At 43.9% G+C, this 272,705-nt stretch overlaps 12 protein-coding genes, 2 long non-coding RNA genes and 1 pseudogene across 29 annotated transcripts; 8 read left to right on the plus strand and 7 right to left on the minus strand.

The window, feature by feature from the left end:
* Positions 1 to 12,516: 12,516 nt before the first annotated feature.
* Positions 12,517 to 22,263, minus strand: Sdhd (succinate dehydrogenase complex subunit D). The gene is made up of 4 exons (XM_087905650.1): positions 22,114 to 22,263; positions 19,521 to 19,637; positions 17,336 to 17,480; positions 12,517 to 13,397 (listed from the first exon to the last, which is right to left on the minus strand). The coding sequence occupies exons 1-4, from the start codon at positions 22,163 to 22,165 to the stop codon at positions 13,232 to 13,234; spliced, it is 480 nt and encodes a 159-aa protein (XP_087761776.1). The 5' UTR covers positions 22,166 to 22,263; the 3' UTR covers positions 12,517 to 13,231.
* On the plus strand, positions 22,256 to 23,748 carry Timm8b (translocase of inner mitochondrial membrane 8 homolog B). The gene is made up of 2 exons (XM_048417287.3): positions 22,256 to 22,415; positions 23,362 to 23,748. Exons 1-2 carry the CDS (start codon positions 22,332 to 22,334, stop codon positions 23,527 to 23,529), a joined length of 252 nt encoding a protein of 83 aa, XP_048273244.1. The 5' UTR covers positions 22,256 to 22,331; the 3' UTR covers positions 23,530 to 23,748.
* On the minus strand, positions 23,670 to 36,043 carry Nkapd1 (NKAP domain containing 1). 5 transcript variants are annotated; one of them, XM_048417276.3, is made up of 6 exons: positions 35,910 to 36,043; positions 34,146 to 34,222; positions 30,533 to 30,633; positions 28,608 to 28,757; positions 27,636 to 27,689; positions 23,670 to 26,454 (listed from the first exon to the last, which is right to left on the minus strand). In XM_048417276.3, exons 2-6 carry the CDS (start codon positions 34,212 to 34,214, stop codon positions 25,950 to 25,952), a joined length of 879 nt encoding a protein of 292 aa, XP_048273233.1. In that variant the 5' UTR covers positions 34,215 to 34,222; positions 35,910 to 36,043; the 3' UTR covers positions 23,670 to 25,949. The 5 variants fall into 5 exon arrangements, with proteins under 5 accessions (XP_048273233.1, XP_048273236.1, XP_085544859.1 ...); XM_048417279.3 differs by lacking the exon at positions 35,910 to 36,043 and adding an exon at positions 35,345 to 35,891 and having other exon boundaries at positions 23,670 to 26,451; XM_085688733.2 differs by lacking the exon at positions 35,910 to 36,043 and adding an exon at positions 35,345 to 35,890.
* A 3-nt stretch (positions 36,044 to 36,046) lies between these two features.
* Positions 36,047 to 44,636, plus strand: Pih1d2 (PIH1 domain containing 2). The gene is made up of 6 exons (XM_048417275.3): positions 36,047 to 36,254; positions 37,242 to 37,445; positions 38,066 to 38,189; positions 39,939 to 40,184; positions 40,947 to 41,212; positions 44,497 to 44,636. Exons 2-6 carry the CDS (start codon positions 37,269 to 37,271, stop codon positions 44,629 to 44,631), a joined length of 948 nt encoding a protein of 315 aa, XP_048273232.3. The 5' UTR covers positions 36,047 to 36,254; positions 37,242 to 37,268; the 3' UTR covers positions 44,632 to 44,636.
* Positions 44,637 to 47,275: 2,639 nt separating this feature from the next.
* On the minus strand, positions 47,276 to 77,766 carry Dlat (dihydrolipoamide S-acetyltransferase). Its single transcript, XM_048417274.3, has 14 exons — positions 77,418 to 77,766; positions 76,904 to 77,005; positions 76,405 to 76,529; positions 76,110 to 76,254; positions 71,432 to 71,558; positions 68,950 to 69,137; positions 67,893 to 68,034; positions 58,479 to 58,546; positions 57,777 to 57,869; positions 57,344 to 57,451; positions 53,051 to 53,166; positions 50,689 to 50,851; positions 50,228 to 50,364; positions 47,276 to 49,291 (listed from the first exon to the last, which is right to left on the minus strand). Exons 1-14 carry the CDS (start codon positions 77,691 to 77,693, stop codon positions 49,162 to 49,164), a joined length of 1,920 nt encoding a protein of 639 aa, XP_048273231.3. The 5' UTR covers positions 77,694 to 77,766; the 3' UTR covers positions 47,276 to 49,161.
* Positions 65,091 to 65,891, plus strand: LOC125388911 (small ribosomal subunit protein mS40 pseudogene; annotated as a pseudogene).
* A 41-nt stretch (positions 77,767 to 77,807) lies between the features above and the next one.
* Positions 77,808 to 97,403, plus strand: LOC125388917 (uncharacterized). Of its 2 annotated transcripts, XR_015737725.1 has the most exons (4): positions 77,808 to 78,150; positions 80,741 to 80,851; positions 81,852 to 84,761; positions 95,674 to 97,403. It is a non-coding gene; the product is annotated as an uncharacterized LOC125388917 (long non-coding RNA). The 2 variants fall into 2 exon arrangements; XR_015737724.1 differs by lacking the exon at positions 95,674 to 97,403 and having other exon boundaries at positions 81,852 to 88,162.
* On the minus strand, positions 84,873 to 171,442 carry Dixdc1 (DIX domain containing 1). Of its 5 annotated transcripts, none has more exons than XM_085688731.2 (21): positions 171,272 to 171,442; positions 169,519 to 169,610; positions 138,699 to 138,828; positions 133,690 to 133,812; positions 130,711 to 130,942; positions 129,601 to 129,708; positions 123,047 to 123,159; positions 120,915 to 121,063; positions 117,520 to 117,609; positions 116,446 to 116,499; positions 115,026 to 115,076; positions 112,618 to 112,722; positions 112,152 to 112,205; positions 111,637 to 111,729; positions 111,487 to 111,558; positions 110,376 to 110,465; positions 109,705 to 109,872; positions 109,108 to 109,174; positions 94,184 to 94,289; positions 92,561 to 92,669; positions 84,873 to 86,976 (listed from the first exon to the last, which is right to left on the minus strand). In XM_085688731.2, the coding sequence occupies exons 2-21, from the start codon at positions 169,573 to 169,575 to the stop codon at positions 86,896 to 86,898; spliced, it is 2,052 nt and encodes a 683-aa protein (XP_085544857.2). In that variant the 5' UTR covers positions 169,576 to 169,610; positions 171,272 to 171,442; the 3' UTR covers positions 84,873 to 86,895. The 5 variants fall into 5 exon arrangements, with proteins under 5 accessions (XP_085544857.2, XP_048273227.3, XP_048273228.2 ...); XM_048417270.3 differs by having other exon boundaries at positions 133,690 to 133,815; positions 171,272 to 171,441; XM_048417271.3 differs by lacking the exons at positions 169,519 to 169,610; positions 171,272 to 171,442 and adding an exon at positions 159,758 to 160,042 and having other exon boundaries at positions 133,690 to 133,815.
* On the plus strand, positions 126,698 to 129,388 carry LOC125388918 (uncharacterized). Its single transcript, XR_007228354.3, has 2 exons — positions 126,698 to 126,808; positions 128,953 to 129,388. It is a non-coding gene; the product is annotated as an uncharacterized LOC125388918 (long non-coding RNA).
* A 293-nt stretch (positions 171,443 to 171,735) lies between the features above and the next one.
* On the minus strand, positions 171,736 to 177,891 carry C4H11orf52 (chromosome 4 C11orf52 homolog). 2 transcript variants are annotated; one of them, XM_048417285.3, is made up of 4 exons: positions 177,521 to 177,891; positions 174,339 to 174,376; positions 173,352 to 173,422; positions 171,736 to 172,750 (listed from the first exon to the last, which is right to left on the minus strand). In XM_048417285.3, the coding sequence occupies exons 1-4, from the start codon at positions 177,592 to 177,594 to the stop codon at positions 172,502 to 172,504; spliced, it is 432 nt and encodes a 143-aa protein (XP_048273242.3). In that variant the 5' UTR covers positions 177,595 to 177,891; the 3' UTR covers positions 171,736 to 172,501. The 2 variants fall into 2 exon arrangements, with proteins under 2 accessions (XP_048273242.3, XP_085544860.2); XM_085688734.2 differs by lacking the exon at positions 177,521 to 177,891 and adding an exon at positions 177,033 to 177,124.
* A 4,740-nt stretch (positions 177,892 to 182,631) lies between these two features.
* Hspb2 (heat shock protein family B (small) member 2) lies at positions 182,632 to 185,680 on the minus strand. The gene is made up of 3 exons (XM_048417282.3): positions 185,476 to 185,680; positions 183,705 to 183,866; positions 182,632 to 183,291 (listed from the first exon to the last, which is right to left on the minus strand). The coding sequence occupies exons 2-3, from the start codon at positions 183,796 to 183,798 to the stop codon at positions 182,837 to 182,839; spliced, it is 549 nt and encodes a 182-aa protein (XP_048273239.1). The 5' UTR covers positions 183,799 to 183,866; positions 185,476 to 185,680; the 3' UTR covers positions 182,632 to 182,836.
* Positions 184,531 to 187,870, plus strand: Cryab (crystallin alpha B). Its single transcript, XM_048417284.2, has 3 exons — positions 184,531 to 184,984; positions 186,029 to 186,151; positions 187,530 to 187,870. The coding sequence occupies exons 1-3, from the start codon at positions 184,784 to 184,786 to the stop codon at positions 187,731 to 187,733; spliced, it is 528 nt and encodes a 175-aa protein (XP_048273241.1). The 5' UTR covers positions 184,531 to 184,783; the 3' UTR covers positions 187,734 to 187,870.
* An 8,356-nt stretch (positions 187,871 to 196,226) lies between these two features.
* Positions 196,227 to 201,251, minus strand: Cfap68 (cilia and flagella associated protein 68). Of its 2 annotated transcripts, none has more exons than XM_048416721.2 (4): positions 200,970 to 201,251; positions 197,765 to 197,995; positions 196,726 to 196,792; positions 196,227 to 196,533 (listed from the first exon to the last, which is right to left on the minus strand). In XM_048416721.2, exons 1-4 carry the CDS (start codon positions 201,012 to 201,014, stop codon positions 196,358 to 196,360), a joined length of 519 nt encoding a protein of 172 aa, XP_048272678.1. In that variant the 5' UTR covers positions 201,015 to 201,251; the 3' UTR covers positions 196,227 to 196,357. The 2 variants fall into 2 exon arrangements, with proteins under 2 accessions (XP_048272678.1, XP_048272676.1); XM_048416719.3 differs by lacking the exon at positions 200,970 to 201,251 and adding an exon at positions 198,938 to 199,139.
* Positions 201,252 to 201,282: 31 nt separating this feature from the next.
* Fdxacb1 (ferredoxin-fold anticodon binding domain containing 1) lies at positions 201,283 to 205,718 on the plus strand. Its single transcript, XM_048416716.3, has 5 exons — positions 201,283 to 201,558; positions 201,756 to 201,912; positions 203,316 to 203,519; positions 203,802 to 203,960; positions 204,454 to 205,718. The coding sequence occupies exons 1-5, from the start codon at positions 201,345 to 201,347 to the stop codon at positions 205,625 to 205,627; spliced, it is 1,908 nt and encodes a 635-aa protein (XP_048272673.2). The 5' UTR covers positions 201,283 to 201,344; the 3' UTR covers positions 205,628 to 205,718.
* A 935-nt stretch (positions 205,719 to 206,653) lies between these two features.
* Positions 206,654 to 268,708, plus strand: Alg9 (ALG9 alpha-1,2-mannosyltransferase). 5 transcript variants are annotated; one of them, XM_048416718.3, is made up of 16 exons: positions 206,654 to 206,673; positions 208,593 to 208,728; positions 210,743 to 210,877; positions 216,058 to 216,128; positions 221,382 to 221,470; positions 223,309 to 223,444; positions 226,027 to 226,114; positions 226,266 to 226,371; positions 231,244 to 231,366; positions 233,278 to 233,432; positions 235,513 to 235,642; positions 236,413 to 236,560; positions 238,935 to 239,064; positions 250,339 to 250,469; positions 267,013 to 267,131; positions 267,398 to 268,708. In XM_048416718.3, the coding sequence occupies exons 1-16, from the start codon at positions 206,669 to 206,671 to the stop codon at positions 267,442 to 267,444; spliced, it is 1,749 nt and encodes a 582-aa protein (XP_048272675.1). In that variant the 5' UTR covers positions 206,654 to 206,668; the 3' UTR covers positions 267,445 to 268,708. The 5 variants fall into 5 exon arrangements, 4 of the variants coding, with proteins under 4 accessions (XP_048272675.1, XP_085544866.1, XP_085544865.1 ...); XR_015001635.2 differs by lacking the exons at positions 206,654 to 206,673; positions 267,398 to 268,708 and adding exons at positions 207,585 to 207,798; positions 250,588 to 250,692; XM_085688739.2 differs by lacking the exon at positions 206,654 to 206,673 and adding an exon at positions 207,586 to 207,798.
* Positions 268,709 to 272,705: the final 3,997 nt, after the last annotated feature.

The raw sequence follows: 272,705 nt of genomic DNA on the forward strand, positions 1-272,705 counted from the left end.
GGGGTAGAGAGATGGCTCAGTGATTAAGAGCACTTGCTACTCTTCCAGAGGGGATATACATACATACATACATACATATGAATGAACATATATATACATGCAGTGTTTTTTTTTTCAAAGGGTGTCATGTCCCTGGAACTGACATTAACAGACAGTAGTGAGCTGCCATGTGAATGCGGGGAATTGAACCCAGGTCCTCTGGAAGATCAGTCAGTCCTGTTAACCACTGAGCCATCTCTCCAGACCCCTTCCAGAGGACTCCTGTGTATATGATGGGGTATGCACATGCCACCCTGAGTGAGGGGAGTCAGATCTATTCTTCCATCTTTGTGTGGGTTTCAGGTTCCAGGACTCAAACTTAGACCGTGAGGCTTGCATAGCAAGTACCTTTATCTGTTGAATCATCTCGCTGACTGTGTTAGGTGCTGTCTTAGCCATTACAATTTTATTTCACTGGGAGAAGTTGAAGCAAATCAACATTATTAGGCAGTTCACACTGCCTGTGACCCCAGCTCCAGCAGCTCTGACACCTTCTGGGTTCTCCTCTCTCTCTCTCTCTCTCTCTCTCTCTCTCTCTCTCTCTCTCTCTCTCTCACACACACACACACACACACACACACACACACACACACACACACACTAAAAATAAAATCTAGGCAGAGAACACATCTAACAGCAACTTTATTTTATCATCCCTGGTCAGGGCTCTCCGGTCCATTTGGAATTAGACCTGAAGGACTGAATTCTGCCCTATTCGCTGTCTTTCAGTCATTTCCTTGAGACTGAATCTGAGTCTCCCTATGGCCTTGAACACATTCTTCTGCCTGACACCCACACTGCAGGTTTTATGCGAAGGTACCACATGTTTTCTGGACAATTTTGTTCTCTCTCGCTTCTCATCTGTTTCCTGATGGTTGATACCTATAGAGTAGGGTGAAAACTGTGATAGAGTGAATTTCAGAGTCAGACAACCCCTTAAAGAGTGGGGTGCAGTGCTGTGATGAAGACTGGATTTTGGAGTCAGACACCCTCATTTTGAATCTCATCCCATAACCTAAGAACCAAAATGGACAAGAGATATGAACATGGATATACTCTTTCTGGGGGATCAATGGACAGACATTCACATTGGAAACCGTAGAAATGCCTCCTCCATAGGGTAGCTGTGTGGATCACACGGCACAAAGATCCCGGTGGCAGGCAGCTCTGGAGTACTTGACACTTCTCCATGTGTCCATCACTCTCTTTCACCTCGGCTCCTCACTCACACATCGCGCCTCATACAGGAGGCCTTTCCCTCCCTCGTGCACTCCCCACCCCCACCCACACACAATTTTGGGTCATTCCTATTCCTGCAGACAGCTCTCCCCTCTAAGGAGCAGCACTTCATGCTTCTGCTCTTTCTCCTGCCTCTTAGACATACGTTGCTTCTTTTCTTTCCGTCTTCTCTCAACTCATGGGCTTTATAAGATGAGGAGAAAATGTAACCTTAATAAAGCCTATTCCATTTTCCTTGGTGGTTTTCCCAATTCTCACCCCCCTGATTTTGCTGCATGAGAGAATTCTAATTTACCTAGTGCACAGAAACAGCTGCTCACAACTGGAAACCTTGTTGCTGTACTGACAGTTTTCAACCCGACAGCTGGCTGGGCTGCAGTCACAGCTTCAAGCAGCCTCAAAATTTCCTCCAGTGGTGTCTGAGCTGCTGGATCATGGCCAGGCCTCTCACTCTCATGGTGGGATTTTTTTATTTTTTGAGATCTAAATTCAGTGTATTTCACTGAGCTCAGATCTGAAGACTAGAAAGTTAAAACAATAAAGGGCATAAGCACTGAAAAAACTTAAGCTTGAGACAAGAGACCATGAGGCTCAGCCTGCCTAAAGCAGGTCTACACTGGAGGCATTTCTCCCTCTCTTCCCCACCCCCATTGCTTCCTCCCCTTTCTTTGGAACACTTTTCTTTTGTGTTCTGTATTAGTCAGGGATCTCTAGAGGAACAGAACTGGCAGAATATGCCTATACAACACACGTGCACACACACACACACACACACACACACACACACACACACGGGACGTATTAGAGTGGCTGGTAGGCCGTGGGACAGCAAGTCCAACAATGGCTGTCTACCACAGAAAGTCCAAGAACCCAGAACTTCCTCAAGCCACAGTGATGGAGGTCTCAGCTCATCTTTCCTCCATAACCAGATCCCAAAGAAGGAGGCTCTAAAACCAGTGAGGGATGGACTTACCAGCGAGAATAACGGTGAGCAGGCAAAAAAGAGGAAGCCTTCTTCTTCCAGGTCCTTTAACAGGCTACCACTAGAGGTGTGGCCCAGATTAAAGGTGGGTCTTATCACCTCAAAAGATTGAGATTAAGGTATATCTTCCCATCTCAGAATAGCTGAATTAAATATAGATCTTTCCCACTACAAATGATTTAATTAAGAAAAAATTTCCAGCTGGGCGGTGGTGGCACATGCCTTTAATCCCAGCACTTGGAGGCAGGGGCAGGCAGATCTCTGTGAGTTCGAGGCCAGCCTGGTCTACAAGAGCTAGTTCAAGGACAGGCTCCAAAGCTACAGAGAAACCCTGTATCGAAAAACCAAAAAGAAAAAAGAAAAAATTTCCTCACAGGTGTACCCAGACACTTGGGCTTTTGTTAATTCCACACTTACTCAAGTTGACAACCAAGAATAGCCATACGAACTCTTACACTGAAGGAGAGTCCGCACAAAGTATTTGAAATTGTAAATTCACTTTGCTGTAGCTTTTTGATTTAAGAAAAAGTAAGAATTTTCTCAGAAAGCTCTCAGATGTCACGCCCTGAAGACAATATATTTTCAAGATTTTAATTTCTAATATATGTACACGCATGGGAGACTGTACATGTTAGTGCACTGCCCGTGGAGGGCAGAGAAGGGCATCGGGTCCCCTGGAGCTGGAGTCCACCAGTTGTGAGGCACCTGATATGGCTGCCTGGAACTGACCTCAGTTCTCTGTGAGAGCAGGAAGCACGGAGCTGTCTCCCCACCCCACCATATGTTCAGTATCAGAAGCACACAATACTTTTAAACATCGTGGTACACTCCTGTAATCCCAGAACTTTGAGGGTAAAAGCAAAAGATCAGAAGTTTAATGTCGTTCTCTATGGTTATAGCAAATATTGAGGCAAACTTTGGCTACATGGGATGGGTAGGCACCTAGTCCTCTATTGGTATGAACACACCGTGGCACAGCCTAAGACGTCATTCCCTCGTGCTCTCTGGCTGGCTGCTCGCAAAGGTGCTACTTAGCAGACTCTCACTCCTGTCCACGAAACCCTTGAGCAGTGTGGCTGTCTCCGCCCACATGAGAGCAGTGTGGCTGACTCCGCCCACATGAGAGCAGTGTGGCTGACTCCGCCCACATGAGAGCAGTGTGGCTGTCTCCGCCCACATGAGAGCAGTGTGGCTGTCTCCGCCCCGCATGAGCTACATTCTCGGTCACTGCTCTCGGCTCCATTGTGCCTCCCTCCTTACACATGCAGGTTTCTCAGGCCATTGGTGTTGGTTGACAGAGCCACCCTCATGCCTCCCAGAGCCCCTGGCAGAGTTCCATTCACTTGGGCATTGTCCTATCCTTACCTTGATGACATTTCCTTACTCAACAGTGGTCCTCTGAGGGTGAGTGTGGGAAGGATGTTTGTTCAAATCGAGTATTTTCCCATGGTTGAGAGAAGAGAAATTCCTTTCTGAACAGGTATAGGTGAGTCCAGGAACTGACATAGTCATTGTTTGCTTAATATTAAATCATTTTGTACTGCTAGTAGGAAAAGAGCCAGCCTTAGCAGAAAGTCAATACCCAGAGGGAAGAGCAAGGAGCCAGTGCCTGATAAAACCATTCCTGTCTCTGATCCTTTAACAAGGAGCTTCTATCAGCATTAACTGGATTTCCTATTGCCCTTACCCGAGAGTCAGCAGAGTAAACCAGTCAGCCTCAGGAAAGCTCCTTAGAACGCTGAATGTCCCGGTTTTCTGGACTCTGCAGGACTGCTCTGAGGAAGTTCAGGTCTTACCTGCTGTTCCCCCCATTTCTTTTACACTGGGGCTCTATTCTAAAGACAGCATATGGGTCTTGTTTTGGGGTCTCATAAATGCACAGTGAGGATGTCGACCTTCCCTGACCCTTGAACTCAACAGGAAAATTCTCATTGGATCCTCTCCCACCTCCTCCCCAGATCCGTTTTTTCAGGAGGAGGCTGAGCCTGCACAGCCTACAATTCCACACCACTGGTCTCACGTGGTCACAGGTCCTTTGGGAGCTTTAATTTTCCCAGGCTGGGCTGTTGGTACAGTATAGAGTGAAACGGGCACATGGGAAGGGGCAAAGGAAGGACAATCAGAGGTTCAAAGTCATCTTTACCAGCATAGAAAATATAGAACTAACCTGGGGTAGAACAGACCTTTCTTTAGAAAGAAAAAAAGAATAAATAAAAAAAGAAAAACTAGGGAGCTGGTGAGAGGGCAGCCTGCCTGAGGCTGGGACCCAAAGCCAGAGGAAAAGCACCAGCTCCTGAGAGTTGTCCTCTGACCTCCACTTACTTCCTATGCCCTGTAGCACGAGCTTGTGGGCAAACACACAATAATACATAAAATAGAATTCAAAACCTTGCAAGCCTCCAAAGCACTGACCTCATGAGGGCCCTAGTCAAGAGCCTAGACTGTGCTGAGGGCAGAAGGTGACATCTGTGACTCAGGCTTTGTCATTTATCAGTGGCTGATAGCCTCAGAATCTTTCGTGGTTAAAGATTTACTATAGAGAGCAGAATGCCAATACCTTCTAGCCCAAGAGCAGTAAGGTCACAAGAGCAGACTGCACACAATGTGCAGAGCCAACACGCTGGCCCTGCCTGGTCAGCATCCCTCTGTCTGCTTGATAACACTGCACAACCAAGTCTTCCAGTAAGGTACTGGAGAGGTGCCAGCTTCTCTCCAGCACCTCACAGAGGTGAACCTAGGCAAGGGATCAAACTTTCCCTTATTAAATGCTTTTCACATGCCATGCAACGTGTCAATTACTACACAGATGCCCACAAGTCAAGTTCCTAACTCAATCTCCAGGTCAGGCAAGTCTCAGGAAGGTGCGCACAGTTGCTTAAGGGAGCAAAAATTTTAAAAAAGGTTAAGTGTAAGAGCGGGTTTCTGCACTTTCCTAATGTGCTATATCTTTTTATTAGTAGTGGTAGCAGTAGCAGTATTTATTAGTGTCAATAGTAGAGTGTGTGTGTGTGTGTGTGTATGTGTGTGTGTGTGTGCATGGGGGCTGAATTCAAGTCACCAGGCTTGGTAGCAAGCTCCTGTACCTGCTGAGTGATCTCACTGACCAGAGTTTGAACTTCCAACTCTTCTACCTCTCTCCCAAGTTTTAGCATTACAGCCATGTGCCACCATGTCCAATCCAGCTATAGGTTCATTTTTATGTTTGGATAAAGGTCATAACTTTATCTTATTTGGAAAGTTATCATTTAACTACACAGAGAAGGAGAGCTGATCTAAGAATGTGGCATAAAATGAGGACAGGAAGAAGATGGGACTCTCTAGTAAAGTGAGGGGCTCGAAGAGATTAGTTCTTTTTCCATAGCTGTTGTTCTTTTGGGTTACAGCATGCATGTGTGTTAGGGAAGTACAATTACAAAGAAAATCTTGGGCCTGGAGAGATGGCTTAGCAGTAAGAACACTGACTGCTCTTCCACAGGACCTAGGTTCGATTCCCAACACCCACATGCAACTTCAGTACCAGGGGATCTGACGTCCTCCTCTGGTCTCCCTGGGCATTACATACATGTGGTACAGACATACATCCACTCAAGTCACCCATACACGTAAAATAAAAATGAAGAAAAAAGTTAAAGCCAAGATCTTTGGTCAGGGAGAAACGACAGTGGGTAGAGGCACTTGTCACCAGGCCTGACAAGCTAAGTGCCGTCCTCAGGATCCCCATGAAGGATGGAGAGAACTGATAACCATGAGTTGTCCTCTGGCCACGACACAAATGTGAGCCTTCCAGTCACTCGAGTGAAAATAAAATAAATGGAAAACATCTTAGCTGGGAGATATGACCTATTCCACACAATCCTAAGATGAGTCATAATGAATCTTCGATTAAGGGGTCTTGACAACCTATTATCCATGACACATCCTACCTTATTAAGTGTACTGGTTCCATTTGGTTGCTGTGATGCACCACTCCAACAAGAACAGCAGGGGTGGGGTGGGGTGGGGTTTGCTTACACTTCCAGATCACAGTGCATTAATGAGGGAAGTCAGGACAGGAACTCAAGGTAGGAAACTGGGGTCTGCTTGATTTACTCCTTCCGTAAACTGACACACTCTATGTCTCTGTCTCTGTCTCTGTCTCTCTCTCTCTTTGTGGTGTGTGTGTGTGTGTGTGTGTGTGTGTGTGTGTGTGTTCTGTAGGCAGGGTACCTATAATCTCAAATTCACTGTAGCTGAAGATCACCTTGAGCTCCTGATTCCTGTACTCAGCCTTGAAGATCCTGGGCTCATAGGCATGCACTGCCATCCCAGCCTTGCTTAAAATTAACCTGCTGAAGGCGGCTTAATGCATCAGCTTCAGTCAAGAAGCAGCATAATCTCAAACTTCTGCCTTTTCAGACATTCATCTATGCTTATAATTAATTATCTTTGAACTTGGTTTGTTTTTTTTTTTTTTTTTTTGAGACATGGTTTGACTGTGCAGCCTTGACTGGACTGGAATTTGTAATATAGACCAGGCTAGCCTTGAATTCACAATGGTCTGCCTACCTCTGCCTCCTGACTGCTAGAATTGAAGGTGTGAGCCATCATGTCTTATCAGAAAAAAACCAAGCAAAAAAAAAAAAAACAAAAAACTTTGTACTTCCAATGTTCAAATTCTGACCCTTGAACGTGAGGCCCATGTCCTTGTCCCATGATCAGGACACTGATATCAGTCAAACCAGGGAGTTCAGTCTTATCTGAATTGATTCAGAATCAATTGTCTGATTTCTCTTTCTCAACATACAGAACATCCCATTGGTCCATGCTACTGGGCATAAGGGCTCCTGAAGAAATATGAGCACCCCCACCCCCTTTCTGAAAGTAAAGTTTAATCCTCCTTACAATGAAGAAAAGGAATGATTCACTTTCTCGATTTTTTATGTTTATGTAGTGTTCATATGTGTGTTTGCATGTATGTAAGCACACAACTATTTGGATGCATGTGTATGTGTGTGCACATTTCCCTGAGAACTGAGGCGGTTGTCAGGAACATCCTGCATAGCTCTTCCACCTTATTCAGTGGTCTCTCAATTATTCAGTGGTTAATAGTCTTATTAACCACCTTATTCAGTGGTCTCTCAAGCAAACCCAGAGTTCACCAATATGGCTAAGCTCACAATCCGGCTTGTTCTGGAGATCCCATTTCATCTTTCCGAGACTGGAACTACAGGCTGGCCATGTGGGTTCTGGGGATCCAAACTCCATTCCTCACATTTGCAAGACAAATATATTTACAACTCAGGCTGGCCCTGAACTCACTATTTAGGCCGGGGTTCCTCTTGCCTCGGCTTGCATAAACAGGCATGCCAAACCATGTTCGCCCAATATAACTAAAGCTTTAGAAATGGACTCTGTGATGTTTAGTTTTAGATGACAACTTGTCAACATCTGGAATAAACTACAATCCAGAAATGGAAAACACACCTGTAAGAGATTTTTTGCTTCTTTTTCAAGTGAATGAATCCATTTCTAGTCTGGACTTTCGAGATGGGAAGACACACAATTTTTGATCTGAATGAGGCAGGAAGACATGGGTCTTTAATTCACATCTTGAGGTGTGAATACACATCTTGAACCGGGGCCACACCTTCTGCTGGAAGATTATATAAGGACAGGGAAGAAGGAAGCTTCTATTTGCCTGCTCTCTCTCACCTTACTAGCAAGTCCATTACTTCACTGGCCTTGGAGCCTTCATCTTTGGGATTCCAGCATCTACTGAAGTCCTGCTGAGACATCCAGACTCGGGGACTGAGCAACTTCTGGACACTTGGACGTCTCATTCATTGCCAGCATTGCTGGACTAGCTAGATCACTGCCTGTAAGTCATTCTAAAAGGCAGTGGGGAGGTGGGGAGATTCACTGTGTCCAATCTGCTACTCTAGAGAGCCCTGACTCAGGGACTTTGACACAGATTATTACTAACTAGTTCTCCAGATAATTCATTAGCAGTCACATAATCTCAACTCTGTCCCTTTGTTTAAGAGCACAGAACTAATTCATTCCAAATCACCTTCAAATTAGAACTAATTCATTTCAAATAACCTCCCAATTAGAATTAAATTCATCCAAAATCATCGCCCCAGAAGAGTTTTGCCACCTCTCTGAGTCCCTGTCTTCATCACTTTCCTGTACAGTTGACTGTCACAGCATTCCTTGTCACCCGTGCTGGTGACAGCAAAGAGAGGAAGGTCCAGACAGAGTGGAGCACCTGGCACTGACTGCTGCAGCTGGCTCAGTGCCAGTTCACCCTCTGCTCAGTGTCTGCAGCTGACAAACTGAGCAACAGATGTGGGGATTCGCAATACCATGGGACTGACCCAAAGAGAAAGCTGTGTTCACATCAGACAAGTCCACTCTCCTGTGACTAATATTTTTTCATAAGCTTCATGCTCTCTACTAACTCACTTTCCTGTTTAAAATGTTTATTGACTAGGACATCATATGACACAATGCCAACAGAGCATGGAGGTGGGGAAAACCCCTGTAATCTCAGCACTTGAGAGGCAGAGGCAGGCAGATCCGTGAAGTTCCAGGCCATCCTGGTGCAGAACAAGTTCCGGGACAGCCGAAGACTACATAGAGAAACCTTGTCTCAAAAAACAAACAAAGAGGCAAACACTATTCCAATCAGAATCCGTTTTCATTTTGGACAATGCTAAAATTATAAGGCAGCTATAGAAAAGCTTCCTCCTCCTCCTCCTCCTCTGCTTCATCTTTGTTTTGTTTTTGTTGTTTTGTTTGTTTTTGTTGTTGAGACAGGGACTCACTATGTAGAGCAGTCTGGTCTCCAACTCTTAGTTTTCTTGTCTCTGTCTCTAAATGGCTGGGGTTATAGGCATTGCAGCACATCTGCTAAAGCTGCTCTTAAATGTTAGTTTCAACAGACCTGTGTGTGTGTGTGTACGTGCACATGTGTTTTATACACACACACACACACACACACACACACACACGTATATATATAGTCTTCTGGCCTCAATGGGCTCTGTCCCTAGAGTGTGCATATATAAACACATTCATGCAAAAGTCACACAAAAAGAACGAGAAATAACTGCATCAGGTTCTCACATATATATTAGGACCGTTAGCTTCTTGTTTTAGAGACTTCTAACAGTGGGAGCAGGTGTATCTCTGACTCTTGCCTGCTTTTGTTGTTGTTGTTTAGTTTTTTGTTTTTTTGTTTTTTTTTCCACCGAGACAGGGTTTCTCTGTAGCTTTGGTGGCTGTCCTGGAACTAGCTCTTGTAGACCAGGATGGCCTCGAACTCACAGAGATCGGCCTGCCTCTGCCTCCTGAGTGCTGGGATTAAAGATGTGTGCCACCACTCTCTTTCCTGCTCTGGAGACTCTTTTCCTCCTCTTGGTTTACCTTATCCAACCTTGATAGCACAAATAATAAAATCCCAGGGACAGATACTGGAATTCAAGTTGAATATCAGAAAAACAAAACACCCAAGCCACTAGAGAAGTCTTACCTCTACCAAGGCTGGGTAACTGTAGACTGAACCCTGAGCTTCTGTCTTCTCCCCTTTTCTGTTCCCCTTTAGTGCTGGGATTAAAGGCATGTGACTCTCTAGGACTGGGATTAAAGGTGTGAGACACCACTGCCAGGCTGTAGTGGCTTAGTTTTACTCTCTGATCTTCAGGCAAGCTTTATTTATTTAAACATAAAGAAAATATCCCTATATAGAGAGGACTTTCTCCTTGCCTTATTGTAGTTGTTTTATCCTGTTTGACTGTCCTCTCTTGGAAGCCGGCTGCTTTCTGAAGAGGAAATGAAGGCGGCGTTGATCTGGGGAAGAAGCTGTGGGAAACTATGGTTGGGATGTATTGTATGAGAGAAGAATCTATTTTCTACTTAAAAAAAAAAGGTTGGCCGGGCGGTGGTGGCGCACGCCTTTAATCCCAGCACTGGGGAGGCAGAGGCAGGCGAATCCCTGTGAGTTCGAGGCCAGCCTGGTCTACAAGAGCTAGTTCCAGGACAGGCACCAAAAACTACAGAGAAACCCTGTCTCGAAAAATCAAAAAAAAAAAAAAAAAAAAAAAAAAAAAAAAAAAAAAAAAGGTTGAAGAAAAAGATCTGGTTTACAGATAGGGAGATGGCTAGGCAGGTGGCAGTGCTTGCTGTGTCCCTTGACATAAGCTGGGTCCCCAAAACTCACAAGACATGAAGAGCTGAGTCGTGCAGGAGGTCTCCTGACCCTCACGGGAGTGTGCCCTCCCTGCATCCACACACACAAAATAAGGAAGGTCTTTATAGGCTGGCTTGTGGTCAGTCACTGTGTGGCTGGAACGCTGCAGGCGCCTAAGGCATCATTACCAGGGAGCACTGTCACTGTCCCTTTGCTTTGTGGCCAGGAAGGGATCACCAGCAGCATGGCCGCCATCAGCTTTCCTTTGAACTCTGCATCAGGAAGGCACAGCTCCTTGGATTTACAGTTACCAGTTTTGCTGTCCACTCTGGTCATTCTGAAGCCCCTGCCACTGGATGAGCTTTAACCTTCCAGTTGATCACCAGTAGCTGTGGAGCCTTAGCACAGACTGCAGCCCATCGCTGGCTCACTTTGAATCTGGCCCCAGAAGGCTGGCATTGGAAAACAAGGCAGAGGCAGCTGGCAGGCTTTCCGCCACCACGCTTGAGCTCTGCCTTCTTCACTTGTTGGTATTGCATTTATCTATTATTTGTATGTGCTTAGGCAGTTTGAGGGATAGACAAGAGGGTCGTTTCTCCCTCCGCCCTATGAAGCCTGATTCTCAAATTCAGGTTGTCATGGTTAAATACTCTCACCTGAGGAGTCTTCTCGTCCACCTCTGATTTTTAATTATATTTTCTTTAGGTGTGTGGTTCATGTATGTCAGGGCACATCTGCAGAGGTCAAAGGATAATGGGAATCATCTTTTCACCGCGCGAATTCCTGGGATCAAACTCAGGCTATTGTGCTTAGCATCAAGTCTCTTACCCACTGAGCCATCTTGGCAGCCCCTCTTTACTTTTCCAACTCCCTACCATACTGTCCAAGGTATATTGCCCACTGGTCATGTCACCTGACATATTGATACATGCTGCAAATGGTGCCTGGAGATCACATGGCCCTTTCATTTAAACACTTCCCAGTGTTGCTGCGCAGCAATCCCCGGGGAGTGAAATGTAGCATTACTATCCATCAGCCTTAGAGTCGGTGCAGCTAGAACATGGGGTTAGAAGGCTTGGCACTCACACAACACCTTAACACTAACATAGTTCCGATACCTACTACCCAGGCTTCATATTCTATTCATAAACTGCCTGTGTCTGCCTATCACACGAGTACTTTGCGTGTTGTGACATCCTATAATTACTTATTTGCTAAGCCACACAAGGTAACACTCAGCTCTGATTCAGAGCTGTGGCTGCAACACTTGCTTTTAATTATTTAGTGTTTTGGGGGGAGGGGGAGTTGTTAAATAACAATGTCACTATGTAGCCCAAGCTGGCTTAGAACTTACTGAGGTCGATGTTGGCCTCAGTCCTCCTCTGCCTCCCAAAGGGCTGGGATTACAGGAATGTATCCAAACACAGCACAACAGGTTTTTTTGTTTTCTTTCTTTATGTGGGGTGTCAAGACAAGGTTTCTTTATGTAGTCCTGGGAACTAGCTCTGTAGACCAAGTTGGCCTCAAACTGAGAGATCTACCTGCTTCTGCCTTCTGAGTGCTGGGATTAAAGGTGTGCGCCACTACTACCTAATGCATAACAGAGGTTTTTATTTTGATTTGTTTTTTTCAAGACAGGGTTTCTGTGTAAGAGCCCTGGCCATTCTGGAACTCACTCTGTAGGCCCAGGTCTGCTTCCCGAGTGCTGGGACACCACACAGCATTAACGACTACAGCCAGAGCCAGTACACAGTGTTCTGGCAGTATACAGCTCAGGTTAGACAGATGGAGACCTGATTTTGATGCTAGCCTGGGCCACAAACTAAGAAAACATCTCAATTGAAAGAAAATAAGTGAGTTTTGTGGTTCACAACTGTAGCACTGAACCCCTACAATTCAAGCATTCGGGAGGCAGAGACTGCCACCAGTTTGAGGCCACCCTGGTTTTCTAGAAAGTTCTGGGCTGGCCTCGTCTACCCAAAAGAGTTCCAGATCAGCTTATGCCTCTATGACATATCTCAAACAAACAGCTAACCCAAAACCAAACTCTAGGGAATAGTGGCACAGAAAAAAAGTACACTGTATATTCATTATATAGTATTTTATTTAAAAATTTTGCTTTTACAGAGTCTAGTTTTCATTAGCAGTTCCCACAGAGGGAACCACTCAGTCTCTTATCTGTGGACAGCTCATTTCTGCACAAGTGACACTGAAGGGTGCGCCTGTTTGGGATCTGACACATTTACCACCTATAGAGAACTCCCTAAATTGAACTTCTCTAAACTCAGCTTTCCTCGAGTTCCTTCTTAAGACTCAAAAAACATCAGTAATTTGAGATCTCAGCATCTGCTGATCTGAGTTCCCTAGAGGCAGAGCCATCAACAGCTGGCGTCAACTCAACAGTGGGCGGCTCCAAATGGAGTAGTTCCCAATTTCATGCAAAGTCTAGGCACGTGGATGAACAGTTCTCCCTCCCTCACCCCAACAGAAATAAGCTGAACGCTCCTCAAGAAATGGTAGTCAAAGGCAACATGAGCTCACAAAATGCGCGGTTACATGGCTGAGTCTTGTGAGCAGGCAACCACCAACTCAGCGGAATATGGAACCAGACTCATGGCTAGTTGAACCTAACTCCTCCCAAACCTTTTTCTCAGCAAATGAATTCTGAAAATAACCATTGTAATTAGAAGAAATTCTGCCCACCAATGGTCTTCTCCTTCATTCCCTCCTCATTGGGAGTTGAATGGTATTGACAGAGCAGAGCGAAGAGGCATACAATCTAAGGTGCTGCACTGGAGAGGTCAGAGCTTCCACAGCATGGCAACCGCTCTGCAGATGCCCACATCGTGGTAGTTGAAATAGCAAAGCCCAGCAAAGGTCAAAGCTGAGACTGCCAAGAGGCCTGCCTTGACAGCCTTCTGCGGTGCATCCCCATGAACATAGTCAGTCACCACTTGTCCAAGGCCCCTAAAGAGAAGAAAGGCACGGCACAGGGCAGTTAGACAAGACATGACCTCACTCACCCAAAAAGTCAGACTCAAACACAAAGTCTTTATTTGTAACTCTAATAAGTGTTTGCTGCTTTGAGATAACAAGCCAAAACAACTCATGTTAAAAACAAACAAACAAACAAACAAACAAAAACCAACAACAGTAGAAACCAAAATGCAATCAGGAGTGGCTAATATGTAATAAAGAACGCTCATCCTGTGGACTTAGTCCCCAGAGCCATTATACAGTAACTGAGTGTTCCTCTAGCTATAAAATCTTCTCTTCCTTTTTAACTAGAACAAGTGTTGTGCAAAATCTTCACTCGTGCAGAGTTTACTAAGCAGGCATCATATACCAGAACATGTCCCAAAGCTGAGGGTGCCATACTGGATGTTAACTGTGTGTGGAAACGGACATGCGAATGAAACAGAAAAAGATAGCAACTACACATGCAGCTATGTAACTAGATAAACACCTTAGGAAGGGTGATTTGAAAGAGAAGAACACGCACACAACGGTGACAAGGACCCTGCATCTCGAAGGAACAGTCAGGAAGTTCATGAGGATGAAGTCTGTGAGTCAAGCGAAAATCATAGCAAAGCTGGGACAGACTGCAGAGTGCCCAGAAACACGCACCAGGGTTTAAGCAAAAAGTATCCGAAATAAGGAGTAATCTGACTTTACTATTCTACAGTTTTGTTTTGTTTTTTTAATTTAGTTTGCTGTCTTTTATACAGGGTTTCTCTGTATTCGTGGCTGTTCTGGAACTCACTCTGTAGAGCAGGCTGGCCTCAAACCCAGAGATTTGCCTTCCGAGTGCTGGGATTAAAGGCGTGCACCACCACGCATGGCAAATTTCACCTTTTTAACAACATACAATTCAGTTTCTTAGTATAGTCAGAGTGGTGAACTATCATCACTAATTCTAGAACATTTTAAAACATTCAAAAGGAAGCACTAGCCATTAGCCTACTCACCACACAGTCACAGATTTGCTTGTTTCTAGACATGTGCCCAGTCTGGCATTTCATACAAATAAGACCACGCTGCATCTTCCCTTTGTGCCACACTTCCTTATTTAGCAAGCTTTTGCTTCCCATGTTCATCCATATTGCAGCACACATCAGTTCTCCATTTCTTTTGTTGTTGGTGGTTTTTGTTTTTCGAGAAAAGGTTTCTCTGTATAACAGGCCTAGCTGTCCTGGAACTAGCTCTGTAGACCAGGCTGGCCTCAAAATCAGAGTGTACTCCATCGCTTTATGTGGCTGAATAATACTCTATATTCTATTTTGGCCACATGGATGGTTTTCACTTTTAATTAATTTAGGTAATGGGTTATGGCATTCTTGCATAAGTTTTAATGTAGACACATTTTGTTTTCTTTTTATGTGGGAGTCCCCTCTATGTGTTGTGATTACCATTAATGAATAAAGAAACTGCCTTGGCCTGTTGATCGGGCAAAACTTAAGTAGGAAGGGAAAGTTAGGCTATATGCTGGGAGGAAGAAGGGCGGAGTCAGAGAGAGACACAATGAAGTTGCCACCTCTGGAGACAGACACACTAAAACTTTGCTGGTGAGCCACGACCTCATGGTGATGCACAGATTAATAAAAATGGGTTAAATTAAGATGGAAACGTTAGCCAAAAAGAAGTCAGAGCTAATGGGCCAAGCAATGATTTAAATAATATGATTTCTGTGTGATTATTTCGGTTCTGGGCAGATGAGACGAACAAGCAGGCCCTCCCTCCTGTAACATCTTTTTTGTTGCTATGATTTTGTTTTGTGGAATGAGATCTTGCTATGCATCCCAAGCTGGCCTCAAATTTTGACTCTGACCTTTTGAGCCTTTTGTCTCCTCCTCCTTAGTGCTGACTGACAGGCAAACACTACCCTGCCTGGAATGCTGGGGAGAGAACACACGGCTTCACAAATGATAGACAAACCTGCAACAACTGAGCTCCCTGACTGGCTCTGTATCTGTACTTAAGTACAGAAGGGAAAGGCAGGACGGAACAAACACACAACACAGTAGACAGATGATGGAACATTAGAAGGTGGTGAACCTTCCTAAGGAAAACAAGGAAAAGAAGACAACTGAGAACTAAGTGTGTAGGGAAAGTGCTGCTGAGCGTGCAGTGTTAAATATCTTAAGATGGGGAACAGGCCAAGTACAGACCTAGTAATCGGTTCAGACAGAACAGGAAGAGACTGGGGGGTTCCAGCACATCTGAGGAAGAGCAAGAACGCCAGTGTGCCTGAAGGGGCAGCTGGAAATGAGAGCCAGTAGGTGTGTGCGGTGGTGGCGCTGGTGCTAAACTCTCAGGGCAGGCTTTTATTTTTCTATTTTACCTTGTTTTATTTTGGTTTCTTTATATGTGCACGCATGCGCGCGCGCACACACACACACATATATAAAATAATTTTCTTTTACATTTATTAGTGTTTTTTGCCTACATGTATGTCTGTTCAAGGGGGTCAGAAGCCCTGGAACTGGAGTTACAGACAGGTGTAAGCTGCCATGTGGGTGCTGGGAAGTGAAACCAAGGCCTCTGGATGAGCAGCCAGTGCTGGCCTTGAACTCAAACTGATCCTCCTACTTCAGCAAATGCGCAGATTACAAATGTGTTCCACTGTGCTTGGAAATTTCAAGAGTTTCATAAAGACAGGATCTCACTGCTGTTGTCCTGGCTGACTTTGAACTAGCAATCTTTCTGCTTCAGCTCCCTAGAGCAGAAAGGACTACTAGATATCTAATACAACATAAAGAATCTGTACAAAATGTTAAGAATTCTTTTAGTTTGAGCAAAATAAAATAGATATTTTGTGAGAGAGTGTTATCCCACTTAACATTTTAACAGGATCATTGGGACTGCTATATTGGCATTACACCCAAAGTGGGAGGAGTCAATTGAGAGATTACCGCTGCAGTTAAGAATGGTGACAAGATCTGGGGCCTGAATAAGTGGGAACACAATGGAATGACAATAATTCATATAGCAAGAGGATGTGCCAAGTGCGGTGGTGCACACCTGCGATCTCAGGACAAGGGAGGCAGAGGTTTCTATGAGGATGGCTTAAGGACAGCCTAAGCCATCTACTAAGTTCCAGGTCAGCCAGACAGGAGGATCAGGAGTTCAATGTCATTCTTGGCTACAGGAGACCTGTTTCAAAAAAAAAAATTAAAAAAAGATACAGGATAAACAGATTAGGAGACAAACATGAACTTGGCTTTATAAACACTATGTTCAAATTGCCTATAACGATTACTAAAATTAAAACAGCAACCAAGGATGCATGTAGGGCACTCTGGTTGTGGTGGTTTGAATGAGAATGGTCTCCACAGTCTCATATATTTGACTACTTGGTCCCCAATTGGTGGAACTCTTTAGAGAGGATTAGGTGTGGTCTTGCAGGAGGTGTCACTGGGAGTGCCTTTGGGGTTTCAAAAGACTCTCACCATCCCAAGACTCTCTCTCTGCCCCTATTTATGGATCAAGAAGTGAGCTCACAGCTACAGCTCCAGAGCCACACTTGCCTGCCTGCTGTCATGCTCCCCAACATGACAGTCATGGACTCACCTCTAAAATTGTAAGCCCCAAATAAAGTCTTGGGCATAGTGTCTGTTCACAGCAACAGAAAAGCAGCTAAGACAAAAAGCACACATACGCAATCCTAGCACTTGAGGCTGAGTCAAGACAATTTCAAGTTTAAGGCCAGCCCGTCTACCCTGACTCAAATATTAATAAACTCCCCACGTACCCAGATCTATTTAATTACTGCTAGTTGTTTGTATGTTTTTAAGTTTTCTAGAAGTCTTGAGAATTTCAATCAGTGCTTTCTTCATAAACAGACAGACAGACAGACTTGCAGCCAACAGACCGAGCAGACAATGCAGAGGGACTGTTGTACTTACCAGTGGCTGTGCAGGGTGAGGGCTGCAGCCAGGGAGTAGTCCACCACAGAGCAGGGGCTCAAGTACCCAGCCGGGAGCAGACCCAGGAGCAGAACACTGACAACCCTCTCGCTAGTCCAGTGGAGAGAGGCAGCCTTGGAACCAGCTACAAGAAAGAGGAGATTCACAGAGGTGAGGAAGGACAAACACGTCAACCAATCATACGATGGCTTACACAGTCAGGACATAAACAGTATACCAGCAGACCCATCCTGAACGCAGAATCAGATGGCATATCCGTCATGTCTCTGAGCACAAGACACTTTCTTAAAGGCAAGAAGGCAGGCTACGTATCTGGAATTAAGGCAGTCTTGGACTTCACTGAAACGGGTATCACGCGAGTGTAATTTAGCGATCACTAATGGACCTCTTTAAAATAATAATAATAACTGTGTAATCTTTAGAGAAAACTCAGTATTTCTAAAAAACAGACTAAGCGGGCCAAATGAAAGAGAAGCACAGATCTCAGAACATCTTTGAAGGTTATGTCCTTCTTCTGCCCCATTTACAATTCAATGCCAAACAAATAAAAAATAAGGGCTGCCTTTAGACAAGTGAGAAACAACACAGGCTCTACGCATTTCTAAGAGGCTCTAAATTCCTTAGAGAACTTGACAAAAGGATGGAGTTCTTATCCAGATAAATGCACATGAGCATATACATTAAGTTCTATGCACACAACTTTCAGAGACTCTCCTCAGTCCTGTGTAGTCCAGAACCAGTCTGCTAAATCTTACAAAGGAATCCAGAAAGAAAAATTAGTCAAAAATCAAAAAGGTTTTAAAAGGCAGAAAAACCAACAGTTCTAATTTCTCATCACTCAGATGCGACTGTAAGTAGCTCACTTAAGAATCGGGGAGGACTGAAAGGTAAAAAATAACAATCAAGACACTGCACAATACTATCTCAGAAGTCAGACATGGCTGAGGCAGGAGAACTGTGCCAATTTGGAATACATACTGAGTTATAGGCCAGCTACAGCCTGACTTATCTCAAAAATATTCACAAACAACAAAAGGCAAAACAAACAAAAAACCAAATACAACAACAACAAAAACCCATGATTTCAGAAGAACACTGTGTAGCATGACTGATAAAAACCCAGAGAGACAGAAATTGGGGTTTAACTAGAAGGTCAGAAAAGCAAAACAGCCAGCCACTAGCTCTTACCTCTACCTCAGTCCAAAATGGCAATCCTGCCTCCAGGAATCTCAGAATGAGACTGTGCATGAGAACTGTCTCTTCCCATCTTATATTCCTCTCAAGTGCTGGAGTTAAAGGCGTGCACCACTGCTGCCTAGTTTCTGTGGCAAACTAGTATAGCTACTGGGGTTAATCGTGTGTGTCACTACTCTTGGTCTGTAAGGCTGACAAATGCAGCTGTTTACTTTCTGAACTTCAGGCAAGCTTTATTTATTAAAATACAAATCAAGTATCACCACAACACTGCAAGTTTTGGTATAACCTGCACTACAAGGCAATTTTCAGACCAGCCAGAACAAAATAAATATTTCTCTCTCTAGACTTTAAAAATGGAAATATAGTTAACTCATTATTTGTTCAGATTGTCTAATGTGAATATCCACACAATATTTACCTAGAAAATTCCATATGGTTTTAATCAACCTAAAAAAAAATTCCAGCTATAAATCCATGATTCCATACTCAAGATAAGACTTTAGGCACAACTGGCTCCTCTTCATTGGCTAAATAAACCAGTAACTAAGATACACTGAACAGACTTCCTACAGAGATGTTGTTTTCTTGACAGCAATGTAACAAATTTTGAACAGTTAGGTCACTAGATTCTCTGCGAATACAAATGGCATTCCTCATGTTTGCACTGTCTCCCCAAAGGTGTAAACTAGGTCTTTAACTAGCAGACAGGACAGACTCCAAGAGGCAGCAAGACCTGCCGAATGTATGACGATTAGCCTAGGTAAAGATGGATGAAGTACCAGTAACAGTGCACAGCTGTCTGGAGCTCCAGTTCCAGGAATCCAACTCCCTCTCCTAGACTCTGTGCACCAGGCATGCAAGTACCCAGACAGCCATGCAGGCAAATACCCATACATTTAAAATAATAAATGAAATTGTTCAATAACAAATAAACAGTAAAATTGTTTATAAAGCAGAGAGAACACACAATGGTGGCTTGGTGATAGGTGAATGTGCTGTGTGCCATGCCATCCTGGGGTGCGCTGGTCCTGGAGAAATGCTGAGACACAAGCAGGTCTGACCACCCGGTTTCGGAGCAACAGAGCTGAGGAAAAAAGACAGGAATCATAAGCTTCCGAGCAGGACTGATAGACTTTCTAAACCACATAAGCATTCTACTCAAACCAATAAACGTTTTTTAAGGATTTATTTTTACACGTAGGAATATCTTACCTACATGTATGTCTGTGTACCATGCACATGCCTAGTGCCCAAGGCATCCTTCCCCATAACTGAAGTTATGAGCCACTATGTGAGTGCTGAAGAGAACCCAGGTTCTCTGGGAAAGGAGTCAGTGCTCTTAACATGCAGTCCCTCTGTGCTGGGGATGTAGCTCAGTTGCTTGCCTAGCATGTGCGAGGCTTCTTCCAACACCACACATAGTCCCTGCACGTGAGAAGTGGAAGCAGAAGTTCAAGGTCTTCCTCACCTACATATGGCGTTAGAGGTCAGCATGGGATTACATGAGACCCTGTCTCAAAAACAACAAAAATCTGTAGACTCCTAATAAGTTGCGTACATAAAAAGGCCTCACTTTCATTTATTTAAAAACTGGTGGACTCGTGTTCTTTCAATTACTCATCGACTTATCTAGCATTAACTACAATCAAAACTGTGCTTGGCAACAGAACAAGAAAGAGAAGGACAAAACCCTTTGCCCTCGAGATATTCAACTTAGTTTAGAGAGCTCACCCATTGACCTCTCCTTTTTGTATTCCTGAACCCCTCCTTATTGCCCCTTTTGGATCCTGCCTCTTGGTTAAAAAGACAGACTGATGTTCACCCAGCGACATCACAAATTAGCTATGTGATGCTGAGCAGCCAAACAGCTCTCTAAGGCTTGGTTTCATTTGCAAAAGGAGAATGTTCTAGGTTGCTTTCTGTTACTATGATAAATGCCATGACCAGACTTAACTCAGAGGAAGAAAGGGTTTATTTCAGCTGGCACTTCCAGATCACAGTCCATCGTTGAGGGAAATGAGAGCAAGAACTCAAGTAGGAAGTGAAGCAGTAGTCACGGAGGAGTGCTGCTTACTGGCTTGCTCCCCGACTCACAATCAGCTAGCTCACTTACTCAGCCCAAGCACAAGCGCCTAGGACAGTGTTGCCCACAGTGGGCTGTGCAGCAGGCTGCGCCCCCCTCCATCAACCACCAATCAAGACAGTTCCTCACAGACGTGGCCAAGGGTCAAGCTGGTGGAGGCAATTCTTCAGTTATAAATTCCCATTCCAAGTGACTCTAGGTTGTATCAAGTAGGGCAAAAACTAGCTCTCACAGTTAACAAGTGCATCTACTTCCTAACACTGCTAAAGACTAGGCAACACATGCAAAGTTTAATGAGTTCCCATAATGATAACTGCACACACACACACACACACACACACACACATTATTTTCTCTCTCTCTCTCCTCTCCCCCCCTCTCTTGGGGGGGGTTTGTTTTTAGAAACAGGGTCTCACTTTGAGGCGTTGGCTGGCCTGAAACTCTATGCAGACCAGGCTGACTTCTAACTCAGAGACTTGCCTCACTCAGGCACCCTTGCCTGTGACCTTGAACCCGCCTCTACCTCCAGCTACTTAGGAGGCTGGGCCAGGACAAGTTTTAGGCCAGTCTAAGAAACAATAATTGGCCCGTAAAATAAACCTGGTCAGCAAACTGATCAAGCCTTTAAATGTCACTGTCAACCTGGGCAGCAAAGAAAGACTTATCTTCGGAAAAGAATAAAGTAAATTCTGTGACTTAGTTCCATTTCGCTTTTCTAGGCTGATTTCACACTTCGGCTTTCGAAATATTATTTTATCTGTTCCATTTTGTCTCACACTACGCATCTTTCTATCCCTTCACCATGCACACAGCTTTTGCTGCTCTCAGTTGCTAACTACAATGTACTTCCCTGAAGAACGAAGACAGGTTAGTCCTTCCAAAACAACTACCCGAACTTTCTCTGGACCCATACTAAAAATATCTATACAGCACAACCGTTTTTGCTTTACATTATCTGTACCTCCACCCCCTCCAACAAGTTCTTTGAGGCTAGAATTTGTTTTATTCGTGTTTGTATACCAGTCTCTTAAGCGCATTGTAAAACCAAAATGCCTGGTTAAAATGATTATCGAAGTCCTGAGTGGCGACAGCCAGCACTCGGGAACCAGTCAAGGGGCTCCCGGCAAGCTCGAGATTAGCCTGGTCTACAAGGCTAGATCGAGGAAAGTCAGTACTACTTAGCAAGCCGCTATCTCAAAACGAACAAGTATCAAACTATTCCTTTCACCCGCTCTCAAACCGGAGTCTGTTGTCACCGCAGCCCGGAGGCTGGAAGTACCAGCTGGGAGCAGGCACCAGGTAAACACCGGGGCCTCAGGGCTACAGCGGTCCGGGCAGCGCCCGTGTAGACGTCTCCGGGGCCGAAGAGGAAGTCCCTTCCTCTCAAGACGTCCCACTACCCGGCAGCCGAGCCATCACCCCGTCCCTTCCCCGGTCTAGGCCTCAGCAGGAACCTCTGATGGCCAAGACACCTCACCTCGGCCTCCCTGGCCACTGCAGAGGACACCCAGCTTTAAGAGAACCGCCATCTCGCGTCCGGGGACTCAAGGGCACTCGATAACCCGGAAGCAGTTACGCAACAAGACCCGCCCCACAAAAAAGAAGGGCAAAGCAACCTGGAGGGTGAACCGGAAGACAGGAGGCGGTGCGCTGCTACCGCGCGTGCGCATGCTGGCGGAGTAACTCACGCTGACAATGGCCGAGCTTGGTGAAGCAGACGAAGCGGAGTTACAGCGCCTGGTGGCAGCGGAGCAGCAGAAGGCGCAGTTCACTGCGCAGGTACGAGGATGAGGAACAAGGAAAGGAGGGTGAGACTCAGGCCCCGGGCACCCACGGAGCTCTGGGCCCTGCGGCACAGCGGGCCCGCTCGTTGCTGGGTCCCGGCTGCTCCTCCCTTCCTGGTGACTTACGGTGCTCAGTGTCCGGGAGGCTAGCGCTGCTTGGGAGGAAAGAAATGTAAAGCACGGGAAAGGGTTGGGCGACAGAGGAGGTCAGATTACCCGGCCACTGGTCCGGAATGACATTCGGAATCTCTGTTCTGACCTTGGGGTTCAAAGGGCCGATTTGGAAGACACCCGTCCCCACCCTGAGTTCTGGGTTCGTTGTTGCCCGCTGCCTCTCAGCATTGGATCTTGTGACCTATTTGGAAGTGATGACCATTATTAGATAAAGGTGAGCGCTGCAACAATCAGTGTAGACTCGGTTGGGACAGAGTTTGGAGTTTTAAGGCGTTTTTTAAGCCAGGGTGTTAACCGTTGCTGACCTTGGAAATACTGATAGCTATCCTTTCAAGAACTAACTGCTTACTTAGTACTTAGTTTCCCAAGTAATATTACCACGTGTCCATAGATACCAAACTATGCTCGGTTTGGAGAAACTAGTATCCCAACTTCTTCACATTTTATTAATAATGCTAGTTGTTTTGAGAACTGTGGGTAGGAGGTGGTGGCACGCGCCTTTAATACCAGCACTCGGAAAGCTGAGTTCCAGGACAGCCAGGGCTACAGAGAGAAACCCTGGCTTGAAAAAAAAGAATTGTGAAAGTATGGGTTCTAATGAGAATTTACTGTGTATAAGGAGAGGAATTACTAGTGACGAGAAAGATGGACCCCGAAGTGATCCTGTTACGGTATGCTATTAAAAGTGGTTTTTATCAAGTCATAGAGTAAGAAGAAATAAGGTTATCTGCAGACCCCAATGATTAAGGTTTCTTCTCTCCTCTTAGGTGCATCACTTCATGGAACTATGTTGGGATAAGTGTGTTGAGAAGCCAGGAAATCGGCTAGACTCCCGCACTGAAAACTGCCTCTCTAGCTGTGTGGACCGCTTCATTGACACTACTCTTGCTATCACCGGTCGGTTTGCCCAGATTGTACAGAAAGGAGGACAGTAGACCAAACCTCAGAACGGTGGAAGACCCAAAACTTGATACTGAGCAGATTGAATGGCCAGTGGAGAAAGAATGGTCAACGTGTCAGGTTAGCATCAGGCAGTTACTAAGTCTGTTGGTGCTAAAAAGTAACAGATCAGATGTCCAAAAGTGAAATTTTATTTATTGGAATTCAGTAATTCCAGGTTGTATAACACCAGTTAATAAATGTGAAGTCTCCAATTCTTTTTCTTCTAAGTCCCGGTTTAGGATGCAGCATAGAGATCTCTGATTGACAAAACACTAAAAAGTGTTCCGTGGCTGGTAGTGCAAATGGGAGATCATGGGTTTTGAAAAGCCACCCTAAGCCATCGTTAAGGGGATTAGAGATCAACGCCTAAGGCATGGAAGGGAATTTAGGGGTAAGGATTAGAACAGAAAACAATTTTATTGCTTATGTGACTGAGAAAAGATGAACATGGTTGGGGAAGTGTAAAAAAATAATCAGGCAAAATGTGCATTCCTTGGGGAAGAGAAAAGCCTGTTAGTATGGGAGGACGGTAAAGGTCAAGACCCAAACAAAACCAGCTTCTTTCAAGTGCCTTATTCTGCAGGACCATCTTCCTGAGACCATGCTTAGAATCAGTACTCCCGTCGCACAAAACTACTTCCAACAAAGATTTCACTTGCTTCAAGGTTATGAGGTAGTAACTAGACTCTCCTCCCATTAACCTCTGTTAAACCCAAGGAAAAAAAAGCATATCATGGAACATAAGCATTTGAGTACCAAAGTCTCAAGATCCCAAAAGGTAGCACCTGCTCTCAATCAAGGGCTAGGGCACATCTGGCCAACTGTGTACTTTAAAAACAAGCAGTTTATTAGAAGTATGTTCCATAAAGAGCACAAATTTAGTTAAACTATAAAATGCTACTTCGTGGGATGTCAGCATAGTAGTGTTCTATTGCTGGTGTCTCATGCTAACCATGAAGTATTTCTGTATTACACCTGCAAAAGTAAGGCCTGGAGGTTAACTTAACCTGCTCTAGAGCTCATCAATCAGTGGCAGAACCATGACCCAGTGTTAGGTCTGAGCTTTTGTGCTTTCTACTCAGTACCAAAAGTGACAACCTCAAACACAAAAGCCCTGACAATGTCACTTATCTTTCCTCTTATGAAAAGTCAACTACCAGCCACTTTTCAGTGGTATTTTGGTTTCTTTTACTATCAGGATCACAGTATAGCAGGGGGAAATAATATGTTCTTGATAATCATAACACAAAGTCAGACTGGTATGTCCCTGAGAGTGTGTTTCATTTTGGAACTGATTCATCTGGTTTCAGGGAAACTAAAATTCATTAATAGAATTAGAAATGAACAAGCAAGCTGGGCGGTGGTGGGGCATGCCTTTAATCCCAACCACTTGAGAGGCAGAGGCAAGCGGATCTCTGTGAGTTTGAGGCCAGCCTGGTCTATAAGAGCTAGTTCCAGGACAGGCTCCAAAGCTACAGAGAAACCCTGTCTCAAGAACAAAACAAAAAAACAAGGAAAACAACAGGGCTGGGGGTATGGCTCAGTGGTAGAGCACTTGCCTAGTGTATGCAAGGCCTTCAGTTCAATCCCCAACTTGGCAAAAAAAAAAAAACAAAAAACAAAAAACATTTAGATGGCTGTTGCCCTGAATCTCTTTGAAAGCATCATTGGCAATGTGACTACTTCCTAATTCTTACCATTTGATAGACAGGACAACTGAACAAATAATTTCAAACACAAGCCCATTTCAGGCAATATAAAGCAATGGAACTAGAAAACCAATTACTATCCAGTTACTATTATATTTGGGTTATACTAAATGTCACTGTAGACCCTGACCAGCAGGGAAATTAGGCAGAAAACCCTACATTACTTAGCCGTCATCTGTGGATCCTACCATGAAGGGAAAAGGTTTGTTCTTACACCCATTTCCTCGCTAAGTAAATTAGATACCTGTAGGGCCCAACTATAGAAGAATCAAAGCACCAAAGCTGAAGTCAGGATACCTCCTGTATAAATAGCAAGTTTTCCTTGTCAAACTATTCCATCTAGCACTACTTACAATCCTTTCTTCATCCCAGACCCTTGATTCCCCCAAATCCAGCATTCCAATTGGTGTACCCAGATCATTACTGATTTCAGCTTTCTGGGTTCTTTAATTTGCTGTATAGATATTCTACCCTAAGTGATTAATTGCAAAAAATAATCTCTTCAAGAAACCTTAACAAAATACCAGATTCCCTATTAACAACAAAAGGGGATGGAGATTAACAATCTGAAATAGGAAAAAAGGTATCTGTGGTAGGACAACTCTGACCTCCGACTCCTGTGCTGAAGGAGCCACTAGCAAACCCCACTATTAAGAGCTGCAGACAACCAGAGTCCGTGGGAAGCAGGACGGCTGCTTTCCCACTTAGTCATCTTCTGAGCTTTCAGCAGACCTTGCATCCGTAGCCACTTTCCAATTCCTGCGCTTGCTCGTCCTCTCCTGTACTTCAGGGCTAACCACAGGAACATGAACACTTTTCTCTTTCTTTTTCCTTTTGGTTTTCTTAGTGTCTCTTTCCTCAATTTCCTCAGAACTGCTAGCTGCTGAATCATCTGACTGGGAAGTAGCCCTTTCTCCCCCTAAAGGTAAAGATTTTTTAGGAGACTTTTTCCTGGATTTTTTCTTGCTCTTGTGTGGTTGCTTCCTTTTTCTGGTACTAGAAGCTCCAGTTTCTTCTGAGAACTCACTTGAGGAATCTGCTGCTATGTCCATAGCTTCCTTTTTGTTTTTCTTCTGTTTTTTGTGGGACCGCTTTTTCTGCTTCTTTTTATGGGATTTCTTTGACTTCTTATGTTTGCGGGATTCATGGGCAGATGCTTTTACCTGGGGAGATGTTTTTTTCCCATTGGTAATGTCCTGCTGATCACTACTAAAGAAAAGTAAAAATAAAACTTTTATGAAAGGAAGAAAATATACATTTATATTTAATATTCTGCACTATAGTAACATCTAAACTTTAAATCAGAACTTTGAGCTGGGTATGGTGGGTGGTGCATAGCTATAATCACAGCACTCAAAAAGCAGAAGCAAGGTGGTCTCCCAAGTGTGAGGACAGCCTGCTCTACATAGCAAGTTCTAGGTCTGCAGGACTACAAAAAGAGACTGTCTCAAAAAAGTAAGTATGAGAACTCTTGAGTGTTACTGTGAGGTTTCTACTTTATTCTCACAAATGCTTTATTTCCACATCTTTAAAATCCTAATTTAAGCTAACCATACTTGTATATACCTCTAATTCCAATATTTAGAAGGTGGGGCAGGAGGGCCAGGAGTTCAAGGTTATTCTTGGCTATGCATCAAGTTCAAGGCCATCTTGAGCTACAGAAAATCCTGTCAACAAACCAAACTCCTGATCTGCTATACTGAGTAACATATGCAGTAATAAACACTAGTGCTCCCTTATCCATAGTTTCATTTCCTCTGATTCCTGTCACCTATGGTCAATTCCAGAAACAATCTCTAAGTTTTTAATTGCATATCATTCTGAATGAAATAAAAAATGAAATTCCTCACTGTTCCACTGTGTCCCACTTAGGACCTGGATCATCCCTGTGTCTAGTTACCTGGGTTATCAGATCCACTGTCTGGTATAGCTTACTTTAACAATGACCCCAAAACACAAGCATGATACTGACAATTAGGATATGTCCTTAAAATGAAAAGATTTTAATAGGTATTGAATATATAAGAAAAAATAGAATATGGAAGACAGGTAGACATGATAAAAAACTATCTAAAGCCCTTACACTTACAGAATAACAAACTTCATTCGGGAAAGGTACATAAGGACTGCCAACTAAATTCCGCTTGTTTTCTTTGTTTTGGGGACAAGATTTCATTATGTCCCAGGCTGGCCTCAAACTCCTAGACTCAAGCAGCTCTCTTGCCTCAGGCTCCTGAGCAGCTGGGACTACAGCCATATATTCCAGGTTCTAGTTATATTTTCAATGGCAAATAAATCTTTTGTAAATGTTAGGAACTCTTGTTTATGGCACAACTTTGCATTCATCTTAGGTATTTGGTTTTGTTTTTCTAGAAAGCGTATTTACCAACCTGTCTGTTTCAAACTCTTCAGGATACAACTCTTTATAACCACTGTGACCCCATCTGTAAAGTGACATAATACATTTTTATGAGGCAATGCATATTACTTTTGGAAATTAAAATTAGATTTTGGACTGCATGAATACACATACACACAGAGAACCAAGGAAAATGGGGCAAAGCAAAAACACACAATACCTTGGCAACAGCCCTAACTTTCTATACTTTTATACTATCACCTCAGACACAGGATGTACTGTTCACTTAAAAGGTTACATTTGTTCTTTAGGAGACACTAAGAACTCTTTAGGAATGAAGTCCTTTTCCAAAACTACTTTGTAACATGTTATCTACACTGGGACATTTTAAAGATACTTAATGTGATTCACATGCCAAGAAAAGAGCAGAGCCTGTAGCCCAAGGCAACCATTCTGGACACACCACAGAACAGAGTCATAGAGCATGTGGCCACTGTATCTGACTTCTTTCACCATTTGTAAAGTTTTCAAGGTTATGCATATGTAATTAGTACTTATTCCTTTTACCACCAAGAACTATTCCACTATATGGAAAGCCTATATTCTGTTTATAGATTCATCAGAAACCGCCACGTGGATGTCACTTCTTAGCCATTTGTAATACTGCTGTTATACTCACCTACAAGCTTTTATGGGGACAATCTGTTTAAGAATTATTTCTATTTATTTTAATGTGTATGACTGTCTTGCCTGCCTGTATATATGTGTATCGCATGCACGCCTGATGCTCACAGAGCTCAGAAGAGGGTGTCAGATCCCCTGAAACGAGTTATGGACAGTTATAAGTTGTCTTGTAAGTGTTGGGAACCAAACATGGGTCCCCTGCAAGAGCAGCAAGTGCTTTAACCAATGAGCCATCTCTCAAACCGTAGGACAATTTTCAGACAGACATATTCGGGCCAAATGTCATTAGGGGTGGGTCATAAGAATGTAGTCAACGAACCTGTCTGGCATGTTGGATTCATACTCATATAACTTCTTGTTCCAGGATTTAGCCTTAAGAAAATCATCTTCCAGGGCCCCAGAAATTTCATTTTTTGGCCTCCAGTAGTCTCTCTGACTTTCTTCATCAAAACCATCACTTCTCATCCGACTGTAAATGAAAAAAAACAAACATTTATGTTTAAAAGCAATCTGTGATGCCACTTCATATTATAAACAAAAGTCATGGAAAATACTTTGCACCACCTAACACTGATACCAGTCATACTCGGCCACTAATCACCAAAGCCCACATACTCCACAGACACACTGACTTGGAATTCCTTTCCTTCTAATGATTTCTCAAGGTAGCTTTAGAAATCAGGATTATGACCTATCTCACAAATACCTACTTCCTATACTTAAGGGCATATGAAGCCCTAGAGATATTCTTAATTATTCATACATCCCTACACCTCCCATAGAACACAGTCAAGCTTACATAATCCTTTATATTCACATTCAATTTTTTTTTCAAGACAGAGTTTTTCTATGTAACAGTCCTAGCTACCCTGGGACTTGCTTTGTAGAGCAGGCTGGCCTCAAACCCAGAGATCCTCCTGCCTCTGCCTCTCTAGTGCTAGAATTAAAGGTGTGCCACCACACCCGGCCACACTCAATAAACAAAAACAGTGAGTAATGTGGCCTTTAAAAAGAAACCTAAGGCTGGAGAGCTAGCTCAGTGGTTAAGGGTACTTGTTGCTCTTATAGAGGATGCTAGTTCAAATCCCAGCACCCATACCAGGAGCTCACAAATGCCCATAACTCAACTTCAGGGGATCTAATGCTCACTTCTGGCCCCTGCAGTCACCAACAGACAGAGAACCAATGAATAAAATACTTTTTACAAAGGTCTAATAGAAAGACTAAAGGAGAGATAGTATGAATGAATTGAGTATGAAAGACTCCAGGTATAGCTGGAGGACTAAGCAGCTAAGTATTTGCCTGATGACCTGAGTTCTTAGAACCCACAGTAGTAAAAACAGATTCCTGAAAGTTGTGCTCTGACTTCCATGTGTGCACTCTGGCACACCCATATATACTCACACATACACAAAGTTGTCAACACAATAAATAAAACAAATTGGTTTTGTTTTTGTTTCTTGAGACAAGGTCTCTCTCTGTAGTCTTGGCTGGCCTGGATATAGACCAGGCTGCCCTCACTCACAGAGATCTATCTGCCTCTACCTCCTGAGCTAAAATTAAAGGCATGAGGTACCATGCCCAGCAAATAGTATAATTTTTATAAGATAAAAGAAGAGAAAGGAAAAAAAGACACTCCAGTAGAAAATCTTAAAAGCTATTAGACAAGGTTGGAATCCATAAAACCTAAACATTTACAGTAGTCCAAGGAGAATTTTTTAATTCACCATTGAAAATTAGTGTAGAAAGTGAGGTGGTGGCGGTGGCATATGCCTTCAATTCTATCACTACGGAAGCAGAAGCAGGCAGATCTGAGTTTGAGGCCAGCCTGGTCTATGACAGCTAGGGCTATTCAGAGAAACTCTGTATTGAAAAGTCAAAAGAGAATTGGGCAGTGGTGCTCATGCCTTTAATCCTAGCACCTGAAAGGCTAGGGTCTCTGAGTTCAAGGCTAGACTGGTCTACAGACTGGTCTGCAGACAGAGTTCCAGGACAGCCAGGGCTATACTCAGAGAAACCCTGTCTAGGGGAAAAAGAAAAAGAAAACTCAAAGAAAAAATAGTCCAATATAGGCTGGCGTGTTATCACAGCCATTATTATGCTTGGACCTAAGCTTAAGAAACAAGGAAGGTTTGATTTGCTGAACTGAATTCATCTATCCTTATCATACTAGAATGTTTTAAAGCTAAAATTAGTAATTCTGAAAAAAATGAGTTATTTTTGGTTATCAGAGGCACACTTTACCTTGAGCTACTGGGTACCATGTTCCTTCTGGTCCCCTGGTAAGCATCCTCCATTTGCTTCTCTAGTTCTCTGATTTTCCACATGTCAGATTCCTCCTGAATCTAGACATTTTCAAAAAGGAAAACAAAAATAAGTCACTAAAAATAGCACTTTGCATTACAGAAAAAGAACTAGCCGAAGGTACAATCTGCTCTAACTATGGGGTACAGACTGGGCTGTGATCTAAAAACTAAATTTTGGTTTCTCTAAGGAGTTTAAAAGTAACTAAACAATCCAATACAGTAAATCTAAAATTATGCAGCAACAGGTTTTGAACCCCTGCATAGACACACTAATCACTCATCAATTTACAATCCTGCAATCAGAAAATAGCCCTATGTGTTTCTGAGATACAACATGATCACATTTTAGCTCAACAGTAAGTATCTTGTAGGAAAGTAAAGCAGGCACCATCAGAATATTTCAAAAAGCAGCAACAAAAGCTCAGGGACCTTATCAACATCTTTTTAAAAACAATTAGATCCCCCCCTTCTTAAGACAGGGTTTCTTGGTAGAGCCCTGGCTGTCCTGGAACTCACTCTATAGACCAGGTTGGCCTTGAGCTCAGAAACCCACCTGCCCCTGCCTCTGGAGTGCTGAGATTAAAGGTGTATGTCACTACTGCCTAGCTAAAAACAGGTTCTCTTAATTTTGTTTTTTTCTCAGTGCAGTACACACTCTACCACTGGCCTGGTACCCAACCCCTGCCTCTTTGTTTTTGTTTTTTACTGTTCTTGGTGGTGGATTATTTTGTATTGTTGTTTTGAGACAAAATCTTAGGCAGGCCTTCAACTTGTGGTTCTCCAGCCGAGCCATGGCCTCCCTCAGTGGCTGAGATTATAGGCCTGTGTGCAAGGCCCAGCAGGTACTGGTCTGTAAATTCCCTAGGCAAGGTCTCTTTTTACATTAAACAACAACAACAAAAAAAACAGGATGGATGGATAGACATAAATTTTTGTTTACTAATTTTGTGTGTATATGAGAGTTGGAGAGCAAGAGAGAGAGAGAAAGGGCACACATACAGGGGTCAGAGATAACTTTCTGACGTCGATTCCTGACTTCCATTTATTGAGTTGGGGGCTCTCTTGTTTTCTGCTGCTACACTATTTACTCCAGAATAGCTGGCCCTAAGCTTCTGGCCCACTCCTCCATCCCCACCCCCATCCGCTGTAGGAACACTGGAATTATATACTTTCATTACTGCATCTGGCTTTCTACATAGGTTCCAGAGGTCAGATATGGGTGATCAGGCTTACATAGCAAATACTTTAACCTGTGCCATCTTCCCACCCCATCTTGTTTTGCTTTTTAACATCTGTATTATTTAACTTTATGTAAATGAAAGTTTTGACTGTGTAGTATATGGATGCAATGCCCACAGAGGCCAGAAGAGGGTGTCAGGTTCTCTGGAACTAGGTTACAGATGGTTGTGAGCTGCCACATAGGAGCTGAGAATCAAACCCCAGATCCTCTGCAAAAACAGTCCCTTTACGTTTGATTGTTTTCTGCTTCTCACCATATAGAACAGGCAAGCCATGTACTTAAGCAAATTTCCTGCCCCTGTCTCCTAAATGCTGGGATTACAGGCCTGTAACATCATACCTGGGTCACATTAAAATTCTTGTCAGGCCAGGCAGAGGTGGCACATGCCTTTAATACCAGTACTCAGAAAGCAGAGGCAGGCAGATCTCTGTGAATTCGAGGCCAGCATGGTCTACAGAGCGAATTCCAGGATGGCTAGGGCTATTACACAGAAAACCCATTTGAAAAAAAAAATTTTGTCAGAAACAAAATAACATAGTTATCAGAAAAATGACTGGAAAAAACGTAAGTGATTTGATTTATTTATACCCATGAGGTGGTGGCGCAGGCCTTTAATCCCAGCACTTGGAAAGCAGAGACAGGTGGATCTCAGGGAGTTGGAGGCCGGCCTGGTCTACCAACCGAGTTCCAGGACAGCCAGGTCTGTCACACAAAGAAATCCTGTCTCAAAAAACAAAATAAAATTATTTATTATGTATACAGTGTTCTGCCTGCATGTATGCCTTGCAGGCCAGAAGAGGGCACCAGATCTCATTACAGATGGTAGTGAGCCACCATGTGGTTGCTGGGAACTGGAAGAGCAGACAGTGCTCTTAAAGACTAAACCATCTCTCCAGTCTGAATTTTATTTCTAAGTCCTCCTGCATAACTGGATTAAACCTATGCAAGAATTATCTTGTTTTTAGGTGTCACTCTAAAATATAAGGTTACAATACAACTAGAAGTAGAATTAACACAACTATACAGGTAACATATATTAATATAATATATTAACATATATTATACCTACATCCACAGTGAAAAACTCAGGTGACAACTAGGCACAGGTCTGTAATCATAGTCCCTGGGTTAGTAACAAGGTCTGCCTGGACTATGGAGTGAGACCAAGATCAGCTAGAAACAAACTTGGTGATCCTGTCTCCTAGGTTCAATCCCCAGTACCCAGCACCTTAAGTAATATGACGGTGACCATGTTAGTAATGAACAAGCCAGGAGTGCAATTTGCTGAAGAAAACTGAACAAGGTCTTGTCCTTTTCATTTGAGGTGCACTCTTAGGTGACTGTCTAAATTCCCAAACTTTTAGTCCAGTTCCAATCTTTCTTCTTGCTTCCAAATCTTCGTCTTCAACTTCAAGTTCCTTATCATAAATACATTCAAAACCAAACTAATTGCATTTCCCATGTTTGTCCTTTTCTCCTTTTTGTCCCTTAGTTACTACCCTACCCAGCCATAGAAGATGGCACCCTGGATTCCACTCTTGCCACCACCGTCCTATCGGCCTGCGTTCCTCTCCATCCCTGCTATGCCTCCATCCAGACCTCAGTCACCTAATCATGCTCCCAAGTTCTTCTCTCCGTCTTCCATTTCCTACCACACTGACAAAATCATCTGTCTAGATAGACATATTTGGCTTTGAACATATGGCAAATCATACCATTTCATCCCTTCAAGGTGTAAAACAGCACCTACAGGTATGAAACACGTAAGGTACCACTCCTCACTGATGGCTTCCTTATTGCCCCCAAGAGGAAGTTTATCTCTTAAGTTTCATAAAAACAACTCTAATTTGCCACTTGGGCCTTATCTTCTGTCACCACCCCTGTATCTTGTATTTTCTAGATACATATAATTTCTTGCCCCAAGTGATCAATGCTTAAGGAGTGGGAATAGAATGAAGGACTTTGCATATATGAGCTACTACCACTACAATGCATCACCAGGCCAATATTTTGCCCTGCATTAGTGCATAGTCTCTCAATCAAAAACAATGCATCCAGGAAACTTTATTCATCAAGAACCAGTTCAAATATCAGCAACTCAAATACCACTCATTCTGTGAAATCCTTCTCATTTGCCAAGGCAGATTTCTTTCCTTCCTTGGTGCGCTAAAGTATTTGTAACTATCTTCATGGTATAGTATTTTTCAAACTATGATTGTTTCTTATATATCTTTGCTATCTCCCAACGTAATCCATAGTTTACCGTAGGCCTTCAAGAAATGTTGACAAGTAACTCAATTGTATTGCTTACCTTATTGTGAGCATCCGTATGCCGGATGACATTCCTCAGGAGGACTTTCCCCAGTGGAACCCGTGACATTCTTCAATCTGAAATGAATAATATGCAATAAAAATTTTTTTAATTATAAAGAGACAAAAGGAAAAGGAAAAAAAAATCTCTGAACTTAGAAGACACAGAAGCTAAGGGAGAATTTTCCTTTCCCCGTTAAGATGCAGCACGACTACAGTGAATCTAGTAAGGATGACAGAGGATAATGAAAAGTCTTTAAGACTGCAGAAGGCTGCTCAGAACCGCTTTTTATGAGCACAATCTTATTTAGTCCTCACAATTCTCTTTATTTTCAGAGTCACGGAGTCTCCCAATATCCATAGGGGATTGGGTTCAGGGTCCCTGAAGGTAACAAAGTCCAAGTGTGGGCTGGGGATATAGTTCAATGGTAGAGCATTTGCCTAGCACAAGATGCAGTCCCCCAGTGACATATACATGCACACATACAAAATACACCTAGGGTGCTTGGCTCTCATTTAGAATAGTATAGTGTTTGCATATAAACTACACTCCCGTGTGTTTTAACTTGTGACTTTTTACTGACACAGGGTCTTAACTAGCCTCAGCTAGCCTTGGTCCTCCTGATCCTCCACCTCCCAAGTTCGGAGACAACAGGCATGCACTTCCACACTTAGGGTGGGTGGGGTATCCAGATTCCTTGTAACACCTAAAACTGTGCAAATCTCCTGTGAATGTTACTATATGCACATTAGAAACAATGGCAATGGGGGCAAAGGTCTGTACATAAGTACAGATGCAATCCGAGTCCCCATTTTCAGTTGGCTGTTGTTAGAATCTGTGGGGAACCCAGAGTTTGGACTATATTCCCACTCCTATTTTGAAAATCAAGATTCTTAAAGCCGTAACTCGCCTGCAGGCCGAACAGACTCAGGCAAAGGAGGTATGTCAGTGTCCAGGTTAGAAATCAAATCTCAAACTCCCCAAAATTAGCTTGCAGCTATGTAAACATGGATTTGCGGGTTACCACATTTGTCAACAGTAATAAAAACTGCGTTCGAAAAAAAATTAATGACCTAAACATCTCTATTTAGGAAATTTTGTTTCCTACATCGTTTGGAACTTTCCAAAACCCAGAAGACAAAGATATTCACATGTGTAGCTACGAGGGGCTTGGTGCCACCGTCCCGATGCTCACTCACCCCTCGATCCTGAGGAAATCAGGCATCTTGCTAGTGTGAGACGAAGAACCACTCCATTACAAGATCTCCTCCGACCCAGGAAGCCAAGGAGTCAGGGCTGAAAGGCAGCTCTGCAGCTTCACCCGAGTCCTTCGTGAAAACGCAGCCTTCCCACCGGTTACAGTGCCCTCACCCGAGGCCCAGGCTACGGCTGCCTTCCCCCAGCCGAGCCCGCCAGGCGGCTCTCTCTGCGGGACCCAGGCCAGAGCCGGCGCGGGCGCAGGCGCGGAACGCGGCCTGCCGGCGGAGCCGGGCATTCCCCGCTCTCGCTGGGCTGGGACAGCGCCCGGCGGCTCGGTTTCACTCCCGGGACAGAAAGGGGACACGGGGCATGGACGTGGCCTTCCGTTGGGACCCCGGAACTGTCTAAGGTGCCTGAGGGGGAGCTTGAGGTTTCCAAGGGGAAGTCGGAAAAAACACCCCCATGTCTGTCAGCGGGCTCCCTGCCCCGCCGCGGCCTCGGCGCTCTCGGTAGCCTTCCCTCGAAACGCCCTCCCAACACAAACACACACAAACACACCCATACCGTGCGCCGCAGCCTCGCGTGGCGGGGTGGGAGAAAAGGCGGCGGCTTCCTTCCGGGCCGGAAGTCGTGCTCCCGAGAAACGCTTCCTTCCCATGGGCGACTCCCACTGAGCGGGCTCGCGGGCCGCCGGGGAGGCTGACAGGTGCAGGAAGGAAGCCGGCACTCTTCTGAGAGGGAAGCGGGACGGCCCGGCCGAGGAGCCTGTCCGGCACAGGACGAAAGGTCCCGGAACTGGATATAGAGACAAGGCACTACTTTGCATTCCCCGGACACAGTTAGATGGTGGACCGGATTTAGTTACCATGGTAACAGGAGTCGCGGTTGGTCTCCAAACGGAGTGAAGAGGTGGGTTCCTCCACGTTTGGATTAACTGTGTATTCATTGTTTATTAAATCTAACCTTAATACATGAGTTTAAAGACTCTAAACCGCCTTTTAAAATTTTTGTGGACCGTCTGGGACACTTCTCCGTTGCGGGAGGAGGGAGATGATGCGATCTTAGAATACTACTCTCACATAGTATTTATCAAGTGTTCCAGCTTTAGGATTAGCGTTCTTAATCCTCATCTTCATTTTGAGAAGAATAGGTGTGTGTGTGTGTGTGTGTGTGTGTGTGTGTGTGTGTGTGTGTGTGTGTGTGCATTATTTGCTCAAGGCATCATAGCTGCCTGGAGTTAGGAAGAACTTAAGCATACTGGCTCCAGTGTCCCTACCTCCTCCACCACCCCCCGCCCAGTTTTTTGAGGTAGGATCTCAATATGTAACCCTGGCTGTCCTGGAACTCTCTCTGTAGACCAGGCTGGCCTTGAACTCACAGAGATCCACCTGCCACTTCCTCCTAAGTGCAGGCATTAAAGGTACGCATCACCAATGTCCTGCTCAGTGTTCCTAGTTTTTACTACTATATTAAGGATTAGTGTGACTTTATGTGTTTCTTTCTCTTCCACCTCCCTCTCCCCCCCCCACCTCGCTCTCTCTCTCACACACACACAATTTCTGGACTGAGGGGCACCAAATAAACCAATATCCACTTGGAACAAGATCACCAGGAAAAACAAGACTTCAAAAGACCTTTCTGCTCCCGCTGTGTTTGTGTTGACCAGAGAGAAGCACAGGTACAATGTGAGAATTTAGGAAGTGGTTAGACTTACAGACTGTAGAAGAACCAGAACCGAGGGAAAGCAGAGTGAGTGTGCAATCTTTTACACATAGGAAGTAAGAACAGTTGAGAACGTCCCCAAAACCATTCCAAAAGCCTTCCTCCTTCCCTTAAAGAGGAAGTAAGGCCATAGCCACACAGTCATGCCTCTTCTCAAGCCGTGTCTTTCCACAGGTTCTAGAGCCTATCTCATCTCCAGTCATGAGGGCATCCTCAAAGGGACTTCTCACCCAGATTTCTCAGTTCTGGAATATGCTCGATGATTTGGCTGAAAATGATCCTCAGCGCTACAAGAACTTCATCGAACAGGAACTGAAGGATGGAAAACAGCTGTGTATCGACCCAGAACCACAACTCTGCCTACAAACCAAGATCCTAGTATGTACAGTAGGTGCAACAAGTGATGGGTGTTCAATGGAACTACGCCAGGATAACTAGACGATGCCTCGCCTTTCTCTAGTGCTACTTTAACACAAGAGAAGTTTAGGAAAATTGCCTCTCTAAGCAGAAAATGAAACAGTGTGGAAGATTTCACTGAAGGAGTAAAAATGAGAAATTCATACTAGGTATTTCAGAAATAGCCAAATGAGACCTTATTGCCCTGTTAGGTAGAAAATGGTGATATAATGAATTAATTTTTTAAAAATATTTTATTACATTTTATGTGTGTATGGGTTCAAGATAGTGCATGTGCAAGGACTGTTGCCTAGCAATGGGAAGGCCTGAAAAAATGTGATGACTTGCATTCAGGATGTTATCAAATTTCATTTTTTTCTTTCTTTCTTTTTTTTTTTTTTTTGCTTTTTTTCAAGGCATGGTTTCTCTGTATCTTTGGAGCCTGTCCTGGAACCTGCTCTTGTAGACCAGGCTGACCTCGAACTCACAGGGATCCATCTGCCTCTGCCTCCCAAGTAATGGGATTAAAGGCATGCGCCACCACCGCCAGGCCAAGTTTCGTTTTTAAAAAATTGACAATATCAAAATTATTCACTTTCTAGAAACCAAAAGAAAAAGTACTTTTTATCAACCTGTGTCAATGGAAAAGGATCCCGGCTCCCCAGTCAGCCAATCATCCTGTACCTATAACTGTTGGCAGACCAGAAGATTTCTCTGAGGCATCAGGTATAAAGAATTAAAGAAAGCATATGTAGATTCTTTATTGAACATATTCATAGACCACATTCTACTTGGCAAAAACATTTTAAGTAAAACATTTCATTTGATGTTAATATAATTAATGACAAATTAGTGTGATTTATGTACATTTAATATGATTTCTGATAATATGATGGTTTCAACCCACATAGAAATGCCAACATAGAATAGGAACTTAGTGTGTATTATGTGTTAGAACAGGGGTCGGCATCTATAGGGCAGATCCTACAGTCTGAATCTGACCATACCTCCCTGCATCTTTCTCTGAGACAGAGTAAAGAATCAGGCTGTGGGGGCTGGAGAGACGGCTCAATGGTTAAGGGCACTGGCTGCACTTCCAGAGATCGTCATTTCAATTCCCAGCACCTACATGGAAGCTCATGACTGTCTGTAACTCCAGTTCCTAGGGATCTGACACCCTCACACAGACACACATGCAGGCAAAACATCAATGCACATAAAATAAAAAAAATCAGTCTTGCTGTGATTTGACAACTTTCAATTCATGATCACCTGGCTCTTCCATGATGTCATGTACGCTATACTGAAGTAGATTATTTTTTTAAGATTTTATTTATTTATTTATTTATTATGTATACTGTATTCTGCCTGCATGTATGCCTGCATGCCAGAAGAGGGCACCATACCTCCTCATAGATGGTTGTGAGCCATCATGTTGTTGCTGGGAGCTGAACTCAGGACCTCTGGAAAAGCAGTCAGTGCTCTTAACCTCTGAGCCACCTCTCCAACCCTGAAGTAATTATGTGATGTAAAACTTACTTAATAGATTTTCTGCTCCTACCCCATAATAGGTTTCTCCACCAATACAGTAAACCAAATCAAGCTGAACTGAAAAAGTATAACAAGTTTATTTGAGCAATGCAACTCCCAGGCAGGTTCTCCCATCTCAGAGATCAAGGCCAGAGAAGCCGTACCCACAAACAAAATCAGGGAGACTTTATAGGTTGTAGGCGTGAGGTGATAAGGTGTCTGCCACAAGCTGAATTTGTTTGTGCCCAAGTATAGTTAAAAGCTGAGTGTTTGGGCTGGGACGTGGGTCCTGCCAGCTTCAGGGAAGAAAGCTGTAGTACCCATCAAGAATGCCAAACTGGGCTTTTGGGCACTTTTCTTTTGTTCAGAGACTGTCTTAGTGGGTGGAAATTTGAGAGAAAAAGAGACAAGAATGGGGTGTCCAGGATCATGCAGGGGTGAGCTGGAGCTTCCAACCGAACATTACTCTCATTCCTAAAATGTTATCAACTTTTTCTTTTGTTCTTTGGATTGGTCCTCAAGGGGGTTTGCTCATGGAAGTGCCTGGCAGCTGCTCGTCTATCACCTCTCTTATGGTGGCTAACCCTCTCTCCCACACTACTTCTCATTCTTATTCTATGGCGCTCCTCACCAAGCCTTAAAGGGAAGCCAGTAGTTCCCATTAAGGCCCCATCACGCTTAGATCTCCATCTACTGCATTATTCTTGTCTAAGGTTTTTCCTCTCATCTCACTTCAAAGCCGTCTCCTAATAAACTGTATCTCTTCTGCGGGTGCTTTTGTGTCAGCTTCCTTTCTGGAGCAGCCACTGCTGGCTTAACACAATGCTGCTGTGATTGCTCTAAAAATTTCTAGGGATTTGTAGTTTCTAACTTTACTAATATGGGTTAGTATACTGCCTGACGAAAACCCTTATAGAAACAAGCTCTCTTCTGAACGACACACAGGTTCATATACAGTCATTGATGTTGCCTACAATCCTGGTGTTCTGCAAGCAGCAGAAAAAGACCAAGGGATCAAAGATGAGTTAATAAAAATGGCCATGCATTGCATCGAGGAGCGACTCCAGTTCACACTCGCACATTCATACCGTGTTACTAGTTTTAGCATAAAAGGAAACATTCAGAGAACCAAGGAAAATCTGACGGGCATTAAAACTGACTTCACAGGCTTCAAAGAGATGATGAGAACAGGTAAGTGGACGAAAATAAACTGATGTCTGCTGTGGAATAATTCTCTTGTATCCTGTAAAGATTTGTCACCCAAATTAGTTTAATAAAATGCTAATTAGCCAGTAGCCAGGCAGGAAGTATAGGCTGGGTGACCAAACTAAGGATGATGGAAAGAGAAGGGAGAGTGAGGAGTCGCCAGCCAAATGCAGAGGGAGCAGAGGATGAACCTGCCACACTGATAATTACCAACATATGGTAGAGCATATATAAGGAATATGGGTTAATTTAAGTGTAAGAGTTAGCTAGTAATAAGCCTGAACTATCTGCTGCCAATTTTATAATTCACGTAAGCCTCTGTGTTTATTTGGGAACAGGCAGTTGGGACAGATGTCAGATTTTGTTTTTGTAACCCATGTATATTTTTCAAAGCAGAAGTCTATATCTTAAAAGAATAAGAAAGTTAAAGAGAGAAAAATACATTATTAGAAACATAGGAGTATCCAGAAAGATGTAAAAATCTTGTAGAATTCCCAAACAAATTATTTGGTTTGACATTCTGGGTATTTTGGGTCTGTTTAGCTGTGCCAGAACCTAATCCAGGTGAGCCTCGCATGCTAGGCGACTTCCCCTGAGCCACATGCCAAGCTCTGCTTCAGGTGTGTTAGAACTAAATCCAAACGAATTTAATCGAAGCTTTATCAACCATCTCTGTAAACACCACCTATGCTAAATGCTCACAACCTGATGGTATTTTGTATCTCCCCTCCTTTTTTTTCCATAAAGAAAATACTCTTGAAGTGATCAGAAGCAGTACTGAGAGTGAAGCAAGTCACCTTCCTCAGATGCTGCTGAACAAAAAACATGCATCGGGCAAAGGACAGTGTCTCATAGAGGAGATTTCTAGTTCAGAAATCCAGGGGGAGGTTAAGAAACCAGCCTATGAATTAAAGGTTGTGAAGGATCAAAATGAGAAACCTCTGAAAATTGAACTGAAAATCGAGTTACCTGGGATTAACTCAGTCTCTCTCTGTGAGCTTAGTGTTTCTGAGGTAAGTTAAACAGATACTGTGGCGGTCCTGTGATATCTTTAGGAGATTGTCTACAGGAACTCACGCAGATAAGAGGATCCACTGGTGGCCAGTTTTTTATTGTTTGCAAGTAAGATTTGCACCTCCCCCATGTACTTAAGGTTACTTCTACTATTGAATGTTAGTGCTATGGAAATTTCACTCTGCATCAACTTTGTATAACTATAACAAACACATGAGATAACTTTAAGGAGAAAAGATTTGTTAGGGTCATGATCTCAGAGCTTCCATTCTTGTTTAGATAACTGTGTTCGAAATAGCAAGCCCATTGTGACAGGAATATATGACAAAGCAAAACCACCCTTCACTCAAGGCCAGGGAGAGAAAGGAAAGGTCCAGGGTGCCACAACCCAGTACCCTGAATGACTCAAAGACTTCACTGTAGCACAATTAATAAAAATCCAGAGATAGAAATTGGGGTTCAACCTGAAGGTCAGAAAAGCAAACCAGCCAGCCAGCCACTGGCCTTTACCTCAACCTCAGTCCAAAATGGTGATCCTGCCTCCAGGAACCTCAGAATGAGACTCTGTGAGTGCTGTCTCCTCCCATCTTATATTCCTCTCTAGTGCTGGGATTAAAAGCGTGCATCACTACTGCCTGGTTTCTATGGCAAACTAGTGTGGCTCCTGGGATTAAAGGTGTGTGTCACCACTGCCTTGTCTGTAAGGCTGACCAGTGGGGCTGTCTTACTTTCTGATCTTCAGGCAAGCTTTATTAGAATACAAATGATAGATCACTACACTTCACACCAAGTGCCACCTTCTAAAGGCTCCAGCACCTCCCAATAGCACTTCTATGCACTCAGAGCTTTGGGGAACAGTAAGATCCAACTATAGTCAGTCATGATGGTGCACACCTTTAAACCCAGCATTTAGGAGGCAGAGGTAGGTGGATCACTGTGATTTTGAGGCAAGCCTGGTCTACATAGTGAGCTCCAGGACAGCCAGGGTTATTGTAGAGAGGCCCTGTGCCAAACAAACAGATCCAAACTATGCCAAGTTGTCTGACTGTATTGGTTAGAGAATAATGAGGAAACAGTAACATGTTCAGTGTAGATGCAGTGTTCACTGTAGCCTCACTACTTTTCCAATACAAGGTAGGCTGCGTTCACAGATGTAGACTCTACAGATGGAGGGTCAACTGTACAGTACATTTGTATCTATGTTATGTTACACTAGGAACAAGCTCCTAGTTTCAGAGCCTTACAGTAATTTTCTCAGACTGCATATTAGCTTGGCCTGCTCTACCCAATTAACTGTACACTCTGAGATATGCCTTTCTCGTGGTGGGGGAGAAACAGAAACAGTTGCCCAAAGTGATGACCTAAAACTTCCATGTTTATATAGCATATGTCACTTCAGCCCAAGAACATCATAAAGCAAAGATAGCAGGTCTGGAAATCACACAAAGTGATGTATTTATTGCAGGGATGGATAGGCTTCTCTTACCTTACAGGAGAGAGGAGCAAACAATTAGGATGTCCTAAAGTCTTGGCAGATTGAAGAAAACAACCCTAATCACAACACAATCTCTCTCTCTCTCTCTCTCTCTCTCTCTCTCTCTCTCTCTTCCCTTACCCCCCCCCCCCGTTTTTCAAGGCTTCTCTGTGTAGTCCTGATTGTTCTGGAGCTCGCTCTGTAGACCAGGCTGGCCTCGAACTCAGAGATCCACCTGCCTCTGCCTCCCAAATGCTGGGATTAAAGGTGTGTAGTATCACCGCCTGGCCTGTCTTCCCCTTTTAAATCAGACCAATGACATGTCAAGACAACTAATCTACTGTGAATCCCACCCACCCTCCCGTGAGAGAACAACTACAAAGTCTCACCTCAGGAATTACCCCCACAGTCTAGGTGCGGGAGCAGCAATCCTGAAATCCTAGCAGGCAAATCCTGTGAAAGGCCCTGCGTGGAGGAGGATGTTCTACTTTAGATCCCTTGAGACAGCCCCTTGACTGCCTACTTTCTTACACCATGGTTGGCCAATATTCAGCTCCATTTGGGGCAAGTTTTTCCAGTTTGGGCATCCATACTGAGCATATATATATATATTATATATATATATGTATATATATATAATATATATTATATATATATATATATATATATATATATATATATATATATATAATCACAGAATATGTCATTCTTGGGTGCTAAGCATCTTTCTCTCTGACTTACCTGCTTATGGAATGCTGGGGGCCGGAACAATGCTTTAGACTTTCAAGGCAATTCCTTTTAGCCCATTGTAACTGTTTCTTTGATGGCAGTCATTGCTTTGCCCACAATTCTTTCTCAAGACTAGCTTCTCTAAACTTTATTTTTTATTTTTAAATTAAGTTTTAGGCTAATACATAAAATAGCATGTTCCACCATGGCACCGTCATGTCTTTAAGCTGAACTGCTGCCATCTTAGCCACATGTAAGGACTGACTGATATCCACCCCAGCCCACTCAGAGGCTTTTAACAAATGCCACTTGTCCTTTGTCTCAATCAGCCATTGTAGCTAATGGCAATTTCTTAATTTTATTTTTTCTGAATTAATTCCATTTATTTTTCAGTATTCAAGTCTCAGAATCTGGAGGCTGCATGTAAACTAGTTATTGTCTGTGCTGACTTCCTCTTTGCAATACCTTATAGAATGTACCCAATAAGATCACGTGTTAGGGGCTGGAGAGATGGCTCAGAGGTTAGGAGTACTGACTGCTCTTCCAGAGGCACTGAGTTCAATTCCCAGCACCTGGACTGTGACTCACACCCACCTGTAATGAGATCTGGTACCCTGCAGGTAGGCCTGCTGGCCAAACACAATAAAATAAATAATAAATAGTTTTTTTTAAAAAAAAGAAGCACATGTTAATAATATTCTATTTCTCACTACTAAAGGCACACATTAGCTGGATACTTTATTTGCCTTCAAAATTATCAGGCTAGGTTCACTAAGGTCATTTTCACTACAAAACATGGATCACTACCCTTCAGATACAGTTCCTTGCCATCTGACAGTAAATCCTGAAGACAGCAACGCAATGTTCAGACGGCAACCCTCTACTTCCAGTGCTGTTACCAGTTAACATTTGATGTGTCCTGTTAGTAACCAAAGTCTCAAGAATCTGGGCAGCAAATGTTGCAGGTCCTATGGCACCATGAGGTCTGGACACGAGTGGATGTGATGGTCCCCATGCATAACCTTCAGGGTAAAATTGTCTAGTGTCATGACTTTAAAATCTATTTTTTTAATTTTTTAGGTTGATTTATTGATTGAGGTCTCTGAGAAGTACCGATTATACCTGAATCTTCCAGAATCGATTAATACAGAAATGACTACAGCAAAATTTGTCAAAAATAAGTCTGTATTATTCATTACAATGCCACTGGCATAAAAGCAGTGTATTTGGTGTTTTCATTGTTACAGCTCACGTCAGTTATAGGACCTACATTGTGGGCAGGGGCAGTGAATATTTGTTTTGGTTTGCTGTTGAGACAGGGTCTCACCGTGTAGCCCTAACTAGCCTGGAACTTGCTATGTAAATCAGGCTGGTCTCAAACTCAGAGAGATCTGCCTGCCTCTGCTTCCTCGTTTTAAAGCATGTGCCACCACACACAGCAATATACAGGGCCAAATACAGTAATATTCATGTCTACCAGCTGGACTTCTGTCTGACATGGACTTATCTGGGCTAGATAGAATATCTGGAAGACAACTGCACACAGGAAAAACATATGCATCTCTAATTTGAGAAAAAATTAACTGACTCACAGGCCAAGTCCATCCTTCTATAAAAATAAGCAACAGTCTCTCTCCTCCTCCTTTTTAGTTTTTCAGAATAGGTCTCTGTGTAACCTTGACTGTCCTGGGATGCTATCTGTAGACCAGGCTGGCCTCAAACTCACCTAGATCCACCTGCTTCTGCCTCCCAGTGCTGGGACTAGAGGTATGTGCCACCACCAGCCAAGTGGCATTTTTTATCTTCATTTCTAAGCTGTCAATAAAGTACCAACTACCCAATTTGTATGCAAGGACAGCAACAGGCAGATCAAACTTTGTTTATTTTATGTACATGAGTGCTCTATCGACTTTATGCCAGAAGAGGGCATCAGATCCCATGTGAACCACCGTGTAGATGCTGAGAATTGAACTCAGAACCACTGGAAGAGCAGTTGGTGCTCTTAACCACTGGGCCATCTCTCAAGCTCTGGCAGAGCAAACTTTAACCACCCCTTTGCCCTTTCAAGGTTGAACTCAGGTCTCACAAATGGTGGTCAAGACTCTCCTGAGCCACCTCATAACCCTGTTATGTGACATTAAGAAAACACATATAAGCTGGATATGGGGGTGCACACCTCTAAACCCAGCACTGGGGAGGCAGAGGCAAGCAGATCTCTGTAAGTTTGAGACCAGCTTGGTCTTCAGAGAGAGTTACAGATCAGTGAGGGCTGCTGTTATAAAGAGAAACCCCCATGTCAAAAAAACAACAACAAAAAAATCAAATATAATTTTATGGAATATGACCTTCACTAGAACTGTACTGGTAAAAGGCTAATATATCTTCAGAAATTCTGATATCCTAAGATCAATCGTTAATGAATTAATATCCTCATCCTCCAATACACTTGAAAAGCTTTCATTAACAGTCATATTTCCTAGAATATGCCCCTACCTGGGACTGGAGAGATAGCTTGGGGGTTAAGAGCACTGACTGCTCTTCCAGAGGACCTGGGTTCAATTCCCCACCTCCTATAACTGCTGATAGCTGTCTGTAACTTGTCACAGAGGACCCATCACCCTCTTCTGGTCTCCAGAGGCACTCACTGTAAGCGTGTACTAAACAAAGAATGCAGGCAAAACTCATCAGATAAAAAATAATTCCTAAAAGAATATAGTATCACTCAACTGTTTAGAAAAGAAAAAAAAAGTGCCTCTACCCAATCACATGACTAATTGACTCTCTACCTTCTTAAAAACATTTCTACATTTATTTATTGTGTATACATGCACGCACATGCTAAGGCATGCATAGGGCGATGAGAGAACTTGCAGTCTGATTTCTCCTATAGTATGGGTCCCAAGGATCAGGTTCCTAGGTTTGGCCACAAAGACCTTATTCACTGAGCCATCTCGCCAGCCCTGAATCTCTACTTTTGTCCCCAACACAGGTGCTAGCTGTTTCTATGTGTTTGTACCCACCCTGTGCAAGCTTGACAACCTATGTTCAATCTCTGTAACTCATGGAAGGAAACTGGTTCCCTAAACCATCCTTTGACCTCCTCATGAACATGTACACTAAAAAGCCCAGGATATTAAATTGCTATTCAAACTAATTTCTAAAATATTCTACTTGTGAATTTCAATGAATTTTATGTTAACAAAACCATTCTCCCCATCCTTTTAGAAATACTGTTCAGGAACGGTATTAATAATGAAATGTAGAAAAGGTTAAATATGAAGGTTTCTCACGTGTATCATTGTATTGCCCATATGTGTATATGTATATATACCATGTGCATGTCTGTGCCAGAAGGTGGTTTCAGATTCCTTGGAACAGGAGTTAGAGAAGGTTGTGAGCTGCCATGTTGGTGCTGGGAACCAAATCCAAGCCCTCTTAAAATAGCAGCAAGAACTCAACCACTGAGCCATCTCTCCAGCTGCTTGCTGAGTCTTTTTCCTGAAAAATTCAGAGCAGGTTTTCTACAGACGTGGTCTCTGATCTCTTACCGTCAGTGTTTATGATTTCAGTGCATCCTAGGGTTCATGCATGACTAGAGGATGACGGTTCCTATTCCTGTTCATGTCTTGGCAAACCATAATTCCACACTCAGAAACCCCAGAACGGGAGTAAATTATCTAACAGAGTTAGGCCAAGCTTCCCATCTCGGCAGTAAGTGCCATGCCTCATCATGGGGTTTTCAGTAACCCCCTGAGCTACGTGTTAAGACTACAGCCTGATGAACCACTCATCCTGCCAGTGACACACCTGAATTTTCACCTGTGTTAGGAGCTTTGAATTATGCAGCTGACACGGGACGGGACATTGATTATTTAATGTGATATAAACTACAAACAAACAGATCAAAACTTAGTTCAGACGCAACTGAAAACATGTTTAAATTTTAAACAATCTTTCTTGATCCAAAACATTATTTCTAACTTCTTTCAGTTACTATGCTGGCTGAGTCCAGATTTAGAGTAGTCTTAACTCAGAACATTTTTGTCAGATGACAAACTTTTATTTTTCTTTCAAGGGAACAATAGAGCATTAGCAAAGAATGAGTCATTTTTCAAATTCACATTTGACTAGATTTGGCTCATGCTAACGATGGACCCTTGTGATAAGCGTGTTCTTTCTGTACAGTCTTCAGTGCAACCTAGGATGGCTTGGTGCTAAAGAGGCAGGTCCCAGCACTGAGCCGTGACAGTGGCACAGCAGCTGGGTGCTGGCGGGCTATTCGGAGTGTCACTTGTGCACCAAGTGATAATGAACATTTAGAAACAGGTTCAACACTGATGAAACACTCAAATTTCAGAGCATGGCCCCACATATTATTATATACAAGGAAGTACTGGTCACAGTTATTTTAAAGTCACAAATAATTCCAAACATTTATTAAAACACATCACCTTAACAGGAATTGTGATAACGCTCTTTTTACTATCCTGCGTATCGTCTCCATTCTCTCCAAAAGAAATGTAAAACAATAAAACGAAAGGAGCATTTAGGCTGGTAAGGGGGACACCTACTTAAGTTCTTCCCTCCGTGAGCAAGGACTGGACTGAAAAACCAGACTCTTGACTATATACTACTTTTTAAAAACTTTATCCAACCAGAAATTGTCATGTTGTTTTGGGCATCATTTTTGTTTGTGTTATTGAGATAGAGTCTTGCTATGTTGTCCAACTATCCTACTTTCTTAGCATTCTGAGTAGCCAAGGCTACCTACCCAGATGCCCAGTGTGGACATCACAGTCAGCAGCGCAAACTGCCCCCTAACATCCTCTCCCCCATTTCCTTTCAGGCAGGATATGGTGATCAATGAACATTGGCACACATACAACTCTAAAACCATATATTACATATGTACAACTTCTCCCATATACATTCCATACTCATTCCAGAGTTCTCCAGTTGAGTGATAACATTTGATAATTGGGTTCATTTACAATTAACATCCAGTTCATCTCAGAAGGAAAATTCTACTTCTGCAACTTGTTCATTTCAATAAGTATGTTCTTTTATTTGGAGGAAACTGCAGATTTCTCAAATTATACATTGAAATTGCTTATAAATAAATACATAAATTCTCATTTATACCAAGAAGTTGGCTTATATCTTTATCTTAAGGAGGGGAAAGCTATTTTATTTAGAGATTCATATAAAAATAACAGTTGGTTGAAAATGCTGACTCTTAAAGTTTCACTTATTTTCCTTGAAGTTCTCATGTGATAAACCAAAATAATGTAACAGGAAACTCTAGGGTTAGATTCCAAAGTAAAGCTTCAGTTCAAACTCTTCCTATGAGAAATACTTTTCATGACTGTTTCCTTCAGACTAAGTAAGTTGAATCAATTAAACTCTAAACTGCAAGGTCTCATCCAAGTTACTTTTCTGAGCCCGTCTGCAGGGAGCCACAATCCTGCCCCTCCTGTTCCCCCAGGAAGGACTTCTCACGAAAGAGTTAGTGTCCCTTACATGTCCCTTCACTAGGCACATAGAGCTTTAAACTGATGTTTAATTTTAAAGGGGTACAATATTTTGATGTAATTGGCATTTTAAAAAGATTCATTAATGCCTATTACAAATAAATTATCTGGACAGATTCAATAATAAAATTAACTAGTGAAACTTTAAAAGAACCATCTGTTTAATAACATATAAATATAATGTCAGCAGAGAGTGTAGAAGTTCTTGGGTAAATTATAACAACATAGTTATAGGCTTTTCAAGGTACTTTTTGAACTCAGCAAGCCACTGGGCTCCAACCGCTCCATCCACAACACGATGATCACAGCTGAGAGTGACTGACATCACGCTAGCCACATCAAAGCTAGAAAGAAAGACCATCAGTGGGTACTTTGAAAGAAACCAATGAACCCGAGACAACAGCCGCCCACATGTTGATGTTTCCATATAATCCTACCTAGGTAGATTAATTCCCATTCATTCATTCATTCATTCTGAGGACTGAATTTAGGTCTCTTATATGCTATGCAAGTGCTTTACTACTGAGCTATATCTCCAGGCCTCTTAAACAAAGAAACAAACAAAAACTGTTTTTTGTTGGTTTTCTTTTTTGGTTTTTCAAGATAGGGTTCCTCTGTGTAACAGAGCCCTGGCTTTCCTGGGACTCGCTCTGTAGACCAGGCCTGCCTCTGCCTCCCAAGCACTGGGATTAAAGGCATGTGCCACCATGCCCACCATCAAGTTCTGAGACAGTTAATAAGGCTGGCCTTGAACTTCCACATAGTTGAGGTCGGTTTTGAACTTCTGACCCTTTTGACTCAGCCCCGAGATTACACATGATTACAGCAGTGATTACACATGAGGACTGGCTCCACCCACTCTTTATTTTTAGCTCAAACTGACAGCTTGAAGGAAAACTAAATACATCCCTGGGAACATAGGTTGCCAAACTATACAACACAGGCCAAATTCTGCTATCTATTTTAATATAAATCTACTTTTCTGGAAGTCATTAGCATATTATTTTTGCCTGCTCTCATAAATACAATGGCAAGAGATCAGTAATAGACTATATGGCCCCAAAGCTACAGTACTTACTGACTGTTGGAGACCTGTACCAACTGCCATCTAGAAATCTCCAGATGACATGGCAAACACGACTGAGTCTAGTTAACAAAAGTGGTTTCCCTTCACATCTCATGCTGGATTTACTGACTCTACCTAAAGCCCTATGTATATAAAAAACCAGTAAGAATATAATACAGTCAGGTTCCCAACCCTTCTCCACTTTCCTACTCACCCTTTTTCATTGTCTGCTGGGACCAGTTTATCCTCTGAAGCACCAATTGCCAAAATACATGCCTGAGGTGGGTTAATAATCGCAGAGAAATTCTTAATTCCAAACATTCCTAAGTTGGAGATTGTAAATGTTCCACCCTAAAGGAAAAAGTATAAAAACAGATTATACTGTCAACATAACCCAGAAAAAAAATTACAAATATTCTCTGAAAAAGTCATGAGATAATCTTTTATTTAAGAAAGTCTTGAAAAGGATACATACTATGATAAGAAACAAAGTCATTTGTGCTGGCTTTTCCATGCAATTATGAAAATATGCCTTTTAGCTTTTCACATATAACTGAACTGCTTTATTTTCAGACCAAGTATCACCTCTGTGTAGCAGAATTCAAATAGAAAATGCAAAAGCATTAGGCTGACCTTCAGAGTAACACACTCCTTATGGTCAGGATGGTATCCTACCTGAAATTCGTGAGGCTGCAGTTTGCCCTCTCTCGCTTTGGACGCTAAAGAAACAACATCACTAGCAATGGTTTCCAGTCCTTTTATGTGTGCATTAAACACAATAGGAGTGATAAGTCCTGCAGGGGTACTGACAGCAACGCTGACATCCACCACGTGATTTCTGTTGAAAAAGAAAATGAATCAGCTCATCAACATTAAGGATTAACAGCTGAAGGGAGTTGGGAAGAAGGACCGGGGTTGAGGGCACTGGCAGCTCTCCCAGAGAACCCAGATTCAATTCTCAGCATCCACATGGCATCTGACAACTGATCCAACTCCAGTTCCAGAGGATCTAGCACCCTCACACAGACATTCAAACAGGCAAAACACCAATGCTCATAAAAATAAATAAATCTTAAAAAAAAAAAAAAAAAAAGAGCCGGAGAGCTGGGAGTTTCCGTCAGTTCCTCCACTGTCTGCTATGGGGGAAAAGACAAACACAAAAAGTGCTGGGTTAAAAGAAATATGGATCTTAGATACTTACTTCAGATATTGTAGGCGAATAGGATGTAGCTTAATGGTAGAGTACCCACCTATGCAAATCCCCAAGTTTGATACCCTGTACTACCAACTACCCCCATACACACATAGACACACACGATTTTAGAGGCAATTGTACTGCTGTCCAGAGATGTCTATTCTACAAGTTAACATCCTGATGTTTCTTCTCTTGTACTTCTAAAAACATGAAAGGGATGGGGAAAGAAATAGATCATAAGATTTATTTCATTCTTTAATATCCTTTTGTAAGCCGCCAGGTGGCTCACCAAAAACATCATCATAATCAGCATGAAACAGGGTTCTAAGTGCAACTGTCTCAAGAGAGTCTCTGCAACAAAGCTTGTGCAGGTAGAATACAGGGTGAGAGGAGGGACACACTGGGATGGGGCTGGCAAGATGGCTCGGTGGGTAAAGGTACCTGTAGCCAAGTTGACAACTTCAGTCTAATCCTGGGAACTCACACGGTGAAAGGAGAAAAGGTCCTCCCAGAGGTCATCCTGAAGTTGGCCACACATGTAATCAAAGAGAAGGGAAGGGAAGGGAAGAGGGAGGGAGGAAGGTAGGCAGATAGGGGAGTACAAAGGAAGGGAGGTAGGAAGGTAGTAGATAGGGATGTACAAACAAAGGAGGAAGGGAGGAATACAAAACAACAGAAGCAGAGACACCTTGGGGGAGAAACCAGAGTGCCCAGGACACAGAGGTGGTCACATCTCAGAAGACATGTAAAGTAGGATGCCCAGTCTTTTCTAGAGTAGACCAGCAGCTAGCATCTCTGTGGAGACTTGTCTCACTTTGTACGTCAAGGTGGCCTCGACTTCATCCGCACCCTGTATAGAGCTGTTTGCAGTAAGGCAGCGCACTTGAGCATTTCCCCAAGCCCTGTGAGCTGCCCTGCTAAAGGGGCCATGGGAACGTGCTTGTAGTCAGCTACCTGATCTGAGAGTGGCATCGAAAGAGGGGGCAGTCATGTGGGACTAAGGCAATCTCTGAGATCTGACACAGAGTCAGAATGAGACACCTAGCCACTGCCCACAGTGTAATGTGAGTGTGAGAGCACAGAAAACAAAAGGGAAGAGGGGCTTTCTTTTAATGATATTTGTAATAATACTGGGGCTGGAGAGACAGATGGCTCCATTAAAAGCAACACACTGCTGTTGCAGAGGATCCATACTTGGTTCTTAGAACCTATGCCAGGCATCTAACAACTCCAGTTCTAAGGGATTTGGTGCCTCCGGTCTCTGTGCGGTACCCACACACAGAGACACATTCAGATACATAATTAAAATAAATTATTAATAAAGTAATATTAATAATTAATAAATTGAAATATATAAAAGTGCCTACCTACATACTAAAAATGCTTGGGCTTGAGCTGAAATTCTGACACTGACCAACTTACTAACTTGGGACAAGCTACAGAACTCACTGAGCCTGTTTCTTCATCTGAAAATGCAAGTAAAAACAGTAAACTGATAAAGTGGTTTGAAAGCCCTAATAAAATGTACCCGCCGGTCATGAGCTGTATGGCAACAAATGCTTTTCAGTCTAATTCACAGCTGGCCGTACTCACTGGTAATCAGGTAACTGACTGCACCCTGCTTTCCGACAGTCATTATCAGTATAACTAGACTGAATTTTACACCTGTTTCCTTTTACCAAATTCAAGGAATCACAGCCTTTGCTACCAACTGAACACCATCAAGTGTTTCACGCTTTCAAATCCGCTCATCCACGGGTGTCACCATCTCCCCATCCCTAGCTGCAGTTAGCAGACATAGGCAAACGGCAGAGCAATGGGCACCTTCTCCAGTCCACTTACTGTCTTATAACTGTGTCCATCCAAGAAGAGTTTGCTTCGGGAACTTTCAGACAAGCCAAAGCCGAAGCTTTTATGATGAAGTCATTGACGGAGATTTTTCCTTTCCCTTCAAGCATCTGTTAAGACAGCAACCAGCTATTTTATTAAACTCTCTCCCCAAAAAGCTGTTTCTTTTATCTGTATAACGGAGGACTTAGGAGCTACCTGTCTCCTGCTTGGCATCGAAGCAGCTGAACATTGTAAGTTATGGTATATCGCTATTTTTACTCAACTGAACCAAGTGGTTTTATTCTCTTCAAAAAAAAAAAAATCAAGTAAGCCGGGCAGTGGAGATCCACACCTTTAATTCCAGCACTAGGGAGGCAGAAGCAGGTGGATCTCTATGAGTTCAAAGCCAGCCTGGTCTACAGAGTGAGTCCCAGGGCAACCAAGGCTACATAGAGAAAACTTGCCTTGAAAGAACCAAAAACCAAATTAAATAAATAGATAGATAGATAAATGAAGGATTAAATAAATGACAACCACACTAACAAATGTTTTGTTTAGAAAGAGGAAGCAGAGTCAAATTCCTCAGATTAGGAGTGACATGGGGGACATAATATCTCCTACATAAAAAGGAAGTCCTACAAATACTCAACACCAAGAGATCCGACAACCCAGAGAAAATGCATACGATTCTAGGAGGAAACAAACCAATAAGGAGTACAAACTCGGGATAAACACAGTCAGAGAGATGCAACTGGTCATGGACATCTGCTCATGCAGAAGACTAGACTACATGGTCTTTCTTCTTCTTTTCTTTGGTTTGTTTTCTTTCCCAGACAGGGTTTCTTAGTTCTGGAACTAGCTCTGTAGATGAGACTAGATCAGGCTGGTCTAGTATACAGATCACAGAGATCTACCTACCTCTGCCTCCCAAGTGGTGGGATAAAAAGCATATGCCACCATCACCCATCAACCTTTAGAGCTTTACTGGCTAATTCTACCAAGCATTTAAAGGCTAACATAAAATCTTCACCTAGCTTCTTAAAAAATGGAAGAGCAAGTTAATAATTCCTCAATGTTATTCTCATTCCAAAATAACACAAAAACTCAACAGTCAAAACCTAAACATTATCTTACGAATATATCAGACAAGCCTTTAACAAAACACTAGCAGAGAAAACCTAGCCATTAACTACGGACACATGGGATTTGTTTTAGGAGCGGAAGACTAGTAACATCTAGAAATCAAGTAAGGTGTGCAGAGCTGCATGTGTCTATAGTCTCATCTACTCAAGAGGCTTAGGCAGGGTCATTTGACCCTAAGATCTGGGCATCACTCTGAGATCTTTTTTTTTTTCTTTCTTTCTTTTTTTATATTTTTGGTTTTTCAAGACAGGGTTTCTCTGCGTAGCTTTGGAGCCTGTCCTGGCACTTGCTCTGTATTCCAGGCTGGCCTCGAACTCATAGAGATCCACCTGCCTCGGCCGCCCAAGTGCTGGGATTAAAGGCATGAGCCACCAACACTTGGCTAAGATCTTTTTTTCTTAAAAGAGAAAAAGAATAAATAATACTCTAACAGAACAGAAAGCCCACATGACTGCTTCAACAGCTCAAAAAGACACTTAACAAAATTCAGTAGCACTTTTCACAATAAAACAGTAAATGAACTCGGAAGGAATTTTCTGACGATAAAAAAAGATACATAATATCCCATACTATCTATCTGCATACTTAATGGTTGAAAAGTTATTCCCCCTAAGATCAAGACAAGATGTCTCCAGGGGGATCTATCCCTCGCTTCTGGCTGGCCTCTGTATATACCTGCATATGTATGTGCACATACATTTGCAGATACGGAATACATAATAATAAAGCTTAAAAAGAAAAAAAAGGGAAGAAATTAAAAGAAAAACTGATACACGCTATAACATGTCTGAACCTTGAAATTATATGATAAATAAAAAGCATTCTGTAAAGACCAGATTTCATATGATTCTAGTCAAGAGAATTCCACATTCAGTAAACCTTCCAAGACAAAAATGTTAAGACCAGGGAGAATGGAAGGATTGATGGGATTGTGGCAAAGGGCTATTTGGGGTGAGGAAAATGCTCCAAACCCTACTGTGGGAATAGGATAAATGCTGAAAGACACTGAGTAGGACACTTCAAATGTGTAGACTGAGCATGGCGTTAGGATGGTATGAATATCTCAAAAAAGTCATTCAAAGTAATACATCAAATACACTGGATACATTTATCTGTTTTCTTTGACTTTTAAAAATATTTTGTGTGTGTGTGTGTGTGTGTGTGTGTGCGGGTGTGTGCTATATACAAATAGGAGCCTGTGGAGATCAGAAGAGGTGCCAGATCCCCTGGAAGTGTAGTGGAAGTGTAGTCATAGACAGCTGCAAGTTGACGCGTGGATGTTTGGAAATTGAACATGGGTCCTCTGAAGAATAAGTGTTCTTAAACCTAAGTCATCGCTTCAGACCCGTTTCAATACTTTGACAGTAACTGGATGACATCATCTTTAATCCCTTAGTTATTTACAAACGCTGTCCCTGGTTATTCATGCAGTTCTGTGCCTCACACGTGTCTATTCTGTGCGGTGTACATGATGTTAAAGCCCTGGCTATGGAGCGGTGACTAATAAACAAGAGTTGTGCTCTCAGGGAGCCACTTTCTAAGAGGGATAAGAGCAGTGAAACAGAGGATCTTAGGATGGGTTATGTGAGCAGGTGGAGGGACGGCTGCACATTTAGAATAAGGAAGACCAGTGAGGCCATACTTTCCAAGTCCTTAAAGAGGTGATGGCGGAAGGCACATGGACACGGTGGGCTGCAGATTGAGAGAACACAATACAAGAGTGGATACTAAGAAAATACCGAAAAACAGCAAGACAAGCAGAATGTCCACTGTGGGAACAGGAGAGAAGTCAGAAAAGTTCTGCACACTACTCGAAGGAGCTGATGGGGTTCTTTTGTTCTATGAGTTTTTAAAGGATTCCTTTTACGTGGCTGAGTGTCTTCCTCACTCATGCTCCTTATTTACTCATACCACTTTACTCACTGCTTATTTGTTCATTTTTAAAGGCTTATTTCATGTGCATAGGTGTTCTGCCTGTATGCACATAGATGCACTACATGTGAGCTTGTTGCCTACAGACATGAGGCATCTATACCTCGGAACTGGAGTTACAGGTGGCTGTGAGTCACCATGTGGGTGCTTGCTGGGAACTGAACGTGGATTCTCTGTAAGAGCAGCACTTACTCTTAACTACCAAGCCGTCTCCAGTCCCACTCTCCTTTTTTTTTTTTAAAGTCTCTCACTGAACCTGGAGCTCATTGACTTAGCTGGCTAGTAAGCATGCACTAGGGATCCTGTCTCTGTGCCCTCCCTCTCCCCACCGTGCTGGGATTACAGGCACTCAAAGTGCCTGATGTTTCATGTTAGCAACGGGAAGCTTCATACTAGAGCAATAAGCCCTTCACAGATCTCTATCTCCCAGCCTTATTTCTACTCTTAAAGCTCTTAAACCCTACGATTCTCAACCATCAGCATGAATTTTCTTCAACTCTCTGCCAGTTCAAACCTTTCCTCTTTTCCATAGTTTAGCCATGTTTGTCTACAGCACTGTGAATTCCTCGACTGCCACTGGTCTCCCTAAACTCTCTGCTCAACTCCTTCAGTACTGAACATACACTGTGTAATTCACCACACAGCTGAGAGGCCGCTTCATAAAGAGACTGGTCTACAAATGAAAACTGTCACCTTTAAAACTCCTTGTCACATTTAGTGACAAGAGCCCCAATTCCATCATAAACTTACAATGAAGATAGACTACCCACGCTCTCTGTTCCCAAGAGTGCCTTATGCTGACTGGGTATGTGGTATCTGACTATAAAGATGTGGACATCCTTTCTTAGCTACAGAAGCAGCTTCAAGCATCAAAGCCCAGTGAACTTGCTAGATGAACCTATCCACGGCAAAGCAAGTTTGAAATGCTAAACGTTAATCAAGAGTTAACAGACAAGCCAGGAGAGGTGGTGCACTCCTGCAACCCCAATATCAAGGTCAGTGTGGCCTTGTTATGTGAAGCTCCAGGTATGAGCTACATAATGAGACACTGTCGTCCCCCCCCCCCCAAAAAGCAACAAATCAAAAGAAGTTAAATGAAAATTTCTCGGGATAGTCTCTACCTAACAATCCCAAGTGACAGAATTTTCTGTCACTGAATGGCTTCTAGTAACAAAGCGCACCACAGCACTGTCGAGCGTTAGTGGGACAGACAGGATTCCCAGGTTTTACCTTATTTAGCTCCTTCCGTACCAAGAGCACCTCTCCCATATTTACATCAACAGAAAGGTAATAATGAGGTATGGTCTGCTTCGACTGCATTAGCCGCTGTGCAATCACCTGAAACCAGAGAGATTTCAACATCAGTTCTCTCAGTTGAGCCCAGACCTTACCTAACTCAGTTGTTTACCTCTTCACTCAGCTCCCTGGTAGCTTACCTCATATCAGAGCAGGGAGACAAAGGACTGCACCTTCTACTAGATTAGCCAAAACAGAGACTTCTTTATCCCAATTACTCAACCGACCAAATCAAACTCCCTTACACTAATCATCCAGTATTTTCAACTGGCAAGGTTCTTTTCAGTGTCTTAAAGTGTGGCACAACTAAACAACCAGAGTGGAAATGCCCAACAGCTCTGGCTCCAGACTGCGGTGCTGCTCTTACTCGGCGAATGTTGCTGATGGGGACATCTGTGAAGACACCTGTGGGAGCTGGTGCCACTCTTGGACCCGGGGGAGCCATGGCAGCTGCTGCAGCCTAAAAGGGAAAAGAAAAGACACTTAGTGACTGTGTCTTAGTGTCGGCTGGAGGACCACCTGTGAGACGCTACGACTGTGGAGGACTACATGCCAAAGTGAAACAGCAAAGCTCTGAAGAATAGCTGCTTCCATCCCCGGGGAGCAAAAGGTACTCACGTTAGACTGCTTAATTAAGAGTGTTGTTCTTCATGGTTTGTGTTTTGTTTGTTTTGTTTTGTTTACATAGAATTTTAGACCACGTTTTAAGAGTTATTATTTCTGAGGAAGAGTATATTCAATGACTAGTTTTATTGAAACCATAAAGGCAGTCAAGGCACGGTGGTGTGTAGCTAAAACCCCAGCACTCAAGACGCTGAGGCAGTACATTTCAAGTTCAAGGTTAGCCTGGTTCCTCAACAACACCAGAAAAGGTGAGGGGCAGGGGTGGAGAGAAAGCACAGCATTTTTAAACTGAAGAATTAAAAAAATAAATAAATAAATAAACATGAAAATAAGGGCTGTGGGCCAGGCATGAAGCTCACTTGCAGGAGTGTTTGCCAAGCATGTGTAGAGCCCTGGATTCAGTCCCCACAATAATAATCATTTTACAAAGCCAAATATAACTCACAGGAGCAGCCTTAGAAGGCACAAAAGAGTCAATGTCCTTCTTGATGATTCTGCCTTCTGGTCCCGTCCCTGAAGAAACACATAAACATATGTGACGGAACACCATCGGCTCTCCGAGGTCAACACTGACCCTGAAGAGACTCTCTGAGGCTCACAGTCTTAGCTTCTCCCTCGGAACAGTGACTTTGCTAATTACTCCCTTAACTCACAGAATGCCCTGGACCAACTTTGTAACTACTGCAAATAGTAACCATTTTTCTTTAGAGTTTCCTCTAGTTAAACTGAACGTTTTATTTCTTATTTTGCTTATTCCCTTACTTTTAAGTTGGGAAATACTGACATAGAAATAATATAGATCATGATCAATCTAAAAGGAAAATTAACTGTTGGCTGTGGTTATTTAAAAAAAAAAAACAAAAACATTCATCATCATCAACAACAACAACCAAAAAAAAAAATCAAAAAACCAGAAACCAGTCTGTTTCATTGAACCTTGAAACAGACTTATTTTACCATAAAGTAATTTTTTGTAAGAGATTGACAATTTTCTGAACAAATAAACCTTTTTACTTCAGAATGTAATGGATGATGTAACTACAATGATGTCATCTTTAGAATCATTCATTTCCCACAATTTACAGGTTTTTCACACCAGCCAAAACTAAACCAACCAAGAGCAAACATCACAATGCCTTCTATTTCTCTCACAGGCTTAAATGACTCAATTTGCCCTCCCTCCTCCCAGCTATAACGTCTCAGGTTTAGGCATAGGCCCAAATACATCACCTGACCTTGAAGCAGATTAAGAATTTAGTTATTATAATACCTTTTACACTGGGCCCACTTCTAGAAAAAAATGGTCAAATTGATTCATCTTCCCCCACGCAGCCTTTAAAGGGATTCCCGTTGTGTGCAGCTCTTCCCAATTCCTTTCCTTCGTTATGAAAAGAGTTGGCTACAACTGTTTATCCTCACCAGGGCTCTAGAACAGAGGTGCAGTACCTCTATTAGATTCCTTGCCTTGTAAGCACACAGAAACCATGACCTCCCCTGGCAGCCAGCACTGAGCTTGATGCCACAACTCTCAATCCCTCAGCAGGAAATCAGCCACCCATCAGTTCACTGAGTTAGTCTCGGCTTTTCATCGCCTTGCCTAGCTCCCCGAGAAAGTACAACAGGTGATCATAAGGGAAGAATACTAGACTGAGTTCTGTGACATTAGACACCTAACTCCAGTCACCCGTCTCAACTGCAGGATGGAGATCACAGCAATATTGTGAAAACAAAACAGGACAGTGAGGCAAAGGTGGTTTGCACCAAATACACATTAGAGGGGTGGCTGTCAGAACACCTGAGCTCCACACACCAGGGCTTAAGCCGCAATAGTTTCTTCCTCAGTAGTTAATGTTTTGGCTAAATTTGCTAAGCACCCTGCCCCTCTAAACTTTTGTTCCTTTTACAATGGAATTTTGTTTGTTTCTTTCTTTCTCTTTCTTTCACTCTTCCAATGAGTGACTTGGGGTTGGGATATGAGTCTAGGCCCTTGTTCTCTCAAAAACCTAAACTCCCAGCCAGGCATAGTTATGGGCACTTGAAATTTCAGCACTCAGAAGGTAGAGTACAGAGGATCAGGAATATAAGGTCATCCTTGGCCATTTACCAAGTCTGAAGCTGGTCTGGGCTACGTGAGACTCTGTCTCAACCCCTACCTCCTGACTCAATTCTTTAACTCCCTCTGAATTTCCAGGCATCTAGACATATAACCTACTGTCTCTCATCTCATTCACTAAAGTAAATTTCACTGTGATTCTCATTCTCTTGGGAATGACAACCCACCCTTACCCAGACTTTTGAGTTCTTTCACCTAACCAACTATGTTTTCTTCTCACAGACAAAAGTCACCTGCCCAGACCATGTGTTTTCCAGTTCTTAAACATCTTTTGGGGCTGGTGAGATGGACTGTAGACAAAGGTACTTGATGTATACATCTAATGACCAGAGTCCAATCCTTGGGACCCACATAAAAGTAGAAGACGAGACCCACCTCCACAAAGTCGTCCTAAACTCCACACACATGCCTTAGCCCTCTCACAATATCTTCAGCCCAATAATGAATAAATAAATAAGGTTAAATCCCTGAAATCCATAACAGAAACAATCTTCTCTTTGCTAGCACTGTGTATGAGAAACACAGATATGCATGGCCTCTGGTCCAAGCTCTTGGCGCGGACCTTCTGAAAACTCTGGCACGTCCCAAACAATAAGTATTTGGTCTTTTTCCAGTCAAGCTTCTTCATATCACACCAGCGTATGCTAATGAGGCGACTGAGGACGGGGCTTCTGGATAAGGGGCATCAGCCTCGTTAGGTTAAAGATCAAACACGCGGCAACTTTCAGTCCTCTTCCATTCTCCCTCCCCATCTCCTCCTCCACTCTCTGGCTTCCTGCACCAATTCCACTAAGGGGAGAGAGACTGGAAGATGAGTTCAATGAACACTGGCCAGTGATTTAGTCAACAATGTCATTAAGATGACGCCCCTATGGAAATAATGCTCTGAATGGTGAGATCCAGTGAGCCTCCTAACTGGTGACAACAGCAGTGTGCTGGAAGGATGGCAAGCCCACAGAGTGCAGGGGTGCTATATGCACCCCTCCCCTCTATACTCTGCCCTATTCATCTCTCCATTGTCCGTGTCTGAGCTGTACTCTCTACAATAGACTAACAAGGTTTATCAGTCACTTTAGCTAATTATCCAACCCAAGGAGAACTGTCAATCCTTAATTCACTGTTAATGAGTTACACAAACAGGTAGCCCTGAGTACTTAAAAGGAACCTGAAATAAGAGCAGTCTTACACCACAGTCTCATGCTAACTCTGGGTAGGTTAATGTTAGATCTGGACTGAACTGTTGAATACTCAGTTGGTGGTTATGAGAAAAAAAACTATAAACACTTGGTGCCGGGAAACAGCACAGAGTGAGGGCTCTTGAGCTCACTGGGCCTCGGCCACCCCACCCTCCACTGCAAAGTCTCATCAGCCCCACCCAACTCTACTCTCAGTGGCGCAGAACCTGCCTAGCATGGTACAAAAACAAAAAAATAAATAAAATGAAGGAGACTCTGACTCCACTGACCCTTCCACTCTCACTAGCCACGACCTTCCTGTTGCCATCAGTCCCTGTTTTCTCCTTCCTTCTTTTGCTCCTCACCCCCTCCCTCCCCAATTACACTCTTCAGGCTACTGTTAGAATCATTCCTGTTGAATTAATGTGGATCGCAATATACCAGACTATCTCCAAGACAAAACCAAAGACAAAACTTTCTTTATTATAAGGGGCAAACTCACAAAACAGGAACGAGAAGTCCAAGCTCAGCTGTGTTGCATGGGAACCACAGAGAGAGCAAACCCTGGACCACCTGGTGTTTTTCTCCAGGTACCCAAAAGGTCATGCCCTAACCTGATCCCACCTCTTTTTTTTTTTTTTTTAAGATTTCTTTATTTATTATACTTGTGTTCTGTCTGCATGTTATGCCTACAAGCCAGAAGAGGGCACCAGATCTCTTTACAGATGGTTGTGAGCCACACCATGTGGTTGCTGGGAATTGAACTCAGGACCTCTGAAGAGCAGCCGGTGCTCTTACTTGCTGAGCCATCTCTCCAGCCCCCATGACCCCACCTCTTAAAGATCACTGGTTGACAACAATTCCCCGTCACCTTCCCCTTTTGTCTAAATAAGAGTATTCCAAACCCAATACAAAACTATATACAACAGGAATAGATATAAAGTATAAAATTAAGATTACAAGCAACATAAACAATAATAAGCAAGAAACACGTGGTAAGTGTTTAATAAACATTTAATCAACAATTGTGTCCTGCTTATCCAGTCTGGACACCATGTACTTTGCCAGTGGTCGAGGCATGGGCAGTTCCTTGCCCAAAGGCCAATTGTGCCAAGAAGAAAAGAAACTCCAAGTGGAATGTCTTCAGTGCTCAACATTCTCTTGGGAATAGATTGGTGCTGTCAGGAGCAATTGTGTCTCACGTAAACAGAACCCTAAGTTATTTAAATGCCATGTTCTACAGATCCTTGAAGTGGCTGAAGATTATCTAGGCTTAATACAATCTCTATGTATCTAAAGAACCTAATTAGTCTGACTAAATGCATATAAAACATGAATAACTATTGACCTATAATACTTAATACCTGTATAACTTAAAGACTAAGACTTCATATCAGAAAATTAAATAATCTGTAAACAACTTGTAGTAAATGAGGAAAATGATCTCAAAATGTAAACAATGTATAAGTATCTTGATCAGAGACAGAACTATATAATGCAATATGAAAATATATCCTAAAAATTTTATCAATATACAAAATGTCTTAAACAGAGGTAGAAACATGCATGCGTACAATCCTTGCAAAACTCTAGAATGTGCTTATCTTCTCATTAAGCATGAGAGTGACTCAATGTTGCTTGGGCTAAAAAGCACAAGTTTGGCTGACTAACCCAGTTCAGGACTGAAAACCTAAAACAGATGTCCAGAAGCGTCCCAGAAACTAGCCGTCCCCTTTCCAATGTTCCCAACCGCTAGAAGACTGCTTTATAATCTCTCTCTAACCTTCATTTTTTCCAGACTCACTCCCCAAGCTTATCAGACAACCTTAATTTACAGATCAAACAGTAGCAGGGAGGGATTCTTATTTTCCACCACCAAAACAACCATCCACAATCTTAAAGTCAATCAATCCCATTTCTTTCTATATTCTCAAGAATTCGGTTTCCTTCTGAACTATTCCGGCCTGTGTCACCCCAATTGTTTCTAATGGACCAGAATCTCAAGGAAGGCATTTTGCTCCCCAGAGGACCTGGCAACAGTGGGAGGTATTTTTGTGATTCTCACAACGCTAGACAAGTGCTCCACCACTGTGCTTCAGCCCCAGCCACCTCGGTGGTTAGCACTCAGGGCCTGAACTCATGATCCTTCTGCCTTAGCCGTTGATCAGCAAGATTACTTGCTATCAGACCCAGCTTCTTTTGATTCCTCCCACCCTTGTCGTCTGCTCTCCCCTTTGCTCTGCACATTCCGTTATGTTCCTCAGGCATGTCAAGGTTTGGATGACTCTAGACCATGTGTTACTGGCATATTGCCCTCTGCCCAACTGCTCTTCTCCAATACTTCACAGGGTTGGCTCACAGATGAGATGACGTGCCACCTCCTTGGAAAGGTCCCCCTCACACACCCTGTCTAAAAGTCACCATGTCCTGTCTCTGCCATATCACATGTCACTGTCACTCATGGGCAGGTGCATCACTGAGTCTATTCCTTTTTAGCTCATAAGTCATCTCAGTTCATAATAAAAATTTAGAGCCAAGATAGCTAATATGTTAGCTGCACAAGCACTGTTTACTTATTAATCTTCACAACTCATTAAGTATTATTTTTATATACAAGTTACAGAGTCAGGAAAGGTCACAGGGCTAGCATACAGCAGAACCGACATTTAAACCTGAGCAGACTAGCTCTGAACTCCATTCTTCACTACAGAAGACTTCTGCTCACCCATCCTCTACCATTGGCCAGTGAGGCTGGACTGTTCTCCATGTTATGCACAGGTACATGGAACACAGACGGTACTCAATAACTACCTATAAAGGGATTGCTTGACCCTGCCCGCATGAAAACAATACTGGGATTCTTCCATTTATCCCACTAGTAAAATAACCAGTGCTGCTAACTCTCCAAACAATCCTACCAGTCCAGGTTCTTCAGGCAGTTATTAGTTCAACCCTTCTTCTCTATGAAATCCCTTAAACTTGTCTCTGATACTAAGCACAAATATATAAAGACTGGCAAAATTTATGCTTGCCCTCCAACAACAGAACAGCAGTTTGGTGGTGGGTGAGAACCAGACTGAGTGCATCCAACTGCAGAGCTGAGGACATAACTGCGGTTTTCATCAGTGATTATTGATGGGAGAGTAGGAACAGGCAGCACAGGGGAATGGGAAGAATATGGAATTTAAAACAGGACCTGGTGGTTCAGGCCTGTGAGTCTAACTGCTGAGAAGGCTGAAGATAGAATACTGCTGCAAGCTCAAGGTCAGCCTGGGCAATTTTTCTGTTCTGAGATGCTATCTCAAAACAAAAGTAAAGAGAGGAGCTAAGACTATACATGAGTGTTAAGGTGCCTGCCTGGTGCGGGAGAATTGTCTGTATTCTGTCAATCATGTATTTTAATAAAACGCTGATTGGCCAGGCAGGAAGTATAGGCGGGAAAACCAGACAGGAAGTAGAGGTGATGCAATATGAACAGGAGAATTCTGGGAAGCAGGAAGGTTCCTCTGCCACTCCTGCTCAGACCACCGAAGAGGCAGCATGTAACTTGCCCATCTGAGAAAGGTATGAAGCCATGTGGCTAAGATAGATAAGGATAACGGGGTAACATATGTTATAAGAATCAATAAGTAGCCTGACCTAATGAGCCAATCAGTTTATAACCTTATGGAGTTCTGTGTGTGATTTTTCTTTGGAACTTGCCGGTTGTGGGGTACTGGGCGGGACAGAAACCCCAACAAGCTGGCCCCTCATGCTACACCTGCCCAATATGAATGACATCCTAGGGCCGGCTGCACCTCGGCTGTGCATCCAGAAGACTGCCTCCTTGCCACACACGTTGCTCAGGATGTTTCCTAACCTCTTGCGAAGATCCTATGGAGTTCAGGCTCCCCTTTGGACTCTTTGCACTAAAAATCCTTGTGAAGAAGGTTCTCCATCCTCACTTCCCATTTCCCCTTATTCTCATAATGAACCTTGGAAATATCTGGATTCAGAATACCAGGATGGCTACGGTTCTCACCCTGTTTGGGCTGACTACCGGCGCAACCACAAAGGTGGTATACCGCCACAGGGGCCCCGAAAGACAGGATCACAGGTTGCATGTTGACTTTAGGAATGTGAAACTCTTGGAACAGTTTGCGCCCACATGGGTATCATCTTCCACACCCTATACACAGGGAGGGGTCTGTATAAAGCAGCACAAGAAGCTGACCCAGGCTATCCTGAAAGCCAGGCAGTGTGGTCTCCCCAGGTTGAGCCCCGAGATGTTGACTTCTATGGTGTTCATGGAGCTGTCAGTGTTACTCCACCAGCCCTACACTGTTGTCAGGTGAGCCTTGGTACCCGGGGTACAGCTGGCAACAGCCACCAGAGAGAGAACTGTCCCGCCTTTGCCAGCTCTATCAAGGAAATCTCCTAGAAGAAAGTGGCTCCCACCTGATCAATGCCTGTAGTGCCCACTACACCACCAGCAGAAACCTCCACTGAGCAGATGGGCTCCAGAGTGCTTAGAACTCGTGAACCGGGGAAGAAGTTGGGGATTAAGGGAGTGGTGTTTGGGGTTATGTGATGGCATGTGTTCTGAAATGTGTATTTTGGAACAGTGGCAGACCCTAAGAGGAAGTAATTACTGAAGAGGACAAACACATGGGAAACTGACTATGGAGAAGTTCAGATATGAACAGGAGAGTTTTGACTGGTGTGTGCACTTGCTATTCTGTCCCTGTTTTAAACCTGATGGCCCAGCTTTTAAACCACAATAAAGCTGTGTCTCCTCTGTCCAAAAAAGAAAACCAAAAAAAAAAAAAAAGGAAAAGAAAGAACTGGGCTGTTAATGTTAAAAAGGCTCAATGTGTAAGATTGTTGCTGCTGCCAAGTCTGAGGTGTCACACTGCACACAGGACAGACGACAAATGACAGGGAGAAACAGTCCTCCGCTTCCAGCATGTGGGTCCCGGGGGTAGTGCTCAGGCCATCAGCACGGTCACCTGGTGAGCCATCTCACCAGCCGCTTTGCTTATTGCTAAACTCTGTCAACCTAGCACTCAGTTTTATTACAGAGCCAAGTCCTATAACTCAGTATTGCTCAACAAACACACAGACTTTTGCCAACAATTAAGTAAGACAGAGAGAATTATGGGGATATGAGAAGGGAAAGGAGCCCCTCACCTTGAAGTGGACTGAAGCCTCTCAGCAGGCGAGAAGCAAGAATTCCAGTGATTAACATTTGCTAAAGACCTCTCCTCCTTCCCAATGATAAGCCAGCAATTTTCTCTCTCTCTCTCTCTCTCTCTCTCTCTCTCTCTCTCTCTCTCTCTCTCTCTCTTTTTTCTCTGTAGCTTTGGAGCCTGTCCTGGAACTAGCTCTTACAGAGCAGGCTGACCTCAAACTCACAGAGATCCACCTGCCTCTGCCTCCCAAGTGCTGGGATTAAAGGTGTGCGCCACCACTGCCTGACTCAAGCCAGCAATTTTCTTGGAGGCTCATCAGAAACCCCATTTACAGCAGAAGACTAATACTAAACCCTTGTGCAATCCTGGTGGCTCCTGGTTTCATCTTTCGGATTATAACTCCATCCACTGCACCTTCAGAGCCACCCCACGATTTCACCACATTTCACCAAGGCAAGAAGGGCAGGAGAAGAGAGTCTACTGGTAGGACATTTAACTGCGACTCTCCCTTCTGGAGCCACTTACACCTGGGTATGTCTGACCTCTGTTCTATGGGTATGTCTGACTCTCCCTTAAAAAGCCCATACTGTCACTTGGGTATATATTATTATTTCCCTGAGCATATTTCTCTTAACTGCCATGCTTTAAAATCTTCATTAAAAATATATTTTAAGTCAGGCAGGGGGGGATGCATGCCTTTAATCCCAGCACTCGGGAGGCAGAGATAGGTGGATCTCTGTGAGCTTGAGGCCAGCCTGGTTTACAAGAACTAGTTCCAGGACAGGCTCCAAAGCTACAGAGAAACCCTGTCTTGAAAAACCAAAAAAAGAAAAAGAAAGAAATAAAAGAAAAAACTTTTAATAAATTAAACCATTTTTGTTGTTGTTGTGTTCTTTGTTTTTCAAGACAGGGTTTCTCTGTATCCTGGAACTCACTCTATAGACCAGGTTGGCCTCGAACTGAGAGATCTCTGGAGGGCTAGGATTAAAGGTGTGTGCCACCATACCCAGTTGTGAACACCTTTCTACTTTTAATAAAACCCCAACTCAGCTTTGTTCAGACAAATTATGAAATTCTTTTCTGTGTCAAAGCCACAAAACCCGTGTCTTCCTGAGTCAAGGTCCCTAAAAGATTAAGGGAGCTCCTCGTCCTGAAGATAAATGTGATGTCTCCTGTCCTCACCGCTGCTAGTAAAGATTTCCTACGAATTGAGGAGCATTTTAGAAGGCAACAGATTACATAGGTAGCACTAAGCAGATCAAATAAAGCACAATGATGCTTTCCCTGCTCCATGAAGGTTCAAAAATAGCTCCTCCCCATACAGTATGTGCCGGTCTTATGGACAGAAGTTTAGCTAAACTAACTTTATAACCCTTTTCTTTAGAAAAAAAAAAACTTACCTTTAACTTGGGTGAGGTCAATCCCTCTCTCTGCTGCCAACTTCTTTGCAAGAGGGCTAACAAACACCCTTCCCTTTGGTCCAGCAGGAAGGGCTGAGGGTATAGGCGCTAGAGGCTGGGGAGTGGGAGGAGCAGCTGCCACCTTGAACAAAAGTTAAAAGTATCCACTCAGCACCGCAGAGATAATCTGAAAGATCGCAGGTTCATATTTTATATGGTAAAAGTCTTTAGTGATGTTTATTCTCTTCCCCAAAGACCATAATGCACGTTTTCTGATTTGACTAACATACAAAATGAACAGCAAGAACACTTTCTGTCGGAGGCAGAAACAAGTCATGACAACAGAAGAGATGTGGAATTAAACTGACCTGTATACATAACATCCTTATCACCTGTCATTCTTCCCCTTTGAGACTTTGTAAACCAGGTGGTCCTCCTGCCTCAGCCTCTCCAAGTGTTTGAACCATCACACCTAGTTTCTGCTACTTCTTTATTTTCCCTGAGTATAACTAACTGATTTCTGACCTCAGGATATAAACCGATACCACCAGGTCCCATGCTTCAAGCGTCTTAGGAATGGACTACACTGCTCCCTGACAGCATCCCCATCAGTGCAAGACAGTGAGGAGCCAAGCTTTCGCTGAGGTCGTACATCTTTCTAAACCCACTGAGGTGTATGCTGAAGAGTACAAGTGTATGAAGCTACTACATGCCATGTCAGATCGGGGTCCAAAGTCCAAAATACATGTTCATCAATGACAACACACAAACACCACAACTGAAAAAGAAAATGGGTATTCAATAAAGCAACAGAAAATGTATAGTGAAGGCATCACTTCCCATGGGCATGACCTTCACACCCAAAGCAGGACATGGAACTCAGTTTTGTTCTCAGCAGGACTCAAGACGGCAGCAAACTGCTGACCATCGTGTAGATGGCACATGCTATACACCACAGGTGACACTGGCCACTTTCCTACGTGTACGATCTGGACACACAGGAACCTGAGCTGTCATGTGGCGAAAGGAGACTTCCCCATTTCAGAGGCATACCTACCGGAGGTGGGACAGGTGGTGCTGCCTGTGGCTTTAAGCTGGTCACTTCTGTTGGCCTATAGTCTGCAAAGGCTGCTATATCTTCCTGCTTTTCTACTATGATACAAAGTGGGGTTCCCAGGGGAACATCCCTTGTGCCTTCAGGGACCAGGATTTTTGCCAGATAACCTTCTTCTTGTACTTCAAAGCCTTAAGAAGAAAGAAAACCATTAGGAGACTCAAGACTCTACCCTTTTACAACTTCACCAGGGTTTCAGGTAAAAGGATTTTCACATTCAAACTACTGGCATTGGTTTGGTTTTGTTTTTACAAACTACTTAACCTCTCTGTGCCTCTGTCTCAAGTCTTTAACATGGGAACGGGAATAGTAAGCCAACCTTCTGTCCTCAGGTTCTGCATCCCTGAGTTCATTCAACTGTAGGTCAAATATTACATTGTACTATGTGGTTGGCCTATGGAGATCTGAACTTAGCATATACACTTTTTATTCTTGCGACTACTTCCTAAGTAATGCAGTGTAACAATTATTCACACAGCACTGCTGTGCTAGGCATTACAAGTAACTGGAAATGATTAAAAGTGTCCTGGGGTAGAGTCACAGCTAGTAATAGAGGTCCCACTAATTTGCTCAAGGCCTTGGGTTCAATCCCAGTGACCCCACTCCACCCCCAAATACTATACCCACTTATACAGGGAACTTGAGCCTACAGACTTCCAATCTTGAATCAGTTTGCCTACACACATACGAAGAAATGACTGATTATACTGATGTATATGTTATGGATTTAAATCAATGTTTTTTAAGTACTTAGGAACAATCCCTGAAAAAGAGTAAACAAAAAATGCAGTTGACTCTCCAAATCCTGAGATCAAAGCAATATGGGAAAAAACTGCCCCTGTGCTGAACACATGCAGATGACTTTTCCGGAGCCAATCCCTTGTGGATACTAAGATAACTGCATCTGTCCTACCAGGAATACAGACAGAGGTTCATACTGAAAGCTTCTGAACACACCTCAAGGGCAGCCCTTATGAGGAACTCACAGGATCTAAGATGGTATCAGTGTACTGCTGAAAGTCAGTTACAGGGAAGTCAAATTACCAGAACTACAAGCAGGACGGCAGCGTGGAATTTCAGCACTAAGAGTGTTCTCAGAGCTTCTCAAAGGCCGCACTTGACCTTATGCTAGCTATTCCAATGTGCTGAAACACAGCAACACCGAGGTCTCTGCTGCGACAAGAGTTAACATGTCATTCAGCTGCTGTTTTCCCAAAACACTCAGACTTAAAAAAGTAAAGCCTTAAGCTGGGCATGGTGGCTGTTTTCTTATAAACCCACCATCAGGAGGCTGAAATAGAGGCTGTCAAGCTCAAAGAAACCTGAGCAACATAGTAAGTTCAAAAGTTCAAGACCAGACTAGATTACATAGCAAAGAGTTGCTCATAAAGAAACAGCAGCAGGGCATGTCCTGAGTTCCAGGACATCCAGGGTGAGTGAGACCCTGTCTCAGAAATTAATTAATTCATCAAACTAAAAACTTAAAAAAGCAAAATTAAGCTTCTGACAAGAGCAAGCTCTGCCTTCTGAATCTTGCTTTCTGCAGTTATGCCTCTCTTTGATGAAGGCATCTCTAATGAATCCTTCCACTGTCCAACTGGGAATACTCAATAAAGCTGGGCAGAGGTGGTGCGAACCTTTAATCTTAGGCTTGGCAAGCACCCTTACCCACACCAAACCATTTTTCTGGCTTTTTGCTTATTTTCTTAAGACAGAATCATTTCTCCTAATAAAAACTATTGGGAGCCAGGCAGAGGGGTGCAAGCCTGTAATTCTAGCACTTAAACTTGGAGGCTGAGGCTGGAGGACTGCAGATTAAGGGCCAGTCTCATCTCAAACAAACAAAAACAAAAACATTTTAAAACTGTGAGGAAGTAGTATGTGAAAAGATGAGATGGAATTGGTCTGGCGGGAGGGGATTATCAACAAATATAGCACAAGACCTGGCTGCTTAATGGATTTTGTTTCTGAGCACAAAATAAATCAAAGAAGGGGCACATGGAAATGTGATACACATGAAGACCAACAGGCATGGGTTCTGTTGTTCCTCAAAGTTATCTGAAATTCTTTGGTATTCTCCTTCCCCGGGGGTGGGGTGGGGGGGTGGGAAACGGGACAGAGACGGCTTCATCCTCCCTCCCTTCTTTCCCATATTTAGGCAATGGCAGTTCTGGTACAGCTTCCGAGTAGCACAGGAATATGGCAATGAGAGCAAACCCTGACCCAAGAATAAATCTTGGCCTGTCCTCAGTCAGTGAGTACACTACAGACCTGACATATGTGGCTGCATGACTTTGCTATAAAATATCATGCCCCAGGCCGTCGATCTCAGGAACCGTAAATTCATATTATCACTCACTCAGCACAGGAAAGGATGGCATCCTCCTCCTCCTCACTCAACAACCAAGAACTGAAGAACTCTCACCTATAGTGGCCTTGTCGGTCTCTATCTCTGCCAGCAAGTCTCCTTCACTGAGCTTCTCACCCACTTTCTTCTCCCATCTCTGGACCGTGCCCATGGTCATGGTGGGGGAGAGGGCAGGAAGAAGTACCTGCAGAAACAACGTCACTGCTTAACCAGGAAGGCTGCACACAAAAGTGTTCAGACAAGTGCACGCGGTTTTATGAGTGACAGAGACTGCAGCAATTCAACCACTTGCCTCACCTAGGTCTGGTGAAATTAATCTGTAATCTCAATACTCAAAAGGCAGAAGAAGCATGAGTTTGAGGCCAACCTGGGCCACACAATGAGACCTTGGCTCAAAATTAAACCACAACCAAAAAACCAAATTACCCATCACAGCTTTGTGCTTAATAACTTTCCACCAGCTGAGTCACCCTTCAGAACAAGGGCAATTACATCTGACCAGTTACTCCAACCTATCCTCCAAAGTTAAAACCATCAGGCAGGTGGGAAAGGTTTCTTTCAGATGGTCGAAACAAACTCCTTGGTATACATGCACAGTATCTTTTCAACTAGGACAGTGGTTCTCAACCTTCCTAATGCTGCAACCCTTTAATACAGTTCCTCATGTTGTGGTGACCCCCCCCCAACCATAAAATTACTTTGGTGCTACATCATAACTGTAATTCTGTTAGTAATGAATCGTAATGTAAATATCTGAAATGCAGGATATGTGATATGCAACCCCTGTGAAAGGGTCATTCAAGCCCCAATGGGGTCACAAGCCCCACGTTGAGACCATTGCTCTAGGTTAAGATGGAGACACAGAGTGATCCTGGTCTAGAGAGGCTACTCTGTTGAATTTGCTGTGTTCTGCAATGAGCATCTATCTATCTTTCCACTCAAAAGAAACCACACTTATTTGCCTTAGTAGAGATAAGTTTTTTTGTTTGTTTGTTTGTTTTAAATTATGGGCTAGAGAGAGAAATGACTCAACAATTAAGAGTACTTGCTGCTCTTGCACAGGGTCTGAGTTCAGTTCCCAATGTCCGAGTAGGGCAGCTCCAGGAAATCCATAATCTCCGTCCTGCCTGAGAGCATCAGCATGCACATATGTACACACACAAATTTTAAAACTGGACATTGGGGCTGGAGAGATGGCTCAGCAGATAAGAGCACTGACTGCTCTTCCAGAGGGCCTGGGTTCAATTCCTGGTACCAACATGGCAACCCACAACTGTGTGTCATCCTAGTTTCAAGGTACCCAATTTTCACATAGACAAACATGTAGGCAAAACAACAATGCACATAAAATAAAAATAAATTATTTTTTTATTTATTTATTTATTATGTATACAATATTCTGTCTGTGTGTATGTCTGCAGGTCAGAAGATTGCACCAGACCTCATTACAGATGGTTGTGAGCCACCATGTGGTTGCTGGGATTTGAACTCAGGACCTTTGGAAGAGCAGGCAATGCTCTTCACCACTGAGCCATCTCTCCAGCCCCAAAAATAAATTATTTTTAAAAAATTAACATTAGAGCTCTTTGTGGATCAGAGGGTGAAATGCAATAGCAGAAGAGCACTTGAGTAGCAGGCTTGAGGCCGTGAGCTCGACCTCACGACTGGGGGAAAACCAAAACAAACTAAATACCATTCTTTTTGTTTATTTCTTGAGACAAGGTTTCTCTGTGTAGCACTGGCTGTCCTGGAACTAGCTCTGTAGACCAGGCTGACCTCAAACTTACAGAGATCCGTCTGCCTCTGTCTCCCAAGTGCTGGGGTTAATGGCATGCACCACCACTGCATTACCACTCTTCACAGACTACAATACATCGTATTCTTGAAAACTGCTAAAAGATTTCAAAGCTGGCACAAGTGTGTGTGTGTGTGTGTGTGTGTGTGTGTATGGTTACTCCACGAGTTGTTTTCTGATCTCCATACATATAGGCATAGTGTACCCACATGCCCACTAAATACATGTAAAAATTTTAATTCCATTCCTATTTATATGATTGTATTCACTGAATTTGGACAGTTATTTAGTTAATATGGATTTTATTTGCTATCTCCTTAGTCTTTTAAGTAGCAACAGCCTTAAGTTAAGGGAAAAATAATTTCAGTCAATAATGTCTCTAGAAGTGGGGAAAAATAAAACTCTAAGATCTAGAAAATTATTATTATTATTATTATTATTATTATTATTATTATTATTATTATTATTATTGGATTTGATTTTTTCAGGCAGGGTTTCTCTGTGTAACAGTCCCGCTGTCCTTGAACTCTCATTATAGACCAGGCAGCCTCAAACTCACAGAGATCTGCCTGCCTCTGTCTCCCAAGTGCTGGGATTAAAGGCATGTATTACAATGCTTGGTACATTTAGAAAATTCTTTAAAAATTACTTCCAGTTCAGAATTTGTTTTCTTTGTTTCATAATCACCAGTAAAGTGAATGAAAGTGTATGTGTGAAATATACTCCTACATAATTTTATCATCTCAAAGGATTCTTAGAGCTCAGTTCTAACACTTGAACATAAAATGGAGAAAGAAGGTATTACGTAATAAGGTTGCTAAATTGAATGAAATAATTGTGAACACTAAAGACCAGGCAAAATTTCACAAGTGACTGTTACCAACAGAGCTGGAACATGACTTCCAAAGAAACTGATTCATTCAGAAAACGTCTTATAAAGCTAAGGAAAGGTAGGCTGGGTGGTGAGGACACACACCCATAATTCAAGCACTCAGGAGGTAGAGGCAGGAGGATCCGCTTGGAATAGGGTTCCAGGACTGCCAGGGCTACACAGAGAAACCCTGTTGTTGTGGGGTATTTGTACACTGTGTGAAGATGTACTGCTGGGACTGGTGTAATAAAAAGCTGACCAGCCAATAGTTAGGTAGGAGGTACAGGCGGGACTTCCCAGCAGAGAGAGATCTCTGAAAAGAAGGGCAGAGTTGCCAGCAGAGAAAGTAGAATGGACAATATGGAGGTGAGGTAATGTCATGTGGTAGAACATGGATTAATATATAAATGGGTTAATTTAAGTTATATGAGCGAGTGGTACAAGCCTAAGCTAAGGCTGAGCTTTCATAATTAATAATACGTCTCCATGCCATTATTTGTGAGCTGAACATCCAAAGAAAAATCCGACTACACCTGGGCTTAAAAAAACAAGCAAAAATGTTAAGGAAAGGTCAAATCTCAATCATTTAGATTTTACCTATTTTCAACATAAAAACCACATAAATAAAACATAGAAGAAAACTTTAATATCTAATAAACTGATTCAGTGTGTGTGTCTTGGTTTCTTGTGCTTTTTCTCTGACTCTTTTTTCCCCCGTTTGTTTGTTTTGCCCTATTCTGTAGGGAGGATCTGGGAAGAGTTGGGGGAATGGAAAACCATAATTAAATTATGTGTATGAAAAAAATCTACTTTAAAAAAAAGGATGTTTTAGTTTCCTAAAAGCTTGCTCAGGTTCATAGGAATGGCATTCATGGCCCCTGGCCCTGTCACAATGCTATGCTATACACTTATGTACACTTCATTTCTTTAAATGATCGTTTATTTTATGTGCACTGGTACCCACGTGTGCCTGTGTGAGGGTGTCAGATCTGCTAGAACTGGAGTTACAGGTGATTGTCAGCTGCCATGTGGGTGCTGGGAATCAAACCAGGGTCCTCTGGAAGAGCAACCAGTGCTCTTAACTACTGCTGAGCCATCTCTCCAGTCCATTCACACTTATTATTTATTGTTACTTTTTTCATTTATGAGTATTATTGAAATACTCCATCTATGCTTGCAAATATACCACTCTAAACCAAAGGAAAACTTCATCTAGGGACTTTCATTCAACAGACATCACCTGTTCCCTATTATAAAGTCTACTTGTGTAGCAAAAGGAAGCAGCGCCAATTGTAAATAGGAGTGGCAGGCCACTTCCCACCGCCCAGCTCCCGGCTAGCTTTACCCGAAATAATATAATGTAAAAGCCTTTCTTTTTTGTTTAAACAGAAAAAGGGGAAATGATGTAGGAGAGTCATCTGTCTATGTGTTACTTTTATTGGTTAAAAAAGAAACTGCCTTGGCTTTTGATAGGACAGCAGTTTGGGTAGGAGGAGTAGACAGAACAGGAAGCTGGGAGAAAGAAGCAGAGTCAGGCAGACACTATGGAGCCAGCCGCCAGGTCAGACAAGCTGAATCTTTCCTGGTAAGCCACCACCTCACCTCGTGTTGCTCCACAGATTATTAGAAATGGGTTAATCAAGATGTGAGAATTAGCCAATAAGAGGCTAGAACTAACGGGCCAGGCAGTGTTTAAATGAATACAGTTTCCGTGTAATTATTTCGGGTGTAAACTAGCTGGGGAGCCAGGCAACGCCCACCGCTCCATTTACATACTTGTATACAAAAAAAATCATTTTCATAACCTTTACTATTGTTTTTGAGAGGAAAAACAAGCATTATCTGTGTCTTGTGATAAGGCTGAGAAAGGTTAGAGAAACTGTCCAAGTTCACACTTGAAGACAACAATCAAGAATAAAAGTTGTCAAGTTTCACAGTTAAATATCTGTATTCTGGCAAATGGCAAGCACTGATCGATTTTAATGAAAAGTTTTCAGGATACAATCACCACTCATAAAAAAATGTAAATAAGATTCATCAGGAGCCAACATGCAGAAGCTGAGCCTTACCTGCATGTGAGTAGGATACGAGCTACCAGGAGCCTTTGCAGAAGGTGCAGCTGGAGTAGCAGAAGCCACTGGGGCTGGGGCTGCCTGTGGGGTAGCTGCTGCTGAATCCAATGTATAATTTTTAAAGGCGTCAATATCCTCAGGCCTAAGAAGAAAAAGAACATATGTATATAGAATGTATAAAGCAAATCCAGTCCCCACCTCCCAGCACGTCTTCAGAAGTCTGTAACTTCCACTGTGAGTGGGAATGCTCCAAAAGCACCAAGGTTCACAAATTACAAGGGGTTTCACTCACTTTTCTACTGTGATACAGATGATGGACCCAACTGGAACATCCCTGGTTCCTTCAGCAACAAGAATCTTTGCCATATAGCACTCCTCCAAGCTCTCAAATCCAACAGTGGCTTTATCAGTTTCAACCTTTTAACACAAAGCATTTGCTTAGGTTTGTACTGCCATCATGCAAATAATTCATAGATGTCTAGAATTTCATATGAAGATAAATCCACTACCGCAGACTGGAAAGAAGGGTTTAAAAACATTTTGGGTATTCGGTAGCAGAAGGCGACAGATCTCTGACAGTTGCTGGCCATCCAGAGTTACATAGTGAAACCCTGTCTCAAAAACAGTCAGTTTAGCTAAGTTGCTGACAAGTTATCTAACTAATCATCTCTAATAACTGTGGGGGGGAAAAATAAAAGTTTCTTAAACAGAAAGGAGTAACTAACCACCAGAAAGTTAAGGCTCAGTCTACTTAACAATGTCACCCCTTAAAATCGTATTGTAAAACTTACCTCTGCAATTAGATCACCCTCACTGATTTTTTCCCCTTCTTTTTTTTCCCAGCGGGCTATAGTGCCTGCCTGCATCGTAGGGGAAAGGGAAGGCAATGGAACCTGGAGGAGAAAAAGAATCACAATTTAAACCAGGATACTTAACTCTCGGTGCGGTTTAGGGTTTCATTCCATTCAATTCCAGGCAAAGAATTCACTGAGTCTCATTACAAACTGGTCATTGGGGATACAAAGGGAGTTCCTGCACCCTAGAAGTTCATGTCTTTCAGTGGCAGGTTGATCCTCCAGTCAGTCCAGTGGATCTGAGAAAACACGTGAGAATCCACGGACCTTTTGCATACAGCCCCAGGCTTGAAGCTCTTCTTTCAATAGAATATATCCCCACTGGAAAGGTCTTGGGGAAAACGGTAATAGATCCTGAAGGGAGCTGGCTCAAAGAGGCCTCTCGAGGAGGATTCCCCTACGTCAAGGAACCGGCTCTGAAGGACAACGGGGTCCGGGGAGGAGCACTCACCTTCTGGTGTGGGGGAAGGCTATAAAAGCGACGGCCGGACGACCCCAGGAGCTGCCGCAGTAAGCGGTTACGCGGCGCGGTGTCCGAGCCTGAGCTCCAGCCACACAGCAAGCGGACCCCATAGCTAGGGGTCCCGCTGCTGCAACGAGCCGCAGTCAGGCCGGCCCGCGGGCTCCCGTACGGAGCCCCGGGGCCTTCCTTCAAGACTGCCCACCGAGGCCCGATTCCGTCCCTGGGCACTGCACTCTGCGCCCTCCGCGCACAGACGCGCCACATCCTGCCACCGACCCCCACGCCCCAAAAGCTCCCGTCTCCGGAGTGACCTCTCCAAGAGCAGCACGGCTCTGCCGTCAGCCGCGCCCTGCGGTCGCGCAGTGTCGTAAAAGCGTCTTCTTGGACTGGCGGCCGGAACGTGCAGCGCGGGGACCCGGTCTGCGACACCCGGGACGGACTCGGATCACAGCTTAGGATCCGCGGGGGACGGTGGTGCTTTGAGGCAGTCGCGGGCAACGCACGTTTGGATGAAACGGGAAAGGGTCAGGGGTGTTGGTGTCCCTAGGAGAGTTATCGCCGGGCATGGGGAGCACGGCCGGCTCTAAGGTGGTGGCCAAAGACGGGAAAGTTGGACCCCGGCTGAAGCCTCTGTTCTCGGGGAGGCGGTGCCAAAGGGAACACCCTTCTTTAAGAAAAAGCTGGGAAAGGAGCCTGGGCCGACAATAATCCAAAGCTTTAGGTTAGTGGTTGAGGCCAGGAAGCATACCGCTGAAAGTTGGAGGAAGAAAGGCCCCACGAGCGACCTCTGGAGTTCAGGGGGTATCCCCTTGTCTGCAGACTCCGCCCATTACAGGCTTTCCTAGGTTGCAAAGATGTCAGGTCCTTAACCCACCCGAAATAGTACATTTTCACATTTCGAGTTTGTCTCAGAGGACTAATTATATTCCCTGTATAAAAATGCCTGTTGCGAAAAGGGTTATATTACCCCCAGATTACTGCCGTTTCCTCTTAAATAGCGAAAAGACTTAAAAAACACAGCGGACATATTAGCACATTCCTTTAGTAACAGCATTCCGGAGGCGAGAGACAGGGGTGGCTTACTAAGTTCCAGATCAGTCTGGTTTGTATAGCAAGTTCTAGGCCACTTGGAATACATGGTGAGACCCTACCTTTAAAAAAAGATTTAAGATACAACTTTGCAAAATGCATTGTCCCACCATTCTGCAGTTGTGTGAACTCAATAGAAAAAGATTTCTTAAACTGTGGAATAACAATGTTGGGCGTCAAAACTAAAAAAAAAAAAAAAATGGCAACAGTGAAAAGTTTCTGAACACAACCACCCAAACCTAGGTTGTTACGCTGTTGCCTACGCTGCCTGCATCCCTCCCTGTCGCTGGCTCTGAGGACAGCGGCACACTTTGCACCATCATGACCTCGGGGTCACACAAGGCCAGCCAACACCGCTTGAAACACCTTGGCACAGATTCATCACGGATGGCATGATTCGCGCTGGTTTTACTCTACAAAGTTTTCTGCTCTTATGTGAACATAATGGTTTGATTACAGAAAACAAAGACATTTTCCCATAGTTATTTCTTAGCATGTAAAAGTTATAGTAGTGAATTTTTGGATCGGATTCTTAGAATGTTTGAATATTAAAATTGCGGTAGCTGATTTGTGTTTGAGATTAGGACAGATTTCCAGTAATTTCTGAAATGTCCCTAAATACACATTTTGCTATATATTCTTACATTTTTTATTACATTTATTTTCTGTGTGTGTGTGTATGCCAGTGCCCTTAACATCCGAGCTATCTTTCCAGTCCCACACTGAGCTATCTTGCCAGCTCATGTGTTACGTATTTATATGGAGCAACATTCTCAGCATTGACGGTCATAAATCAAAATACCAATCAACTCTGAAAATATTTATACTCTGCATTGCAGGATCAGCCAAGATTTAGCTCCTATCTCAGCTCTTCACTTGCACATTACTCTGCATTGCAGCCCAGTTCACACACAATAGCTCATTTTTAGGACAAAACTATGTATCCATCCTAAAGGAATGGCTAACTCAAATGTGGTATATACACAGTGTAACTTTTTCAGTCACAGATAATGGAGTCTTGTCATTCACAACATGGATGCAACTTAAGCAAATTAATTCAGTCTCAGAAAGATAAATCTGGTATGTTTTCTCTCATTTGTGATCCTAGACTTCATATTCACTTATAGAAATGAAATGGGGGAAAGGGAATTATGGAAAGGGGAAGGGAGGAGGGTTAAGAAGGTATATAGAGAAATATATTCAAATTATATTATATACTGTATAAGAATGTCTTTATGAACTCAATAACATGTATAAAGAATTTATATGCCAGGCAGTAGAGGCACACAGCTTTAATCCCAGAACTCAGGAGGCAGAGGCGGATAGATCTCTGAGTTTGAGGCCAGCTTGTTCTACAGCGCTAGTTTCAGGACAGCCAGGATTGTTTCTCTGTCACTAAGAAACCCTGTCTCCAAAAACAAACAAACAAAAAAAATACCATGGCATAAGCATGTCAGTATAACACAGACCTGGGAATAAGTACATTTTAAAATATATTAGGGCTGGGAATGTAACCCAGTTAGAAAAGTGTTTGCTTAGCATGCATCAAATCCTGAAAATCCTGAGCTCAAGGCTGGAGCGATGGCTCAGCAGTTAAGAGCACTGGCAGCTCTTCCAGAGGACTCAGGTTCAGTTCCCAGCACCCACATGGCAGCTCACAGCTGTTTGTAACTTGAGTTCCTATGGATCCAACTCCCTCACAAAGTCATGCAGGTTAAACACCAATGCATATAAAAATTAAAAATCTGAGTTAGCACCTGATAAACTGTGTAATCCCAGCATTTGGGAAGTGGAAACAGAAAAATCAGAAGTTCAGGGTCATCATTGGCTTCATAACAAATTCAAAACCAGTCTTGGCTACCTGAGACCCTTAATATATATGTATATATAAAATATCGCTATATACTTAAATATATGTAGAATAAAAATAGATGTATATGTGGTTTTGTTAGATTCTTGCCGTATTCTTCCCCAAAGCATTTGTATTCCCCACCAACAATGCATGGGATTGCCTGGTTCCTCAGAGCCTCACCACAGATTATGTTCTTACAATTCTTTTTGTGAGGAGAAGGAGTGCCAAAAATGTCACAATTCTTAATTTAGAAATTACACTTATTCTGTGTGTGTGTGTGTGCACGCGTGTGTGTGTGTGTGTGTGTGTGTGTGTGTGTATCAGAGGGCAGTTTTTGAGAGTCTGTTCTCTTTGACTTTGTGCATTCCAGGGATAAAACTCAAGTCATCAAGTTTAGTGGCAAACACCTGTACCCCAATGACTGTCTCTCCAGCCCATGATGTGTAATTTTCATAGATATGGAGGAGAAATTATATTTAAGGTGATGGGGCTTTAAAACTTTTTAACTTATCCTTTAAAAACTTCAACGCATACATGATGTATTTTATAGATTTAATTCTGTATTTAAAAACAAAGAACATCTAATTGTATAGAAATTTGATTTCATCTTTAATAACTGCTGAAACTTCCAAAGTATTGTTTTTAAAGAAATTTATTTATTTAATAAATGTTTTACTTGTAATTTTATATACCTCTATCTATACCTAGGGACCATGTGAGAACTCACAAGATCAGGAAACACAAGCAGAAGAAAGGAGCCCTGTCATAGAAATGATTGCATTTGGCCAGGCAGTGGTGGCACACACCTTTAATACCAGCACTTGGCAGGCAGAGACAGGTGGATCTCTGGGAGTTCGAGGCCAGGCTGGTCTACAGAGTGTGTTCCAGGACAGGCTCCAAAACTACAGAGAAACCCTGCCTTGAAAAAAAATGATTGCATTAACATGAACAGTGGTGGCTGCAGTGTCACCGAGCAATGCAAACACGTGGTGACTAACCTTAGTGGGAGGGTCATATTTGTATGCTGTATAGGTCATTAACAAACCATCATTAAGTGACTCGTAACTGTTTTACAGCAAACCTAATCTGTTTGGCAGTTCAGGAATTTAATCTATTGTTTCTCATTGTCTTCTTAGTATAGTAATAACAGTTCTCCGTGCATGACTTGAGTTATTGACCAACAATTTATGTGCAACATTTATTAAACATTCATTGTATAGCTATATAATTAGAAAACCTCATCATTTCTAAGCTGAAGTGACGTTAGATTAGGGGGACACATTGCTGTATTCATGCTGATTCCTCCGTTAACAGATGGTCAAAGAACACCAAGACCACAGAAGAAACTGGAGGAAAAAAAGCTATTCTGATAGCCAGTGTGGTGGTGCATGACTGCTGTTCTAGCTTAGTGTAGCCATCTAGGCTACCTACATGGACTCTTATCTTTTTTAAAAATTGTTTTGTTTTGTTTTGAATCCTAGCTGTTGCAATGCAGAGGCAAGCGGATCTCTGTGATTTCCAGGCTATACTGATTGACTGGTCTACATAGCAAGCTCCAGGTCGAAGCTACATAGTGAGACCCTGTCTCCAACAGAACAGAACAAAGTTGAAGATATGTAATCAAAAGTCAAGTGAAAGAAAGCACTCAGAACGAAAGATTGAAATATCAAACTTTTAAATCAATAACATTAGTGATAAGTGAAGCCTGCTTGAATTTGGGGGAGGCAGGCTTTAAATTGATTTTTGAATTCTGATTCTTTTTTAAGTATTAATTTCTGGGCTGGGGCGGTAGTTCATGCCAATAGTCCAGTTACTCCAGAGCCTGAAGGAAAATGGTTAATCATCTGAACCTATCAGTTTGGCTAACAGTGAGATGCTGTTTCAAAATAGAAAAATAAATAAGAACTCATCTCTGCCTGGGGTCCTGAGTGGTGCAGTGTTAGAAAGCATGTGCAGCATGCACAGGGCCCAGGACTCAGGCTTCTACACTTCTGAGCTAATTAGGGTTCACGCTGCATTTGAAGATTAATGTTACCATACAGCTTATACTCTCAGGTTCTTATGTGTCTGTACATTTCCATATAATTTCAAAATAGGTACAAAACTAGCTAGTCTTTTTTCTATAATAATCTATCTTGTGCTTACATTAGAAATATTAACAGTAAAGTATCTCTAGCAATAAAATTGTCCTTATCTCTGCCCTCCTGATAATGAGTAAACATGCTACCAGGGAGATCACTTGAGGAGATTGCCTCCACTAGATGTAAATGGCTTTACTCACTGATCTCAGTGAAGAGACAATAATGAAAATGATGAAGTGGATTTAGTTTGTAAACTCCATTTTATTCATAGCTTGTGTATGTGGTTTTGACTTGTTCACGATTCTGGTACATGCAAGCATTAAAACTGGCTATCACTTTGATAATCAGAAACCTCTGGACTACCAAAGCTTTGGTGAAAACATTGTAAAAGAATACATGGTAATGATCTCTGGAAGCAGTAGTTACAAATGTCCATTTTTCTAAGAAAATAGAACTCTCTGTGTGTGTGTGTGTGTGTGTGTGTGTGTGCGTGCACATGCACGTGTGTGTATTTTAAGCAAGCTATACTTCTTAACAAGTTCAACAAATAAGAGTGCAATCACGATGCTTATGAGTAAAAATGAAAATTTCAATTATAACCGGAATGCTTTTCAGTACATAAAGATCTTGTCCTATTTACATCCCAGTCAAAAGACCTGAAGAGTTGGTCTGTAAAGATCATTGCTGTTGCCCAATGTATCTAACCCATACTTCCATTCTTTCTCCCTCCCTCCCTCCCTTTCTCTCTTTTTCTTTTACTTTTTTTTCTTTTTTTCCAGACACAGATCTCATTATGTAGCCCAGCATCAACCTGGTACTCCTCCTGCCTCAGCCTCCCAAATGCTGGAATTACAGTCATGTATCTATCACCAAGGCAGAAACTTTAGGTACAAATTGTAAAGCGTTCCAACCCAGATGATTTAGAGACTTGAGCAGGAAGAGGCTGCTCTTCAGTTTTTAAATAACTAAATTAGTACTTATGAGGTCTTTTTAAAGATTTATTTTTATTATTTTTACTTGTGTGTATACAGATGTGCGTGTGTATACAGGTATGTGTAGGTTCTTTTCTGCACATGAGTACATTTTGTTGTTGTTGTTGTTTTCAAGACAGGATCTCACTATGTAGCCCTGGTTGTCCTGGATCTCACTCTGTAGATCAGGCTGGCCTCAAACTCAGAGGTCCACCTGCCTCTGCCTCCCCAGTGCTGGGATTAAAGACTTGAGTCAGTATGCCCAGCTTACATTAAAAAAAAAAAGTTAAGCGATTATTTTAGGACTCCTAATAGTCTAGTGTAGTTTTCCCATGGAAAGAATGTCAGCAATAGCAGGATGGACCAGCCAATTGGTGTGGAACAATATTTTTAAGCTACAACTTCTCCTAGAGCAGTGGTTCTTACCTTTCCTAATACAGCAACCATTTAATAACTTCCTTCCTCATATTCTGGTGACCTCCAACCAGGAAATTGTTATAATTTTAATATGTGTTACATCTGTTTATGCTGTGAAAGATTTGTTTAATGATGCAAAGATGTGTTGCATTCTTTTATGTTGCATTTCTTTAACTCTGTGAAACTGTGTTACTTTGCCTGTCTAAACACCTGATTGGTCTAATAAAGAGCTGAACAGCCAATAGCAATGTAGGAGAGAGGATAGGCTGGGCTGGTGGGCAGAGAACAAACAGAAGGAGAAATCTGGGAGAAGAAGGAAGGAGCAAGAAAAGGAGGAGTGGAGGATACTAGGGGCCAGAAACACAGCCAGCCATGGAGTAGGAGTGAAAGTAAGATATACAGAGGTAAAGAAATGGAAAGAGTCCAGAGGCAAAAGGTAGACGGGATAATTTAAGAAAAGCTCGCTAGAAACAAGTCAAGCTAAGGCCTGGCATTTATAATTAAGAATAAGCCTCTGTGTGTGATTTATTTAGGAGCTGGGTGGTGGCCCCCAAAAAAGCCAAAAGAGTCCAAAGAGTAAAAAGAGAAAAACAACAGAAAATTATTTTTGCTGATAATTTGTACCTGTAATTTTGCTACTGTTATGAATAGTAATGTAAATATTCATGTTTTCTGACGATTTTAGATGACCCATTCGTGTCGTTTAATCCTCAAAGGAGTCGTGGCCCACAGGTTGAGAACCACTGTCCTGGAGTGTGGCCAAATAGGAGATTATTGAGAACAGAATGAATTCATGCTTGCTCCTGCTCTGAAGACTCCAGCATTATGGGCTGGAATAAGGATTCCTGGTCTGGAATGTACAGGGATTAATGAATACATCCTCCAGCAGAGATGCTTGGCCATTTTGCCCATGGTAAATGAGGTTAGTGCACTATCTTCACCCCTATTTCCAACCTCTGCTTTTATGTAGCCACTAAGGCCATGTGGCTCCTTTTTCAAAAAGTGATAAAAAATAAAACACAATGTAGAGGACTTTGAAGCTTTTTCTCTGATTTAATTTTTGCTGAAAAGTTAATTCCACATAATGTCAAGACTGTTTGTTGAAAGAAAATGGACAAGGGAAATCTGGTTTAAGAGACAGACATTCCAGGTAAATTGGACTACAGTACCGAAGTTTAGCCTGGTCACCTTCATGCTGTCAAATAGCAAAACATTAAAATTCATGCAACAGAGAAATTGGTGATATACGAACTTTTATTCCCTCCAGTCATCTTGAGAAAAAATGGAAATAATACTGTTTTCTTTGTTGGCTTTCACAATGAGTTGTCCCTTGCTTATGGCTGACTTTCCCAAACTTTCCTAGTTACAGCTGATGAGAAATTGCTCTCCAATAGAAGACCAGGGCAGCATCCATGAAAGACTTTCTTTTTGATCTCATGTCTTTTAGAAGAGCAATCAACTAGACTAAAACAAAGCAAAACAAAAAACCTCCATTACTAAAACAGCAGGGAGAATTGGACAGAAATTGACTGTCATTAGTGTACTTGTAACAAAATAAAGCTTGTTCTGAAAGCACACGAGGCGTAAGAAGTGACTGTAGAAAAGCTATTGAGCTCTCTAGAGAATCAACAGAGTACAGGGGATGTGAGATTACACTGAACTCACACGTGAGTTATAAAAATAGACATGGTTCTCAGACAAAAGCAAATGAGTACAAAGCAATTTTCAAACATGAACTATTTTTAAAAGACATGTCTATATAAAACAATAAGATGTTATCTCAGAGTTCCAAAGAGTATCTGTTCAAATGGCTGAAAATGGGAGACGAACAGAGAGGCAGATCATCTGTTCCACTCTTCTGTTTGGCAGTGTACAGTGGTGGCTGCAGACCGCTTTGAGGGACTATATAAATAGATAATATGACTGATTGGTGGATGGTGCTAGGTGCGTGGATGAGAAAACCCAAGTTATTGAGTAACCTCTGGAAGTTGAACTCTTCAGCTTCTATACTGGACAATGTTGCAATGAGAAATGACTGCTCACTTGAACCGACCCTGCCATTCACAGCTCATGCTCCGTGCCCCATGGGTTCTGCTGTGCCCTAAAGGAACAGCCCAGGCTAAGTATGGAACAGAAAATAACTCCAGCCTTGAAATGAGAGGCAGACCAGTAAGTCGTGCTCAGTGCTCAAATCACAAACACAAATTAATGGTCTGTCTCCTTGCAATGCAAAGGAGATGCCATGAGTTTGAGTCACAGAGAAATGGACAGCAGCACCTTTCTGTATCCTCCTGGATGTTTAAGGAGCCTCTCGCTTCTTATTCTTTTCAAACACAAAGTCATCTGTTTGGAGAAAAATAAAATGGCTCTAAAGTTAAAGAGTCCCCAGAGAAAACCAGCAGTTCGTGAAAAAAATGCCCTGAATGGGCTAAGGACAAGCTGTAGAATCAGCTAAAACCAGAAGAGGCAGCCCAAGGTCTTAATTATGGTTTTGGCATAGTATAGCACACTATGGGCAACTCTTCCCCAACCCAATCAACAAGTCAGCATCATCCATTTCCTGGTCTTTCATCTTTGGTACCACTTCATGAGCTACTTCTGGTTTGCTATGTCTGCAAAGAGGCAGAAAAGTTGGTACCTTTGCCTTGTCTGTGAGCACAGATGCTGAGACTCTGATTGCTGCAACCATTGAGGCCAATTAAATGAACACTATAACATGAAGGAGAGATGCATACATTTCCAGGTTCCAGATAATAGCAGCCATGCCCCTGCAAGAGAGGGCTCATCCATCCCTGGTGGTTAAGGCCTTCGGTTTGGTGTCCTCAGAGTAGAATAAAACACTGTTCCCACGGACAAGGAGCTCCAGATGAACCCGTGGTCTGTGTTTGGACAGAGATTTTAAGTACTAGATATGCCAGGCACACAAACAGGACTGGCCCATGACCATCATACTTGAAGAAGCTTCTGTTTGGCAGCATGAATTAGAAACTTCTCAGCGTACTCTGGTGTTAGTCCTCGTTCCTGAGAGAAGCAGCCAGGGAGTGTCCCAGGTCCAGTTAATTCTCTCTGTGATCTTCTTCCACCCAGGCCACAATTTTCCCTTCCCATCCAGGGATGGCATCGTCATCATGGAAAACCTAGGTTAAAAAAAAAAGTCACAATGGAATAACACAGCCTGGAATGTGGTGCATGCCTGTAACTGGAGTGCCCAGCAGGCTGAAGCAGGAGGGTATCTATGAGTTAGTTCCAGGCCAGGCTGGGTCACAGTGTGACACCCAGGCTCAACAGAACAGAAACTGCAGAGTGTCTGGTGAGATGGCTCAGGGGACAGACACTGTCACAGCCTGATGACCTGAATTCAGGGACGGGACCCACATGATGGACAAAGAGAATCAACTCCTGACTCCACAAGTTGTCTCTGACTTGGAGAACAAACACACACAAATATTATTTTTTAAGATTTATTTTTCAATATATGTGTGAGTGTGTGTAGTTATATGCATGTGTGTGTAGATATGTGCACATGAGTACAGGTGTCTGTAAAGCCAAAAGCATTGGATGCCCTGGAGCTGCAGTTACAGGAGGTTGTAAGCCACCTGGTGTGAATGCTGGGAATTCAACCTGGGTCTTCTACAAGAGTATGCACTCTTAACACTGAGCCATCTTTCCAGCCCCACACAAAAATTTTAATGTAATAAAAAATCTAAAACATAAGACTTTAAACATTAAGAAAGTATAAAAGAATTACTTAGGCTATGTCTTTGGTTCTATCCTTTAAGTTGAGACTATATCTATATGTATATGTGATATATGATATATATGTCTATAAATATATCATACCATACATCATGTAACACACATATTTTTGTTCTAATTTGGGGAGATAAAAACACTCTAACACTATTTCACTCATGGATATTTATAAGAGCAGTAAATTACAATCCCCAAAGCAATTTGGCCTTACTAGGAGAAAGCAATAGCATATGTGTTTAAAGAACAAGAAAGGAGAATATTTTGGTACCAGCATTGTATAAAAAGGGGTAGAAAGAAGACCAGGGGCAGGAGATGGCCCAGCAGTTAAGAGCACTGGTTGCCCTTGCAGAGGACCCCCAGTTCAATTCCTAGCACCTGCATGGTAGCACACAACCATCTATAACTCAAGTTCTAGGGAATCTGATACCATCTTCTGGCCTATTTGGGTACCAGGGATGAATGTGGTACACACACATTCATGCAGGCAAAACAATTATACACATAAAAAATGTTAAAAGACTTCAAATTGTTTCTATATTATAACCACAAATGAAGGCATTTTTGACAATATATCAGAACCTAGAAATTTTTTTTAACTTTATTTAACTTTATTTCATGCACATTGGTATAATGATGTCAGATTCTCTTGAACTGGATTTACAGACAGCTGCGAGCTGCCATGTGGGTGCTGGGAATTGAACCCAGGTCCTCTGGAGGAGCAGTCAGTGCTCTTAACCACTGAGCCATCTCACCAGCCCCTAGAAATTTTTTGTTCAAAGAAGGATTGTATTCGGAAAATGGATGATAAGGAGATGCATAGGCTGAGAAAATATTCAAGGGTTAGTGTCTTAGGGTTTCTATTACTGTGAAGAAACACCATGACTACAGAAATGCTTATGAAGGAAAACATTTAATTGTGGTGGCGTGCTGACAGTTTCAGAAGTTCAGTCCATTATCATCATGGCAGGGAGCATGGTGGCCTGCAGGCAGATGTGGTGCTGTTATATCGTAATCAGAAGGCAACAGGAAGTGACTGTGACACTAGCAAAGCTTAGGTAAGAGAGACCTCATGGATCTAAGCCACATGGGAAGGAGAAAAGACAAGATCTCATGAGTAAATTGGGAGCATGGGTACCATGGAAGAGGGCAGAAAGGTAAGGGAGCAGAAAAAAATATATAACTCAATAAAAACAATTAAAAAAAAAAAGAGAGAGAGACCTCAATGCCTCCACCATGACACATTTCCTTTCATCAAGACCACTGTTATACCCAGATCACGGAGTCCCCCCAAAACAAACTAGAGACCGAGTCCTTGTATGTAAAAGCAAAGGGCCTTTATTCTTACACAAGTTTGCAAACTCAGTCTCTCTGTGTGTCCAGCATATTGGGTGGTCTCAGTTTGTGGTCTTTCTTGGAACTAGGTATGGCCTCAGGGTAAACTGCTGAGACTCAGGCCTCTGTTGAGTTTGCCCTGACTGGGTCCTACAGCCACACCTACTTCAACAAGGTCACACCTCCCAATAGTGCCACTCCCTACGAGTTTATGGGGGCCAAGTACATTCAAACTACCACAGTTAGGAAAATAAACATGCCTTGTTTCTACTACCAGGACTTCCCACTATGACTGGTGCCTGTTCCTGCCTGATAGTTATTCTCTTCTGTGGAAAAACCAAGTGTAAGTTGCTCATGGGGTATGGTTTAAAATCTATGTAATAAATTTGGATTTAAACTTGTAACAAAAGGCTTATAATTAAAACTCCTACCTATAGGTTACTATAAGCCTTTTACTTTCAGTTTTAAGCCAAATTTTGTTACAGATTTTACATATTTTTTAATCACACCCAATGAATTACAAATCGATCCTGAAATAATGACTGTTTATACAATAGTCTTAAAAGATTTCTTGAGAGGAAAGCCCAGAGAAATCATAACAATAAAAGATTTAAGAGTGGAAAGTTATAGAACCTTAGAGATTAAGAGACTTTGGGATCATTTGATTGTGTGGTTGTAGTAGAATAATATTTTTATACACTGTAAAGATATATCTTTGCCAAGATGCCTGCGGATTGGTTTAATAATGAGCTAAGTGGCAATAGCTAGACAAGAAGAGGTTAGGAGGAGAAGAGAAGAGGAGCAAAATCAAGGCACAGAAGAGACTCCAGAGGACAGGGAGAAGAAACAGGGGGTACAAGATAAAAGAGAGATAAAAAGCCAAAGGAAAAAACATAGATTAATATAAATGGGTTAATTTCATTTATAAGAACTAGTTGGGCAAGCCTAAGATATAGGCTGAGCTTTCACCATTAATAATAAGTCTTTGTTTTGTTTTTTTTGTGAGTTGAGAGCTCAAAAAAAAATTCTCCTATGTGTGGTGGCAGAAGTTGTTACAATTTTTGAGAATTTGGAACTCAGTTGCCATCTTTTTGGCCATGGAGCTATACTGAGGCCAGGCGATTTTCAGTAAGACAGCAAGACTTTAAGAAAATCTCTGAGTTCTAGAAGAGAATTGGGTCCAAGGAGAAAAGGAAGAAGGGGCAAGGAAAGGGTCACCATCCCAGGAGCACACAGGCAGCTCCTAGCCGGAGGTGAGGAAGTTCCAGGAGGGAGCTGAGGAGCCATGAGGGAGCAGAGGGATAAGTGTCTGTTAACAAGAATTTCAATCCAAGGCGTCCCCAAGCAGACCGAGAGACATGTCAGAGGAGAGATGTCCCTTTCTGCATGATAGTGGCCCAGAAGGGTGACAGGAAGCTTCCTGGCACACCAGTGTGGCTTTTGAAGTAAGAATAGACAAAGCAGGGAGCTCCATAGCAACACTTCCCAGCAGAAGGGAAGAGACAAGTGGCTAGAGCAGGTAGAGGAAAAACAGCTACAGGGACAAGTGTCTTAGTAACTAGAATTGCCCATGTGGTAGAGCCCCAAAGGGCATTGCAGGTATTTGCCCATGGGTGGGCAGCACAGAGATTGTAGCACGGATATGCCCAGAGGAGTGAACAAGGAGAGATGAGTGGTTAGTTAAGGTGGAGGGAAGAAGCAGACTCTAGAATCAAATTTGGTGGGTGGCAACAGGCAGCAGAATCAGATGATCCACACGTATCATAGGAGAGTGAGATCAGCAGCTAGGTTCAGAGTGACAGAGGTCCTTGGAGAGGGAACTCATTAAGTCACTCCTGTGGTTTTGACACCAGATGAATGAAAAAAGAGAGAGAGAGGGAGGGAAGGATGGAAGGAAGGAAGGAAGGAAGGAAGGAAGGAAGGAAGGAAGGAAGGAAGGAAGGAAGGGCCATGACTGCTCCTGGGTATGGTGGGGTTAACTTTGTTATAGATATATGTGGGAGAGGACAGTCAAAGGCAGAGATATCTGGGAGAGTCCAGGGTGGACATGACCAGACTGAGCTGTGAGTGGGGGAGGGGAAAGGAGTGAGGGGAACCAGGTACCACAGTCGGGAGGACAAAGGTACAAAAGGGATGGGCAACCAAAATGTCTGGATTCTATAGGGAAGAGCCTATACGGGAAGGGCAGCCCGAGACCTGGGCTAGAGAGTTTAGGGTAGAGAGTGGGACATGCCAGTCATACCCTGTAACAGGTAGGGACTGAGGGATGTTGGGAGAACCTGGCAGACAGGTCCAGCCTTCCCATGTTAAATAGGCACCTCAGCTGTTTGTCTGGGTCTGAAACGTAGCAGGAAGAAGTTTTCTAAGGGCTGGTGAGGTGACCGAGCAGATAAGGACACTTGTCTTCAAGTCCGACAACCTGAGTCTAATCCCCTGGACTCACATGATAGGAGAGAATTCCTGGAGGTGTCTTGTGACCTCTACGAAAGCACTCATAACCATCCACTCTTGCACATGTAGGAAGTAAATAAATGTAAAGATCTTTACAGTTTTATGACAACTGGATACAGATAGAAGACGTCGCTTATAGACCTGTATTTTGCATGGAGGGGACAGTAAATGTAAGTCTTAGGGTTTTTACTTAACCTAGCAACACTATTTCTTTTTTTTAAAAAAAAATTCTATCCAATTTTTTAGTAAAAAAAAAATGATTGGGGCTGAGCAGTGGTGGTGGATACCTTTAATCTCAGCAGTTGGGAGGCAGAGACAGGCAGATCCCAGAGGGTTCAAGGCCAGCCTGGTCTGCAGAGTGAGTCCCAGGACAGCCAGAACTGTTACACAGAGAAACCCTGTCTCTAAAAACAAAACAAAACAAACTAACAAAAATATCAGTCCTTGGAGCTAGAGAGATGGCTCAGTGATTAAGAGCATTGGCTGCTCTTCCAGAACACCCAGGTTTGCTACCCAGCACCTACATGGCAGCTCACAATTGTCTATAAATCCAGTTCCAAGGGATCCAACACTCTTCTAGCCTCCCTGGGCACCATACATATATGTGGTCCACAGAAATACATGAAAACAAAACACTCATACACAAAAAATAAATTATTCAGTCCTATAACTAACAAAGCTGTCAACATCAGGGTCCATTCTGTGGAATTTAAAGCAATTGGTCCATCAACTGAACATCCCATAATTTCTGAGCTCCTTCTGGGGAATTGTGGTGGTCTGAATAGGAATGGCCCCATAGGCTCATGTGATTGAATGCTTAGTCATCGAGGAGTGGCACTACTTGGGAGGGAGTAGGAGGTGTGGCCTTGTTGGAGGAAGTGCATCACTGGGGGTGGGCTTTAAGCTTTCAAAGGTCCAAGCCAAGCCCAGTGTCTCTCTCTCCCTGCTGCCTGCAGATCTGGATGTAGAACTCTCAGCTACTTCTCCAGCACCAAGCATGCCTGTATGCCACCATGCTTCCTGCCATGATAATGGACTAAGCCTCTGAACTAAAAGCAAGGCCCAGCTAAATGCTTTCTTTTGTAAGAATTGCCCTGGTCATGGTGTCTCTTCATAGCAATAGAACAAAAGAGCTAGTTCAGGAGTGACCAGTAATGCTCCCCCAACTGCCCATGGATTCTTCACCTCTTCTTTGACGGTGCCAAACTCGGGATCCAGTGCTTTGAAGTGGTACCGGTGAGTCCCTTCTCGATCAATAGCTGCTTTAAAATCCTTCAGTGTCACCTCCCCCAACCTGAAACAAAAAAGAAGAGTGTACCAAAATAGCCTGCTAATCAATAGGCTGGAAAGGCCATGTGTTAGCTTTTAATCCAGGCCCCTGCCAAAGTCAACAGGCAGAGATAGCATGGCTTTAATACTAGGTCATGACTCCTGATAACCAATGTCATTAAAATAACAGAGGCTGGACAACCACTAAGAATGACTGTGGCATTATACCTCAGGTGATCAGAGAGCTTGAATTCATTGCTTTTGCTGCTTTTAATCTGAAAATAAGGTATTTAAAATAAAATTTGTAGAATAACCATAAATACACTTAGGTTTTCTGGGTTTCTCTCATGAGATAATAGTCCAGTTTTCTTAGAATGATAAAGTTAAATTCAACAGGTGGGGTTTTGTTTATTTTTGTTTTGGTGGGGTCTCACTCTGTGCCCAAACTTGCCTTGTATTTTCTATGCCACCTAAGGTGACTTCAAATTAACAGCCCTGTTTTAGGCCTCCCAGGTTCTAAGATTACAAGTATGTGCCACCCAGCTTAAGGATCAGCATTTCCTCTGGATTTAGAAAGCTTGCTTCTGCCCAGTCCAGTCCAAATGAGCAGACTCTGAGAGGAGAACCTCAGAGCCTCTCTCAGCTGTTGGTTCCTGAGTTTATTGCCTTACGCATTGCAAGACAAGCACACTACCACAGAGGTATATCCCCAGGCCCCTTACAGTGTATTTATTTCACTGGGAGAAAGTATATTGAACTGAGGTTCTGGAACATTTTCCACATAAATTCTTACAGGCAGGAGTTGCCATCATCATTAGCACACAGTAATAAACACTGACAAGTAAATGCCCAAGAGGCCATGGTAGAAGTCATGGCTACAAGAAGGAGCTGTTTTGAATACTTAAAAGAACAAGTTTTGAAAAAGTTGGAGCAAATCTGTATATAGTTGGACAAGAAGCACAATTTCTGTTCCCATAGGACCAGGTGTGGTGGCCCTTCGGAGGCAGAGGCAGGTGGATCTCTGTGAGTTCAAGACAAGACTAGCCAGGTCTACATAGCAAGTGCAGGTCAGCCAGAGCTACAAAGTGAGACACTGTCTCAAAAAATTAATTCCTGTGCCTAGCAGTAGATCCTACTTGTCCTTAATAATGCCACTGGTTTCCGGGTGCGGTGTGCATACCTTTAATCCCAGTATTCAGGAGGCAGAGGCAGGAGGATCTCTATCAGCTGGGTGCCAGCCTGGTCTACACAGAGAGTTCTAGGCCAGCCAAGGCTACATAGTAATACTTTGCCTCAAAAAACAAAAAACACCCCCAAACCTGCCAAATTAGAACTAGAATCTCTAATGGCCTGGGATTTTCTTTCTGCAAAAGCTGCTCATTTGGATTCCCTTTCTTTCTTACTTTCTCTCTCTCTCTCTCTCTCTCTCTCTCTCTCTCTCTCTCTCTCTCTTTCTTTTTCATTCCTCCCTCCCTCCCTCCCCTCCCTCCTTCCTTCCTTTCTTGTCTTTACAGTGAAATAATGACTTGAGCATCTCACCTCTTTGGTATATTGACCATGAAGGGTGTGAGTGACCGGTCAGTGAAATAGAGCACTTTAGTGCAGGTGCTGCTGACGGCTGGAGAACTCTGGGAGTGAGGCAATGCTGCAAACAGAGGCTCTGGTTAGAACATTCAATTTGATCCAAACTATTCCTCCTTTCGTCTTTGATCCAAACTATTCCTCCTTTCGTCTACTTAAAATGTCTCAGGAGGCTGAAGCTGCCGGAGGACACAGCTTTTCCATCAGCCTTGCCAAGCACCATGTCCACAGAGCATGGCTTATGATCACCATGAGGACAAGAGGTGCCTTGGGCATGGACATCGTCATGGGGACCTCATTCCCATCCATTCCAGGGATATCTGGCAGAGGAATACCCGCTCTGGCAGCACTGTTGCTAAAGATCAAGAGGTCAGACTAGAGTCTGGCAGAGTAGACACCCAGCAGGACCTGCAAACTGCCTACATTCAGACTTTGGAATAAGAATATTCATGCAATTTGTGGGGAAGAAAAAGAACAATGGAAGAAAATCCAGAGGCAAAGTACTTCAGCCTATAAAGTACAAGACCTTCTGCAAGGGCTGGTCCTGTACTGTGCTTTTTTTTTATTATTTATTTATTTTTTATTTTTTAAACACAGGGACTGTCTGGCCTAGAATACAAGTTGTGGACCAAACTGGCCTTGAACTCGCATGGTTCTGCCTTCTGAGTGCTGACATTAGAAATGTAGGCCACCACACCTAGCCTCCTGTGTGATTTTTAAAATTGTATTACATTTATTTTAGTGTAGGTGTGTGTGGAGATCAGAGGGCAACTTTAAGAAGCCAGTTCTCTCCTTCCACAACAGGGGACCAAGGATTACGGTCAGGTGGTCAGACTTGGCAGTAAGTGTTTTCACCCACGGAGGTTGAAAGTTGCCAACCCCTAAAAATATGTCTTTGGGAGGAAAAAACTAAAATACTAAAATATTCTACTACATGATATAGATGATCCTGGTAACATCCATCCAGGGACCAAACAGTACTAACAATCAACATGGCGAAAACAACCAGAACAAACAAATCAAACACATGTATCATTTCACCCGCTTCTGTCGCTTGCTTATTGTCAACCTGTACCTAAAACACGACTGAGAGTCAACGGCTGTCAGACAGGAGTGGGGGAGGAAGAGGAAGCAGGAGGGATTCTAGGAAAAAATATGCATATCAAACCCCAAACACCTTCAAGAGAAAGGAATTTTGGACTTTGCTATTTTTATTATTACTTTGCCAAATAGACTTTGTTATTAAGTTTCTCTATTTATATGAAGATATATGTAGATTTTGAATTTACAAAAACCTTAAAATCCAATAAAGCACCAGGAAATACATGTTAAAAATAAGACTGTAGAGGTGGCTTAGGGGTTAAGGACACCTGCTGCTCTTTCAAAGGACCCAGGCTGGGTTCCCAAATCCACAGGGCCACTCATTCCTGTTCTTATTCTTGTTCCAGGGATTCTGATGCCCTCTTCTGGTCTCTAGAGGCACTGCACCCATATGGTAAGCATACATGGAGTCATAAATATAGAGCTGGGCGTGGTGGTATACCTTTAATCCCAGCACTTGGGAGGCTGGTAGACAAGCCTCTGTGAATCCAAGACAGCCAGGGCTACATAGTGAGTTCCTGTCTCAAACAACAACAAAAATAACACTAGAAGATTAAAGACCCATTAAAACAGAATAAAAGTGAGTTTTCATCCATGCCTCATATTGTATAGAAAAAAAATAACTCTAAATGAATTATAAGCCTAAACTTAAAGGCTAAATATTGCTGGGTTCGGTAGCACATACATTTAATCCAAGCACTGGGCAGGCAGAGGCAGGTACTTTCTCTAAGTTTGAGGCCTAATCTATACAGCAGGTTCTAGGCCAGCCAGGGCTACATGGTGAGACCCTGTCTTAAAACAGACAAAAACTTAGTCATCCTCCCCATCTTAAGCATGTTAAACTGCTTTCTTAAGTGTCATGGAGACGGCTCAGAGAAGCTGCCCCTGTAGAGTGAACCAGCCATGTCTTATAATCTTTCTAGTACCTTCCTTAAGCTTCTAGATCCCTAGCATGTCCCAGTACCAAAGCGGAGGGTGGCAAAAGGATTCAATTCCTAAATTTTGCTATAAAGATTCATTTAGAGCCTTCTGATCTGCTGAGCTCGGCGACCCCTGTGAGCTCCGCGCAGATGTCCCCCTGCAGAGTCTACAGATGTAAGGACTGTCCTCTGTTCTTCTCACTGCTGCTGGATCTCCCCTATATTCCAGCTCTCCCTGGCGACCCCTGTGAGCTCCGCGCAGATGTCCCCCTGGAGAGTCTACAGATGTAAGGACTGTCCTCTGTTCTTCTCATTGCTGCTGGATCTCCCCTATATTCCAGCTCTCCCTGGTGGGAGTCGCTGGCAGTAAAAGGATTTGATCAGGGGTTGGAGAGGTGCCTCAGCGGTTAAGAGCACTTACTGCTCTTACAGAGGACATGGGTTTGGTTCCCACTACCCACATGACAGCTAACAACTTCCTGTAACTCCAGTTCCAGGGATCCAGTGCCCTATTCTGACTTCCATGAGCAAAAGTATATGGTATACAGACATATATGTAGGCAAAACACCTGCACACATTAAAGAACAAAAGACCTGGCCAAATGTTATGTGTCTGTTTTTCTCTTGTAGGCAGGATCTCATGCAGTGCGGATTGGCCTCCAATTTGCTGTATGTCAAAGATGACCTTGAACTTCTAACTCTCCTGCCTCTGCCTCTCCAGTCCTGGGATTACAGACATGCACCACCATGCCCAGTTTATGCAATGCTAGGGACAAAACCCATAGCCTCATGTATATTACGCAAGCATTCTACCAAGTGAGCCATATCTTCAGTCCAGTTTTTTTTGTTTTGTTTTACTCCAAAGTTATATTTTCCCACCAAACTAGGTGTCTTTCCATTGCTGTTATGTCACAAACTGCCCAGGTCAGCCTCAAACTCATCATCCTCTGGTCTCAGCTTCCCGAGTGGCACTACGGGTGTGTGTGGCAGCAGGTTTACCTCATCAAATCTGTTTCTGTCCTGTTCTTATTCTTCTCCTTCAGTGACGCCATCACATATCTTAGTCTGATGTCTGATCTACTCTGCTCAAGTCGTGTTTCCTTTCTGTCCCGTATTCCTTTTCTCTTTTTGTTGAAATAAAAATACAGATAAATATGTGTTGGCAACTGTTTTCATATTTATCTGTATTTTTATTTTTAACCACTCTATTTTTTTCTTATAATTTCTGTCTCATGGTGGGATCTTTTTGTACACTGCATGAAGATGTGTCTCTGTCCTTTCTCGCCTGTCAAGGCACCTTCTGATTGGTTTAATAAAGAGTTAAACAGCCAATAGCTAGGCAGAAGAGGATAAGCAGGACTTCCAGGGAGAGAATCTGAGGCACGGGAGATTCTTCAGCCAGATGTGAAGGAAGTGGAGGTGTGGTACTGAGGAGAGGTAACTAGAGCCACGTGGCAGAATGCAGATTAATATAAATGGGTTAATTTAAGTTTTAAGAGCTAGTTGGGAACAAGCCCACGATAAGGCCAAGCTTTCATACTTAATAAGAAATCTTCATGTCATTATTCAGGAGTTGGTGGTCCAAAGGGAGAACTGCTACACTTGGCATCCAATATGGAGACACAAATATCCAAACATGGGGCCAGAGAAAGCTGAGCAAAGTTAAGACATGGAGTCTGATGCAGCTTCCAGGCCCAATGCTAATGCTGGCCTACAGAGGAGCAGCTCCTTTGGGAGGCCCTGCTGAGCAGCCCAGTACTGCTCTCAGTGGCATGCTACTCAGTGGGGAACTAGGGAGAAAAGCCTGCAGGCCCAGCAACATTCCAGGACAGGCGGGCATGGCTCCTGGCCAGTGTCCACAGGCATGAAGCTCAGCTCTCGCAGAAGGTCAAGCAGTGGATGCAACCCAGAACCTGTGGGGTAGCCTGATGGATGTACCCTAGCTGGATGAAGCCAGACACCAGCAGAGAAGGCTACAGGTATGCAGAAAGCCAGGTCCAGACATAAAACCTCTGAATAGGTACAGTATGCTTAAAAATGTATTTGGCTAAAGAAAGAAAAGAAAATGGATATAGACAGTCATAGAAAAATACAGCTTAAAATAATAAAATCTTTAAAGGGAAAATAAAATAATATAAAAAGAACAAATCATGTAAGGATGGGAAATACCATAACACAGAAAAATTGAACCCTATACAGTTCTTTATTAACTTTAAATTTTAATTGATAATAAGCTAAAACAACAGCTACTAAAAGATATCGGATTATAGAAAAAAAAACTGATGAATTAAACCAGTCTATATATTTTAAGGATGTCTTAACTTCAGAATGGAAGTCAGAAAATGCGTTGTGTTCGGGGAGAGGTTATGCCTTTTTTTCTACAGGAAATGAAAAGCTATGGATTTCCTCGAAATTAATAAAGATTTGACCAGGGGAGACCTCTTGAAAATCTTGGCTGCAGACATCAAGGAGGAAACCAAGAAAGACTACAAGACAGCTGACATATATGCTGAACCCTCTGCATGAGAACAGCTCTGAGTTGGATAAGATGATAAATTTTGTTGGCTACAGAGTCCTCATGACAGTTTGGTCATGCAGTTCAAACAAACTTATAAAGCTGGAAGATACCTTTTACCTGATCAAACATAGAACAGAAAACCATCTTTAGTTGATCTGTGCACACTACACATTCCATATTTGTATTGATGAAGATATATATATACATATGTATATATGTATGATATATATACATATAACCTTTAAAAGTTTATATGTTTTCAGAACAAAAGGACCAGACACCAATGAAGACAAGACAGATAGCCCAGGTGACCCAGCCTCTCAGAATGCCTCTATTGCCATTTCCTCAAAAATCTGCATCCAGGACAACTTCAAAGCAGTTAGCTAAGATGACCCAGCCACACAGACTACTCAAGGACTTCAGTTAAGCCCTGCACTTTCCCATCACATAGAGAATAGAAAACAAGTGATACAGCTAGCTCTCCCAAGACTTGACCATTATTCTAATTTTCTCACGGTCCCCTAAATATGTCACTGCTCCTAAACAACACGAAGCAATTTTAAGAACATAACACCCACATTTCTGAGAGGTCTCTGATGGTGTTGAAGACTAGATAGTTACAGCCTTACAATTTTCCTTGTTAACAAATTCAGAAAAGAAACTCACAAAAGAGATGTAAAGTTTATAAAGGTTTGGAGACATAAAAGCTTAAGATGTTTATTTAAGAAAATGCTTTAAGGTCTAAAAAGATACTTTTGTTGCTAATACAACATAGAAAGTGATTTAGGTACAAAACTCAGCAAGATAGGACGATAATAGAGTACTTTCTCCAAAGTTGCCAAATACTAATGGACTGAACATTGTGAATATAATTCTTACCAGATAATTGTTCTTACTGTATAGAGTTTATTGATGATAGAAAATGAGCCTTTTATTAGACTAAAAGTGGTGAGATGCTGAGATAAACTTTTTGTGCACTGTTTGAAGATGTATGTCTGTCCTTCCTCACCTGCCTAAGGCACTTTCTGATTGGTTTAATAAAGAGCTAAATGGCCAATATATAGGCAAAAGATGATGGGAGGGACTTCCAGGGAGAGCTAGGAACTCTGGGAAAGGATCTGAGGTATAGCAGGAGATCTGCCAGTCAGACACAGAGGAAGTCAGGCTTTGGGAGAATGTAGATTAATATAAATGAGTTAAGTTTTTTGTTATTGTTGGGTTTTCAAGACAGGATTTCTCTGTGTAGTTCTGGAGCTTGTCCTGGAACTTGCTCTGTAGACCAGACTGACCTCAAACTCACAGAGATCTGCCTGCATCTGCTTCCCAAGTGTTGGCACTAAAGGTATGCACCACTACCACCTAGCTTAGATTAATTTAAGTTTTAAGAGCTAGTTGAGAACAAGCTTAACTGGGTCCAAGTTTTCACAGTGAATAAAAAGCCTCTGTGTCATTATTTGGGAGCTGGAAGTTCAGAGAAAGACCTGCTATAGTCACATTACTAAAATCCCTCATTGGCACATTTTTATCACAACACTGAACACATTAATCTATTATTTATAATTCCTGGTCTCATGGGTCCAAAATCCTTGTCACACTTGGGTTTGGCTCTGTAGATTGATATGGTTCTTAGCAATGACTTTTTTTCTTGCTTGCTTTTGGGAATCTCTCTCTCTCTCTCTCTCTCTCTCTCTCTCTCTCTCTCTCTCTCTCTCTCTCTTATTTTTTTATTTTTACTATTTATCTTTATTCTATATGTATTGGTGTTTTGCCTGCATGCATGTCTGTGTGATAATGGCAGATCTCCTGGAACTGGAGTTACAGACAGCTGTGAGCTGCCATGTGGGTGATGGGAATTAAACTCAGGTCCTCTGGAAGAACAGCCAGTGTTCTTAACCACCGACCCATTTCTCAAGTCTGGGAATGTCACTTAATTAAAGAAAAAAATTTGCACTTTTGTGTGTGGGGGGGGGATGGGAGCATGATACACACATATGCTGAGGTCAGAGGAGAACCTGAAGAAGCTAGTTCTCTCCTTCTACCATGTAGGCTTCATTGTTTTGTTTTTTGTTTGTTTGCCTTTTCTGCACAGGGTTTCTTTGTGTAGCCCTGGCTGTCCTAGAACTTGCTTTGTAGACCAGGCTGGCCTTGAATGCAAACATCTGCCTTTCTCTGCCTCCCAAGTGCTGGGATTAGAGGGGTATGCCACAACTGTCCAGATGGTCCTCACAAATTTTTAATGAACATTAGATACCCTGTGTTAAGGTAGTAGATAATCCCAGTACTCAGGAGTTCAAAGGAATATGATCATGAGTTTGGCCACAGTGTGACTCTATAGATATCAATCTATATAGATAGAGAGAGGGAAAGCGGAGGGAGAGAGAGAGAAGGAGAAAGAGACAGAGACAAGAGAGAGAGAGAGAGAGAGAGAGAGAGAGAGAGTCAGGGAGAGTAAAAACATCCATGGAAATAGTATGCTGTGTCCTCTGTGAGCACAGGAGTAGTGACAGCTAAAGGAACCTAGACAGCAACCTAGCTGAGGCTGGGACTTTGTTACTAAGGTATCTTAGAACATACCCATTTTCCTGTTCCTCCAGATTTCTATTCAGGGGAAGAGCTGGCTTCCTGGAGGTTTGTCCCTGATGGCATAGATGAGGGAGACTCCTGTGACCCTGTCACTCTGCCTGCTTCCACCCCCTAGAACAGGCGCCTTCTAAAGATCTGTGCCTACAAGTGTCCTCCTCTGCTTCATGATGGAGGACTATGCACTTTCCCCTCCTCATGGCTGGAATAGATCTTCATCTCTGCCTAGTGCTGGGGCAGGGTGGGGAGGGTCTGCTCCCTCCAGGTGTCTTTTCTCCACAATGGACAACAGTCCATATAGGGCCTTGTGTTTTTGCAGTGGAAGCACTTCTGTCCTCTGGGCCTGCACCAACAGGGGAGGTTTTCTTTTGACTCTGCCCCCACAAACAAACATTTTCATGCACAGAGTAGAATTCCATGGAAAAGTGTCCACGTGTTATAAACTCTTACGTCCTCGGCACCTAGGGCTCTCTACTTAGCCTTTAACAATATGGGGAAATCTTAGCAACATTCTTTTATCTGTGGCCCAGTGGCCCATTACCCTTCCTGGTTTCACCACACACAAGCTGGTGCTAGCATCCTTTTGCTTTCTGGAGCAACCTGTGTTCTAGTCTTCTTCTAGGCTGGCTAATTTCCCTATGACCTCATCTCTCAGATGGGTTCAAAATTTGTGACTTTTTAGGTTAGCCAACTTTCTCTTGTTATTAATGCTTTCTATACTCCAGGCAGAATTCAGAATTATACTTTTTTTTGGTTTTTCAAGGCAATTACACTATTTTAAGAAGTTCACATTTTAAGAATTAAGATAGAATTCACATGAGGTGACACCATTTTTAAGTGTGCCATTCAGTGGCAGTGCATCCACAAGGCTGCACAAGCATTCACCACTATCTACCCCCAAATATGGAAACCATCCCTGACAGAAACCTAACTGAACATGTAGCACTGTGGTACAGGTGTGCCCACATATACATGTGCACAGTATAAATAAATGAATGTAATAAATCATTTCTTCTCTTGTGAAAAGCAGTCATTTACCATCTCCCCTTCCTTCTTGACTTTGACATGTGTCTAACCCAACCTTCTTTCTCTCTAATTTCATATAAATGTACAAATGTAATATATGTCCTTTGGGTTTTTTTTTTAAGATTTATTAATTTATTTATACAGTATCCTGCCTGTAGGCCAGAAGAGGGCACCAGATCTCATTACAGATGGTTATGAGCCACCATGTGGTTGCTGGGAATTGAACTCAGGACCTCTGGAAGAGCAGTCAGTGCTCTTAACTGCTGAGCCATCTCTCCAGCCCTGTCCTTTGGGTTTTTAAATATTTTTCCACTTTGTGTGTGTGTGTGTGTGTGCGTGTGTGTGTGTGTGTGCGCGCGCATGCGCACACTCCTGTGTATGTGCAAGCTAGGGATCAGTAACAGATGTCTTCCTCAATAACCTTCTGCCTTACTTTTTGAGACAGGGTCTCCCAGACTGGGGGAGACTAGTTGGCCAGAAAGCGCCAGTGACCACCTGTCTCTACCTCCTCAGCACAAGATTATAGGAGTGTGTTACCATACCCAGCTTCTTACGTGGGTGCTGAGGATTTGCACTCAGGGTCTCACAGTTGGGGACAGGCACATTAACAAGTGACCTGTCCTTTTGGGTCTGGCATCTTATAGTTAGCATAATGTATTTTCAGAGCGCATCTATGTTCTAACATGGATCGGTACTTTATTCCTTTCTATAGCCAAATATGATCATTTCACAGTTGACAGCCATTTGTGTTGACTTTACAGATTTGAACATCTGTTTTCAATCCTTTGGGGTCTATACCTATGCTTCCTGTGATAATTCTGTGCTTAGATTTTTGGGAAACTGTTTCCTCAGTGGCTGCAACCACAAAGCAACACAGACGAGTTCCATTTTCCCCACGTCTTTCGATAGCACTTATTACTTTACATTTTTTAGCCTCATGTGATTTTGATGTCATATTTAGAAATTCATTGCCATATAAAATGTATATTTCTCCTTCTTTAGAAGTTGTATAGATCTATCTATTACATACATATGGTAATAGGTCGAGATCCTATGTTGTAGGATATCTGCTTGTCCCAGGTCAAATGACTATACATATATGGGTTTACAACCCCTATACGAACTCTCAATTTTATTCCACTATGTTTGCTGTGTTACCTTTAAAATCTGAAATAAGGGGCCAGAGGGATAACTCAGCACTTAAAAGCATATACAAGTTCTGTTCCCAGAACCCAGGCGGTTCACAACACTCTGTAATCCAAGCTTCAGAGGATCCAAAGCCCTCTTCTGGCCTCTGCAGGCACCCACATATATGTAGTATGCACACACACATGCACACGCACATACACAAATAAATAAAATAAATCTTTAAAAACACTGAAATGCTTGTTGTTTCTCCTCATGAGTCAAGGACAGGAAAGGAATTTGGCTGAGAAAATTTGGAAAAGGAAAAGGGCACAGCCAGAGTGGGATGGAAGGAGTTCTGGACCTGCTACAACTGCCTCGGGTATCGTGACCCCAATAGTTTGCCGGTGATTTTCAGGTGAAGTCTCATATAATGCTCAAATCTTTCAAGACTGTCTCCATTCGATAACAAAGAACCTCAGACCAAGTGCCATTGATTAGCATTCTTGTCTACAGTCATACACTGTGGATTGGCAGCCCCAAAACTGCACTGCAGATATGTCTGATTTTATAGTCTCTCTGTTTTTCCTCTCTGTTGGTTTGCATTCAGTTTGAGGAATGAATTTCAAGAGCCTTTGAACTTATGAAGAGGAAGGAACATCTCATTGCCATTCAAATCCATACCCTTGATGCTCAGAAAAGCGCAGGGATTAGACTAAAACTGCAATAGTAATCCTCATACAAGAATGCTTGAAGCCACATGGAATGGAAAATATCCCTAAAGAGACTGTGAGACAGTCTAGGTCTGGGACGAGGCCTCAAATGGCATCGCAGAGCATCAATGGCCAAGGGCTAGGAAGAGAAGGAGTCAAAGGGGGGATTCAGAATTCGCATTCAGAGAATACAAGGAAAGCTGACTGCAATGAGAAGCAGTAGCAAGCCTGCCTGGCTCCTTCGCGCCTGCAGTCTTTCTTTGGCGATACTATAGGGATGCTCAAGGCGCCGGCAACTGGACATCACTGCTCAGCACTGGAACTGACAATGAAGGCAAAGCTTGAGATGCATCCACTTGGCTACACAATGAGAGTGTCGTCTGCAACCCAACAGTGAGGACAAATGGAATAACTGAGCAGAGCAAGAATGAACTAGACTGGGTGGTAAAGGACAGACATGGCCAGAGAGACGGCTCGGCAGGCGAGCGAGCTTGCCGCACAGCTGAGTTTGGTTGCTGGAACCCACAGAGTAGCAGAGAAGGGACTCCTGAAGCTGACCTCAAGCCTCTACATGTGGACTGCGGCACATGGGCGCACAAACACATACAGTCAACAAATAAATGTTAAACATTTTAAAAAAGAAATGAAAGAGAGTAAGTATAGACCCATTCAGAAGTCTGGCGTAGGAGATTAAAAGAAGTCTGTAGTTAAAGGCCTTAAATAATGACCTGGACTCGCAAAAGTTTTAAGACAATCCCCGAAGAAATTGGACTCCCTGCCCCTAGAAAAAGCAGACTTTTGTTTGTGTGTGGGTCTGTGTGTGGGTCTGTGTGTGTGCAGTATTTGAAACTAGAGTGATCTAGATTTATGGTTTTTGTTTTATGGTTTATTCAGCACGAATGTTTTGAGTTTTGCAGTTTCCAGATATTTCAGCCCATGTCAGCAGCATTCTCCATATGGCTGGTGGTAACAACATCATGAGTCCTCATATTCCTAGAGACAATATGACTCTTGTTTGCTCAGGAAAAAATCATAAAAGTGAAGCACTGCACAAAAACATCTACCCAGAAACTGGAATTATGAAAAAAACAAAATTTCTGATTAGCACAGAAACAGACTCATTGATCAGTGGAATCAAATTAAAGACCCAGACATAAATCCACATGCCTTTGAATACCTGATTTTTGATAAAGAAGCCAGAAATACACACTAGAAAAAAGAAACAACATCTTCAACAAATGGTGCAAGTCAAACTGAAGATCTGCATGTAGACAAATCCAAAGAGATCCATACTTCTCATCCTTCACGAAACTCAACTCCAAATGGATCGAGCACCTCGACATAAAACAAAATACACTGAACCTGGGAGAAGAGACAGTGGGGAATAGCCTTGGACACATGGGCACAAAAGATGACTTCCTGAACAGAACACCAGTAGCACAGCACTAAGACTGTTAAGGAATAAACAGGACCTCATGAAAGTGAAAAGCTTCTGTGTGACCAAGGACACCATGATTTGGGCAAAACAGCAGGCCACAGAATGGGAGAAGATTTTCACCAACTACATTTCTGATAGAGTCCTAATCTCCAAAATATATAAAGAACACACACACAAAAACTAGATATCAAGAAAACAACCCAATTAAAAATGGGATACAAATCTATGACCAGGTGGTGGTGTTGCACGCCTTTAATCCCAACATTGGGGAAGCAGAGGCAGGCGAATCTCTGTGAATTTGAGGCCAGCCTGGTCTACAAAGCAAGTTCCAAGACAGGACTGTTAAACAGAGAAATCCTATCATGGGGGTCAGGGGAAAGAGGAGATACAAATCTAAGCAGAAAATTCTCATGAGGAAATTCAAATGGCTCAGTGTTGCAGAATATTTGATTGCACTGTGATGCCTTGAACCAGGGGACATAGCCAGCAACTGTAACATGAAGGCCGGCTTGTTGGGGTATCTGTCCCGCCAGTACCCCATAGCCCGCAAGCCCCAAAGAAAATTACACATAGGACTCCATAAGATTATAAAACTGATTGGCCCATTAGGCCAGGCTACTTATTAGTTCTTATGACACGTATTACCCCATTATCCTTATCTATGTTAGCACATGGCTCCGTACCTTTGTCAGCAGGGCAAGTTACATGCTGTCTCTTCGGCGGTCTGCTCAGGAGTGGCTGAGGAACCTCCCTGCTTCCCAGAATTCCTGTTCTCATTGCATCACCTCTACTTCCTGTCTGGTTTTCCCGCCTATACTGCCTGCCTGACCAATCAGTGTTTTATTAAAATATGATTGACAGAATACAGACAATTCTCCTGCATCATTTCCCTCTTTTTTTTTTCTAAACAAAGGAAAACAGCCATAGTTCATTTGTTGGGAATGGAGTAGGGTTATCTGTCTATTGTGTTATTTTCATTGGTCAATAAAGAGACTGCCTTGGCCCTTTGATAGGACAGAAAATTAGTTAGGCGGAGTAAACAGAACAAAATGCTGGGAAGAGGACAATGGGGCAGATGCCATGGAGCCAGCCACCAGGTCAGACATGCTGAATCTTTTCTGGTAAGCCACCACCTCGTGGTGCTACACAGGTTATTAGAAATGGGTTAATCAAGATGTGAGAGTTAGCCAGTACCTAACTCTCTAGAGATAATGGGCCAGGCAGTGTTTTAATGAATACAATTTGTGTGTTGTTATTTTTGGGGCTAAGCTAGCCATGTGGGAGCCGTGCGGGATGAAAAGCAGGCCTGCCCGCAGTTCCCTACTACAAGCAACTAGGATTAACCATGGAGAAATCAAGAATATGGATAGAGAAGACGCACAGGAAGGAGTAGGGAGGGACTTAGAGGCTTCATGGTCTTGTCGATCTGGGACTTGTGGAGTCAGAGGTGCGTGCTGGGTCTTTGGTGAAAAAAAGGGAAGGTCAGTTGGTCACTCCTCCTTCTTTGCTTTGATCTTTCAGGTTTTCATCAGGGAAATACAAATCAAAACCATCTTGAGATTTCATCTTACATCCATCAGAATGGCTAAGTAACAGCTCATGCTGGTGAAGATATGGAGTACGGGGAACACTCATCCATTGCTGGTGGGAATGCAAACTTGAACAGACAATATGGAAATCAGTGTGGCAGTTCCTTGGGAAGATGGAAATAGATCTACCTTAAGATCCAGCTATACCAGCATTTACCTAAAGGATGCTTCATCCTACCACAAAGATACTTGCTCAACCATGTCCATTGCTTCTCTATTCATAATAGTCAGAAATTGGAATCAACCACGATGCTCCTCAAAAGACAGATGGATTTAAAAATATGGTACACTTATATAATGGAATATTACTCGGTCATTAAAAAGAATGAAGTAATGAAATCCATAGGTAAATAGATGAATGATGTAGGATTCCCCTCTGTATGCTGTGACTATGTTTTATTACCAGTGGATAATAAAGAAGCTGCTTTGACCTACGGCCACAGAATATTGTCAGGCTGGAAGAGACAGAGAGTAGATGGAGTCAAAGAGACACCATGTAGCTGCTGAAGGAGGCAGATGCTATGTGGCTGCCCAAGAACAAGAGGTAACGAACCACAAGCCTCGTGGTAAAATACAAAATAATAGAAATGGGTTAACTTAAGATATAATAGCTAACTAGAAATATGCCTGAGCTGTTGACCAAATAGTGTTATAATTAATATAGTTTCTGTGTGATTATTTGGGTCTGGGTGACCAAGAAACAAATGTTCAGTCTCTGTTTACAGATGGATCTAGAAAAAAATCATCCTGAGTGAGGAATCCCAGGCCCAGAAAGACAAATATGGTGTGCATTCATTTATATTTGCTGTACTGGATGGTTTTGTGTGTCAACTTGACACAAGATAGAGTCACCAGAGGAAGGAGTCTCAGCTGAAGAAATGCCTCCCTAAGATCCAGCTGTAAGACGTTTGCTTATTTAGTGATCAGTGTGGGAGGGCCCAGCCCATGGTGGATGGTGCCATCTTTGGGCTGGTGGTCCTGACTTCTAAGAAAGCAGGCTGAGTAAGCCATGGGAAGCAAGCCAGTAAGCAGCTCCCCTCCATGGTCTCTGCATCAGCTCCTGCCTCCAGGATCCTGCCCTGTTTGAGTTCCTGTCCTGACTTCCTTCAGTGATGAACAGTAATGCTGAAGTGTAAGCCTAATAAACCCTTTCCTCCCCAGTTTGCCTTCTGATCAGCACAGAAACCTAACTAGGACACAGGCACAAGTCAAACATGGTGTGTATTCACTTATATGGATGGATGTGGGGAGCTGGGATGGAAGGATCGAGTGAGGAAGAGGGGAGTGGAGGATAAGGAAGGGAATACGGGGAAAGACAGCTGAAATTAGAGCCATTTAAGGAGCAGTCTGGAAATCAAATATGAAGAGACTTTGTAAAATATACACATTAATGAATGCAATTTAAATAAAATTATCCAATAATGGGGGAGCCAGATCTCCAACTGGATATCTCATTGTCAAATGAAGCTCCCAATACCAGGATTGCATTACATATAACTGAGTTGTTGGCCAAAGGGGTCCCATGAGAAACCCCAGACAACCCAGGTTGTTGCCAAGCCTATAGATTGCTCTCCACAGACTGACAGCAAGGCCTCACACCTGCACTGAACATGAAGAAGACAAGCTGGTGTCTACATGGTGCCTTCAGCCCTATGTGCTAGTTAGTATCTGTGGTCCAGAAAGATGATTTGCATGCTACCAAAAGAGAACCAAAAAAAAAAAAAATGAGAGGGGGGGGGAGAAGAGGAGGAGGAGGAAAAGGAGGAGGAGAATGAACGGAATAGGAAGAAGAAGAGGAAGAGAAGGAGGAGGGGAACCAAATTTCTAGTCTAATATTTCAGACATCTTTACTTTGTGATAACGAGTACTTACTTGAATTAGGGGGCCAGGATGCCCGGTATTCACTGCTTGCTTGAGTTCTGAGTGACCTGCCCCGAACCTGGAGAGTCATAACGATGTGAAGAGTTATTTATTATCAGCAGAAGGATTTACCCAAAAATTTAAAACAGGAAAGGAAACAAAAATTATGTCCTCTACCACAACATACAAAATGTGACATATTTATCTTAGTAGCATGTGTAGCTACAAAAGGCTCTCTAGTTTCCAGTGCTCTCCCCATGTGTTTTCTCACCCAGAGTCAGCTCCTCTTGGAGTGAGGGGAGGAGAATAAGCAGCAGGGATCCTGGGGACTCAGGAACCACAATTCCTTACACAGCCACACAGCTGCTGAGCACCAAGTTACCACACATTCCTTCCCTGGATTGTCATAATCATCCACAGTCAGTTCCTCTGAGATGGAAGCCCCAACGAAGCCCATCTGGAGCCCTCAGCAGGGTCTTGTTTTATTATCATCATTATCACTATTATCATCAGCATCAGCATCATTTTGATGCTGCCTTTGCATAATAGATGAACCCATTAGACCTGGCTGCCCCAGGGGATTGCCTAAACAAGACATCGCAGTATTACCTTCCTCTCTTGTTTCTTCTGTGTCTCCATGACGTGCAGACGCTCCATGAGGCTGGAGATGCCCTGCTCCAAGCTGTCAATGGTGTGATGCTGAGGATCGTGGCCACTGAAACTGTTGCGAAGGCTGCGGAGAGCATCTCGCACGAGCTGGAGGTCACTGGTCTGTGGCTGAAATGACAGGCTGGTGGCGGGGAGCCATGCCGTATTCCCATCCCTGTCCCAACCACCGGGCTGGAGAGGACTAATGGGAAAGTTCCTAGGATAGAGGCTTGAGTTCTGTAGAGGAAAATAAGCCTCCTTCGATACTTACTGGGTGCCTACTAATTAACTCTAAAGATTTAAAGTTTTTTTGTTTTTTTTTTTTTAATGTATACAGTATTCTGTCTACATATATGCCTGCAGGCCAGAAGAGGGCGCCAGAATGGTTGTGAGCCACCATGAGGTTCCATTCTGGAAGAGCAGTGTTCTTAACCGCCGAACCATCTCTCTCCAGCCCCCTTTAACTCTTAATTTTAACAACTGATTTTTAATTTTGGATACTGGATGCCTTGCATCTGTATACACCCATCAGGTGCAAGAATCAAAGGCCTGGAATATATAAAGCTTAGTCCGCTGGTGATCGCTGGGGCGTCACTCTCACTTCAGCTTGTTGTCTAGTCCTAGGCACCTACCCCTCTGTGGGTGATCGAAGCAGCACCCCTTCCTGCTACTGGAAGAACAAAGCCATTGCGCTGAGAGCTGTGACTGTTGTAATTTGTCACCTAGAAGAAGAAACAAGAGCTGTTGACAAGATAAATAATTGCAAACCAAGACATCTTTTTCTTTACACTCTGTGCTTTCCGATGTAGCATGTAACTATTTACTTGTTTACTGCTTAGAAGTCTTATGTGGAGGCTACGGAAATAGTTCAGCGAGTAACAGTGTCTGTTTGATCCTGATAACCCATGTAAAAAGCCAGGTGAAACAACGTACATAAACCTCACATTTCTAAGGTGAGGTGCGAGTTAGAGACAGGAGAATCACCCTGAAGCTCATGGGTCAGCTAGTCCAGTGTATGCAGCACAAGAGCGAGCCTGCTTCAACCAGGCTGAAGATGAGAATTGGTGTGTACACACGTGTGCACGCATGCACGCGCACACACACACCAAATGAAAAGAACATTTTTAGGGTCATGAATGGGAATGTGGTCTCCCTTTTCCCCACTGCTGTATCAGGGCTGCAGTTGACACTCAGTAAGCATTTCGAACGCAGAATGAATGAACTGGACCTTGGCCTGGAAGCCCATGGCCACTCCAGTACTCTTTATCAAGACTGCAAGAGCATGGGTATATCTTTTGGTGTTTTTGTTTTGCTTTATTTTTCAAGACAGGGTCTCTCTGTGTAGTCCCGGCTGTCCTGGAACTCCTGGCCTCGAGCACATCATACTGCCTCTGTCTCCTGAGTGCTGGGATTAAAGGCGTGTGCTGCCACCGCCTGGCCTAGAACACTTGTATCTTAAATCCAGCTCTGTGCTAGGTGGATTTAGTAAGACTGTATTGAGTTGCTTATGTAATTTCATAGTCTCCATTATAACAGAGAGGGTCCCTGTTATTTTCATGTTTCATTTCTAAATGTTAGACGCTAGGTACCACACTCCAGTCCCCTCGGTGCTGGAGAGTGAACCTGGTACCTTGAGCACACTAGACAGGTGCTCCACCACTGAGCTACACACCCAGGTCCTGGAATCTGCACTCAACACCTCACTATATAGAATCCTAACAAACTCGGTCCTGTAACATGTACCTCGTCTGCCTCTCTTTTCATGCAGTGAGCCAGAAGGACATCTTTATGTTCTAGCTCCCGTTCTAGATCCACCTGGAAAACAGAGCAAATCAGGAAAGTGTTTCCTTCAGGTCAATGGGTCAGGCAGGCCAGTGGCTGTTGCATCCTGACCTGCTGGTAGCTGGCATCCGAGAGTTTCCGGAGTGCTTCTTCCAACTTGGCCTGCTGCTGCTGAAGGAGGCGGTCCTTCTGCCCCAGCTCTTTCTGCAAGGGAGATAAGCTTCCAGAGGTGTGCAAACACAAGGATATCAAGTGGTTCACACTCTGTACACCCTTCCCTGTGAAAGGAAGAGCCTCAGGGACACGGGCTTCCTTCACGCTATGCCTGGAAGGCTTCCCACACCGTCACAGTCTTACACGGTGCCAGGATTCTTAGAAAGGCAAGAAGGGAGCAAACTGCCTGTAGGAGGGCCACTAAGGGCCATCCTCGCTACTGAGAGAGAGGTGAGTCTGCCACCAACTCTTCCCATGTTCCTGTGCTATGCTCCTTTCCAATGTTATCTATGCTTCAGAGATAATGGAGAGATTTTCTACCGGAGAGCAAAGACAGAGTTGAATATGGAAGTGCTCTTTGAGTATCAACTAACATGGTATTCACGAAAGGTCACCAGGAGGGCATTTCTTACTTTGTATTCTCCTAAGAGTCGGTTCCTCTCGTCTAGCTTCCTCTGCAGATCCACCTGCAAAGTAAGAAAGAATTCAGTGGCATGGAGATATTATATACCAACCCTTAGGGAAACCAGCCGCTTGGCAACAAGAGTTAACAACAATATAGTATAAAGCACAGAGAGGGCAGGCTGTGACAAAACACACACCAGCTCCCCATGTCTTTAAGCAGACGGTAAAGACACAATTTGACCTTAGTGTTCTCCGAGCTGAGGCTAAGTCAAGGACCATCTGAGGTGCTGCAGGCTTAGGTGCTGTGACCTAAGACCAGAAATGGGTCTTATGGGAATAAAAAGAACTATAGACACGGAAGGTGGGCACCCAAGGACAAAATAAGGAGACTACAAGGGCTGGCTGAGCAACCTCCGCGTAGCATCCTACGTGACTAACGGGCGCTCTGAGGTATTGTTCACACATTTAACTCACGTTCTGGTTGTGCAGCTCATCCTTGTCCATATTTGCCCTCAGAAGCTCTTGCTTGAGCTGGAGAACAGATGTGTCCTGCTGAGTCAACCTCTGCTGCAAGGCATCCTGGGGGAATAGGGACACCCACCATTGCAGTCTCAATGTATCACCCACCCAGACAGTGCCTCTTACTGAGCTCCTCGCTGCGCATCGAGCATTAGTTCTGTCAAATGAGGGGGGATGAAGGGAATAGCAAGGACTTTGCCACAAGGACCTGGGTAGAGACTTATCTCCCCTCTTCCAAGATACCATCATCTACAGGGAAATCACATCCATTGCCCTACCGAGAGAAACCAGGTTTTCCCTCGCCTACAGCTCATTCTAATCAGACAAGAAGAGGGTAGCTTTTGAGAACAGACAGACATAGATCCATGTTAAATGTAGTCCCCCCCCCAGTTTTCTCATCTACCTCTTGAGTATATAAATAATCCACCTGATTTAGCGCCTTCTCTTTCTGCCTAGTCCCCATTTCCTAGAGCAGTGGTTCTCAACCTTCCTAATGATGCAACCCTTTAATACAGTTCCTCATGTTGTGGTGACCCCCAATCATAAAATTATTTTCATTGCTTTATCTTAACCACAATTTTGCAGCTGTTATAAGTCATGATGCAAATATATGATATTCATGATAGTCTTAGGTGATTCCTATGAAAGGGTCATTGACCCCCAAAGGGGTCGCAACCCACAGGTTGAGAACCATTGCTCTAGGTAGTATAGTATGGCCTTGAATTCATGGTTCTCTTACCTCAGCCTCCAAAATGGTAAGATCTCAGATGAGTACCAGATCTAGTAGGGAACCCATTTTTAATCACCCAGGTGACAGGTCAGTACATGGCAGAGGCAATCTAAGATGTCCCTGATATTTGTAGCCTAGCACATTTCCAAAGTGCACCGCACGGGATCACGGGGTAGATGATAGAGAATGACAGGGAAAGGAGCCTCTGTGGCAGCTAGTCTTAATGTTTTGGGGGGCTGCTGAAAACAATTTTCAAAGCTTTCATTTCTGTTTGTGGGGTGTGCACATGTGTGTCTGTGTGTCTGTCTGTCAGTGAAGTTCAGGTCCTCCGTAAGGGCAATAACTCACTTAGTAAATGAGCAATTTCACGATATACCTTCTGAGATCCTTCGATGTGGCATTATTCACAATGACTCTTTAAGCCTATCAGGAATCTCTCAAACTCATTTAATCAAAGGGCACACTACTGTTTTGAAATACTTCAAAGGGCTGAGGTTACGGAATGTGCTTTGGGAAATATTACCGAGTTACTCTTGGCTAGTCAATGAAAGTTTGTGCAAGACAGAGGGGAACAGTAGGAGCTTTAGGTGAATACTTAGATGTTATAGTCCCATTTGTGTAAATAACATATATTCAAGGTTATTAGCTCAAGCATTGTATATATCAGCAAAACAGCTCCCCCAAAGTAGCTAGTCTAAAATGCCACCGACAGGAAACTATCAAACATATACATGTATTAGTTATTATATATATATATATATCTTTAAATTTTAAATATATATGCACAAATCTATTGTGAGGCTAAAGAGATGGCTTAGTTGTTAAGCACACCAGTTGCTCTTCCAAAAGACCCGAGTTCAATTCCCAACACCATATGGAGGCTCACAACCATCTGTAACTCCAGTTCCAGGGAATCCAACACACTCTTCTGGCCTCCTCAGTTACCAGACACGCAAGTGGTGTAGACATATACACAGGAAAAACATCCACACACATAAAAATAAAATTAAAAAGAAAAGCATTTACTATAGAACCTCTCAAACACAGTGCTAAGTGAAAGAAGCGCAACGCCAAGCTGTGCTTGCAATATACTATTATTTGGGTTGAAAAGTGGGAGAAAGCAATAAATAGACATATTGGATAACTGTTGCCTCAAGAGGGACAAAACTGGCTGAGGTGGCAGTGGGGCAGGATGGGATGGGGCGGGGTGAGGCAGAACTGGTGGGAGAATTTTCATAGTCTATCCTTTTGTGTCTCTAAACTGTCAGAATGTTATTAACCATTCCAACCATTCTCTTCTCTTTTCTCCTAAAAAGGGCATTCTTTTGAAGTGAGAGAGTGGGGGTGCTCTCACACAGAGAAAGTCAAGGTGGCGCAGAGGCAAGTGACAGCACCATGAATCACAATATGAGACATAAGCCTCAGCAGAACAAAGATGTCTTCCTCAGCATGTCTCTGCCCACCACAAAGCCCCTCCTATACTCCTAGACCAAGCCTGGTAAAGACTCCTAGCAAATCCCAACAGTCCCCCAGTAGCCAGCTCTCAACGCTCACAAATAGCTCACTCGACCTCACAGAGGCTTACAAAGAATAAAATAGCAAAGAAAGAAGGAAAGCAATGTCTGCCTTTTACCTTCACCCCCTGCAGGTTTCTGGCTTCTTGCTTGCATTTCAGCAGCTCCCTCTACAAACCAAACACAGTGAGATCAGATGGTGGCGCCTTAGCTGTCTCATAAGCATTACCTCATTCTGTCCGCAAGAAGACAAAACCCAGTTGGCCATTCCGTGAGGACTAACCCATCAGCTGAGGCACAAACAGATGTAGTCCCGAGAGCAATAAAGGCTGACCCTCGGAAACAAGACTAAGACCCCTCTGTCCTGTGGCACCCGCCACTGAGCTGCCCAGGCAGAGGAGAGCCGTGCTTAGAAGACACCCCTCCAGCCCCACGGACTCTCCACCACCAGGAAGACTTGATCACATCATCTAAATCTCCACTCAGACATGCGAAGCCTATGCCTGCTGCTGCTGAATAGCTATTTCGATTTCATTTAACTTCAACAAAGGGTTGGCATGCTTCTGATTCGCCCAAAGACTTCTTGTTCTTTGTGGACTGGGGTTATTGTTCTTGGTGGTCCAAACAAGAATGAATTTGGTCTTATAATAGAAAATTAAGTAATTAAATTTCCATATATATGAGTGTGACTAAAAATAGGGATTTTAGGAAAGCAATGCCTGTTACTGAGACCCGGGTCTATTATATCACACAAATGATTCATAATTAGCACATCTAAAATTGGGTTTTAACCTGGCCTCCGACAGATGGGCTCAAAAGTTATCAAAAATGCAGGTCTAAGTGTGTATGCATGCATGCAACCCAATTTCTGGGGAGAGATGCTCAGTCATGTTGCTCTACCACTGACCTAGATGTCCTTGTTCATACCTAGGACTCAATCCTTTCATTTTGTCTTTTACTTTATTGTGCTATTAGAGGTTGACACAGTGCCTTGCACATACTAAGCAATCACTCCACCACTGATCTATAGCCCCAGTGCTGACCCAAAAATTAAAACAAGCGGACAATCAAAACAACAACAAAAGCACTGACCTAAAAGAACTCTGGAAAATATTCATAAAAAAGAACCACACAAATAGACACCCTCCCCTTCTTTGGGGCAGGTTCTGACTATGTCAGTCTGGTTGGCCTGGAACTCAGAATGTAGATCAGGCTAGACCCTAATTTATATACCACCATGCCCAGTCTAGATTCATCTTTTTCTCTCAATTAAAAAAGAAATATAGAAAGATCTCAAATTTACAGAAAGGTACTCCCCCAAATAACACAGATAACTATGATATAGCACTAAGATTAAAAAGGTGTTACCACTGTGACAAAGTTCGGATGTTTCTCTCCTCCAAAGAAAGACACAGCACAGAAGAGATCCAGGTAGCCCCCGGCACCACATCACTTTCCCTCCCCAGAGCTGTCCCAAGGCTGGCTCATTATGCACCACAACTGCTTTCAAAGGAGGAAAATGTACACGTCCTGTCCTACCTTGAGGTCTTGATTCTCCTCCATGCTCTGATCCAGACGGCTGCGGATTATAATCTAAATATAAGACAAAGATGGTCATGCACTTGCACTGTTAAGTTCATAGATCGTTCATTCAACAAACACTCATTGAGCATTTATTAGAAACCACTTTTGTACTGTGAATACATGTTCTCTGATACAAGCATAAGCCAAAATGCATGACATAAAACAATATGATGAAGTTTAGGTAAGTGTGTGTCCTGGGAGTCAAGGGAGAAAAAGATGAAGTTGAAAAGGAAAATGGGAGCCAGACTATAAAGGGCCAATGAAGTCAATGGGGAAATTTATATATATACTGCTTTTTAACAGTATTTCTTTTTATTCTCTCTAATTATGTGTAGCTGTGTGTCTGCCTATGGGTATGTGTGAGTGCAGGAGCCTGGGAAGCCAGAGGTAAAAGATCCCCTAGCACTGCAGGGAGCCACACGACATGGGTCTTGGAACTAACCTTGGGTTAAGTACTCTTAACCACTGAGTCATCTCTCCAGTCCCATCAGTGAAAAATTTTATACAAAGGGAAGACGACATAAAATTATCCTTAAATTTTAGGAATAGAAAACCTTAGTTGAGGACCCACTGAAACCGGGGTGTGTGGCACCCAATCATGGAGACTGTGTGCTGCCCACACAGCTCTACAACTCTCTAGAGAGAGCTGAGCTCATGGACAGAAATCCATCTGTGAGAGCGAGCGGAAACACGGAAGACAGACGACACTGCCCAGTGACGGTGGACAACTGGTCCAGGTGCTGACGCGTGTATCTACATCATAACACAGAGAAAAGAAAAGTTTCGTGGAACCCGGCCATAAACTGCAGGGGAGTAGAGCCTTTGGTGACCTAACACCTTGGATCAGTGTCTGACTTAAAGAGTCAGCATTTGCTGGACATCTGTTGATTAAAATCAATGAAGAAACCAGGAAGGAATAATCAAAACTGGTAGGTGAACTCCAGGAGTCAGGAGAGAGTATTTCAAAAAAGTGAGGTCAAGTGTGGAAACATGCCAGGCCTAGTATCCCGCCACAAACATGGAGCTCACCAGTTGTTCCTCGGGGTTGACTCCTGGTTCACAGAGGGCCAAGGGTCTCTCCTGTTCATCTTCAGGTAAGGAGCCATTGAGTAGTAAGGCCTGGATAAACCACAAAGGGAGGGAGGGGTTGAACTCCCCGCCACCTGATTCAGTCTAGAGTCAGGCTGGGTAAGTTCCCCATAAATGGAAGCCTCCAGACGACATAACAGGCTTCTGAAGGAAACCAGACAATGACCTCTGCTTATTTCCATTGGCCCCTTCTAGAGGTCCCTGTTACAACTCCCTTCCCTCATTTTAAACATCATCTCATGTACTCCAGGCTGGCTTAGAACAGCAAAGGATGGCTTTGAACTTCTGGGTCTCCTGTCTCCACCTCCCATGTGCTGGGATTTCAACCATGTACCACCATGCCTAGTTTACAAAGCGATGAGGATCAAACCTAGAACCCCATGAAACTACAAAGATACTGTACCAGCTGAGCTACACCCCAACACCTATGGAGCACAAAGACACTGTACCAGCTGAGCTATACCCCGAAGCCCATGGAGCACTTTCATCTTTCTGGACACACACAGACCCTCTGCTCTGAGCATTTTTTTGTCTCAGAAGAATTACTAACAAACCTTCCCTTCAGAAGTGTCCAAACACATTTCCAAATTTCCAACTAGAACTCTTCAAACACAGCTCTTCCAGCCGACTGGGAATCTAAAATCAGTGTGGAATTATCTTTCCTCAGAGAAGTATATTACAATGAACTGTTTGAAATCCATTTGAAAACACAGCCTTGGGACTGTTTGCTTTTTGTTTGTTTGTTTTAATAATTCTCATTTTCACCCCCTGAGGCAACATGAATAGAAGAAAGAAAAATCTTTCCAGAGATGGCCTCGGTCATTTCAACCCCAGGCTGTTTTGCATTCGTGCATTAGTGAGTACAAAGGGGGTGGACACACCCTGAAGCTCAGGAAGCTCAGCACTGGGGCCCTAGGACACTGCCTCTCCCACGAACCTACACCTAACATGGTATTTATAGTTTGCAATCTCATGCCTTTCCTTTTACATTTTATTTATTTTGAAATTTATGTTTATTTTTTATCAATCGATTGATTGTTTTAGGACCTTACTATGTAGCCCTGGCTGGTCTGGAATTCTGTAGCCCAGGCAGGCCTCAAACTCACAGAAATCTATCTACCTCTGCCTCCATGCAACACCTTGCTCCGATAAAATTTACTTTTATTTTTAATGTCTCTGTGTGGGTTTGTGCACATGAGTTCACTGTCCACGGAGACCAGAAGAGGGTGTTGGATAGCAAAGATATGGAGTTGTGATCCTTGTCTCACTGGGGTGCTGGGACACGAACTCAAGCCTCCGTAAAAGCAGAGGCTCTTAACCGCTGAGCCATCTTTCTGTTGAGCATATCTGTGTGTTATGTGTGGGTGCATGTGAGCCATGGATATGTGGTGGGGAAGTCAGAGGACAGCTTTCAGGAGTCAGATCTCCCCTTCCACTATGTAGGTCCCAGGGATCGAACTCAGATCCCCATGCTCGGCAGTCTATGTCTCTGCCTGCTGAACCATCCCACCAGCCTCACAATCTTATTCTTAAAGCTGCATCCAAGTACACAATCTTATTCTTTAAGCTGTATCCAAGTATACTTTAGAGCCCTCAAATTTAGAGATCTGCCTGCTCAGGTATGCATTATGAAATACACCAGGTGAGTTAAAGATTGGAAATTTGTGGCAGCTTTGTTTCAACTTGAAAGAGATTCAGAGGTTAAATAAAACCTCTTTAAAAAATATAATACAAATTCATCATACACGATGATGAAGAATGCTCTAAAATCCAGTCAACAGTTCCTCTACTAAACACTAATCATAATGTTTGAGAAAATCACATGAACTTGGTTTTCCCATGGAGTCATGGTGAGAGGAACGAGTGGGTGGGCACACAGCCCGGGGTTTGCAGGGAATTGCAGGCACTGGGACATTAGACGTGGGGGTCATTGCAGAAATATTAACCCCAGTGGTAGACTGCTCAATGGTCTCTAATTATGGCATACTAATAAGTTTCCAATTCTGGATGTGACTTGACATACAACTCGTTCATCATAGAAAGAGTTAAGGAGTCCAGGGGACACTGGGAGCCTTTTGTGCTCTTCAGTGAGATTGGATCCTCACTGTCATCACACAGCAGGGAATTAAAACTCCTCTGTGTGAAGGAGATATTAGGATGTTGCCTTTCTGCCAGTCAACTTTCTTCTTTAGTTTTCTGTTTCATTAGTCACTGACTTTCTCCCAAGCTAAGGAATGCAAATCAAACAGAACCAAACCGATAGCTACCCATGCCTTCTTCACATAATGCAAATTACTCTGGGGAAAAACCTGGTTAGGTAAAATCTCACAAATTCATGAAAAACTTCCTATTAAAACAACAACAACAAATCATTAAAGTATTCCTTACTGGAGGGAGAGAAATGAACCCAACAGATTTTTTTTTTAATTATTTTAATACAGAGCAAGAAGGAGACACGACAAATTTCTCGGGGGAATGCTTAGGAGGATGTAAACATCCCTCTAATCGATGTGAGCTCCTAGGGCACACATTATGCAAATTGTTTTACCAAAGCACCAATCTCCTTTTTTCTTTAGGAACCTTTTGTGTCCCCACCCTGTTGCCGACTGGCTAGGAGCACGCCCTCCACAGCCTGCCAGAGCCTCGCACATAATGTGGGCTTTGTTTATGTGTCCATAAATATTTCACAATTCAAAACTGGTGCAGTTCCCAGCACAAACAGAATGGAATATTCCTAGGCAATTTCAGGGTCTTCAGCACACTACAAGGGCTCCCTCCAAACAGAGCCAATCAAATAAGGACAGAGGATTGAGGGGGTCACAGGACAGGCTCTAAGTCATGTGGGTCAGTCGATCTCTGGGGGAGATTCCCCTGACTGATAGCACAGGTATAGGAACAACTGAAGGGCTTTGTTGTTCAAGGAAAACCTCCTAGCAGAGCACTGCCTTGGTATCAGTTGCTGATGCGTTTGGAGGGAGCCAAGTCCCTCAGCCAGACTCAAATGGAAACCTGGTGCTATTATTGCCTCTTGCACTTTTCTGTTGTTGAATTCCTGAGAGACAGCCTTTGTTCAAAGTGCAGTTGCGGGTCTGTAAGAGTAGTAAAGACGCCTACCTACAAAACAGGGGTCAGTGGGAGCTCCCGAGCTTGCACAAATCCTAACAGCTGGATGGTAAACAAGAGTTCCAAAGTCCACTTAAAACATTCACAAGTGAGTTTTCACCCCCTCACACACAACTAAAGTAGGTTTTCTTTTTCCTTGCTAACTGATACTACTGATTTAAGAGAAAGAATTAAGTAGGGCACCAAGAACAAACTGCAAAGGAATGAGCTACCTGTAGTCCTGAAATCATTTTCTTTGCCTCCTCCATTTCTTTTTCTAAATGTTCTTGTTGTTCCAATAGCTGTTCTTCCCATGTGGTTTCCAGGTACGTTCCCGGGCTCCCAGGCCTCCAGTCTCGGGACAATGGAGAGTCTGTCTCGTCTGCAAAATGAAAGGTGGGAAGATAGTCCATGTTGAAGAAGAGTGGTTTCCGGCAGCCTGGGCTCAGCGTACCTCACAGGTTCAGGTCACCTGCCTTCTGAACCTGTCTGCACACATAAACTGGACTCTCCACTAGGTGGGGCTGTGAGACACAAAGAACTGGCTGTTAACGGGGGGGGGGGGGGGGGGGGGGGTACCAGGCTCCGGAAAGCACGGGTTCAGTTAAGCAGGGGGGCTCCTGGCCCTACAGACTGTTATGGCACACAAAGATCTTACTCCCAGTTCCTTAGAACTCACATTCCCAGAGTCCGATTTATAAGTAAAGGAACCGTCAGATGCCAATGAAAACAAAATCCCTTTGGGGACTCTGGAACTTTGGATGGGAGACTGTGGTTTAACCAGCCCTGTGCTGACTGGTGTTTGCTAACTACACAAACCAGGGAAGAGGAACCGCAACTGAGAAAACACCTCTATCAGACTGCCTGTAGGCACATCTAGAGGGCGGTTTCTAATTAACGTTGGTGTGAGAGGGCCCAGGCCACTGTGGGTGGGGCCACACCTGAGCAGGTAGTCCTTGGATGTATAAGGAAACAAACTGAGCAAGAAAGTAGGCCATGTGTATCTGCTTCAGTTCCTGCCTCCAGGTTCCCACCCTGAGCTCTGCCTTGGCTTCTCCTCATAATGGATTGTAACCTCTAAGCAAAACTGACCCTTTCCGCTTTTGGTGGTGACATTTTGTTATGTCACAGCAACAGAAACCCAGCTAAGACAAACCTATTCCTTTCACCCCATTGAGGCATAACTGGACCTTTTCCCCACAATATCCTGTGATTCATGCTGAAATAAAATTAGTAAAGCATACTCACAAAACTTCACTATTACTCCCTGGTTTATTTCCTTGTCTTCACGACCTCTTCGCTCTGATGTCCCTTTATACTAATTACATGCATCACCATTTATGTGGATTATGGAATACAGAGGGCTGTGAAGTCTTTGGGCAAGCTTCTTTACTTCTAAAGGTGCACAGCAACTCCCTGAGTTGCAGTAAAGATTAAGAGGTAAAACACGAAGGACCCAGTAGTATCTGATAGTGCAAGTCGATAAATCCTCCTCCTTTCTCTCTGCAGCCTTAAGAGATTCTGACTCCATGGATGGCTCTTTGTTTTTTGGTTGTTGACACAGGGTCTCACTGTGTAGCCCAGGTTGGCCTGGAATTCTCTAGGTAGTCTCGTTGGCCCCAAATGTGTGATCTACCTACCCCCACCTCCTGAGTGCTGAGATTACAGATGTGCACCGCCACACCCAGGTTATGACTGACTGGTACAAATGCTTGGGCTGGAGGGGAAGCAGAGTGAAGAAGAATTTCATTTTAGACTTTCTTTTGTGGGGTTCAGTTTCATTGCAACCTTTACAGATGAGTAGACGTCAAGCTAACACTTGTACTTTGCCTTATCCATGTTTCTTTTCATGCTTAAGTAGGGAGGGAAAAAAGGGTAAATGAGGCAGGCTCAAAAGCTTAAGCAATGAGAACTCTGTGGTCCTTTCTGTAGCCCTTTATAACAAGATCTGCTGCATGTTCTCATGGGCATTTTGGTTTAAAACTATATATTCCTGGCTCCAACCTAAGTTAGTGAAGAACCAAAATCATCTTCACAAAATAGAAATAGTAAAAACTATTTACCCTAATACAGCTTCTGACTGCCCCAATGTCACTTCCTAATTTGTAGCAGTCAGTCAAGGGCAGGTTGCTCTACGCTGCTGTGAGCTTTTTTGACAGCTCAGTACCAGAAAGGACATCATGTACGACAATGACTACATTAATTGGCTCAAAGGCATTAGAGTCCTCTCGAGCTTACCCTGACCCTACAAGCACAAACTGTGAAGACAGACACAGCCAGGAACCTTAACGTACATAGTCAGAAGCTCTGAAGTCTTCACGCTAAAAGCCTCCCCTTGAAGCAACCCACAGGCGGGCAGTGGTACCTGTTCTGTTCTCTATTCCTTCAGAGGGAACAATCACAAAATCGGCCTTTTCCTCTGACTGGGTTATAATGGATTCACTCTTTGCACTGTGGATTGGGCTGGGTGAAGTCAGACTGTGGTCAAACAAAAGAGAAGAGAAACAATTATGAACAGTTATACAGACGTCAACTTGCACAATTCATCCCAGAGATAATCTTATTCATACCACGCCTAACATGATGCTCACAATTAGAACAAATGTTTGTTGAACAAATGAAAGAAATATGGAAGGAGTAAGTGAAAGAAACCTAGTCCTAGGGAGTATTTTGTTTTTAATGTCATTTATTTATTTATTTTACATTTTAATTATGTGTATGTGCCTATATCTCTATGTGGGGGGTGGGGGTACTTGTAAATGCAGATGCCCACAGAAACCAGGAGAGGATGTTGAGTTCCCTGGACCTGGAGTTACAGGCAGTTGGGAGCTGTTCTACGTGGGTGCTGGGAACTGAACTTGGATCCTCTGAAGAGCAGGGAGCACTGTTTACCACTAAGCTATCTCTCCAACACCCCAGGGAGTTCATTCTACAATAAGACTGCCTTTAAGCATAATTGATAGAAATGAGAGTTACCAGAATAGGCAATAAGCCATTTTTTAAAAACTGCTTTGTTTTGTTGTGTGGGTTCTTTTTCTTCCTTCCTTCCTTCCTTTCTTTCTTTTTTTGGTTGTTGCTTTTTGGGTTTTTGTTTGTTTTGTGGTAGCCACTGCTATCAATTCCTAGGCCCGTGTTCAGTGGGTTATGGTTGTATTTCATTAACTTTTGGAGCTGGATCAAAATCATATTTTCAAAAATCTGAGTCTCTCACAAACAACCAGAGATCAGCTCTAAGTTAATCCCAAAAGAGGAGTCATGGCAGAAGACAGTTTAGGGGTAGAAACTGCTCATGTGATTGCAGTGCCAGGATGGGCAGAAGGGCAGTAATTTATCAACAGGTGATCCAGAATATGATAAGAAGAGGGGGCTGGAAAGGTGGCTTGCTGGGTAAGAGCACTGACTGCTTTTGCAAAGGGCCCAGGTTCAGTCCAGCACTAACACAGTGGCTCACACCCATCTGCAACTCCAGTTCCAGGGGAACTGACACCCTTTTCTGACCTCCACAGGCACCAGGCATGCATGTGATGCAGACATATAATGCAGACAAAAAAAAACCTCATACACATAAAATAAAAATAAATCTTTAAAACAATAAGAGTGGTGGGGCAAAGGAAGAAAAACATGCTAGTGGCAGCTGGATCAAAATTTATTTAAGTAGCTCTTTCTTAGTGAAGAATTACTATTATTTTATTGTTATTTGACATAGTTTCATATTCTCAAGTTATTTTGAGATACCTTTCAATAATTTCTGTGCTCTGATGTAGCTTTGAGAGGAACTGTTCAGGTTTTCAGGGAAGCAGATTTTAAATCTTCCTCTGGACCAGACGAGATGGGAACGCAAGGATGACACTTCTATCATATAAGGACGGAAGAATCTGGAGAGCCCTTTCTCTCCACGCTGTATACTTCTATCATATAAGGACGGAAGAGTCTGGAGAGCCCTTTCTCTCCACGCTGTATACTTCTATCATATAAGGATGGAAGAGTCTGGAGAGCCCTTTCTCTCCACACTGCACTATGAGAACATCAGCACCAGCACAATCTCAGGGGCTGTGGAGTCGATGGCTCAGCCCCCTCTTGGGAATTCTTTCCAAATCTATCACCCAGACAACAGGGAAAGTGTCTAGGATTCACTGACCCCCTTAATGTGCCCCTGAAGTCTCCCAGGCTAATCCTCACGACCACAAGTAGGAGTTAACAATTTCCTCTTTCCACAAACCAGAGAAAAAACTAGAAACAATCGCAGTGGAAGCAGCAGATTTCAGAACTGTGGACTAGTGTCTACCCACGGTCCACAATCGAAGAACTTTGGTGAAAATAATCTCAATTAGTACTATGTCTTCATCTTTTTTTAAAATCTGCTTTATATATATCTGGAGGTGTATAGATCAAGCGGGTGAGAAAAGTGAGGGATAGCAGGTACTACTCAGCAATGTTAAATGTTTTCTTAGCCATTTTCACTATGTAGGCAATCTGACCTTCAGGCCAAAGTGAGTTCACAGTCGCTTGGAAGGCTCTCACGCAAAGGGGCTGTGTCGTTAATGAGAGATTTATGCGTGCTTGGGCTCCAGCATTTACCTCTTACAAAACTGGGAAATCCGGATGCACAAAGCCCTTGTCAGTTGCCCCTCCTTCTCCAGCTGACAAGGTACTAGGGATAACAAGTCCCATTGCCTGCATTTGGCTGGACCGCAGGAGGGATGTGTGAGACAGATTGGAGAGAGGGAGGGAGTAATGGGGGATCTTGGATGCTGAGAAAAGGCTTTCCTAAAAGCACAGACGCATGCTCAGTTCCACCTCTCTCTCCAAGTAAGTTGCCTCCCATATAAGGGCAGAAGGAGGCGGATGTCTGGTTATCCAACCCCACCGGGGGAGTGGCAGAGCAGGCAAAGGAAAACAACATTTCTTTTTCTTGAAATGAGACTGCCAGGATCAGGCCACGGAGGTAAGACCAGGAAGCTAGACGGCCAAGATCTAGAACCTGGAGGGAGGAAAATCCTGGGGCATGTGTCAGAGCAGTAAGACACCCCCGCACCCCCAGAAGAGGAAGGTGCTTTAAACCCTCCGCCTCAGGTCAGAGGAAAGTATCTTCATGCTAATTAATTAATTGTAAGACGGGGCTCCTCCCTAACTAGCTTAAAAGTCATACTTGACAAACAATCTCATCATCACAATCCTCTCTGAGGTCAGAGAACTGTTGCTTACAAATAGGTCCTATCCATGCATTTCTTAATCTAGTATCTCACCCATATTAATTTATCTTACCAACAAACCCAGCAAAGATACCGCCAAATTAGACATACTAATTTTCTAAATGTATAGTAGACGAATAGAGTCCCATCGCCCCGAAGTCGGCTCCAAATTCCTCAAATAACTCTATTTTGTAGTGTTAATCCCAGACCAGCAGCCTGCTCTCACTGAATAGCACCCCCAATCATTTCTTGTCCCCAGTCAACCATGTCCCCCGGTCCTGGCTCTGCTTCCCCTCGTATCCGCACCTCACGAGCCAAAGTGGCTTCAGCTCACCATTTGACTTGTGTCCCTCCCATGGTCCCCTCCTGGCTCCGGCTTCAGCAAGCCTGCTTCCCTGGATGAGGTGGGAGGTTGAGAGTCACATTGCTCCTAAATTCTGGCATGTCCCTCCCGTGCGGGGGCTCGAAGAACGACTCCAGAGATCAGTCAGTCAGCGGAACGATTCGCTCGGGTCTCCGAAGAAAGTAGGAAGGTCAGGGGTGGGCGTCCTGGCCCTGGAGACAGGGATGCTCCCTGGGGTGAAGTGCGCTGTCCCAGAAGCTCAGACTCCGCAGCAGCCCAGCCTCGGCGGAAGCCTCCTCCCGTTGCCAGCGGCTGCTTGCTGGCAGCTGCATCTCGGTCTCTGCAGCCGCGCGGCTCCGAGCATTCCCCCGGGCAGCGGCATCTCAACCCATCTCCCTCGGGGCTAGAGGCTCTGGTGGCTCCTGCCGAGCGTCGAGTGGAGTCCGGTGTGATGTGCTCCTGCTCGGCACCGCCTCCTGATCCCTCCCTTCCCGTTCCCCCCTTGTTCCCCCTCCCCCTTTCCAGGCTGTCACATGCGGCCAGGCAGCGCCGGGCTTCGACCCAAGCACAGCCGACGGCACTGAGCAGAGAGGTAGGGGTGCCGACCGAGGCCGGGGCCAAGGGCGCGGTCCGGAACTGGCTGGACCGCGGGTGACCAGAGCTCGGGGAGCAGCGGGGGATGGGCAGCGCAGTGGCAAAACCGCGTGGATCTGATGGTCCTGGTGCCGAGAAGGCAGCAGAGAAGACGCTGCTGCACCTCTCTGACCCCTCCCTCGTTGCTGCACCTCTCTGACCCCTCCCTCCTTGGACACGCTGCTGGTTTCAGACTGATCTAATCTCGAGAAGCTCTCTCTGCTCTCGATAGAATGGGAGACGCAGGCAGGATAGAGACTGGCGCTACCCCCACCCTCAGCAAACCTGCAGAATGCCCTTCGGCCTGCTGCACCCCCCTTCCTTCCCCTCTATGTCAGTCTGTCCATCCGTACCCTCTCCCCGAAAGGATCGTTCTGCTTAGGTACAGTGAGAATTTAGCCTGTCGACTGGAGCAACAGGAGGGTAGAGCTTTGTTTTGCTAGGGCATCCTTGAGAGGCAGCAGAGGGGTGGGGGGAGGAAGCAGCAGGGGAAGACACCGTGGATGTCTATCCTATTTGCAGCTGTACTCCACCCAAAGATGCAGTGTCTGCAAGATAGCTGGTTCTTTCAGGAGTCACAGGGTCAACAGGTGCCCAAATGGAAGTGGGTAAATGGCAGAACCTGCTAGAAGCCCTCCCCTTTCCTGAGGAGTCAGTGAAGAAACTGGTAGAATGATGACCCTATCCCAAAGAACATAGCACAATCAGGAAGAAGAGGACAACAGAGGGAATGTATCTTCTTTGACACATCTCCTAGGGCTGCCATTAGCCCAACACAGCCTGATATCTAGTGGGCCCCCATACTGAGCTCACACCTCCAGCAGCAGTCTGAGTCTTGCCTGGAGGAAGGAAGCAGCCAGCCTTAGGGACTCAAGCTCTCTTCCCTTCTCCTTCTAATTCACAGGCACATTCAGGCTCAGGAGAGCCAAAGGGCAGCAGAGATGCAGGAAGCAATAGACCTCATTAGACAACAGAACAGCCTTTGATACTGGAAAGAGCCAAAGATGTAGTCCCAGCCAGGAGCAAAAAAGCAGTGGTTTTGAGTCTCATTAAAAGCACACCTACTGCTTGCTTCACAGGAGAGTTTCTCTGGGGGCTGGTCAAAATGTCTTCTAAGTGGATAGAGATGAGGCTTACACAGACTTGTAAAGGTAGTACACTGAACACTTTGAAATGTTTAATGGTGAAATGTTTGTTAGAGATCCATGTCAAAAATAGAAACTACCCCCCCCATTATATGTAAACATTTCAAGGTTGAGCTAGGTTGGCGGTATATTAAGTTAATGGAAAGAGGTCTACAGGACCTTCATAAATGAGAAAATGGTCTGTCAAAATAGAATGGGATTGTATGAGGAAAAGAAACAGGAGGAAGAAAAAAATGATGGAAAATATACACAAGGCACAATTAAATTTAAATAGATCAGACTATGCTGGGTTGGAGTAGGAGGGAAAGATCATTAGAGGATATGCTCAATATAATTTAGCAACAAAATCAAGTTAGCAAGTAGGCTGGGGATGTGTTTATTGGGGCATAATCCCCATGAGCCAGGAGAGTAATCCTTTTCTGCCACTATACTTGGCATTGGCCAAGCTTTTATTAAAGCAGACTGTCCTGTTCTGACCTCTGCCCTTGGCTCCAAGGGAAACAGAGAGCCTCTTTACCAGAGTCACAAACACCCCTATCCCACTTCAGTGCATACTAATGTGCCCCAGTTCACAGTCCTATAAATGAGTGTGGAAACGCTAATGCGTCAGACAGTCCTGCACATTTTCCTATCTTGCTGGGAGCTTTCTCCAGCCTTCTGTGGCTATAACAGAAGAATCAGACTCAGCCTGCAGGACAGGGCCCAGGAACTGACTTTCATAAACACTAGCAGCTGACGGCACAAACACTGGGCTGGACTGAACTCTGAAGGTCCCAGTCACACCCCCATGTGGCCAGAGCTAACTATTGTCACTGGGACGCTGCAGTGTCTGTATGTGGGAAGTTCACCAACATTGTATCCCACTCTTCTGTCAACACCCAACTCACAGGCTGTGCTGAGAGCTAGTCCTTGAATGCCAAAGGTAAACTGAGGGAAGCTCTTTGTTTTTCAACACTAGGGTCTGCACCCAGGGCCTCCAGCAAGACAAGCCCTCCAACAGTAAACTCCATACACGCCCGTCTGTGGGGAGCTGAAGAAGCTGTGAATGAAAAGTCAAGCGCAGATGAAGACCTGAGTGAATGTGTACTGGAATTGGCGCTGTCATGTCAAGAACCACTGCCTCAGACCCATGGGAAATTGGCAAGGCCTTCCTCAGAGTGATCAGGCTCAGAGCTGGTAAAGGCTTCCTCTGATCTGAGTGCAAACACCGATAGTGCACAAGTGTGAGTGTTTACAAACGGTCGACCAACCTGTGCCCAACTATCGGCTCCTGGGTGTTGGATGATTATAGCCCAGATTGTTCACTTAGAGACCCACCAAGACTAACTAACTCCTCCCCTCTGTGAGGTACCTAATAAATACCGCAAAGTTCGCACATCCCAACGGATCCCACATTTTTGATGTATGTGAGTCATTTCTTCAATGACTGCCTTTTCTTTGCTCCCTTGCTACCCTGGTCAGGTTTCCAGACCCAAGCCTGGCAGGATATGGTACTCAACCCCATGGGTGCCTTAGTGCTTTTGGTCTTGCTACTGAGGCTAAGACTCCTCCAGAGAGCAGCTTTCTACCAAGACTGGAAAGGTAAAGACGGCAAGGCCACACATACCTGGAGCAGCTAGACTCAGATGAGGACCGCTGCTGTCCTTCGTATTGCTGCACAAGTGCTCGAACGCTCCAGTAAGGGTTCTCAATCTCCTCGTCCATGCTGCTGTTCCTGAAAAGCAGGGGCAGAAGAGGACCAGAAAAGACAGGGTTAGGTCTGCAGTTCAGGTCAGCTCTGCAAGAGGAGATATCCTGCCTCTCAGTGTGCACTCCAGGAAAGAGGATGAATAAGGCACCTGGGCAGCCTAGCACACACCTGTCATTCCAGCACTCAGGAGGCAGAGACAGGAGGATCAGGAGTTTGAGACCAGCTTGGGCTACGTAGATAGCAAGATCCTATCTACACACACACACACAAATACACACATTTAGGAGGTGAACAAGGTAAAACTCAGAACTTCTTCTAAGGCACTTAAAACCTAGCAGGGAAGGCAAACACAAAGACAGTAATTTTGCCCACTCTGTGACACCTTGGGTCATGTTCGCCTTTAGCAACGACACAGCCCTCAAAACACTTCCTGCCATGAAATTTCAAGACAGATTGGTCTTGTGGATACATTCCAGGATACAGCCTCCTCCAGATGGACTACATATCTCCCAGTGAAGAAAACACTGTGCCAACCACATATATTTAAATTTTGGGCATGAGAGCGAACTTACACACATGGTTACTTACATTCTGCTAACTGCAAAGTAAACATCTCGAATGAAAAGGCTTAGTCTGGCTTAGCTGGGCCGATAATCCCAGCTATTTGGAAAGCTAAGACAGCAGGAGCACAAGTTCATGGCCTGTCTGACTACATACAGGATGAGTTCAAGGCCAGCTGAGCAACATAAGACCCCGTCTCAAAATAAGACACAAAACCCTCGGGGGATAGCACAGTAGTGGCAGAGCTCCAGCTTGGCGTACGCACGGCTCTAGGTTCACTACCCAGTACCATCCCAAAATGACCAAGCTTTTCTCACTAGGATTTCCTTCCCAAACCTCCGCTCTATTCTGTGGTCACTTCTGCGGTGTGGGTCTGCTTGATCGATATGTCCATCTACTTGCACTGTTATTATCTAAGCAGAGAAATAGCAGGGAGAGGGGTCAGTTCCCCTCCCAGGTTTTTACCTCTGTCTGTACCGGAAGACATCCCGTCCTGACCGAGACATGTCACGGCACACATCAGCCAGAGCAGCAGCCGCGCCTTGGGCCACAGCCGTAGCACAGTGTGGTTGATGACTCTGTGCAGGGACTCTGGCATCACGCCCCTGACTCACTGTCCTGCTCGAGCCAGGTTTAAAATGAGCTGCCAAGGCAAGGACCAGCCTCATGATGGACTTCAGGTTTCCTTCCACAATATCTAAAGGACAAGACAGATGGAAAGGTACTGAGAGGGAAGCAGAGGCCATGGATTGATGCGTTTACTATATATTGCTGGTGATACAGTAAACCAGGCAGTCAGTCTCCGTTTCCATAACACCATGTTCAACAAGGGACATGGAAGGTTAAAGGCAATCACCATAAAGTACGATAATAAAATAATTCGGCAAGAGAGGCACGGGGTCTTCAGCAATTCGTGGAGAGATAATATAATCTTAGAGTTCTGAAGGATGTATTATTAGCGGAGGTGAGTCCTCAGTCAAGAATGGGGTGCTGCTTCTTAGCTAATGGGGGAGAAGGGATAAGAGCAATTCAGGAAAAGTTACATGCCAAAGTTTAGAGATCAGTATAATAGGGTGATATCGTTTGTTAGGAGAGTTGCAGGCCACATGCGACTACTGAGCACTTAAATGTCACGGCCACACACACATGGGAATGCAGAAGATCTCAGACAGTATAAAAAGAACATGCAGTGCTAGAGAGATGGCTCAGTGTTATGAGCACTGGGTATTCTTCCAGAGGACTCGCGTTCGATTCCCAGCACCCACATGGCAGTTTACAACCATCTGTAACTCCAGTCCCAGGGGATCTGATGCCCTCTTCTAGCCTCTGAGAACATCAGGCACACACATGGTGCACAGATATACATGCAGGTAATTTACTATATGCCCCATACATATAGTAAATAAATAAAAGTAAAATGTAAACTATCTCAGTAATGTTCAATATTGACTTCATGATAAAGTAATCATATTACAGATATAATGGGTTACATAAAATATATTATTAAAATTATTTTCAGTCCTTCCTACTCATATTGTGGCTTTAGGAAACTTTTTAAGCACTTATGTGACATGCATTATATATATGATCCAGCACTGTGGTGGAGAAAGTGAAAGAGTACAGGATGGCCAGAGCCCCAGAGCCAGAAGAAGGGAAAGACGCGGAAGGGGAGGAACCAGAGGTCATACAGGACCAGGTGGGCGATAGGAAAGATGCCAGATTTCAGCCACGTGACTTCAGATGCACAGCAGTGGCACAACAATATGTGCTCTTAGCTCACTCCTGCTGTGGCGTGGAAAGCTGAACGGAGAAGGAAATCAATGCAGTAGGACTAATTAGGAAACATGAGCTTCTTCAGGTAAAAGACAATGAATGGCAGTGTTCCCTTAAAATAGCCTGGTTTACTGGGCCAGATCCCCAAGCCCACTCCACATGGGGAGCAGACCAAAGCCAGCACTGCACTCTAAATTCTGCCCTAGAAAAAAAAGAGGAAAGAAACACACACACACACACACACACACACACACACACACACACACAGAGAGAGAGAGAGAGAGAGAGAGAGAGAGAGAGAGAGAGAGAGAGAGAGGAGGGAACACATACTGTGAAAGCTCTGGTTAAGACAATGCAAGGAAATGGCTACAATTTCATTGTTCAGCTTTATAGCCTTTCAAATGTACAAAGCACAAAGGACTATCTGATGTCTTCTACCAAATGCTCTTAATGGTCAGTATTTGCTCACCTGGGTAACTTCAAACCCACAGAACACCAATAATCCATCATGAAAGGGTTCCCTCCCGCCCTCATTCTCAGCAAAAGTACAGGCAACAGACCCAGAAACTGGTGATGAAACAGACCAGATCGCGTCACTTCCAGAAAAGCATCAAAAGGAGAAGGGAGCATATGCTTTAGGAGAACCCCTACGTGGCTCCTTTCTTACAGCAAGGGCAAAGGGTTCTGCCACGACAGAAGACTACATATAAACACAGCAGGACCCCCTTTGTCTGCCTGGAATGTGCTCACAATTAAAAAAAAGAAAGAAAGAAAAAAGAAAAGAAATGCTATAAAAATATTTTCCCTTTAACCTGAATGTGGCACACATATCTCTCTCTCTGATCCCATAACTTAAGATACAGAAGCAGGAGAAACACCTAATTTGAGGAAAGCCTAGGATACAGCAAATTCCAGAACAGCCAGGGATACACAGTGAGACCCTGTCTCAAAAATACATATATTGAGGTTGGGAGGTGATTAGAGATGTGTCTCGGTTAATCCAATGCTTGCCTAGCATTATCAACAGTCTCCAACACCACATAAAGCTGGGTGATGGTGCAGTTTTGTAATGTGACTACAGAGGAGGGGAAGCTAGAGGATCAGAAGTTCAAGGTCATCTTTGGCTCCTTGGCAGTTTCAAGATCAGCCTGGGCTACATAAGATCCTGTCTCAGGAAATAAAGGAAAGGAGGAAGGAAAGGAAAGAAAAATAAAGAAATGAAAGAGTTTCTTCTAGGAAATTGAATGGAAAAGCGTAAGTTATGAGGGTTTGTAATAGTACTCGATCATAAAACCCAAAGATCTCAAAAAACACAATCCATCTTCATTCGTGAAAATTTAAACGAGACATTCCAAAATTAATATCCCAATTTTGTCATTTATTCTTGTATCATTAATTTTACCCCACACACTCAAGCATATCTATATTCAATTCAAATTAATAGAGAGCTATCACCTCCAACCAGGTCTCTGGAGCACTGGGATTTCAGTACTTGATCACTGTCTTCCAAGGGGTTACCTGTCTTCATGGAACAAGGACACAAGACCATGAGCCTAATGCTACTCCAGTCTGCTCAGAACCGCTGGCCACATGGCCAAGGGAGTCTGTCAAACTGGCTAGCACTGGTAAAGGTTAAGTGCTCCGTTGCCCAAGGATGAAGTACTAACTAACCTTTAGCTGAAGTCTGATGCATGCGAATCTTTTTGGAAGCTACAAACTGTAGCACTCTCTCCACGTTATCCTTCATCTCCTGTTGGTTACTGGGACTCAACTGTACGCCACTCAGTTTTTCTCCTGCTGTTAGGAGAGGGGAAACAAAACAGTAACACATAAGGTCAGAAGAACACCAGCGAGGTTTCATAGCAGCCAGGCGCAAACAAGGGAGGGGATACAAACACTAAAAGTCTCCATAAACAAAGGAGTAAGTTAAGTTCTGGTGTATGCACCAGGGGAAGTGGTTGAAGAAAAATGAAAAACTTTCAGAACACTTCAGTCTTTCAGATGTAAACCCACAGTCCTGTGAAGTTATTGTGTGTACATTTATTAATTCAACAAATATTCACGAGCCCTGCTGTGTGTCAAACACTGTTCTGGGTACTACAGAGAGTAGGGAACAAAGTAAACAAGTGTCTTCCCTCTTAGTTTAACGACAATATAACAAGTTACGTTTAACATAATTTAGGGTAAGGATAAAGACAGAAAAGAATAGTGATCATGGCCTTTCTGATAATACAGTCTTGAAAAGTCTGAATAAGAAATATTTACATTTAGAAAAGTATGGTGGTTTGAAAGAAAACAGCCCACAAAGGGAGTGGCACTATTAGGAGGTGTGGCTTTGTTGGAGTAGGTGTGGCCTTGTTGGAAGTAGTATGTCACTGTGGTTTTGAGGTCTCGTGTATGCTCAAGCCACACCAGGTTCTCAGACTACTTCCTGTTGCCTGTAAGACAAGATGAAAGAGCCCTCAGCTCCATCTCTAGTACCACATTTGCCTGCATGCTTGCCTTGTGCTCTGACATGATGATAATGGACTAAACCATAAGTGATCCATCACAATTAAATGTTTTCCTTTTGAATCGTTGCCATGCATCCTGGTGTCTCTCTCTTCACAGCAACAGAAACCCTAACTAACTAAGACAGAAGGGCACATACCAGGCTGAAGGCCCATACAAACCCCAGCATGGGATTAGCTCAGCCTATCTGAGGGGCAAAAGAGCAGTGTGGCTAGCTAGCCATGTAGGACATGCCTATGATCTCAGCAGTTGGGAGGCTGAGACACAAGGAGCAGGAACCAAATCAGATTAATTGAACTTAGCCATGGCTACAAAGCAAGTACTGGGCCAGCCTGGGCAACAACAAACCTTGTCTCAAATAAAAAAGAAAAGACCAGTGTGGCTAGAGTGGAGTTATCAGAGTCAAGACCCAGGAAAGGCCACCATGCTAAGCAAGACCAGTCACACAGGGCCTTGGGGACCCACAGGAACGACCCTGAATTTTATTTCAAGGGTAATGAAAAGCCAGTGGGGACTTTCAGACAGGATAGTGACATTAACAAGTTTGTGTTTGTTTTCTAAAGTTGACTGTGGATAGATAGATATAGATATAGATATAGATGATATAGATATAGATATAGATGGGGAGAGATGAAACAGAGAGATTAGTTAGAAAGAAAGTCTAAATATTCAAGGCAAGAGATAAGGATGGTAAGGGTTAAAGCAGAAGAGAATGGCTGGCCAGAAGTCAGACACTGAGTATATTTTGAATACAAAGCAGAAAGTACATGTTAAGAACTGGCTGTGGTTCAGGAGGGGAAGAAAATACTTAGGAATGACTTCTAAGAGTTCTCCTTAGCAAGTGAGAGAATGACTTGAAGTGTTCCTTGACGAAAATGGAAGGTGGGGATGGGCAAGCATGGTACAGGGCTTGGTGTGGACAAAGAATTATAAAGTACTGGTTAGCTGCATGTAAGACATTCAAACAGTGGTGAACAGGACACTGTGTAGGCAGGTCCAGAACTCAGTGAAAAACTGAAGGCTAAATACACAAAATTAGGGAGAGACCATGAGGTTTTCTCTTTTTTGTTATGTACGTCTGAGTGTATATGAGGTATGTGGTGTGTGCACACATGCGTGTGCATGGATGCACATGTGGAAGAAGCTGGCACCTTCTCTGTCACTATACACGTTATTCCCTTGAAACAGCTTTTTGTTTTGTTTTTCCTGAACTTGGAGCAAGGGTGGCAGTCAGCAAGCCCCAGTGATCCTCCTGTCTTCATCCCCCATAGCTGGAGTTATAGATGCATTTGTGACCATGTATGGCTTTTTAAACATGGGTACTGGGGATTCAAACTCTAACCCTCATGCTTGCACATGAAGCATCACTGAACCAGCTCCTCAGCCCCTTGAGGTTATTTCAGGCTGGGGAATATACCTTAGTGGTAGAGCGCTTGCCTAGCATGTTCAAGGCCCAGTTCAATTTGCAGAAACACACACACACACACACAAAAAGACAGTGTTTTGAAATCTGGATCTTGGGAAAACAAAAAGGCATTAATACTGCTTCCCAGGTTCATAACATCTTGGGAAACAACACCGGTTAGGCCACGAGTGGAGGATGAGTAACTGAGGGCCAACACCGATGATCAATGTCACAGGGTATAGAACCACCTAGGAAACAGGTCTCTCAGTGGAGGAACTATTTACCTTGGGTTAGCCTCTCTGCCCACACCTGTGAGAGAGTGTTTTAATTAAGTAAGCCGAGGTGGGAAGAACCCTAAAAATGGGCGGCACCATTCCCTGGGCGTGGATCCTGGACTGGGGACAGGAGAGAGGGAGCGGGGCACCAGCACTCACTGCTCAGTCCTCTGGGTGTGGCTGCAACTTGACCGACTGCCTCAAGCCCCTGCCACCACTCTTCCCACTCTGCTGGACTTCTCCTCAAACTGTGAGCCAAAGCAAACCCTCCTTCTTTAAGGGTCACAGAAAACAAAAGTACTGACACAGTTTCTCTTGAAGGAATACAGGTAGAAGAGATTTCGTTTTTATCCTTTTGTGCTATAGTTCCTGCTAGTAATCTATTTAAATGAGGGAAAAAGAAAACACTTAAAATGGATTTGTGGATTTTTTTTAATTTTTATTTTTAGTGCATGCATATGTGCATGCGTGTGTGTGTGTGTGTGTGTGTGTGTGTGTGTGTGTACATAGAAGTGCAGATGACCTTGGAGTCCAGAAGAGAGATGCCTTGGAGCTGGAATTACAGAAGTCTGTAAGCCTCCCTACTTGGGTGATCTGCAAAATCAGTATATATATACTCTTAATATCTGAGTCATTTCTCTAGTCAGGTCTTTGGAATTAAAACAGAACTAGGTTTGCACCTCTACCTGGATACTTCAATATTTATGAACTTGCAAAATGGCTGAGCCTTGTACATAATATAGATTTATCAACCATAATCTAAAACTTTGAACTTACAAATGCTCCAAAATTTGAAACATTATTATTACTATTTTATGTATATGGGCATGTTTAAGTATGCCTATGCACTGTATGCATGCCTGGTACCCAGGGAGACCAGAAGAGGGCATCAGATTCCCTGGAACTGGAGTTATAGATGGTTGAGTCACCATGCTGAGTTCCAGTGGACCACGGGGCTCAAACCCAGGTCCTCTGGAAGAGCAGCCAGTGATCTTGACTGCTGAGCCAGCTCTCCAGCTAAAAAATCTGAAATGTTTTAAGCATCATACTAGTGCTCAAAAAAATTCTGATTTGGGGACATTTTCAGACTATGGACTTTCCATAATTTTTAGCTGTAAGTGTTCAACTTTCTCTCTATATATATTTTTAAATCCAATAGCTAAAGCATTTTTGGTACCAAGCATTTTGGATGAAGAGTATTCCACTTGAACTCAACCGTATTACACAAAGAAATCAAAAGAGCATATTTTTTTTACACATACTAAGTACCTATTAATTAATTTATTTTTATAGACCATCCCTTTAGTTTCCTGGAAACAGAAGTAATAATATCTGTTTCCTAAGGGTGTGGTGGTCAAATAAGCTCACAAAATACAGAAAGCATGCTATCAACCAGTGATAATTACTTCCACCATTGTTCCACTTATTACAAATGATTACTCAATCATGAGCTGTCTCCAAAAAAAGGTACTCACAGATAGGGTGCCTGTTACAAACCAGTTTCTTCCACACCACATACCTCCAGGACACCCAGCAATATCAACTGGTCAGTAATAAATGTTTGAGAACTGATTACATGCATTTGGCTGGGGTTTGTGGAACCATAAGAGCAAAGTATAGAGCATCATTCTCTTCAAGAGCTCAGTCTATGGAGTACCTGATTGCCAGTCAGTGAGAGAAATCATAGCGGAGCTATGGAAAACACTCTGGACATACAAGACCCTAATAAGAAGAGGGCCTGAAGTTAAGAGGAAAACCCTTCTGTGAAAACACATGGGTCTGAGTGTCACACACAGAAGAGAGTCCTATTGCTGGTGACATTTTCTCTTTTGGTCTGAATGCTACTCCCTTTTCTGTTTTCTGTTTGTTTTGTTTTTCCTTTGTGTGTCTTTGTGTGTGTGTATGCATGAGTGTTTTGCCTGCACGTGTATTTGTGCAGGAAAAAAAGTGTTGGTTCCCCTGGCACTGGAGTTATAGATGGTTGTGAGCTGCCACATGGGTGCCGGGAGTCGAACCAGGTCCTCTGCAAGAACAGCCTGTATGCTCAACCACTGAGCCAACTCTCCAGGCCTCCCACTGTGCTTTTAACTTAGACTGCAGTTCTTCTGGAAGACCTCCTCCCCTGTTTGACATAGATTCTTCTCGTCTGCCATTCCTGAACCCCTCGGACTAAGGGAGGGTGATTCTTCTATGTACCCTCCTCTGCATGTACCCCCATCAGGACATTAACACAGTAATAAGACAGATCTCACTTTCCAGTCTTTCCAACTAGACTGGGAGCCTCTGAAGGCACTGGCAGGGCCCATATCTCCTCATATAATAAATACAGTGCCTAGCATAGTGTTTATTGACTGTATGTGAATTAACCTTGGGGAAATATTTTAAGTCTTCCCAACTCCATCGCCATGAATGCAAACAACCTGCTTGAAGGGAGCATGGAGAAGTCAGATTCTCGTCTACACTAGCATCAGAGTCCAAGGCCAACTGACCAACAATCTCGATGAGATAGGCCAGGATCACTCCATCTCGGAGATCCTGTCGCAGGTCCTGCACAGGCTTCACCGATGGCCTCTTCTTCAGCTGGGCATTCACCCAGGCCACATAGGCCTGCAGCTGTTGCTGGAAAATAAAAGGCGGAGATAAGGGAGAGATGGCACATCAGTCTTATCCCCGCTCCTGCCCCTGTACGGCAGCATGAGAGGGTGAGGTACAGAGGGGACTCTATATCGGGAAGGAGAAAAAAGGTTTTAAGATATCCCAGAGCACATTCTTAAATCTTTAGCTTTAAGCTAACACCTAGGGATAAAGTAATCTCCGACTGATTCAGCACCGCAGCCACAGATAAAGAGACACACGCTTCCAGGGGGTCACGCCCACTTTCCACGCTCTGTTGATAGGGATCAAGGCTGAGTCCAGGGCCCCAGCCAGTATTTAGGTACAATGAGAGCTGCCAGCAACCCACCACACTTTGCCGTTATAGTTCCTCGTGTACTTTCTGCACAATGGACCATGACGCTCCCGTGAACTGATCTTGTGGAACCAGACACGAACCAGGACCCAAGCACAGCGCTGCCTCCCACAGCTGCTTTCCCTAGCATGAGATGTGGGTGCGGTCATTTCACACTCGACGGAAATGATGCATACCATCGCACATGCATACCACACACACACCCTCCTGAGCCCATAATCCTAGGATTGCTAGAGAGTTAGTTTTGATCTCTGTTTTATATTGTCAAAGAGGGTCTGGTTACATAAAACTGATGTGGGGAAGGAAAAGAAAGCCACCAAGTGGACCGTGATTCTGAGGACTAAAAAGCATTTTCCTTTACTTCACAGAAAGTTGGGGCCCTGTGATGCCAGGAACCAAGGAGGCTTCTAGGTTGAGACATTTAGGGAACTCATTCCAATCCGTACACAATCCCACACATTCCATGTTCCTTTTAAGCACAATTTGTATTCTGATGCTTATTGTCACCATCTAGTCAGAAGATAGACATTGTTATCTCAAAAGCACACAAACAACATCACAGTCTGGAAGGCAGATGTTTCGTTTCTGTAACAGTCCAAGATCCTAACTTCAAAATTATGTTCAAGGGCTAATTATATCAAATCATGATTTTGTTAAAGTACAATTGATGTCTAAGTCTCAAGCATTTCCTGGGTTAAAGGAAGCTGAAAATTACTAAAGGAAGCTGGAAATTACTTACTGGCTACTTTCCTGGGCTCAGATGAAATCTACCTTAGTTTCTTTGCTGAGTTTTGGAAATCGCCATTGGAAGACAGTGCTAAAGCGATAATCCATCAGCTACTTAAGCTATAGGACCGGTAATGACCAGCAGGAATTGGCAGGAGGGATCTAACATTTATTGAGAGCCTGCACAAACTAAACACCATTTCTGGTGTTTATCTTGTCTTTGTGATACAAAGGATTGAACCCAAGGACTGGTGTGTGCTAGCAAGTGATCTCCCCTTGAGCAATATCTTTATCCCTATTTCTGGTATTCTATTTTAATTACTGATTCTGGTGTTCTGGTTTAAAGACTCAATGAATGTGTCTGGCCCAGGGTCTGACACAAACTTGATGCTTACCAAAGGGTTGATTGCTTTTACATTTTATTTATTTTGTATGTGTGCTTATGCACATTACATGGTACAAGCGTGGAGGTCAGAAGAGAGCTATTAAGAGTCGGTTCTCTCCTTCCGTCTTGCAGGTCTTGGGAACTGAACTTAGGATGTCAGACTTGCACACTGAGACATCTTGCCAATTGTGGTCATTATTATTGTTACCAACATCATCTAATTTTATTATCAAATATATATATAATATATTAAAATATACATACTATATACTATATTATATCTAACATTAAAATACTATATATAAACACATATAAAATATATATACATATATAAACAAAACCCAAAACAACTATTGTCTTAGGGTTTCTATTGCTGTGAAGAGCAACTCTTACAAAGGAAAACATTTAATTGAGTGGCTTATAGTTTCAGATACTTAGTTCATTATTATCATGGCAGGACATGGTGGCATACAGGCAGACATAGTGCTGGGGAGGAGCTGAGAGTGGAGAAGGAGCTACATCTTGATCCCTGCAGGCAACAGGAAGTGATCTGAGACACTGGGCATATCTTGAGCATAGGAAACCTCAAAGCCCATCTACACAGTGACACACTTCCTCCAACAAAGCCACACCTCCTGGTGGTGCCACTTCCTATGAGCTTATGGGGCCAATTACATTCAAACTACCACAACCATAAAGCCAGTATTATTTCCATTTTATGGATAAAGTTTGGAGAAGTGACATAACTTTCCCAGTGTCCCCAGAACTAGGACACAGCATGGCCAGTTCTAAAATCCAGTAAGCACAGCCTATGCATTACACTGCTTGCTCTCCAGCTCACTGCAGAACGTGAGACACTCATCCCCAGAACGCACTGATACATAATGTTCCAAGGTCCTGCCTGAGGAGCCAGGCAAAGGGCACCTCAGGAGTGAGTGCTGTGCTCTGACTTAGGGGAAACAAGTTCGGAGCAGAGAGGGCATTAAGAGCAACACTGAGGTGGTAAAACTCCTAGTAGGGGGAGGTGATACACACCTGTAATACCAGCTTTGGGGAGATGAAGCCAGCTTGAGGCTAGCCTGGGCTGCAAGGGCTCCTGTCTCAAAACAGACAAAACAACTAATCATTTTTCCTGTATCTTTCTCATCCAATTTATATTTTGAGACAATAATGCCTCATGATGAAGTCCTAGCTGGGGTGGAACTTGCTACATGGACCAGACTGACCAAGAACTCTCAGAGAGCCTCCTGCCTCTACCGTCCAAGTGCTGGAATTACGGGCCTGGGCCACCACACCTGGCTCAACTTTCCTGTCTATAATATCAGCCACCTTTAATGCGACCTCAAAGCATTCCTGCTTAAAGTTCTTAATTGGTCTTCCATTATCCCTAAGATAAATCCTATTTCTTAGCTGCCCTGTAGTAGGCCCTGTCTGCTCTGCCTCACTCGAGGCTTTGGCCGTGCAATGAGAGTAGACCTTGGGAATCTGTGATGATTTGTGTGATCTTCTGCTGTTGCTGGCCCTAATGTCTTCTTCAGGGGAGGGAGTGAGAAGGCATGGTGTCGATGTCTCGGACACCCCTTCTCCTCCATGTCCCTGTCATGCCGCAGTCTATCCAGACCGCACGCATTTCCCCAAGTGCATCATGGTTTCTCCCACACCACTGCACCTCCCTCTGCCTGCCAATGCTTTGTAAAGTCTCAACTCAAGTGTCACTCTTTCCAGAAATCCCTCCCTAATCCTCTCACACTCCTCAGACTCTGTGAGGAAGGATTCTGTGTGTCATTCAATTGGCTCACCAATCACTTGAGTGCAAGCCCTCAGGACTCACACCTTCACACAGTGTGCAGGAAGGCTAGGGAGATGGCTCTGTGGGTCAACTGCTAGTATAAATGTAAATCTAAGGACCTCAGTTTGGATCCTGAACACCCACATAAAAAACCAGGCACGGTGGGTGGTGCCCACCTCTAATTCTAGCACTGGCATGGAGGCAGGCGACAGGTTAAGTCACAGGAGGTCACCGGCCAGACAGTCTACCAAAACTCCAGGTTCAATGAGAGAGCTTGTCTCAAAAAATAACAGAGAGTGATGGAGGAAGGCATCCCAACATCAGTCTCTGGCCTATATACACATACACACACCACACCACACATGCACATAACACATGCACACCACACACGCACACCACACATACACCACACCACACACACCCACACACCACACATATACCCGCACATCACACACACACACCACACCACACACACAAACATTCACACCACACACACCCATACATCACACATACATATACATGCACACCACACACACCCACACACCACACACATACCCGCACACCACACACACACACAAACATGCACACTACACACACCCGCACATCACACATACATATACATGCACACAACACACACACATGCACACCACACACACATCACACCCATACACCACATACACATACACCACATCACACACGCACATCGCACACCACACAACGCATACACATCGCACATGCATACCACACACATACACCACACACACCACACCACAATGAACACCACACACACACATGCACACCACACATACATGCACACAATACACACAACACAACAGACACATGACACACACCACATCGCACACAAACCACATCGCACACACACCACACATGTATACCACACTACACACAGACACACATGTACTCACACCACACCGCACACACACCACACATGCATACCACACCACACACAGACACACACGTAATCACACCACACCACACAACACATATGCACACCACACCACACACAGACACACACATATGTACTCACTCCACACTGCACACCTGTGCGCGCACACGCACACACACACACACACACATACCACACACACAGTTGCTACCTAGAAGAGGCAAGTGCTACGAGGGGATGAACAGTGCTGAGACAGCATTAGGCATTAGCCCAGCATGAAGTTTAAGAGGTTAAGGAACAAAGGCGGCAAAGAGGTCAGTGAACTCCATAGACCTAAGGTGGGAATAAGATCTCTGCAGAGATTCGGTACAGTTCAGAACTATGTGCTTCTTAGGATAATATATATTTGCTCAACATATATTTGCTTCCAGGAGAGAATCATTTGCCACATTTTATCAGACCTGCACCTAAGCTACTGAAGAAGTTCATTGTGCAGGGCCATGATTTTTCAGTAGGTCAAGATAATATCTTCTTAAGTAACCAAAGCCTTGCCTTGGCTGCAAAGAAGCAGATTGTCTAGGATACATAACTGACCAGTGGTCCTCCCTATTTGATGCATGGCAAGACAACAGAGGGGCTCCTAACTACTTCTCACGCACATTAATCCCTGCCGGGTCCTCCAGCAAGTGGGGGTTCACAGCAGCAACAGTGACAGCCATCAAGTTTCAGATCATCTATTCTGTCCAAAGCTATACTAGTTCTCTTGCTAAATACATTTTTTCTCTTGTTAATCTGATTGATTTGGATATTCTAACTATGAGGAAGACAAAAAATTGAGACTCAAAATAAGGTGAAATAAGCTGTTCAAGGCCACCCAGATGGTGAACCATGAATTATGGGATTTAAATTTAATACCCAAGGCAAAAGTTCTTTCCACACCTAAATTAATGCATCTCTGAGCTGTAAGGGATTCGGTAAACCTCAAAGGATGCTCTTTAGTCTAAAGCACCCCTCCACAGGCGATGCGTGGGTCCCTTGTGTACCCCTCATCTACACTAAGTGGCTCTTGACTGCTCAGTGTGGTTCAGACCAGCCATATCAGCATCACTTGGGAATCTGCTGGGAAAGCAGACTATTCTTAGCATCTCCCAGCTTTGCCAAATCAGAACTTGTGTTTTAGCGGGATCCCCTGATGTCTGTATGCCCATCTGAGTGTGAAAAATACCAACTCAGCCAAGGTTCTCTCTCTAGATGTATGGCAAGACAAAGAAGAGCCAGAGTGCATCCTCGGCCCACGGGAACGATCACCCTCCTTGCCTAAGGCTCTCGGAAATCCTGTCCCTCCCCGCCTACTGCAGTGCGCTGGAGGTAAAGGGTGTGAGAAGCTCTCTCACTTATTTCTCTGCTTTCTTTTTTTCCTCACTTCTGTCTTTTTTAAAATATATTTATTGAGCTCTACATTTTTCTCTGGTCCCCTCCCTGTGTCTCCCCTCCCCCCCTTCATTCCTCCCCCAAGGTCCCCACGCTCCCAATTTACTCAGGAAGTCTTGTCTTTTTCTACTTCCTACTTCCCATGTAGATTAGATCTATGTAAGTCTCTCTTGGTGTCCGCATTGCTGTCTAAGTTCACTGGGATTGTGGTTTGTAGGCTGGGTTCCTTGCTTTATGTTTAAAAACCACCTATGAGTGGGTACATGTGGTAATTATCTTTTTGTGTCTGGGTTACCTCACTCAAATGATGTTTTCTAGCTCCATCCATTTTCCTGCAAAATTCAAGCTGTCGTTATTTTTTTCTGCTGTGTACTACACCACTGTGTAAATGTACCACATTTTTCTAATCCATTCTTCAATTGAGGGGCATTTAGGTTGTTTCCAGGTTCTGGCTATGACAAACAAAGCTGCTATGAACATAGTTGAGCACATGTCCTTCTGGCACGATTGAGCATCCTTTGGATATATACCCAAAAGTGGCATTACTGGGTCTTGAGGAAGGTTGTTTCCTACTTTTCTGAGAAATTGCCACACTGACATCCAAAGGGGTTGTACCAGCTTGCATTCCCACCAGCAATGCAGGAGTGTTCCCTTTTCCCCACAACCTCTCTAGCATAAGTTGTCATCAGTGTTTTTGATCTTGGCCATTCTTACAGGTGTAAGATAGAATCTCAGAATTGTTTTGATTTGCATTTCTCTGATGACTAAGGATGTTGAACATTTCCTTGAATGTCTTTCAGCCACTTTAGATTTCTCTGTTGAGAGTTCTCTGTTTAGGTCTGTATTCCATTTTTTTTATATTGGATTATGTGTTCTTTTGGTGTCCGATTTCTTGAGTTCTCTGTATATTTTGGAGATCAGACCTCTGTCTGATGTGGGGTTAGTGAAGATCCTCGCGTCTGTTTTCCCTTTTGTTCCCCTTGTTAGCTCACATGGACAGGGTCATTCAAAACCCCTAAGAATTTTTTTAACTTAATAACTTTTCACCGTGAAATAATTTCTGGCTCATGAAAAAGTAAATGTGGGTTGGGGATATGGTTCCATAGGTAGACAGCTTGCCATGCAGAAGGGTCTGGGTTCAATCACCAGCACTACATAAAGTGGGCATGGTGATGACGTGTCTATAACCCCCTTCAGGCAGGGAGGATCAGAAGCTACACAGCAAGTTTGAGGCTAGCCTTGACTATATGACATCCTGGTTTTGTTTTGTTTAAAAAGGTAACTATACAAAGAGTTCGTCTACAGTCATTACCCAGATCACCACGAGAGAACCACAGCACAGCAATAAAAACAGGAAACTACCATTTACATAATCTACAGACTTCCTTTGAATTTATTTTTTAAAAGGGTGTTGCATGAGTCCTGGGATCAAAAAAGTTGTCAGGCTTGGTGGCAAGCACATCCCACTGGTCTAGCCCCTGGTTTTCTGATGATGTAATTCAGGTTATAGATTTTGGAAGGATATCATGCCTTTCTGGAGGCTTTTAATTTTTTCTTTCTTCTCTTCTCTTCTCTTCTCTTCTCTTCTCCTCCTCCTCCTCTTCCTTCTCCTCCTCCTCCTCCTCCTCCTCCTCCTCCTCCTCCTCCTCCTCCTCCTCTTCTTCTTCTTCTTCTTCTTCTTCTCTCTCTCTCTCTCTCTCTCTCTCTCTCTCTCTCTCTCTCTCTCTCTCTCTCTCTCTGAGGTAGGCTCTCATGAAGGGTCCAAGGCTAATCTTGAACTCATTATGCAGTCAAGGAAAACTGAACATCTGTCTCTACCTCCCAAATGCTGGGATTCTAGGCAGGCTACAATGCCTGGTTGTATGTGGTGCTGAAGACCAAACCCAGAGCTTCACGCATGCCAGGCAAGCATTCTACCTATGGACACATCAAAGATCTCCAACAGAGAAAGTGTGGCAGAACCCCTGGAGCTGGGGCAGTGTGGCTGGACCCCTCACACCCTGAGAGGCCAGGAACAGAGAGGAACGAATCTGAATCCCCCAGACATTCACCACATATTAGGAACGTCAGATCCCTGTTCGGGTTATGTCACACATTCTGTCCAGTTCATTTACGGTGGAGTGTTATGACTTTTTGTTTTTAATTTTTGTTAAGCCCCTAAATTTTGAAACATAGTTAGAAAGTCAAATTAAGAGGTAAAAGAAAAAAATCCTTGTATGCTTTCATTTTCACTTTTAGATCTTTTATCCAGTTGGAGTTCTTGTACGATATGAAATTCAGCTCTAATTTATCCTTTCCCAAACGGTTAGCCACTTGTTCCAGCACCCATTTACACAAACATAGCCCTCTATTCCAATGATTTGAGACACTACTTTATCACATTCTAAATTTCCATAAATTCCTGGGCCTATTTCTGAGCTTTCTATTCTGCCTCACTCGTCTATGTCTACACATGCACCAGCACCAAAATGTGCTACTCAGAGTCTATTTACTAAGACAAAGACTCACTATGTGGCCCAGAGCGGCCTCAAACTCGTGATCCTTCTGTGACAGCCTCCCAGGTGCTTGTGGAGGGACGGCAGGCTTGTGTGTCCCAATCTGACCTCCAATTCACTAAGTAGCCAAGGGTGACCATGACCAGGTTAGACCATGATCCTCACGAAGGTGGTGAGGGTCAAACCCTGGGCCTCATATATGCCAGGCAAGTACTCTACAGGTGAGATATGTTCCCATCCCCATGAGATATATGTTAATATCTTCTGGGGCCAATTCTCTTTCCTTGAAAATGATCTGGCTGTTTTCTTAACTAGTCTTGTGTATTTATTTCTCCATGGAAACTTCTGTTTCTGTCTGATTTCTTAAAAATGGCCACATATCTATACAGAGATCTATAAACTCTTTTGTGATTTTTATCCTAATTCAATGGCTATTTTTCCGTGTCCATTTCTAATTTTACATATTTCTGTTTTCTCCCCCTTTCTTCTTTATTATGTTAATTAATGGGTCACCAATCTTTGCAATTATCAATTGTAATAAGGAACATCCATTGTCAGAGAAGGCAATGAGGAGACCAAGTGACGAGGACGAGACCCTAGGTGAAAGCATTACCAAGTAGAAGATGATACTCCAGAAACAAATCAATGGTGTGACAGGATGTGGCACTGAGGGAAAGGACCCAGAAAGCAGTGCTGAGGACTAGCTGGCTGGCAGTGCTATAAGGGATAAAGGTGACCCAGAGAACTGAGCAAAGCAAACAGTTCAGTTTTGGGCACAGTCTGAACTATTTGTAGAACACCAGGGTGGGGATGTTTCCCAGGCAGCTGACAAAATACAGGTTCAGAGCACATGGAATGGGGGTTGGGCTGAAGACACACATTGAGAAGTAGCTCTGTGGGGCTGGAGGGATGGCTCAGAGTGGAGAGCAGTGGCTGCTCTTCCAGAGGACCTAGGTTCAATTCCCAGCACCCACATGGCAGCTCACAACTATCTGTGACTCCAGTTCCAGGGAATCTGACACCTTCACACAGACATGCACGAAGGCACAAACACCAGTGTATATAAAATAAAGTGTGTGTGTGATTGTGTGTATGTTTGCACGTCAAGCAAGAACTGTGCAAATGACTGTCTTCCACTGAGCACTTCCTACAGGCCAGGTTCTGTGCCAATTACTTGACCAATATTTTCACGTACTGACCACCTCGCTCGCACACCCTGATCCCTCTGAGAATCATGAGGGATTCTTCATGTTTGATAGGTGTGAAAGCCGAGGTCATGAGTAGCAGCATAGCTACGGTCACGGGGCTGGTCACCAGCAGAACAACGATTCGCATTCGGCGCTTATTCCACATCCTGTCTTCCAAAGCAATTCAGAAAGCCAGGCAAACTATAAGAAGTTACTTGGTATGAAAAGTTTGAGGAGGGCATGTGAGGGAAAGAAGAGAACTCAAATGCACTCAGTGCCTATTCTAGTCAGCCACTGACAGAGAGAGAAAGAGAGAGAGAGAATGCATGCATTACCACCTTCAGCCATCAGACCTGGCTGGCTAGTCTTTTGTCACCTTGACATCTGAAAGGAAACCCTCGATTGAGATTGAGAAAATATCTCCAGCAAACTGCCCATAGGCAAATCTGCACAGTGCTTTCTCGATTATTGACTGGTGTGAGAGGGCCCAGGCCGCTGGGGGTGGAACTACCCCAGGAACGGGGTCCTGGGTGGTATAAGGAAGCAGGCTGAGCAAGCCATGAGGAGCACGCTAGTAAGTGGTGTTCTTCCATGATCTCTGCTTCAGTTCCTGCCCCTACTTCCCATGATGATTGCTTTGATGTGGAAGTATAAGCCAAACAAACCCTTTCCTCCTCAACACCACGTTTAGTAACGGTGTTTTATTACGGCAATAGAGAGCGAACTAAGGTAAGACCCAGCCGTTAAAATCATTGCAATTTATGCCATTTTTATATGGGGAAACATGCCCAAGTCACACTGCTAATAAGTAATCAAACCATTCCATCTTACTCCAAAGAATATATTATTTCTCCTATAACAAAGAAACCAGAGACTTATCAACAAGTGCTGGGCCAGTGAGATGAACTTAGCTCAGCAGGTAAAGGCCCTTGCTGAACTGAGCTAAGTCCCCAGATACCACATAAAGGTGAAAAGAAAGAATGGACTTCACAAAGTTGTCCGCTGACCACCACATGTGTGTGGCACGCACGTCATGCACGCCACATCATCATCATAATGACTTTTTAAGGGGCGGGGCAAGGGTCAGGCTAGAGAAATGTCTCAGCTTAACACACAAGCGTAAAGAAAGGAGTTCAGAACCCTGAAACCACACAAAAGCTAGAAGAGCATGGTGATCAGCGAGAAGGTGGAAACGAGGATTCCAAAGAGTAAACTGGACAGACTAGCCAGGAAGGGTAAGTTCAAGGTCTACCTCAGTATACAAGGTGGTGTGTGATCAAGGAAGACCCTTGACATCAGCCTCTAGCTTCCATACATATGTAGTGACAAACACACATGCATACACACATACACACACACACACACACACACACACACACACATCTGTAAAAGGGGAAATGGTGAGCTGAGCAACACAAAAAAAATGTCAGGAGACTTCGGAAGAATCAGGGCAGAGCAATTTGTGGCAAGGAATTCAAAGAGAGGCTCTAGGACAGCAGCAGCCTGAGGAACTGGAGGGCCGTCTGATGTAATAATAATAATAATAACAACAACAGATGAGTCTGGTGACCTTTGGGGGGAACAGATCCTGTAGAGCGGCAAGGCTGCAGTCAGGAGGTAGTAAACTGAGAGGACCCCAGGAAGCAGGAAAATAAAAACAAGAGGGAAGCGAGCGAGGGTCCTAGCTAGAGAGGAAAACAGGACAGGGAAGGAGTGGCTTTCAGGATGAGACTATTTGCTGGTCGGGGGAAGGGGTCAGTGAAAGGGAAAATGGCCAAAAGAAGGGGACACTTGATGCAGCAAGGCTGGGAGGGGAAGGAAAAGCTACTTCCTCCCATCCAGAGTGAGGAGTCGTGGGAGAAGAGTGGGGGTGGCAAGCAGAAAGTTGACAGGTTGGTCCCAGTCCCATTTACCCCAAGTAGGTCATTCCTGGAAAGAGGATTGGCTGAGAGAGGAAATGAAGGGAGGAGACTGGGAGCCGACCCTGTGGGAGTACGGAAGACACAGAAGACACGGAAGACACTCTGCAGCACTAGGCACCTGGCCAGGCTGGAGAGCAGGACACTAGGATGAGTCACCTGGCGAGGTGAAGCCATCGACTCTAGCACAGCTCAGCAGGCCTGGACCATACGAGGACAGCTGGAGGTGGCCAGAGACTCAGGATCACCAGGGCGAAGGGAGGGAGGATGGAAGTCACTGGTCACAGATCAGGACCACGGAGAAAAGGTGAAACCAGTGGGTAAGACGAGAAGATGGAAAACACCAGGGAAAGGAATACTAAGTTTAAGGAAATTAACAGTGAGAACTGGGTTTTGAGCAGTGCCAGGATTCAAGACATCAGGTCAGATGTGGGAATACACACCTGGAACACAGCACTCAGGAGGCTGAGGCAGGAGGATTGCTGTGAGTTTAAGACTACCCTGGGCTACACAGTGAACTTGAGGACATCCTGGGTGACAGAATGACTCTCCTTCTCTAAAAAGATGTTTTTAAAGATGTGAGCGACATGGGGGAAAAGTTCCAGATGGGACCTTGGTCAAGTGGCCCAGAGGTGTTAATTGCAGCACAAGGGGCATGCGGGAAATAAGTCGTCATTATGACGAAGCCAGAAGTCCTCCCATGAACTTAGGAGACATTAAGATGCTGCGGCTACTTTGTGTTATGCCCAGATTCATATAGTTTTTTTTTTTTAAAAAAAAACTGATAAGTAAGTCTTAAGTTAAATTGACTATTTTTTTTTAAATGACTAGATGGCATTTGGGGCATCTATCACCACTCACACAGGCGGAAGTCAGTCAAATGGAATCTAGCAAGAGTGTTCAGAGCTTCACTGCTGCATGGGGAAACGCTTACCCGAGGTGAAGGGTTAGATTGCTCTTCTCCAGGACTCAGTTCCACATTTTTCCATCTAACTTGGGTGGGGGGTGGAGGTTCCAACTTCTTAACTGGGGGTCTAGTGTCCCTGAGGCCTGGAGATATCTGCACTTCTCACTTAGAGGGCAGAAAGGACCCTGCTCCTTTGCCCTGAATGCCTGCTGCTGGCTCTGAAAAGCCTGATTTAAAGGACAAAGTCATTCTTGTGAGGAGCACCATCCACTTCCCCTCGGATGTCAGATGCTTACCTTAGAAGAGGCTGTGGTATGGGCCCTGCCCTGCCTGGCTCAGCTGCTTGGCTTTAGCAATAACGGATCAGGGCATCTTCCTCCACAGCAGATGAAACACTGTATCTTTTTAAAGCAAGAGGCTGCACTCTCCTAAGTTCCACCAGTTGTTTTAATTTCACCTCCCACCTTTTTTCGTATTACAGTACTCTTTTAACTGTAACTTATATAAAGCTAGATATTTGTTCTGCATTGCTACGTATTAAACCTTAGGTCACAACATACTCAACAAGCACTCTACTTGAGCTATAGCCTCAGTTCACCAAAGCCAAATGTCTTAAAAATATTGTATTACCTTCATCTATTTATTTGTGTGTGCCTGAGTGTGTGTATAGGGAGGTTAGGGTATGTGAACATATTATAACATGCATGTGGAGGTCAGAGGACAACCCGGGGGAGTAGGTTTTCTTCTTCTAGCATGAGGCTCCTAGGGATCAAACTTGGTCATCAGACTTGGTGGTAGGCCATCTCATAGGCCCAGAGTTTTAGTGAGCTAAGCTTAGTTTTTTATGTGTATGGGTGTTTTGCCTTCAGGTGTATCTGCCCATCACAAGTGTGTACGGCGCCTGTAGAGGCCAGAAGCAGCCACTGGATCCCCTGGAACTGGAATTACAGATGGTTGTGAGTCACGATGTGGGTGCTGGGAATCAAACCTGGGTTCTCTAGAAGAACAGCCAATGCTCCTAACTACTGAGTCATCTCTCCAGCCCCAGAATTTTTCTTAAAATAGGTCTTCTCTGCTTAGGACTGGGGTTAGGAGGGTCTTGGAGCCTAAATCACTCATGTTCTTTTCTTCCCTGCTAAACCTCCCTTCCAATTTCCCTGCTCCCCCATGCACCTGGCTACTAAAAGAACTAAAAATAAAAGATTCATTTCAGTTGTGTGTGTGTGTGTATGTGTGTGTGCACAAGAGAGAGATGGACAGACAGAGATACAGAAAGAGAGAAACACAGAGACAGATGGACAGACAGACAGACAGACACAGAGCAAGTGCCCCAGAGTCCAGAAGAGGGTGTCAGACCTCCGGGAGCTGGGGCATGTGTTTAAGGGCAGCTTAGGGGCACTTGCTGCTCTTACAGAGGACCCTGATTTGTGTTTGTGATCCCAGAGGTGTTAAGATGAGATGGAGACAGGCGGACCCCTAGAAGCTCCCTGGCCACCCACTCTAGGCTCCTTGGCAAAGTCCCAGGCCAATAAGGGAACCTATTTTAAACAAAGGCAGAAGGCACCTGAGGAGTGACCTGCTCACACATGTGCGCATGTATGCACACATGCACCTGCACCCACACAAACACTTAGATGTTGTGATAAACCAGGCTGCCCATTTACTCATGAAAAGCTGTCTGTAAAAGAAGGAATGAAGACATCCCTGGGAAGGGGCAGAGAGCTGGGGAGCCTTGCTGCCAGAGCTGGGGCTCTTGCTTTTCACTAAATCTGAAACGCTGCTGTGGCTCAGACTTTTCGGTGGTTTAATTTTTCAGATTTTCTTAAGAGTCCATGAGTCACTAAATCCCACTTCCGATTTCTTCTTGTTCAAGTTGGGTTTTGGCACTTGCAGCAGGATTTTCACAAAGAAAAAGGGGCAAGGCAGACAATTGGTATATACTGTGTCCATGATGGCACAGAACCTGTCGACTTTGTCTAGACTTTCACCTTTAAGTTGTTCTGGGGAAGCTATAAAGATGCCAGTGTCCTGGGCTAGAAATAGGGCTCACAGCTTAAGGGCACTTGCTGCTCTTACAGAGGACCCTGATTTGGTTTCCAGAACCTAAGTGTCAGCTCACAACCCACTGTAACTCCAGTTTCAGGGATCTGGCGCTCACTTCTGGTCCCCACAGGCACCAGGTACTTAGGAGTGCACCAGCATATATATGTGTGTGTGTGTGTGTGTGTGTGTGTGTGTGTGTGTGTGTGTTACACATATAGGCAAAACATTCATAAATGTAAAAAATAAATGGTTTTTAAAAGATGTCAGTGTAATGGATAATTCTAGAAAGGCAGAGATTTTATGATAGCTCTGAGTCAGGCCTCCGAGGAAGGAGAAATAGAAGCAGCAGAGGTCTAGCTATCTAAGCAGGCTTTGAGTCTGACAAGGCTCATAGGTGACCGCTTTCATTGGCTTCCTCCAAATCACTCTGTGTACCTTAGATCTGGGTTCAGACTCTCAGTGTAGACAGTTCTAATCACATTCTTCATCTGGGAAGGGACTCTTGGCCTTGAAAGCCTTCCTGCTGCTGCACAACTTTCCTTCTGTTTGTCTTTAGGACCTGCCCTTTCCTCCCAACAACTTCATAACCTTAGCCTCTGCTTCCCGCCCTCAGCAATGGAGATCAAAGACTGTTTCTGCAGAGGCTTTGTTTGGGTAAAGCTGCAAAAGCAGGTTGTAATTTTCACCAGGGAACTCCATGGGACCCACTGTTGCTAGATGAGAAATATCCAAAGGCTTTGGCTCTGTGGCTCCCTGCTGGCCAACCAGGAGAGCAGCAAGTACTCGAGAAAGTGCAGAAGGAGACAGAACTGCCAGAAAGGAAATCAGCTTAACAGTGAGACCAGCGGATACCTGTTTAGAACTCAGACTCTCCAGCAGCAGCAGGTGAAAGACAGGCTTAAGGAGCTCCTCAGACAGAAAAGTCCAGTTTAGTTATGATGGGGTTATATTCTGCCAGCAGAAAAAAAAAAAAAACCCACAATGTTGTATTTCTTTTCTATTAATTCTTTTTTGTTTTGTATTGTTTTTCCAAGACAGGGTTTCTCTATATAGCTCTGGCAGTCCTGGAACTCAGTCTGTAGACCAGGCTAGCCTCAAACTCAAAGACTGGCCTGCCTCTCTCTGCCTCCCAAGTGCTGGGATTAAAAGCATGTGCCACCACCGCCCGGCTCTTTTCTATTAATTCTTTTGGCCCTTTACTGATGCAGTGTACTTTACTTCTTGTACTTGGTGGTCGGTTGGGTTAACATAAAAATATCATTAAAATTTCTTCTTACTCAAGAATATAAATGGACAAGGATGTTTATATCAATGTTCAGCAAAAGATCATATAGAAAAAGGAGAAGAGCTAAGGTTTTTCAGAATGATACCATTTCATAAACTTACCATAATCTTATAAAATTTCCAATAATTATAAGCACTCTAAACAGTCTCTGTTCCTTCATGAATACATGTTACGTTAGTGTTCAATAAATGCATGAGAATGAATCTTTAGTCAATCTATAATCTAATCAATCTATCTATAGTCTAGGGTGTCTCTTAGTTTAGAAACAGAATATCTGGCCCACCGTCAGAGCTTCTGATACCAGATTCACCCCCTTACTAAATGTGGCCAGTGAAGGCTACGTGTAAGACCACTTCAATGGGGATTAGCTTAGGAACTAATATGGAAATTCATTCCGAAAAGCATGGGTTTGAGCCTTTGGTTCCTACAGCCAGGACAAAGCCCATCAAGGCAGATGAAGTGTTATTCATGTTCAAACTCTCTAAACCACCTGGGGGGGGGGGGGAGTGGCACCTGGCAAACTGTGCCCTGTCGCTGCTGCGCACGCCTGGTCTGCCCATCACTCAGCATGGGGAACACACGGCTGCCCAGTAGCTTTCAGCCAGGGAGCATCTGTGGAGCTGGCAGCGGCACCGGTGGGAACAAAGCCAGTGAGGCTGTGTGGGGAGTGAGGAAGTCAGCCTAGAGAGAAAAAAATCAGGCTGAGAGGAAGAGTGCTTCGTTACCTTAAAAACTTAACGGGCCTTTAATTTCTACAGCGGAGTGCTGGGGAATTCATTGTGAGACGCCTGAGAGCCTCTTTTAGGCCCAATGCTGCAACTCTACTGCATGGAAAGCAGGAGGCACTAAAGGGGATGCTTTCCTGCCTGTCAGTTCTTCCCCTTACTCAGTATTCCCATGACAGGATGAGGCCAGACAAAGGCTCACCCTCTGTTCTCAGGGACTACCAAGCAGATAAATTCCCTGCCCCCACCCTTCCCTTTAAAAAACAAAACATTTATTTATCTATTTATTTATTCATTTATTTACTGGGGGGATGGGAGTGTATGGGCACCTGTCACGGTGTGTGTGTGGAGATCAGAGAACGGCTTGAAGGACTGAATTCTATCCTTCCTCCGCGTGGGTTCTAGATTCCGAACTCAGTTCACCAGGCTTGGTGGCAAATGCCTCTACTCACCGAGTCATCTTACCACCCTCGTGACTCCGCCTTTTTTCCAGATAGGGACTCATTGTGCTGCCCATGATGATCTAAATATGCCAACACGGGGTCTAAGCCACCCTCCTGCCTCCACCTGCTGAGCGGCTGGGACCCCAGCAATGCGCTACTTCCCTCAGACAAGCATGTGAGACCTTAACGTGACTTTTTAATATGTCTCTTTTCTAATCAGAGAAAAACAGGCAGGGAAAAATCTGCCAGTTCACACAGCCAGACAACTGGCTTCAGTTTCAGCCTCTTAACCATTCCCAGCAAAACTAGGCATAAGTTCACTCTTTTCCACAAGCAACATGTCTGCACTACCACAAAGTTCCCAAGTATGATGCTTTCTTTATCTTCATTGGCCTGTGAACTCCATTAGGAAACAGATTCTGTTATTTGGTTTCTATTTCCAGAGCCTGGCACAGTGCCTGGTAAACACAGTCATTCACTGAGCACTTGGTGAGTGATTGCCTGCACACGTATGCCAGCTAAGCGGTGGTGGTGGTGGTGGTGGGGACCTGACCTCAGTGAACACGAAGGTGGATAAGTATTTGCTTCTTTTCATGCTTTTATTAGAAAGTGTTTCTTCAATCTCCCATAAACATTACTCTTTTGTGATATTTATGACATTTAGCATTCTATTGGGGTTTCCCATAGGTTTTGTCTCTCCCTATACACTTCTCAAAAGCTGTATACATATACATACACACACATATGTATGTATATATATATATATATATATATATATATATATATATATATATACCCATCATTCAATGAACAAATAAACGAATGGTTATTGGTCAAACCATATTATAAATGTAGGTCTATTAAAATCCCCAAATAAAAAACCTTTTAAAGTTTGTCCCCCTAGAGAAACACTGGCAGAATTCATATTGCCAAAGACAACGTTAGTATAACAACCAATACTAAGCAGCTTGAACTAGGTGTTGAGGGACATTCCTGCAACTCCAGCACTGAGAAATGGAGACAGGATGATCAGGAATTCAACATCATCCTTTACATACAATGTTCAGGGCCAGCCTGGGTCAATGAGACCCTGTATCAAAAACAACAGGCCTTAGAGATGGGTCAGCAAGAGAAGCACTTGCTATGTAAGCATGAAGACCCGATACCCAGCACCTACATAAAAAGTCAGGCCCAGCAGCACTGGGGAGGCAGAGACAGGTGGATCCCCAGAGCTCGCTGGCCAGGCTGGCTAGTGCAATCAGTGAGCTCCAGGCTGGGTGAGAGGCCCTGTCTCAAAAAGCAAGGGGAGAGTAACTGGGGAAGACACTTGGCATCAATATCAGGGTTGTGCACATATGTGCCACACACACCCACCACACAAATAGCTTTGAAACAAATGCAAAATAAGGAAGTAAAGAATTACAGAAAACCCATGCTAGCCAAGGTGGGTTACCAATGACAGTAGCTAAAATCTGTGGATAACTCACAGTAAAAATTAACCACATCAATACAAGATGTATGTATCAATACAAGCATCGCTGGCATGAATCAGTTCTGTGACGTCTTTGCCAGGCATGCTGAGGCCAGGCCTCTAGGTGGGCAGTGTGAAGAAAGAAGATCCTGTCACACACAGTTCTATTTAGTGGCATACGGACTGAGGAGAGACCAGCAATAACTAGAGGGAAGCCTTGATTCAAAGGGCAGGGTTTCTCTTTGCTGCTGGGTTTCTTTATAATTAACCAATTAAGGCCATCTCCCTGTCTCCTGTGGGAGTTTTCTCTGCCAGGAAGAATGAGGTTGCAGCCCTAACCACACAGACCTATAATAAACCATCTGGGTGATGAAGGATAGCTTCAGATATACTTAGATTATTCCCAAGAGGTGGCTGAATGTGTGGTATTCTTAGCCTCAGTAGAAATAATTTCTCAGAGGAATCAAGTGTATTCTGACACTATCTTTTAAGTCCCCAGTTATAGTCTTATCATACGACTCTAACAAAAGAGATTGAATATTACTAGGTCTATTAAGCAACCTTGAGCCTGGACTAGATCAAACAGGGCTCCCACCAATCATACCAATTACTTCATTAATTCTGTTATTCTGTAGCATATTATGTGATAGTATATGGGGAGGAATGAAGAAAATGTTGTTATGTATGTGAAAGATTATGTTAACTAAATTTAGCATTAATATTTATATTACTTAGAGGTATAAAATCAAAGTGCTATTTTGGTTTTCAAATCTACTAAGGATTCTACTACTAAGGAGCACACGAGCCTGCAGAGAGAGCAGTTTGTGGGATGGGTAGACAATTCCGACATCACAGGGCGCAAAGACACATTACTGAATTGTTCTTAACAGAAGAGTTAATCACAAAGTTGTCTGCCTGCTGTTTTTAGGAATATTCCATTACCACTACAGGAAAAAATATATATTTCACCTCACTTTCCCCTTGTTTTGGAAGAACTGGATATTAGGCAATATTTATGTACAGAGGCATGGGAATAATAGCCAGGCTGCTTCAGTTTCACATGGGTCTTCAGATAAAGATTTAGAAATGAAAAAACCCAGCAGAAAGCAGAGGCTAAGACTTGGCTCTGTGCCAGTTGCCTTCTACTCAGAAGGTGGGTCCTGACACCAGAGAGCTGGGTTAAAACAGAAAAAGAGAGAGTCCATGAGAGGAGCCGGGGGCTTTTGCCACAATTGGTGAACGGGCTGGATTGGCACAGTTAAGGACCAGAGAAGGCCCAGGGGCAGAGAGTGAGAAGAGAGAAGGAGAACACAGGAGGCCCTTAACGAGGTGTGATTCCTGGCTCTCTGTGTTTCACCTCAGGGTCTGAGGCTCTTTGTTAACCAGTCCCTTACTGTGTTCAGTCGGGAGTGATGGGAAGATGAGGAGGCCAGTCCTGCAGGCAGGATACACACTCTGCCGTCAATGAAGGTTTGTGACACCCCTCGGCCAAAGGAAAATTCCAGCACAGTTGGTCATACTGGCAGAACGTTTCCGTTGGATTTTTTTTTCTCTCTGTGTGTGAGGAACAAGGCTGGGGCACAGGGGCCAGAACTGGGGAATGCTCTAACGCAGGTCGAAACACAGGGCTTCTTAATTAGAAACAGGGATCAAGGAGGGAGCCTGTCGTGCAGCTGTAGGAAAAAAAAAATCCTACATGGAAATTCATGAGAATGGTTGGTTGCCTCTAGGGGAAATGTTGGGTAGGGGGTGAAAGCAGGGGATGGCACAAAAGGCTCTTCCGTCTTGCCTGTAATGTTAATATTTAAGAAGAAAATTGAGTTGGGGTGTAGTTCAGTGGTAGAGCCCCTAGTCATATGCAAGGCCTAGGTGTAGTCACTGGTGCCTGGGAAAAGCATGATTTTATATTTTATCTGACTAAAACCTGATTTTAAAAACACAAGGGCTGTCTTAAAGGGTGGAGGAGTAGGGCAGTGGCAGGGCATCCACGCTCCCCTCCCCGAGAAATTCATAAAGGGAGAGGTGGCCAGAGGGAAGAGTGGGCAGAAAGCCATGGCCAATAGCCTATGCCTTCGTGGCTGCTGGAGTAAGGCAACCAAAAGGATTAGTGAGGAGCAGGGGCAAAAGGCAGGGGTCTCCAACAAGAATTGCCTGGATCACAACAGAAGCAAATGGAAGAGGTAAAAGAATTCTGAGAGAAACTTGTGAGGAGAAAACAAGCCTAGCCCACCTTTCCTGTCAGATTAAGGCTCCTCAGCAGTTCTCACAGGAGGGAGCACATACTGGCTCCTGAAACTGGGCCTGTGACCCAGGTTGCTCCTCTCAGCCAACCTTGTCCTCACGGGTGGAGGGCACAACGTGCAGGACTCAAGGAATTCCCACGTGGAATGGACCCCTCGTGTGGACCACCCGCAGTCTCCTGCCCACTCAAACTTTCTACCAATGCCACACCACCACACCCCTCCCGTGACTCATCCACTTAGCTCCTGAAATAGAAAGAGCTCCGCTGTCTCCCGTTCAGGACTTCCCTTAAGGATGTCCCTGGAGAATCCCTGGGAGTCGTGAGGTCCACCTTTCCTGCAAGGAGATGCCTTCTGAGTCTGTGGTCCTAAAAGATCACCGCACTCAGGAAGGCCACCATCCAGCTTAGAGAGAGGCCCACCGCCCTTCTGATGTCCTCAGGTTCGAGCATCTCTCTGCACCGCACCCACCACCTTGACTCTGCCACCAGGCTCTCCAACCCTGACGTGTGTGATGTGCTCTGGGCTTCCCCGAGGATGCCCGCCCCCCAGGATCCCCTTCCGGAGATTAGGCGGGAGGCACGGGGAGACGGGGGGAGCTGAGGGTGGGAGGAGCGGGGCAGTTACCTCATTGAAGCCCTCCTGCAGGACATCCAGTAAGTTCCCGCGGGTCAGGCAGGCTAGCATTGTTCCTGCCGTGGGGCTCCCCGGGTGGGGTCGCGCCGCCGCCTCCTCCCTCTGCACACAAAGGCGATCAGCTCAGCTAGCTCTCTGGGATCTCTCCTGAGTCCCGCATGCCACTTACTGGAAACCGAGACCCGAGCCAAACTAGCGACTTGCACTGGGCATGCTCGCGCGCGGGCCGCAGCCGGAGGGGCCGGGCGCCCTGCTGGTTCCTATAGAAACAGCCGGGCGCGCACGGCAGGCACGGAGAGGTAAGAGGCGCTAGCGGCCAGCTCCGGGCCGCCCGAGAGTACGAGGAAGCCGAGGGCGCGCGCACACGCTTCTCCGGACTGGCGCGCGCGCGCAGCGAGCACTCACACACGCGTGCACACAGACTCACACGCGCTGACACAAGTGGGCTTGCCAGCGTGAGCTTACAATCACTACACTGCAGGTTTGGAGGCGGGCGTCCCCGCGCGTGCGCACGCACACGCGCTCGCACGCGACCTCACACACGCACACACACACACACACGTATTTACTCTGCTCACTTAAGGCTGCAAGCACCTCACCACAAGGTGGGTGTGAAAAGGAGTGAGTCACAGGATTCCCCCACCCAGTTCTTCAGACTGACAGCGACCTTTTTCCACAGAGGACTGGTGAGGCAGCCAAACGAAGAGGAAGTAGGAGGACAAGAAACAAAACAAAAAAAGAGGAGTGGGGGTGTGTGGCTTTAAGTATTAAGATATAAGCAAATAAACAGTGTTAAACAAATCAGAACATCACAGCAGGAACATCAAAGATAATCCACTGATGACCAAGGCTTTACCGCATGAGCTCTCTTCAAAATAGCTGCTGTGGGGTTGGAGAGATGGCTCAGCCGTTAAAGACTAGGCTCACAACCAAAAATATAAAATAACTGCTATGGTTGGAGGTGGGCAAGGTGGCTCGGGGAATAAAGACTCTGACAGAAGCTTGACACCTGAGTTCAATCCAGGCACCGTGTTAAAGGTGGAAAGGAAGAACTCACTCCTCTCTGGTACAGGCGCCCGTATACACACATCATGCTCTCTCACGTTATTTTAAAAATAAAATAACTGCTAAGAGCCAGCATGGCAGTGTACACCTGTGATCCTTTACTGGAAGCTGGAAGCAGGAGAATCAGGAGCTATCCTTGGTTACATAGTTGGTTTCTGGTCAGCCTAAGCTATGTGAAGTCCTTTCAATATAAAACAATTATATATATACACTATATATTTGTGTTATACACACACATACATGCACACACACACATACAAGCCAGACCTGGCACTCTAGAGGCAGAGGCAGGTAGATCAATGAGCCCAAGGCCAGCCTGGTCTACATAGCAAGTGTTTTTAAGAACACTGGTCATTTGTGTGTTCTTGGAGTAAACTTTGAAAAAAAAAGAAAGAAAGTCAAAAGAATGTCCACATTACATTCCATCTTGTGATCCTAGACAGACAGGGAGAACTTTTTTTTTTCTTGCCATTCACATAGTTACAGGGAGAACTTACAGAGTTTTAAGACCCAGAAAAGTCAGAGCCTTGTCCAAGGACACAGCTCGTCAGGGACACACAACTCAATAATCAAGGAATTACAAATCATGTTCTAGCCTTCCCGGATGCTCCCCTCAAACCCCATTAGGGCCTCAGGGGGAAAAAAAAATCACTAATGAGCCAGCTATTGAGTCTTGAGAAAAGGAAAGCCTTACTTGGGGGCAGACTGGCTGGATAGCTAAAGCTGCTAAAAACCAACGTCTCCTGGAGAAATTGCAAGCCTCTGACCACAAGGAGCAGGAAGCCCGAGTGTCAACCTGCGTCGAGCCAGTTGCTCTGCTGGTTAAATCCTGCGGGTTCCACCCTGGCTGAAGCTGGGGGAAGCTGTAATACCCAGTCAGACTGACCCTGAGCGGCCTGTCCTATGTCAGCAGACCTCTCTGTCCTTCACACTTAGCTGTGGAGTGTCATTGCCAAGACTCCTCACCACTCCTTCAGTTCCTGGCAGAATGCTGCCGGGAGACTCATGCTTAAGGCAGTGGAGACCTTTATAAACAGAAGCACAAAGCTTCCCATTGCATAGAACTGCATGCAGACATCTACATACCTAATGACGCCAAACCAAAGCGGTCAGTTGATGAGTCAGTAGGCATCATGCCAAGAGATCAGTCTTTGATGAGAGCGATACTTGGGAGCTCAATGCTTTGGAGGAAAGACTTATTAAGCAACTTATTTATCATTTTACTCTTTTGAGGCAGGGCCTCAGGTAACCCTGACTGGTCTCCAACTTCCTAATTAGTCAAAGATGACCTTGAACTCCTAATTCTACTGTTTCTGCCTCCTATATGCTGGGATTACAGGCCGGTGCTATCACACCTAGCTATAACAGACTTATTTTTTTAATGTGTATCTGAGTGTCTGTGTGAGATTGTGCCATGTGTGTGAAGGTCTCCAAGGAGGTCAGACACCAGAAGAGGGTGTTGAATATCCTGTAGCTATAGTTAGAGGACGGACGTTGTGAGCAACCCAATGTGGGTGCTGGAGAACCAAACTCAGGTCCTCTGGAAGAGCAGTGAGCACTCTCAACCACTGAGCCATCTCTCCAGTCCCCCATACTAGATTTTAAACCTCCAAAAGTAATGATTTAGTTTGGCCCAACTATTTATTTCATATAAGAAAGAACCCACACCAGGAGACAGCCTCTCAATAAATCAACAAAGGGACTGAGATCTAAACAAAGGCCTCTGAGGTCTGGGCCTCTGCCTTGTGCAACGGCCCTTGATGGCATGCTGGAGAAATTAAGATAAAATCAGAGTGATTTATTTTAAAGCATATGGCAAAAATCTGTACAATTCCCCCAAACCTAGAGAAGTAGTGTCTATTAGAACTTTCTAAGATAGAAATATTCTATATTCTATATGTTGTCCAAAACAGCAGCTACTAGTCATGTGTGGCTATTGGATGCTTGAAATATAGCTAAGGCAATTAGGCAGCTAGAATTTTGATGCTAGTTAATTTTAATTCATTTAAATACAGATGACATAATTTCAAAATATTTTGTTCACTGTTCTGCAGAGTACCGAGATGTCTCTCCTCAAACAAGATTAGATCAAATACAGCATGTCTCTCATGATTAGTAAAAGCACAAAATTCCCGTTGGGCCATACAGTTTAAAATTGCTCAGAAGATATGCTTATCCTGTCTGGGAAAGAACTGTGCTTAGCTCTAGGGAACATGAATATAATCTATTCCAGCTTTCCTGCCCTGTGCGGTTGTGATATCAATAGAAGAGTTGGGACACTAAGTGGGTTAGATGGAAGTAGGTTAGGAGGAATGACTGGGGCAATAATCAATACAATGTAATGCCTATATTACATATATGGAAAAATGGCAAAGCACTGGGAGCTGCAACCCCTCCCATTGCTGCAGGCCTGGGGGAAAGCAAGGACTGCAGCAAACTGCTCTCCACAGGTTCCTGCTTCTTCTTGACTCTGCTTCTGTTTGTCCTCCTCAGTCCTGCACTATCTTAGCATAGTATCTTGGCAGGTACTTCCTCTACAAACCAAAAGTCACTCAAATATCTACTGGAACAGCAAAACTGATGTAATTTTACTATGTTCCGAGTCCTATATGAAGCATCAACATGTGTACATTTGAGGGTCACAATTACAATGAACAGTTTGCCATTTACATATGAAGAGAGATTGGAGGTTACATATTTTGCTCCTGACCTAACTGTTGAGTGGGGAAGCCAAAGTCTGGGTCCCGAAGCTTCATAAACTATGAGCACTAGGCACCGAGCCTACGGCTACACATGCCAGGCAAGCACTCTGCACGGGGCCGCAGCTCAGAACTTTCATATGACACTTGCCACAGGAAGGCACTACTAACCTAATGTTCTTAGACGGATGAATGAACCAGTGGAAGAAACATGAGCAAATGCATTCAGACCATCTATTAATAAATAGAATAACATGTTTGCATAATTAAGGCTCTAAGCCTTACACAAAGCTGTCATTTGGTGAAAACACTGCCTGTGACTCCTCTCTGTGTAAACCCAAAATGTGTGAGGTTCACACCTATGAAAAATTTAACACATCCACTACAGACTGTCATTCATGATAAAAAGATGCAGAAAAGCAATTTAAATAAACCAGTAATTAAAACTATCAATGAAATAATCAGTGACTCTCTGAAATAATTTATTTTCTTTTTTAAAGATTTATTTATTATGTACTCAGTGTCTGTCTGCGTGTATGTTTACAGGCCAGAAGAAGGCACCAAATCTCCTTATAGATGGTTGTTGAGCCACAAAGTGGTTGCTGGGAATTGAACTCAGGACCTCTGAAAGAACAGTCAGTGTTCTTAACCTCTGAGCCATCTCTCCAGCCCTCAAATAAGTTCTTAATCTTCCTTCTGTTCTCTCTTATCAGTTAAGTTCTTTAAGAGCCACATGCTTACAACTTCTGCATTTGCATTCAGAGACAGCGGCACAGACACACACAGAAAGGCTTGTGCCCGACAGGCAAGATGACCGACATGTCCTGGCTTCCTAACTGGGTGTGTATGTACGCATGTATGTATGCATGCACATAGTATGTACGCTTGCATTACAGTGCTGGGGGTTGAACCCAGGGCCTTGTTGCATGCTGGGTAAGCACTCTCTCACTGTATACCACATGCCTAAACTGTTCTTTTGTCTCTAGAGTCTTCCATTTGCCCGTCTATATTCGTCATAATCATTCTCGGACAATAGATTCAGGATCTTGCTCCCCCGGTGCCCGTTGTTTTTACACTCCCTTTCGTAGCACAGCAGATAGAAACTCTTTGTGCCCGGCTCTGAAGGCCTCCCCTGGGATCACCTCTATTCGGGCTAGAAGATTCCGAGATTTCTCAGGCTCCTTTTTTACTTCTGCGCTTTCACACTGACTCTCCCTGCTTAAGCGTCCCACACCCCACTCCCCCGCCGTCCACATCGCCCGCATGCCTCCTTCAGGCTTTGCTTTCTCCAAAAAACTTCCCTGACCACACTTTTCTTTCTGTTTTTTTTTCTCCTTCCTTTTATTCTTTTAAGTGTGGAGAATTAGCAGGGGCTCTCTGCACGCTAACTGAGCGCTCTACCACTGCACTCTGCGCTGTCTTCTAACCACTCTTGATTTTAATCTGTTTTACTCACCTCCGGAGACCCATGGCTCATTCCTGCTCAAATGTTCATGAAGACCTTGGTCCTTCTCCTACTGCCCTATTTTAAATGACAATACTCCCTCATACCCACACTCCTATGTGTCTCTGCCTGGTTTATTTTTATTTTTCCTAATAGCCTTCATCATCACCTTGGATAATCTGTGTTTATTTGATCTTTCCTGTGTGGGGAGTTGGTGGGTACATATGTATGTACGTAGGTACTCGTTTACATGTATATTCATGCAATTAGAGGACAGAGGTCAGCATTCACCTTGGGTTGTTTTGTTTTGTTTTGGTTTGGTTTTGGTTTTTTGAGACAGGGTTTCTCTGTGTAGCCTTAGCTGTTCTTGACTGTACTGGAACTTGTAGACTAGGCTTCCTCCAACTTACAGAGACCCACCTGCCTCTGTCTCTCAAGTGCTGGGATTAAAGGCCTGCGCCACCACCATCTGGCCCACCTTGTTTTTAGAAGAAGGTCTTTCACTGGAACTTGGGGCTCACCAATTATGCTAGGCTGGCTGACCAGCCAGCTCCAGGAGTCCACCTGTCTCTGCCTCCTCAGAGCTGGGATTCTGAGTGGACACTACTACACTGACTTCTTCACAAGGTTTTTGGGTTCAGATTTGGACCCTTGTGCTGGCAGAGGAGACACTTTTCTGAGTTATCTCCCCACCCCATGACCCCCTTTTTTCCTTCACCTTGAAGGATAACCCCAAACTGGCTATCCTCCTGCCTAAGCCTCTCACGTGCTGCAGCTATAGGCACGTAACACCACATCTCACTTCTTGTTCATTTATCCTCAGCATTTCCCTGTTCATAAGGTAAGCTCGTGGTGGAATTTCGTATGTTTTGTTATTGGGTTATCCCTGAACTAAGAACATTTATTACCTGGCACGTTATAGATGCTAAGTACAAAACTGTCTGAATTCATTAACCCTTTTCCTTTAAGAATGAAAAGATCGCTGGGACTGAGTGGATGTCTCAGTGGTTTAAAGCACTTATTAATCTTGCAAAAGACCTGGATTTGATTCCCAGAACCCACATGGTGACTTACAAACCCTCCATAATGCCAGCTCTGGGGATCTGACATCCTTTCTGATGTCCATGGACACGGAACACGCTTGTGGGGTGTGTGTGTGTGTGTGTGTGTGTGTGTGCAGATGACAAAATGGTAATAGACATAAAATAAACCTAAAAAAGATTCAAAGATCAAACCAAACGTGATGGCATATGCCTGTAATTCCAGTGGCTGCAGGAGGATCCAGAGTTCAAGGTGATCTTTGGCTATCGTGAGTTCAAGGCCAACCTCAGCTATAACACCATGCCTCAAAATAAAATAAAATAATAAAATAAAACAAAATCTAAAGGTCTAATCCAAGTCTAATAACACTGACCTATAATCCTAGTACCCCCGGGAAACTGAGGCAGGAGGTTTACACATTCAAGGTCTAGGTGGGCTCCAGAGAGAGTTCAAGGTTAGTTTGGCAACATTTTACAAGGCCTGCAGATGCAGCTGAGTGGTAAAGTGTTTGCTTGGTGTATGTGAGAACCTAAATTCAATCCCAAGCACTGGAAAAACAAACAGGAAACAGATAAATAAATTCAAAGGTTTAATACTTCAGAACTCTGTCACTTAATCCTTACAGTTAATGTAAGGCTGTGGATCTTTCCTTGTCTCTTATGGCATTCGCAAGCCAAAAATAACTTGTAGTATCCTTTTTTTACTTTTTTTTCCTTTACACATGTATTCTCTCATTAAAATCTATGTTGGGTCCCATTATATTTTTAAGGGCCAGGCCCTGCTCTTTTAACAAAAAGCTGAAGAAGATCCACTTATATATACACATCATATACCAAGACTAGAAACAAGGCTGGAGGAAAGAATAGAAAAACCGAGACCTCAGCATCAGATGAGTATAAATGAGGGAACAGAGTGCATAGGGTGTATGTGATAGCCAGAAATGGGCGAAAGGAACAAGACACCGTAGTGAGAGACTACGGTGGAAGGTTGCCAAAGTAACCACCAGACAGCAGTGCTTAATATAAACCATGCCAAAGCAGATATGCAAATGTACGCTACACATCTTTTTTTTTAAATCTCAAGTCAAGTTGTCAGCCAAATAAATAGCCCTTGGTTGAAAATCAGACCAAGACAGCGACATCTGGTGGATGTTTTTGAAATGACCCTTGGGTCTCTACTAGGAAAATACCTTAAGTGCACCTTCTGTACTGCCAATTGTCACGGCCTCACCATTATTAATTACACTAGCAAAATCCGATCTTTTATTAGGACCCAGTGTCTTCATATCTCAGGATCCAGATTTCTGACATTCAGCTGCCCTCTGAAGGATGTATGCAAAATCTGAAGTCACAATTCTTCCATTATAGGTTACTTACTCTATAAAATGCTCATATCTGGTTATACGGAACCAACTTGCTTTGTATTGAAGCAACAAGAGAAAAAGCTTGCATTGAAAAGTAATCCAACACGTGTTCTTCCTCCAAGAGTGTGGTTGTGAAAGCCGGGCTTCTCTTTCCAACTCCATTGGCCACTAGTGAAATAGGAACTAGACATGACTAGTCACTGAACACATTCTTGAGCTGACGTTTACATATTTTTTTCTGAGCCAGGCAGTGGTGGTGCACGCCTTCAATCCCAGCACTTGGGAGGCAGAGACAGGCTCACTCTGTGAGTTCAAGGCCAGCCTGGTCTACAGAAAAAGTTCCAGGACAGGCTCCAAAGCTACAGAGAAACCCTGTTTCAAAAAACAAAAAAACAAAAATAATCATCATCATAATAATAGAATAAAAAACAAAAACAAAAATTATTTCTGTAGGGAAGCGTTCTGTACCCTAAAAATGCTTCCTTTTTTTCTTCTGTTTAAAACTATATCTTGACCAGGTGGTGGTGGTGCACGCCTTTCATCCCAGTACATGGGAGGTAGAGGCAGGTGGATCTCTGTGAGTTTGAGGCCATCCTGGTCTACAGAGCTAGTTCTAGCACAGCCAGGGCTACATAGAGAAACCCTGTCTCAAAAAAGCAAAACCAGAAACAGAACAAAACAAAAACCGAAACAACCCCCCCCAAAAAAAACCACAAAAAAAGAAAACTTATCTGGGCTGGAGAGATGGCTCAAAGGTTAAGAAGGCTGCCATTGTAAGCGGTCAGAATTCCACTCGGTTTCCAGCACCCCTCACAGGCACAATCACACACATTTACGTCAAAAATTAAATACAAAGTCTTTGATGAAAATATATCAACTCATTCTACTAGAATGTTATTTAATATGTAAATTGTATTGTTATACATAATAAAGGGACGGAAATAAAATACTAATTCATGGGTGAAAAACAGTTCCTATCTTTTCAAATATTCTTAAGTTGCTTATTTTCTTTTTTAAATATGTAATTTTTTTTCCTGCGTGTGTCTGTTCACTACATGTGTTCTTGGTCCTCACAGAGGTCAGAAGAGGGCATCAGATCCCCTGGAACTAGAGTCACAGGTATCTGTGGGCTCCTGGGTGGGTGCTGGGATTCAAACCCAAGTCCTCTGCAAAAGTAGTCAGGGCTCTTAACCGCGGAGCCACCTCTCTGGCTGTCAAGTTGGTTATTTTCAATGTGAGTGGTGGAGAGATTTAGAAGTCCAACAACAAGGGACTGATAAATGGTCAAGACGATTATAGCCCATCTAGGCTTTGTAGTGCATACTTGTGATTTCAGAACTCCAAAGGCTGAGGCAGGAGGAGTGCCTCGTGTTTGAGGCCAGCCTGTGATTTTAATTTAATTTTAACACAGTGATTTTAATGCCAGACCTGGATACATAGCAAAACTCTGACTTCAGAAGTCAATCTAGTAGGAGTTGGAGATGCCTCAGCTGTTAAGAGCACTGTTTGCTCTGCTAGAGGACCCAGGGTTGATTCCCACCACCCACAGGCCAGCTCTCAACTGTCTGCAACTCCAGTTCCAGGGGATTGAACACCTCCTCTGGCCTCTGTCAACGCTAAGCATGTGATGTATAGACATACGCAGAGGCAAAACATTCACACACATAAAGTAAAATAATGAAATAATAAAAATGAAAGACAAATATATACATAGCAAAGTCAACAACATCGAAGTTCGTATATAATATGATCTCATGGAAGACATTTGCATAGATGAAAGCACTAGAAGAATATAACCTAGAATATTCACAGTTCACTTTTGGGTGGGCGACTTCTGGGTTAGTTTTAAATTTTTTAATCATACTCTGAAATGTTTCTCAAATGCTGGGTAATTGACACATTTGAACAAACTTTAAGCAATGCATTTATACTGACTAGCAGCTAGAGTTTCTCAACCTTTACCTGGATTTACTAACTTCAGGAAAAAAGTAATGAATTGATGCTAAAGTGAGCTAGAATTCCTACAAGAAGGAGGAGCAGAAAAGGAAGGCGAATATCTTGTTCTCGGCTCTACATCCTGTGGAGCAGCACTGACACTTCTGTAGGGTCATCACACTCCTGACAATACGCCAGAACTTACAGAGGGCGCGCCAGGCATCGCGGGATTACAGACTCTCACAACCACCTGCGTCCCCATCTTCAGCGTCCCTAGAAGAGCTGATTCAGGGCCACCTTAAAATCGGAAAAGATGATAAGTGAAAATACATAGGAGAAGGAAAAACTTCACAAGCTAAATTAACCTAGGAGGAGTCAGGTCCCAACTTAACTCATCTTGAAGTATAAGACTTAGGACCCCAAGGAGCAGCTAAGTTATTAACCACAACAGGGTCTTCTCAGCTGGGTTTTCTCTTATGTGTTGTGTGTAGGAGGGATGGAGATGGTGACTGCAGAGGCCAGAAGTGGGGCTGGGTCCCCTGGAGCTGGAATTACTGGAGGTTGTGAGCTTGGCTGTTGGGAACCAAGCACAGATCCCCTGCAAGAGCAGTAACCACTCTTGACAGCCGAGCCATCTCTCGAGTCCTTCAGTGACATTTTAAAACAATTTTAATCTAGGTTTTCACAGAAATAAGAAGGATGCTTTCTTGCCCCCCCCCCATCTTTCCTACACTTGTCAAAAAATCCATAGGATATCTTCAGATAGCAGAAGAAATACCAGGTGATCTGCTCCCGACACGCATTTCATTCTTCAGAAACGTATTCTTTATACTTAGAACTTTTAACCCCCACAGACAGCATATAAATTGAGGTGGAAGATGGAAGGTTGAGAAAGGGATCCATATAACCCAGGCTGGCCTCCAATTTTCTTTGTAATAGAAATTATATAAATATAGAGATAGAAAGATAGAACAGAGAATATAGAAATAGAGAATGAGTTTGAATTCCTGTCTCCACTCTTCAAGAGGTGAGATCACAGGTGAACATGCCACACCTGGTTTAGCATTTATAACTCTTTTCTTTTTAATTTATTCATTTATTTTATGTGAGTGCTCTATCTGCATGGACCACTTTATGCCAGAAGAGGGCATCAGGTCCCACTATAAATGATCGTGAGCTGCCAAGTGGTTGTTAGGAATTGAACTCAAGGCTTCTGGAAGGGCAGCCAGTTCTCTTAACCTCTGAGGCATCTCTCCAGTCAAGCATTTATAATTCTAAGTCAGAATTTGTCTGCAGAATTTTATGTTTACATAATGCTACCTACAGCATTGTATTTGATCCCCATTGTTTAGAACCCTTAGAAACGGTTATATTGTTTACACCTAGACAACACATAGAAAACAAGCGAGGGAGTTGCTCCACCAGTTTGCAGTGAAAGCAGTCTTCCAGCCCACGTCTTTGGAACCCACTTACAAACTGGGTCTGTGTCTGTGAACAAGCCTGACAATTTCTGTGTCGGTGGTGGTGATAATGACGATGACGGGACGGCTGAATTGTATGTAATTTTACAACGTTGTAAATTCGCATAAACTCTCTACAAAACGGATACTATCAACACTAAACGTGCGCGCGTGTGTGCGTGTGTGAGCGCTGTAATTCCCTTGTCAATACTCATCTTCAGGGAATCATCCTCTTAACGAACCAACAGGTGTATTTTGGGAGAGAGGTACGATGGGTTAAAAAAGGGAAGTGAACTACAGCTCATCTCCAAGCTCTGAAGTCTGAAGCAGAACTATACACTAAGACTTCGGGGTTCAGAGAGCGCTCAGACCCCAAAACTCCTGCCACCCTCCCCTACCCCACCCCCCGCACCTCGCCCCCTTTGTGTCCCTACTTCCGATCTGGATAATCAACAGGTGATAATATTTCTCAGCTACCCACCACTTTTCGACACCTACCTCTTAAATTACCGGCCCGTTTGGCTTGGCATCTTCCGGGCTGGCGGACAAGTCTTCTGAGCTGCGCGTTTCTGCTGCCATGGAGACACGGAGGTTTGCTTAGGTCGGGCCTGCTTGCCTGGGACAAGAGCCAGCCAGTGCAAGCCTTGGTCTGCCTACTGTTTTGTAGGCCCCGCCTCCAGTAGACCAAGAACCCGCCCCTACCATTCTGGCCCCGCCTTCTAGAGTCTAGACCACACCCCGTGCCAGCCTCCTCGCTAGGCCTGACGTCTGCATGTTTCCACCCGCTCATTTGGTCCCACCCACTTTCCGCTTTCAGCCAATGGGAGCTTGCCCTCTGTTCGCCGAGCCGAATCCCAATAGCTGACTAGAGGGTGTGCGGGCATCTCCATTGGCTGGACCCTTCCACAATGTGGGCTGGGACACGTTGCAAAACCTGGCCCCAGGGACAATCACTCAGCCCGTTCTTCGTATTATTTATTTATTGATCCTAACGGTTCCTTAGACGAGCGCTAACAATCCTGCAAGTAGAGTTTCTCCAGACTGGCTTCTCCAGGCTGTTAGTGCGCGCAATTTGAAGTCCTTGCGGATCGTGGTTGGAGAAGGCTTTAGAATCAGTCCCTGTTCCCATCTCTGTGCTGAGGTCTGGAGCCCTTGACCCAGCTACTAGGTTAATTGTCCACAGCAGTCCCCGGGCCTGTGTGCAAAGGCTCAGAGAGCTCTCCCAGAGAGCTTCCTCTGCGATTTTGGAGTAAAGGTGTGTAAAGAGGATGTGAATAGCTGAGCTTAGTAGCCACATGTCTGCAGTCCAGGACTGGGGGTAAGAGAGTGGAATGAATAGATCAGGATTTCAAGGCCATCCTCAGCTGCGTAGCAAATGAACAAAAAACCCAAATATCGTTAAATAATTCCTACCAGAAACTGCCAATGTGCATACAGGGTTCTTGTTGCATTTGAGAGTTCAAATAATGTTAGGGGTCAAAGGACGACTGTTTTACACACTTAAATATTTTTTTTTTTGGCACTCATCCGGCCTAGCCTTACCACAACTCCACAATAACAGTGGCAAACCAAAAGATTCATAGTGAAGAGAGTAGAGGGACCCCTAATTTCCCATGTTCTGGTGTTCTTTGAGATTGAAAAACGGCCAACACCCCTGTTCTCGAAAAACAGTAGACTGTCCCCCACAGAACTGTAAAATTGTGGAAACCAGTACTTCCTTCCAAGGGCTCACACCAGGGTTCCGTGGTTGCTGTCGTACCGCGGTGTGGCCTGAGGGAAGCGGAGAGTGGCGTACTCTGTAGCGGTGTCTACATGTCGGTGTTTCACCTGCTTGCTAGAGTACGGCTGCATCTGGCTGAGCACGTGAATGTCCGCATAATGCAAGTGGCTCTCCTCCGATGTGGAGTCTGAACTTTTCTTTTGAGATACAGGCCGGTGTAACACTTGCTCATACATTGGTCCTGCTGTTCCACAGTCCTGGGGGAAGTCAACAGAATTAAGAGAGGCTCTTGGCTTGGTTTGCCCCTCACCTCCCATGCAGAGTGGGTGAGACCAAGGTCCCTTTACTTTAGTCCTTTGGGAGGCCAGGTAACACAGTATGAGTTTCCCACACCATACGTGTATGTGTGTGTGTGTGTGTGTGTGTGTGTGTGTGTGTGTGTGTGCACGCACACACACATATATGTAAAGGATGAAGACAACCTCAGGAGAGGGTCCCTGCATTCCATCTTCTTTGAGGCAGGGTCTTTCTTGTTCAGTGCTGCATACGCCAGGCTAGCTGTCTGGAGAATGTCTAGTGATTGATTCCCTTGTCTCTGCTTCCCATCTCCCAGTAGAGAACCGCTGGGATCATAGAAACTTCTGCTGCTGCCTCTGGCTTTTATGTGGGTTCTGGAGATCCGAACGCAGATAGGCAGGCTTGCACGTAAGTGGCTTATATGCTGAACCATCTTCCCAGACTGACACAGCAATTTCTACAGATGGTTGCAAGGACTCTGTCTGAGGGTGAAAAAACTGAGCCCTGGGATCCCACATCTGAGTGGGTGTGGCCTGAGAGGGAACAGAGGCCTGACGTTACCTTTGAGCTGTTCTGCCACAGCTGCTGCTGTTGCTGCTTCAATACGCTCAATGTGGGTCTTGCTTGGCTCCCTGTGGGGGAAGAAAGCCAACTTAAACTCATTCTCTCTTCCCCGTCTCTACTAAGACTGCCCTCTTCAAATGTCTATTAGATAAACTATTGAAGTGCGCTTCTAGCGAATCTCTCTGTCCGCATTCCTCCTTCTTTCACTTCTACTAACCCACACCCAGACTCTTTCCCGGATAGACTACCTGGCCCGTTCTCTACCTGGCTGTCCTGTCTTCCATCCTCCTTGCTCAACAGCCAGAGCTCATACTGTGCTAGGCTCTGGGCCATACTCTGGGGAGATAAGGATGAGTAAGCTATTTCCTCTGCCTTGGGAAATCTACAGTGTACCTGGGAACAGGCTACTACGAAAATGTAGTACGTGCTCAGCCACACCAGTGGGCCACTTTCAATCAAACCATTTATTTCTCCCCCAAAATTTGCAAGAGCTAACTCCTCTGCCTCTGCTGGCACCCTCTTCTACTGACTGGTGAACTTGACATTATTCCCACGGCATCAGTGCTTCCTCTGTATTCTGTTATAGCATGAGTAGATAATATTATAATTATGTATTTACATGAATCTGCCTCTCACAGTTGACTTTCAGCTCTTCCAGAGCTGACACCTTGGAACCTTCCCCTGGGTTTCTCTTCCTCATTGGGAACCCACAGAGTGGGTCACCTACAATACAAGAGCTCAATTGTATTTTGTGGACAAATGAAAGCATGAGCAACTGACTCTGCCACACTGAAGTAATGGGAAAGGCAAAGTCCATAGGTTCGGAGCTAGCCTTGGACCCAATAAACTCTAAAGATTCTTTTTGTTATATCACCTCCCTTTGTCTTATCCAATGTCATGTCTCTTTTCTTTGCCTTCTCCAAAGATGTTGGTTTTACTGTCTTCTCTGATTTCCCTTGGTCTCAATACCCTCTCCCCTATTACCTGTTTTATTTTTCTTCTGGAAAGCTGATGGGCAGCTCCTGTGTAGAAAAACAGATCACCCATGTACAAGAGTTCTGCATGTTCTCCCCCATCCCAGTTGCTCTGCAGTCTCTCCTTCACAATCTTGGACAACATTGTCCCATCACCCCACAGATTTGCTCTGTGCAGGGTCATCCTGAAAGTACTTGCATAGGCTACAACACGTCTCCCAGATGGACGGTTCTGGAAAGTAGAATGGTAAAACTGACATAACCAAACCCCAAATACAGGTTTAGGCAACCAGGCACTATTGCCAAGGATGTTGCTGGTTTGAAGGCTATTCTGGGATTGTCCATCAAGCTAATCCCAGTAGAGGCTAAGGGAAATCTGCCAAATTATGGAATATATTCCTGGATCCAGAAACTGAATCTTCAGTGCTATTTTTTGGGGGTGGGGGTGGAGTGGAGTCTTTGGTAACCTGGGAGTTCAGGGAGTCCTCGGAACTGTGACAACCAGGGCTACCTAGTCCTGTAAAGCCCTCTTCCAGTAAGTGGCTACCCTTCTTGCTGTCCCATCCTTGTTTTTAGTTAACAGAAGTGAGAAATGCTTTGCTTAACCTTTAACGCCCTTTGGAGCACTCCATCTCCAGAACTGGGAACACTGAATTTGGGAGGTGACTCAGCAACCGTGCTCCCGGGGTCCTCATGGAGCCTGCCTGTCTACGTGACTGTCAATGACTGATGTCCCGGGGAACAGCACTTGTCTCAGGAAACAGGGTGAATAGTTTCAGGCTTACTCCGGGTGCCTATTCTTGCTAGTATATTTCCAAATCTCACTAGAGCCCTGTCTGTCTGATTTTGCCTCTCCTCAGGAAGTTTCCTTCTCTTGGAAATGAAAGGGAGAGAGAGAGAGAGAGAGAGAGAGAGAGAGAGAGAGAGAGAGAGAGAGATGTGCAGATATCTAAATCATGTTGACTGAATCCCCGTGGGGTGGGGGAACCAGGATTTTTTCCACACATGTTTTTCACATTCTGTTTTGGAGTGATTTTCAGTTTTGAGGCAACTTCCTTAGAACCAGGTAGTTGGTCTTTAGCTACACACTAAGTGGTTTGGTAGAAAACCAGCTTCTGCCTTTCAGCTGCTTCATCTCTTGTCTTGTGTTACAACTGCCTTGCTAGAGTCGTCAGGTAAGGAACAACACCTTGCCCCTTGTCACTCCTGTTTTCCTACTTGTTTCTGCTTAAGTGGACAGAGAGAATGCTAATTAGAGAAAACATGACCATAGTCACCCAATTTTAGTGCACAGAGCCTGTTCCTAAGTTGGATGTTGCACTGAACCCAGACACAACCTGATGGTTACAGGTGACAGAATGAGTAATGAGTTTAGACTAAAAGAATTTAAATGGGCCATCCTCCACAGGGGTCATAAGAATAAAACTTGGAATGCAAGTGGCGATAAGGATAAATATCTTTAAACATAAATGTGTATACTGTCTGATGTAACACTCTCACATCTTAATACAGAACCATGGATAGGTAAAAACTATTTACAAATAGGAAATTTCCTAAATCATCAATATTGATGAGTCACTAAATAATCTAGTAGATATAGAAAATAACAAACTAAGCCAGGTGGTGGTGGCACACACCTTTAATGCCAGCACTTAAGAGGCAGAGACAGGAAGATCTCTGTAAGTTCGAGGCCAGTCTGGTCTACAGAGCAAGATCCAGGCCAGTCAAGGCTACACAGAGAAACCATGTCTCAAAAAACAAAACAAAACAAAAAACCAACCAAATAAACAAAAAATTAAACAAGGGCCAGGTGCGGTGGTGCCTGCCTTTAATCCCAGTGCTAGGGAGGCAGAGGCAGGGTGATCTCTGTGAGTTCGATTCCAGCCTGGTCTATAAAGTGAGTTCCGGGTCTACATAGAGAGAACTTGCCTCAAAAGTCAAACAAAAAGTAAACAAATATATATGTAAACAAATATAGACAGAGACCTATTTATTTATTTGTTTGTTTGTTTGTTTGTTTTGATACAGGATCTTACCATGTAGCCATAGCTACCCTAGAACTACATGTCTCTGCCTCTCAATCTCTGGATCAAAGGCATGCACCACCATGCTTAGCCAAATTTCCTTTTATTGCTACCTTATGCATCTATCATTTCCTGGTACAGAGCACATGCTCGTAAATATTTGTTTGATAACCAAATAGACAAATGAATTAGCAGGCACAGGACTTGAGTCCATTATTCTGTCTTCAAATTTTAGATGCTTTCCAATGTACCTCACTTTTCTCTCTACACGTGATGCTTATTTGTAGATAAGTATCTTTGAACTCTGCCCCAGACATGGAATAATATAGCTAGGAGGCAGCTGACAGAATAAAACCATATTTGGGAGTTTGTAGTAGTGGTGAACACCCAGGGGGAAAGTTATAAAATCACAAATAATCTATTAGTAGGTATTTTTTGTTGTTATTTTTGTTTTTCATTTTTACTGGCTTTGCTCTACAAACAAACCTATGCTGCAGACAATAGGCGCTGTGTATTTTACAAATGTGAGGGCTCAGAGAAATTACAGGCCTGCCTGAGGTCACACAGCAAACAGCATAAAAGCTATATTTCCCACGGACACTCTCCTTCCCACTTCTGCCATTTCAAACAAACATTTGTCCAAATCCTGTTGCTCAATCCATGCTTGCCTCTGTGATTACCTAGCGAGGAAAGTATGGGTTCTGAAGTCTAGCTGACTAGCTTGGAATCTTGTTTTACCTGCTAAGTTCCTAGTCATGTGACCGACATATGAGTTAACTTCTCTGCGCCTCTGCTTCCTGACTGGCTTATGATGGGAGCAACGGTAAGACCACTCACAGAAGTGTTGGGACTGTTCAACGAGATTATAAGTGAGCGCACGTAAAGAGCGATCAGATGCTCCAATTATTATGATCTGAGGAAGAAAGAAAAGTATAGCAGGAAAAGGAAAGGGGAGGAGAGAGAATCAAGGCCGGTTCGCCAGTCCAGCTAACTCTGCCCTCTACAGAGTACTATGTTTTCTAAGCCCTCCTAAGGTACTGCTCTAGGGTTTGAGCCTGGACCTGGCGGGTGGAGGAAGGCACGGTCTCTCCAGGCCCTCTCTGATTCTCAGGGTTTCATATCCACCACCCACCGGAGCCGGTCCCCTCCACCTTTCGACCCTACTCACCAGTTTCCCCCACAGCACAGCCTGTTTCCCATGGCGGATGTGTCTCCCAGGAAGCCCAGCTGGTGTTCCGACATAAAGAGGTTTGCGCATTTCCTGGTTCGCTGTTGAGCGAAGTGCAGCAGCTCCCAGGGAGTCGCTGTCAGTGTCAGATTTCAACCAAGTAGGTTGGCCCTTGGAAGCCACCTGGTGGAATCATTCCCAGGTGATTGTTCCCAGCCGGAGGGTAGAAACACACAAGGGCTCTAGGTGAGAGTTATCTCACCTTTGGGATTTGACGCTTCTTTTGATGAAACCGTAAACTTTGAGCTGCAAGCTTCGTTTTAAAAAGAAACCTGAGATACAAAAAGGCTCCGAGTTTCCACAGGAAGTGTTCCTCACTGCATCTCACTGCCTTTGAAATATATCCTTCTTAACCGAGCACAGGGTCCCCCCCACCCCCCATCACGTCTGCCCTACCACCCTCAGGTTTGAGGTTTACTGTCAAAGTAGTTGGTAAGAGTTTCTTATGTCCACAGTATGGGTTTGAATCCTAGAGGCTTTTGGAACCTGAAATGGTAGGGGTGGGGGGTGGGGGGATGGAATGCTCTCGCGTTCTCACTATTACAACTAAGGCGCGCAGACTTCCTAGCCGTTTATCATCTAGATTTCCAGCACAGTGAAGCATAAGCGCACCGCCTACATTACCTAATCCTCTTTCTGGTAGAAACCAGATGGTTCTGTGGTTGGGATGGAGCACTGACTGTCCTCTTCCCAGTTTAGGACTACAAAATCTCCACCTACCCCTGCTTGGAGTTTCTGCCTCCAATGACCCAGATCTCACTGACCAGCCTCTATGATACAGCTGAGTGAATTCCCTTAGAAAATATGTTTCCAGGTTGGGTATGGTGGTGCATGCCTTTAATCCCAGCATTCAGGAGGCAGAGGAATGAGGATCTCTTTGACTTTGAGGTTAGCTAGTCTACTGAGCAAGTTCCAGGACAGCCGGAAATTCATAGAGAGACCCTGTCTCAAATCAACGGCAACGACAAAAAGGGAAAACTATGGCTCCAAGAGAATCTTTGGAATCCACAATTCCAATCCTAAACATTTTCTTGGCATCTGAAGTGTTGTCCTGGGATGCCCATAATCAGCCCTGCACTCCACAGAGTATGTTGACTTCTGAACTCCTCCCCATCTGAGAAAAAATAGGATGAGAGTGGTCGCCTTCTACAGCGGTGATTCTTGAATGCGATGTGTATATATAAAGCTTTAGTCCAGGGCCCGGCCCATGGAACTTATTCAGTAAGTCTTAGCTATTCTTCCTATTATTACTTCTTGTTCTCAGCCACTAACCAGACGGTACAGCATTTTATTTTAGTATCCTGTGTTCCAATCCTTGCACATGTTTCTTACCTGCAGGTCATTCTGTATTTTGCTATTAACTATATTCTTTTCATCCTGTTACCTGCTTCATCTCTCTGACTCAAAAGCCAGGAGTCATTTCCTGTCACGGGATAGAATTCTCAAAGCCCTTCATAATCTGCACCATTGCCAGCCACCTCTTCAGGTAATTTACAGGGGGCCAGAAACGCCACAGAAAAGACAAAAAGCACTTGGGGGTATAAAACCTGATACGCCTTAAACAGATTAAAACACGTGTAGAGCGATAACATAGACGAATGAGTATTCCATTGAAATCTGACCTGGACGGTCCGCGTCTGGAATAATTTTAGTTGACTTTCAAGCTCTATTGTCAGTGTGTTACAAAAGAAAGTTGTGTGTGTGTGTGTAGGTGGCACAGAAAGTGCTACAGGATGTGGCTGAAAGGATGAAGCACAATTGCAGTGAGTTTGGGGGTGGGAGGAGCTTTAGAAGAAATGTGCTCGCATGCAGGATGCCCTGTGAGGCTGAAGTCCTGAGTGAATGTATATTTTGATATGGGCTCAGCCCTTCGAGGATGGATGTTTACGAGCAATTGGTCAGTGTGTACAAAGACTAGCAACTTCGACCTCCTCCTCCCCAAAGTTTGCAGTCCAACAAAGAAGCCTCTAACCAAGACTTGCTGACCTTCCCCTGTGCTATATCTAATAAACACGCTGGGGTGCTAGACAACCTGAACCTCATTAGATGTTTGTCTGTGCATCTGTTCTTCATTCCCTTGACATCCCTAGCTAGGGTTCCAGGACCCAAGCCTTTTAAGATTCTGTACCAGCCTGTAGTTGCAGATAATCTTGATATTCTGGAGTCTGAGGCAGGAGGGTGTGTGTGTGTGTGTGTGTGTGTGTGTGTGTGTGTGTATACACACATATATATACATACATATATACTCATACACACATATATACATACATTTGTATATGTATATTTATATGTTCACATATAAAAATACTTACACATACATATCTATACATATATAGATATGTATGTAAGCATAATTGTGTAGATATACGTAAGTATTTATATATGTAAATACTTATATACACACATATAAATGCATGTTTGTAAATGAAGTAGGCTATTTGTGAAATTCAAAATCTCTGCAGCTCAAAATGTCACAGAAGTTGGTTAATAACTTTTAAAAGAAGGTTTTGTTTTGTTTTTTAAGACAGAGTTTTTTATGTAGCCCTGGCTGTGCTGGAACTTCTTCTGTAGACCAGGCTGGCCTCAAACTCACAGAAATCCACCTGTCTCTGCCTCTCAAGTCCTTGTATTAAAAGTGTACACCACCACCTCTCAATTACTTTAAAAGAATTTTGATGAAGTGCAGGTTTGTTTTAAATTAGAGATCTTCAAATGTTTCCTTCTTAAAAAGTCTTTTTCTGACTTAGACAAGCTCAGGGCTGAGTAGGTAGAGTGTGGGCTTAATGAGTGTAAGGCTTGCTTCCCCCAAACAAGTAAGTAGGCCAATTAAGTTCAACTATAAAAAGAATTATGAAACTGCTCAGGCTGAAATCTGAGAATTTGAAAATCTTTATTTTATTATTATTTTCAGGCAGGGTTTCATGAAGTCTAGACAGGCCTCAAACTCTTGATGTAGCTGAGGATTGACCTTGGCTTCTCAGTCTTCCTAACTCCCTCTCTGCAGAGCTGGGATTACAGGTGTGTGCCACTGCATCCAACTTTCATTTACTTCCTTTTTTTATTTAAAGCTTTTATATGTAGTTATAAAAGGCGGCTATTTTTTCAGTGTCACAGTTGTAGGACTAAACCTTAACCATGTTTTTTAACTTTTTGCATAAAGATAAAGGTTATTAATCTCATAGCTGACAATACAAGACCAAATAAACTTTCCCCAAAAGGCTAGAGAGTAAATAAATATCTTAAGTTTTACAGACCATGCATATAGTCTTCCTTTTATAACCTTTAAAAATATATGCCAGGTGGTGGTGGCACTCAGGAGGAGGAAGCAGGTGGATCTCTGTGAGTTCGAGGCCAGCCTGGTCTACAGAGTGAGTTCCAGGACAGGCAGGGCTGTTATACAGAGAAGCCCTGTATCAAAAAAACCTATCATCCATCTATCTATCTATCTATCTATCTATCTATCTATCTATCTATCTATCTGATAGATAGATAAAACACATACGCACACACACACACACACACACACACACACACACACACACACACACACGGCCAACCTTGGTCAGCAAGTGGCAGTTTTCTGACCACTGTTATAAAGTATGTGCTTCTTTTGTTAGAGAAATTGTTCTCTTCAGATTTACTCTAGGCCTTTTGCATTTCTTCTCACCCAGTTGCTAGGTTTAACTAAGGGTAGCGAATCAAAGAGACCCAGTTCTTATTTATCTCTACAATGCTTATCTCCCACACTTTATTGCTTGACTTGTATATTATTTGATGAATATTTACTGAGCTAAATGAAGAGGTGAATATAGTCAATGTTGTTTCTCTGAGGTATACTTTTATTGCATCCGTTCATTATGGAGTGCTGGGGCTCTACCCCGGAGCCTGCGCCTGTCAGGCAAGCTCTCTGTCACTGAGCTACACTCCAGGTCTTGCTTTGGTTTGGAAAAGAAAGCAATTTTTAAGCCAATAATCAAATTACTTGAAGAAGTGCTCTTACCTTGGAGTTCCACCCATCCCTAAGAGGGGTATGGATCTCAAATCTCAAAAACTGAGCTGACAAAAAAAAAAAAAAAAAAAAAAGCCAAGGAGAAAAGCTGAGCTGACGAATTTACAAGTGTGTGTATTTTTCTGGTAAGAAGATTGATAGCTTTTGTCCTGTTTCAAATGGATTTTTAACCTCCAAGAGTTAAGAAACAACATTACTGAAAGACTTTCAGCTATCTACCATAACCTGGAGTACATATATATGAATGAAGGTATGTATGTATGTATGTAAAGAGTGAGAGAAAGGAACTCTTCAGGACACCTGTCAAATCATACACATGCACGTTCTCTTGATTGCGAAGAGAATAGCCACAGCCTCTCTCAACCAACTGACATTTTTTAATGCACTGTTCTCCCAGCACTAAAGTCGCCTTGAGCCTTCCTGACCACTGCCACCGCAGAACGACAGTGGAAGCTGCCCTGAGTCTTAGATTAGGACGGCTGGCGTTCTGTGCTTCCTCTCTATGGGTTATTACAAAATCAAGGATGGGCCTCCGCTGTACTCAAGATGGGAAGGCTGTGGGTTCAGGGATAGTGGTGAATTAGTGTCTGTACCCCACATATGCACACCCCTTCTCTCAACCAGAGACCTTTCGGGACAAAGCCATTGATACAGGAAAGCAAAACATTCACCCCAGAGCTTTAGGAAACTCTCCCCAGCCAAAAAAGAAAACATTTTTCTAACCCCTACCCAAAAAGGCCAGACAGTCTGGAGACCCTTGTTTTTGTGTCTCTAATCACTGGCTCAGACAGTGCCCTCTGGGCTATTTGGATGGCCTATCCCTCTCCCTCCCAGGATCATTCTCTCTTTTGTTGCATTGTGAGAAAATTATGGCTAGGAATTTGATCTGGAGCCAGCGTGAGCTTCCGGGGGTGACCTCAGCATCCAAGTGTGAGCTTAGGAGGCTGAGACGATGGGCACATTTCACAGTGGAAATTGCTCCCTATGACCTTCCAATCCGTTCGCGGTTCGGTCTTCCAGGCCACAGAACAGGAGCAGCACAAACAAGACCCCAAGGTTTGGGTTTATTCATCTCCACCCAGAACTAAATCAAATGCTACGATACATCAAAGAACCAAATCATACACTGTGGACCATACATCTGTCCCTTCCCCTGAGGACGCTGCTACCTCTGGGGTGGTGGACTTCTGGAATCCCCGTGAGACGTAGACAGGAGATTCACTGGGTGCTGGCTCTCCCGCGGGCGGTCAGGACTCAACTGTGGCTACTTCTTCCTCTTCCTCTGGGTCAGGAGGCGCAGGGAGCAGAGAGATGTAGACCTCATTGACTTCCGTGTCCAAATGCCGGCCACCTCGAGGCGCCTCCAAGTTAAGGATGCCATCATGGGAGAGGGCAGCTCGAACCCGCCAGGGGTCCACATCTGCTGGCAGGACATAGGTGCGACAGAACTCTCGGGACACAAAGCCGTGTCGATCCAGACGCTGGGGGTGCCGAGCCGACACCTCCAGCAGGTTGTCCACAGTCCTCACGGTCACCTCGTCTGGGGTAAAGTGGCTCACATCAAGAAATGCCTGGAACTTGCCCTCGCTGAGCCTGAGCTCTGAGGCCCCTGCCCTACTGCCCTCCCCAGCTCTGGCGGCCCGAGGCCGAACATAGTAGCCATGGTAGAGGGTGGGGGTCAGGATCTCTTCTGGAAGAAGACCTGGGGGTGCAGAGAGAGAAAGCAAGAGGCAGGATGAGGGAGAATGTAGTGTGCACGGGGCTGAAAGGCGAGATCAGGAGAGTGGGCCTGGGAAGAGCAGGTGGGAAAGCTGCTGGAGAGGGTCTGGGAAAGGAAGGAAATGAGATGGCAATGAGGGAAACAAGCAAAAATCGGGAGGGCAGAAACGAAACCAGAAAGTATGCAGCTTGCAAGGCCCGGACACCCAAAGCCCTGCAGGTCTAAAGCCTGTCTTGAAGTCTGTAGCAAGAGGAGAGCCTTGGCGTGAGGGGAGAGTCTGGGGTGGGAGATGGCCCAGGAGTTCACTTAAGCCCCAGGTAGGGTGGAGGCCAGTGAAACTGGGCGGTGAGCCCAGAATTTCAGGAGGTGGGGGTGGGAAGCATTTGGGCCCATACCTTCTCCGAAGCGCTGCTCACCCAGGCGGCTGGGGTTGGCAAATTCGTACTCGGCAGTGGCTGGGTGGGCATGTGGCACTGTGCGGCCAGACATGACTGAGGTTGTGACTGGCAGCCCTGATCCCAAGTGCAGCCCCAACAAGATCGACGCGACCCCTTTAGCTGGAGGGAGAGCCAGGACTCAGTCAGAGTGGGGGCGGGGTCTACACCACCGAAAATAGTGCAATGCCTCTGGGGGAGGGCCAGGAGCCTGGGCCCAGAGTGTGATGAGGGTGTGACCAGCACAGCCTGGACCCCCCTCAGTCCCCTCCTCTGCACACCCTTCAGCTGTTGCAGAGGCTTGAGAGGACAGCTGGTGGGTCCTGGTCCTGGAGTGAGTTAGGAAAAGAAATTGGTACAGTGCCTGAGGGTTTGGGCCTTCACAAACTGTGCATTTCTGTATCACCTTTTGTCCTTCTCAGTGGTAGGCACCATGCACACATCGCATCAAAGATGCAAGATGCATTTTCTGTCTCTTTAATTTCAGAGTATTCTGAATCCAGGTCGACTCAGGGTTCCAATCCGATAACCTGGGACTGACTGACACGTTGGTGGTCACTGCTGTCCTCAAGGGCACCACAAAGAGTTAATGTCTCTGGGGCCCGACCTAGGAAGATTCCAGTCCCTGCCCAGGCTCAAGATAGTTGCTGGCTCAACTCCCCTGGCATGCAAGACAGGAGAGGAGGAGGGGCACGCCACCAGCTGCTTGAGATTCCTGACCCTGTCCTAGCTCCAGAGAACAAGGATGGGGGTGGGTGTCCCCGGGTGTGGACAGAGAGCTAGTGAAACAAGACCATGACAAGTCACCGGCCAGCTCAGCCCGTGTTTGTGTTTCTCTTTTCTTAGCTCAGTGAGTACTGGGTATGTGTCACCCTGCCAAATCCTGTCACAAGTCTCCATGGACTGGCGGTGAGCTGGGATAATAAAACCCCTGACATCACCATTCCAGAAGCTTCACAAGACTGCATATATAAGGGGCTGGCTGTAGCTGCAACTGAAGGAGTTGACCAGTCAACTGAGACTACATTCATCTAGCCACCATGGACATCGCCATCCACCACCCCTGGATCCGGCGTCCCTTCTTCCCTTTCCACTCCCCCAGCCGCCTCTTTGACCAGTTCTTCGGAGAGCACCTGTTGGAGTCTGACCTCTTCTCAACGGCCACTTCTCTGAGCCCCTTCTACCTTCGGCCACCCTCCTTCCTTCGGGCACCCAGCTGGATTGACACTGGACTCTCAGAGGTGAGTCTGCCCCCATGCCAGGGCAGGAGCACCCTTCCTGGAACCTCCTGGACACTTACGACTCCGTTTGTTTCCCTTTTTGTCGCTGCCTAAGTCATCTCAGGCACGTGTGTGTGTGCAAAGGTATGGAGAGATGAGGTCACTGTTTTCTTCTTCTGTTTCTGTTTGATGTTCCTCTGTTTCCTGTTACTCTTTTCTGTGCATAGCGAAGCTCATCTTCTGTCCCCTAACGATGAAGCAGGGTGTCCCTTTCTGGCTTTATCCATAATGATTTGCATTAAGAACTGCTTCAACTCCTTTACTTACCTTCCTAATAACCAGGTCCTGGCATATTTTATCATCTCCAATCATAGAGATCGGAGAGAAACCCACTCATTCTGAACTTTTCATGCCCCCTGGAAGGAGCTGGAAACATCAATCACTATATTTTATCTCTCTCTTCCTTTGCCTCTGATTTTCTGGGTTTCTCATGGCTGAGAGAATGTACTCACCTCACTCCATGGCTTATGAGGAATGGATGCACGTCTGCTCCGGGAAGCCCCGACTTGTCCTAACAGGGTGGGAAAAGGGTTGAACAGATAAGATTAACAGAAGCTCTCACAGATAACACTCTGGTTTAAAAATATTCCAGTGTGAGGAAACAGGAGCTGAGTGGGCAAGGGCTTTGGAAGGACAGGACCAGCAGAACATTCCAGATTGAGTGGGAAGGAAACTTGGCAGGGAGCTGAACAAGAAAAAGGGGCCTTTGTCTGTTACACAAATGACAAAGCCAGCATTGGGTAGAGAGGCAGCAGAAGCCATGCCCCCTAGTGACCTATCTTCTTCCTTGTGCCTCTAAGTAAAGTTTGGGACTGATGACCAAGAGTTGTCCCTTGTAGAACACTATGCATCAGAGTCATTCAGAAAGGGATTTTTTTTTCTTTAGCAGTAAAGAGGAAGATAAATTACCTGGACAAGAAGTAAATCTATAGAACAGTGAGTCTTCTCCAATTTACTAAATATTCTGCCATCTTTTCTCCTCCCTTCCCCCCATTGTCATTCTAGATGCGGATGGAGAAGGACAGGTTCTCTGTCAACCTGGATGTGAAGCACTTCTCCCCCGAGGAACTGAAAGTCAAGGTGCTGGGAGATGTGATTGAAGTTCATGGCAAGCACGAAGAGCGCCAGGTGCGTGGACGGGTCTGTTGCTTTTGTGGATGCACTGAGTGCACACTGGATGCCAGGCACTGCCACCAGTCTCCAAGGCTGGCAGAATTCCAGGCCCCAAGCATAAGGGACTAGAGCAGGAGCTGCAAATCAATGGCTAGGAAGCTAAATTAGGGGTAGAGCTGTTGTTATTGCTATGCTTTTGCTGAGAGAAGGGTCCCCTTACTGTTTGTTTTGGTTGCCTTGTTGTCCGATGACATGAAAATATCAGAAGGCTTTTCAATCCCTCAGGCACACCCAGGGCCAATTACATATGAAGTTTTAGGAATATAACTCAGGCATCAACATTTTACAAAAATCTCCTTGGGTAATTTCAGTCTGTATTCAAAACTGGCAACCACTGATTTAGGTGTAGTGTGTTGTGCAAAATGGTTATTGTCCATAACGATATTAACTACAGGGTTGAAGGCATTCCGGTCTTGTGACTTTTAGATGGTCAGGATTTCATGGCTCTTCTTCTGCTCATTTTAATGCTAAACTCCATGGTTTGTCCACATTTCAGAGCTTCAGGCTTCTAGCTGTAAGGAAGTCAGTGAATTGAGGTTTGTTTGGGTGGATCCTTGCAATTCAGGTGTAAGGGTTAGGTCAACAATTCCTCTTGCACTTTTGGCAATTCTTTTTCTTGACTTCCTGAAAAAGGTGTTATGATTGCTTCTTAAAAATGGTTAACTCTGTCAGGCGTGGTGGTGCACACCTTTAATCCCAGGACGCAGGAAGCGGAGTTAGGCGGATCTCTGAGTTCAAGACCAGCCTAGTCTACAGAGCTAGTTCCAGGACATCTACACAGAGAAATTCTACTTATCTCAAAAAGCAAATCAAAATTAATAACTCAGAACCTGTGCATCATTAGTGTATATTAATGTCCTCAGGCTGTTTCAGTTTTGTTCATATAATTTAAGACTGGACCACCATGATAGAGTCACCTTATATAATATCAGCGATCCTATGGGTTAGGAACATCCTGAGACATTCATGAGGAACTGGGACAACTTATGGGCTTCCTCAAGGACGTAGATCCTCAATTCTAAAGGACAACCAACAGAGATTCATCCCTTTGTGGCTAGTGCCCCTAGTTGTAATATCTGGACAGTTTTATTCTAGGCTTAAACCTGGATGAACAGCCCTTGACTTTGCTATCTGTATATTTACTGCAGTGTTGGAGATGAAGTTCAGGGCCTTTCACCACCAGACTATATCCCCAACTCCAGATATTTCTTTTGTCTTTATGATGTCAGGGCCATTTGGTCTCACCCAAGGGGAGGGAATGTCTGAGTTTGGGCCAAGTGATGGTGTTTCCCATTCTTATTTCTCTTCTTCTTTCTTCCTTCTCCTGGATTAGGACGAGCACGGCTTCATCTCTAGGGAGTTCCACAGGAAGTACCGGATCCCGGCTGATGTGGATCCTCTCACCATTACTTCATCCCTGTCATCTGATGGGGTCCTCACTGTGAATGGACCAAGGAAACAGGCCTCTGGCCCTGAGCGTACCATTCCCATCACCCGCGAAGAGAAGCCTGCTGTCACTGCAGCCCCTAAGAAGTAGACTCCCTTTCTCTCACTGCATTTTTTAAAACAAGGAAGTTTCCTATCAATGAATGAAAATCTGTGACGAGTGCTGAAGCTTATTAATGCTAAGGGCCGGCCCAGATTATTAAGCTAATAAAATACCATTCAGCAACAGATTTGTCTCGTGTGTACATATTCAGTGTGCTTTAAATACATCTACAGATGTCACGGATTCGATTCTCGTCCTGTGATTCAGGGGACTCCAAGGACTTTCGAGTCAGAAGGACTGGCAGCACTTCCTAGTGGTACAAACCCAGGAGAGTGATCCACTTTCCCTGGTCTTCTGATCTTGTCCATCACACTTGGTACTGTTAGGACAGAGATGTAAGGGGTAGATTAGAGAGGACAAACAAAACAACAGCAGTAGCTATAATAACAACAACAACAAAACCCCAAAAAGAAAAATAGTCCTGGCAAAGTCCAAGGAATATCAGTTCCTCTAGAGAGAAAATCTCTGGCTAACCACACATAAAAGACTCTAGTGCATCTCTCAAATTAATTACCTCACCAGGGAGACATGATGACCTTAGCGTAACTTGACAAAAGTTGTCAGTAAATAGGACATGGGTGGTAATCGTTAAATAAACCTCTTAGGTGTAGAGCAAAGTATTCACAACCCTGCCTCCCTCCACTTTGGCTTTTTCTTTTCTTTTTAAAAGATCATTTATTTAAATTGATTTTATCTGCATTGGTGTGAAGGTGTCAGATTCCCTGGAACTGGACCATTCTTAGCTACCATGTGGGCGCTGGGAGTTGAACCTGGGTCCTATGGAAGAGAAGCCAGTGTTCTTAACTGCTAAATCATCCCTCCAGGCCCTCCGACTTTTTTTTGGCTTTTTCAAGACAGGGTTTCTCTGTGTAGCCCTGGATCTCCTGAAACTCACTTTGTAGACCAGGCTAGCCTCAAACTCAGAGATCTGCCTACCTATGTCTCCAGCGTGCAGGGATTAAAAGGCATGAGACACCATGCCCAGTCAAGTTTCAAGTCTCTAGGGGTTAAAAGTGATACTTTACTAAAAAAAAAAAAAAAAAAAGATGAACAAAAAAACCCACACCTCCCAATAATCTAAAAATCTGACATAGCATGATCTACTCAGAAAACCCTCTTATTTAAAGTCATATTCAATTTCTGTGTCTGTACAGCAATCAGCATTGATTGCATGAGGAAATGTTATTATTCCTTTTTGGTATAGCCAATGGCAAGACTTGTTCCAGTATTCCTTACACCCTTCCAAGCCATGTGTGCCCTGCATCAGAAACCAAGCTCAGTCACAGGTGGTGCAAATAAAGCAAAGAAATTCCTTTTGTCTTCAGTGGTTCTGACTCAATTATAGTAAAAGAGGCAATAAGGAGGTCTACTTGAAATGCTCCCAGGAACGGTTTTTAAACTATGAAAGAGTGCTGAGGGGCTAGCTCAGTGGTAGCGTTCTTGTTCAGTGTGCATGATGGTGTGATGTCTTAGTTCCCATCCTTTTGACAAAATAAAAATTTTGCAAAAATAAAATCAGAACACTAAGAAAAGTTGAGATGCAAGAAAGGTGGAGGTAGGAGAGAGGTGTTTGTGTGTGTTTGGGGGTGGGGAGGGAGGGAGGGAGGAGTCTCTGGGAAGACTGCTTACTTCAAATGTAGAAGAAATCTTGGAGATGGTTACTGTAAAATTCTTTGTCTTTGTATATGTGAGTGCATCTGTGTGTGTGTGTGTGTGTGTGTGTGTGCGTGCGTGTGTGTGTGTGTGAGTGCACCTGTGTGTGTGTGAGTGCACCTGTGTGTGTGTGTGAGTGCATCTGTGTGTGTGTGCATCTGTGTGTGTGTGTGAGTGCATCTGTGTGTGTGTGCGCATCTGTGTGTGTGTGTGTGAGAGTGCATCTGTGTGTGTGCATCTGTGTGTGTGTGAGTGCATCTGTGTGTGTGTGTGTGTGAGTGCATCTGTGTGTGTGTGTGTGAGTGCATCTGTGTGTGTGTGTGTGAGTGCATCTGTGTGTGTGTGTGCGTGCGTGTGTGTGTGTGAGTGCATCTGTGTGTGTGTGTGCGTGCGTGTGTGTGTGTGTGAGTGCATCTGTGTGTGTGTGTGTGTGTGTGTGTAGGTCAGAGGTTGACGGTGTTGTCTCAGTTGTTCTCCACATAATTTTTTCTTGTGTATGTGTCATAAATACACATTTGTGTACATAAGGAGGGTATGTGTATGCCACAGTGCTGGTGTGTGTGTCAGTCAGAGGTAAACCTCAGGCCCTTGCTTTCAGCCTTGTTTGAGATGAGTTCCTTCCTTTGTCCACTGTGCGCTCCAGGCTGGCTGGCTTTCTAGCTTCCTGGCATTCTCCTATCTCTGCCTCCACTTTTACTATGGGACCTCCAGGATCATACATGTGTGCTGCGCTTGCCTTTACTTGGGTTCTGAGCATTTGAACCCAGGTTGTGCACATCAAATGCTTTATCCAAGGACCACTGAACTGTCTCCTCAGCCTGCACTTGGTCTTTCTTGGACCAACGCTGCTCACTGAACCTTTAACTCAGACAGTAGTCTGGACTAGCTGGTCAGCAAGCGCCAGAGATATTCCTTTCTCCTCCTCTCCAGTGTGGAGATGTACAATGCTGTCTTTTTATTATTATTTTTTTTTAAGATTGGTGTTGGGGACTTAACTTAGTGAAGCAAACTCTTTAATGAATAGCCCTTGACTAAAATTTGAAGGCAGAATTGCTGATTCTATTTACATATGATTTACTCATTTAAAATGTAGAGTGTACTCTCAATAATACATCCATAGACCTGAACATCTATCCCGAAAGTCAATTTTAGATTTTACTAAGTAATATCTTATATCCCTCAGCTCTAGGTAACCAGTTGCCTATTTTTACTGATTTGTTTATTTTGAACACTTCCTAAAAATGTAATCTTTAATATATGGCCCTTTGTGACTAGATTATATTTATTCTAAATTTTATATAAATAGATAGATAGATAGATAGATAAAAAAGATAATTTGTTGTTGCTGTTGCTCTTGTTGCTGTGATTTTTGAGAAAAGGTTTCTCTGTGTAGTCCGGGCTGTCCTAGAACTTGCTCTTAGACTTGGCTGTGCTCAACTCAGAAAGAAACCTGCCTCTGCTTCTGCCTCTTGAGTGCTGGGATTAAAGGCATGTGTCACCACACATGGTTGAGATTTTAAATATATTTTATTTTATGTGTCTGTTTACCTGAATATGTGTCTTCTAGGCACCATACGTACACAGTTCCCATGGAGGCCAGAAAAGGGTACTGGATCCTCTGCGGCTGGTGTTATAGACAGCTGTGAGCTGCAAAGTGGGTGCCGGGAATTGAACCTGGGATCTCTAGAAGGGCAGACAATGACTGAGACACCTCTTCAGCTCCTAGCTTTTTTTTTTTTCTTTAACCTGACAACATTTTCAAGGTTTAACCATGCTGTTGCCTACATTTTATTTTGTCCTTTTCATGACAAATAAATTTTACTGAATAAATATACCATATTTTATTCATCCTTCATCAGCTGCTGGATTTTTTTATTCAGCATACATTATTTATCCAGCATCAGTTGCTGTGTCTACTATTCAATTATTATCGATATTGCTGCCATTAACATAGAGTTATTATTTTATAAGTGTTTCTAATTCCTTGTGGCATAAAGGTAAGTAGAATTTCTGGTCATAAGATTACTCTACGTTAACTTTTTAAAAACTGTGTGTGTGTGTTCAAGCACATGCATTTTTCTTAAAAAAATGTTTTTTTAAAAAAATACATTTAGCTCTCTGAGGAACTGCCAATTCTTTTCCACAGCACCTGTATCATTCTACATTTTTACTAGCAGTGTATTCAAGTTCTAATTTTTCCATTTCTGCACTACTACTTGCTTTTCCCTTTCTTTTGTTTTTTTTTGGCCTTTTTTCTTCCTTCCTTCCTTCCTCCCTCCCTCCCTCCCTCCCTCCCTCCCTCCCTCCCTCCCTCTTTCTTTCTTTCTTTCTTTCTTTCTTTCTTTCTTTCTTTCTTTCTTTCTTTCTTTCTTTCTTTCTTACCTTTGAGACAGGGCTTCTCTGTGTAGCCCTAGCTGTCCTGGAACTTGTTCTGTAGACCAGGTTGGCCTCGAACTCACCGAGATCCTCCTGCCTCTCACCCCCACCCCCACCCCGAGTGCTGGGATTAAAGGGAAGGTATGTGCCACCACCACCTGGTGCTTTTTCTGTTTGTTATAATTATATAATGAGGTGTCTGGCAGTTCATAACTGCATTTGTTTTGGTTTTTGTGCTGGAGATAGAGCCAATGGCATGTTAAGCACTCACTTTAACCCTGGGTTGTAACCCTTGTCTCTTACTCATTCTCAATGGTTTAGAAGCTGGCAAGGTGTACATGGGAGGAGCATGACTTTAGGAAGAGAAGAGCGTGGAGTGCTCGGGTATTTTGGTCCGGTTGGAGAGCTAGGCGTATGAAAGGAGTGTGGGAAAAGAAGCAATGGGAAAGGGCTCTACCAACACTTTGGAATTTACCTGGAAAGCAACAGAAGCCAATGACGGAACGAAATCAAGGGAGTGGAACGAACAACCTAGTATTTTCACACTTACTACAATGAAATACAGAGATGCAGGAGTAGACAGGATATGGGAAGTGGGAGCATCAGAAAGGATTTCAGCAAACTGAAGTTGGGAATGTGACAAAGGTAACACAGATGTCAAAGACAGGAACGTAGATCACAGGGACATAAAATGAACAGGGCATGAATCTATCTGGACGAGAAAGGAAACCCTAAAACAATTCCTTACTCTGTGTTCTTGACAACTGCACGGTGGGCTTATTGTGTAATACGCAATATTAAGAATTAGAAAGTGATTAAGATATATAAAGAGCTATGAAATTCACCAAGATATATGTGGGGGAAACTTTGCAAGACATAGCATTATGAATCGTTTAGATATGTAGTGTCTTTGGGAGCTCAGATGAAGACATTCAGAAAGTGGCTGACTATTTCGATGTACTGCTCTTGGGACACATTTGGGATGGAAGCATACACTGAGAATCTGGAAGCGCATCAGTGAGATGGCTCGGTGGGAAAAGGTGCTCGTCGCCAAGCATGAGGACCTGAGTCCCGTCCCTGAGACCCACCTAGTGGAAGAAGAAAACCAACTCCCACAAGTTGTCTTCTGACCCACAGAAGTACACTGTGGCACACATTTGTGTGAAAACACACACACACACACACAATAAATATAATTAAAAATTACGATAGAAATATGCAAGCACGTAATATTAGCTAAAGGCAGGATAGTTGGTAGCTATCACCTGGGATTAGCACGAAGCGTGGGAAAAGGACAAACAACAACAATTGGGAAGGAAAATTTAAAGGACCTATGTAGAAAGGTCAGCTCATAAAACAACCCAAGAAGCAATCAGAGAAATGGGAAGAAACAGCTTGCCACAGTCGTGGAAACCAAGAGAATGATGGCCAGGAAAGAGACAGTGGCCACCGGAGCCTGCTAACACAAAGAGGGCCTTAGAAACAGGGATCCAGGGACTGGAGGAAGAGAAGAGAGCTGAAGGGTTCGGTTTGCCATTGGCAAGGCTGCTCTAGCTTAAGAGAAGACAGCTTAAAACGACATGGAGGAGGAGAGAGCCCCAGTGATCGCAGCAAGAGGCCAAATGCAGAGTAAGAAAGTCAAGTGACAATCAGCCAGATGCCACAGGGTTTGACAGAACCTCCACTTTCATGGGTACAGTTTCAGGGCACCATAGGTCAAGAGAAAAATTATTGACAAGAAAGGAAAGGAATTTCCTTATACTCATAAATGTCAGGTACAGTGAAAATCTAGAATAAATGTTACGCTTGTCCGAGAGAATTTATATACATTCCGGTTGATATGCTGAGCAAGATGAGGGGCCACGATCACACCTGATCCTGGACTCTGCTCTCCAGACTCTGACCAATGCCACATTAGAACAGAAGTAAAAGTTGCAACGTTAGAGACAGAACTGTCATTTACAAAGATATAATCTGACAAAACAAAGACACGAACGCCAGAAAAACAGAGCTCAACGGAGTCTGCCAGATAAAAATCTATGTATAAAGTTCTCCGTTCCTGTGTTGCTGGGAATATCCCCGAAGTCAGTCAGACAAAGCCTGTCCTTACTAGGTAACCCCTGCTGAGGCTGTGAAAAGAAAACAACTCCTCTAGATCAGAGAATACGAAATATATTGGCTGTATTTTGGAACATATCTCTGGAGTACAGTTTCATCTCAATAATTTCTGTCTATCCAAAAAATAATAATAAGGGAGAGACAGCCAGTTGTTAACTCCTCCTCCGAGAGCACCGGGGGTTCTCAATTCCTCCCTCTTAGATCACCCCTTAGTGGCCTGCAATCAGTTGTTCGACCTTGTTGTGTAGGGATTAGCTGGGGCTGTTTGGAGACAGTCTAATGATATATGTGCTGTCACCTGAGGATCAAGGAGACGGAGCACCTTGTTTCTGACACCTTGCCAGGTCCTGAAAACACAGATGAAACAGGAAAATCCCACCATACATATAATTTACCCAAAGAAGTCCTGAAGAAAGAGTATCTATATAAACACATCACTGGAGTAAGGGGATTGAACTAGAAACCAAAATATTACAATAAAGAAAAGCCTCCCTACAGCTACCGACTGAGCTACTCACGGTTCTCTTCCAACCTCCCCACTCACCGCTTCGCAGACCTCCCTCGGATCAGGAGCTCACCCCAGAATCTTTCTGAGCCACTAAGACCCGGGGTTAGGCTGCTACTCCTTGATCTCCTAGGTTCAGCAAGCTTAGCTTTGTTTGATTAACAGATTTCCTCAGTGCTCTCAGAGGAGGAGTTAACAACTGGCTGTCTTTCCTTTATTATTTTTTGGATAGATCCAGAAATTATTGAGATAAAACTATACTCCTGAGATATGTTCCAAAATAAAGTCAATATATCCCATATTGTCTGTAGTAGGGGAGTTGTTTCCCACAGTCCTCAGCAGGGGTTACTCAGTAAGGACAGGCTATGTCTGTCTGACTGACTTCAGGAATGTTCCTGGCAATATAGAAGCTATGTCAGGTTTTTCATACTTGTCCCCGATGGAAAGCAGAGAGGAATGTTTGCACATTTGAAAGACGTACTTTTTTTTTTTTTTAAAGATAGGATCATACAGGAGCTGGAGAGATGGCTCAGTGGTTAAGAGCACTGGCTGTTCTTCCAGAGGTCCCCAGTTCAATTCCCAGCAAGCACAAGGTAGCTCAGAATCATCTGTAATGAGATCTGGTGCCCTCTTCTGGTAAGAAGGTGTATATGCAGAGAGAGCACCATAGGCATAAAATAAATCTTCAAAAAACCCAAAGAGAGAGGATCACACTCTGCAGTCTAGGCTCGTCTGGGATCCACTAAGTAACCCTCACCGGTAGGCCTCAAACTGCCAGGTGTGCTCTTGCCTCAGCCTCCTGAGTGTTCTTAGGTGGGCTTTGTTTTTCCTCTCCCTGCTTCACTCTGGTACTGGGGTACAAACTCGGGGTCCTAAGCATGCTAGACAAGTGCCTTACAAAGGAGCCACAGCCCCACTCCTTGTGTATAGAGAGCTGAGGCTGGCCTTGGGTACGGTGTCTATTGCAGCCTCTCAAAGGCTGGAGAGGCAGACATGCTACCACACCTGTTCCTAAGTGTGAAGCCCAGAGCTGGAGAAGTACCTCAGTCGGTAGAGCGCTTGCCTAGCAGGCATGAAACCCTTTGATTGGTTAAACAAATTATTTAATTTTTGAAATTATAATGACATCATTTCCTCCTTCCCTTCCTCCAGATCTTCCCAGATACCCCTCCTTGTTTTGTTTTGTTTTTATGGTTTTTCGAGACAGGGTTTCTCTGTAGCTTTTTGGAGACTGTGTCCTGGAACTAGCTCTTGTAGACCAGGCTGGCCTCGAACTCAGAGATCTGCCTGCCATTTGCCTCCCAAGTGCTGGGATTAAAGGTGTGCGCCACCACCGCCCTGGCCTTGTTCTTTTTCAAATTAACGACCTCCCCCCCCCCCTATAAATTGTTGTCATATATATATATCTGTGTATATATTCTTAGGTGGGGTTTCTACTGCTGTGCTAAGACACCACGGACAAAAGCAACTTGGGGAGGAAAGAACTTGTTTCAGTTTCTGGCTTTAAGTTCATCGCCCAGGGAGTCCGGGAGGAGCTCAAGCTAGAAAACTGGAGCTGGGAAGCTGGTGCCGAGGCCGTGGAGGGTGCAGCTTACTGGCTTGCTCTCCACGGCCTGGTCAGCCTGCCTGCTGCTAGAATCCAGATGGCACCGACCCGTAGGACAGGCCCTCCTATAGCCACCATTAATCAGGAAAATGTACTCATGACAGGCTTGGCTACAGGTTAATTGTATGGCGGTAATGTCTCAATTAAAATTCCCTCTCCCCAGACATGTCTGTCTAGGTTTGTGTTGATAAAAACGCACTAAGACAGTTAGAGTAAACAAATAGAGATTTTGTTTGTTCTTTGGTGTCCCATGGTTTATTTAGATAGAATCTGTGTTAAGAGTGAAGTCTGAGTCTGCTTAAAACATGCTCCTTTTTACAGTCTACTGCAGGCAAAAATGATGCTGCTTTTCTCTTAGATTCTCAGATCCTTAGATCGCTCCATGTTTGGATCACATACGCACCAAGAGTAATGAGTGGGTAGAGGCTTTGAATAGCCATTCATAAAAGTTGACTTCTCAGTGCATTTGTAGTGAGGAGGATCCAGCTCCGGCTGGTGTCCGGGGAACCAATGAGGCTCTCGCTTAAATCCTAAGGAAAGAAAAACGGGTACACAACCAACAAGGCATTTTAGTAACAGAGCTCCGAAGTATTTTTTAGTCCTGTCAAAATGGAAACAAGAGAAATTGTTCACTTATTTAGACATACAGTTTACTTTTGAGTTCCTTCTACCTGCCAGGAACTAAGCTGGGTGCTAAGAATTAGTAAGGTGAGTTCACCTACTATGGGCTGATTGTGGCTTTTTGCTGTTGTAGCTCGCATCATACGTTGGTTCAAAGTAGTGTCCGAACTAGAAAGGAAAAGCAATAGATTAGGAATACAGTTGGGCGGTGGTGGTGCACTCGTTTAATCCCAGCACTCGGGAGGCAGGGGAAGGCAGATCTCTATGAGTTAGAGGCCAGCCTAGTCTACAGAGTGAGTTCTAGAACAGCCAGGTCTGCACACAGAGGAAACCCCGTCTCAAAAAGAAAGAAAGAAAGAAAGAAAGAAAGAAAGAAAGAAAGAAAGAAAGAAAGAAAGAAAGAAAGGATGAATCTACTAGTTGGGGCTGGAGAGCTGACTCTGTGCTTAAGAGCAATGGCTGTTTTCCCAGAAGACCTGGGTTCCATTCTCAGCATCTACATGGCAGTTCACAACTGTCTGTAATTCCAGTTCCAGAGGATCTAGCACCCTCATACAGACATACAGGCAGGCAAAACACCGACGAACATAAAAACTAAGTAAATCTTCAAAAAGAAGAAGGAGAAGGAGAAAAAGAAGGCGAAGAAGAAGAAGAAGAAGAAGAAGAAGAAGAAGAAGAAGAAGAAGAAGAAGAAGAAGAAGAAGAAGAAGAAGAAGAAGAATCTAGTAGTCTATAGCTAACAAGCTAACATCAAGAAGGGACAGGGCAGCATGACGTTAATTACTCTGTCACTTGAGGTAGACTAGAGGTTCATCTGTGATTAGTTTGTCATACTTTCTTATCCACTGCATAGGAGACTAAAGGGCAAGGCTTAGGTAAGCAACAAGCCCAGAGGAGAAGATATCCTAAGTCAGAGACAGTCTGTCTTTCTGTAGATTACAGGTGAAATCCAAATGAAGCAAGAGAAAAAGAGACCTACTCATCACTTGACAATTTATGGGTAATATTCAACTTGATACTGAAGTGGGTTCAGTGGTCCAGCTGAAGGATGAGCCTTCTGAATACTGAATATAAACCTCTCCCATGGCAGCTGGCATTTCTTCTAACAGAAAGTCACCAAACAACAGAAAGCTATGTTACCTCGGAGGGCAAGGGTTTGGGTTTTACAATATTCTTTAGGTCGTATCTTTCCTGGTTCCAGTTGCCTATCAGAGTACGATTTGAGTATGAGTTCTCATTAGTGCTGCATCTCCACCCGTACTGAAAAAACTTGGACATGCTGTTCCAATCTGTCCATACTTCGCCATGACCATCAGCGTAAATAAGGCTGCCATAGTGTGGGTTTCTGAGGAAGCAGACAAGGTTCTGTCTCTGGAAAAACGAAGAACATAAAAGCTTACTAAGCAACCAGAGAGCAGAGAACACATTCATTTCAATCTCTGCTTTACAGGGCAAAGTGTTAACACAAGCACACCTATTAACACTCTAGGCTTTTGTCCAAATGCAATTTGTATGGGTTTGATTCTTCCTCTTCAGGTGAATGTACTCATTGACCTATCATGTCAATCACCAGTAGTAGACTACAAATGCCACTGTCCCACAAAAAGCCTTTTTAGCATCCCCAACACCATACGAGCAAAGAGCTAAACAGGCTTTAATATTTATTTTATTTCACGTGCACTGGTGGTTTGTCTGCATGCATAGCTGTATGGGGGAGTTGGGTGCCCTAGAACTGGAGTTACAGACAGCTGTGATCTGCCATATGGGTATTGGGAATTGAACCCAGGTCTTCTGGATGAGCAGCCAGTGCTCTTAACCTCTGAGTTATCTCTTCAGCCCTGAGCTAAATGTTTGAGTGATTTCAAGATGTAAGAGTTGAGGGTCTAAAGGTATTGCTACGGAGAGAATGAGAGGCGAAATGCTGAACAGCCAGATAACACAATAAATGATTGACAACCACTTCCTCTTCCAGATCAGCTCAAGTAAGAGAACTCTCCTTTGACCCACACAGAAGTTCTCTTCCTACCGTTCACTTTATACCTTTCTGTGACAGGTTCAGGAACATGTGACATTTAATCCACTCAACCCCATACCTGCTAAGAACAGGATCTGAGTTTTGTTCATTCAACAGGATCTGTTGTTGTTTCCAAACAACAGCCACCATCCCAATCAATAGTTCTTTGCACATACCAGATGTAAAATGTCTAAGTTTTTGGCAAGTGATCAAAAGCCCAGCTTTTTTTTTTTTTTTTTGTTGTTGTTGTTGTTGTTACAGAATAAGCCTGGTCCCTGGGCTAAGGAGCAAGACGATACCTGTATTATTGATGAGTAACTTGATGGTGAATACACTGACTTGTTTGAGTATCTCAGAGAGAAACAGTAATCCTTATATGGCTCTTCCATGTTCCTTAAAGATGTCTCCAAACCCTATCTTGCGGCTCTCCAAACAAAGGAATACAGATCAGCATGGACACATGGCCATGGCCTGAGAGACACAACCCAACTGCCTTCTTACAGGCAGGCAAAACCAAGAGTGTAGCAATGAAGGGTGGGATTGGAGGTGACTGCCCTCACATTATCTACCTTTGTGAAGATAGCTGCATGCATGTGCTGACGTCACCAAACAGCATGATGGCTTGGGTAGGTAGACCCAGGAAGCCCAGTGTGCTCAGTGTGCCCAGTGTTTAGAGTTTAGAGGCGAGGCTGACCCAAGAGCTAGAATAACAGACATCTCAGTTGTCTGAGGCAGAATACCAAAGCTGATTTCTGACTTTCCTTTGGGCGTTCGGTCAGTCAGTCATGACATCTTGCCGTTTCTGAATCAGCCCACTGCCTTTATTCTTCACTGCCCCTTTCCAGGCAGACGGCTCCTTTTGTCCCCTTGGCAGCAAGCAGCTTCTGTTCTGACTTCCTCATCACCAACCTTGCTCTTGTCTAAGCCTTCCCCGTAGGAGAGCAGCTTTTGAAAACAAAACAGAAAGGGCAGTGTCTTCCTATTTTAAATCTCTTAGTGGCTTCTGTTGTTGCTAGAACACCTGAAATTTTAACTCCAACACTACCAACGTTACCTAGGCCATTTTTGATGAAGGAAGCTGTGGCATGTGCCACAATCAAGCAACAGGTGATAGCACCCATCAGTTCCCCAGAGAGGGCGCCCTAGGGGATATCTGACTAGTGCACCGACTGGGGTCTCTGCTCAGATTGCAGGGACCACTCAGGGCAGCTTTTAGTCTCCAGGTCACTTTCCCCTATGCTTCTTTGCAAATTGTTCAAGCATCCTTCCAGGATTTTTTTTTTTTTTTTTGAGACAGGGTTTCTCTCTAGTTTTCTGAGCCTGACCTAGAACTAGCTCTTGAAGACCAGGCTGGCCTTGAACTCCCAGAGATCCACCTGCCTCTGTGTCCCAAGTGCTGGGATTAAAGGCTTGCGCCACCACCACCTGGCTCCAGAATTTTTTGTCTTATGGTCCTTAGAGTGTTCTTTAGCTAGGTCAGCCCAGGGTGGGTGCTTGGATTGGGGATCCTTCACCAGTGCTAGGAGGGAATGGATGACTTCAAGGCTGTTTTGCAGTTCTCCACTATTCACAGGCAGACATGACCGTCCCATCAAAGTTAGGGTGACATGCCTTCGTTTTAAATGCAGTATTGGGTGGAAAGTTGCTTTTTCTGGCGGCTGCTTTATCAGGCGGATTGCCCAGAACAAGCTCTAGCCAAACCCATAAATTAACTTCATCAACCTGGGTGTTATAAAAGTTTTCATTTCACACTCTGAGACCTCTTCAAGCTTCTTTATGAGTCTCCTGCTGGCTGACATACTGGGTTTCTAGTGGCTTTCTATATTCTCAGAATAAGATTTAGGCTGTTATGGTTACAACACTCCATATGTCCTGGCCATATTTGAACTCGTCAGTATCACCTGTTACACACGCTCCTGCCGTGTTCAGACAATCAAATGTAACTGCCGTTTTTTTTCTTCATTATGCTTTTGTAAACATTATTTCTTCTGACTCTAATCCTTTTCACCTAGGAGAAGTGAACACCCGCCCCCACTTCCCATTAGCTTTCAACACAGGCTTACAGGCACAGGGAATCTATTCCTCCTTTCCCCAACTTGGTAGTGTTCCCCCTTGAGTGTGCTTTAGTGGGAGCTGAATTCCTTCACTCATCGCGGGTCCACACCCCATTGTATTAGAGTTGTCTCTTTTGCGGTGTGCATTTGTTATCAGACAGTGGACAGCAGACAGGCCACTTCTAGTACACCCAAATACTTAACTTGCTCTCACAGCGCCCTGGAACAAAACAGGCAATTGCCTTTTGTTTTTCTTGGAAATAGGATATACAAGCACCTGGAGAAATGTTGAGCAGCAGCTGAGAGACAAGGAGCTAGCCATTCAGGAGATGGTGCACGTACAAAATCCTATGCCGCTGGAACACGCAGGATTCACCTCGCCCCTCAGTTACTGGCTGTTTTGTGACCTCAAGCAGGTGTGATGAAGACGCTCAGGTCAGACCCTGTACTGAAAAAGAAAACGAGTCTTTCGAGGTGCACGAAGGTGGTGGGGCAAGGCCGATAGCTCCATCCGCTCTCTCAGGCTTGTTGCTGTCTGGTATTGGCACTGAGTGTTTAACTAAGCAACCACACGCTGTTGATGCGTCATCAACTAGTGCCGGGCGGAGAAGGAGGGGGGAAGCCGAGGCCGATGCGAAGGAAGTGATGCAAAATGTGTGCTCCAGAGAGCGCGGGCAGGGAGCCAGAGGAGACCATGGTTCCCCGGCGCCTCCTGTTGGTCGGGGAAGGGAATTTCTCCTTCACCGCGTCTCTGATCGACACCCTGGATCCCGGCGTCAGTGTTACCGCGACCTGCCTCCAGCAACCGGCAGATGTGGACCGGGATCCGGTGACCCAGGAGAACCTACAGCGCCTGCGCGAGCGAGGTAGTGGGTCCCACCCCTCCTCCAGACCCCGCCCAGAGCATGGGGGTGTGGCTCGCTTGGGGAGTGCGAGTGCGCCTCCTGGAGACGCTCACATAGAAGTGCTGCGTGCCCAGGCCTGGGCTGGATTGCGGTTCTGTGTTTGTCTGGGCTACAGATTTTAAGACGTCTTTGGTCTTCATTTCAACTTTCTTTGCCAGGTATCGATGTTCGTTTTGGTGTGGATTGCACCCAGCTGGCACACGCCTTGCAGGCACACGACAGAGACTTTGATCGAATTTATTTCAACTTTCCGCACTGTGGACGAAAAGCGGGAGTAGCTAAGAACAGGGAATTGCTTGCCAAGTTTTTCCAGAGGTGAGGAAAGACGAGTCCTCGGGTGCGAAATGTTTCCAGATGTCCATACCCAAGTTACCACACACAAACTTTGTAGTTGGGGACTTAAGACAGACACGTGTGTAAGTTGCTAGGATATACGTGGGAGGAAGGTAAAACCCAGAAGAAACCACAATCTTGTCTTAAAGTGGGTCATATAACCCTAGATGTAAAAGCACAAATAGGCCTTAGGAGGAAAAAGGCAAGATTATTTTTAAAAATTTAATTAGTGTTTGTCTGTATGTGTGTAATGTATGGGTGAGGAGGTCAGACGACATCTTAAAAAGGGGTCCGTTCTCCTTCCATTGTGAATCCGGGGGATAGAATTTAGGCTGTCATGCTTGGTGGCAAGTATCATTACCCACTGGTCCATCTGATGGCCCCAAATTGTTTGTTTAAAAGATATTTTAGCAGTGTAGTGGTGGCAACGCACACCTTTAATCCCAGTACTCGGGAGGCAGAGACAGGCAGATCTCTGTGAGTTTGAGGCCAGCCTGGTCTACAAGAGCTAGTTCCAGGACAGACTCCAAAGCTACAGAGAAACCCTGTCTCGAAAAACCAAAGTAAAAAATAAATTTATGTATAAAGGTGCTTTGTTGGCATGCATGTCTGGGCATCATGAGTGTGCCTGGTGCTCAGGGAAACCAGAAGAGGGCATTGAATCCCCAGGACTGGAGTTACTGATAGGTGTCGCTATCATGTGGATACTGGGAATTGAGCTCTGAGCAACCAGTGCTCTTAACTGCCAAATCCTCTCTCCAGCTCACCCCCAAAATGTCTTTAAATGCAAAATAGTAAGAGGCAGGATAGTTTGATGACTAAGAGCATGGATTTAAGAGCCACATGGCCTGGGTTCAAGTGCTGGCTCACCCCTTACTAGCTAGAACTGTAGGCAAGTTCAGGCCTTACCTGCTTCTTTTTCTGCACCTATAAACTGGGGCTACTATAGTGGCTGCTTCTTACAATGATTATGGCTTTGCAATAGTGCTTTACACCAGTACACTACACTGATGGGTGTTGGAGGGCTCCACTGGGCTGTAGGTTTGAGAAACCTTTAGCAAAGGCAGTGTTTCAAATTGGGCAGTTGCAGTATAGATGTGTGTGCATGGTGATTATCAAAGCCAGGGCCTTATGCACGGCGATGTAGTGCTCAACCCAGCCCTTAACTGTGAGAAGTTTTCCTAATGGGGAGAACCAATGCAGAGTGAATTATATGTGGGAGCCTTGTGGACACTGATCTTTCTGTGACATATGGAAAGCAACACACATGCAAAGATAGACCTCTGCAAGTAAGGTGAATTTTAATTATTTCAGAGCTAAATCATGTGCATTTTGTCGGTTCCTTTGGTGGTTTCTGATACATTTCTGTGTTTGTCCTCTATAAGCTGTGCTGATGTTCTTGCGAAGGAAGGGGAAGTCCACGTGGCCCTGTGTAGAGGACAAGGTGGAACTCCTGCTGATAAGCCTCAGAGAGAGTGGCACAACAGTTGGCAAGTGGTCGCCATGGCAGCCCTGGGAGGGTTCATTTTAAGCGATGTGTATCCCTTCAGCTGTGAGGCCATGCCTGGATACAAGTGCACTGGATATAGGTAAGTAATACTGTAGGCCTAAACCTTCTCTCTTCCCATCTCTGGCATGAAGTCATTAACAAAATAAATAAATAAAAATAAAACAAAAGCAAACTTTTTCCTTTCTAACTTCCTGATTTAGTTTCAAAAATACTTTTCTTACTAATGGTAGCCCTCTCTCTCTTTCTCTCTCTCTCTTTCACATACACACACACACTTAGACGTATATGTTTAATTTCAACTAAAATGTAAATAAATAATAATATTTAATTTAAAGAAGCTATTTGTTCATTTATTTGGCAGGAGTCAGGCTAAGTCGTTTCACGTAGAAGGCGCTTTGAACCATATCTTCACCCAGAGCTCACCCTTCGAAGGCTCTCAGCCCAGAACATTCAGGGTCAGACTGGAAGACCAATGGTTTTCCTTTACAGAGCCAGAGGCACTTGCAGGGAAGTTGAACAGGTAATCTTTTATTTTGCTGGAAATCGTTTCTGTTCCTACTTGTACCATGATCGTCTTAAGGGTCGCCACCTTTGGAGTGGATAATGTATGAATCATTAATGAAGGTGCTGTGGGTGCTTCAGACTGATAGAGTGTAGGGCTGGTGGCAGACGTCTAGACCATATGCTAACTTTCCAGGCCTGGGAGTATCTTGCCTAGCATACACCAGGCCAGAATTGGCTCCCATCACTGAAAATAAATAAATAAATAAATAAATAAATAAATAAATAAATAAATAAATATAAAAAGCCCCAAACCAAACCAAAAAATGTACATGCTATCTCAAAAACTATTCTTTTTTGAGAACAAGAAAAAAATTGTTCTTTATATGACAAATGATTTATATTCAGGATTGGTTTAAGGATGATTGCATTCTACATAAGAACAAATGATTTTAATTCCAGCAATTATAACTGTTATTATAAGTGAAAAATTATTTTGTGTCTTTAAACAGGCGGTTCCTTGAAGCATCTTCCTGTCATCCTATCAGAACCATCAACGAGAAGTTCATTGCTGGATTGGGCAAACACTTCCCTTTAAGAAGACTGCCGTGTTCCTTCCCTTTGTTGTCACAGGGAGGCACCAGTGTCCTCCCTCCCAGGACCTGCGACCCGTCTGCCTTTTGGATTAGTCTCCATGAAGATAACTCTTATTCCGAGTCCCTGACTGCTGAAATAACAGAAGAAATGGAAGACATTCTCCTCTTGTTTTCTGAATGTGCCCTTCCCAAGAGTCCTGGGAGAGATGACTGCATAGCAGCTCAGGAGGGACTCCATGAACAGGCTAAGCTCTGTCTTAGATCTTCTCTTCTAGTTCACGCTGAAGCTGTCATCTGTTCACCAGACTTCCTTCCAGGGCCTCTGCACATCCTCAGTGGGCCTGTCTATCGGAAGTGCCATATTTCACCGTTCACAATGCCAGCATTTCATGAGACTTTACTTATCCTTGGGTTAAATAAAAATGTGAAGGATAGCTGCCTGGCATCCCTGCTGGATCACCTGAAGGATATTCTAGATAACCTTCTGACTCAGACATTGCGGGAGGACTCCAATTTGAGGCCTTCAGTGGGATATGTCCTTCAACCAAATGGAAAAGATTATGTAATTCATGTGAAATCTCTTAATTTTGGCCCAGATTGTACTGAAAATCTGATTATTGGGGCTGTGGTCACATCTATAATTGTTTCACATGAACAACAGTGTTTTGTGTTTGTTTCTCTAAACTTGGACTTACTAGCCATGCTTGTCTATGATATTTCCGATTGGAGACTATTGTGGACTTTTGATAACCGTTTCCTGAAAAGATTTGCCCCTGGGAAAACAGAGCGCTTTAAAAGCTATTCCCTGTATCCTCCACGCTACGTGCATGATATTAGCTTTTGGTTAGACAAAAAGAAAGGATTTGATGAACTAGAGTTCCACACAGTGGCCCGAGCAGTGTCCCAGGACACTATTATTTCCATACAGCTCCTTGGTCGTTTTCAGCATCCGGAGACTGAGCAGGTCAGTCTCTGCTATAGATTGACCTATCAGGCTTGTGATAGGGCGCTCAGCCCACATCTGGCAGCAGCAATGCAGTCCCGGTTTAGAAAAGAGGTTCAAAGACAGCTCCATGTTTCACTTCGATAGTTTAGTAAGGCCCTTCCTATAGCGGGACCCCTCACTGTATGTGGTATGTGGGTGAAAAAGAACAACTTGAAGCTGCTACTCCTTTCTGGAATCTGTGGATTTTGTTGTTTTTGTTTTTTTGGTATGTGTTGTATGTAAGATTTTTTTGTTTGTGTGTGTTTGTGTGTGTGTGTGTGTGTGAGAGAGAGAGAGAGAGAGAGAGACCAAAGTAGTGTTCATGAACCCAAAAGATATCTGTGAATATCATTTAATCCTACAGCCTGGCTAGGCGTAGTGGTGCTGGTTCTGGTGCTGGTGCTGGTCCTGGTGGAGGTAGTAGAAGTGGTGGTGGTGCTGGTAGTGGTGGTGCTGGTGGAGGTGGTGGTAGAGGTGCTGGTAGTGGTGCTGCTGGTGGTGGTAGAGGTGCTGGTAGTCCTGGTGGAGGTGGTGCTGGTAGTGCTGGTGCTGGTGGTGCTGCTGGTGCTAGTGATGGTGGTGGAGGTGGTAGTGCTGGTGCTGCTGGTGCTGATGCTGGTGGTGCTGGTGCTGCTGGTGCTGCTGGTGCTGGTGCTGGTGCTTCGGTCTTCAGAGCCTAGTCCTCAGAAGGCAGAGGCAGGCAGGGGTCTGTGTTTGAGGCCAGTCCAGGCTATATAGTGAGGTCCTGTTCCTAAGAACCAAACCAAGCTAAACAAAAAACAAACAAAAATACCCTTACAGACTAATGTCACTGGTGACCTTGTAGTTCAGTTTTTTGATCCTGAGTAATGATTGAAGCACAGACAAAGCAAGCATGTGTACTTCGCTGTGTTCTTGCTGAAGAGGCTCTAGTCGGGATGTCTGACCACACGTGTTTGTAATTATTTCCCACACTCTCAGTTCCTCTTTATCATCTCACTGAGTTTCTGAGTCTTATTGCATGCGGTACACATGTGGGATTGATCATCCCTTACACTGCTGCTTCTGTCATTGACTGTCGAATCCATGTAGCTCAAGTCTCAGAGCCGAGCCTGTCATCTGGGTCTGTCTACCTTACTTCTCTCTTCCCCGGTTTTCAGGAAAGGAATGAGGTACATGTGAGTTCTACTGAAGCTGGATGTTAGGGCTTGGTAACTAATGACTGTGTATGGGAACTGATCCGTAGGATCAACCTCCATTTTTATTATTCTTATTTGGATTTTCAAGACAGGGTTTCTCTGTGTAACAGCCCTGGCAGTCCTTGAACTTGCTCTGTAGACCAAGCTGGTTTCAACTCACAGAGATACCTCTGGCACTGCCTCCTGAGTGCTACGATTAAAGGCATGTGCCACTACCAGCCAACTTGTTTTCTTTCTCTCTCTCTCTCTCTCTCTCTCTCTCTCTCTCTCCCTCCCTCCCTTCTTCCCTTTCCTTCCCTCCTCTCTCGTAAAGTGTCTTTGTAAATGCCTCTGAAACCAAGAAGCCCGGACCCCTAGACCTCTTTAAAAACAACAAAACTCTTCCAAAAAGGGGTTTTGTTGATGTAGCGAGAATAGTATGTTTGTACTCGGTCCTCAATTGGAATACAGTTCCATTTATTAGCCAAGCAACTTTGAACCTTGGCTTTATCAGTAAAAGCAAGGTGGCTGGGAGAATTAAAACTATGTCTGTGAAGTGCCTGCCGCTGCGCCATAGTAGCAACCGCCACTGACAAATGCCTGGTTGAGTTTTTGCGTAGGATTTCCTCGGACTCACTTCTCAGAATTCTGGCCTTACTGATTTGTCTCTCAAGAGTTATTGGCTGCCTCCATTCCTCTCAACAAGACATAGCAAGGTGTGCGGTGCCCTTTAACGGGACACTTTGTAGCTTTGGCAAGTGTGGAGTGTTGAGAAATGGGAAGGGAGATACACCCAGCGTTAGAAGTGGGAGGGCTAGCTCAGGCTGCTGATCCGCGCCTTCGTCCCAATTGGTCCAGTGACACTGTATTTTAGTCTTTTCTGCGCATGTCAAGGCTTTTTGTCCCTCAGCGGACACCGTTCCATAGCCAAGCAATGTCTGCGCACTCCCTGATATCGTAGTGTGCGGAGTTCTGTCCTTTCCCGACGCTTGGCATGGCGAGCCGAAGGGCCCGGCAGCGCCTCAAGGGCGGCGGCGGCGGGGACACGGGCCCGGCGGCGGAGAAACTGCGGGAGCTGCTGGGCAGCCGGGAGGCGGGCGGCGCGGAACAGCGGCCGGAGTGCGTGTGCGGCCGGAGGGCGTGGCGGGCGGGAGATCGGGCGGCCGGGGGTCTCCGCAGCGAGCCGGGCTCGCCTGGCCACCTCCTCCTGCCCCTCCTCGAGGCGTCCGTTTCGGGTTGATCCTCCAGTCCGCAGGTCCCTGCATTGTTGGAGCGAGGGTCTGCCACGCTTCAGGTTCAGGCCCACACTGAGCAGGCTTCCTGCTGGTAGAGTTAGCCCAGCCTCTGTAGGAGCTGTTGGCTGGAGAGTATGCCTTTTACACCGCGCTGTCTCCCGCTCGATTCTCCCAGTAGCCCGTTTGCTGTTTTCTCCCCTTCTGCGTGCCTGCAGCCCTCGAAGTGCTGCAGTAAAGGAACTGTCTGCTGCACCTGCACTTTGTATTAGAGGCCTCTATTCGTTTAAAGGAGGGGGCAATAGATAGTCTTAACAAGGGATGACGTTAAGAAATGGGGAGAGAGCATTGTGGCCTTCAAGTGTGTAATTAATTGGCTTGAGGGGAAAGGGAGTGTTGCCGATGAAATAGGCCAAGGTGTATGAAGTAGTGTATGCCCCAGTAGCAGGAAGTGGAAGGTGGGATTGAAAACGTATGACAAACTGGGAGGTGGTGGCGGCGCATGCATTAAAAAGAAAAGAAAAGAAAAGAAAAGAAAAGAAAACACATGGCAAGCCCTTCTTTTAGGTGAATGATTTATTGCGTTGGTGCCTTTGACCATTCTTGTCTTTTCTGTCTGCATTTAATCTTCGCTAGCAGGCTTCCTGATACACTAATGGTTTTGGTTTTCCTTCCGGGCAGGTCTGGAAATAAAGCTGGGCAAGTCTGGGCTCCTGAAGGATCCACTGCTTTCAAGTGTCTGCTCTCAGCAAGATTGTGTGCCGCTCTCCTCAGCAACATCTCTGACTGTGATGAAACATTCAACTACTGGGAACCAGTAGGTGATCTCTTTAGCTGTTGTTTTTGTGTGTTTGGTTGTTTTTAGTTTCTGTAGTCCTAGGAATCTAACCCATGGTCTTGGGTGTGCTAGGCAAATGCTTTACCCACTGGACTACATCCTTAGTCCCCAGTTCTGGGATTTGGCCTTTGATCTTGATTTGGTACTTAGGACTAATTAAAAAACAAGTAAAAATGCACGAGTGAAAATACTAAAATAAATTATCTTCACTTTTATAGCCTAAAATCTATTGATTTGGGGCTAGAGAACTGGCTCAGTCATGAGGATTATAGTTCAAATTCCAGCAGTTCAAATTTGGGTGAATCCAACTCCAAATCATTACAGCAGTGTGGTGGCGCACGCCTTTAATCACAGCACTCTGGAAACTGAGGCAGGAGGATCTCTTATGAGTTCAAGGCCAGCCTAGTCTCCAGAGCAAATTCCAGGACAGCCTGGGCTACCTAAAGAGACCCTGTCTCAATCAATCAATCAGTTGTTCTCTTATATCTGATCAGTTCTGATCTCTGATCTCATGCCCTCTTCTGGTACACATAGCACACAGGCACATGCATACACTCATGCAGACACTCCTACATAAATAAAACAGGTCTTTAAAATAGTCCAAACTGTTGGTTTAGTTACTGTTGAAACCTGTGACCTTTAACTGACATACTCAAAGGTGAGACTTAATAATCTTTTAAATGGTTTTGTAAGTATAAGTAATACTTGTAGATCCAGGTTTTAAAGGTAACAGTTACTACAAAACTTGAGGGAAGTACACTTATCTATTTTCCTCCTGTCCAGATCCCACTTCTTAGAGGGAAACTATATTCTCCCAACTTTTTAAGTTTATTTCTTCTGATGTTTGCCAAAATAATTGTGGGGGCTTGTTATTTGTCAGCTTGACAGAAGCAAGAGTCATTGAAAAAGGGAGGATCCTCAGTTGAGAAAATGCCTCCATAAAACTGGGATATAGGCAAGCCTCTAGGACATTTTCTTAATTAGTGATTGATGGAGAGGGCCCAGCCCATTGTAGGTGCTGCCATCCCTGCACTGGTGGTCCTGGGGTCTATAAGAAAGCAGGCTGAGCAAACCATGAGGAGCAAGCCAGTAAGCAGCACCCCTCTGTGCCTCTGCATCAGCCCCTGTCTCCAGGTTCCTGCCCTGTATGAGTTCCTGCCCACATTGTTTTTGATGGTGAATTGCTATATGGAAGTGTGAGTGTTCTTTTGTTGGTTTGTCCTGGCCAACTTCGATGTGGTAGTTTTTGTCTTGTTATATTTTATTTTTTTATATTTTTAAGACAAATGAGTGAATGAATGAAAACCTAGTCACTAGGGTAAAGACTAACAACTGAACTGTCATTTAGACTTGCTGAGAGGGAAATTCATTTCCTCCATTTGAGTGACACAGACTCTCATCCACTCCAGGACACCTCATATTCAGGTGTACTTGATCAGTATAGAATCAAACTCCACAGGTTTCTTTGTTGTTGTTTTGTGTGTGTGTTACTAATAGTGCATGTGTAATATTATTTCTAATTTATATGTTTATGTATTATTTGCTGACTTCCTAGTATAGAAAATTTGGAAGTACATTTACCTGAACACATTTGTATCAAAAACCAGAGGGAAGATGCTTACTTGGTGTATGTAAGGAAAATAAAAGACTTAAGAGTTTTTCTGTTTCAGTTAAACTTTTTTTTTTGTTTTTGTTTTTGTTTTTTGAGGTAGGATTTCTCGTGTAACAGCTCTGGCTGTCCTGGAACTAGCTCTTGTAAACCAAGCTGGCCTCGAACTCACAAAGTCCACCTGTCTCTGCCTCCCAATTGCTGGAATTAAAGGCCTACACCACCACTGCCCGGCGTTAAACATTATTTTAAGAAATTGTTCATTAGTTACAAATGTTAATTCTCAACACTTTGTGTCTGACAGTTTTGACGTGGAGTCTTCACCTGTAAGCCCGTGAGGGGCTCTGCTAGTACAGCCCTGAGCACGTCTGTTTTTGCTTTCAGACTCACTACCTCATCTATGGGAAGGGATTTCAGACGTGGGAATATTCTCCAGTGTATGCCATCCGCTCGTATGCTTACCTGTTGCTGCATGCCTGGCCAGCTGCATTTCACGCACGGATTCTGCAAACTAATAAGGTAAGGGCGGCTAGCCCGATCACAGTCACGGCGGTCAACAGGCGAGCCTGGGAGCAGTTTTGAAAAGAGAACAAAACCCATTGACAATTAAGAGGCTGATTTGTTTCTTTTTCTCTTCTTCTTTTTGTTTTTCTTCTTGGAGAAAGAGTCTTGGTGTGTTTCATAGACTAGTCTGGAACTTTTGGACTCCCGTTTTCCCCCCTCATTCCCCAAGTTCCTGTGTCTGTAGGCCTGGACTGTCAAGCTACGGACGTGCGAGCCGTGTGGAGGTTAGAGGACAATCTTTTGGATTCAGTTCTCTCCCACTGTAGATGTCTTGGATCACATGCAGGTGTCAGACTTGCGAAACAAGCACCTTTCAACCTGCTGAGCCACCTCCCTGCCTCACCATCCAACACACACTAGTCGAGCAGCTTTTGTGTAGTGTAGATTATGTTAAGTGATGGGGCGGTGACCCAGCTGAGTCTGCCTTCATGGAAATTGCAGTTCCATGGGGGAAGAGAAACATTAAATAATTCAAAATGTAGATTTATGGGAGAAAAGTACAAGGCGTGATGGGGTAGCATATTGAGAGAGTCTAATTTAAGTAGCGTGCTCAAGAGTTAGCTGCAGCCTGACTTGGCTTAGGGTTAAAAATTTTTATGGTACATGTTCTGGTGTGGGTTTTTTTTTTTGTTTGTTTGTTTACTCAGTTACTTGACTATCTAGGCTTATGCTTTTTGCCAAATTTGGGAAGAGGTGTGTGTGTGTGTGTGTCTGCAGATCTGAGGGGCCTGTGTAAACACATGTGCCTGTGCACAAGCACAGAGGCCAGAGGAGATACCAGCTGTCTTCCTCCATCGCTCTCTACTTTATTCCCTTGAGACAGGGCCTCTCACTAAACCTGAAACTCTCTATTTTGCCTAGGAGATGGCCGGTAAGCTCCTAGGAGCCACCTGTCTCTGTCTCTTGATGCTGAGGTTACGAAAGCACTTGGCCATCCATGCCTGCATGCCTGGCTTTCACATGGCTACCAAGTTTGAGTTCACCTCTTCATGCTTGTATAACATGCACTCTCAGTTGTGGAACCATGTCCCATAGTGTGTGTGTGTGTGTGTGTGTGTGTGTGTGTGTGTGTGTAGTCCAGAGGTGTCAGAACCCTTAAAGTTGTAGGTGTAGCTGCAGGTGGCTCAGCTGCCTGACATGGACAGGAACTCAAGTCCTCTGGACTAGCAGCACATACTCCTAACTGTTGAGCCATCTCTCTAGCCCTGGGAGCAGTCTTTGTAACTGAAGGTCTAAGGATTATTTCTCATATAAATTAGATTGATTTATGGAGAGTGGTGGGATGGATTAAATGAGACTGAGAAATAAGAAGAGGCCATCTTTGTGTAAGATCTGATAGGATCTATTAGGAGATACTAGTGGTGTTTTGGTTTGTTTGTTTGTTTTTGTTGAAAAGTTTTTGAGCAGAGTCATGGTTACAGTTGCATTTCACAATGATCAGAGAGACAGCACACACAGAAAGTGGCAGGACACCGTCTCTTCCTTTCCTGCCAAGTATCTCATTTCTGGCTTTTTAGGCTTTCTTGTGCTTCTGAATTTGTTAGAGGACAAATAAGATGGAGGACTCAGTAGAGAGCCAGCAGCTTGCAGTGCTTACTTTTTCATTTCTTGCTGAGTATCCATTATCACACTGAGCTTGGTGTTTCCAGACTTCATCCTCTTCTGTCGCTCACCTTACACACATGGTGTGAGCAGCTCGTGTTCCAGTTCACTCTGGTGCTGTGAAAAGAGCATTCAGATTAAAAACAACTTGGTGGGAAGGGAGTTATTTGGCTTATACTTCAAGTCACAGTCTTCATCAAAGGAAGTCAGAGCAGGAGCTCAAACAAGGAGTCAAACAGCAGCCACGGAGGAATGCTGCTTGCTGGCATGCTCCCTGACCCTTAACCCTTTGACTTTTTTGTTTCCTTAGGCTAGGCTGGCCTTGAACTCGCAAAGATGCGTCTATCTCTGCCTCTCTAGTGCTAGGATTCAAGTATGTGTCACCACACCTTTCTAACTAGCTTTTTATCCAGTACAAGTCTATTTGCTTTCCTAAAAAAAGGAAGAGGAGAAGTGGATTAGGGGGTAGGAACAGAGGATCAGTGGGGGAGGGACTGGGAGGAGAGAAAGGAGGGGAAACTGTGGCTGAGATGTAAAATAAGTAAATTTAGGGGCTGGAGAGATGGCTCAGTGGTTAAGAGCATTGCCTGCTCTTCCAAAGGTCCTGAGTTCAATTCCCAGCAACCACATGGTGGCTCACAACCATCTGTAATGGGGTCTGGTGCCCTCTTCTGGCCTGCAGACATACACATGGACAGAATATTGTATACATAATAAATAAATATTTTAAAAAAAAATAAGTAAATTTATTTAAAAAATAAAATAAGAAAGAATGGGAGAAAAAATATGTGAGCCTCTTCAACTAGCTACTATTAGATTTCCTCCTTTTTCCTCTGGTCTGTAGACGGTGTGCATGTTCCTTCATGACATTGGATGTGGGTTCATTTTGTTTCAAGTGCCAGCTTCTTGGCTGAAATCCTTACTTGTGATATAGTCAAGTCAGTTCTTCCCTTAGGGTCCTAGGTCTTTCTAAATAAAGACCTCCTTTATCACACAGTAATAGTTATTCCATTATCTTGTTAGCTTTCATTTTACCTGTCACTTATGAGACTTCTGTCATTGTCCCCCCACCCCACCCCATTTTACCCTGGTGGAATGTAATTGAGTTTGTATTTTGATCTTTATGCTGAATATCTCAGTGAATTTCCAGACTGATGCCAGTGGTTTGTCAGCTGAATCTCCCGGATTGTTTTTCACTTGGGTTTATGTCCTTATCGATTTTATGTTGCTATAGTAAAGTACCCGAGGCTGGGTAGGTCATAAAGGGGACAGACAGCTGGGTGTAGTAGCACAGGCCTTTAATCCCAGCACTTGAGAGGCAGACGTGGGTGGATCTCAGTGTGTTTTGAGGCCAGCCTGATGTACATAGTGAGCGGAGAATTGAAATAATAGACTGTCAGCATTCTGGCAAGGGTACCCTGGCTATATCATTTGAAGGAGAAGCAGAAAGAAACTAGGTGTATACCTGAGGCAAAGGCGAGGCAGCGTGCTTGCTCTGTGGCAGCCTGTTCTCAAGGGAGCTAACGCAGCCCCACGAGAACCTGCCCCTGCTGAGAGAGTAATAATCTATTCAGTGAGCAGAAGCCACTAAGCCTCCTTGCTGTCTACCAGGACCTGCTTCTTGTAAGTTCATTATCTTAATGTCACTGCTCTGGAGACCAAGCTGCTAGTAATCAAATGCTTAGGGACAAACCATAACTATACGTTTCTTTCTCTCATTCTGCCCCTTAGGCCTCATTTCTGTTTCCTTTGGCGCTGACTGGGACTTTCAGTTACAGTGCTGATAGGGGAGCCGGTGGCATCATTGTCCTGCTGTTGAACAGTCTTAGACCAGATCATTTTCTCAAATTTATTTTATTTTTATTATTTGTATATATCTCTGTGTGTGCATGAGAGCGCAGGTGTCTACAGGCCAGAAGTAAGTGTCAAATCTCCTGGACCTGGAGTTACAGGTGGTTGTGAGTCACGTAAAATGGGTGCTGGGACTGAGCTCAGGTCTTCTGAAAGAATAGTATGCGATCTTAACCTCTGAGCCCTCTCTCCAGCTCATTTCTTTTTTAACTTTCAAATACTCCATAGTGTGAGGAGCCCTTATCATAGACACGTCTCAAATGATCTGCCCTGTGACATCTGCACAGTTGCTTATCATGTGGTATAGGCTTTTCGTGTCTTATTAATGAGTGAATCTGACTCTCATTGGCTCTTTCTAAACTCATTTGGGAATTCGGTTGGCTGTAGTGATAAGCGTGGGCAGTGTTTTCATGCTGGCTCTTTGCAGTTATTCTGCTGAGTATGGAAGCGGAGTCACGCTGTGAGGATTCAGCACTCTTCACATACTCTGTATGCTCTGTAGTCTAAAAGCTAATCAAGGGGCTGGAAAGGTGGCTCAGCGGCTTCAAAAGCGCTGTGTGCTCTTCCAGAGGACCTGTGTTCACTTCTCAGCACCCACATGGCAGTTGAAACCATCTGTAGCTGCAGCTCTGGGGTCTGATGCCCTCTTCTGATCTCCTTGGGGGCACTACCTGAAAGTAGCTCATAGATATATGTGCAGGCAAAACACACATGCGCATAAAATAAAAATAAGTAAATCTTAAGAGCTAGTCATTACAACCCTTATTGCTGTGTTTTTAAGCTTATGCCATTAATTATAGAATTGATTAATCCATAGTATAGGCAGGAGGTAAACACCTTAATCCCAGTAGGCTGCCACGTCTCCTCTTACCATTGTGTATCTTTCCAGTCTTTCATATGCAGTAGTTTCCATAGCTGTAATGCTGATGTATTTTGTAAATAGTCAGTATTTAAATTTTTATGACTGTTGAACAAGTGCTTTTCAGCCAGGTGAGGTGGCTCATATGTACAGTCCAGCACCTAGAAGGCTGAGGCAAGAGGATACCTGTAGGTTTTAGGTCATCCTGAGATCCATAGTGAGTTCCAGGATAGCCTGAGCTACAGTGTAAGACCCTGTATTAGAGGGGAGAGGAGGAGCTGGAGAGATGGCTCAGTGGTTAAGAGCACTGGATGTTCTTCCAGAGGTCCTGAGTTCAATTCCCAGTAAATGCATGGTGTCTCACAACCATCTGTCATGAGATCTGGTGCCCTCTTCTGGCCTGCAGCCAAACATGCAGGTGGAACACTGTATAATAATAAGTAAATAAATCTTAGGGAGTAAAAGGGGGGAGAGTAAGGGAGGAGAGGACACAAAAGAGCAAGGTATCACAGGTTTCAGGTGTTTATACTCTCCGAAATAGCTGTAGTAGCATGATCAGTTGTATGCCTACATCATTGGATATTTGGTAGTTTTTACAATAGATGCTTTTATGAATGGAGGCTCCCACCCCTCCTACAGTAAAGAAGTGGGTGCAGTGAGTCTGGGGACATGAAAATTTGTGTGGTTCTCAATAAATTTGGCTCTTCAGAAGTATTGTATCAGTTTATAGTATAGTTTACTGACGACAAGTGAGAACTTTGTCCTCACAAGCTTCTAGGCTCCTGTTGCTGACTTCTGTATTTTCACTCTGGCTTTCTTTCAGATTCTCGTCTTCTACTTTTTGAGATGTCTCCTGGCTTTTGTGAGCTGTATTTGTGAACTTTACTTTTATAAGTAAGTATCAAAGCTTTGCATCCAAAAGCGCTAGGGGCCCTGCTGAAGCACAGATCTCTGACAGCTGTCAGAGAGCACTCTCCTGTGGTACTCTAGCTGAAGGGCGACTTCTTGTCTGCAGAGAAATTGAGGAGCAGAGCCTCCAGCTGCTGTTCCCGTTGGCATGGCCCTGACTTTACTTTGCAGTACATGTCTCGCTCATCCTCATAGGATTTAGTGAAGCCTTAGTTTTGGTTCTAAGTGAAGGATTGATTGATTCGCTTCTCCCCTAGAGCTGAGTCAATGGGAGACTGTTCCCAGTATAAGACTGTGCTCTCATTTGCACTCAATACATGGCCTCACACAAGTAGCTCTCAGTTGATTGAATATTAATGAATCTATTATGCATTTAAGTATTCTAGCAATAAAATAGCTGCCTTTAAAAAATGTAACACATAAAACCCATTAAATTTAATAGTGCCTTAACACATTAAAAGAAAGCACTCAGACTTAAGGATCATTATTAAAAGTTTTCCCATAGCTAGATGTGCCAGATTAAAGTTAATTTTTGTCCTTGACTCTGACAAAATTAGAGGTAAAAATAAAACCAGTACTCCCTCTGGGATTGTAGCTATAAGTTGGTTTTCATGTGGATTTGGGCCTGAATTCAAATCAACCGTCTCATCTCCTAAGATCCATGATGGAGATTTATGGTGAATTGTCCTAGATTAGTAGAGGTCCACGCGTCACGTAAAAATTTCCCTAGAGAACTGGACTCTTAACCCAGACGTCAGAAAATCACCAGGACTAAAGTCGTAATGCACAAGAAAGGGTGATAAAATCAGGCTGGAAAGTGGCTTTGTGGCAGAGCGCTTGCTTCATGTGCACAGGGCTCTGGGTTTAATTCCCAGGAGGGCGTGAGAAACAGAACAAAGAAGTCACACCAAAGTACCACACAGATCGGGGAAGTCACAAAAAGTGACATGACATTGAAGAGCTAGCAGAAATCACAGTCATCAAGAAGTTGGCCTGTAAGTCTTCATTTATTAGGAATTATTAAAATGAAAACAATGTTTTCTATGTGTAGGAAAGTGAGGAGGGAACTGAAAACATGAAGAGAAACAAGAACCTCCAGAAATGACCAGGCCAGTGTGAAAAATAGTAAGACCATATAGAGACAAAAATGTAGTCATTTTATGTTGACTTTATATATATGCACATATAAACTAACATATATGTGTGTGACATTTATATAATTTGATATTTAAGACCCAGTAGATAGTCTAAACAGATTAAGACTGCTAATAAGCAAAGTAGTAAAATGAAAGACAAATTTGAAGAAATTGCTAGGAATAAAGTTTAGAGAAGAAAGGAATAGAGAGGAAGTTAACGTGTAAGGTTTCTAGATCTGATATAGAGAATGAGAGGAGGCAACATTCAGAGAAGTGTGGCTCACAGTTTTTTAAAGCTAGTGGGAAAGGTTGGTAATCCATAAATTCAGTAAATCATGCATCTTGATCCAGGAATATAAAAAGAACTTTATGAAATTGTGTAAAACACCAGAGATAAAGGACCAGTCTTCAAACTGGACAAGGAGTTCGTGGAGTCCCTGAAGGGCACACTGAGCCGTGAGACCGAGGCCGCGGCAGGCAAAGCACACGAGCAGTACCAGAGACGGAAGCCCTTACTCCATAGTTCGAGAGAGCAGGCTGTGGGCTCGGGGATGAGTGCTTGAGTCCTCTCAGGGCCCTGGGGTCATCCCCAGCAGAACAAAATAAAGAATGCCGAAGCAAATGCCAGCCATGCAAAAGTGAACTAAGTTTAAGATCAAGAGCTAAGTACAGATTTCCAGTTAAAAAGAAAAGAAAGGAAAGCCAGCCAGGTGGTGGTGGCACACACCAGGAGAAGTCTACAAATCAAGTTCCAGGACAGCCAGGGCTGTTACACATAGAAACTCTGTGATAAAAAACAAAAACTACACACACACAAAGAAACCCACCTACAAATTAGAGAAATTTTTATTAATATGTTCTTACTGAAAGAACTTCTAAAAGATGTCCTTTGGAGGAATCAAAACCTCTGCAGGAAGAAGCAGCTGAAATAAACCTGAGTGAAGACATGCCTCACACGTGAACAGATGCTGACTAAGTCAGTAGCTGTGCTGGGTCTGACGGCCCACGCCTCCAATCCCAGCATCTAGGAAGCAGAAGCAGGCATGAGTCGAGGCCAGTCTGGCCTACAGAGTGAGTTCTAGGGCAGACAAAGCTGTCACTTAGAAAGGTTCTGTATTGAAAAACAAACAAACAAACAAAACGAAAAAAGTTTAATAGCAACACCTAAAAGGCATTAATTTGTGGGATTAGAAAAAAAACAAAATAATCTAAACATTGTAGAAGGACAGATATAGTTTCCCAAGTTTGAAAAACATTGACATGGGTAAATTATGTGGCTTTTGTGTTATTTTCTAGTCTTTTTTCCCCCTGAGAATTAACATTTATTTATGTTTTTAAGATATTTAAAGTTTATTCTTTGACACTTTTATGCATGTATACAGTGTTTCTCGAGCATATCCACTCTAATTCTGCCCTACCATTCCCTCTAGTAGCTGCCTGTAATTAAATCCCCCTCTCATCTTCATGTCTTTTTTTTTTTTAAATAACCCCTGAGCTAGGCAATGGTGGCTCCCTCTAATCCCTGCACTCAGGAGGCAGAGGCAGGTGGATCTCTTAAGTTCAAGGCTAAGGCCAGTCTGCAAAGTCAGGCCTACATAGAGAAACCCTGTCTCAAAAAAAAAAAAAAAGAAAAAAACAAAACAACAACAACAAAACTCCCACTGAGTTCAGTAAGTACTGCACACTTGCATATGGCTGTGGAACAATCGACTAGAACATGGACCACCTACCAGCTACATCCCCAAGAGAAATGTCCCCCCTGCTAGTAGCCCCTCCCTTGTTCATGCTAGAATGTTGTTCCGGTCACCACAGCTTGCTGTGCATGGCATGGTCGTGTCATGTCCAGAAGACAGGTTTCATAGCACTCCTCCCGTCCTCTGGCTCTTACATCCTTTCCCTCCGCTTTTCAGTAATATTCCTTAAACCTGCTGCTGCTGCGGCTGCTGCAGGTGGTGGTGTTATATAGCTGTCCTCTTAGAGCCGCACATCAGTAGTCGCTTACTCTCATCACCTGGGCGCTCCATTAACCCCGACCACTGTAAATAGATGCGTCTCTGCCCAAGGCTGAGTACTAATCTGTGGTTATAAACAAATGTTTAGGAAGGTTTTTTGAATTAATATGCATAGGTATTTTGATTGCATGTATGCATGTGCACTTTGTATGTGCCTGGTGCCCTGAGAGGCCAAAAGAGGGTGCCAGATCCTCAGGAACTGGAGTTACAGATGGTTGTAAGCCACCGTGTGGGTGCTGATAATTGAAAGCTGGTCTTGTGAAAGAGCAGCCAGTGCTGTTAACCATTGGATAATCTCTCCAGCCCAGAAGGCACTTGACAACATATCCACTTAGCAAGACCGAAATAGTAGCTTACCCACTACAACCTCTGAGCTTCCCCAGCAGTGGGCTTTGAGCCAGGTTTACAGTATTAGGCATGAAGTCCTTCCATGGAGGAGGACTCAGGTCCAGTCAGAAAGCAGCTGGCTCCCCCTTAGCAATTATGTCATTGTTGCCCCTGTGAGAACATCTTGCCTGGTAGGTTTGTATTACGGCACATAGGGTCCACTGCTGGAGAAGGCCATTGATGACTTCTCCTTCAGTTGTCTAGAGAACCTTCTAGCACTCTGAATGCTAACCATTAAGGAGACAGTTTCAGGTTAGTTCTAGTTTATCTTTCTCTCTGTCCTGCAAACAAAGTATGTGGTGCCTTCAGTATATAGGATGTGAGCCAACTGTGGTGGGAAAGCGATGTCTGGAAATAGCATGGGTTGTTTTGGGGACCTCTGGGACCTCCCTGACCAGTAACTCGTAGGGAGCGGTCCTGTACCTGGTGCTGGTATTTTCATTTAATAATCCATGTCGTTTGGTAACAACATTATCTACTCATGCAAGGCACCTCTGTTGAAACCTTATTTTTTATTTTAAATAATGACATATTTTGATTAGCTTGCAAAGCAGTAGGCATCCATGCATTCTCAGTTCTGATTAATCTGCCTCTCTTCTTTATCTCCTCTGCCCAGTCACTGCTAAAACCTTTAACTCCTTGTATTATCTCTCTGCTTTTGTTTTTATCTTTTGAAACAGGGTTTCTCTGTGTGGCCCTGGCTGTCTTGAAACTCATTCTGTAGAGCAAGAACTCAGAGATCCACCTGCCTCTGCCTCCCAAGCGCTGGGAATAAAGGCATGTGCCATCCCACAAGGCATCCTTCTCTGTGTGTTGAGAAAAACCTTTGCTGGACATCTCTATGCTAGGCACTTTACTAAGCATTTTTCTGGCAATATCCCTCACAGAAACTTTATGTAGGCATAGTTGCTATCCTCTTACAGATGTGGAAAATGGCAGACTATCAAATTAGCCACTGCTGGTCAGAATTTGAACCTGCCTGCTGTGGGACAATGGTCTGTACCCTGTCACTTGTATTTTAAATAAATGCTGATTGGCCAGTAGCCAGGCAGGAAGTATAAGCGGGGCGACCAGGCAGAAAGTAGAGGCAGGGCAATGAGAATTCTGGGAAGAGAAAGATTCAGTCTGCAGTCGTGACCCAGCCACAGAGGAAGCAATATGAGAGCGCCTCAAGGTTAAAGGTGCCAAGCTAACATAGACAAGAATAATGAGCTAGTTTAATATGTAAGAATTAATTAATAAGAAGCTTGAACTACTAGGCCAACCAGTTTATAATTAATGTAGACGTCTGTGTGTTTCTTTGGGACTGAACAACTGTGGGACCGGGCAGGACAGAAAACTTGGTCAACATGTGCCTGGACCTGAGGCCTGCAATTTCTTATGATATCATGCTATCTCCCTATTGATAGCAAATATAATTCTAAATGTGCAGCTTTTCTTAAAGAAGACACCTTCTGTGCCAAGAGTAAGAAGTCTGTTTCTTATGCATATGAAATTGTTAAGAACTTTTAAACACATTTCCTCTTAAGGAGCTCTTCTGTGTCAGGAGGAAGGTTTCTTATACATACGAAATTGCTGACAGTCTAGACAGCTCTGTGTTTGACTTCACTGTTACTTCTCAAACAGACCTCTATTTCTTCATTGCTTTGTGACATCTGTCTTCTAGTAGCCACAATATTAATGGTTTTTATCTTTTCTTTGAGGGCCGTGTGCAAGAAATTTGGGCTGCATGTGAGTCGAATGATGCTGGCCTTCTTGGTGCTCAGCACTGGCATGTTTTGTTCATCGTCTGGTAAGTAGAAGGGCAGGTGTGTGGGTCACAAGTTCACCTTCCTATACAGTTGCCTTTGAGGGACGCACTCAGCCAGCAAGGTTATGTAGACGAATGCTTGGCAGAGCACTGGTGTGTGACCTGCACAGACTCATGAGTCGTAGACCTGGCAGTCTCACTGGAGAGTTTCTGTTTCTTCTTCTTCCTAATGACTCACTTCCTTTCTTGGCCACTGGAGGAGAGTTTTTTTAATTGATGGCTCTGTTTTCTGCCTGTTATTTGAGATGTATTCTATAGAGGTTGTATCCCTTGGGCATTTATTCTTGTAGTTAGCTTCTGGACACCTAGAATAAAGGTTCTAAGTAGGACTGGTAGCTTGCCGGCTGTGTTGCCTTTGAACAGCAATATTCTGTGGACTGAGCTAAGGTAGCCTGCTCAAAAGATAGGTGGTTCCCAATTCTCCAGAAAAATTATCTTGCTAAATTATCTCAATTTTAGTTTATGCTTATATAGTCAAGACTCTAGTAGGTTCACTAAATATACAAGATAGCACCTTGTACAGAGTTCATGGTTAGCATTTTCTTCATTGACCATATGGAAATAAATGTTCTACAGGGACCTCTGGGCTCCACCCTGGACCAGCTTGGAGAGCCACTGTAGTGAATGTGCAGTAAATGCTTCATCAGCATTAGCAGAGACCTCAGATCTCTCTGCTCTTTTGTTCTCTGCACTGGCAGCCAGACTTGACTTCAATATTATTTAGCATCTGTCTGTGGAAGCTGCATCTCACATGTTCTGTTTTAGTTACTTTGCTAATCCGGAAACAGATTTGTATGTGTGGGGTGTTCCCTTAGTTTTGCAGCCTCAGTTGAGGCACTTAGGAATTCAGTCTTTATAGCGGAGCCTTTGAAGTGGGCCCTTGCTGAGTGTCCTAAATCTCACTGCGTATTCATTGTAGTTCTTGTTAGAATCAGCTGATTTTTTTTTTTTTTTGCTTCAGGAATCAGGCCTTATGAAGCATGAAAAGCCACATTTGTTTAGTTGTTAGGAATATTTTGCTGCTGTTGCAAGATCCTTGAGTGTGTTCAAACTATTGTATACCATGACAAAGTTATGGTAGATGCAATGGTTAAGGGGCAATGCCAAGGCCAGAATGTAGCTCTGAGCCTTGAGGAGGCTTCCTAGAATCCCTGTAGAGAACAAGTGTGAACCAGGATATCTTAGCAGAAGAAACCAATACATTGTCCGCAATGGGTCCGCAATGGGTCTGAGTCTTTTGAATCATATTCTCTGCATGGAAATAAAGGTGGAGAGTCCTGGATTTGTTTAAGCTTTAAATTTAGGCCAGGAGAGGAATGGATGGCTAGTGTTGTGTAACTGGGGCCTTGTGTACTTGGAAAAAAGGTGTGAGGAAATAAAAGCCACAGTGCATTTTGTGTTTTGAATAGGAATGTCCTTTGACAACCCATTTGTTTCCTCCACTTTCTCCCTTTCTTTGTGTATTTCTTTCTACCTAGGGTCTCACGGTCCAAGACAGGGTCTCATGTGGCCTCAAACTTGCTTCACTGCTGGGGATGCCCTTGAACTTCTGATTTTCTTGCTACTACCTCCTGAGGGCTGGGACTGTAGGCATGTGCCACAATGTCCAGTTTTTTTGTGGCCTAGGAATTGAACCCCAGACTTTGTGCATTATAGGCAAGCACTCTGTCAGCTGAGCCATGTCTTCAACCTTAGTGCTTGTTTATAATAGTGTTTTCCAAAATAGATTCATAATTAACTGGCATTTTGCAGTGCAGGTGAATTTTTAAAATCAATATCTAATCTCATTCTCTTGTTCCTTTCTCTCTTTGCTCTTGTAGCATTCCTTCCTAGCAGCTTCTGCATGTACACTACATTGATTGCCATGACCGGATGGTATATGGACAAGACACCCATTGCTGTGCTGGGAGTAGCAGCCGGGGCTATTGTAGGGTGGCCATTTAGTGCAGCCCTTGGGTAAGAAACTTAAGTTATTCCTTTCCTGTATACCCTGGGCATCTGGTCAATCCTGATGTTGTATCAGATGCAGATTTCCCAGCCAGCAATGAAAGTTAAAGAAATTGATTTGACTGATGAAGACTTTGGGAACAAAAACATATTACTGTTTCTTTGTGTGTTTTATTCTACTGAGAGGAATGACTGCTAATGACCACTGCTGAATGCTAGCAATTGCTAGCATTACCAAACCCATCACAATTTTTATTTCTAAATTTTACAACTCTGCAAGAAGCTATAATAATTAGTAGTTTTGAGTGGGTTGGATTTTTGAGACAGGGTTTCTTTGTGTAGACTTGGTTGTCTTGGAATGAGCTCTGTAGACCAGGCTAGACTTGAATTTACAGAGATCCACCTGCCTCTCCCATCTGAGTGCTGGGATCAAAGGTGTGTGTCACCACTTCCTAACAATAATTAGTATTTTTATAAATGAGAACATAGGTAGTAAGATTTGGAATAATTTGCCATTAACATTATGCTTGCTTTTTTAAAAATGCTTATACTATCTTATATTAATTATGCATACCAGGTTTCACTGTGACGTTTTCATACATGTATAGAATGTATTTCAGCCGTTTTCCTCAGCCATGTTATTCTCTCTTGCCCCACTCCCTCTCTTGCTGACCACTGTCCCCTGTCTTCTAAAGCTTGCTGGTGTTTCTCCTACTGCTGCAGTCTGCGCTGTGCTTTTCCTTGGCACCCAGATTGAAATGCTCCCTTTTGTCCTTCTCTTTTCTTGGAAAAAAAAAATTATGTGCATGGGGTGCATGTCTGTCTGTGTACCACACGTCTGCAGTATTCCTGCAGGCTAGAAAAGGGCATCAGGTCCTCTGGAACTGAGCTGCCACGTGGGAGCTCTGGAAGAGAAGCCCATGCTCTTAATCACAAGGAATTTTCCCTGCATCCCTTCTCCTTTCTTGTTCCAGCTCCTTCCCCGAGTTTAAGTGTGTCTCCACTTCCTTCCATACTCTTTGTTTCTACTACTTCTTTCTCGGTTTGTCTACCTTAACTTCTTGACTATACTAGAGGAATTGGCTCTTTGGTTAAAAGTGCATGCTGCTCTTAGAGAAAACCGGAATTTGGTTCCCAGCATCCGTACGGGGTGGTTCACAACTGCCTGGAACCGCAGTTCCAGGGAACCTGGTACCCTCTTCTGGACTTGGGAGGCACTAGCACTCACATATTATATACATAATTTAAAAATACATCTTAATAGTTGTTATTAACATTTTAAATATAATATTCCATATTTTTAAAAGTACCTATAGGGTATAGCTCAGTAGTAAAATGTTTGCCTGGAATGTATAGGACCTCACCACAGCAATAAATAACCAAAGGGCAGATTTAATGAGGTAAAAAGGGTTTTTGGAGACTGGGGAGATGACTTAGTAAAGTGCTTGCCGTGCAAAGCCGAGGTCTTGAGTTCAGTCCCCGGCACACACTTAAAAGGCAGGTATGGTGCTTCTGAAATCCCAGGGCTGGGATGGAGACTGAAGAGTTTCTGGAGCTCACTGGCCAGCTAACCTCGCTGAACTGATAAGCTCCAGGGTCAGGGGTTGACGCTCTCTCTAAAAAAATGCAGTGGAGAGCCACTGAGGGAGAGTTGGCTCAGCAGTAAAGTCACTTGCTGTACAAATCTGAGTTTGATCCTTGGAGTCCACATAAATGTGGAGGGGACAAAACTGATTCCTCAGAGTTATTCTCTGACCTCCACATACACCATGACATGTGTACCTGCAAACCTACTCACATTAAAAATTATTTATTCACAAGTTAGAAATATATAATAAAATCCTAGTTAATTTCAGAAGGGAGAGGTCAGTACTTGCCAGTAGGTGTAGAATAATGGTATACTTGAATGTATGTTGACTGTGTCTTACATGTCTAATACATACCAATCAGTGTCAGGATGGTCCAGCAGCATCTGTCTGTTTCTTGTCCATCTGTGGCATACCTCTCTGTAACATGAGGGCCAGCTTGTTGGGGTTTCTGTCCCTCCCAGTACCCCAACAGCCGGCAAGCAACAAAGAAAATCACACACAAGACTCCATAAGATTATAAACTGATTGGCTCATTAGGTCAGGCTTCTTGTTAACTCTTATAACATATATTACCCCATTATCCTTATCTATGTTAGCCACATGGGCTCAGTACCTTTCTCAGTGTGACAGCTTACATGTTGCCTCTTCGGTGGTCTGCACAGGAGTGGCCGAGGAACCCTTCTCCTCCCTAGCCTTATCCTATTCTCATTACTCCGCCTCTACTTTCTGTCTGGTTGACCCGCCTATACTTCCTGCCTGGCCAGTCAGCGTTTTATTAAAATACATGATTGACAGAATACAGATAATTCTCCCGCACCACCTCTCTTGATGGGTCCTTGGAAAGACCAGCTTATTTTTGAGAAGACATCTTGTCTCATACAAGATTCCTTTCTTCTCTGCCCCTGGGAAAGCCGTTTGGTTCTCTGCTCAGCGTAGACCTGTGTGACTCTGTCCCAAGTGTTTAGTACTTTACCAACATCTTCCTGTGTTTCTGTTGAATAGTTTACCCATCGCCTTTGACTCGCTGGCCCTGAAACACAGGTGGAAGAGTTTCTTTCATTGGTCGCTGGTGGCCCTAATTCTCTTCCTGGTGAGTTTCCTGTTTTCTGTGTTTGCTCTCATGTTTGAAGTAGCTTCTGATGTGGTGAAGGAAACATCAGGAGCTCATTTTGTTTTTCATTCTGAAGTTTTTTTCATCAGCATTTTGAAAACTACCTCTGCTGTTTTTTCTTTTACTTTAGGTGCCCGTGGTGGTCATTGACAGCTACTATTATGGAAAGTTGGTGATTGCTCCTCTCAACATTGTTGTGTATAATGTGTTCACTTCTCATGGACCTGATCTTTATGGTAAGCCTTTAGAAAATTTGAGGAAAAAGTAGAAAAAAGCTTAATTTACCTGAGCTTCACAATTTTAATTCACATATATCCCTTTCTCCCCATTCCTTCCCTGCATGCTTCAGGCATAGTCCAAGTTGGCCTTGAATTCCTGATCCTCCCCCTACATTCTAGAACTGGAATAACAGTGTGCACTGACCAAATGTGGCATTTTGTGCTGTGTCCTTTTCTACTGAACACAGAACTTTTGACTGCAGTGTAATGAAAACATAGCCCCTGTGTCTGCTGACTGGTACGGTGGTCAGCGCTGACCCTCCCTCTGTGCTGCTGAACATTATCCCCAGATCTAGACTCAGGGAGCTTTAAGGAGTGTTGGCTATGCGTGGTGTCACTCTGTAGCCAAAACTAGTCTTAAACTTGTAGCAATCCTCCTGACTCCTCCTCCCAAGTGACACAACTGTAGGGTTGACCATCCCTGCCTGTCTTAAACTATGGCTTTAATGCTTTTTAAATTTTTTAATCAAACTACTTTTGAGGTGGTTTTGGTGGTACATGTAATTCCAGTACTGGGGAGGCAGAGGCAGGAGTAGCAGTTCAAAGCTAGCTACATAGCAAGTTTGAGGCTAGCTTGGGCTACATGAGACCCCTCTCTTAAAAAACAGCAGCTGGGTGTGGTGGCGCACGCCTTCAATCCCAGCACTCAGGAGGCAGAGGCTGGGGGATCTCTGTGAGTCAGAGGTCAACCTGGTCTGCAAAGTGAGTTCCAGGACAGCAGGGCTGTGGTTTTTATACAAAGAAACTGCATCTCAAAAAACAAAAAAACAAACAAAAAGTAAATACAAATCAACAACAACAACAACCAAACTTCTTTTTTAAAAAAATATTTTATTTTTATTATTTTATTTTTTAATATTTATTTTATTATTTTTAATATGTATGTATTTATTATGTATACAATATTCTGTCTACAAGCACATCTGCAGACCAGAAGAGGGCACCAGACCTCATTACAGATGGTTGTGAGCCACCATGTGGTTGCTGGGAATTGAACTCAGGACCTTTGGAAGAGCAGGCAATGCTCTTAACCACTGAGCCATCTCTCCAACCCCAGTCAAACTTCTATTATCATAAAATGAATATAATAGCAAAAAGAAAACAAACACATAGCCCTGTCATCTCTATGTAGTAGTATTAACTTTTAGGAGTATATTCCTACATATATTTTCTATACATATACATTTGATGTTAGTTTTTTGCGGGCGGGGGGGGGGAGAAAGTTTGAAAAATCTGCAAGGTGAGCAAAGGAGACTCGTGTCAGAAGGAAAGAATGAGTAGACTGGCTAGTTTAAGATTAAGAGAAGGTAATTGCCTGTCGTGCTTCTGTGATGTAATCTCTAGGTACCTGAGAACCTCCGTCTCTTACCCACCCCTCCCCAGTCTAGTTTTATTTGACCCCTGAATGCATTTGGACTGGCTAGTTACTGAAAGATGTTAGAGGCTTTTCTAGATCAACCAAGCCACTAAATACTTCATGAGCAAATTTCCCTGTTGGAATCAGTGTGGTTTCTTTATCAGTCTTCCAGGTGTCCCCAGAGCATTCTCTGCATTTGACTGCCCTGGCTTGGTTGGGAGTCAGGTGTCTCAGGCCAGCTTCCATGATTAGTATTTGCTGGGCGACCTGGCCAGTTAAACCAGTAGCTTGCTCTGGCAGCCTCTAGATGTCTCCCTTCATCTAGGGAAAGTTCACATGTTTTAAATTGCCCCTTAGTTTGGTTTATTTTCACGATTTTATTTGACTACATCCAGACTGCGTGGTGAAAATTGATTTACATGTCACCAATTAGAAATTTATCCATTCTTTATTGGTGAATGGGTTAATTTTGAAAAACTGGCTTCTCACTTTTGTAAATGGGTCATTATATGCTGGGTAGTCTGACTGCTTATTAAACTCTAAAGAAAACATGAAAGTGATACATTTTTGTAGCCCTTTAGAGGCTCTAGAGATGATCGGGCTCCTGGGGAAGTGGGGAGGAAAGGCCTGGTGTTCCTGTTCAATAGTGGGTTGGCCAAGGAGGCTGCCGTAGGTTTGGGAATATGGTAGACCTGAGTCCAGTCTCTCCTTGGACTCTGGTGTCTGCAGTTCATTTCACACAGTGTTTGTTGAGAAGAGTCCTAGGGTTTTGTGCCACTTCGTAAATCTGCTTTGATTTCACTCAGTTTAGTTTTGCTATCATGGAAGTAAAATACTGGTTACTCTGTCAGTAGTGGGGATTGTCTCACCAGCCGTGAAAGTGATTGTGTATAGCTGGCCTTAACAATGCCTTGATAGAAATATTTCAAGAACACAAATTCTACTCTGCTCAGAGTTTGAACTTGACATTGTTTTTTGTTCTGTTTTTAAGACAGGATTTTTCTGTATAGTCCTAACTGTGCTGGAACTCGCTCAGTAGTCCAGACTGACCTTGAATTTGTAATCCTCCTGCCTCCACCTCTTAGCAAATCTTCCTGGCCTGTGCCACCTCAGTTGGTGATAATTGTTTTAAGTCTGGTTTCAGCTCTTGGTTTTCAGAGTTTGTTTGTTTATTTGTTTTCTTGAAGCTAAGGACTAAGCTGAAGCTGATTAGAGTTCTTTAAGAGTGCTAGTTTCTCCTTGTTTAGATGCCTCCCATGGAGAGAATACTATCTTAGCTTTGAGTTGGAACTCCTTGTACATTGTAGGTTCACAGTAAAACATCAAGAAGGAATGGAAGATTGATTTCCATAGAATCAGTCAGAATCCCCGTTACTGTCAGGTCTTAGAACTGCTTTGGTTGGACCTGATAGAGTGCTGACTTGGGATTTTTCTTGATACCAAATAAGAATAATACATGTAAATTATTTTAAGATGCTTGTTGGTTGTCAATTGGCTCAGTCTCAGGGACCAGCATTGTGGATGCTTTGATGTTGTGAAGTCATTAATTGAAACCCAGAGAAGACATTTTTCTATCTTAAAAGTATAACTATCCAGAAATTTTCTACAACTCAAAGATTAAATGGGAAAAAATGAAAGATTAGAGATGTCCCAAATGAATGACTTCTGTCCCTAACGGTTTAGTTGTCTTTGAATAGGAATGAGCTTTCCCCAGAGGTGGCACATGATTGAACAAGGGCCCTTCCTGCGCGGTCCACTTCCCTCCTGCTCCTCTAAGTGTCTCTAGCATTGTGACTTTGGTTTTAACCTTATATTGCTGTGCAAGCTACAAAAGAGTCAGGTTTTTCTGCCTCTGCCTCCTGATTATCCTTTTAAGCAATGCTGATTGCAGGAAATTGCTATGGTACAAAGCGGATGTCACAACGCATACTGATTAAAACCTGCATGTGTCATTCACTGCCTGATTGAAGTAATCACACAGAGGGAAAAGAGATGAGAAAATGGCTAAATGTTCAGGGAGGGGAGCTCTTTCTTATCTTTCAGGTTTAAGGATCTTGAGTTATAAAATAAAACCAGTGTGAGACTTGCATTTCAGCCATTTTGCTTCCTTCTGAATCCTTTGAATTCTGAGCAGGACCTGGGTCTCTGGTCATAATGGGGACAGGAGCTGAGGAGGCTGGAGAGGTGGGTCAGTGGTTAAGAATGTCTGCTGTCCTTGTAGAGGACCCAAGTTTGGTTTCTGGCACCGTGTCAGGCAGCTTACAACCACCTGTAGCCACAGCTCTCCAGCTGTGGTTCTCCACCTTCCTCACGCTGGGACCCTTTACTACAGCTCCTCGTGTTGCGGTGACCCCTAACCATTATTTTCATTGAAATATGTCATTATTTCATAACTGTAATTTTGCTACTGTTATGAATTGTAATGTAAAATCTGATATGCAGGAGATTTGGTATCTGACCCCTGTGAAAAGGTTGTTCAACCTCTAGGTTGAGAACCATTGCTCTAGGGGATCTGATGCCTCTTTTGACCTTTGCGGGCACCCACCCACACATACACATTAAAAAAAAACACAAAAATGTCATGCTGTTTTTTAATTAAATATGTACATATATACACACACACATATGTATACGTGTGTGTGTGTGTGAGTGTGTTTCGGGTTGTACTGAGCCCAGGGCTTCATGCATGCTAGACAAGTACCCTACTACTCAACTATATCACTAACCCTAACCCTGAGTTATTGCCTTTTATGAAACACATGGAACCCTATATGTGTGACTGCAAAATAGTTGAACTTTTCAAGGGGATGCATAGCTATAAATAAGTTTATCTGTTAGTTAGTCTTCAGAGTATTGAAACTATAGTTAAATTCAAATGATGTTTTAAGATGTTTTAGCTTCATGTGCTCTGTGCTCTTTAACTACTAATACTAGTTAAAGTGTTTGTCTCATTTGGGCGTGGCATTTAGAGTAGGTGCAGTAAATTTCTGTTTGGGTTTGTTGGTGCTGCCTTAACAGAATATTAAGACTGGGCAATTTATGAAGCACGGAAATGTGTTTCTCCTGGAGGTTAGGAGTCCAGTCTGAAAGCTCTTGCAGGTTGAGTACTTAGTGAAAGCTGGGCCTATGCTTCTGCAGTGGCACCAAGTCACCACATCCTCTAGAGCAGAGGAATTCCGCATCTTCTGTGGTAGAGGCGAAGATGGGCTAAATTCCTACTGATAGGAATAAAGTGAAATAATTAAAATCTGGTAATTCTCATCCAGAGCTTCGTAACCCGTCTGCGTTTCCTGTCTTCTGTTCTTGTGCCTCCTGTGTATATGCCTGAGCACCGAAGAACACCTAGGCTTGTGGATTTTCACTTAGTTGAGTGTTGAATTGCCAGTGCTTCTTGAGCAGAAGACAGTAAGGGCCAAATATTGTAGCAGGCATTGACGGCATCACTAATGTCTTCCTATCTCGTTCTTTCTCAGGTACAGAACCATGGTATTTCTACTTAATCAATGGATTTCTGAATTTCAACGTTGCTTTTGCATTGGCTCTTCTGGTCTTACCACTGACTTTTCTTATGGAGTACCTGCTGCAGAGATTCCATGGTGAGTGGTTTGAGATAAGGCAGGATTTGGAGGAGAAAGCAAGTAACAGGTTAAATACCAAGTGGAAAACTGCTTATTTTAGTCTCCACTTTCTCTCTATGAAAATGGTTGAATAACTGAAATTTTAGTTTGTATTTGTAGATTATTTGGTTAATTGTTTGAATTGAACAAGATGAAGCTTTGCATCATCTTAAGGGAGCAGTTCTCATCCTGTGAGTCATAGCCTCTTGGGGTTGCATATTCTGTATTTACATTGTGATTCATAACAGTAACAAATTTACAGTTACAAAATAGCAACGAAATAACTTTTTGTTTGTGGGTCATCACAACATGAGGAACTGTATTAAAGGGTCAGCATTAGGAAGGTTAAGAACCACTGCCTTAAGGGAAGGAGGTCAGTGTGATTTTACCATTACCAGGGAAGCAGAGACATTTGGGGAAAGCACAGGAGACCAGCCTGTTTGAACCATTCCCCTTGTAGAGGCAAGCGTCTTGGATGATTATTTACAGTGATCTGTGCTGCAGGCAAACATTCTGGAGCTGGAACTGAAGCAGCTGCTTGGACTTGCCAGGGGCCAATACTCCAGACTCCCTCTGCTGTATGGCACTCACCTTACTCTGATCGCATGTCATACAGCCGCTGCTTTCTCAAGCAGTGGAGCTGGGTTTCTGGTATCTGCACTATGGAAGACAAATTTGAGCAGAAATTCATGAGAGCTTTGGAAAGGTTTAACTTGAGACATCTTAGTTGAATTTTTGTGCGAGATGAATGATCTTCCCTTCTCACCTGCTCAACTTTTCTTGTTAATGGTTTATATAGCATGTGCTGTCTGGACAGTGAGGGGATCTTCACTCATTTAAAAAGATTTGGAAAATGATTGGAAGGAGCAGGGGAGAGTATATTGTGGAGGCCAGTTCTGGCTCTCTGTTGTGGAATCTTGGGATTGAACTCAGGTTGTCGAGTTTATATGGCAGGGTAAATCGTATTACCCCCTGAGCCATCTCACTGGCCCAAGGTCAGGAGTGTTTACCTCCAAAGAGTTCTGTAGTTGCACCAATGGTCTAGTAACTAAATGGGACAACTGGGAGGGCTCTTGACTATCATGCTGTAGACATAATGAACACCAGGGGGTGCTGTCTGCCTACCTCTTGCCAGCATTTTGTAGATACCTCCCTCATTGTCAGTAATGCCAACCTACCATGGTTGCCTTTTTCTCAAGGCCCTTGTAATGCCAGAATTCTCCAGCAGGTGCTTGGGGCACAGTGTTCTCTATGTTCCTTTTATTCTTTTAAGTACATGTTGGTTTCACTTTTGTGGTTCAGAGTAGATGTGGATTGTAAAGACAGAAAACTTCCTTTTAGAGTATTTTGTGTTTGCTTTGAAGCATTGTCATTGGTCTTGGTGACACCAGAGAATGAGGCATTTGGGTCAAGTTTGGACAACAGAACAAAACAAGGCAGACTGGGTTGGGCTTGATGAATAGGGTTCAAGAATTCAACTGATTTTTTTTCTTTTTTTCATCCATGCCTGTTTTAACAAACCCACTGGTGTGTGGATAAAAGGATTACTCAAAGTGGATTTGATTAATTTGGGGAATCTTTAGTCTTAGTGGCAGGACCCATACAGAGAATATGCTTTTTATCTTTGCCCACCTAGAGTTTACTAAGCTCTGTTATCGTTAACTGTACTTCCCCTGTGTTTTAACTATTGTTCCTCCCACTAAGCTTTGAGTCTCTTGGAAAAACTCAGGAGTATGTTCCTTATGTTAGAATGAGGGTAAATTCCTAAGTTGAAACATTTTAATGGGATGTCCTCCTAGTATCAAATTAAAATTTAAAAAAAAAGACTTTGAAACAAAATGCATTGTTTGGTTCTCACATGATGACAGGGGATGTTATTTTGTCTTGCAGTTCAGAATTTAGGACATCCATATTGGCTTACCTTGGCACCAATGTATATTTGGTTTCTAATTTTCTTCATCCAACCTCACAAAGAGGAGCGATTTCTTTTCCCAGTGTACCCACTTATATGTCTCTGTGGCGCTGTTTCTCTTTCTGCTCTTCAGGTGAGTTTCTGGGAGATGTTTGTCTGCCTCTTCCTGTTTCATTTCTGACATGATTGCTTGTGAAACTTTGAGGACAGGTGGATGTCTGTGAGTTGCAGGCCAGCCGGTCTCCGTAGTGTGCTCCAGGCTAGCCAACACTGCTCAGTGTGACCCTGTCTCAGCAGTAGCAACAGCAAAGACCCTTATGAATACAGAGTACACCTCTATCCATAACATGAAATATATCCTGAAAGCTCTGTGTATTGATGAGGATATATTTCACTCTATTTGCTATTGATTATGTTTGTAATGTTCATTTGTCTCCTGTCAACAGCATCCATTTACTACTACATTTTAGCTTATCATATAGGACATCACATATAGTAGCACAGGGGCAGACCAAACAGAATGTGTGTTCTATAGTTATTAGATCAGAATCAAACATGGTCAGGATTTTGGGATTATATCAGACAGTTAGCAATATGGGGCAGTTTGTAATCTTGATTTAAAGCTTGTCCAGATCAATTCTCTGGCAGAGTTAATTTTACATGTGTTTGATTATCTCTGTGTTTATGACCTCAACAGTTTGGGACCCTCTCATGTTCTTGCTACCATTTACAGTTGTCAGGGAAAGAAAAAAAAATAAGGTGATAGCTTTTTGTTTTTAACAGATTTATTAAGTGAGAACTCATAAACTATGAGTTCAGCTTTTTAGTGGCTTTAGTGTATTTGCAGGTGTCTGCAGCCGCGAGTTTAGGACATTTTCATCACCTCAAAAGCTCCATGCTCATTACCTAGCGCCCCCACCCCTTTGTCATGGTATATCCTCAGTACACTGTCACTGTCTCCTTTGTATATCAATTTGTCTATTCTGTGCATCCCATGTGAGTGAAATCTTAAAATATATGTTATTTTATCACTGATCTCTTTCACGTGGCATAATGTTTTAAGGTTTGTCTGTGTTAGGGTGATATTATAATTAGGAAATACATATATATTATGTGGCTGTATATAATATATTACATATACTTATTTGAGATAGGGAGTCTCACTGTGTAGTCTTTGTATGTAGACCAGGTTAGCTTTGAATTTACGTAGATTCATCTGCCTATACCTCCCTAGTTCTGTGATTGACGGTGTGTACTACCATGTCCACCAGGGTAATAGTTTTAAAAGATAACTTTATTTATAAAGTATAGCTTCATGTGAGATAGTTTAGAGATTGTTGAAAGCATTTCCTCTTCCATCAAGACACCTATAACTTTATATCATCTTAACTTTTGTCATAATGTTGTCAGTATTGTCATATCTAAAATACTGATTTTATTCAGATATTTTAAGATAAGTTATTAGTGTTGGGGCTTACGTCTGTAGTTCTATACTTGAGGGACAGAAGCAAGAAGGTAGCAAACTACTGAAGGATGCAGAGTAACAGCCTGTCTTGAGAAGCAAAAAAGAAAAAAACAACATTAGAACCTCATGCACCAGCAAAAATATGCACTTTATTTTCTTTTGACAGTAGAGTTTATTCTTGTAAAGTTGGCTGGCTAAGCAAACCTGCAGACAGAGCTAGAATAGTTGACTTTGGTCTTTGAATTTGGAATGGGTACCACACCAAGTGTTTGCACATGCTCAGATCCTTCCTCACACCCCTTATTCTGCTTCTGTATCCCAGTTTTTCTGTGATGTCATGTGGCCGTGTATATTGTGTCTGTGATGTCATGTGGCCGTGTATATTGTGTCTGTGATAGCGTGTGTCTATGTATATTGTGTCTGTGATGTCATGTGGCCGTGTATATTGTGTCTGTGATAGCGTGTGGCCATGTATATTGTATCTGTGATGGTGTGTGGCTGTGTATATTGTGTCTGTGATGGTGTGTGTCTATGTATATTGTGTCTGTGACATCATGTGGCCGTGTATATTGTGTCTGTTATAGCGTGTGCCTGTGTATATCGTGTCTGTGATGGTGTGTGGCTGTATATATCGTATCTGTGATGGTGTGTGGCCATGTATATCGTATCTGTGATGGTGTGTGGCTGTGTATATTGTTTCTGTGATGCTGGGTATCTTGTTTATCAATACAGTTGCCTTTCCTTCTAGAAATGTTACCACTTTGTGTTTCAACGATATCGCCTGGAGCATTACACTGTGACGTCCAGCTGGCTTGCATTAGGAACAGTCTTCCTGTTTGGGCTCTTGTCATTCTCTCGCTCTGTGGCTCTGTTCAGAGGTAGACATACTGGGAGTGTCTTAACCCATACTCACAAAGAACTTCACCTTAGTGTTTACTTGTAGCGTGTGGTTGGCTTATGCTGGGTGGGTGTGGCTCTGGACTGAAAGGAGATTGCTAGATCATCATGGCACTACACAGCTTCCCCTCCAATAGCATTGATTTCTGACCCCCATTTTCAGTTTAAAATTTTTTTATGTATATAGGTGTTTTGTCTGAATGCATAGGTACTACATGGGTATCTGGTGCTTGTGGGGACCTGAAGAGGGCATTGAATTCCCTGGAACTGAAATTACAGACAGTTGTGAGCTACTATGTGGGTGCTGGAAAATGAAGGTGGGACCTCTGAAAGAGCAGCTAGTGCTTTTAACTGCTGAGCCATCTCTCCAGCCTTTCTTATTTTTAATGTTTGCTGCTAATGTAATAAAACCTAAATATGTTCTACAAATTAGGACTAAGTTCTCATGGTTAAATATTTCCTAATAATTTTTATTGGGGTCATAAGAGTATGATGTACCCAAGGAATAGAAAATTTAGAGGGTAAAACAGTATGCAAAGAACAAGAAAGCAGGTTACGTTTGGCAAATAAAGCCTCCCCTGTGGTGGTTGTCCCACCAAGAGAGACATCTGTGCTGGTAGAGCTGGCTTCCCACTGAGCTGCTGTGGGTTTTCACACTCTTAGAAATTTCATGTGGATTATAGTGGGATATTAAAATGGATTATAACTAAAAGCTAGAACCTCATCTTATGCTTATTCATTATCCTTTTAGGATATCATGGACCCCTTGATTTGTATCCGGAATTTTACCGAATTGCCACAGACCCAGCCATCCACACTGTCCCAGAAGGCAGGCCTGTGAATGTTTGTGTGGGAAAAGAGTGGTATCGCTTTCCCAGTAGCTTCCTTCTGCCTGATAAGTAAGTCGTCCTTTAATTCATAATAATTTTGTATGTGTGGCGGGTACATGTGGGGTTGTGTATGTGCGTGTGTGTGTTCAGAAATGTCAGAGGTGGACAGAGTGTCCTCTTCTCTCACTCTCTGCCTGTTCTTTGAGGAAGAGTCTCTCACTGTACCTGGAGCTTGCTACCTCTTCCCCCCCCCCCCCCCAACTAAGCTGGATTGCAATCAGCAAGCCCTAATGGTATCCTGCTGTCTCTGTGGCCTCAGTGCTGACATTACAGGCATGCACGGGATAGCTGGTGTGTTGATGTGGGTGCTGGCATTTGAACACTGACCCTCAGACTTGCACAAATTGAACTCTTAACCACGAAACTATCTCTCCAGTTCCTAATTCTCACATTTTATAATTTATTTTTAAAGATTTATTTATTTTTTTACATGAGTGTTTTACCAGTGCCCAGTCAGGCCAGAACAGAGCATCAGCTCTTCCGAAACTGAGTTAGAGAGAGTAGCTAGCTTCCATGGTGGTGATGGGAACTGAACTCAGGTTCTCTTCAGGAATAGCAAATGCTCTTAACTTCTGAACAGCCATCTCTTTACCCCCATTTCCCAGAAATTTACATCAGAAAGTAGCAGTTCTATGTCAAGATTGTGTTAGAGTTTGTTTGTTTTGGAAGACTTAATTTTTTTCTTTGGAAGTGTATGTATATGTGTGTGTATTTGGGACACATGCACCCATGTGTAAATGTGTGAGGAGGTCAGAGGTCAACTTTGGGTGTTGTTCCTCAGGCATGTCTGCCCTGGTTTTTGCGACAGGGTCTCTCATGACACAGGACTTGGCAGTTAGGCTAGGCTGGCTGACTGGGTAATTAGCCAGTCCCTGGGATTGTCCCGTTTCTGCCTCCCCAGCACTGGTATTAGAAGTGCACCCCACCACAGCTGGCTTTTTCACTTGACCTCAGATTCTCACCAACTGGACAGTCTTCTGAGCCCTCTTTGGAGTTTTTACAGGAATTACTGAATCATTTATCTTCTTAGAGTGCTGCAGAATCTGCATTGTGTGCCTGCCTCTTTTTTCATGAACAGGTGTGTCTAGGTCATGTGTTTTTCCCTTCTCCTAGTCACAGGTGTGTCCTTAGGCTTGGCTGGTAACTCGTATGTGTGTGTGAATGTGTGTGTGCTCATACTCCTGCATGTTCCTGTGCAGAGGCAGAGTTGATGTCATGTGTCATCTTCTACTGCTCTTTGCATTATTTGTTTACTGATTTTTGCTTTTGAGCCAACGTCTCACTCTGTAGCCCTGACTGGTCTGGAACTTGCTACATAGACCAGGCTGGCCTCTAACTCACAGAGATCCGCCTGCCTCTGCCTCTGAGTCCTGGGATTAAAGGTGAACACCACCATGCCTGCCTCCACTTTATTTCTTGAGACAGGGTCTCTCTCCTTGCTATACTGAGAGCTCAGGGTTTCAACTAGCAAACCCTCCAGAATCTTCCTGTGTGTCTCCTCAGTGCTGTGCTGGGATTGCAGGCATATACTGCCACGCCCAGCTTTTATTTGGATGTTGGAGTTCTAAATATCCAGGCCCCTTTTTGAGGGCACATCTTTATCATCCTGCAGTTAACACTAAAACACTTCTAACCGTGGTGTGTAGAAACCTCAGCAAGAGGAATGGATTTAGAAAGGAGTTTTTTTTTTTTCCCCTTCAACAGTAAATTTCCACAGATACATAGGAGTCGGGAGAACTGTGATGGAGGTGTTCTGCCTCCCTTTATACTCTGTTAGATGTGGTAGCGTATCACCCTGGACTTCTGTGTTTTCAGTGAGAAAGAAGTCTGGCTAAGATGAGTAATTAATGTTGCTGACTTCACCAGCTCCTCACCTGGTAATACAGCTGGGGTTTTTGTTTGTTTGTTTGTTTGTTTTTTACATAATGAAGATTATAAGGTCATAAACTTGTCTTTTAAATGTTGACTTAGGCCTTTGCCTTTTGTATGAGAATTATTCAGACCAAAATAGTGTTCTCCCAGTGTTAGTGCATTTGCCATCTTTCTCTGTGCACCTGGTGAGTTGGCTTTAGTTCTTTAATTCGTGTGGGAGGTAGTAACATGCTGACACTCCTTGTTCTGTGGTTGACTGTTAAGTTGGAAGTTTTGAAGCCGAGACTTGAGTAGAAGGACCGAGAAACCTTTAGTTGTAAATTTCTTGATGATTTCAGACCAACTTGTGACCTCTGCCTCAGCTCCCTGGTGAAGTTTTAGCAGAAATTGTGTTTTGTTCAAGTGAAATGTTTTCCTCGTGATCTGGGGTGAAGGGTTGTTTGTTTCAAGTCTATTTAGCAACATGATCACTTTGTGTTTTTCTCATTCTTCTCATTTGTGTTTCTGACAGCTGGCAACTTCAGTTCATTCCATCGGAGTTCAGAGGTCAGCTACCAAAGCCTTTTGCAGAGGGACCACTGGCCACTCGGATTGTTCCTGCTCACATGAATGACCAGAACCAAGAGGAGCCTTCCAGATACGTAAGGGCTGCCATCTTCTCTTGTTGCTGCCCAGAGAGAAAGCCACTTTAGCTCTCTAGGCAGGTTACACTGGAGCACTGACCAAAGAGTGTCTCAGAATGTGATTTCTTGCGAGTAAAAGATGAAATAACGCGTGCGTGGAAGGAGTGAATGGGATAGTTTCTTTCCAAATCTTGTTTAATTTTCCATGTAAAACATATAATTCAGTTAATTTACGAAGTTTTGAAGGGGCTGGAGATTTTCCGAGAGAACCTTGAGCTGTCCTTCTGAGTCCCCTGAAACTCACATCATTCCTTGGTCTCCTGAAATACTTGGTGGGGAGCTTCTACGTGACCAGGTTACCTTTGACCTGGCTTTTGCTGTGCTCTGCTTTTGTTAGCACAGCACTCAGAAAGGCTGTTTCAGAGTAAGTCCCATGGAGCAATCCCTGTCAGTGCCATGATCTTCTACCTACTTGCCTTCAAGTCATGTGAATTTTATTCAGCTCTTTTGAGAGATAACAGTTTTGACGTTTGATACTGGTAGAAATCTGGTTTAAAAAGTTGAGAGCTGACCTTCGAGATGGCTCAGTGGTAAAGGCATTTGTTGTTTCTGACTTTACAACGTGGTGCCTGTGGAAGTTTGTGTACTCCTTGATAAGCACATAAGAATATGTGGTATGTGTGTGTGTGTGTGTGTGTGTGTATTTTAAAATGTCACGTGGTGAATAAATATAAATGATAGAATAAAGTTCATAGATAGTAAAAGGCCCTTTGATTAAATGGTTGGAAAACACTATTTTTGGCAACCTATTATTAAATAGATAATACCTTAAATATCAATATATTTAATTTGGGTTCTCTTGTGCCATATACTCAAGATATAGTGTAATGAGACATGGAGTTGCCTTCTGAAGCTGACCTGCAGCCAGATAGTGAGGATCTTTCTTGTGTGAGCATCCTGATGTATGCAGTACTGGGAATCAAACCCGGGGTCTGCTGTGTGTTAGGCCTGTACTCTGCCACTGAGCTACATCCCCAGCATAGTGTCTGGCATTGAGGCATATCTCACAAATGCCCTTCATTTGATGAAGGGTGCCTTCCAGAAATTATAATCTGCCCAGACCTTTCACCATCCTGACTATTACTAATCTCAACCTAGTTTTGATTTCAGTTTGTCCATGGTTGTTGTCTTTTCCTTATCAGTGTCTTTGTGTTGGTGGCCATGCCTGGAGTACTAGTCTCCCACCTCATGCTGTCGGGATTCTCTTCAGATGGGAGTGACCATGTTCACCATGTGTAGCAGGCTCTCTGTTGGTGCGTGAGAGATGTGTCTGCAGTCACCGAGCTATTGGCCTTCCTTCTGTTGCCTACGTATTTCTGATTTGTTTCTTATGTTTGTCCTGTTCCTCCTGGATTCCCCACAGTACATAGGATAGATAGGCTTGTAAACCTAGTCACAGCCTGCTGGTGTTATCTAGTGATTACAGCTAGTATCACCCTGCCAGTCTCTCTTTATTTTTTAATTTTTGAGACATGGTTTCTTTTCTTTCTTCCTTCCTTCCTTCCTTCCTTCCTTCCTTCCTTCCTTCCTTTCTTTCTTTCTTTCTTTTTTTTTTTTTTTGGATTTTCAAGACAGGGTTTCTCTGTAGCTTTTGGAGCCTGTCCTGGAACTAGCTCTTGTAGACTAGGCTGGCCTCGAACTCACAGAGATCCGCCTGCCTCTGCCTCCTGAGTGCTGGGATTAAAGGCATGCGCCGCCACCACCACCGGGCTGAGACAGAGTTTCTTTATTATGCAGCCCTGGCTGTCTTGAGGCTTTCTATGTAGACCAGGCTGGCCCCAGACTCAGTAATCCACTTGCCTTTGCCTCCCAGTCATTGGGATTAATGACAGACATCACTGTGTCTGACCTTCTGCCAGTTTCTTATCCAGCAGACCCCAGTGGATTTCTGAAACTCTGGATGTGTTATGATTTTTCTGTACATACACCTATGATAAAGTTTAATTTACAAATTAGGCACATTAAGAGTTCAACAATAGCCAGGCGTGGTGGCACATGCCTTTAATACCAGCACTAGGGAGGCAGAGGCAGGGTGGGTCTCTGAGTTCGAGGCCAGCCTGGACTACAGAATGAATTCCAGTTCTCTACTCACCCCTAATTCAACACTAATATAGTAGAAAAGTTTTAATAGTGTAATATAGTAAAAATTATATGAATATGTTTTCTCAAAATATTTACTGCACTTTAAGTTTTAGGAACCTCAGCATAGGTCATTTCTGTTGGTTTGCATCTTATTGATTTAGGTGTGATATCCTTTCGGTGTACTGACTTTTGATTTGGTCTGTTACTTTCTGGAAACATTGAGTAGTATCATGAGATGATTTTATTTGTGATTCTCTGGCATCTTAATGTAAGTGCTTATGGCTGTAAAATTCCTTCTTAGAATTGCCTTTACTGTATCTTTCATTTTTCTGATAGTGGTGCTTTCATTTTAATTTGTTTCTAGGAATTTTAAAATCCCCTTCCAGGAGTTCTTTGCATGCTCCTGGGGGTGTATTCATTAGTCTTATCCAGATGTGAATGCAGGGAACTACAACAGTGAGTGGCTTGGTAAGACATGCCCAGTGGTGCCGTAGTGGCACAGATGTTAAGGTGGTAACCTTCCAATTGGATTTAAAGCCCATTTCATAAGACAGAGCTCATGCCTCGAACTGATCTTAGGCCAAGAACCTGTGGCTAGCTATGTCATGGGACCTAGGAAGAACCTACTACTTTTATTCTGCTATGTGGACATGGCAGTAGTAAACTGGTTCCTAATGACTTACCGTGCACCCATATGAGTGCATCACTCAACCCTTATCAGAGGAGCTGCTTTCAGCAGTAGATGGCCATTACCCTAGAGACCCACAGACTGGTCAAGATGAGGAGAATAAGAGATTACAGGGTGTTCAACCCTCAGTGGGACATCTCTATCATACCCTTCCTCCCAAGACTCTTGATATTTTAACTAGAATATGACATAGAATAGTCCAAAAAGACCAGAACAGAAGCAAGATAAAAAATAATATTTTTCATGTATTTGGATGTTCATATCTCTCCCTAAATTTCTGTTATAATTCTGATGAATAGGTTTTTTTGTACCTTTAGTTTGTATCCATCCTCTATACCAAAGATTTCAAGTTTTGTTTCTTTTTTAATATTTCTTTTTATTTATGTTATATGTGTATGACTGTATGAGTATGTGTACCACTTTTGTATAGGTGCCATCAAAGGCCAGAAGAGGGTGTTACATCCTCTGAAACTGGAGTTACAGGTGGTTGTGAGCTGTCTGATGTGGGTGCTGTGAAGGAGCAGTCATCTGGAACCCAGCCGTCCCCAGCCTCAGGCTTTGCTTCTTAACCACACTCTACAAGTCCTGGAAGTTGTCATAGTTTTTAACATTTCTCTTTATTGATTTCTGAATCACTAATTCCTCCCCGTGGTTGCAGTCTCTGACCCCTGGGATTCTCTCTTTCTCCTGATTAGTCCACAGAACTGCTTTCTTATGGTTTTTCCTGTTATATAATGAGGTCTTCTCCCTCAGTGTCTGTTTCTTTGCTGATTTTCTCATCTTGCTCTTCAATTTACTTCTTCATTAATTTATTTACTTATGTCTTCTTTGAGATAATTGGCCATTTAAAAAATTATTTTTTAATTTTTTTGTCCAGTACTTCAGTAATTTTGATCTCTTTGGAGAGAGGAATTTTTGGAGGAGTCATGTTGCTTCATGTTTTCTTATTTTGTATTTCTGTATTATGGTTTGTTTATGGGGTGAACACCTCATCCTGGTTTTTTTTTTTTTGTGGGTGCCCTTGGTGTGGTCAGTTCACTTCTGTGTTGGGAAGAGAAAGCAGACTGCAATAAAAAAGCAAACCCCAACAGAGACAAATGAGATACTTAATTTAAAAAAAGAAGACATTTGGGAATAACAACTATGCCCCCTACAAGAACTGTAAAGAGAGGAGCTAAAGTCAATAAAGGGTAAGGTAGGAAGTTGAAAAATTTGAAAGGTGTGTAACATGAAGGGGCCTGCTTGTTGGGGTATCTGTCCCGCCCAGTACCCTACAGCCGGCAAGCCCCCAAAAAAATCACACACAGGACTCCATAAGATTATAAAACTGATTGGCCCATTAGCTCTGGCTTCTTGTTAACTAATTATTACATCTTACAATAACCCATAATTCTTGTCTGTGTTAGCCATGTGGCTCAGTACCTTTTCCAGTGGGGCAGGTTACATCTTGCTTCTCTGTGGTCTGGGCAGGAATGGCGGAGGGAGCTTCCTGCTTCCCAGAATACTCCCATTCTCTTTGCTCCACCTTTACTTCCTGTCTGGTTTTCCCGCCTATACTTACTGCCTGGCCAATCAGCATTTATTTAAAATATGATTGACAGAATACAGACAGTTCTCCCACACCAAAGGTGGGTATTAATAAAACAACAGAAAAGAGGGAGAGACGCAGCAAAATAGGAAAGAGCAAAGGTGTGTGGGGTGAAGTTAGCAGAAATACAGTAAGGAATAGGAAACTGTCCAGCGGGGCATGAAGAACTGTCCAGAAGAGGAAGAAGGTTCCTTCTGTGCCTGAGCCTCTTAAGAAAAAGTGAAGGAATTTCAGAGTCAGAGGTAAAGTACAGGAAAGCACCTGTGAGAGACGCTTAGTTCCAGAAGAGCTGACTCAGCACCTTCACAGAGTCGGTAGGGTAGGCAGATGTGCAGGACTGAGAGCTGACTCAGCACCTTCACAGAGAGGTAGGGTAGGCAGATGTGCAGGACTGAGAGCTGACTCAGCACCTTCACAGGACTTCAGTTAACATGCTGGAGGGGTGTAGGAGGATGACTCCTGAGATCTGTACTGTTAAGAAACACTATGGAAGTGGCTAACTTCCTGTGACTATTGAGATTATCCCATGAGGTGGAATGAAAGACAACCCATTTGTGGAATGTGGAGATGCTGGCAACAGGGATATCCAGATCAACAGGCCTATCAGAAGGATGAACTAAGTATCCTCTGTGCTGTTTTATAATTGGTCAGTAAATGGACAGTGCCCTACTTGGCAAACTGGGAGGAAAAAATCCAGCCAGTAATTACTTACCACTGAGACTGAGAATGAGGAGACTTTCCTTTTTCCCAGGCTTGTATCTAAGTTCACTAGGAGGAGTGTGGAAGGTGCGACCATTTTCTCTCACGGTTCTGAACAGGTCAAACAATAGGTTCTGAGAAGGCTGAGCTCCACCCTGCTTTGCACACTGACTTGTGGGCTTCACAGTGACCTCAGACAGCTGCTGCTCGCCCGAATTCATGCCAGTGGTCTTGCCCACAGACCACAGTGTGTTCAGGAATCCCTCAGTTTGATCTTGCTGGTCCAGCCTGAGGACTATCTGGTTGGATGCTCCCTGTGCCAGAGGTGCTAGGCCAGTGCATATGTAGGTGTGGAAATAGCTGGGCAGAGGTTACATTTCCACCTAATGTCTCTGGGACCTTCAGACAGAGGATGATTCAACCAGAACAGTTTGCCCTGAGGATGGGGTAGGGGTACTGGGTGACTGTGGTGCTTCCAGTCTTTGTCCCAGGCTCCATTTGTATACACACATAGTTGATTTCTTCTGCCCTTCCAGAGTGGGAGCACGATGGATACTTTTTCCCATATAGATGCATTGTCCGAATTAGTGTCCCACCTGTAACCGATTTCCTGGACCCATCCTCACAGGATGGCTGTTCACTCAGCTGGGGGAGAACAGAGGCCACTGGGTCCTGCAGATGTAGAAATGCAAGGGCCTCTGTTCCTTCAGTTATTAAGTCTGATGATAAGATTCCCCAGCAGCACCAGTGAGTAAGGTAGGAAACCTAGGCCCCACCAGACCTGCTGCTTGTTGTGTAGATCTCTGCTTTCTGTTTGGTTGGTTTTGGTTTTTTGAGATAAGTTTTCTCTGTGTAGCCTTGACTGTTCTGGAACTCGCTCTGTAGATCAGGCTGGGCTTGAACTCACAGAGATCCACCTGCCTCTGCCTCCTGAGTGCTAGGATTAATGGTGTGCGCCGCCACAACCTGGCCAGATCTGTTTTAACTACATTTTTGCATCACACCAAATCATGCATCTTAGGTGCTCACCGTGGAGGTCCGTCTTCTCTCTTGCTGAAGCTCTGCTGAGGGGAAATGTCCCGCTTCCTATAGTTCTGCTGAGCATCCACTGCAAGGTTCCTTCCTTTCTGTCACAAACCTGAGTTCCAGTGTTTTGAGATTTCACCAGTCTCTTTCTGTTGCCTCCTCTGTATAACCCACATCACTCCTGCAGCTGTGTTCCTTGTCTTTTCAGTCCCGTGGGGGCTCGGGTGTATGTGATAGGCGTGTCTCATCTGCTGTAGCCCCTCTCCCAAATCATACCTTTTTGTTGATAAAATACTTGAAATTGAGGAAGCATTCTAAAAATCTCGAATTTTGTTTGTTTTGTCTTTTGAGACATGGTTTCATGGAACCCAGACTGGCCTCGAACTTGCTCTGCTGCAAAGGTAGCCTTGTATTCCTGATCCTCCTGCCTCCACCCATTGACAAACATGTGCCTTTAGCAGTGAGATTATTCGAGACTTGAGAAAGCTATCATCATTTGTATCCGAAACCTTCTGAAGAGGTGGTAGAGCCTCTAGGGTAAGTAGGAGAGTAGGGTGTTTGGCTGTCCCGTTTCATGACGTAGTGGAAACATTAAGTTTAAATTTGATGTATTGAGCCAAATACAGTAAGATCTGGTAAACTGGGGGGGGGGGGTGAGGGGTGGTGACCGTGGTGACTGTTGTTTCCTGTTGCACAGCCTCCTTGATGTTTGAGACCTGCCAGGTCTCAAGGCACTAGGGGGATAGTGATGACCAAGAAAAATCCAGTCCTTGACTTTACAGAACTTGGAAGACTGAGCTGTAGGAAAGCCTGGCCTTACTGCAGTTGCTACAGAGGCACATGAGGAGACATTAATCAGATATTCTGTGTTTAGAAAGACATTGTTTTCAGAGGTTAAGTATTAAATTAATATCTCATGTTAGCCATTATTGTATTAGGCAGCCTAAGTACCAAATTTTAGCTATGGGAAAAAATGCCCTGGCTTTGTTTTGTTTTGTTTTTTTCTAGCTTTAATCCTTGTCTTGAATGTTTATTATAGGGCATTTGGTTTCCAGAGGTTGTCACATTATTCTTTTATGCCCTACAGATCAGATTTTTTTCTGCAGTTGGTTACTAGAGCATCTTGAGTGACAGTAGAGAACAAGATCTGGGTATTTATGGAGATACTTTCCTGTGATCCTCTCTGCACTGGCCCTCCACAGAGACCTCTGTTTTTCCAGTATGTGTGTCACTGTCCTTTTGAGCTGATTCATGCCTGAATGCAAACTCACATTCTTCATATTTTAGTATAGTGATAGTTTGTGTTTTAATAAATAAAGCTTGCCTGAATATCGAAAGCAAAACTAGCCACCCTAGTCAGCCATACAGGCCAGGCAGTGGTGGCACACACCTTTAATCCCAGCAGCCACACTCGTTAGCCATAGAGGCCGAGCAGTAGTGGTGCATACTTTTAATCCCAACACTAGAGAGGAATATAAGAGGGGAGAAGACGGGAGCTCAGGGTCTTAGTCTCAGTCTGTGGTTTGCTGGAGAGCAGTTTAGTCTGAGGTTTAGTGGATTGCCCATTTGATCTGAGCGTTGGTAGAAATGAGAACTCTATAGTGGCTTGGCTGCTTTGCTTTTCTGATCTTTACCTTGAACCCAAGTATCTGTTTTTATTATTTGTGCTACATTTTAGGACTTAGAAGGTTTGACTCAAGCTGATGGATGGAATTTAGGGGATGTCACTGAGAATAGGAGGTTGGGCTACTCTTTCCTTGTCCTCACACAACAGTCTAGTGGAGATAAATACACTTGGTATAACTGTTGCCATTTCAGAAGTTACCTCTGCTCAGTCTTTATGCTTCTCACGGCCTTTCTGTAGTCTTGGGGTTTGTTTTCTTGTGTACATCCCTTCCTCTCAAATGGTCTCTCTAATTCTCATGTCTTTTTCATCTCTTTCTTCTTTCCTCCTTCACTTTTTAAGGGGTGTGGGATAGGAGTCTCTTAAAACAGGACCTCAGGTGATAACCCAGTGTGGTGTCAAACTCTTGATCCTCCTGCCTCAGCCCTGAACTGAAATACAGGCATATGTTATCATATCTGGGTCCTCTGCAAGAGCAAGTACTGTTAACTACTGAGCCATCTCGCCAGCTCTCAGATGATTGATGTTGATACAGTTTAGTGGATGCTTCTGACCCAGTGAGGGATACTCAGTGGCTGTGACCCTTCCATTTCACATGCTGAGTTTATTGACTTGGCAGTAGACACCAGGCCAAGTTCAAAGTGGGATGGTTGGTGCTGGGACGCTGTTGCTTTAGGTTCTTCTGTTACGTTCTCATTTTGCAGAGGTGGTCAAATATTCCTCTATTATTTGAGCTATTAGTGTAGTTACTCCTAGTTGGTAAGTTCTGTTTAGACATTTCATTGATCTTCATTGCAACTCTTAAAGGTTAGTGACAATATGTTCATTTTACAGGCAAAGAAATTATATTAAAACCTTAAATGACTACAATTCACACATAATTGGTGGTAGAGCCTAGACCTGAATGAGACTGAGCCTGCTGTGTTAAAGTTCCTCTTCTAATAACTTTATCTGTCCTTGAATGAAGAACCTGCCCTGTTCATTCCTAAGCCTTGCTTCTGGAGACTTTTGTCATGGCTTTTAGTTTTCAGCAACTGTTTGCCAAAGGGTAAAGCAGAGGTTAAAGTCTTACAGAATGCATTGCTATCTCAGTATGGCTTTGCCCTGGTGACTCTCTAAGGCCTTTACTTAGAATTTCCCTAGGGACGATTTGGCGAGTAGAGCCTAGGCTGACTGCTAAATTAGTTACTACCTCCAGTTACAGTAGACTGTACCCAGCCAAACCTCCATAATTAGACCTGTGCTGTGCCTAACTAGGAAAGGTCAGGCTGAGGTGAGGGATTGTAAATATGAGAACTGGACCGCCTGTGGGAAGGAGTACAAGCATAAGACCCTCAGGCCCTCTGCCTCTTGCTGGTTCTCCTTAGAAGCATGGCGTTGGAAAGCCTTTAAAAAAATTGTGTCATGTTCTTACAGTCGCTCAGGATCTGCAGAGTGGGTGTGCAGACAGAAAAAAAGGCTACTTCCTGAAGTGTTTATGCAGAGGACCATTTTTAGAGAGTTGTGTGGAATGGAATTGGGTCTGACGTCAGCTCTCAGTGTGCTTTCTCTTCCCTGGAGGAATAGCCCATATGGAAAGACAGATGTGAGACTAAAGTCTTCTTTACATATAAATAAAGCTGAGAGGGAACGGGAACAGTGCTGGGAGGTGAAGTTGGAAGAGAACAGCTTGCTGCAAGCCATTGAAAACCAGGTTGCTCTTATGTGTACTAGAAAAAAAAATCTTCCCTTAGGTATAACCTAAATATATAAAATGTCAGTATACAGCTAATTGTTTTAAGAGAAAATACCTGTGGAGCCACTTCAAAAGACAAAAAGTAGAATATCCCAGATCCCTCTGGGCTCCTGGTGCTTCCCATGATCAGGTCTACACCATCTCCGAGTAGTCTGCTGGCTTTACAATAATAGTTTCCTTGCTTTTGTCTTTATTTTAAATTTTGTTCCCATTTCTTTATATGTGTGCACATGAGTTGCTTGTGTATATGTGTGTGGACACACATGTGCTGTGGCCTGCACATGGAGGTCAGAGGACAGCTTGTGAGAGTCAGTTCTCTCCTACCATCTGGCTCTCGGGGATTAGACTCAGATCCTCAGCCCAACTTTAAACATTCTTGAACTTGTCTTATGGTTCAGGTATTTCTGCTAGATATATTTTAGGTTGAGTTATATGAAATTATCATTTTTATATCAGGCACTGAATATTAATGATTTAATATATTGATCTTATATCTGGGTGTATTATTATTATACCTGGGGAGTTTAAGATGGTTTCCTATGATTCTAAGATCATAGGAAGTACAGATGCTCAGTTTTGGTAGTTGTACCAAATGGTTTTCTGAAAAATTTTGTACCAACTTAATGTAAAATTGTTGCTTTATATTATGGCCAACATTTTTTATGTTAATTTTTTTTCTAGACAAGGTTTGTCTGTGTAGCTCTGGCTGTCCTGGAACTCACTCTGTAGTCCAGGCTGTTTTTGAACATAGAGATCCACCTGCCTCTGCCTCCTGAGTGCTAGGATTAAAGGCATACACCACCACTGCCTGGCTTCTATGGTAATTTATTTCATGGTGATTTAACTTTACATTTTTTGCTTACTAGTGAGATTGAGCACTTTTCATTTGTTTCATATAGAGATTTTTGAAATACCTGTTAAAGGAGCTTGCCCATTTCTTGTTGGGTGTTTATTTCACTGATTGACAGGAGCTCATCTTATATACTGTGAACCTCAATTGCTTACTGTGTGTCATCCGTCTTCTAGTCTGCACTTAGGATTTGATTTTCAGAGCATATTGATACTCACCGTAGGCTGTGAGCAATCGGACGACTGCTGCCGATCTCCGGTACTTTTATTGCTCTTCACTCCTGCCACTGCAGTTCCTCCGCTGTGCTGAGCCTGCTGTAGAGGCAGTTCTGTGCCTCTGTCCATTCTCTTGACTTCTTGCAGGAGATGCTCATGATCTTGTGGTATTGTTATGAGGTGCAGTTCCGCCTCTGGCTCCATCAGGAGAGTCAGACTGACACCTGGTCAATCATGTCCTTTAGACCTTTGGATAAGATAGATGACGGGAGCAGTAGTGAACATAAGGTTGCTTTTCTTCTTTTTGGTTTTTCGAGACAGGGTTTCTCTGTAGCTTTGGAGCATGTGTCCTGGAACTAGCTCTGTAGACCAGGCTGGCCTCGAACTCACAGAGATCTGCCTGCCTCTGCCTCCCAAGTGCTGGGATTAAAGGCGTGCGCCACCACCACCTGGCTAAGACTGCTTTTCTAGAGTTAGGCAGTACACTCAAGTTGGCTATTTAAATGTCTGTGGGACTGGAGGGACTTAAAAACATAGACTGACTGCAGACCACTTCCAGCTGCCTACGTGCTTGTCTGTCCCCGGCAGCCTCAGGGGTAGCCGTTGCTATTAGCCTAGGTAGCGTGGGTATTCAGCATTATGGGAATTCTTAGGGTTGTAACTGGGTCTCTCCTCTGCAACAATCTTCATAATTACTGATGAAGAGCTCACCTTTTCCGTTTCAGATTGACATCAGCAAATGCCATTACTTAGTGGACTTGGATACCATGAGAGAAACACCCTGGGAGCCAAACTATTCATCCAACAAAGAAGAGTGGATCAGCCTGGCCCATAGACCATTCCTGGATGCATCTAGGTATGTGACTTCAATTGTGACAGCTGTCCTAATCAGTGGTAAAAATGAATGCTGGAGTTGAGCGAATCCAGTCCTTGACTGTCTTGAGTAATTCTTATTTCCTTTTTATTTGGTACAGTTTTGTCCATGTGTACTGAGAAATTTAAGAGTACTCTCTTCTTGAGGCCTCGGAATGCAAAGTACATTCTATTATTATCGTAATGAAAGGTCCTGAGTAGTACAGGTAGGTCTATGTGGAAACTCAAATAAGGTTTTGATTAGTTTTGGTAACTGACTTTAACTGACTTACCCGAGCGTTCTGACATTGCTAACAAGATTAACTGTACTTTGAGGAGCTTGATGTCCATAACTCAGAATCAAACCTCCGCAAGTACTGGTAGGACTTCTATTTTGGTTGTTTGAAACAGGGTCTCACTCTGTAGCTCAGGACTGGCCTGGAACTCATTTAGGTAGACAAGGCTAGTCTTGAACTTGGTGGTGATCCTCCTGCCTCAGCCTCCATTTGCTGGACTGCAAGTATGCCTCGCCACATCAGCAGATCTAGTGAAGGTTTTAAAGCAAAGACCAGGACTTGGCTGGCTCTTCAGAAAGGCCTGGGAATTAGGGGCAAAAAAAATGATGGGAAGTGAGAATTGGAGTGTGAGGGTGTTTGTAGACTTACTGTTTGAGGGTGAAAGAGGGAGACAGCTAATAAACATAAGAAAAGAGGAAATAGTCAGGAGACAGAGGCAAGCAAATCTCTGAGTTTGAGGTCAACTTGGTCTACAGAGCAAGTTCCAGGACAACCAGGGCTGTTACGCAGAGAAACCCTGTCTTGAAAACCAAAACAAAACAAAACACAAAACAAACAAGCAAAACCAAGGAAAAAAAAGGAGGAACTAGATTTATATATAAAGGTTCTTTAGAGAAAGAGATCCTATTGAATGTGTTTGTAATTATGAGAGGGGATTGTTAGGAGCACACTGGAGGCCAGAAGTAGCTGGTCAGTCCAAGAAGATAGAAGCCTCAGAACAAATTGGCTTCGATTCATGCTACTGTAACCAGTTACCCGAGGCTGAGTGGCTAAACCAGCAGACACTTTATTCTGCATAGTCTCGGAGGCTGGAAGTTTAAGGCCAGTGTGCTAGCAGTCAGATTCGGGTGCAGGACCTCCTTCTACCTAATGTGAAAAAGAGGATGAACTCCCTTCTGGAGGGCTCTCCACCATCGCACTGGGGGTCAAATTGGAGCATAGGAGAAAAACACTTTTTGAAATGGGTCTTATTATGTAGCCTTGGCTGGCTTAAAACTTGCAATCCTCCTGCCTCCACTTCCCAACTAAGGAATTACAGGTGTGAGTCATTTAGTCTAGAATAACATTTGTAAGTAGAGCTGTTATAGATTAAGTTTCTCTTATTTGAAATACTTGGGACTAGAAGTGTTTTAGCCGTCAAATTGTGGAATGTGTACAAATATATTTAATAAGATATCTTAGGGACAGGATCCAGGTCTACTCACAAATTCATTTATGTTTCATATATACTTTATACAGATGCCTTGTTGGTAAATTCTTTTAAAAAGATACTTGATTTTCAATCAGATGTGGGGGTGGTGTCCACAGAGGCCAGGGGCCTTGGATCCTCTAAAGCTGGACTTACAGGCAGCTAGCGGTGAGCTACCTGATGTGGGTGCTGGGAATCAAACCTGGGTTCTCTGGAAGAGCTGCATTGCTCTTAACTGCCAAGCTGTCTCTCCAGCCCTGTAGTCATTTTACATGATTTTGTTTAAGAAACAAGTTAATGGTGTGGCTCTTGGAAATTTTCAAACAATCAGATCAGGTCTACTCAGTTTTCATAAATACCCACTGGCACGTTTTGGGCAGGTGAGTTTTCTTCCTCTTTGGGTCAGTATTGAACAGTGAGATTGGTGAATTGTACGATGTAAGCATGTTTAGCTTTGTAGGAAGCTGCTGTTCTGCGTTCCTACCCGCAGAGAGTGAGGATTTGCCTGCTTGTGGTAGGGACTGTAGTATGTATCTTGATGTGGCTTTAGTTTATTTTTCTCTAGTGATATTTGGTGTGAAACATCTTCTTATATGCCTGTTTGTCATCTGTTAGTCTGTTTGGATGAGCTGTTTTTAAAGTCTTTGGGGCCTGCTTGACTGCCTGTTTTCCTTCCTTCCTTTCTTCCTTTCCTCCTCCTTCCTTTTTTCCAGCTCTGGGGTTTGAACCCAGGGCCTATGGTTGCTAGACAAGTGCTCTGCCATTGAGCTAACCCTCTAGCTCCCTTGACTTTTTTGCTTGCTAGTTTTTGTTGTTGTTGTTGTTTGTTTTGTTTTTCTTGGCAGGGTTTCTCTATGTAGCCCTGGCTGTTCTAGAACTCACTTTGTAGACCAGGATGGCCTTAAACTGACAGAGATGTGTTTCACCATTGCCTGGCTCTTTTGACTCATTTTTAATTAAATCTGTCCTGTTAGTCTATCTTATTGTTCTTGTTCTCTTGTTAATGTTTTTTACAAAAAGCAAATATTTCAATTTTAATAAAATTCATCTTATCGATTATTTTCTCTCCTTCTACTGTGTGAGTCCTGGGGATTGAACTTGGGTTTTCAGGCTTGGTGTCAAGCACCTGTACCTGCTGAGCCATCTTGCCAGGTCAATGGCCATTTTCTTCTCCAATTATGTATAGATTGTAGCCAACTAGTAAGGCAAATTTAACCATTTTTTTAAAAAAGGACTTTATTGGAATATAATTTACATGCCAAGTTATACAACCACAATTGTATGTTACCTTGCCAGCCCCAACTCATAATTTTTTATTTATAGGTTTGAATTTTTGGCCGTTTGTTATAAGTGGGATCATATAATGTGTGTGGTTTGTGTTTGGTTTCCATGATGGTCTGTATGAGAAAAGTCACCCATAGGCTCAAATTTGAACATTTGGTCCCCAGTTGGTGGCGCTGTTTGTGGAGGTTATGGGACCTTCTGAGGTAGAGCCTTGCTGGAGGAAGCATGCTGGGGCTGTGCTGTTTGATGTTTTACTCCTTTGCTCTTTTAGCTTTTTTGAGGGGGGCACCACCCAGCTCCCAAATAAATCACACATAAAGACTTATTCTTAGTTATGGGTGCCTAGCCTTAGCTTGGCTTGTTACTTGCCAGCTTGTCTTAAATTACCCCAACTACCTTTTGCCTCTGGGCGTTTATCTTCTCTCACTTCTGTGTGTCTTACTTTCACTCTGACTCCGCGGCTGGCCGGGTGGCTGGCCCCTGTCGTCCTCCTCCCCTTGTTCTCTTGTTCTCCCTTTCCTTGGTTCTTCTATTTATATTCTCTGCTTGACCCATCTGTCTGTTCTCCTGCCTTTCTAGTGGTCATTCAGCTTTTTATTAGACCATTAGGTTTTTCAGACAGGGAAAGAATCACAGCTTCACAGAATTAAACAATGCAGCGTAAACAAAAGGCACACACCTTGAAACAATACTCCGGAACCAACAGGGGTGGGCTTTGAGAGTTACAGTCTCATCCCACTTGCACCTGGCTCCCTCTTCTTTCTGGGCATGAGTGGAACTGATCTGCCAGCTCAGCTGTAATGCTGCTGCCCTTACAGCTCTACCCCTGACACCATAAGCCGAAAGGAACTTCCTTCCGTAAGTTGTTTCTGATCATGGAGTTTGTAGTTTGTCACAGAAACAGAAAAGTAACTGATACAGCTTCTTTCTGTTCAGCATGTTTCTGAGGTTCATTCAGGCAATCAAATGTACCAGCCCTTGTCCCTGTTTATTGCTGAACATGTCCTTTTCTGTTGTTCATTCCTTCTTCTAGCTGATAGACTTTTGGACTTTTTCCACTTTTGGGCAGTACGAATAATGATGCTGTAAACGCATGTGGAGTTGATTGTGGTTAAGAAGCCAAGGCAGAGCATGGGAGACAGAAAGTCGTACGTGAGGAATCTTCTAATTAGTGGTCATGGCTTTAATTTGATAACAAGTGAACTGGGAAGGGCATTGAGGGGGTGAGAGATGGTGAAAGGTGGCAGGTTGTGAGTGGAGGAGCTTGCTGGAAGAGCGAAGTAGCAGTGGCGGCGTCAGAGTCTGTCCTCAGTGTGCGTGCTTCACCGTGCCTACTCCTGCCTGGTAGAGTGTTTGGGCTAGATCTTACCGTGCTGAGAAAGCGGTGACAGCGAGACTCAGGCTAGGGAAGAGCTTCATCTTTGAGGAACAGCAGACCTAAGCAACCTTTCTGTCAGCTGGATGCCTTTAGGGGGCTTCACTTTTGTTTTTGTTTTTGTTTTTAGAGATGGGGCCATACTTTGTAGCTCTAGCTATCATGGAGACCAAGCTGGCCACCTGCCTCTCCTCTGGAGTGGTGGCATTAAAGGCATGTACCACTGCGCCCAGAATGTTTTAATTCCTTATAACTTGTGTGCAGGGGTAGATTTTCCAGATAGTACAGTGAAAAAGAAAGAAAACCCACTGATTTGTGAATGGAAGAGGTCAGGTTCTCACAGAAACATGGGGTATAGTGAGAGTGTGGAGTCGGAGGACCTGGGACTTTAATCCTGGCTGATTGCTGTCAGTACCTCCACATCTGGAAAGCAAGGGTGTTTTCTACATTTGTACGGTTAGATGAGAGTGAGCGAAAGGGCTGTCAGCTTAGGAAGTGTTCCAACAAGTCAGATCCTTGAGCAAGCGCTGCAGCTCCCGATCACACTGTCAGTACATTTCTCTGTAGATTTGTGCAGCTCCCAATCACACTGTTGGTACATTTCTCTGTAGATTTGTGCAGTTTACTTGATGCATTTTGCTGACATTCCTTGCTGACATAGTCTAAATAGGGCCTCAGCTCTCTGAAACAGAGAGAAGCAAGCAGGATAATTTGCCAACACATAAAAAAAAAAACAAAAAAAAACAAAAAAAAAAACAACACTCTTGAGAGAATGTTACTGGAGAGTCTTTGCAAGAGCGAAGCAGCTTAAAGATTATTGGGACATTTTTGTGACCAGTGACCATGAAGACACCGGTTCTCCGTGGGTTGGTAAGTAAGACAGGGCTTGGCTGCTGAACGCAGGAGATGCACTTAATGAATCTATTGGGAGCATGGAAGCCTGTGTCCTCGTTCTTTTGTCCTAAGTCATTTGTCTGCTTCACTGAGGCCTGCAGACTTCAGGCCTGGTAGCTGAAGCCTCCAATGACCAGCCTAGAACTGCGGCTGCTGCACCCGTGCCGGTTCTCCCGGGCTGCCTGATTTGAGCTTGTCACCGTGTTGGGGGAGGCTGCTAGTTCGTTTCCCGACCACCCTGACTTGGGATAATCACACAGAAACTATATTATTTAAATTACTGCTTAGCCATTCAGTTAAGCGTATTGCTAGCTAGCTCTTATATCTTAAATTAACCAATTTCTATTATTTTATATTGCTATGAGGCTTGTGGCCTACTGGCAAGGTTCCAGCTGATGACTCCATGGCTTCTCACCAACTCCCCCTACTCTCTCTATACATCTCTTTTAGCCTGGCTTTACTCTACTAAGCCATTGGGCGAAAGCAGCTTCTTTATTAACTAATGGCAATAAAACATACTCACAGCATACCTCACCTCCCACGTCACCACAGTAGGGTCTGACTGCTTTTAGAAGGACTATCAGACTTGGAGGAGATGGCTCCAATCTAATCGGCTGTAACACTTAAAACTGTTGTTTTTACTTTACTTCTTTAGTGTTTTTCCTACATGTTTGTCTCTAAATCACTCAAGAGCCTGGTGCCCTCCAAGGCCAGAAGAGGGTATCAGTCCCATGGAACTGGAGTTAAAGATGGTTGTGAGCTGTCGTGTGGGTACTGGAGATTGAACCCAGGTCCTCTAGAAAAGCAACCTGTGCTGTTAACTGCTGAACTATCTCTCCAGCCCACAACCTGTGCTGTTAGCTGCTGATCTATCTCTCCAGCCCCAACCATAAAGAGTGCAGATCTAACATCGAATGGCCAACTCATACTGCATACTTCATGAAACAAGAGGGAGTTTTCCTTTCTTCGAACCAGGACACAGTTGCTGCTTGTATAGAATATCTTGACAAGTGGGCGGATGTAATGCCTCCTCTGAGAGTCCCCCGAGAGGACTGATGGGAGAGATCTGGAATAAATTAACAGCTCGGTGGTGAGGGTGGGGTTGTGGGAACCTGGTGGGAAAGCCTCTCCAGGTTGTTGGCACCATGAACACTGGGGTCAGTTTGTAGCTTTGGGGACTGTCTAAAGGCCCTGTTCAGTCTGCAGCATTCACCACCAGCAGAGGCTCCTCATTGGCCCTTCTGTCTCGGTTGTGTTGCTCCCACACATGGCTCCTCCCATTCTGAAACACCATCTACCTGGATTCTAGGCCTGCATGATTAGAGGCTTGAGGCAGTTGGGAGGAACTTAGGCAGGCTTTCAAACTCTTGCAGATGTAATTACAGCTGAGGAACCAAGGCAGGTTAAAACAGCAGCTGACAGGGTGGCGTCGAAGGGCCTCAGTTGTAGCCAGGTAGGGAGTGCATGATAATATTTGCTGCTTTGTTCTTTCAGTGCCCAGCACAGGGCCCTGAACTTGGGCTAATCTAGAGAATTTCTGTAGACTGCGTGACCTTTTAATTATCTTACAAGAAGTGAATCCAGCAACTATGAGGCTTGAAACTATCCCACCTGCATACATATATCCCTTTGTGTCGTGTGTAGGAGGGTGGTCCGGTTGATGGGAGCCAGCGTAGATGGAACTATTTATTTCTGTAAACTAAGGTTACTGGAGTTAGTGTTGTGAAGGTAGGGTAGTTGGAAGCTATGGCCTAGTTACCACTGTGTAACAATCACCCATTCTTAAAGCTGTTAAAGAAAAGCCCTGCTGGCTCACCTAGCTCTTTCTTCCTCAGGATGTCTTTTGCATCGGCCGTCTGGACAATAACTGAGAACTGGAGGTGTCCCGGAGGCTTTCTCATTCACACCCCTGGCTGCTTAGACTAGCATTTGCCTAGATCCCAGCTGAGGCTGTCACCCAGAATACCTACCTTCCTGTGACTTTTCCATTTCCATTCCAAGAACTCCTTTGCTTTTATGACCTAGCCTTGGAAGCCAATGTCACTTCTCCCTCCTCGTGGTAGTAGTGGGAAGCCACAGCCAATGCCCAACGGATGGAGATTTGGATTATTTTTATTATGACAGAAGTATCAAAGAATTTATGGACATGTTATAAAATCACAGCCTTTAAAATGCCATTCTTCTAAACTTTTCAATCCAAAGGTTTCTTACAAGAGAAAAAAGCAGCCCCACGGGCCATTGCCCCTTCATACCCAGGTGGGAAGGAGACAACAGGATCTGCTGGCCAACGGCTGTCATGCTTCAGATGGTATCTGGTCCTTTGGGTAGAATCAGTTCTTCCCCCTGAGCAATAAGTGATGGACTCTTACCTTTTCCCTATGTGCTAGTCATAGTGGTGGCCTTGCCTCTCTCCTTGACGCCAAGGATGCTGGGAAACAGGAAGAGCAGAGTTGGTGTACTCTCACACTCCTTTATCAGCCTACTGCTCTCACCGTCTGTTTGGTTCTCTGTCAGCTTTTGCCTGCTGCCTCTCCCTCCTCTCCATCGTCCTTACCCACCCACCTCATCCTTTCCCAGACATAGCTACTCTAGGCCAGATTTGGCTTCAGAAGACATTACATGTTGCCTGATATCTTATTCCGTTTCTCAATCATTGAAATCTGCTGTCCTGTAGGAAGAGTAAAAAGAACCTTTTTATCCCTTGTGAGTTCAGAGAGCTCTGCTTTCTTTTGTTGTGGAATGAGTTCTCTAGAAAAACCATTTCCACATCTCCTCACCGAATTTGTGCTAGTGGCTCAGTTTGAAGAGACCCAGTGCTTCAGGACAGCCTTGCTTTAAGCTCGTAGACCGAGCAACTGGCTTCATCAGTCTTTGTTCTCCCTCCTTTATGACTCAGCATCATAGGGCCTTAACATACTATTTGGTGGAGTTTACATACTTTTAAAAAAGATTTATTTGTAATTTTTATTTCACATGTGAATGCCTGCGTATATGTATGTGCACCATGAGTTACAGTGGCTGAGCCACCCGATATGGATGCTCCCCAAGAGCAGCAAGTGCTCTTACCTGCTGCACCATCTTTTTAGCCCTGGATTTATGTAGCAGTAGAAAGGAAAGGAGGTGAGATAAGGACTTGTCAGAAGCTTGCGCTTAATGAAATAAAAGTTGTTGAGACAAAGTATACTCATTGTTTATTTCAGACCTTTAACGCTTGCCAGAGCCTTTTCCTTGACATGGCTTCCGTTGTTCTTCTGCCACATGGATGAAGTCCAGATAAGGGTAGAGATTCTAATAGCACCGTTGTGTGCTTTTCCCACCAGAGTGGAACTACCTCCATCTCTCAATAGCTCCCAGATGGGGAAGACTGGTGAAGACACTTCCCCCCAACCCTTGGGGCTGAAGGTCACAGTGTCCAGTTGCCTAATAGCAAGTCTTTCTCAACTCTGCTGTTGTGGATTGTGGCTAAAGGTGACTGGTGCAGAGGCTGTGATGTTATGCCAGATGTTGTATGCATCAGCAGCGTGGTGCACTGTGTCCCCATGTCACGGTGCTGTGGTCCCCGTCTGTGCTTTGGCAGACTTTCTGATCATGCCGCATCATGGATCTTTGTAGGTTACTGTAACCACATGACCTGGACCTTAAGTCACAGAGATGACCATGACTTGGCAAGTTCTGTGTGAACTGTCACTTGAAAAGGTTGTTTGACCTCCTAGAATAACATTTTCTTCATTAACATGGACCCCTTCTGCATCACTTGCACCTACCATCCCATTGTAGCGCCCTCCTTTCTTCCACCCATACCGTGTAGGTTTTGCTCTACTCTGCCTCATGACTTTAGGACTAAAATGTTTGGGGGGAAGATGAACCTTAGATGCTAGGGAAGCATATTAGGTCATCTGATTTGAGGGTGGCATGTTCTTTCATTTGCAGAGTCATGTTTCCTGTGGTACAGTCTAAAAGCAGCAAGTGCAGCCTTGCAGCAAGTGCGGCATGTTAAATTAACCATTATTCCTGTGTGCACTCTCAGGGCAGAGACGTGCGTCATCTTTGCAGTATTACTGACTGCAGAGCAGTGGCCCTCGCCTATGTCCTGCTAGAGGCTACATTAATAAGCACTCTTGTTTTTGCCCAACACCAGCCTTTTGAACATTAGAATTGCTCAGAGGGTTGGTAGGTTGATTATGACTGAATCTTAAAGGAGCTCAGATTCTCTGTCTCTTTTATGATTCTCTCATCCATTCATCCTGACGGCAATTTCCCTTCCTTTACTCCTCCCATCCCCCACCTCCATCCCCAGATCTACTACTCCATTTCCCTTCAGGAAAGGGCAGGCCTCCAAGGGATAGCAACCGAACATGGCTTAACAAGTTACAGTAAGACTATGCCAAACCCTGTTTCAGGAGCAGACAAAAGCATCATAGGTACCCCCACTATTAGGAGTCCCACAAGAACACCAAGCTACATGATCATAACATACACACCACACAATATATGTGCATATATAACATATATGCATAACCTAGTGCAGCCCCATACAGGCTCTGTGACTGTCGCTTCAATCTCTCAGAGTCTCTTTAGAACTGAAGGTACTTTGAAGGGCCAATTCTGCACTGACAGATACAGAACCAAGCTCGTGAAGACTCGTGAACTCTAGACGGGCAGCTGTGGAGCCTCCATGGGACCAAACTAGGCCTTCCATACATGGGTGACAGTGGTAAAGCTTGGACTGTCTGAGGGGTCCCTGGCAGAGGACTAGGATCTTTTCCTGGTTCACGAGCTAGCTTGTTGGAGCCCATCCCTATGGTGGGATGCCATGCTCAGCTTTAATGCAGTGGGGACGGACTGGTCCTGCCCCAACTTAACGTACCGGACTTTGCTGGCTCCCCATCGGAACCCTTGCCCATTGGGAGGAGTGGATGGGAAGTGAGCTGGGGTTGGACTGTAAGATGACTCGCTGAAATGTGCACTGCATGGAAGAGAAGGAGCAAAGAGCAGCTCTTGAAAGTTCCCAGTGGGGCTGAACCGGCAAGGCTAAACATGATTTTAATGTTTGGATGAAGGTGGATGAATGACTGGAGTGATGAGGGGAAGGTGGGTGGACAGATAGTTAAAAATAGGAGGGAAACCTGAGTACCAGAAGGTTTTCTTTTAAAGCTGACAAATTGACCCAGGATTTCCATTTGCGCCTGCAGAACTGGTGATGTCAGGCACTAGCTGACTGTCTTCATTGATGCCAGCAAATGTAGATTTAAGTCTCCACAGCAGAATGCTCCCAAGCCCCAGTAAGTGGGGCTGGTAACTGAACAGAACGTATTCTGAGCTGCCAGCTAATTACACTGCTCAGGTTGTTGTGTCCAAGTCTGTTCCATGCCTGGGTTGCTGAAGAGTCTTTCCTCCTGGGGCCGAGCGTCTGGGCTTCTGTGATGGGGACATGTATCTTGTGTCTCCCCAGTTACGTGCCCGTGTTCTTTCAGGTCACACCGGTGGCGTTTCATTTCATTACAGGCCTTGTGATATTGGCTTTGATAGGTTTTTCTTTTGTCCTAGCTTATGATGAAGCATGTTCCCACGTAAGTGTACAGACTCAGTCTTCCAATGCTCAGCTTCTTCTGTTATAGAAATCTAACTTCCCTTCTTCAGAAACAATACAGTATAACGAGTCTTTCTGATCTTACTTAACTGTTAGAGCTGCTACAGCTACTAATGGTTAAGAAACAAATATAATCAGGGATTCCCTCCTTTCGATATCAAAGCAAAAGAAAGGAGGAAGAAATGTAGGACAGCAGTTATGTCAGATGGGAGGACTCAGCTAATTTGTTCTCAAAACCAGCATCAGACAACCACAGACTTCTCGTCCCAGCTTAGAGGTGGGCATGCATCCTCTGCTGCCAGCTTCTGCCTCACCTCTGCAAGCACTCGGCTGGTGGCTCTGTGTCAGAGATCACAGCAGAGTCTACAGGAGAGGAGCCCTGTGTTCTCAGAGGACCCTCCTTGACTCTCCAGCTTTCTCCTTTTGCTGGTCTCCAACTTTTACACAGTTTTGTGCTCGGGCTTCCCTGAAAAAGGGGCCTTGCTTGAGTGCCATGTTTAGAGTTTAGTGCTAGTTTTCCAGTGCTCTGTACAGGGCAGAATTGGGTGTCTCTTGGTTCACTTCACGTTTGCCCTTGACAAGATGATCATCCCAAACCACAGCTTCTTGAACATTGGGAGTAGGAATTGCCCGTTACCCATCTTTGTATTCCTGCATTTAAGACAGCACCTGATAGTGCTTAGTGATGTGTGGTTGACCTCATTTTTATAATGTCCTTTGCCTACTTCCTTTATCTATTTGTCTGTCCTTCTCCTACCTATCCATCCTTCCAGTATGTATTCTGTTCCTCATACAGTAGTACCAGGCATGTACTATAGGTAAAACATACTTGGTCCATGAATCCATATATAGGTGTAAAGGGACAATCAACAAGTTAACAAATAAGTACATACAGATTGTGAAATATAATGAAAAGGACTGACTGTCCACTGAGCCAGAGGAAGTAGAAGGGTCACCAGAGTTCTCAGACAACCACACAGCCTCCAGCCAGGTGACTCTGAGATGGGAAGATGTGTACTGAATGCGTCTTCCATCCCACCCAGTGCTCAGAGTCTGACTTCTTTTCTGAATGTATATATTATCACTTTGAACTGTGCATTGGTGCTTTAATAGTAAATGTGTTAAGTTATGGTTACATCATCATATTCAGATATGTTGTGGAATATTATCTTGAGATGTGTTACATTTGTTTAATGATGCAAATAGGTGTTGCATTCTTTTATGTTGCATTTGTTTAACTCTGTGAAACTGTGTTAATTTGCCTGTTAAAACACCTGATTGGTCTAATAAAGAGCTGAATGGCCAATAGCAAGGCAGGAGAAAGGATAGGCGGGCTGGCAGGCAGAGAGAATAAATAGGAGAAATCTGGGAGAAAAAGGAGGAGCAAGAGGAATCAAGGAGAGGATGCTAGGGGCTGGCCACCTACTCAGCCAGCCAGCCAGCCAGCCAGTCATAGAGTAAGAGTGAAAGTAAGATATACAGAAATAGGAAAAGGAAATCAGGTGGTGGTGGCACATGGCTTTAATCCCAGCACTTGGGGGGCAGAGACAGTTGGATCTCCGTGAGTTTGAGGCCAGCCTAGTCTACAAGAGCGAGTTCCAGCACCAAAGGTACACAGAGAAACCCTGTCTTGAAAAACCACCACCACCACAAAAAAAAAAAAAAAAAAAAAAAGGCCAGGCATTTATAAGTAAGAATAAGACTCTGTGGAAGCTGAGTTGTGGGCTCCCCAAAAGAGAGCCAAAGAGTAAAAAACAACAGATATGAATGAATTCAACTAGACCATTAGCCCATTGAGAAAAGACTGTGTCTATGTGGCAAGCATGCAAATCTTCATACATGTTGGCATATTGGCTGTTTTTATTTGTTTAGCTTTTTAAGAATTTGAGGTTTTCCAAGTGGAGCATGGTGGTATACACCTTTAATCTCAGGCTGAGGCAGGTAGATCTGAATTCCAGGCCAGCCAGGGCTGCACAGTGAGACACTCTTGAAAAATGCAAATGTATCAGGGCAGTGGTGGCGCACACCTTTAGTCCCAGCATTCGGATGTAGAGGCAGGTGGATCTCTGTGAGTTTGAGGCCAGCCTGGTCTACAAAGCAAATTCTGGGACAGCTGGGGCTACATAGAGAAACCCTGTCTCAAAAAATAAAACAAAGAAAAAACGAAAGAGTAATTTTTTTTGCTAAATTTGAGACAAATATTTCCGCTCCTTTTAAGTATTATAAGTAACATATTTTGCCTCTTTATCAATTTGAAATTTTCCGGTATAATAATCAGAAGACAAAGTAAATTACTTGTGAAGCAAAAAAGTAAAGGAGTTATTGTAATAACAGCCCCTACGTACCGTGATGCACAGTTTGTTTTAACTGATTCTGCGTGTCCCCACGGCTGTGTAGATTTAACTTTCGCTGACATATTTGTTTCCTACTTCTGTGCCGGGGTTTGATACCTTCAGACTTCACAGCTTTTGCAAGCCTGGCTATTGAATTAATGTTCAGGCTCCATTTTGTCACATCACGTTAGCCATTTGCATTTCTCTTCACTATTCATGTACTTTGTAGTCTTTTCCTATTGAGTTGTTTGTCTTCGAGTTGTAGGGTCAGCTCGCATACTCTGCATCGCAGTCCTCTGCTGTATAGAGTACAGATATTTTGTCTCAGTCTCTTCTATTTTTCTGTTGTTTCAGCTTGCCTTTTAAACCCTGCAGTAATGAGTAGTGGGTCTTCCATTTCAGTCTAGTCCAGTACTTTTGGTGATGGTATATCTGGTACCTGTGTGCAGCCAAGATAGCGTTCTGAAATCTGTGGGGCCCTGTGGTGTCATCTGTCAGCACGGCAGGAAAATCATCACCAGCATCCATTGTCTTTGGTCCAGTAGACCCTGTCTGTTTTTGTTCTTTAGTTATCTTATAAATTATTTACAAAGCTAGGAATAGGAAAGTAATGAAGAATTAATTTGAAAATACAATAAATGGGGGCTGGAGCGGCGACTCATTGGTTATGAGTACTTGCTGCTCTTACAGAGGACCTGGGTTTAGTTCCCTGCGTCCCCATCGTGGCTCACAGCTGCCTGTAACTCTAGTTCCGATGCCTTATTCGGGCCTGTTTGGGCACCAGACTTGCACACGATGCACATACATGGAGGGAAACACTTGTACGCATAAAAAATCTTTAAAAATGTGTAATACATGAAGTAACTTTTTCCACATTCTTTTGGTTATGGGTAAACACACACACACACACATAACATGTATACACATACATACTAGGTCTTTTATTGTGTTTTATTTCTTTTTTAAATTTTAGTTTATTTACTTCTTTTGATATCAGGGTATAATCATATTACTCTGTCTTGGATCTTGCTATGTAGACTGGACTGGACTTGAACTCACAGAACTCCTTCTGCCTCTGCCTCTCAAGTGCTGGAATAAAATGTGTGTGCTACCACACTTGGCCATACATTCTGAATTTTTATTCTACATTGTCCTTGTTGGGAACGCAGACATGTACATGCGTTACTCCTGAAATGGACGTGTCTGCTCATTAGCTGTTGTGCGTGAACCTGATGCATTCATTCTGAAAAGCTAATTGTGGGTTTTGGGTCTGTCACTAATAAAGTCTGGCTTAGCATTGCTCCTAGTTCTTCTTCTTCTTCTTCTTCTTTTTTTTTAGTATCTAGAGTAGAGTAATCAATGATTTTCTTTTTCTGAGACAGGGTTTCTCTGTGTAGCCCTGACTGTAGATCACTCTGTAGGCCAGGCTGACTTCAAACTCACAGAGATCCTCCTGCCTCTGCCGTCTGAGTGCTGGCGTTAAAGGTGTGCACCTGACCACCATCTGGCTAGCCAATAATTTTCAAATGCCTTTGTCATCTGTGTTCCTCTGTCATTATTGTATACCTTCCCCCTGTGAACTATACCAAGTACAGCTTTACACACAGCATCATGGAAGGTGAAAGGATAGGGTGTGTCTTTATATTGTTTCAGGAATCATCTAAGGTCGTATTGCATGACAACATCTTTCCTGGTAAAGCCTAACTGGGCAGAGAGTACGCTGCTTCCTTTTTGTGCTAGGAATATATTGTTTACTGTTCAAATCTTTTTTTAAAAATCACATTTATTATGTATTTTGTGTTACTGAGAGGAAGAAACGCACGTGGGAAAGTCAGAGGAGAACTTTGAGTCTGTTCCCTTCTTCCACCATGTGGGTTCTGGGGATCAACCTCAGGTCACCAGGCTTGGCAGGAGGGGCTGGCCCAGCTCAGCAGTTCTTGAGTTTGAGGACATTCGTCTGGTCTGCTGTCACCCAAAGACCATAGAGTGAAGTTTGCTTCTGCTCTCAGTTTCATTGCCATTGGACATGTGCTGCAGACTTCACATCTCTGTGTCTGGTTTGTCTTGGAACTGTGGAGTGTCTTCCTGTGCCACTTTTCTTATGACCATTAGAGATGGAAAATTTTGAAGTCAGGATTCTGAACAGTGTTCAGTGGAGACCAAAAGCAGATAGAAATGCCTCCAGCGGTTCATTCTGTGCTGAAACCACATGAGCTGCTTCAGAAGGAAGACACCACAGCTGGCTCTGCAGACCCTGAGGTCACACCGAGGGCTCAAGTCCACTGGAGCGTGTATGACTGTGTCAATCTGGAACAGCCACTGACCTGAAGGAATTAGTCCTGGTGTTAGAGATCACCTTTTCTATGTGTTGTGAGCAAAAGGAGGAAATGAATGTCTTTTGTCTGGGACAGATGCATCCTCTTCCTGTTCATCTGCTCACAGGAGTCCTGCTTTATCTGCCCCCTCTCCTCTACACCTCTTTTCTCTATCCAAGCTGTTGACTGCCGAAGTGAAGTGCATTTCTGTTGAGCACAGGGCACTGCCAGCATCTCAGTTGGGAAGTCTCTCTAAGAGGGATGTTTGCCAAGTGCAATACCATTGTGTGTGCAGGCATCACAGGAGTCTGCCAAGCCCAGAGGTAGGCTGCCAGTGCAAATGCCACGTCGACATGACATTTACAAGTTTAGAGTCTGGAAAAGGACTGGCCACGGACACCTTCAGCTATCTTGTTTCCAGTATCAGTAACTGGGCCAGCTGGATTTTCAGACTGAAGAACTCAATCAGGAAGTGATACTTGATGTATTCGAAGGTGTCATTACCCTCTTCCAAGAAAGGAGAAATCCATAGGCTGCAAGATAAGCCATAATGGTTAAGCTTGTAGACTTGAGAATCAAGCATGGATGAGGTTCTTGAATGAGGTTCTTATCAGTTACTACAATGAACTTGAACAAGCTGCTTAATCTGCATGGTCCTGAGCAGGCTTCTGCTTCTGCTCTCTGTGAGACAGGAATGTCATTGTCACCTTTCTCATAGATTTATCAGAATAAACAAATTTAAAACCAAATCGCTTACAGGCTTCAAAACCCCCTGGTAGATTATTTCTAGTTCTCAGACTTCAGTCATGAGAATTTCCCAGAACATACTGTGCCAGCATGAGCTTGTGTAGACCAGCCACTCAACTGAGGTACTGCTGCAGCACCGCACGGGGACCCAGGACACGATTTTCCTCGTCTCTCTAGGAAAAGTTAGAGCGGGAGCCAGAATTGTTTGAACATTTTGCATTTCTGTAATTGTTTAGGTGCAAAAATTACTTGGAACTTTGTATGCCCTAGAACTTTTGTATGTCGCGTTCAAATGCAAAATGCAGACCCATAGCTCTTAAAAGACTGTTTATTAGGGCAACATACTTTCTTGCGGCGGGGGCATGAGTAACAAGGTCAATTATCATGATCTGGTATCTGAATAGTAGATTTTTTCCGTATTTGTATAAAATATAATCATTGAGGTAACCTTGTTTTTGTTTTTTTTAACATTTTCCGAGCCGTTAGTAAAATGATGAAATTCCTACACCTCTTTTCTCTTCCAGGTCTTCAAAGCTTTTTCGGGCATTCTATGTCCCCTTCCTGTCGGATCAGTATACGGTGTATGTGAACTACACCATCCTTAAGCCTCGGAAAGCAAAGCAAAGCAGGAAGAAAAGTGGAGGTTAGCAACAGCCCCGTGGCTCCAGCGGACAGCCATCTTGTTAACTAGTAGTTCCACTGAGCTCTAACGCTCGTAATAAAGGTCACCTGACAAGAATGCCAGATTCCGGGTGCTCTGAACTCATCATGTCTGTGTCAGAGTCACACACTTCCTGCCCTGTTGTCTGTTCTGCATGTGAGCTTTCTGCAGATAGGCAGAGTCCCGAGAGCCTGGGGAGATACATTGCTACACTTGTCAATTGTTTTCTCTTTTCACTTATTTTCTAGAGTGGAGGAGAGCAGAAGCCGCTCACAGAAGAGCTGAGAGCCCTTGACTGGGTGTGTGTGCCAGCTGTTCTGCACACTCTGGCCTGGTGTCTGGGAACTAGCAAGTCTTCTTTAGGCTACCTGGTTTCTCCACCAAAGCTGTTTGGCAGCTCCTAGAGACCTTGTTCAAATCCGAGTGCTGAAAAGCACAGCCTAGTTGCCAAGTGACATGTCCTTTCACCTCCAGCAAGACGCATTCACAGGACTACAACCCTGGCCTGGGAGCTCAGGAAAAAAGGCGACCACTGAAGAACTGTGACCTAATCTTATTATTTATGATGCCTCTAATTTTCATTTTATTTTCTTTAAAATCAATAATAATCATATGGCTATTTGTGAAGGGTTTTAATATTTTAAAAAATGTTTCAGCATGATATATCTTGAATCCTAGACTCTGTACAACTATACCGGGCATCTTCGGAGAGAAGTATATCAGTAGAGTTGGGTGACATCATATCTTAAAGGAGCTTGAGACTATTTTGCGGACATTGAGGATTCCTTTGTGTAAAATGATGGCCCCGATGAAATGGAAAGGTCAGTGTGCATACATAGCACACACTTCAATTCTGCTGCAAGGTGTCCTTGAGCAGGCACGGTTAGTTAGTTGCACAGGCAGTTTTAAGGACTACTAAAGGCTGCCTGTTAGTTCCCCTTCCCTTTCAATACGGCACAATGTATAAGACATTTTCTCAGTGTCTCATTTGATCCTCAGCCACTGCAAGGACCCACTTCACAGAAGAGGAAGCAGATGAAGGTGGAGAGGAGAAGTGGCTTGTCCGTTGTCACATGTGTGGGCAGTAAGTCATAGGCCTGGGTGTCGAATCCAGGCTGTCTGACTTCTCATGGTCTTAGAACTGTCCATGCCTCTCCTCCACCTATGAAACACGACTTGGGAGGAGGAGTAGATTGACCACAGGCCACGTTTGTTTCGTCAGTTTCTGTTTTAAGGAAGATGTTTAGGTATAGTTCTTTGAGTCCTTTGGAGCCTGTGGGTGATACCTCGCTTAGCAGTGCTGTGTGGTATTGCCAGTCCTCGGTAGGAGGGTCCTGGCTCTATAACCCACAGGCTCTTCTACATACAGACTTGTTGTCCCCGTGGGCCACGTTACAGGTGCCTTATTTCCTTAAGGGTGACAGGCTCTAGCAGTGCGGAGGGTAGATCTGATTTTCACCGTTTCCGTTCTCCTGTTTCCTTTTTTTTTCTTTTTTAAGGAAAGTAACTTTCTAATGTGAATTAGTCCCAATAAAAGAATAAAGAGGACAGAAAAACAAGTAGCTCAATGAAGATATTTACTCTTGGGGGCTCCCCTCTGAGAGAATACCAGTCGGAGCTGACGAAGCAGAGGTGGTGAGGCCGCAGGTGCAGACATGCAGAATGGCAGATGCACAGGAAGGACAGACTGCAGGCCTGCTGGGCGCATGGTCCCTGGGATTCTGTTCTCAGCACCTGATCGCCATTTTCCAAGGCAAACAGTGGGGTGTGATCCTAAGACCAGAACTGCAGTGAAGCCTATCTCAGAAGCCAAGGCCCTGTAGGATGCACAGAAGGGTCGATGACGCGGTTCAGTGAAGAGCAGCTCTCATCCAATCAAAGTGCGGGACTTAGTGTGGTTGAGTGGTAGAGCGCATGTTTACTGTGTGGAAGACCCAGGTTCAGTTCTTAACATCTGCAAACACCCCCCAAATTGGTACAGAGTTGAGCTATTTGATCATCTTGCCTGTCTGAAACAAACATAACGATCCTCCACAGGTGCCTGACATGAACCTAGGCCTCCACATACACATGTGCGTGCACTCACACGTGTACACACAGTCACCTCAGTGAGAACTTAGTTATAAAGTAGCCAATTATAAACTATAAAGGCCAGCGGATATAGAGATCTCTTGGGGTTGTCAGTTTCAGCCCCCTTTGAAAACCCCACTCTGGTTTTCTCCATTCTGTTTCTGGTGAGGGCACAGTGGTACCTCTTAACAGCATGGGGGTTGGTTAGCTTCCCCTGGGAAGAAGAAGGCCATCATGGGCAGTCTTACATCTCTGCCAAGCACCGCTGTGCACACACCTCTGCTCAGTCCTTAGAGTGAGGTACACGTGTAGATGTCGCTGCTGAGGATCGAGCTCCCACATGATCCATAATCTCCTTTGTGAGCAGAACAAGATAGCAGGGAGACTTGGCAAATCCAGACTTCTCTGATCTCTAGCTCAAAGCAGCCTTATCTGAACCTAAATCTTGGGACACTGAATGCCATTATTGACCCAGTCAGTGTGATAGGAATCTGTTAACAAAATCTGCCTCTTGCCTTTTCTTGTCATCTGATAAAAGCACAGGTTACCTTAATCTCTTTGGGTAAGTGCGGAGAGCTGCAGCCTGTACTTGTTACTGAGTCAGGCTTGCAGCAGACGTGGTTTTACAGCAGTCCCCTTTTCTTTAGGTCTGGAGTTCTGGGAACCCTCTCTTGTGTGTTCTGCTTCCTAGGACAGAGTGAATGGGAGGCCCCACGGCTGTGTAGCCTTCTAGCTAACACCAGACGTCTTGGCTCCTCACGTAGTTATTTTTGTTTACATCAAAGAGGCAAAGAGGCACTTAAATCTCTGCCTCCACCAATGCAGTAAAAACTGACATGGGCGTCTACTTTCAGGCTCCCACGTTGAATTCCTCAGTTAAAAGGATGCCAATGGCTTTGTAACAAGAAGCCCAAGGCTTCCATAAGGCACGGTTGGAGTTTAAGGGGCTCGCTGGAGTATCGTCAATCTGAAGGGTCCTTACAATTTTTCATGTAACCCTGTGATTCTTGAAGCCGATGAAACCAGGAAGCAGCCCAGTGCTGAAGCCCGTGTCATCCAGTTCACCGTCTCCCTGATCCGTGTGCTTTTTCCGTGTCAGTGTTTACATTGCATGCCTACTGTATTTCAGTGAAGGAAAAAGTCAATAAATGTTGGCAGTTTGATCCCCCGCCCCCTTGAGACAGGGTTTCTCTGTGTAGTGCTGTATGAACTTGGAACTCCCTCTGTAGCCCACTCAGACTCACCTGCCTCTGTCTCCCAAATACTAGGATTAAAGGTGTCACCCCCACCCCGAGCTTGATTCCCCTCCTTTTTTAATAAAAAAGATTTTATTTATTTTATATACAATATTCTGCCTGCAGGTAGACAGGCAGGCCAGCAGAGGGCACCAGATTTCATTACAGATGGTTGTGAGCCACCATATTGTTGCAGGAATTGAACTCAGGACCTCTGGAAGAACAGCCAATAGCCAGTGCTCTTAACCGCTGAGCCAACTCTCCAGCCTGATTCCCCCTTTCTTAAGGTCACTTTTTTCATTCGCAATCAGCTTCTAATCTCCACTGGGAATTGGAATTGGAAACAGCTCAACTTCTGTGTCCTCCATCCCCATGTCGCAGTTCATAGGTCAAAGAGTCCAGAATGGGATCCCTGAAAGTACCTTCCGGAATCACAGTGGTGGTTTCCTTCCTTCCAGGAGAAGCTAAGCACACAGGAATTTACCGCTGAGCATTGTGCTGCAGAGAATGTGCCACATGCCTAGCCTATCTTAGGGCTCAGGCTTCTGGAGTCCAGGAGTCTGGTTGGCACTGGCATCGTGACCCAGTTACAGCTGGCATTTGGGTAACTTCCCCCTCCGGGAGGTGCTGGATTTTGGGGGGTGGGCTTTCTCCATCCTTGTCTTCCCTTCCTCTTCTCATGCCGCCTTATCCCCTGACTTTGCAGAATTACTTTTCACTTTTCTTCCCACCTGACCCAGGTGTCCTTGAGATTTAGTTTGATTTATTTTTCCCACGTTGTTTTAGACGCAGTCATTAATTTAGTCCCAGGTGGGAAAAGGCCACTGGAGTCACTGTTCTGTCCTGTGTAGGACACCACCTTTGCTCTCTGTCCATGTGCTTCTCCATCTTCAGAACCTCACTTAAGAGTCCTCCGGGCTTCAGACCCCTGTGGCATCTTCCCTTTTCACCCTTTGTTAGGAGCAGACAACCCTAAGCAGAAACCTTGTAAACCCTCTGTTTCAGGAGTGATGGCTGGCACCGTGGGGGAGGCTCCATACTGTCTTATTTGGGGCCCAGCAGTCCCCCAGCGTTTTGCTCCCATGCATTTGACAATGAGGAAAGAAAAGTAAAAGACACCTTTTTACTAACAGATAGCTCTTGCTTTCAATTTGGCACACTTTTCATTTTTATTTTTTGAGGCATAGTTTCATACTGTAGCCTAGAGTGGTCTGTAACTCAGTACATCGCTCAGACTGGCCAGGAGTCACAGCAATCTTCCTGCCTCAACCTCCCATTGTTGATGCGTGAGTTACCGTGCCCAGCATCTTGGTCTGAATTCTTAGACACAGAAAACGCAGCAAGTCAGAAGTCTTGAGAACTCAGAAGGGCAGCTTATAAGTCAGCCTGTTAGTGTTTGTGTGGGGTTTAGCAGTTCTGAACTCCAGACTTTGGCACGAGAGCACATTCCTGAGGTTGCTTCTAAAAGGAGCAACAAGGCCCTGTATGGAATATTTACATTTCTCTATTCCCTGATTTTGGAGGGCCAGGCTTGGCACAGATTTTCTTCCGAATGAGTCTGGCTTAGAAGACTTTCTCATTGGTGTGATTAGGCGTTAGGTCCTTCTTGTCCCCTGTCCTTTGTAGAAGATGCTCAGCTGCAATCTGGATTTGTGGTCACACACCCAGATTGAATATTCAGTAGCAAATAATATTGTAAAGCTGAAAACGCCCCTGGATCTTCCCAGCTGTGGAATTCCGCCTAGACCTGACATTTTGAACAAGTTCAAATCAATGAAACCAATGAAACGAGGGAAATTGAGGTTAGGGAAGTCACGTGTGGCACTGTAGTGGTAAGGACAGTTGGATATTTCCTGTTGGAGCCTTGTAAACTAAATAGCTTGTTTGACTGGACAGTTTGAGTTTAAGTGAACATTTAAGTATGAACTATTTTTTTTTCTTGAAATTTAAGTGCATCTTGAAGCATCTTTAAAACACTTCAAGGTAAGTCAGGACTTTTTGTTTGCTTCTGTTTTTGTTTTTACTTTCTGGGTTTGTTCTGTAGTTTCTCACCTGGAGATAAAAAAGCATAAACTAGGTAACTTTTTGATGGGCCTTAAAAGCCAAAGTGAATGATTCAAGACCGATTCCCTCAGAGTAGGGCTTTTCAGGGACCGTCATGGATTGCAGGCAGCCTCTGCTGTAAGAAGGCTCTTTGATCTCCATTCGTAGGAACAGTTGGGCAACCGGCACCTTTGCCCTTCAGTCAGTC

The sequence above is a fragment of the Myodes glareolus genome, chromosome 4, assembly GCF_982192425.1.
Source record: "Myodes glareolus chromosome 4, mMyoGla1.1, whole genome shotgun sequence".
NCBI lineage: Eukaryota > Metazoa > Chordata > Mammalia > Rodentia > Cricetidae > Myodes > Myodes glareolus.

Excerpts from the sequence above, each read along its gene's own strand:
- Hspb2 (XM_048417282.3), bottom strand. The coding sequence starts at position 183,798 with ATGTCTGGCCGCACAGTGCCACATGCCCACCCAGCCACTGCCGAGTAC. Across the intron at positions 183,292-183,704 it reads TGAGCAGCGCTTCGGAGAAG|GTCTTCTTCCAGAAGAGATC; the intron begins GTATGGGCCCAA and ends CTGCACCCCCAG.
- Cryab (XM_048417284.2), top strand. The coding sequence starts at position 184,784 with ATGGACATCGCCATCCACCACCCCTGGATCCGGCGTCCCTTCTTCCCT. Across the intron at positions 184,985-186,028 it reads TTGACACTGGACTCTCAGAG|ATGCGGATGGAGAAGGACAG; the intron begins GTGAGTCTGCCC and ends TTGTCATTCTAG. Across the intron at positions 186,152-187,529 it reads GCAAGCACGAAGAGCGCCAG|GACGAGCACGGCTTCATCTC; the intron begins GTGCGTGGACGG and ends CTCCTGGATTAG.
- Pih1d2 (XM_048417275.3), top strand. The coding sequence starts at position 37,269 with ATGAGGGCATCCTCAAAGGGACTTCTCACCCAGATTTCTCAGTTCTGG. Across the intron at positions 38,190-39,938 it reads AGATTTCTCTGAGGCATCAG|GTTCATATACAGTCATTGAT; the intron begins GTATAAAGAATT and ends AACGACACACAG. Across the intron at positions 41,213-44,496 it reads GTGAGCTTAGTGTTTCTGAG|GTTGATTTATTGATTGAGGT; the intron begins GTAAGTTAAACA and ends TTAATTTTTTAG.
- Nkapd1 (XM_048417276.3), bottom strand. The coding sequence starts at position 34,214 with ATGTCACGGGTTCCACTGGGGAAAGTCCTCCTGAGGAATGTCATCCGG. Across the intron at positions 28,758-30,532 it reads ATGGTACCCAGTAGCTCAAG|TCGGATGAGAAGTGATGGTT; the intron begins GTAAAGTGTGCC and ends TTTCATTTACAG. Across the intron at positions 27,690-28,607 it reads GAATCCAACATGCCAGACAG|ATGGGGTCACAGTGGTTATA; the intron begins GTTCGTTGACTA and ends GTCACTTTACAG.
- Dlat (XM_048417274.3), bottom strand. The coding sequence starts at position 77,693 with ATGTGGCGCGTCTGTGCGCGGAGGGCGCAGAGTGCAGTGCCCAGGGAC. Across the intron at positions 58,547-67,892 it reads TGACCTCACCCAAGTTAAAG|GGACGGGACCAGAAGGCAGA; the intron begins GTAAGTTTTTTT and ends GTGTTTCTTCAG. Across the intron at positions 53,167-57,343 it reads TACGGAAGGAGCTAAATAAG|ATGCTTGAAGGGAAAGGAAA; the intron begins GTAAAACCTGGG and ends CTGTCTTAACAG.
- Timm8b (XM_048417287.3), top strand. The coding sequence starts at position 22,332 with ATGGCCGAGCTTGGTGAAGCAGACGAAGCGGAGTTACAGCGCCTGGTG. Across the intron at positions 22,416-23,361 it reads AGGCGCAGTTCACTGCGCAG|GTGCATCACTTCATGGAACT; the intron begins GTACGAGGATGA and ends CTCTCCTCTTAG.
- Fdxacb1 (XM_048416716.3), top strand. The coding sequence starts at position 201,345 with ATGTGTGCTCCAGAGAGCGCGGGCAGGGAGCCAGAGGAGACCATGGTT. Across the intron at positions 201,913-203,315 it reads CTTGCCAAGTTTTTCCAGAG|CTGTGCTGATGTTCTTGCGA; the intron begins GTGAGGAAAGAC and ends GTCCTCTATAAG. Across the intron at positions 203,961-204,453 it reads CTTGCAGGGAAGTTGAACAG|GCGGTTCCTTGAAGCATCTT; the intron begins GTAATCTTTTAT and ends GTCTTTAAACAG.
- C4H11orf52 (XM_085688734.2), bottom strand. The coding sequence starts at position 177,109 with ATGACTAGGAACTTAGCAGGTAAAACAAGATTCCAAGCTAGTCAGCTA. Across the intron at positions 174,377-177,032 it reads ACCCATACTTTCCTCGCTAG|GAGCTGCCCATCAGCTTTCC; the intron begins GTAATCACAGAG and ends TTTTCTACACAG. Across the intron at positions 173,423-174,338 it reads CCAGAAGAAAAATAAAACAG|GGAGCCAAGCAAGACCCACA; the intron begins GTAATAGGGGAG and ends CTTCCCCCACAG.
- Dixdc1 (XM_048417271.3), bottom strand. The coding sequence starts at position 159,817 with ATGCTAGCCTGCCTGACCCGCGGGAACTTACTGGATGTCCTGCAGGAG. Across the intron at positions 111,559-111,636 it reads CGGATGCCAGCTACCAGCAG|GTGGATCTAGAACGGGAGCT; the intron begins GTCAGGATGCAA and ends TCTGTTTTCCAG. Across the intron at positions 109,175-109,704 it reads AGAAGAAACAAGAGAGGAAG|GTTCGGGGCAGGTCACTCAG; the intron begins GTAATACTGCGA and ends ATGACTCTCCAG.
- Cfap68 (XM_048416719.3), bottom strand. The coding sequence starts at position 199,027 with ATGGAAGAGCCATATAAGGATTACTGTTTCTCTCTGAGATACTCAAAC. Across the intron at positions 197,996-198,937 it reads GTTACTCATCAATAATACAG|AGACAGAACCTTGTCTGCTT; the intron begins GTATCGTCTTGC and ends TCGTTTTTCCAG. Across the intron at positions 196,534-196,725 it reads AAAGCCACAATCAGCCCATA|GATTTAAGCGAGAGCCTCAT; the intron begins GTAGGTGAACTC and ends TTCTTTCCTTAG.
- Alg9 (XM_085688739.2), top strand. The coding sequence starts at position 207,674 with ATGGCGAGCCGAAGGGCCCGGCAGCGCCTCAAGGGCGGCGGCGGCGGG. Across the intron at positions 207,799-208,592 it reads GGCGCGGAACAGCGGCCGGA|GTCTGGAAATAAAGCTGGGC; the intron begins GTGCGTGTGCGG and ends CCTTCCGGGCAG. Across the intron at positions 235,643-236,412 it reads CTCTGTGGCTCTGTTCAGAG|GATATCATGGACCCCTTGAT; the intron begins GTAGACATACTG and ends TTATCCTTTTAG.
- Sdhd (XM_087905650.1), bottom strand. The coding sequence starts at position 22,165 with ATGGCGGTTCTCTTAAAGCTGGGTGTCCTCTGCAGTGGCCAGGGAGGC. Across the intron at positions 19,638-22,113 it reads CAGTGGCCAGGGAGGCCGAG|CTCTGTTGCTCCGAAACCGG; the intron begins GTGAGGTGTCTT and ends TTTTTTCCTCAG. Across the intron at positions 13,398-17,335 it reads CTCACCCTGCACAGCCACTG|GGGCCTTGGACAAGTGGTGA; the intron begins GTAAGTACAACA and ends TCTTCTCTTTAG.